This window comes from Peromyscus leucopus, chromosome 15 (genome assembly GCF_004664715.2).
Source record: "Peromyscus leucopus breed LL Stock chromosome 15, UCI_PerLeu_2.1, whole genome shotgun sequence".
Classification (NCBI taxonomy): Eukaryota; Metazoa; Chordata; class Mammalia; order Rodentia; family Cricetidae; genus Peromyscus; species Peromyscus leucopus.
In genome coordinates, this window is record NC_051076.1 from 82,869,107 (window position 1) to 83,157,464 (window position 288,358).

Consider the following 288,358-nt stretch of genomic DNA (forward strand, 5'->3'; position numbering starts at 1 on the left):
TAGAGAGACAACATGTGTGTCAAATAAAATATTATTTACCCCTAAACAAGAAAAAGTGGCAGACACATAATGAAACACGGATAAGTCTCAACACACTAAGTGGAAGAAGCCAATTAAGAAATACCACACATTGTATGCTTCCATTTCTATGTCCAGGGAAAGCAAATCTATGAACACAGAAAGCAGATGAGCGGCTGCTAAGAATTCAAGCAAGAGTGGAAGCTGTGACCAGCAGGAGGGAATCTCCTGAATGCTGGAGCAGTTCAAAAGCTGGGCTGTGAGGATAGCAGCCCAAGCCCCAGGAGGTGGTGGCTCTGCAGGCAATCCAAGCCCTTGGGAGGCTGAGGTTCACTACCAAGGCCAGCCTGGGCTAGAGAGTGAAACCTTAATTCAAAAAATAAACACACCCAGGAGCTGCACAGGGTCAAACCAGACAAAATCCTCACACTGAGAAAGAGAGTGGACACAAAGTCTAATACCCTAACCAAGAAGAGATTTGGGGTGAGGCTATTTGCTGTTGATACCTGGGAAAAGGAAAATCAGTTTTCTCCAATGGAGTGTCACTGGGTATGTGCACCACACTCCAGGGCAAGATCCATGCCCAGGAGGAGTTGGTTAAAACAAAATGGACTCTTTTTTTTTTTTTTTTCCTTTTTTGGTGTTTTTTGTTTTGTTTTGTTTTGGTATTTTTTTTTTTGTCTTATTAGGTTTTTTGTTTTGTTTTTGTTTGAGAGAGAGGGAGAGATCATGAAGTTAATTGAACAAGGAGGTGGAGAGGATCTAGGAGAAGTTGTGGGGGGCAATGAATATGATAAAAAATTTATTGCATGAAAAAAATTAAATCAAAACCAAAAATCTGTTCTTCAAAGTTATTTGATTGTACATTCAAAATAAAAAAAAATTATATGTATGGGTGCTTTGCCTACATTTATGTCTGTGCACCACGTGTGTGCCTGGTGCCCAGAAGAGGGTGTTAGATCCCCTGGAACTGGAATTACAGACAATTGTGAGCTACCATGTTCTAGGAATGGAACCTGAGTTAATCCATGAACCATCCCTCTAGGCCCCCAGATGAGTAAATTTTATGGTTTATAAAGTATTTGGCAATAGTTTTAGAAGCAGTGTTGTTAAGGTAAAAATCAAGCCATTTTGTGTGTCGAGGAGGGTCTACGTCAATCTGTTAAATAGACCGAAGTCCATTGTCTGTTTAAGTGTGGAGCCGTGGCCAAGCATCAGGAGTAAACGAAAGGAAGCCAGCACGACTTGGACCACTATGCATGGAAATCTCTGTGAATAAAACAAAAGAAAACGACAACAGGCTTTCCCTGGAGAGAGAAGACAGGCTTTTCCCTATAACTCCTCTGGCATTTTTTATGAATTCCATGTGTATGCATCACCTCTTCCAAAACATGGTAATTACACGTTTTTAAAGCGTCAGGATACACAAGCCAAAGTAGACATTCAGTACTGGAGATCGGTTTTCAGAAAATGAAGAGTGATTTTTCCCTCCCATGGGTGAGGCCATCCGCTAACAGAAGGAGCTGCCAGATCTCGTATCTGCCCTCAAGTGCTGATGATAGTTCAGTGCCCTCCAGCAATGAGCCAGAGCCCTCAAGGGTGCATTTCTATTACACGGCTATGTTTGAAATCAGAGGCTTCCTGCTCTTCTGCTCTGCCTTACCCCTTTACGTGGGGTTTGGGGGAAGAGTCTTCCATGTAATTGTTCCAGGGAAAAGGGACTGTGTAAACATTAAAGCAATAAATGTTATCGGGAGCTGGGCAACGAGGCCCTATTTATGTATTTGTACTGATTTCGAGCACTTGCTGGGCTGTGGTTAAAAAGGGAAATGTGTGACGCCACTTGCTTTCCCTTTCACAGCACTGGCCATCGCACAGAGGAGCATCGTACTGCGGCCTGATCTTCCTGTCCATTCACTTGTTCATGCAGACTGAGGGTGAGGTGATTCCTTTTCTAATAAAACAGCAATCATGGAAGAGATTCCTATGATGGAGGAGTTGGCATCTAAAAACCACAGGGAGCCAGGCAGGCACAGCGGTGCGTGCATACCTGTAATCCCAGTGCTGGGGAATTGGAGGACAGCCTCATCTACATAAGATAATTCAACACAAGCCTCAGCTACACGAGAACACACACACACACACACACACACACACACACACACACACACACACACGGGGTGGGGGTAACAGAACTAACACTTTCTTTCTCAGATTACTTTAGAGACTTAAAATCTATCAGCCATCAGCTCTTCCTGTCTGTCCTTCCTACTGAGTGGGTGTATCCTGGTTGTTGAGACCCTTCTACAAAGATAAGCTGAGTGTGGGTGGTCTTCTCCTCAGACATGCTTTTGCACTTACGAATGTGGCTGCGTGAGTGTGTGCACGTGAGTATGAGGACAGAGGACCACTTGCAGGATTCTGTTATCTACTCCTACATTGTGGGTCCCCGGGAATTGAACTCAAGTTGTCAGACTTGACAGCAAGTACCCCTACAGCTGAACCATCTTGCTGTGCCATGGAAATTCTGTGCTGTGGCAGGGTGGTCCTCTCGAGCCTAAGACGCTCTCATAGACTCCATATCAGGCCCTCAGCATTCTGGTGGGGCCATGGGGCAGGCAGCAGAAGGTGTGTGTGGCCACTGTCATATCTATGATGTCCTCAAAAATGCATTTCTTGGGCCTGGGGAGGTGGTTCAGCAGTTAGGCCCTTGCCTTACAAGTCTGAGGATGGGGATTTGGACCCCCAGAAATCCACATAGATGCCAAGTATGTGTGATGGTCCACCAGTGATTCCCAGATCCAGGGGGAAGTGACAGGGGTCCCCAGAGCAAGCTGGATAACACTGCTAGTGTTATCAGGGAGTTGTGGGCTTGATAGAGACCTCGCCTCAATGACTAAGGCAGAACAATGGAGATTATTCCTAACATCAGATCTCCACATATACACATGTGTGTGCTCACTCACATGGACACATGTCTAATCACACACATACATGCTACATACACACTCACATATACACATACATGAAAGTGGAAAAAGAAAAAAATTATTTAATTCAATAACTTAAAATGAGGTTGTTACTTGAATTGGTTGTAGCCAAGAGAAGTTGAAAGAAAATACTCATTCATGCCAAGGTTTCTTGCAGCTACCAAACAGATCTGCTTTCGAAGTGTATAGAAGTCTGTTTCTTCTCATGGTATTCCAGCGCATGGATAGGGCATTCCTGATCAGATGCACAGCTGCCCTGCCCAAGCAAAGGTGCTGTTCATTCATAACTGTGTCCTCAGCTTCATTTCAGGGAGGTGGGAAGAGTGGGCACCATCAGATAAGCCTCTGATTCAAGCATGTCTTCATTCCTTTGAATCCTGCTAAAATTAAATGTTCCTTGGGATAAGTTGAGGTATCTAAATAGGTGAGGGTGAGTATGTGTGGATTGGGTCATCTGCTTTTCCATAAAATGAAGCATATTAGCCTCGCTGAGCTGAAATTACTTGGCAGATTGTGTCAAGGTAAAGTGCTTGCATCAGCACATGTAGGTTTGTGCATTTGTACAGCGAGACATCTGAGTGTGAATGTGTTTTGTCCTCTTCTCAGCAATGTACATAAAATAGAGGAACGGGGTGTGGGGGTGGACAGAGTTATTGGAGGCACAACTGTCATTTTTATTTATGTGTGTGCACATGTTATGAGTGCTGAGTGTACACATGTTATGAGTGTGTGAGTGTGCACATGTTATGAGTGTGTGAGTGTGCACATGTTATGAGTGGGTGAGTGTGCACATGTTATGAGTGGGTGAGTGTGCACATGTTATGAGTGGGTGAGTGTGCACGTGCACGTGTTTTGAGTGGGTGAGTGTGCACATGTTATGAGTGGGTGAGTGTGCACGTTATGAGTGGATGAGTGTGCACATGTTGTGAGTGGGTGAGTGTGCACATGTTATGAGTGGGTGAGTATGCACAAGTTATGAGTGGGTGAGTGTGCACATGTTATGAGTGGGTGAGTGTGCACATGTTATGAGTGGGTGAGTGTGCACATGTTATGAGTGGGTGAGTGTGCACGTGCACGTGTTTTGAGTGGGTGAGTGTGCACATGTTATGAGTGGGTGAGTGTGCACGTTATGAGTGGATGAGTGTGCACATGTTGTGAGTGGGTGAGTGTGCACATGTTATGAGTGGGTGAGTGTGCACATGTTATGAGTGGATGAGTGTGCACATGTTATGAGTGGGTGAGTGTGCACATGTTGTGAGTGAGTGTGTGCACATATTATGAGTGGATGAGTGTGCACATGTTGTGAGTGGGTGAGTGTACACAAGTTATGAGTGGGTGAGTGTGCACATGTTATGAGTGGGTGAGTGTGCACATGTTATGAGTGGGTGAGTGTGCACATGTTGTGAGTGAGTGTGTGCACATATTATGAGTGGGTGAGTGTGCACATGTTATGAGTGGGTGAGTGTGCACATGTTATGAGTGGGTGAGTATGCACAAGTTATGAGTGGATGAGTGTGCACATGTTGTGAGTGGGTGAGTGTACACAAGTTATGAGTGGGTGAGTGTGCACATGTTATGAGTGGATGAGTGTGCACATGTTATGAGTGGGTGAGTGTGCACATGTTGTGAGTGAGTGTGTGCACATATTATGAGTGGGTGAGTGTGCACATGTTATGAGTGGGTGAGTGTGCACATGTTGTGAGTGAGTGTGTGCACATATTATGAGTGGGTGAGTGTGCACATGTTATGAGTGGGTAAGTGTGCACATGTGTGGATGTAGAGGTCAGGAGGCAGCCCTGGGTGTCATTCCTCAGGAGTTGTTCATCCCTTTGTTGACACGGGGGCCTCAGTGGCCTTGGGTTTGCCGAGTACACAGGCAGGCAGGCCAGGCAGCCCTGGGTCCTCCCGTGGTCGTGAGCCTGCGTCACTACGACTGGCTGGGTTTGTTTGTTTGTGAGTTCTGGGGATCAAATTCGAATCCTCATGCTTGAAGGCAAGTCCTCACTGACTGAGCCGTCTCCACAGCCTAGAACCGTGGTCTTCTTCCGCTTCTTTCCTCTGGTAATGCTGGGGAGTGAACCCAGGGCCTTCCTTGTGAAGACTGGATAAGACTGCTCCCACAGTTGCCAGTCAGCAATTGTGCCTTTCTTGTTCTCAAATCACAGCCTTCCCATTTTTCACCCTAATGTTACTTTCTTTAGTAGAATTTGGAATTACACTAACATGGAGAAAAATAATCATTAGATCTTATTGATACTTACAAGAGAAAATTTTATTTGACATAATAATAAAAATTATAAATGTTATTGTACATAACAGCAAATTAAGGGTTTAGACTGTATCAGCATAGAAACTGAGAAAGTTCTTTAAGCTCCAAAGTAATGTTACTTGGAACCTTTACAGCTCTGCATGGCTGACAAAGCATGTGCATGTGTTCTCTGCTTTGATTCATTTACCAACCCTTTCAAATGCTCTCCTCTCAGGTTGCCTGAGGAAAACGGGACTTAGAAACATTCCACGAGCTATCCAGAATCAAGGCATGGCCTTGCTTGAATCACTTCCAAAGCCAAACATTTCTTAACTCCTTTCTTGATTCTGCCCAAGACCTCAGTGCCTTTACATTCCTGTTTCATCTCAGAAAGGAATTCACACTCAGGTGGAAGGAATTCTCATCTGAGTTTGCGGCCTTTACTAGGTGTCTTAGTTAGGGTTCCTATTGCTGTGAAGAGACACCATGACCACAGCAAGGCTTATAAAGGAAAACATTTAATTGGGTGGCTTACAATTTCAGAGATTCAGTCCATTATCATCATGGTGGGACATGGTGGTGTGCAGGCAGACATGGTGCACACAGACTCATCAGTTTGTTTTTCCTTGCAGTTAGGGGAGATATAACATAAAGAACACAGGCTTGAAATCAGGAGCCTCAGATAAGAGTCCCAGTGCCCTGCTCATTTGATGTCCCCAAAGAGCTTCTTCTTCCATGTCAACAACTGATGGGACCACAGGGGCCCATCTTTAAAAATCAAAATACTATAGGAAACTAACTTCTCATTCTTTTTATTGATTTCTTTGGCTAGTACACTGAATTTCTTTTATACCCTGTCCCCTCCTTCCTTCAGGAGACCTATGCAAGGGTATTGTTAACCCTTTCTATGTGGAGGGAAAAAGTATCTCATTCCATGATATGGCTTTAAGTTTCATCATTAAAAGTTACTTTATTTTCAAGAACTTCAGAGAACAATGAGTTCTGTTGTTGCAAATTTGTTGGTACTAATCTGGGCATGGTGGCACCTACCTGTAATCCCAGAACAGAGGAGATGGAGGCAGGAGGATCCGAAGTTCAAGACCAGCTTGGGCTACACAGTAAATTTGTGGCTGGCTTGGCTGCATGACACCTTGTCTCAAAACAAAACAAAGCAAAGCAAAACAAAGCAGATGGAAGAAGGAAAGAAAGAAAGAAAGAAAGAAAGAAAGAAAGAAAGAAAGAAAGAGAAAGAGAAGAAAAGAAAAAAAAGGTGGCTCAGCAGGTAAAGGTTCCTGCCACCAAGCCTGACAACCTGAGTTTGATCTGAGGGACCCACATGGTAGGAGGACTGACTCCCAAAATTTGTCCTCTGACATCTACATTCACACTATGATATATGTGCTTGTGCCCAGGTACTCCTAGCCCCCCCCCCCACACACACACAGCCACCTCGCACAAAACAAATAAATATATAATAAATTTTTTGCAAAGGAATTTGCTGGTACTTTGCTCCTAAACCAATGCAGAGATGTTACTGTTAATATTTTTCTTCACTGCCTGTCACAGACACTATGTGCAGCCACAGGTATGGTGGTGAGGGGCATGTGTTGTGTGTAACTGACCTTTTATTTGGCCACTGTTATGGGAAAGGTGGTCAGGGCTGAGAAAGTCCACAACACATTGCATCCTGGGTTCCTTTGACTGCTCCACAGAAGGACAGACACAAATGTATCATCCTGCAGTTTGGGAGGTCCAAGCTCTAACAGCAAGGTGTTGGCAGGCTTGCCTTTTCTGGAGGCTCCCGGGGAAAGCTCCTTCCCTGTCTTTTCCAGCTCTAGAGAACTGCCCAGATGCCTCGGCCCCAGCTTCCTCCCATTTCCAAAACATTGCTTGTAGCCCATAAACTCTAGCAACCGTCCTTAGCAAGGACTCTTGCCAAAGGACCCATAGACCAAATGCAGCTGCCTAGGCCAGACACAAACCACTTCCACAGTCTGTCCTTAACTAATTGACCTTGGAGAAGTGTCTGTCCTGTCTGCTAGCTCCAAAGCAAAGCTCTTATTGACCTATCTATGGACTTTAAATAAACATTTGCAAATTTCTAATGAATTTGTCTGTTTCAGTTGCCCCTTCATCCATCTTCAATGGCACTTCGGCTATCTACTTGTTTTGTGGTTGGTCCTGTGCAGCGCTGTGGCCGGAGGACTGTGGATTGTGCTGCTGTGCTCAGCCTCTCTGTTGTGGGACTCAGGAACTGCCTCTCTGCCCCTTGAAGACTATTCATTTTGTTTACCCGTGCTTCAGAGGGAAGCTGCTAGACGTACTGGCACAAGTATATCCGCCAATTAAATGCTTTGGGGTGCTGTTAACAGACTTGGGTGGACTCTGATTTCCAAATGGATGCCCCACTTCTAAGTGCACTTATCTGTGGTACGTCTGAGGATTGTCTGGAAGGCAGCAGTAAGTTACAGGGGCAGATGGGAAAATCAGCACTAAAATGTGATGGTAAGCTTTAAAAAAAATAAGAACTAGACTGTTCTGTTCATCTTGCATCTGTTTGGAGGGTGTGAGAGAGTGTAGCACGAGCCATGTTAGGAAGCAAAACAGAAAAGAGTGTGTGGGGAAATGAGGCAACATTTGCTACCAATTATGCTTTCAGTCTTGAAGCCAAGTCCTGAATTCGAATCAGCAAAACGACTAAGGAGTCTTCCAGGAAGTTCACTTTCATCTCAAGATGAAATTTAATGTAACATTTGGTGGTTTGAATGTGGCCTTTGACTCATCAGCAGGAAAAAGCAGCTTGCTTGCGTGGTCTGTTTTCCTGTGCTTGTGTCTTGTTTGGGGTGTCAACAGTGCAGAGCCTGTGACAGGCAGCTGATCCTAGGGAAAGGCAGCCAAAGGGAAGGTTCCAGCCAAGCCAGGAACCTCAGCTCAAACCCTCATCTCCGACAGACAATGCCACCCCTTGTGTGGCTAAAGAACAGGGCCAGGGCTTTGTACCAGGGTAGGAATGACAATATGTCCTAAGATTCACTTTCTTATTAATGCGGGGTTTGTGCTGCTGTTCCATGAAAGACAACTGTGTATCTACTGAAAACAGGATCATATTCTTGTGTGGTGTCCTGGAAAAATACACAATCATTCTAAAACACCAAATCTTTGAAAATGTGTGTGTGTGTGTGTGTGTGTGTGTGTGTGTGTGTGTGTGTGAACACAAGACTCATTAAAGGATATGAACTTAATTCTCATCTTCTGACACTCTGCTTAGAAATGTTTGCAGTAAGTGTTCTGGTGATCTGTGCCTCTGCTGACCCCTCCCATCGTTTGACCTTGATTGCCAGCTCAGTCCAATTACTGAACCGTCTATTATTCTTGACTGCTCTCTTAATGCTGGCCTCTCCTGACACTCCAGATGACACTTGGGAAATGTTTGTTTCCAAGCCTACTTTGGTGATTTCTCAATGCCATTTTTTTTCTGTAGAGCTAATAACCTTGCAGCTCCAGTAATTATAATATCTTCTCCACCGACCTTGCTCCCTCCTGCTTGAGAGCTGTTTCACTGGTTTGATCACCTCAATATCCTGCTTCTGCAAATGAAATTTGGCTTCACAGACTGCCTACAGCTCTTTTCTCCTACCAACCAAAAAAAAAAAAAAAATCCTTCCGATTTTAAAATTGTAACTTTGTAGCTGGTGGCACATGCTTGTAATCCCAGAATTTAGGAGGCAGAGGCAGGGGGATGATGCAATCCGAGGCCAGCCTGGGTCACAGTAAATTCCAGGCCAGTCAGTATTACACAGTGAGACTCTGACTCCCAGTGACAGAAATAGACAAGAAACTTTCATTTTTGTGACCCTGCACATCTGCTTTGAACATGTACAGGTTGATGTAATCACCAGTACACTCGTTAAATAGTTTCACCCTTGAGCTATTGGGTGTTTCCTCCGCAGCACAAGGACCCTATCCACCACAGGCAGCCTCTCTCTCCCCACCCAGGCTCTTAGGTGCTCTGTGTCCACTCGTCTTCTGAATTAATGACATGACAAACTTGGTTAGATCATTTTTCCTGCCATCATTTTGGTCGTGTTCTTCCGTACCGCTGGGTCATACAGTATTTTTAACTAACTTTCCTTTCTTGTAAAACTTTGGTTTTCTCTTACAGTTCATGCGGCTTTGTGTTTTCATTTGGTTGTTTCTTTTCCATGTTGCTGAGGAGGCCCCAAACTCTTCACTGGAGTGGCAGTGTGTTCGGAATACAGGGATCCCAGGCATTTTCACCGAGTGTCTGTGTAGACCTTACCTTTGGAGTCTCTCCATCCCTCTGGGCCCTCTTTCCATATGAGGGTTTCTCTTCACTGTTGACTTGGGGATTCTTCTCTGTCCCTGAGCTGGAATTTGCTTCCTGGATCCCTTACCTTCCTCCTTCTTGGCATATCCTTCACATCTCTGAAGTCTTCTGTAGCAGCATCCTGAGATACTGAATTCATTCAACAGCAAGGCTTGGGAGTTTATACATCCAAAAAAGGTATCATTAATCCACCCAAACTCCTTCCAACTTGTTTTCACTTACTCATTTCTTGGTCCTGGTGCCTCTTCACAACATTAGAACAGTGACTAGGTTGACACAGATATCTATATTTAATGTACACAGCATGGTAAGTTTGGAGATGAGCATATATTTGCGAAACCATCACCACTGTCAAGGTTATACATGTCCATCATGTCCCAAAGTTTCCCCTACCCTCGTTATTATACATGTGTGTATTTAAATTTTGTGATAAAAATACAAAAAGTAAGATCTACCATCTTGTAGTAGAGAGGTGGCTCAGGAGTTAAAATAGTGTACTGCTCATGCAGTGTCAAGACCCACAGAGGTTTCCTATGAGAACTTACTTAGGGTTCAAGAATCTGAGCTTGCTTTATTCAGCAGGGCTGCATAAGGGGGTGATTTGACCATGGGCATGGTTACCAGGTGTTTAGAAGGATCTACACTTGGCTCTGTGGTGTGCTTTGATCTAGCAAGGGGGAGATCTTTTGCCCTGCCCCATGGCATTGTTATAAAAAGCCCCTTTGAGTAAACAGAAAAGGCTGCTGGGGATTGACCCAGGTCCTCCTGAAGCTTTCCTGTGTTTCTGTCTTTCTCCTCTTTGCTGTCCTTCTAATATTTTCTTGTCCCTCTCTTTTCCTTATAGCATCCCTTGAAAAGGTGGGAGCTGGCCTCCCACAATGCAGGGGACCTGAGTTCAATTCCCAGCACCCACTTGGGTGCCTCACAGCTGCCTGTAACTCTCTCTCCAGAGGATCTGACACCCCAGGGCTCCAAAGGCACAATATACAGACACATACACATGACTTTAAAAACTAGATCTACCATCTTAGAAAATTTCAAGTGTACAATGCAGTGTCGCTAACTCATTGGTGTTGTGTGGCTGAATTGTGTACCCTCTGACCATTGCCTCCCCTTTAACTTTCCCCTGGCCCTGGGGGTCTCTGAGTCCTCTGCTTCTGTTTGACTATTTTTGATTTCACACACAGATATCTATTTGGCTTATTTCATTTTGCAACTTGTCCTCTAGGTCCATCTATGTTCTTGTAAGTAGCAAGATTTCCTTCTTTTTCTCCTCTTTTCTCATGTATATGTGTGTAGTGTGCATATGTGTGTGTGTCGTGGACATGAACGTACATGCATGTGCTTGTGGGAGCCCACGTTTGACAATGAGTGTCTTCTGTGACTCACTGATGCGGGGTTTCTCTACTGAACCTTTGCACACAGGGACTAGAGGTATGTGTGAATTGAGCTCTGCTGAAGGAAGGAGAAGTGGGGCTGTTACGAGGAAGCAGCCAAGCACCAGGAATGTTAACCGACATCATCCAAGAGGAAAACGAGCTCCCAGATCTTGAGATGGGAGTAACTTTGCGGCTCAGAACAGAACAGCCACTGCAGTCAGGCCCCTGTGCTCCCGTGGACTGGGTTTAGAGATGCTATCTTCAACCACATTTCAGAGGTGTGGTTCCCTGACTGGGTCCAGGCAGAGCCTTACAGACAGTTGTATGTCCACCCCAAGGCGGTGGATGGTGAACTCACAAGGACGTGGTTTTTTTTTAAATAAATGTTTGAAGAACAGATGAGGCTAAGGGCTGCCAGCAGGAGGAAGCTTTCTAAAGTTAGTCACACCAAGGGGAGTGGTAGTCATGTTGATTTCCCTCTTTTCTGACAGGAAGTGAAGATGTCATCCATAACTCATATTTGAGTCACTGACCTCCAGGCCAGTGGCTGGGTGAGCAGGAGTCTGCTCCTGTGGGGAAGGAAAAGAGATCAGTGAGGGAAGCAGAGGAGCCAGTTCTGCTGGCGGGGGTGGGGTGGGGAGGGGGTGGGGTGGGGGGGGGTGGCGGCTCCCGCCTGCCCAGGCTAGGAGAGGATGTGTTATAGAACATGGGTCAGGTGCCCTCCCTCACCTCAGAGGAACCCTTTCTGGGGGACTCACTGCTTAGAGTATTTATTTATTTAAAATAAACATGAGCAACATTCAACCATTCATTTTCCTAGAGGATTTTAGGAACATTTGAAGTAAAATTGTCTCATTGGAAATAATGGTGGGTCTCATGACTTCTGAAGGGTAAGAGGTTGTGTTGTAGCTAAAGCCCTCTCCCCTGGGCCTGCCACCTCCCACCATGTGTGTGTGTGGGGGGGGGGAGGGTGTGGGTGTGTCTCTCTGACTGTCTGTCTGTCTGTTTGGGGCCTGCATTGTGTGTAAGGGGGTATGCATGTGTGCAGATGCCAGAGGATGGCCTTCAATAATTGATGTTTCTCATGAACAGCCACTTAGCTCTCTGTCACAGGGCCTCTCAGCGACTTACCTGTAGCTTACTGATCTGGCCAGGCTGGGTGGCCAGTGAGCCCCAGGATCCACTTGTCTTGGCTCACGGAGTGCTAGAGTTACAAGCATGCTCCTTCACACCCAGCTGTGTGCAGGGGCCTCACGCTCACACAGCACCACAGCAGCTGTGTGCAGGGTCCTCACGCTCACACAGCACCACAACCAGCAAGCACTTTACAAACTGAGCCATCCTTCTGGTGCTCTGGACCTCCTTTTTGGAGTCAGGCTCAGTAGCTAGGTTCTGTCACCCGGACCTAGTGCTCCTCCATTCCTCAGGACTTATTTTTCACATAGCAGTACAAATGAGTGATGGACAGTTTTTTAAAAGAGACAATAACAACAAATGGGAACCCTAAATGTGCAATTCCCCAGGCAGATGGGCCCATATTAGGCAAGTCCGATGGGAGTGTGTTAAAGGACACACTTTGGAGCTCTAATGTTGGTCTCAGAAAGCTTGTGTATGGAGCGGTGACCAGTGGGTAAGAGCACTTGCACTACAATGAGCTGAGTTTGAATCCCCACAACCCAAATAAAGAGCTAGGCATGTCCCCAAGCTCCTTTAACTCCAGAACTGGAGGGCTGAAGCAGGTGGTTCCCAAGAGTTCACTGGGCAGCCAGCCTAAATGTCTCACACTGTCGCAAGGCAATAAGGCAGAGAATGATGGAGAAGACAACTGATATCCTGCTCTGGCCTCTACGTGGGTGTGCATGGGCATACACACCTCTGCATTCATATGCATGCACGAGAGAGAGAGAGAGAGAGAGAGAGAGAGAGAGAGAGAGAGAGAGAGAGAGAGAGAGAGAGAGAGAGAGAGGGCTTCGGTTTCTACCTTGGCTTAGTTCCTTTCTAGCTCTGTGACCTTTAAAAAGACACAACCTTTCTGAGCTCTCTTCCCAATGGGAACACCTTGACATTCAGAGGGGTCAAAAATACTAAATGAGAAAATATGAGTGTTCAGCTGCCCATGGAGAGCAGACCCATCTGCTGGTGCTGGAGTTCTAGGTGGCTGTCAGCCTCCCGGGTAGGTACTAGAAACCAAATTCGGATCCTTGGTGAGAACAGAGTGAACTCTTAACCATGGAGCCAGGCCCATGTCCTCCATGTCTATCAGCCAAATCTAGCCACCCTACCCTGGCATGTCATGGTCCATGATAAGTGTTTCCTCCTTTCACTTCCTCCTGAAGTCATCTAAAGAGCTCCAGACAGGGCCTTGTTTAACTGTGGTTTGAATGGTGGGAGATAGGTAGGTGTATTGTATGCTAATTATTATTTCTATACATAGAAATGCATAAAATGCTAAAAGAAAAGCCCAGCAATGTGGTGCACACCTTTAATCCCAGCACTCAGGAGGCAGAGGCAGATGGATCTGAGTTTGAAGCCAGCCTGGTCTACGAAGTGAGTTCCAGGACAGCCAAGGCTACACAGAGAAACCCTGTCTCAGACAAACAAACAAAAAGGCATTTTTAACTAGAAATTTAAGGTTGAGCCCTTGGCATGTAGTGCTCAGTGGCAGAACATTCCACTGACATGTGCGGCACGGTGCTTGAGTCCCACCACCAATACAAAACACAAAACCAACACCAACGAGCAGCAAGATTGCATTGGGGACAGTTAATAGCAGCATTGAAAAGCCTTTTTAGCAGTTTCATGTGAGAAAAGCAGGCTAGGAAAACGCAGCTACACCATGACTTCTCCTGCCTTAGGGCGCAGGGGGCGCAGGGGGCGCAGGGGGCGCAGGCGGCGCAGGAGGCGCAGGAGGCACTGCGCGAGCACTGTGTACACTGGGATCTTTGTTTATATCTTTCTGTGATGAAATTGTTGGTCTTACAAGTAAAGTGATTTTTAAAGTTCTCTCTTAAAGTGTGTTATATTTATAATCCACCAGCCATTTTAAATATCTGTTAAAATTATCTGAATTTAGAAATTTGGGGTACTGCACAACTTTTCCTGGGAGTCATGAACAAGTGTCTGGTTCCCAGACAACGGACCAAAAATCACAAGCATCCATGTTTCTCTCACTGAGCAAGGGATTTACTGGGGTTTCTCACCGGAGTAGGAGGGACTCAAGGCATCATGGAAGAGTGCACAGAGCAGAGCGACAACCTAAGAAGGCGGCCTTGCCGCAGCTCCCTGAACATTTTGCAGGCAGCTCCACTGAGGAATTGTCTCTCTCTCAGCAACTGTGTCTTGGTTATATCACCTTGAGGAGGGAAGGGCTTCATGAGCCTTGTAAATTCCTTTAGTTTTCTGAATCTTCTGAGCTCTTCCTCCAGGAGAGAACATCTCAATGTGGAAGAATTGTAACATGGGACAACATAACTTTTTTTTTTTTTTTTTGGTTTTTCGAGACAGGGTTTCTCTGTGTAGCTTTGTGCCTTTCCTGGAGCTCACTTGGTAGCCCAGGCTGGCCTCGAACTAACAGAGATCCACCTGCCTCTGCCTCCCGAGTGCTGGAATTAAAGGCGTGCGCCACCAACGCCCGGCCTAACTTTTAAACTCTTAGACAAAATACAGAAATTCAAGTACACACCGCACAGTTGAACTTTAAAATACACATCTGGAAAATACGTAAGACATGAATGCCTGGCTGAACACACTCTGAAACAAAGACTCAAGTACACTGAAGTCAAGAAACGATCACTGGCCCGCACCGGGCCGCACCGGGCCGCACTGGGCCGCACCGGCTCCTTTCCCACCCATGAGCGTGACCCCTGCTCCGTTCCACTTCTCATGCTGTTACTTCAGCTCCGCTCTCCCTACTGACCGTAAGGATGAGTTTGGTTTGTTCTTGAACTTTACATAGAGCTGTGGGATGTCTTGGTTCTACTGCTGTGAAGAGACACCATGACCCCAACAACTCTGATAAAGAAGAGCGCTTGCTTACAGTTTCAAAGGTTTCGTCCATTGTCATCATGGTGGGGAGAATGGTGTGGCATGCAGGCAGGCATGGTGTTGGAGAAGCCAAACATTCTACACTGGGATCCACAGGCAGCCGGAAGAGAGCCACTGAGCCTGGCTTGGCCTTTTGAATCGTCAAATCCCACTCCCTACACATTCTCCAACAAGGCCACACACCTAATCCTTTCAAATAGTGCCACTCACTAAGCATTCAAAATACATGAATCTATAAGGGCCATCCTTATTCAAACCACCACATGGCATAAATACACATGCTCCTTAGCAGATGACGTAATCCCATCCTGATGAACCCACTGTAAGCTGAAAATCTGTTTAATATACTTCACCACCCTTTGGCTTGGGGAGCATAGTACACAGTAGAGCAGCGGTTCTCAACCTTCCTGATGCTACAGCCTTTTAATAGTTTCTCATCTTATGGTGACCCTTAACCATAACATCATTTTCATTGCTGTAATTTTGCTACTGTTATGAATTGTAATGTAAATATTTTTCAAGCTGGAGGTTTGTCAAAGGGTCAAGACCCACAGTTTGAGAACCACTGCTGTAGGAGTGTTGGCTGTGGACCCTGGAGGCCACATGACTGGGAGGTGTGGCTTACTGCCTCTGCTGTCATCTCAGGATATATCACACATAAATCACTAGCCTGGGAGAAGACCCAAGTCCAAGGCTAAAGGCATGGCTTCTCCTGGCTTCTCACTGCCCACCACAGCAAAGTAAAGCAGTCAAGGCAGGGGCTGTCATCCATGTTTCCTTGCCTGGCTTCTTCTGTGGACTCGTTTGTTAGCTCCATCAGCTTGCTGGATGCTGGGGCAGGTTGTTAAACTTTGCTGTTCATCAGTGTCCCCACTGGGACTGTGCCACCATTTCCTTACCGGTATTTCAGGTTATGGTTATGTTGCATTTCTTTATCCAAATGCTGGGCCTTTAGATTATTTCCAGATTTTGGTATTGGGATCAACAGCTGTTCTCACTCTCCTGTCCAGGACCCTGAGGCCCATGTCCTCTCAAGGGCAGAGGATTTTGCTTTTGTGATCTGACTGGACTGTGTGAATGAGATCTCTACCTATCCAGGATCCTAAAGCATTAACTGATGAATACCCTGGAGTATCAAGAGCTGTGGAACTTCTGCCACCTTGGTTCTTGCTCATAACAAATCCATATTTAAAAGGACTGAACACCCAGAAGTTGTCTTAAATGTCAAACAAACCCGCTGTTACTCTCAATGCATTAAAAAATCCTTTAAATGGCAAGTATTAACATTCTTTCTTGTTTCAAATTAATAGCATCTAATGTGAAGATCTCTGCTTTGTGACTCACAAAAACATTTGCCAATGTTTCAAATTAGACAATTTTGCTTTTAAGACAGAATCAGAAATTTATTGTTTGTGGTATAAGTAATTTTAGAGACACTGCTCAGTTGAGTTTGATTCATAACACAAACCAGTGACAAACTCCCCCGGTGTCCATCTTCTTGAGGTCAGACATCTCCCCAAGGTCATAGTTTACTACTATAAAACAGAACTTCTGGCTCGGGCTGGAGAGATGGCTCAGAGGTTAAGAGCACTGCTTGCTCTTCCAAAGGTCCTGAGTTCAATTCCCAGCAACCACATGGTGGCTGACAACCATCTGTAATGAGATCTGGTGCCTGTGGGGATATGTGCAGACAGAACATTGTATACATAATAAATAAATAAATCTTAAAAAAAAAAAAAAAAAAAAAAAAAAAAAAAAAAGAACTTCTGGCTCCCAAATTTAAACCCAAAATATTGCTTGGGTTTCAAATTATAGCTTGTGTAGGCTACGGAGAATGTCAATTCTGTTTTGTTCAGCATTGATCTGTTGCTTTATTCATATGGTCCTTGGGTCACACCCCTATATGGGTCTCTTGGCATCTCATTTTTACAACAGAGACATGGCGAGATCACATGGTATAGCGCTAGTAAGTGCAGTGGCCATGTTTTATTAACAAGGTGATGCCTGTGGCAACAGAAGGCTGGAAATCATTGAGTTTTTGAAGCTACACTCTTATTTTACTATAACTGTCTTCCTGGCTATAGAATGGCTAAAGACAGCCTGGGATCTGAGGGGTTATGATCCCCAGGGGCCAGTTTGAGATCTGGTACTAACCTGTTGTAATGTCAGGGGCAAGAGTTTATTATGAAGTTAGCCAAGTTTGATTTTAAAGGACCACCCCTTTATGCTGAGATTTGTCTTTCTTTTGTGAGTGTTTGGCAAAGTGCTTAAGAAAAAAACAAAACCACGATATGTGTTTATTTGAAAATATTTGGGAGGATAACTGTTGGACCTTGTTTATCATCATATACCCAGTTCCTTATGTCATACCTTGTGTGTGACAGAGAAACTACTTAAATGAACAGTAATCCTAGTTTAGTTATGGAGGGTACCTTCATCCTCAAAGTCAGAGGGCTGGAAAGACAGCTTCACAGGTAAAGGCACTTGCTCTAAGCCTAGTGATTTGAGTTCAGTCCCCAAAACCATATGGTAGGAGAGAACCGACTCCTCCAAGTTGTATCATGTGCACACCCACTGCCCACACCCACTCCTGGGACTTGCTGCACAGCTCAGGGACTAATCTAACTGGGGTGAGGGGAGTCCAGAAACTACAGATTGACACACAGAAAAGCTAGGATTAGGTGGGCCGTCTACTCTGGTGAACGTACAGCACCAGCAGCCTGGAAACTTAGCATATTTTATACATCTGAATGGATATAGTCAAAGGAGGAGAGGGGTAGCTGTTTTTTATTTATTTATTTATTTATTTTTTTAAGATTTTTGTATTTATTATGTATACAGTGTTCTGTCTGCATGTGTCCCTGCAGGCCAGAAGGGGGCACGAGATCTCATTATAGATAGTTGTGAGTTACCACGTGGTTGCTGGGAATTGAACTAAGGTCCTTTGGAAGAGCAGCCAGTGCTCTTAACCTCTGAGCCATCTCTCCAGCCACCGGGGTAGCTGATCTTGGTAGGAGGCCTCTATAGGGGAGCAGTCTCCAACTGCAAACACCTGGAAGGAAGAGGCTGTGGATGATACTTTCAGTACACATTGTCAACATCCCAAAAGGATCAGGAAAGCCTTTGCTATTTTCCGTAGATCTGAGGCACTAGGGTCCTTGATGCCCATGCTCATGTCAACAATATACATCCACTTAGAAATGCTCAATAATAAAAATATTGAAGTTTTTTTCAGACTGATGTTCCTGAGGAGTGGCCCAAAGCCTCTATTACACTAGGCTCAATGTGTCTCCCCAATTTATATGCACACAGAGCCTCAGGAGCAACTCAGTTAGCATGAAGTCAGAAAGGATTAGGGTGCGCCCGGATACAGTGACTACTGTCTTGCAAGACTCTGTGTCCCTGTGGAACAGAATCAGGGAGAAGGCTTCATGATGGGGCTACAAACCAAGCAATGCTGACAACCTCCAGAAGCTAACAGAGCAAGCAAGAGTCTTCTGCCTGCGTCTTGGGACTTCTGATCTCCTCCTGAAGGAATGCACTGTTGTCATCTTGAGCCTCTCATGGTACTTCATTGACAGAAAGGAGGCTGGGTGTGTCAGGAGGCAGAGGGAAAGGGTAAGATTCCAGGGACTAGTGGCATCTCCTAATCTCTGCACCATGGAGCAAAGAGGAGAACACCTAGCACCTTCCTCGAGGTCAAACTGAAGACTCTGAGGAATCATTGTCTAGAGAACACTTTTCTATTGTAGTCATGGACAAGTCAGAAAATGCTTTGGTATGGTGTATGAGGGTACTTCTTAGGAATCTCTTTCTCCCTCTCTCCCTCCCTCGCTTTCACCCATGCGTGCATGCACACACACACTAAAAAAAGATGAAGATAATTATGGTGTTAAAAAGATTCACTAAATCCGGAAGGTTATCAAGCCATATCTATAAAATGGACTATGAAGCAAGACGGTGGTAATCTCAGACCTGACAGAATTCACACTGGAAGTTTATGAAAGGGGGTATGACTTCAGAGAGACCACACGGTCTCATCCTGCCACTGAACAGAGAACATATTAATTCAGTTTGGCCACCTGGGGCCCATTTAGTGCACTAGAGCAGTAATTTGCTAAATGGGTCCCTCATAGTAAAATAGAATAAGTAAACACTGAGCAATTTAGGATGGTAAACCACTAGTAGCTCAAGGGATACACAAATGTGAAGCTATAATTAGATCTCCTGTTCATAATGTACAAACTAAATATATTACATGGTATATTGTATCTTTCTGAGTTTATTTCTGGACACAGCTGAGCCTTAATAGTTCAGATAGGAACTATCCCAGCTATTAATTCATGTTTCCATTAAAATTCCAGCTGCTTATATTACAAAATAATTTCAAAGGTGGTTTCTTTTATCTTAGATGTAAGGATGTACCAGGATTAACCTAGAGCAGCAAGTCAGTTATAAACCACGCAGCAGAAAGTAATAGAATATGTTCTTTCTAAATTTAGCTGTGGAAATATTTTAGCAAGTTGATATCAGGGTTTACAACCTCTACATCTGATGTTTCTTTTCAGGATTATCTTTTAGCATTTTAAGTTATGATTCTTTGGAGCTGGAGACATGGCTCAGCAGGTAAAGCCACTTGCCACTAAGTCTGACAACCAGAGTTCAATTCCTGGGACCCACATGGTAGATGCTTACTACATTACGGTTGGTCCTTTGTCTTCTGTATGTGTACCAGGGCACAGATGTACATACACACACACACACACACACACACACACACACACACACACTGTTAAAAGAAAGATGCCATTCATTGTGCTTGCTCAGCATGCAGCAAGACTTGGGTTCAAGCTCCCAAACAAAGTGATTGCTTGGAAAGTGTGGCTAGGCAGAAACAGCAGAGGATTGCATGCCTGGAATGCTTCGCAGGGTAGGGCATAGTGTGATGTGCTATGGGGTTAGGATGATGCCTTCCCCACCCCCAACTATTCGAAGCTGCCTGGAAGACATTAAAAACAGCAGCAACAACAAAATTCTTCTTTTATTAACAGCCATTGTATAGTGTGGGCTGGTAAGACGGTCTGACTGATATGATAGTCTATGATACTAGAAACCTCCATGCTTAAGTTTCATTGCTCTTTATCAATTTGCTATTTCAACTGCAGAGTTCTGTTTTATTTGGTTTACAACGATGGTCCACTCTTTCAGAAATTCTCATTTTTTTTCTTTCCTATCACTATTTAGTAACTTCATATGGTCAGCCTTTCTTACCCTTCTGCTACCCCTGCCAGTGGGATTCTTGAGTAGTATTGGGGAAGGCCATTTTCCAGATTACAGATTCTATGTCTGAAATGTGGCAAACTTGCTAGATTTTTTTTTACATTTGTTTTAAAAAAATATTTTCCTGAAAATTTTTATTATGCATATGGATGTTTTGCCTGCATGTATGTCTGTATACCACATGCACACGATGCCTATCAAGGCTAGACTAAGCATTGGATTCCCTGGAACTAGAGTTACAGGTGGTTGTGAAACACTATGTGGGTGCTGGAACTCGAACTCAAGTCTTCTGGCAGAGCAGCCAGTGCTCCTAACTGCTGAGTCGGTTCTCCAGCTCCAACACCTGCTGTTCTTCCGTGTGGTGGGGATATAGCCACTTTTTTTTTCATTTTTGAGATACTTTTCTCATTGCTGTTATAAACACCTAACAAAAGGTTGTCAAATACTTCAGTAGGGAAGGATGTACTCTGGCTCACAGCTGGAGGGCAGAGGACATCATGGCAGAGAGGGCATTGTGGCCGGAGCATGAGGCAGCCAGAGACATTTAGTCAGTGCTCACTCAGGCTGCTTTCCTTTTTACTCAGTACACGGTACTGCTCACTTCCAGCTTAGGTGTTTCTTTAGTTAAACCTTTCTGAAATCACCCTCACTGACACACCCAGAGCTGTTTCCATGGTGATTCTAAATCCAATCAAGTTGGATTTAATAAAGTGTCTGTGTTAATCCATTGTGCTAATAGTGTCTGGTAACTATTACTATAACTTCTTCTTTGAGACAGGGTGTCATTGTGTAGACCAGGCCAGCTTCAGACTCACAGCTATCTGCTATTCTCTGCCTTTTGAGTGCTAGGATTAAAGGCACTGCCACTCCTGCTTACTATAACTACACACACACACACACACACACACACACACACACACACCTATATATGTACCCATATACCTATATATACACACATATATTTATATGTGTGTACATACACACATATGTATATATACTATATTATTATAATAAATACTAGTGTTTTGAAACAAAATCGTATGATATAGGACTTTTTATTATTATTATTTTTATTGGTTCTTTTGAGCCAGGGTCTTACTATGTAGTCTTGGCTGGCCTTGAGCTCATAAGATTCTGTCTGTCTCAGCCTCCCTAGTTCCAGGAAGGAGGTAATCTTTTAAAAAGACTTACTTTTTTTGTAAATGAGTGATTTGTCTGTCGTGTGTCCATGTATCACATGGGTACTGTTCAGAGGGAGCTATCATATGGGCGGCTGCAAGAGCAGCCCATGCTCTCAGCTGCTCAGCTCTCTCTAGCCCCAGAAATAGGACTTTAAAAGAATACAGGAAATAACTTTTAGGAATTCCAAGAATTAGTGAAAAATTAGTTGGTGTGTGTGTGTGTGTGTGTGCGCGCGCGCGCGCGCGTTCTGGCTGCTTTTTCCATCCACCGTCAATGAAACTATGTAGATAACTTAAAAACAAGGTGCCTTGGTAGGCGTTTCAGTTCTCTCTCCAGCCCTAGTTTCTTGAAACGAAGGCAGATCGTTGATAGTACAAAATTAAAACTCTCAAATGTGAGAATCTAGATTTATAAAGCGACTACAAGAGTGGCCACTCCATGAACAAAGTTTACTAAATTATTTCAAATAGCAAACTGCCCTAGACCTGCTTGTTTCAACCAATAACAGTGAAGTTTCCAGATCATACATTGTAACAAAGGTGGAGCTTCTGTGGTGAGCCCAGCACTGGGGAGACTGAGGTAGGAAGTATGGAGTTCGAGAGCACGCCATACTGGGAATCCTGGTTTCAGCCCTGCCCCGCCCCTTCCCCCAGAGAGGACCTAGAGAAAAAACCGCCCATCTCCTATCTCATTATGTCTCTATTCTAATATTTCTTTCTTCGTCCATTGCTTTCTGTGTCATTAAGCTCCTTTTAAACTTAAAACCATCTGGGTACAAGACCCCAACCAAGTCCTTAGCTATTTTTGTCCTAATAGGGAAGGGATACGATGGGTTTAATTTGAGCAGTTTCCAGGAAGCATGTTCAACTCCCTTCTAAAGGAGACTTTCCTAACGCGGCTAGTCTTCATGGGCCTTAGAAAAAGTCAGGAAAGCCCGGGTCAGCGATCCTGAGGACTGTGTATTTGTGACTCACACACAGCCTTGCCTAATTTGGAGTCCGTGAAAGCTCTCACTTTCAATGAGCTGGGAAAATAAAACTCATCTGTAAAGCGGGAGAGGAGCAAGTTAATGAAAATCGTTCACCGGGCACTGAGTTCAACAGCAGAGGGCACAACACCCACTGGCTAGGGCCAGAGGCTGGTGGTGAGGGTGGGCAGAACCCGACGATCGCTGGGCTTTGTAGTTCGCTGTTGGTCTCTCTAGCAACCTCTCCCATGAAGTAAACTACAACCCCCACAGTGCACTGCTTGCCCCTCTGCCACCTCGCCTCGGGTCCGCAGAGAAACCTCCTGGGAAACAGCCCCGCCCCGCCCCCGTACGCACGCGTCACGTTTGTTTACACTGAGGCCCCGCCTCCAGACTCCCGCTCTCCCCGCTCCGCCCAGGAATGTCGTCATGCCACAATGCATATTCATGAGCGGCCCCGCCCCGCCCGCCTTCCCGCGCCTCATTAATATTCATGAGCCGAGCTCGGGCCGCAGCTCCGGGGCGCTGAGGCTGTCCGGCAGCGGGCGGGCGGGGCCTGGCGCTGGGGAGCCCGCGGCCGAGCCGCGGGGAGGGCGTGCGGGGGGGGCGGTGGCGGCAGAGCGGGCGGGCGGGCGCGCGGGATGGAACACCGAGGCACCGACGGAATGCTCCGGATCGCCACATAATCCTCTGGAACGGCCGCGCCGAACGCCATCGGCGTCTCCCTCTCCGCGCGCCGCCGCCGCCGCCGCCGCCGCCGTCTCCCACCTTCGCTTCACCTCCTCCTCCTCCGCTGCTGCTGCTGCCTCCGGAGCTGGGGGGCGACGCGAAGCCCCGCTGCGATGGAGCCCGCCGCCGCAGCCCCGGCCCAGAGACTCGCGGACCCCGCGGGTGAGGACCGAGCCCCGGCGGCGGCGGCGGCGGCGGCCGAGGGCGGTCGGAGTCCGGAGCCCGCGCTGAGCGTGGCGGCCGCGAGCGGCGGGAACGGCGGCGCGGCGCGAGAGCAGGCCCCCCGCGAGGCGCCGCCGCCGGGGCCGATGCCCGGCCGCGCGGGAGGCACCGGGCGCAGGCGGCGGCGCGGGGCGCCTCCGCCCGCGGCCGGCGGGGCCGTCCCGGGGCCCGCAGCCGCCGGCGGCGCCAATTCGCTGCTGCTGCGGAGAGGGCGGCTGAAGAGGCATCTGTCGGCCGCCGCCGCCGCCTCGTCGTCCTCGTCGCCTTCCTCGGCCGCCGCCGGCCTCCCGGCCTCCTGCTCGGCCTCGGCGTCGCTGTGCACCCGGAGCCTGGACAGGAAGACGCTGCTCCTGAAGCACCGGCAGCTGCTGCAGCTGCAGCCGTCGGACAGGGACTGGGTGAGGCACCAGCTCCAGCGCGGCTGTGTGCACGTCTTTGACCGCCACATGGCCTCGTCCTACCTGCGCCCAGTGCTCTGCACGCTGGACACGACAGCCGCCGAGGTGGCCGCACGGCTTCTGCAGCTGGGCCACAAAGGCGGCGGGGTGGTGAAGGTGCTGGGCCAGGGGCCGCCTCCCGCCGCCGCCCCTGCCGGCAGCGAGCAGACCCCGGACGCCGAGCTCCGGAGGGACGTGGAGCCACCGCCCTCGAGCTGCACTCCCGGTGCTGTCGGGGGCCCTGCGCGCGCGCCTCCCGCCGACCTGCCGCTTCCCGGGGGCGCCTGGACACGCGGCGCACCCCGCGCCAGCCCCGCGCCCTCGGACTCCAGCCCCGGAGAGCTGTTCGCGGGTGGCCCCGGTTCCCCGCCCCGCGCCCCGCACCCGGCCTCCGACACCGAGAGCTTCAGCCTGAGCCCCAGCGCCGAGAGCGTGTCTGACCGGTTGGACCCCTACAGCAGCGGCGGCGGCTCCTCGTCGTCCGAGGAGCTAGAGGCTGACCCGGCACCGGGCTCGACCGGGGCTCCCGGGCCGCCGCCCCTCCGCCCTGGCTGCCCCGCGCAGCCTCCACCGCCGCCCCCGAAGACCTCGCCTCCACTGCAGCCGAAAACCCCGAGGGGTGTCGATGGCACAGGCGGGATGGCCGGCCAGGGTCCCCGAGAGGGTAAGGTGGCGGCTGCAGCTCCGGGCGGTCTTCCGTCGACTCCGGGGAGGATCCGGGAGACCGCGCAAAAGACGTCTTCACCGCCTTCCCTGTATGTACAGTTCCACGGAGAGACTACCCGGCGCCTAGAGGCGGACGAGAAGCCATTGCAGATCCAAAATGACTACCTCTTCCAACTGGGATTTGGGGAGCTGTGGAGGGTGCAGGAGGAAGGCATGGACTCGGAGATTGGCTGCCTCATCAGATTCTATGCAGGTAAGAAGTTGCCTGCATGTTGATGTGTGGTTTCCAACCCTGGCGGGGACCGATCAATGATTCAAGGGGCTTGGTGAGTCTGTCTGATACCCTTTTCTACCTTGTTCACATGCGGTCTGTGCAAGTACTCAATTGAGCATTCTTTAAATCTGCAAGTTGTAGTCGAGTGTCCAGGGCTGAGGTTGGAACACCAGGTGGATGAGGCGACAAAGTCACCTGGAAGTACAGGAAACAGGTTAACAGCACCTGAGAGGTGCTTCCCTCCAGGCTCGTTGGGTTGCAGGCAGTTTGGGATTTCAGGAAACTACCTGACATGTTAATATGGACAGTGGGCAGTGACCAGAGAAAAGTGCTCCAGGTGCCTTCCCCGTCTTCACCCGCCCACGGTTTACCTTTCGCAGACAGTAAGTGTAGTGTGGGCTGCTGGGAGCGTTGCTCTTGTGAACTGATGCCCTCGTTTGTTCCACTGCCTGCCACGCTTATTTACTCTGTTTACTCTCTGAGTCCTCTTAGACACTGATAAGTTGATGTTCTTTGTTTTGAGCGCTGCTTACCCTAGCGCTTTTTAAATTGCTTTAGTTTAGTTTCCTCTTCAAGTTTGAATCTTGCATAAAAAATGAGTCGGCCTGTTTCTGTCTTAGAGCCTTTATTGTGAGATCTGTGGCAGGACTCGACAGACTAGAGTTCATAGTGTTGGCGGTTATTGCCTCTCTGCTGTGACCTGACTCCTCTCTGGCGTTTTCAGTACCTGTGCAAGAGGTTGTCCCTTCTCTTTTGCCAAGAGGCTTGGCTGGGACTAAGTTATGGAGTTACATGGGTGCTGGGTATTGTATCTGAGCTTTGAAAGCCGTTTGTGTTCCCCCTCGTCTGTAGAGTTCCTAGTGGTCAGAACTTTGATAGTTAGCATAGGAGAATTAAAACTTTAGGTGTTATATTGCAGGTGTGTATGAAAAATAATGCTAGCAACCCCAGGACTCCATAGCTGCACTTCCACGCCTGTGGTAGTTGCAGTTTAGTTTGCGTGAGTTCGTCTTTAATGTCCACATTGAAATATGCAAGACAACATCCCTGGAAGAGGCGATCCTCTAAGTTTTGTTGAAGTTTTTCTGAACTTAAGTGGATATTTTGATTGATATGTGCCTCATAAAGGAAACCAAATTGTAACACAATAGCATTTTATTGGAGATAATATCTTAATGCATGATATGCCTTTAATTTTTTATTTTTTTATTTTTATTTTTTATTTTTATTTTTTTGCCCAGAGAAGTGTAGGAGCAGCAACTGTCTTTTTCTTTCATGGTTCATGTAACTTGTGAAATATTTCTTTGCAAAGGCATCAAATAGTAATCACACTTGGAAGGGAGAATATTTTAGGATGAGAATGATATTCTTTCTTAATCACATAGAGGGAAATGGGTATAAAACAAAGTATATGCAATGGAAACTATTTGAGCATGCTTTTATGTATGGAGGAAGCTTTTCTCTCCACTTTGCTCATGGGTGGATAGGTTGAGGAGGATACGTATTTGTGGGAAAGGTTGAGTGCCACAGTTCTGGAGTTTGGATTCTCTTTGGCTGTCTTTTCAGTAGTGATTAAAATATTCAGCTATAAGCAGTTTGTTTTTAGTCTCTCATACTCACTTTAAAAGTGATCTGATTTCTGGTTAAATCTTAAATTTCTGGTGTGGTTATTTTAATCTTTTTGTTTTGTTTATGAAAAGTAGTAATTGTTACCTCCTTCTGAACTTACTGCTTTATTTCTATGAGCACAACATAAATAGACGCAGGCGTCAGTGTATATGCTCATAAAAGTAAGCAATAAAGTGAGGATGCCCCACACAAATTATTATTCAAGAACACAGCCTGTTCTTGAATGTGAAGCCTGTGTCCATGTGTTCTGGAAGGAAGGTGTCTGGTTGTTGCAAATGTGTGTGACTGCTTAATTTGGCATTTAAGCAAAGTCGGACTTGCTTTAAGCCTAAATCAGTGTACTGAACATGTCTGAGCCGGTATTTGTCATAGAATAAAACTCGGCATCACTAGATGCTACTGCTGCTTTCACAAGGATGTGTGTTGCTAGCAGAAGGGCCCTGTGGAAAGGTGGTCCCACGGATCTGAACATTGTCAGGACATATGGTGAAGGCTTTACCCGAGGCTGACGAGATTCCTAGAAATTGTTTCATGTTCCAGTGGAATATAGGACAGCCAAAAGGAGGGTGTTATGTTTTGATTGTTAGTGCTTTTCTGTAGGAAGAGGATAGTTCATATATGTTTTAAATGGTTTCCTTTAAGCATGTACTGGAAAATTCTGTATTGATTTGCCTCAATGATTTTGCTTATGTCCTATTTTTGAATTTATTGTCGCATGTCTTTTCTAGTGGAGTTAAAGATAACTAGGAGGTTTGAGACAGCTTGACAATATTTTCCTATGTTTACACTGAGCACATTATCACTCTCTGTGTTCTTACTCTCTCAGACACCTTGTTTCTTACTTTCACAAAGCTCTTGTCCAGCAGGGGACTTCCATGCCCTTGAGGGTCACTTCAGTTAAATTTCAGTATTTATAATCTTCCTCGGATTGTTTAAGGCTTGGAAAGCTATTTGCGGTTACTTTGGTTAAATATTTATTTGAGTAAGGTAAAATTAAGTGAAGTCAGCACTGGATGAGAAGTACTATCTAATTGCAGTTACTGAAAACTGAGTTTGAAAATTGTTACTGCTCCTATCACAAAAGCATTCTTTGAGTTTTAAAATATGAGGAAATTCTAGGTGTTATCCAATGTTACATTGCTTGTTAATTATGCTAATGTTTAATTTCCTTAAAAAAACATATATCTTAAGTTGTACCTCAAAGAATAATTTTAAGCTAGAAAAAGAATTCAGGAATTCATTTACCTGACCTTAGTTGTGAATGCCTAGGCATGAATGAGCTGCTTTGTTTGGGGCTCCCTGGCCTCCATGTGTCATAGGGCAGTAGTAAACTCGTATTTAAATCTTTCCCATCACCTTTTATTTTAGCTCCAGTAGTCTACTTAGTTCAAACTGGGTGTAGCAACAGGGAAAGACATGGTCAGAGTGGAGAAGACACCCTGCGCCTAGTGAGTCTGGGATGTGTTCACGTGGGCTTCCTTGGGGTTGCTTGCTGGTCCGACTCCTTCCCCTTCTCCTCTCCTTTCTCTCTTCTAGGAATGCTCAGTCTGTGCATGATTTCCTACACGGAAACCAAGAAGGGTGGTTAGCATCAGCAGGGGATTGACAAGCAGGTTCTTGTTACTATAACTACAGCCGTACTGAGTAGTGTGGTTTAGACATTGGCTCCGTTGTGTGCTTCAGTGGTGCTTCTGAGTACAAAGGCTTTTAACTTGTTTTGTTTTTTGTGCTTAACATGTTGTTATGTTCACATACTTATTTTTCATATGAAGTGTGTGATTTAACTATGGTTTGATAAAAACCATACATTGAGGTTTATTGTCTTCAAAAATATTAAAGGGCTTTCACATGGATGGTCTCAGTTGTCTTTTCAGGAACCATTAGGGAGGAGTTCCTGGTTGGTGTCAGTCTTCTGTTCAGATGGGGATGGCACATTGACATCTGATTCTTACTGAGGATTTTCAGCCCCTGGCAGAGCTGAGACCAGGGAGCAAAGATCCACTGTTTGTAATTCAACTCACTTTCTATGAATTGGTGCTGAATTTCATTTACACTTGAGTTTTCACTAAGAGCTTTCAGAAAATATGCTGTGTTTATTGGTAATGAGTTGCTATTATCGGCTAGTCCTGGGTGCTTCCTTGTAAAGTGCAGATGGCTATTTTTATCACACGGCCTTTAAAAATGTAAAGAACCAAGATTAACAAGTAAGAGCAGTACAGAAAGTATTAAAGTATTCTAAATATTCTGGTTATAAATAGTGATACTTAAAGTTGATAAGGCTTATGTATGGATTACATTTTTATCCAAGTATTTCTTGTTAAATCTTTATTGGGAAGTTATCTGAACAGATAACTTTGAGAGTGGGTTTTATGATCACTTCTTTTAAAGCAATAAAAATACCCATCATTAAAGAGCTTATCTGTCTATTTGAAATTTGAATCACCAGTACTCTTAACAGTAAATACCATGTTATTGATATTTTCTTGTACCATTTGGTAATTCTTAGGTTGTATAAGAGTTAGAGAGCATTTATTCTCTGAATTTCATTACAGTGTTCTGAAAGTGGTGGTGGTTTTGTACTTACAAAAACGATTGTAGAGAGCAGATAGGATAGATCGGTCTGTGGGAAGGCTCACGTTCCGTGCTTACGCTCTTTCCTGTCCTAAGTGAGATTAATCAAGAGTGCAGCCCTAGCGTGTGAGGCTCAGAGGTCAGTCCACACTGCCAGGTTTTGGTCAATCCACACTGTCAGCGCAAAACCAAATAGATTGTCCAATCAACTGCCTTAAATGGTAGTGTAAGATGTGTTTGTTGCTGTCTTCTTATAAAATTGAATTTAGTTTTTCATTTATTAGGAAGGTAACATTCCCTGACATCATATAGGATCCATGCCTTGTATAAATCTTGGTGTTTTTGCTTAACATTTGAATTGAATTTGTGTGGTTTTGTTAAGCAGCTGGTGGAGTGCGTCCTGATTCTTTTGACTTCCATCCTGTTTGGGTCCCCAGGGATGTGTTAAACACACATGCACACAGAGGCATTTCTCCCATGGAGGAGATTTCAGATGTGCCACATGCTATTAATATCTTCTCTTTCACGTGACTGAGCTCTGTGGACTTTTAGAGAACAATTTTCCCTTAAACTTTTCCTAGAGTTAATAGCTTGCCTCTTTCAAAGGCATCTCTTACCTCAACTTTGAGATTAATTTAATAAGACATCTGTCAAATGAGGCATCTTACATTTAATGATTCTGTTATGTGTCATATTTCATGCCGTACAGGCTGCTGGACAGGAGGAGGCTTAATTATAAACTCTGAAAGTCCACTCAGTGGGAAAACTGTTTCTTTAAAAACACCTGGCATTTGTGAAAATTGAGAAAGAGGTGTTATCAAAATGTGTGGGAAGAGAAGTGCTCTTTCGGGCCACCTTCCGAAGCGTCCATCTGCTGGAGCCCTGGCACTGAGGGTTGGGTCCGGTCTGGTGTCCCTGCATTTCTAAGGCAGATTCCTTGTATTCACCTCTGGTTTTCTAAAGACAGTATAACAAAGAAAAACACCAAAACACCTGCCCCGTGGAGTTTAGGTATTTTAGTCCAAGGCTGTTTGCCTGCCTGTTTAGATTTACATGAAGCCCAGGGTAGAAAATTCTAGTAAGCTGAAAACTCAAGGATCGGGAAAGAGTGGATTTTTAATTAGGATATTTGGCTAGCCATGAAATAGCTCTTTCATCGTATGTTGTATAGTAATTTTATCATGAATGATGGTGGTTACCAATTAGCTAAGTAGAGCTTAAATGTTTTGGGTGTAATGGTTTTCTTGTAGACATGAGTTGTCCTGCAGCACTTTTTAGTATATGTTAGATGGAAACAGAGCATAGTTGTCCTACATATTTGTGTTGAAATATTTTCTCCTTGCATTTTTATATTGGATACTGTTTTTATTCATTATAAAACATTTGATGATAAAGTTTGGTTGAATGGGGTGGATATCTAGTGGCCCCTGCAATTGTAGTGCTGTGTTAAAACTGGGCAAAACACTTGATTTGGACATAGTATATATTTTGAGTTTGAAAGCATGAATCTTCCAGCAAAAAAGGAAAAAAATTCCAAAATTTTTGGCATAAAGTTTTCTAAATGAAGCTTGGCTGAAGATAAGTTAGTTTCATTTCCAGTTATATAAGTGCATTCAGTTTAAGATTGAATATAATTTGAAAATTCTATTTAGAAATGTAAAGTATAAGTGACTTTGAATGAGTGGGTTTGTTTGTTCTGTTTTTGAGGTTTGTTTGTTAGCATTTCTTCCGGTTTATGTGGCTGATGAGGAGCACTTGGAGAAATGATCTTTTTATATTCCTGCCTCACTTAATAGGTCACAACATTTGAGCTTTCTTGTCAAGTACCAGGCATATTTTTAAATGTAGCAACAGTAGTCATGATCTTTGATAGTTTTCAATACATATTTAATAATTATTGGGTTTTGTATTCAGTTAACTTCTAAAATATTGGTCCTGATTTTGAGATTTTTTTTTTGTTTTTAAATAAACAGATTCAGTTTTTGAGCTTTACTGTGAGAACTGTATCCCTTAGAGCTTTCTTTTTTCCCATCCAGGTATTTTGAGGGCGTGGCTAGATGCAGCCTTATTGTTGACACTACATTGCGTGGTTTTTGGGTTCAGCTAATGTTCTGTGTATGTTTTTGGGGACAGGGAGTAAGTAAACTGTTTCTTATCAAGATACAAAACTTTGGGGGTAAAAGTCCCCTCTTGTTTCATAGTCTGCTTGGGAGGAAATGGTACTGTGTTTTGGAGAATCTAGTTTGTTCTGAGAGTTGGTAAACTCGCAGTGATTTGGGGCATGTATTTTTTCTCCCTGGTGCTGAGGAGGGAATCCAGAACCTTGGATACATATTAGACACAAGTGCTGCCCAGCTCAGCGATATCCTCCGCCCTTGTTTTTGTGAGACAGGTCTTGCTTTGTAGCCCAGTCTGGCTTTTGAACGTGAGCTCTTCTGTTCTGCCTGCTGGGGTCACAGGTGTGAGCTAGCAGACCTCCTTGAGTATTCATTTAACCTATGCTGGGCTGTGATTTCCTCCTCTGTAAAACAGTGAGCTTGGGAAGCCCAGGGTCTCTTCTGACTCTTACCATTCTGAGACTCTATTTGCAAGCCTAATTTCAGATAGATGTTAAAAGTTGTAGTTGTTTGGAGTTCTGTATTGTTTCAAAACTGTCAGATCACCTAGAAAGGGCTTACATCTAATATATTAAGGTTTGCATTCAAAGATTCAGACTAAAGAAGATAAACAATGTTATGTTTATACTCTCCATCATTAATACTTTCCAAAGTGGAATCTGGCATGCTAGAGATGAATTGAAGTTAAGTTCTTTTCTTAAGTGACTCATAAAATTCCCTTCACAATCTGGTTTATGTAGCTTACTGTAATATTATGTATAGAGAAACCTCATTGTTCAAAACTTGCCAGTTGATATTTTTTTAAGATGATTTGTTTTATGGGTATGTGTGCACCTGAATGTGTGTGTGTGTGTGTGTGTGTGTGTGTGTGTGTGTGTCTGTGTGTGTGTGTGTATGTGTATGTGTGTGTGTGTCTGTCTGTGTGTGTCTGTCTGTGTACGTAGGTACCCATGAAAGCCAAAAGAGGGCACCAGACACGCTAGAACTAGTGTTATAGGCAGTTGTGAGCTGCCCACAATGTGAGTGCTGGGAACTGGGTCCCCTGCAAGAGCAGCAAGTGCTCTTAACTACAGAGCCAGCTCCATGTCTGGTTGGCTAGTTTTAATTCGAGGTGAGTTTTGTGCCTGTGTGTTAGTACCTACTGACGGCAGGAAGAGCGCTAAAAGGAAGTGAAAATTCCCACTACATTTATCAGATTGTGGAATTCAGGAACCTAGGAGATGATTTCACATAGCTGTGTTTTACTAGATGAGGAAAATAAACCCATAGATGGTGTAGTTCAGGGTCAGTGATAAGTCAGTATCAGAATTAAGAGCACACACAGATTTTGTCCTTTTCCCCACAGTGTGAACTTGTATGGTTAACTATTTTTAGATGTTCTTTATGTTTTAATTATTCAGCGTGGAGGTTTAAAAACTGTTCTTTACACATTTCAACATTTCTTTATTATTTGTTTCTTTGTAATCAGTGCCTTTGAGAGGTGGCATATCACTGTGACAGACTGTAAGGGAGAACCTGTAACTGAGAAGCGGCCAGCTGGCTACTCACTGCACAGAGGGAAATTAGATTTCATCCTTGATGCTAACTACCATTTGGGAGATTTAAGATAGCATTTATAACAGTTTGCTGAGAAGAGGCCGAGTTTTGGAATATCAATTCTGGCTTGCTTCAACTTTGAAATTGAAGTAGTTAGAAGAATGGAAATGTTGGAGGAAGAAATCACACCTTTAATTCAAGCACTAGGGAGGTAGAGGCAGGCAGATCTCTGTGAGTTTGAGGCCAGCCTAGTGTACAGAGTGAGTTCCAGGACAGCCAAGATAACACAGAGAAACTCTGTCTTGAAAAAAACAAAACAAAAAGATAAAAAAAATTAATCAGAAAAAGTTAGAATAAATTTCACAGATTTCTCTCCAAGTATACATGCACCTAAAATATTCCATATTAATTGTAATATTTATTAATAATTTCAATTAAAAATATTTTAAAGTTAATTCTACAGTTTATTATTTTAGTACCTACATTAAGTTCTACTGAAGTACCTGTTCTTGGTTCTACCTTTGTGTAGTGTGAACAGTTGAAGAACCTTTGTTCAGTGATCTTTGTACTTCGATTGTATTGATTTTTAAAGTTTGTATCGTGACATATCCTTTGAGAGGTATCTATCTATCATCTGTGGTAGCAAAAACATAATTTGTGAGCTCTGGAAACAGATTTCCAGATATTTCTAGGGGTATGAGAGGTTTTCTGTTAATGTCAGTCTATTTTAATTTCATCATTTCTGTAAACAAAAGTTTTACCTTTCTGTATAGAAGTTAACTTACTGAGTTAGTTGATTCCCTAAAGATCGCTGTTCGTTTTTAGTGTGAGAATAGAAATGTTTTTGAAAGTGCAGGAATACAGAAGGGTAAAGTTACATTGCACCTGGAAGATTTAGTATGTACCCCAGATACTGAAGCAAGGGAGGGATTTTTCTTGTTGGTCTCTTAGAAGGACAGGATGGCTGGGCTGCGGCTGACATTCAGATTTAAATACAAGGAATTCTTATGCATAAATACTGCTCTCTAGTTACCAGACTTCTGCCCTGTACTCATACACACATGCACATACATGGTCCCCACTGTAATTTTAGGTAGGCAACAGCAGGAGTCATGCTTGTATTTGTGGGTAAAGTGTGTGCATGGGATCTTTGGGAAGAAAAAAAAACCTTAACAAATTGCTATTTGTATTAACTTGAATGTTTTTTTCCACATTAGTGGTTTAATATGAGTGCCTGTTTATGTAATGTAACTAATCTGCTGTTTTGGGTGGGCGATTTTCTCTTGATGATTTATAAATCTCTTCGGGAGGTTCATTTAGGGAAAAGTTTTGTATCCCAAGTCACTAATATTTTCATTATCCATTCCCTTATTGATTTTTTCCTCCGAGTTCCTAGATCTTGTCATCCTTAGGAATGCCTTCCTCATCCCAGGATTGAAAACCAGTCTCTCAGATGTTGCTGTAATTTCTGTTATCTGTTGTTTGATTAAACAGGAAGTAGGGAATCTAAATTGTCCCCACATTTTTTATTGAGTAATTAATTGTCTTCTTCACTCATTGAAAATGCTATTATGTTCCCCAGAGATTCTTGTTTTTAACCTAGTAGGAAATTCAGATTTATTTTATGGAGTGTTTTTGGTCTAGTAACTTTTGAATTTGTTGAGGAAAACAAAACAAAACAAAACAAAACAAAAAAAAAAAAAAAACAAAAAGGAAACTAAGGCTATTCAGTTTGCTTTAATTTCCTATATGGCCATTAATTTAAAAAGACATATTTTCTGTGTACCTGTGTATGCCTGACTGAATGTATGTGTGCTCCATGTGCTGTGCCTGCAGAGGTTTTTTTTTTTTGTTTTTTTGACAGTAGCCCTGGCTGTCCTGGAAGTTTCTTTATAGTCCAGCCTGGACAAATTCACAGAGATCAGCCTGCCTCTGTTCCCCAAGTGCTACTTTTCTGGATCTCTTCGTATCTCAGAGTGGGGAGGCTGAGAGCTGGGTTGTAGGTGGAATGCTGTTTGGATGTAGTTCTTTTCATTGATGTATCAAAGTCACCTACATTTTTGTCACAGTGTTTATCATCTCACGTGCATGTGCACATATGGAGGTCAGAGGACAACTTGCTTGAACTTGAGAAGTTCTCCCCCCGTCTCAACTTGCTGGCCCTAAAGGCATTTGAAAAAATTCGTTCATGTATGTAATGTATCTTGGTCATATTATCCTTCCCTCCCTTCACTTAAAGAAAATTTAAAAACATTCTATGTTTCAAATTTGAACTTTTGGAATAATTTCCTTTGATTAGGCATTAATCTCAGTTTCTTATTTAAATTATAGACAATTCCTCTATTTCTCTGTCTGGAGAAATCTGAATTACTTTCACGGCTGTTGTGAAATATAAGTGGTTTTTCTTTGGAATTTAGAAAAAGGAAGGCTAAGAGACCTTTTGAAATCAGTAGGCCTGACTGCATTAGGGCTTTGAGGGTTTCTCTGCTTGACCTGGGAAGGAGGTCCATGAATAGTGGTCAGGAACTGACCATAGTTATTACTACTATGTTTTGGTACTAGGGACTGAATATTGTACTCGAGACGTCATCCCCATCCTCTGATGAGTAGACTGCTTGCTTTTCTAAGCATGCGGACCCAAGTTAGATTACTAGAATCCTCCAGGGCTGGGCATGGCAGCGTGTGAGCAGGACTTGCGCTGCAGGCCAGCCAGGATAGACGCTGTTTGAAAGGAGTCAGGCGGTGTTCTTGAGGTGACACCAGGGTTGTCTGTGGCCTCCATGTGCGTTTGCGCGCGCGCACACGCACACACCTATTTTAAAAAAAGTGTGATTTCCAAGAACTCTGATCTGATATAGCAGAGCGTTGTGATACTGGGACCAGTGTTCTCTTGGAACCTGCTGCACATGAACTGCCGGAGCCGATGAAGTGGTGTTTGGTGGGGACGGAGGGAGGTGGAGCAGTGATGTTGATGTGGGAGTTCAGTTGGAGCATCTGTCATCTTTGGTAAGCAGCCTTTGTAGATATAAGTGGTACTGCTACTGGGCGTTTGGCTTTACAAGGTTTTACTTGGTAGAGAACTGGGTTTCTTTTCTGCAGAATTATTTTAGCCAAGCCAAGTGTAGCCCAGGCTGACCTTGAACCTGCAGCAGTCCTCTAGCCTCAGCCTGCTCTACTTTTACTTCCCACTGCTGAAGGTTGTTGAGGATCACAAGGGACATAAATGAACATGCCTAGGAACACAGCGTTACAAAACAGGTACTAAGTAGCCACACATTGCCAAGCTTTTCTTTTTGGCGGAAGAGCACTGACTGAGAGACTGGAGACCTGTGTTTGACTGTGTGCCTCTCCACTTGATGTGATGCCTGTAACTGCTTTGACCTCCCTCAGCTCATTTGTTAGAGAGGGAGAAAAGGTGATTAAAAAAATCCATCTGAGAGGACTTTGTGAGTTGAGATTTGAGGGTATATGTGGAGGTGCTTTGTAAACTGTGAGATGTTACATAAACATAGTGTGGTTCTATTATTTTTGGCAATAGTAAATTGCTACAGATGTTAATGAGTGTTAATTAGAGCTCATTAAGGAAGATGAGATATACTGTTGTTTGGCCCTGACGCTCAGTGCTGGAGGACCACATTCAGTCGGTAGTTACTATTGAATATTCAAGATGTCAAAGGTGTTTTAAATCTAGGTGACTGATGAAATCTGCCAAAGATGCTTGAAATTCTTGTAGACTTGAGGGCACTTTTTAGAAGCATGGTAACATTTACAATGGAAAGGTAATACTTTTAAAGGAGGCATGGTTCTCCCATGTTACTCTAATATCAGAAAAGGAGGGGGTGCACTCTGGGAAAGTGAGCCCTGGAGGGGCCAGAAGGAATAATGCTGCCTTAATTCTGGGATCCTGACTTGTTTAGAGCAACTATAGGCTTTGGCTCAAGGTCCGGGCAGACTATTAAGGCTAGCCATTCCAGTTTCATCTTTAAACTGACCGACCAAGTGCTCCCCTGGGCACCTAGGCATTTTTGTTTGTTTGAATTATCTGGGGCGTGCTTTTATATCATAGTTGGTTAGTGTCTTGGTTCTGGGGAGCATCTATTAACTTTGCTCTTTTGGTTAAATGTGAGTTGAGGTTGCCCTGAAGCCTTGTTGTGGCCCATGTATACTGAAAGGCATTCTCTTCTTTTTTTTTAAAGGCCTGTCATGTTTTATTTTTATATGGGTTTATGAATTTTTATGGGAAAGCCATGTTTATCTTTTGAAAGAAGGCATTTAATGCCTTGTATTGACCACATTAATGTAAAATTTAAATAATAACAAATGGTCATGACCTGGTGCTTTTAAAAAATTTAGACTTTTACTGTCTGAAACTTCGTGGACCATATCTTTTTCTTTAAACCTTTGTGTTCACTAGGAACATGTACAACTCTTAGGTGTTCACATAAGCAAAACTAACTTACTGGCTTTCCCTCCTGCCTATAACATCCGCACTACACACATGGTAGGGCATGTGTGTGTGTCTGTATGTTTGCATATAGATGTGTTTATGAGTGTATTAATATGTGTGTAAGTGTATATTCGTGTGTATGTGTGTATGTGTATGTATGTATATGTGTGTGTATGTTTGTGTATGTGCATTCCACAGCAGGTGGAGGACATCTTTCTGCTCTCATTGGCAAGGTGAAGTCTTTACTAATGAAGTCTTATGAATTATCTTGCTGGCTCTGTGAAATACTGCAGTATGTAGTAATGTGAATGACAGCCCGGGAAGAGCTTTATTTTGCTTTTTTCACATTAGCAGTAAAATTCTGACATATATCAAAAAATATTTCCGATTCTGTCTGACAAAAGTAAGTCATGCTTCTAAGTCAAATAAAAATACTTATAAATCAGACTGATCAGCATTCAGGCTGATTATCTGCCAATATGCACTTTCCACCGACATTAGCACCTATTTGTCCTCTGGAAATGTTTACAGAGACTTTAGCTGACTCATTACCACAGTATCCATACCTGACAGGCTGATTTCATGGAGTATATTAACAGACAGTTACAGCGGTATGATCATAAGAAGACCAGGTACTGGGCTTGTGATTAGAAAGCAGAAGCTCAACGAACCCTTGTTCTCTAGTACAGAACCCTCGCTCTGTAAGTGTGTATCTTGGAACTGCTTAAGGGGACAAGGTTGTTCTAAAGATCCACACAAAAGGCCATTTCTGAGAGCAGGGATTGTTGTGTATGCTCAGGTGCTTATGATCTACGCTGAGGCCGCTGGTAGCTGATAGAGAATTGGAGCTGCCATTGTTCCTTCTTCCCTCACTATAAACAAAACAAAGTGGTTCCAGGTCCTGGTCTTAAGGAACTGACAGATTAGCCCTTCTGGCAGCTACTTCCAGATAATACTGGTGGATAAAGGCGTAAATAGTGTTCATTTATCTTTAAGGTACTTTGATATGCACATTTATACTTAATCCATGCACAGTTTATTCTTTCTTATAGAACTTTTTTTTTTTTTTTTTTTTAAAGAATAGACCAGCATTGTTTGTAGACAGCTGGGTGAGCCTGATGATTGAAGTGTAATGTTTGCTCAAGTATAGTTTTGCCAGGCTTTAATGTTGTAAATTGAGTGAAGCCTTGGTGACATTCCAGAGGGTTTAGAATCTTAGCACTGGAAGAGATCAGAGGGCATCTAGACCATCCCTTACGCACTACCCCATTCCTTCTGAGAGGGTCTCATTATATAATCCTGGCTAGACTTGGAACTCTCCATCCTCCTGCCTCAGCTTCCCTGGTGCTAGATGAATTACTGTCTGTGCTACCCACTCACCACTAGTCCAGTTTTTTACCTCTTAGAGAAACCTGGACTTAGATAGTTCTTGACTGATGGTCATTTAGTGTCCTCATTGCCTGCAAGCTAGAAATGTAAGCACTTTATTCCAGGACAGCATTTCTGGAGCTTTGTTCCTTGAAATGTGCTGTTTAGACCAACAGCTCCTGGGAGCTTTTTAGAGATGCAGATTCTCAGGGCCTCCCTCCAGACTTAACAAGATCCTCAGGTGTTTTCAGAACTATAGATTCTGAGAAGTACAAGTGCTGGATAAATTGGGGGGGGGTTGATTTTTCAAGGTCGAGGTGTGACTCAGGAGGGACAGCGGGGCCCAGGGTAGAGCAGTGAGATGAGGAAAAGAGACTAATGGATATCCCCCTGGGATTCACTCGCTGCTTGACTGTCTTGTGGTCTGGGTGATGGGAGGATTGTGGGTCAGTGGATGAGAGTGGTAGGTGTGCGGTATCACTCACTTAGTAAGAGGGATAGACGGCACAGCGAGCGAGCGAGCGAGCGAGGGTTTGCCTCCTGCTCTGTTTTAGAAGCCTGCTGGGGGACTGACTTGGCTGAGATGGGACGGAGCTGACTGCAGGTGCCCCCTTCGGCTGGCAGCGCTGGTTTACACCAGCGCCAGGTTTCAGTGTAGCTCTGTGGTTTCTTCAGGTTAGTGTGTATGTAGACTCAGGACGGTGATAGAAACATTATTTGCTGAATCCCTTTTTAAAATACAAAATAAATGTAAGTACTGGCTATGTATGACTGTGGGACACAAATGAAGACGTCTAAGAAGAATGTTTGTATTAAATCATGAAATTCTCAGGATGTATTATTTTTGAATGGCAATGCTTTCCTGTCTGGTGGGGTGGGGACTTCTATAAGCAATTACCATCCAACTTCCTGAAAGTAGAATGCTCTGGAAATGCTTCCTGGAAAGGGCTGGATAGGTAAGGTACAGAAGTATTAAAACACTATCCTTCAAGCACAGTGGCCATAGTCCTCATCAGAACAGCTCTAATGCTTGCAAGAGATCGTGGAGATTGGGCCTGTTGGTCGTTTCCTTCCCTCATAGAAGGAGGTGGTGGGGCAAGTTCTTGGGTCCTCCTCACCTCCCAGGCCACTCCTGCTGGCACCTCCCGATTTAGCTGTATATAATTCTGCCACAATTGTACATGGTTTCCAGAGGTGCTCGAGGATATTGACTGTGGAAGGTTAACTGAGGGGAGATTCCATCTGTGCAGTTCTAAGAAAGTCGACATGCACACCAGGATGAGACCTTTGGGCTGCTTTGGGGTTCCCCTTCTCCTTTCTGTAACTCTCCATCCATGCTCTGTAGGTAACCCAGTAAATTTGTTGGTCCCTCAAGTTGGGCTTTAGTGGATTGGACTGTGGTTTATCAGTGGGGCCCTATAAAGAGGAGGTAGATACTTGTCTTTCCTGGGAAAAAGTTCCTGAAACAAAAAATGTAAGTGACAGCCCAGTGTGGGTAAGGAATGGTGAGTAACTGGTGAAGGGCTAGACAGATTAACAGTGATAAGAACTGGTACTAAAAAGGAAGGTTAGGGTCACCTGGAGAATGACCTCATGTGCTAAGTAAGTAAACTAAATTGAAGAGTGACATGGTTAGATTTGTATTCTAGGATATTAATTGGCAGCCAGCTGGAGGATGAGTTGGAGGAAGTTTCTAGAGACTGGGAGGCAGGTTCAAGTGGAGCATTAGAAAGCATTTATGGAATTCACTTATGCTAATGCTTCCTGTTATCATCGAGAGATGTGATGTGTGGCCTTTGCCTCAAGTTCAGCCTGATAGGAAGAAAAGAATTAACAGTATGGACTCTGCCACTTTTAAGGTTTAGAAACGTGATTGTGCCAAATAGGAAAACAATCACCTCTGCTTTGGTTGAGGAGGTGGCAGGGGTTTTGAAGATCAGAACGAGTAGAGCAGGAAGCAGGAGTGTGTGGGAAGGGCATGGGGTGGGGTGGCAGAGCTACCTAGCTGTTCCCCGAGGAAGGGTGTGTCCAACCTGTTGGCATTTTGACTTGACTTTGTTTTCTACATAGTTCATGCTCAAGGATCATACAATTGAGTTACACTCCCCCGCCACAAAAAAAATCCCTCCATGTTTTAAGTGAATTTACAATATGTTGGGCCACATTCATAGCTATTGTGGCTCTGGGCTGTGGATTGAATGTGTCTAGATGATGTATAGATGAAAAAACCCATGGATATAGAGGAATTGTTTACAATATAGAATTGTTGGGTCTTAGTATTTAATTATATGTGTAATATGTATTTGTGTGTGTGAGGTGGGAAGTTAGAATTTTTTAAAAATTCATTTCTGAACTAATTTGAATATGCTCTCTATTTTGAGAAGTAGAAATACAGTGTCAACAAGCCTGGCAGGGTTTTAGATGTCAGTTTGATTTGGTTTCCGGTGTGAGTGGCTCTAATCCCATTAATCCACTCTTGAGAATTCTTTAAATGAGGGGAGAGATGAGTTAGAATTTGAATATGTTAAAGTCTGATGTACTGAAGGACATCAAGTATGTCCGATAAGATTAGAAATCGTTTATATTAATGTATCAAAGTTTTTGATGGAATTTGGGAGTGGAATGTGCCCCAGTTTACATCTCTGTTGACCAAAAGAGGCTTGGAGAGGGCCAGGTGGTGGTGGCACACACCTGTAATCCCAGGTAAGGCAGAGGCCAGCCTGGTCTACAGATTGAGTTCCACGACAGCCCGGGCTACACAAAGGAACCCTGGCTTGAAAAACAAAACAAACAAAAAAAGAAGCTTCGAGAAGGAAGGGCTTGTTTCATTTACAGTTTATAGTCTCCTGAAGGAAAGTCAGGGAGGAACCGAGGCAGGTACTAAGGCCTGACACTGGAGGAACACTGCTTACTGGCTTGCTCAGCCTGCTTTCTCATACACCTAGGACCTGCCGTGCAGGGATGGAGTTGCTCACAGTGGGCTGGGTCCTCTCACATCAATCATTCATCAAGGAAATGCCCCACAGACATGCCGCAGGCCGACAGTTCCTTAATTAAGGATCCCTCTTCCCAAGTGGTTTTAGTTTGGGTCAAGTTGACACAAAGTATCCATCACAGAGTGTTCGGATGAGCACAGTTCTGAGGAAGTGACTCCAAGGAACACTTCTTTTTAAAAAGTGTTGCTGGGTTATATTGAATGACAGAAATTTCAGACACAAAAGAGATACAGTCGATTGATAGGCAGTTAGTGGCTAATTTTTGGTGGTGTTTCTTTCATAGAGTTAGTGATGGGGAAGGACAGGAGGGGTCGTCAGGTCTTGGCACTGACCCAAAGTTTAGTTTCCTAGAGAGAAGTTAATCAAACTGTATTCTTTTCTTTTTTTTTTAATTTTTATTTTTTTAAATTTTATTTTATTTTACAATACCATTCAGTTCTACATATCAGCCACGGGTTCCCCTATTCTCCCCCCTCCCACTCCCTCCCCTTACCCCCAGCCCACCTCCCATTCCCACCTCCTCCAGGGCAAATCCTCCCCCGAGGACTGCGATCAACCTGGTAGACTCAGTCCAGGCAGGTCCAGTCCCTTCCTCCCAGACTGAGCCAAGTGTCCCTGCATAAGCTCCAGGTTTCAAACAGCCAACTCATGGAATGAGCACAGGACTTGGTCCCACTGCCTAGTTGCCTCCCAAACAGATCAAGCCAATCAACTGTCTCACCTATTCAGAGGGCCTGATCCAGCTGGGGGCCCCTCAGCCTTTGGTTCATAGTTCATGTGTTTCCATTCATTTGGCTATTTTTTTCAATAATTGAGTAAAACCGAAATTTATTATAAGCCACAGTTGTCCTAGGGACCTCCATGCTATATATATAGCCTCCATGGTTCTATGGGTTGTGGTCTGATTGTTCTTTATTTTATATCTAGAATCCACCTATGAGTGAGTACATACCATGACTGTCTTTCTGGGTTTGGGTTACCTCACTCAGGATGATTTTTTCTAGTTCCATCCATTTGCCTGCAAATTTCATGCTTTCATTGTTTTTCTCTGCTGAGTAGTACTCCATTGTGTATATGTACCACATTTTTTTCATCCATTCTTCCGTTGATGGGCATCTAGGTTGTTTCCAGGTTCTGGCTATTACAAATAGTGCTGCTATGAACATAGCTGAGCATGTATCTTTATCAAGCAATAGATAATCCCACACCAACATACACCACAGAAGGACAACACAACACAACCACAAAAAATAACAGGAATTAACAATCACTGGTCATTAATATCCATCAATATCAATGGTCTCAACTCACCTATAAAAAGACACAGGCTAATGGAATGGATAAGAAAACAGGACCCATCCATCTGCTGCATACAAGAAACACACCTTAACTTCAAAGACAGACACTACCTCCGAGTAAAGGGCTGGGAAAAGGCTTTCCAAGCAAATGGACCTAAGAAACAAGCTGGTGTAGCTATCCTAATATCTAATAAAATAGACTTCAAACTAAAATCAATCAAAAGAGATCAGGATGGACATTACATATTTATCACGGGAAAAATCCACCAAGATGAAGTCTCGATTCTAAACATTTATGCTCCAAATACAAAAGCACCCACATTCATAAAAGAAACAATACTAAAGTTTAAAACGCACATCAAGCCCCACACATTAGTAATGGGAGATTTTAACACACCACTCTCACCAAAAGATAGATCTACCAGACTGAAACTTAACAAAGAAATAAAGGACCTAATAGATGTTATGATTCAAATGGACTTAATAGATATCTACAGAATATTCCATCATAACACAAAAGAATATACCTTCTTCTCAGCACCCCACGGAACCTTCTCAAAAATTGACCACATGCTTGGACACAAAACAAATCTCAACAGATACAAAAAAATTGGAATAACCTCCTGTATCTTATCAGACTACCATGCCTTAAAGTTAGACCTCAACAACAACAAAAATTATAGAAAACTCACAAACTCATGGAAACTGAATAATGCCCACCTGAAACATCAATGGGTCAAGGAAGAAATAAGAAAGAAATTAAAGAGTTCCTAGAATTCAATGAAAATGAAAGTACAACATACCCAAACTTATGGGACACTATGAAAGCAGTGCTAAGAGGAAAATTCATAGCTCTAAATGCACACATGAAGAAGATGGAGCAATCCCATACCAATGAATTAACAGCACAACTGAAAGCTCTAGAACAAAAAGAAACAAACTCACCCAGGAGAAATAGATGCCAGGAAATAATCAAATTGAGGGCTGAAATCAACGAAATAGAAAACAAGAGAATAATACAAAAAATCAATGAAACAAAGAGTTGGTTCTTTGAAAAAATCAACAAGTTAGACAAACTCCTAGCCAAATTAACCAAAAGGCAAAGAGAGAGCACCCAAATTCACAAAATCAGAAATGAAAAGGGAGACATAACAACAGACAACGAGGAAATCCAGAGAATCATCAGATCATACCTCAAAAACCTGTACTCCACAAAAATGGAAAACCAGGAAGAAAAAGACATCTTTTTTTAAAAAGGAAAAGATTCTTTTTCTAAGAGGTCAGAGTTGGGCCTCAGCTGGCTTCTGATTTTTTAGTGAATTCAAAGGGAACTGAGCCGCCGTATAGACTGTAGTGTACCTTCTCTAGAGTCAGCAGTAGATTGCTGCATTTTCCAAAGGGTGGGCTTTCTGGGCTGCCGTAGAGTGTCCTGTGCACTGGAAGGAGGGTGAGGACAAGCAGGAGATAAGGAGCAGATCGCTGGGCCTGGGCTTGTAGATTTGGCTGGGCTTGCTTTGGGCAGGTTGTTTTGTTAGCAGTTTGTGTTTCTCTCCTCTTAATGTAAGAGTGTGTGGGTGGGACAGGCGTAGATGGAGAGGAGACAGGCAGCATGGTCAGATGCTTTGTAGCTTCTAGTAAATGAGAAACTGGGATTATGTCTTCTCTAGTTTCTTTTTTGTTTGTAAAGTCAATTTTGGATTACTTTTCAGAAAATTTTGTTTTTTTCCCTCCTCTATGACTTGATTATATTTGCAGATAAAAGCTGTTTGGTGAACGTTTTTTCCACTTTTAGATTAATAAAGTTATTTAGAGTTTGAATCTGTTTATAAAATGTGCATAAGGCTATGGCAAAATTTAAATATGTATTTGTGTGTACCTGTGTGTATATATATGTGTGTGCATGTGTGTGTATATATATGTATATATGCACATATATGTATATATATGTATATATATATACACATATATACATATATATGTAAACCAAATGATGTAGAGGACAGTTAATGTATTCTAAATGTTAAATACTGGTAAGGAGCTGCTGAGTATGTCCTCTTCCTTTTTAATTATAAACATTGAATCCCTGTTCTGTGCTCATTACTGGGTTATATGCAGAGACTTCAAATTGAGGTCCAGTTTTTGCTTTATTTTGATTATTCGTAAGAACACATTTGAAAGTTCCTAGATCATCTGGCTATTTTATAATCTAAATTCCAACTTCTCTGTGTGTACATGTGTGTGGAAGCCAGTGGTCAGCCTTGGGTGTCTTTTTCAGGAGCTGCCACCTCTTTTGAGAGAGTCTATCTCACTGGGGCTCCCAGTTAGTCTTGATTGGCTGGCTGGCAAGTCCTAGGGGCTCTGTCTCTGCAGTGCTGGGTCACAAGCATGCACCACCATGGCCAGCGTTTATTGGGGGCTGGGGATTGAACGCAGGTCCTTGTGCTCATATGAACAGCACTTTACTGATTGTACAATCTCCCTACCCTGGCTCCCATAAATTTCTAGTAATAGACTTCTTAAGTCTGTGAAAGAAACTCCTGCATGTGACATCATGGCCAGCACGAGCCACCTTTATCTCGTGTCTGGGCATCAAACTTGTGTCCTTACCCTGCATACAAACTCTTTACTGACAGAACTATCTCCCTGATCCCAGCCCCCATAAATTTCTAGTTAATTGCTTAACCACTTGGTCACAACTACAACCACAGGTTTCTAAAAAAGCCATTCAGGATCAGGAGAGAAGCTCCCGAGAAAGAGCCTTGGTTGTTAATTCCTCACATCCATGCTGGATTGCCGACAGAGCAGCTGGGTAGATGTGCTCATCACCCAGGACCTGGAGGCCCAGGACTGCTGGGAGAGCGGCACAGTCTTGCTGTTTATTTACGTAGAAACTTTGTATTTACAGGGTTAGCAGCTATTGGCATGAAGTTTTATTTGTGTTCAAAAGTCACTGATCAGTGTAACAGAAACTTGAAATAGGAGATACTGTTGTGTCCCTGCTCCCCCCTCCCCCCACAGCCTCCTCAGTCAGCTCCAACAGTTACAGATAGAAGGCGTTTTGAGGTTGAGGGAAAAGATGAAAAGGGAAAAAAAGCTTCCCCACCTCGATTTTTTTTTTTTTTTAAGGTTAAACCAATTTGCACGAGGACACAGATTATCACAAGAAAAATCACAGATTATCACAAGAAAAGCGCTCTTTCTTATGATTTCTTGAACTTGGTACCTATGAATTGTCAGTCTGTAATCAGACAGATAAGGCCCTCCGCTCTCGGGACTTCAAAGTAAAGAGCAGCTCTACCACATATTAAGCCAGATGTGGTGTCCCGCTCTTGCATCCAGCACTTGGGAAGCAAGGCAGGAGGATCGCTGTGTGTTCAAGGACGGCCTGTTCTATGGAGCAGGACCTTGTCTCAGCTCCCGTAGTCCTCAAAAATTACCCAGTACTCAACAGTCACTCAATTGTAACTGTGGTGTGTACTGACAGGGGTAAGTAGAGTATGTTGTGAATCATTATTGTATGTACTGAATTTTGGATAGTTCTTGGATTAATAATACATGGGGAAGTGTTCCGGATAGAAGAACAGAATGGATGAAGGCTCGAGCTTCGAAGCTCATCATCTTCAAGGATTTAGAGGAAGGATTTACAGTGAAGCAGTTGGGACTGTCAGGCGGACATAGGAAGCATAGTACAGGTCGTTATCTGGGGACAACTTTGCTTGTATAACGTTTTGTTCACAGATCTACCCCTCCGTAGTTAAATACAGAACAGGCCAGTGCATTATTTGTTGTGTCTGATGACACAGGTTTTAGACACAGTTAGTGTTTTGGAATTGGTTTTAAGAATAAGAAATCATTGCATTGGCTTCACAAGTGTTCTTTAAGGTTATCCTTCGTTTTCACGGTCAGTGGTGGTCACCATCAGTCACATTATAATTCCCCTTTATCCTCTCAGTAGGAGGGACAGGAGGAAGGTAAGCCAGGTGCACTCTAGGAAGGGCGTCTCTTCATTCTACAGCCACCTTTTCCTCACCAGTCACTGGATGGTCCCAAACTACTAGGGCCATGATCCAAGGATAAAGACAATTCTAATCTTTTGAATTATTTCTTTACTTTTGAAGACTTAAGTTATCAGGAACAGGAAAGAGAGAAAATGGTCTTAGGATTTCTGTGTTATGGAAAGTTTAAAATTTAAAGTTTAGAAAAGTGAGCACAACTCATGTGGATTTTTGGCGGACTTAGAGCAGTATGAAGAGCTGGTGCACACGAGCTGCACATGGTGCACACTTTCTGCTGTGTTTGGTGGATTCGGTTTGGAATCTTTCAGAGTTGATGGTGTTAGTCAGACACTGTCAGCTTCCCACCTAGGGTGCCCTCGGCCTGGGTAGCAGCACGCTGGCTGCAGCTGGGGGTTGGACACCCGTTCCAGCCTCCTCCAGTGCTTCCTTCCGCTGCGCGACTCTCCCCATTGGTTCTGATGGGCTGCTGGCCTGTGGGAGTCGGTGGCTGCTGCTCTGTGCTTCTCCCTCTGCCGTAAGCCTGGCTAACTCAGTGTACTGTCTGACTTTCTCAGGGCCCTCCCCACTGAGGGAATTGATGTTATAGTTTTAATGCTTAGCAGCATGACTCTCTTGTTAAGCACCCCAGTTCTTGTTGAATGAATGAAGAAGGAACAAGCAAACAAAAACTACAAGGAAAGAAATCACAAGGAAAAACCATGGAACACACAGCTGTGTTTGAAATTTCAGTCATGTTATTACCTCTGCTGCTTCTTCCATTGGCTTGTGGTAAAGGTGATCATTATGATGGTATGTTATTACAATGCTATACAATAGTAGAAGTAATTTTTGTACAGATACACAAATATTTAATTCATACGTTAATAACATGTAAATTTATGCCTAGATTTCAGTGTATTTTTGATCTTGCCCTGAGAGCTTCCAGTTTGAAGTCCTCAGTTTGCTGTATAGCCTAGTCTGTTAACTGGGGTGAGCAGGGAGGGATGTGGAAAACATTTGAAGACAGCTTGAGAAATGTGCTTGATGAATTTTAAATGTATATATGTGCATATGTATGTGTAAATGTATACATGTATGTCTTCCTAAGTAGCTTAGGCTGGCCTAGAACTTGCTGTGTAGTCCAGACTGGCTTCCAGCTTGTGTTTCTCCTGTCTCAGCCTCTCCAGTGCTGGCGTTATTGATAAGCATGTCCTAGCACACCTGGATTGATGTTTTTACACTTAGTATTTGAGTATCCATGAAAACAGAAATTACATAAGATTATTTCTTTTTAGGGCTTAATAGACTTTGTTTAATGTAAATCTATATTTAAGCTTTAAAATTGATCATGCTTTTGAGTAGTAGTTTTTAGACCTGCCTGTGTTCTGACCTCCTTTATAAAAACAGTGGACTAGGTCAGGCTCTTACACATTGAATTCAGGAGAATGTTTACTTACCATGGTTGCGAATGAGAAACAATACATGTTAGCCAGCAGCATACTCTGGTTCTATTACCTAGTAGTAATATGTGAAAATGTAGTTTGAATGAATCCAGACCGTTCATAAATTGACATTTCTTCAAGACACTGGAAGCCATTGATTGCATGCTTGTTACTGTGAACTCAGCAAGTGTGGTCTTCAAAAGGTGTTTCCATTTTAGAGTCGCTGAGTGGCATGGATGGGCGTGAGGAATTGTGAGCCACTGAATATGAGGATCTATGCAGACCTGGGGCTACAACTGGGCGGAGCTGTAGTGCTGAAAGAGATGGGGTGTTCTAAATAGGATTTTAATAAGAGTGCAAGCGCTCAGTAAAATGCTCCATTTTCAGAGCATTTTCAGTATTGAAGTGATAGTCATTGGTCTGTTAAATCTTTGGGGGACGTCTAATTGAAAAGGAAATTCTTAGTGGTATAACTGGCCCTGTTTTGGTGATTCAGTCCTTACTGTTTGCAATACGGTCTCATGTTTCCCAGGCTGGTCTTGAACTTAGTGTATAACCAAGGATGCTCTTGAGATTCTGATCCTTCTGCCTCCACCTCCCCAGTGCTGGGATTATAGGCATGCACCATGTTTATGCAGTGCTGGGAATTAAACTCTACCAACTGAGCTATATGGCTGTAGCTCCTTGTGACTATACTTTTAGAAAAAAAATAGTTACAGATAGTGTTAGTTAATATTTCTCCTTGTGTGTCAATGATGAGCTTTTACAAAATGGGGGGAAATTATCATTTAAATTAAAAATGAAAAGCTGAAATACTGTATGAGCTTCAAATAATAGTTTAGAGACTGACTGGTTTTAAAATTATAGAGCTCACTGCTGGATTTTTTTCTGAGTTCCCAAGAGGAAGACAGAATTGCATAGCTTATAGATTATTATATAATAATTACTAGAAAAAGAGGAAAATAGAAAAAAATGTATGGGGAGGTTTCCTTAAATATAACCATGTTTGTGATGGCTATTCTTGATTGTCAACTTGGCTACATCTGGAATGAACTACAATCCAGAAATGAAGGCACACCTGTGAGAGGTTTTTTGCTTGGTTTGAAGTGGATGAATCTGCTTCTAGTCTAAACACACATCTCTGATCCAAATCTTGAGGTGGGGATTCATGCTTTTAATCGGGGTCATGCCTTCTGCTAGGAGCCTGTATAAGGACGTGGAAGAAGGAAGCTTTTGATCCTTGCCTACTTGCCCTGGCCTTGCTAGCACATCCATTCCTTCACTGGCATTGGAGCCTGCTTCTTTGGGATTCCAGAGTATAATGAAGACCAGCCTTGTGGATTGAGCAACTACTAGATTCTTGGACTTTCTGTTCACGGTAGCCATTGTTGGGTTAGCTGAACTGCAGCCTGTAAGTCATTCCAATAAACCGTGCGTGTGTGCGTTCGTGCGTGCGTGCGTGCGTATGTATATATATGTTCATTCTATAAATTCTGTTATTCTAAAGAACCCCGACTAGTACAGTTCTATTATTCTAAAGAACCCCGACTAATACAGTGTTCCTGCTTTGTTAGATAGTATATTATGGTTTAAAAATGAGTGTCCCCATGGGATCTCTTGAATGTTGGTCCCTAGTTCATAGCAGTGTTTTGGGAGGTTCTGGAAACTTTAGGGGGTAGAGCCTAATTGAGAGGCAGAGTCACTGAGTATATGTCTTTTAAGGTTATGCCTGGTCTCAGCCAACTTTTTGCACTGTTTCCTGCCCACCATGAGATGAACAATCTCCTGTCCATGCTCCCACTTACATGACGTTTTGCTTTGCTGTAGGCCTCAATGCAGTGGAGATAGCCAGTTAACTTCATATTATAATTTTAAAATTGAGCTAAAATAAATCTTTCCAGCTTTAAATTGTTTTGTGTAGTATTTTCTCATCATAGTACAAACAGGCTAACCCTGCCAAATCCTGAGTTGGTATGTCTTCAGTGCAGGAGACAGAATTCACCCTACACTTTCCACCCTTTTCTTCTGGCAAATGGTGTTGATGATGCCTGTGTGTAGATGCGTGTGCTGTGGGTGGACAGCAGTGAATAGGACTAGTTCTTGTCCTCGTGAAGCTTGAAGCTTAGATAAATCCCCGATAGCTTTGGACTTTTTCTTTCTCCCTCCTGCCTCCTGCTCTGCTCCCTTTTTATGTATCACCCCCAATCACAGCACACTTGCTTCTGTGTATGATGTTAATAAAACCACTCTGTTTTATAAACACAGTGGAAAAGGAAAATGTCTTTGTGGTCTTGAAAGTGTGGCACATGGCATGTTTACAGTGTTTTAGAAAAGTTTGCTCCATCCATTTCAGCTTGTCTCTAGATTTCTATTAGAGTTTTGCTTCTTGTCTTTGTTGCTTTTAAAATTTTTCTTGTGTTTCTAGCTACTTGCATAACTTGATTGGAAAGATACTATACTGTGGTTCTGATTTAGGGGATTTTAACAAGCTCCTCCTAGCTTGCTACTTTTTTCTGTAATTCATTTGTACATTTCGCTTTGCTACACCTAAAAAAAAAAGCTGCCTCCCTTTGAGTTTTAGATGTAAAATCAGTCCTTTCTGAGGGGAAGGCCTTAGTGGAAGAATGAAAAGTGAGAAAATAAACATTAAAGTACAATGATACAGGCAGAGGCATTTGTGGAGTTCATTTACGGGTTTGTTCACTCTATTATTTCTATTATTAATTTAGAGGTTACATTTATTACTTATTTTTTGCGGCGTGTGTGTGTGTGTGTGTGTGTGTGTGTGTGTGTGTGTGTGTGTGTGTGTGTGTGTAGAGGTCAGAGGACAGCCTGCAGGGGTTGATGAGTTCCGGCCTTACCTCTGGAGCCATCTTGCTGGTCCTTGCTGTCAGTACCATTTCTTAGATACCCAGAGAGACAGTTGCCGTTAACACAAAACTAAGCCAAGCAAATAAAAAACTGTGTCCTTTACGTTTTGAGTACGGACACTGACATCAGTCTTCCAGAGTGAGTTGTGGGCTGACTCTTAAGGACGGCGCATATCTGAGAGGTTGGTACACTTTACTCATAACCTTGTGGGCAGAATTGCTTGGAGAATATACCACTTTGTAAAGTGACTGTGAGGCATGTGGGATCTTCGTGGGAGTAAGGAGGTAGTTTTGCCCTGTCTGAACACTAATAAAACAAATCGTGTGTGAGAACTTTTAGGAATTAAACTTGAATGTGTAAGAAATGGTCGATTAAATTATTATAGCTGGTAACTTCTTCTCGAAGTGTCTGTCTAGGAGTGGAACAACGTAACTCAACAGGAGAAGGGCTAGCATGGAGAGGAGACTCATCTGGCTGGGCCTTGTTAGTTCAGTCCAGCTCCTTGGAAAAGCCTTTCATTTGTATGCTGCCTGATTATACTGTAAAATAAAGGACTGAATCCATTAACTCACCAGGCCCTTTGTGTCACTCCTGAATCCCTTTAGTTTCATGGCTGCATAGAAGCCTTATTCAGAGAATTCCTAGGCCTGCAGTATCTTTCCTGTCTGCATGCCAGACCCTATTCACAGTGTTCTCACTTCAGGAAGTTCTCACAGTCGTTGGGGTGGTGTGGGGGAAGGGCAGTATGGGGAGGGCTGTGGGGATCTCCTTTCCTTCTGTTAAAACAAAACCAAACTGCAGACAAAAAGCACACTCGGAAAGATAGCTCTAAAGGAGATTCTCAAGTGACCCAATGGAGTGATAACTCCTGGTATATACAGCAAATGTGTCTCCTGGTGTCTATTCATAAACACTTAGAAAAAAAGCACCCGAGGTCAGATGAGGGTAGCAGGCATGGGAAGAATAGGTGGCAGTGTGCTCCAAAGGATTTATTTCCCTCCACTGAATGTGCTTAAAGGACTCTTTTCTTTCTTAAGGTTGTATTAGCGGTGAAGGTAGGAGAAGAGAAGCAAGCGTGATCGGGCGAGCGTCTTAAAATCCAGATGAGAAGGAAGAGAGTCTAAAGAAAGCCATTCCCTCCTCCCACAGTTTAAAGACAGCGACTGTCCTAGGTCTGGTTTAGAGTATGCCATCTACCCGTGAATGTAGAACTGTGCTTTGTGTGCAAGCAAGGAGGGGGACCAGAACGATGTAAGTGTTTCTGGTTTTTGAGAAGCTGCTGTTAGCACGCATCAGATGGGTTCCTGAGGATGGAGAAGTGGTGCACAGGTCCCGAAGCACTCAGATGTGGTCTCCCTAGACGGAATGCTGTAACCCAGGGGAGTTTGACCTAGCTGAGCTTTGCTTGTCTTTTCCTCCATCCCTCCCTGTGGGAGCCCACAAAGGTTTCCTGCTGAAATCTGAGCTTGCTTTACCCAGCAGGGCTGCATTAGTGGTCACCAGGTGTTTGGGATGATCTGCGCTTGGCTGTGCTGGGGGAGGTCTTTTGCCCCACTCCTTGACATTCCTTTAAAGCCCTTTAGTAAAGTCAGCGGGGCTGGTGGGTTCTGACCCAGGCCCTCCCGAGGCTATCCTGTGTTTCTGTCTGTCTCTCTCCTCTATATTTCTATCTACACATTCCTCATTTCTCCCTGCTCAAGAGTACCCTGGGACAAAGCTGAGGGGGCGGGCAGGCCCCCACACCTCCCTCCCTCCCTTCTTCCCCTCCCTCTCTGCCTGCCTGCCTGCCGCAAGATGTTGATTGAACATCTTGCAAAGTAGAGTGATGGACTGGGTAGTCATCTGGGAATCTACTTTGATATATAGTGTTTTCTTCTAAGTCTTGGGGTGTCTGGATCAGTTCAAGTGTGACCTCTTACCCTTAGAGCCTTAGCTGGCTGTGTACTCAAACAAACCAAATTAACTCCGTAAGTCTGTGAAGCATTGGCTGGAAAGCAGTACCGCCGAGTAATTGGTGGAGACGGCAGACATACTGAGTCTATGGCATTTCTACTGTGAGGTAGTTTAAACCGTGAACATATAAAAACAGTGTCGAAGGGGCATAATCGCAAGAGTCCTTATAGGTGGAGTCCTTCACTAGACGAATGAGAAAGCCGTAGGATGGAATACAGATGGAGAATGAACATTCAATAGTTCTTTTTGGAAGAAATAGTGCAGAAATTTTGTCTTTTATTTTTATGGTGACTTGAAGTTGATAATTATTGCAATATTTTGTTATATTTAAGCTTGTAATTAAGTAGTCTTTAAAAATGTGTGTTTATTTATATGCTCACGTGTTATGTGTATGCCATGGCACATGTGGAGGTCAGAGGAGGACACTGTGTTTGGGTTATGTTTTTGTTGTTGTTGTTTCACTGTGTACTCCAAGCTGGAGAGACCACAAGCTTCTCAGGACTTCCTGGTTCTGCCCTTTGCCTGCTGCACAGTGCTGGTAGATTGGTTACTTTTCCTTCTTTTCTTAAAAGTCTATTTGATGTGTATGGGTGTTGTCTGCATGTGTGCGTGTGCTCAGTGTATGTGCCTGGTGTCCACAGAGGTCGGAAAAGAGCACTGGTCCCTGGAACTGGAGTTCCAGTTGTGAGTGGACATAATTGAACTTGGGGAACTGGAAGGACAGCGGATGCTTTTAAACGGTGAGCCACCTCTCTAGCCCTAGCTACTTTCCCGTTTTGTGATAAAATACCTTGGCCGAGGCAACATATAAAATGAAGAATTTATTTGTAGATGTTCTTGATGTAATGGTGTGATACTTTCCTTCTAGATCATGTCTGAGGCAGGGAGGGGCTGGGGACAAGATTTAGCCCCCAAGGACAACACTCTTAGTGACCTACTTCCTTTAGGTAGACCCTACCAACCAAAGTTTCCAGCACACACTAAAACTGCCCTTAGCAGGGGCCAAGTTTTTTAACACTCGAACCTGAGAGGAGGCATTTTACATTCAGCAAGACTCATGTAGCTTCATTTGGGTGCCCTACCACATGGTGGGACTTGAGAAACTCATCTGTCGCCATTTCCTCACATCGTTAGCATTGTGATGGTCACTTACCCTGGTTCCAACTTCAGTCGACCTTTCCTCCGCTAATGCATGCTATGACTGATAATGTGATTGTCGACTTACCGTCTAACAAATTAGACTGTAGCAGTGTGGTTTCTTTAAGGTTTTGGCTTTAAAAAAATTTGCGTTTTTTTTTTTTTGTTTGCAAGTTTAATTGGTAGATTTTAAGGATGTCTTATAGAGAAAGAAATCACAGTTGCTTTTGGTCCCGAGGCTGTTACTTTTTCTTCAGAAGAGCCCTTTTGGAGGTGGCTTGGCTGGTTATTTCCTTGCTGTCCCCTATTACAGATTCTCAATAAAGACTGATGAAAGCATTTGTTGCCCGTGATTAGCCCTCTGCCTGTACTGCCTTGTCTACCGCTGCAGCTGTTGTGAACTGCTGTTCTTCATCTTGCCTTCTGCATAGTGGGGAATGTGCCCATTGTTCTTTGTCTGAGATTCCGGCCTCTTGATTGTGCCTGGGCTCTTGCTCAGCTGTTTCTGTTCTGCTGTGGAATTCCCTGACACCTGCCTTGTCACTCTGGCAGATTGGATGGGTGTACATGCTGGGGTGCACTAGTGTGTGTCCATACTGCAGGCCTGTGTAGGGACCCTGTCTTCATGTCTGACCACTCTGAGAAGTGTGGAGGATGTGAGTTCATGCTTTAATTTTTCTGACCTGCCTTAAAGAAAACAAAACCCAAAACCACAATGTGTCGGTGTTATAAATGTGTTTGGATGTCACCAAAGGCTTTTTGGTAAGAGGATGAATAGATGGCAGTTTGAGGTGTTTTGAGGTGCAGTGCTTGGAGGAGTATGATGAAATGGACTGAAAGGTATTTAAGAAACTTAGCTTGGATCCATAGTTTCAAAGGCAGGGCCTCCCCTCCTGTTAGATGTACCTGAGGGTGGGGCTGCTCAGCTGTTCTGTCAGAGGGTCATGGTAGCCATTGTTTGCCATTCATTTTGATGTAAGGTAGCAGTGACATATGGATATACCCGATTCCACTTATAAATGAGAAGAGAACATGGGGTTGGGACAATTTTAGAATGTGTGATGGGAAGCATTAATTTGATGTGTCTCTTTAGGATACCTTCAGGACCACAGTAGTTTCAACAATTAACAGCTTTTATTTTTGAGTTAGCTGCCTAGATAATATCAATTTGAAATGACTGGTACAGTCAGATGAGCTCATATACATATGCATTTATAATGCAGTGTGATGTATAAGCCTTTGATAATTTTTTCTTATGCTCTGGATAGATGGCCATTCTGTGTCAGTATGTAAAGTCTATAAGCTCTTCTGTCACTAGTCGGAAGACCCAGGCCTGACTGTCACGTGCCAGTCCTTAGCCTCCTCTTCCTCTTTAGGTTCTTGCCAGTGTCAGTGTTTCCACTAAACAATTCGTTTCCCTCTTAGGAATTCCGGGGAATGAGGAGAGAAAGTTTAAATTGTTCTGTGTTCTTCCACCACCAATTCATGACTTTACATCACCTCCAGGCTATGATATTTTTGTTATAGCAGACAGACTGAGGTAGAAGTGACTTTGTCATGCTGGTAGGATGATTTGGTCCTGAACTGCTGGGGCTTCTGAGAAAGTATTCTTTCACTGGGCTATTCTTGAATTTAACCATAGCAAACACTTCCTTTATGTTTAGGTAGGACAAATAGAGTAAGATGCCTGAAAATATTCATTTCCAGTTTTTACTAATCTGAAATTCACATTAATGTTTATTTTAAAAATAAGTCTCTCTGAAAGACAAGGTTATACTAAACCAACTAGTAACTCAAATGATATTAATGTCTTAGTATATATATTAAAGGTGCGTCTCCTGTGAATCTTGTGTATAACAGTTATTGAGGGAGGGAGGGGAGCTCTGTATGTTGTTATTGCTGAAGGAGCTAATAGAATGAATGCTGCCTGGAACATTGCTGGTTGTCAGAGGGGAAGCTTTGTCAAGTTTCAGCTCTCACACAGAGCAGCCACCGGGGAACCAGCCGAGCTGCCCTGTCCTGTGCCCAGGTGAAGTGGGGGGCATTTAGGATGCGTTGGCCATAACTAACGGAGCCTGAATCAAGCAAAGTTCAACAGTAATTTCAAAATGGGGAGATTCTAGAGGCTGAATCCACGAAGTGTGTGTCATCATCAGGAACTCGAGATGTCACTAAGGTTTTGAAATCCTGCCCAGCTCTGCCATCTTGAGTGGAGCTTTGCTTTCAGGTGGGCATCCCTTTGTTCTTAGGCTGCTCTAGCAACTGCAGGTAGCATTTCTAGAAATGACAGTGGTTAGAGAAGGAGGGGTACAGGAAGAACTGCTATGATTTTTTTCTTTTGCTTATGAAATTGTCCCTGGGAACACCCAGTTAGATGTCTTGTTTCATTGAGAAGAACTTTCCTTTAAACATTTATGTGTTTCACTTTATGTGAATGAGTTTTGCTGTAGGCATGTATGTGCACCACATGTGTGCCTGTTGGATGCCATGGAACTGGAGCTATGGATGGTTGTGAGCCATCATTTGCTGGGAATTGAATCCAGGTCTTAAGCACTGATCCATCCTTCCAGCTCCCAGAATAATTTTCATATGGCCCTTCTAAAGCAGCTACTGTGATTGGTTTAACAATCAGAACCTCCTTATTGGAGCTAGGGACAGGGATGACTGACATTCTCCCCAAGCTTTGGTCTCTGCGGAACAGGTGGATGCTCAGCAGAAGGAGGCTCTAACCAAGAAGGGTCACGTGGGACGAGCCACCAGTCACACCTGCCCCACGCTCACTACAGTGTGAGTGTGCGTGGTCTAGGCTTCATCTCCGAAGGGCGTAGATACGCTGATGTCTAATGGGTGTATGAGCATATGTAAGAAGGCCACTGATTAGACAGTTAGCGTTAACCTAACTGTCACATAGTTCGGCAGACACAGTGAAGGAACATATGTCATTTGTGCAAAATCAACATATGCATGATGTTGCAGTAGGTGTCAGATTGAGTACTCAGAAAAGACAAGGCCTGGGTTTCTTGCAAATTTATAATCTGTTACAAACTACTGAAGCAAAGACTAACCTACATGCAGCTAAGTGGAGATTGGCCATTGCCTCTAGTGCCTTTTGAAGTAGTTGATTTCTTAGCTTGGGTGAGATAAAAGTCAGATATGAATTTTATTTTCACTTCATTTCTTACTATTAGAAGTATATTAGTAATGTCACACTGACTTGTCTCGCTGTGTTCTGTTTTTTCCTTTGAGGTTTTGAGAAAGATGTGTTCTGATTTCTCCTTACCTCTCCACCTGGCCACACTGAAATGTGTTCTACCCATCATCTTGAGTGGCCCTGCTTCCCCTGAGTGGAAATACTCAGCATTGGAACTTTATTATTATTATTTTTTTAATCAGGCCTCTGAGGTAGCCAGGAAGAGTGCCAATTTCTGTAGCTTTGCTTTTATTTGAATTTTTTAGCATAACTGCCTCCTTCCCCATGTCGGTCTCAGCTGGCAGGAGTCTGGGTCGCCTGGTGGCTTGCCTCGGGCCTTCCCTAGAACTGTTAGCTTTGCGGCTGCCAGCACTTACCTTAGAAGTGAGCATTCATGCAAAACTTTGCACATTGTCCGTTAGGCTCTGGACCCTTGAGGTGTTCACTGGTGTTTTTTAATTTGTGTATTGTGATTTGAAAGAAGTATATTCTATTACTTCTCACTTGTGCAAAGTTCAGGTTAGGGACACTTTTAAGTAAGAAACTGTAGAGTTCTTACTTATGCTAAACGGCCTGTTCTCCAAGTGTTTGACAAAACACTAGTGGAAAGGTCACCTTTGGGTTCCAGAGAGTAGCAACCCCTTTTTTCATTATTGTAATCCCCGTTCAGTCTGTGTGAGAACATATGTCAAAGCAAACCATACCACACTCTGGGCATCCAGTCATCAACAGATTTAAAAAAGGACATACTGACATTTACAGGACGAGGGGAAGGAGGTGAATGTGGACAGCTCACCCTGTACCGAGTGTGCGCGGTGTGGACAGCTCACTCTGCTAGTTGAGGGCCCTGTACCGAGTGTGCGCGGTGTGGACAGCTCACTCTGCTAGTTGAGGGCTCCTGTACTGAGTGTATGTGATGTGGACAGCTCACTCTGCTAGTTGAGGGCTCCTGTACTGAGTGTATGTGATGTGGACAGCTCACTCTGCTAGTTGAGGGCCCTGTACCGAGTGTGCGCGGTGTCGCCCCCGCCCTGTGCCCTGCCTTTGCTGTGGGGTTTTTCTTTCTCTCCGTGTCCTTGCTCCTTTGCGCTGCTTCTGCTGTTTCTTCCTTACCATATTTTTTCTTTTGGTCTTGGTGTAATTCAGAAATGAAAAGCCCATTTTCTTAAATGTATTTACAGTTCATGCTGCTGAGTGAACTGTTTTCTTAAAAATATTTAGCTTTTTTTTTTTTTTTTTAATAAGACTTCTCATCTCTTTGAAAATGTCTCCTTTTCCCCTTTAAAGACAATGAACTGAATGTAGATTGGCTTTTCTCCTGGTAACTCCAGTGAGGGGAGATGGTAAGGTCAGGTCCTATGGAATAGATTCTTGTTGAGTCTTGCTCTACCTGACTTTAAGAAAAAAAAAAATGTTTGATTCCTTTATAATGTTTGTCTGTGATGTTTGAGTCAAAGTCAATATTTATATAGAAATGTTCATTTGTATATTTTTGAGTACTTGGTGGGAAATAATAGAAGAGAGAACAGAAATTTATTGCTTTTTTATTTAATTTTTTTAATTTAATGTGCATGAGTGTTTTGCCTGCATGTATATATGTGTACCACATGTGTGTTGGTGTCTGCAGAAGTTAGAAAAAGGAGTCAGATCCTCTGGAATTAGAGTTACAGGGGGTTGTCAGCCACTATTTGGGTGCTGGGGACCAAACACGGGTCTCTGCAAGAACAGCAAATGCTCTTAACCATCTCCCTAGCCTTAGATTTTAATTTTTTGAGACTGTTTAATATATTCCAAACTTGCCTTGAACCTTGTATGGAGCTAAAGATGACCTGTAATTTGTGAGGCTCCTTCCTGTCTGTACTTCCTGAGGATTACAGATGCAGGCTTCCATGCCCCATTCATCATAGCTTTAAGGATAACCAGACTGCAACTCACAACTTCAGGGAGGCTGCCTAGTAAAGAGGACCCTAAGAAAGACACAGGGATCACCCAACGACAGAGAAATGGATGAGATCTACATGAGCAACCTGGACATGGTGTGTGTGGGGTAATAGAGGGCAAGGGTCGGGGGAAAGAGAGCTTAGGGGAGCGGGACGTCCTAGCTGGATCAGGAACAGAGAGGGAGAACAAGGAAAGAGAGACCATGATAAATGAAGACCCCATAGGAACAGGAAGAAGCAAAATGCTAGAGAGGTCCCCAGAAATCCACAAAGATACCTCCACTATAGACTACTGACAATGGTCAAGAGAAAGCCCAAGCTGACCTGCTCTGGTGATGGGATGGCCAAACACCCTGTCATGATAGAACTCTAATCCAGTAACTGGTGGAAGCAGATGCAGAGATCCATGGCCAAACCCCAGGTGGAGCTCCGGGAGTCCAATCGACGAGAGAGAGAGAGAGAGGAGGGATTATATGAGCAAGAGATTTTGAGACCATGATGGGAAAAAGCACAGGGACAAATAGCCAAACTAGTGGAAACACATTAACTATGAAACAACAGCTGAGGAGCCCCCATGGAACTGGACCAGGTCCTCTGGATAACTGAGACAGTTGATTAGCTTGAACTGTTTGTGAGGCCCCCAGGCAGTGGGACTGGAACCTATCCTTGGTGCATGAGCTGGCTTTCTGGAACCTGGGGCCTATGCTGGGACACTTTGCTCAGCCTTGGTGTAGGGAGAAGGGTACTGGACCTGCCTCAACTGAATCTACCAAGCTGGGCTGAATCCCCAGGGGAGACCTTGCCTTGGAGGAGGTGGGAATGGGGGGAGGACTGGAGGCGAAGGCTGGTGGGTGGGAGGAGGGAGGACAGGGGAATCCGTAGCTGATATGTGAAATTAAATTAATTATAAAATAAAAAAACAAAACAAAACAAAATCCAAACAGTCCCTTTGAGTATAATCTCAGAAAGTGACCTGGAGGGATTCATGTCCGAGAATATTATGAGTGTCTGTGGTGTGGAGCCATGATGCTTACTGAGGAAAGGACCTAAGTGAAAAGAATTGTCTTGAGGCCTGAGGCAAAACATTTGGAAAAAATATATTTTGAAACATTAAAAATCTTTGCTCATCTGTAAAATCAAAAACTGTTTTCCTTCTTAGGTCACCTTCCAGAGACTGTTGTGTAGCAGCTGCAGAGTGGGGCGTTATTCGTGAACATAATGAACATAAACTAGATGAGGACACACGGAGAGCTGAGTCGGCTGTGCTGGCTGTGCCCTTACGCTCCCCTTTGACTCGATATGTATAATACATGCTGTCTGTTTTTCTGCCAAACTCTTAAACCTGTCAAATGTTAATTTTAATTTCAAGATCTGTTGTCAATGTAACCCACTGACACATTTGCTTTCCATTGGCTCTGCTTTGTTGCCTAAAGTCAAGAGCTGATAAAAAAAATTGGCTTATTTTATATTATAAACATTAATCTTGTTTAGGCTTGGTGATGTAAAGGCTCTGTGGCTGGTATGGCAGGAATTCTGCTAAAGGTAGAGTTCGTCTGATCATAAAACCACTCTCGTCCTTCCCTTCCCTCTTACTCTTTGTGCATCCTTTGAGAAGTTAATAAACAAAAACAGTTAAGAATGAAACACATAGCCAATAACTGATTTCAACCTGGACCAAACAGGTGTATGTAGTGGGCCATTTAATTTTATACTTTCAGTTGTTTTGTCCCTTTGGATTCCACACATGGCTACTTGTGCTTGAATTAGAAATGGTGCTGGTGTTCCCAGCACATTGAGGTTGGGGACTCTAGGACTGGATGCTAGTGGGCAATGCATATATTATACAGTACAGTATTTAATTTTAAAAAGTTTTTAATGGAAAGAGAAGAGTTTGGCAAACTGTTCCACATACAAGCTTCAAATGAAGCAGGAGCTGCCTCTTTAGCTCATGAGTAGTGTCCTGCTACCACCCATGGAATTCCTTGGTTTCTTATGACTTCCTGGTTCTAAGTGTATTATCCTCCTGCTGACAGTGCTTTAGAAGTATTTTGCTATAGGTGCCCCCCATCTTTGTTGAAAATAGATTCTCTTCTCACCTGATAAATACTGATTAGAGTTTCCCCTCCTCTACTCCTTGCAGTCCCCACCACCACCCGCATCTCGCCTCCCATCTGGATCCATGCCCTTTTTGTATCATTAGAAAAGGACAACTTCTAAGAGATAATATTAAATTATAATAAAATAAACTACAATAAGTTAGAACAAAAAGACTATTACATTGAAGTTGGACAGGACAAGCCAACAGAAGGAAAAGAGCCCAAGACAAGGCACAAGAATCAGAGACCTACTCGTTTGCACGCTCAGGAATCACTTAAAAACACTAAACTAGAAGCCATTGTGTATATGCAGAGGACCTAGTACCGATCTGTTCAGGCTCTGCATTATGCTTCAGTCTCTTAAGTTGATGTGAGCCTTGCTCATGATGATATAGAGGGCTTTGTTTTCTTGGTGTCTTCCATCGCCTCTGGCTCTTACATTCTTTCTGCCTCCTTTTCTGAGGGGTTTCCTGAGCTCTTAGGGGAGGGATTTGATGGAGACATCCCATTTAGAGTGTTCCAAGGTTTCCCACTCTCTGCATATGTCTGACTGTGGGTCTCTGTATTTATTCCCATCTGCTGCAGGAAGACTTCTCTGATGGTGGCTGAACAAGATCTATGAGTATAGCAGAAAGTCATTAGATGAGTCATTTTATCACTACTCTTGCCCGCCTCTTTTTCAGACCAGTAGTATTTGGTTTTACCCTAGTCTCTGGTTCTTGGTCACCATAGCTACAGTCTGTAGAATCACAGAGGATAGGTATAGAGTAAGGGACTAGAGGGAACAAATGGATCTCCTTAGGAAAGAGAATAGACTAGATAGTTATGGATGGATGGAAGGGGCTGGAAAGGGAAGATCAAGTCGGGAGGGGAGCAGAGAGAAGATTAAAGGAAGCAATATGAGGGAGAGACAGATAAAATTAAGAGGCATTTGAGAGGTAGTATGGAAACCTAATATAGTAGAAACTTCTTAAAATATATACACATATGAAGGCAATCTAAATGAATCATCAAATAATGGGGAGACAGAGTCCCAACTGGCCATCCATCTCTTATCTCCAAACGAAGCTTCCAGTACCTGGACTGGGTTACATTTAATTGAGTGTTTGGTCAAAGGGTTCAGTGGGAATCCCCAAGCAACTCAGGCTGTGGCCAAGACTATAGGTTGCTCTCCACAAACTGGCATTCAGGTCCCATTGGTGAAGACAACACACACACAACTCACTGAACACAGACAACTTGAGTTGGTGCTGTCTAGTGCCTTTGGTACAGGAAGGGACTCTGTAGGCTATGAAAGAAAAGCATAAACCCAAGCCAACACAACCCCTTTTTATCTGCAGTGGTGTCCTGCTTGCAAGATGTACTGGAGCAGTGGTGACACAAGCTGGTGGGATTCAGTCAGTGACTGATTAGACTCAGTGCTGCTCCGTGGGAAGGAGCCCAGCACTGCCTACGTGCCTCTTGTTCGTATGGTGTTAGTGCTTTTCACCTTTACTGCTGCTGACATTGTGCTCACTGTGGCTCTGGAACTGGTGAAATGGATGGTTTCTGGAGCCAAGTGGAATTGGTTGAATCTTGCTTTCATCCTATTTATTCTTTGTTTTCCTTTTCTAAGCTTCGGCCTCCTCAGGGAACGTGTGATTCCTGTCAGTGTGTTTCAACTTTTTATTTTTTTATCATTTTAATTTATAAAATTGTACACTAGATAACACTTTAATTTTGTAGGAATTCCAGAGTTTGGGGTATGGTAAATATCAAACTATGCATAGCTGGATTTTTGTCCATTATTGGTGGTGGGGTAGGGGTGAATATCAAACTTTATGCACAGCCAGTTTTTATCCGTTATTGGTGGTCTGCTTAGACTTGCAGGAAAAGATGATAAAATTTGCCATGAAGGTCTTTGAATATACATCCCACTGGCACTGTTAGCAAGGCAGGGCCTGCACATGTACATGCCAAATGTGTCTCTTGTGGTGGAGAAATGTAGGCTGGGGAAGAGAGCTTTTCTTATAAACACGAGGCCCTGAGTTGGATCCCCAGAACCCATTTGTAAAAAGCCAGGCCTATAGAAAGGAATCAGGGTGCTGCTTGTGGCTGCAGCGGCCGTAGCCTCAGCCAGAGTGGGTGCTCTGGTGCCTCTCCTCTGGCCCAGTGAGCAGGACCCAAGGAGGACCGAGAGGAGGCCGTGAGGAATGGCTAGAGAGCAGCATCCACACCTGCCAGACACCATGACTGGGATCATCAAGAAACAGATCCTGAGCCTTGTGGTGGTGGCACTAGGGAGGCAGAGGCAGGTGCATCTCTGTGAGTTCAAGGCCAGCCTGGTTTACAGAGTGAGTTTCAGGATAGCCAGAGCTGTTCTACAGGAACCCTGTCTTGAAAAACTAAAAAAGAAAAGAAACAGATCCTGGATGCTGGGAAGTGCCTAGACAACACAGTATGCCCGGCTTGGGTCCACAAAGGGCCTGGGTACACTGGAAAGCACTGAGACAACACTGGCCAGTCTCTAGCTGAGGCCAGGCAGGTAGGGAAGTGTAAAGACAACGCCCACCCAGGTCCGGCCCTAGGGCCCAGGCAAGCCTGGTAGGAAATGAATAAGTAGATGGTGGAGTGATGGCAGAGAAAGAAGTGAGCAAATAGGTGGTGGAGAAATGGAAGATGAATGGTTTGCTGTGAAGTGAAGTGAAGCCGAACAGGAGATGTGAAGGCAGTTGCTGTTCTTGCTCCATGGAAGAAGTGAATTATACTGCACATCAGTAGAGTCAATAGCAAGCACAAGTGCTAGTGGCCTGTACCCTCCTCCTTTGAGGAGACCAGCACTGTATGAGTCGCTCTGACTCCCAGAGCCACATCCGAGCCTGGGAAGAAGAGCAGCAGTGCCTGCAGAATGGAGTCCCACAACAGACTGGACATGTCCTGCTGTGTGGACTTCTCGTCATTGGCCTAGCTGCTAACCTCTCTAGTTGGATGTGGTGGTGGGTCAACCATGAGACTGCACGACTCTATGTTGAGTTACAGGTGTTTTTTTTTTTTTTTTTTTTCTTTTTATTGTGCTGGTCTAACTTTGGCTGGAGATTTATTTCCTTTGGAAGCTTTGGGTAGGACAAGCACTTGAAGATACCCAGAGATCCTGCCCAGTGAGTGGCCTTCTTGCATCATAAACCACTACAATGTACAAGTATGGAGTGGAGAGATGAGGAGAAGTGGAATAGCTTAAGCACTGTGAAGAAAGGTGGGTTTGGAGGTGTGAGGGTGGAGAGGGACAGCCTGGTGGGAGTAGCCTGTGAAGCCACCTGAGGTCATGGTGAAGTCCCGGCACATGCTGCTGCTGAGGGCCATGTCTGGGTCCATGCCCATGCAGCAGCAGGGGTCTGTGTCGATGTCCATGGCCCATCTTGCCACCGAAGGCCATATGGATGTCCCTGGTTTGGACTGCTGTCTGGGATCATCCTGATATCCAAGGGCTACACAGAATTGGTCCTACTTCTCACTGGCTACAGCACTAGGGAGAGCTGGCCCTGGTGGTGTGAGTATAGGTTAGCAGGCCCTGAAGGCATGAGAGCAGGAGAACTTGCCCCCGCCTTCCCCCACTGCCTTTGGCATTGGGTGAGCTAACAAGGGGCAGTGCTGGAGAGCTCTCCCTGGTGGTGAGGATGTGGGAGAGCTTGCGGGCTGACCAACTCAGCTACCACCCAGGGCTATGAGTTGGCCCACCCCAACATCCACTTCATCTATGAACTGCTTGAGCATGTTAAGGGGCTCCCGGTCCTGCAGATCCAAAGCTGCAGGATCTCTATGACACAGGGCAACAGCAGGATATCCAAGAGAAGTCCCAGTGAGGGTCCAGTATTGATGGTGTAGCAGAAGCCAGAGGTCTCAGATCAGAAGAAGGACTCATTACAGTGAACATTTGCAAAGTCAAGATGTGTGGACTAAAGTATGTATTGTGTGGCTCATTGTGACACAACCACAGCTTCCAAGATGAGATTTTTTTGGGTTTGTCCTTTTTTATTAAATTTTATTTTTGGGAGGATGGTTTGCAAGGGCAGAGGACAGATATGAAGGGACAGGGAGATGAGTGGGATTGGGGTGCATGATGTGAAATCCACAGAGTCAATAAAAAGCTAAAATATCACTGGAAAGTGGAGGCAGGAAGATCTGTGGGGCAGGCTGATTAGCCAAACTAGTCTACTTGGCAAGTTCCAGGCTAGTGAGAGACTCTATTACAAAAAAAAAAAAAAAAAGGTTGTTGTCTGAGGGCACAATGCAAATACAGCAGCAACACAGCATTTCTTTCAGCATTTCTGAGTACTAGTGTTTAATATGCTAAAAGTGCTTTATTGAGCATATGAGATGGGCAGTACTTTTAAGGTTAAATAGAAGCATTCCACAGAATTGAAGCAGGGGTATTATCGATCCACCTGCCTCTGCCTCCTAAGTGCTAGGATTGCCACTGATCCCAGCCAACTTTGGCCAGAGTTTTCTTCAAACTCAGTTCTGATATCGCTCCCTACTGCCTAAAGTGGTATTCTCCATGAACGGTGTTGTGTGACATTATTAATGGGGGAGATGTGCACAAACACCTACTACCTGTAGTGGTTTGAGAGAAAATGGCCCCCATAGTCTCTTAGGGAATGGCACTATTAGGAGATACGGCCTTGTTGGAGCAGATGTGGTGTTGTTGGAGGAAGTGTGTCACTGGGGGCAGGCTTGGAGATCTCAGATGTTCAAGACACTTCCAGTGTGGCATCTCTTCCTGCTGGATCCAGATGTAGAACTCTCAGCTGTCTCTCCAGAACCATGTCTGCCTGCATGCTGCCATGCTTCCTGCCATCACAATAATGGACTAAACCTCAGAACTGTAAGCAGCCCCAATTACATGTTTCCTTTTATAAGAATTGCCATCTCTTGACAGCAATAAAACCCTAAGACACTGACTTAAAGCATTTTTCAACCTAGCCTTTATTAATAAAAAGTTCTTTTCTTATTCTTCAATTTGTTTAAATTTTCCATTTTTCTTTTGCGGGTTTGAATTGGGGTAGGAAAAAATAGGGCCTTTTAGTTTTGAATCTCTTTTAATTTAACGCCAAAAGGTCTTTACCTCTAAAATCAAACTGCTAAGCCCTAGTTCTTAAAGAACGTAAAATGAAAAAAAATTTTTTTTGAAGCAGGATCCCAAACTGTCCTTGAACTTGAGTTTCTCCTGTGTCAGTTTTCTAAGACTACAAGATGGGTATACACATTCACATATGTATATATGAATATAGGTACAACAAATGAAAAATATCACATGCCTGGGCATGGACCTGGGGATTAGTATCCAGCACTGTAAATCAAACCAAACCAAACAAAAGCTCATTGTATAAGCTTGGTATCAGGCTCTGAATTATACTATTACAGCATCAGAAAATGTTGAAATGAGGAAATACCAGATCAATAAAACTAACTTTCCAAAAGGATTGGGAAAAGTTTAAGTACTATATTTATAGTGGCTTAAGGAAGCCTGCAATCACAGTTCCTACTGATACTTGAGAAAGCCCCACAATCTGCAAGAATATACTCATTACTGTATAAACTAGAAAGAAGAAAATTATTTGCAATTTTTGTTGTTGTTGTTGAATTTGTACCTTTCCTCTATATGTGAAAAGGTACAGCACATACATGGCAGCAGCCAGTTCCGTTTTTACAAGATTTAGGTGGAGTGGTTTCATGGTTTGGAGCATGATCCTTGTGGTATAGTCATGAAATCTGAGGTAATGACTCACAAGAATGACTGTGGCCATAGAGTTTTAGATATCAGAGATTGAACTGCCCCCAAAATTTTTGTATTTAATTGTAGATAACAGCCATTTGGGAAAAGACAAGAGTGTACTGTTTTTACATTTCAGAAATTATGCCCCCTTCCAGTTTAGTTTAATGGAATACCATAGCAAAATAATAACAGTACCCTCACCACCATCGCTTTAGGGAGTAGCCCTTTCCACTTTGGCCGCCTCTATCTACAAAGTAGTCTGTAACAAAGATGCTGATTTGCAGTATTTGGCTGGTGTTAGTTAACCACCTCAGCCGTAAGGATGAATATGAGGCTTTGGTCATCTTAGGCTCCTAGTGGAAGTAAGAAAATCCACCAAGTGCCACTATGTTTGAGAAGTGGGGTGTGTGTGTGCGTGTGCCAAGAATCCCTATTTGTACATTTGTTTTCATTGGTATTCAGTTTTAACTTTTATCTTATGAACTATCCAAAGAAATGTGACATTAAAAGTCCTGAAAGGTGCAATGTAGTGAAGAAACCACAGCTTGACAAAAAAGTTTCAGCTGCTATGATTAAAGAAAGGCAAAAATAAAAATAACCCTAAAGCCCCAAATTCTCTGTTATTTAAGGTGATTAGGCACCATGAGCATGAAAGGGACTGGATGAAGAAGATCTCCAAGCGACCTGTGGGTGAGGCGACACCACATTAATTTTCAATGCCACTGGCTAGCTGTAGAGCAGCGTGATTCATGACTCTGGGAGACGGTTCAGATACTTACATTACTCTGTAAACTGGAGCAGTACTGCAAAAGGGTCTATAACAACTCTATCTGGAATGAGAAAATATGCCACAAAATTCTCAGAATATCCCAAATTGATGTCACTAAAGCTTATCTAGATCAGGTTTCCTTGTCGACATATAATCCTGCCAAGTTTGGTTGTGGTTATACTAGAAATATGCAGCTGGGAAAGAGGCTGCTGTGGGCATTTACGGTGACAGTATCAGAAAAGCATGTGGGTGGGGATGGCAGCTAGATGATTACCTTACAGGAAATTCAGACCTCTTTAAGTCTTAGGTATTGAAGTTATAATTATTTTAAAGACATCCAAATTGGTTTATACTCTGTGTTCTCTGGAGTGATGGGATGGGATGCAGATGCAGATATCATGAAGATTATGGTATATTGAGCTCATAGAAATTGCTCACATCTATAAACTATTAAGAACTGTTAATTCATGTAGCATTCTATGCACAGACTTCAGAAACCATGTAATTGAAAGAGACAATGTTTAAGTGTAATTAGAAGTTACAGAATAGAAACATACTTAATTTTCATGGCGTATTGCATATAAATCTTGACTAAACATTTCAGTATCATGAAATCAGAAGCCCAGCTTTGAGCACCATTATAAAGAGGCTTTCATATAGTCCTTAATGCCGAGGTGTTTGTGGTTTTTAAGTATATCATTGTAGAGGAAACATTGACGAAGATTGAAAGAAGTTATTTTTGACTTTGAAATGAGTAGAATTAAATGTGATTGCTGTGAGGAAAGAGAATAAATGATACAAATTTAGGACAAATTTAGATATTCTTTTTCCAAAACATATCTTTAAAACATTCATAGGAATGTCTATTTTTTCTAAGACAGAAAAAAATACCCTAATACATCACTTACTTTTTGGGACCAGTAGCTTCTTTTTATTTTTAAATAAAAAGGTTACATTTACTATGTGTGTACTTGTGTGCATGCATGCCATGGCATATGTGTAGAGGTCAGAGGTCAACTTGTGGTAGTTGATTCTTTCCCTTTACTATGTGGGTCCTGGGGATTGGACTCCTGCCCTGAGGCTTGGTGGGCAAATGCAGAGCCATCTCACCAGCACCAATAGGTTCTTTTAAATTTACTCACATTTTAAATGTAATTTACAGAGTATCAAAGGGATAGTTGAAAACAACTTAGAAGTTTTAATGGCCATTTTAACTTAGCAAACCCAAATTCGTATTCACCATTTTCCAGGGTTTGTAGAGACTTAGGCGGAGATCAGTAACATTCTTTCATTCTTTGAATGCAGGTGACTGTTCCTATCTGTTAACTTGGATCTAGTGCTTATCCAGCCTGTTACCATTGGTTGCATATTGTAAACATGTCTCTGCCATTGCTTCTTGTTTTTGTAATTCACCAAATGCTATGCTTAAATTATTTTTTCAAAATCACGGACAACTCTTAGTTTTATCAAGAAAGAGGGGCATTATCTTTGCTTTGTAATTGCAACAGATTCCTATTGCTTGGTTTATAAAAATAAATGAGTATTTTGTCAGTTGGATGAGGTTATTTTTGTTCCCATGTCATGTATTTCTTTAATCTCTTCCCATCAGTATATGTTAATTTATTATCCACCACTGAACCAAATGAAGCAAATCTTGACATATTAACACCATGAGATATATGTTATAATGCCCTAAAATGAAAACATCAAAAAAAAAAATTCTCAAGTCTCTTCAATGAAAGCTAAAAGATTATATTATGTTTTTAGCCTAAAATAGTCTTCTGATACTTTGAGCAATATAGCAGGAATCTACAATAGTAACAGTTCACTGTTACATCCTTCATTTTTAGGTATTGTCACAATTTTGTTTTCTTATTGTAGTCAATTGTTAAATGAGCATGGTGGGTAATAATTTATTGGCTAATAATTAATAAATCTTTTTTTTTTTTTTTTTTTTTTTTTTTTTTTTTTTTTTTTTTTTTTTGCTTTTGTTTTGTTGTTTTTTCAAGGCAGGGTTTCTCTGTGTAGTTTTGGTGCCTGTCCTGGATCTCACTCTGTAGACCAGGCTGGCCTCGAACTCAGAGATCCATCCGCCTAGCTTTGCCTCCTGAGTACTGGGATTAAAGGGTGCACTACTACCGCTTGGCTAATTAATAATTCTTATGGTGATAAAATAGCAAAGTATTTTAAGTTACAGACAAAGTAAGATTACAGATTTCATGATGCTTTGTATATTTATAAAATGCTACAACACATCCATTGGGCAGATGAAAGGAGTGAATGTCATTCTGTATAAAAAATGGGATGCTCTCTTTGTTTTTCAGAAGATCTTTAAGGGAAAAACAAAATGTTAAATATAGCCCTTGAACATGGAATTGTTCAAAAAAGGAAGTCAAATACTAAAATGGAGTTCGTGGACATTGGTAGTATATGATTGACAGTCAAGGTCCCTTGTAGTTTGTGGTGCTTTCCCCTCCTCCCATGTGTTGTCTCCTGTGGCTGAGTCAGATCGTTCTTGTGGCCGTGTGAGATTGTAGTCACGTGGCTTAAGGAAGTGCAGGGGAGGCCAACTTAACTTTGAGGCTTACTCCACTGATGATGGTTTTTCAACCTGGGAAAGTAATTTTACCCAAGAGCTTTTTACTCTCCCTGTACAAATGGATCAAAAGTATTAGAAGTTGTGATATCTAAATGTGATGATGAATGAGGAAGCCTTTGACTGATAGTTGACTCTTCCTTCCTGAAAGTATGTCATAAGGTCAATATTGTATCAGTTGTTCTAAGTTTGAAAGTTGCTTTGAGAATTTGTAGAACTTGATTGTTCAAGATAACAACAATTGCACCTGTGCTCTTGATTTCCCATTTAGACAACCAGCCTTCCTTCATCAAATGATCTACATTGTGGGATAATTTTATCAGGTTATAAAAGTGAATGTTTACCTCTGTACAAATAAAACAAAATGATATATCATATCAAATGAATAGTAAGGTAAGATGCAAACAAACAAAAACACATCTTTATGAAACCTAATTAAAAAACAATCCTATTTTGGGAGATGGGCTCAGTCAGTAAAGTGCCTGGTGTGCTAGCAAGAGGACCTTAGTTTGGGTCTGTGGCACCCATTCTTAAAAACACCAATGACAACCACAAGCCAGGCTTGTGGTCCCTGTCAACTGGGAGGATGAGGCCTGGCAGGAGAATCTCCTTCCAGCCAAGTTAGTCAGTCAGTGAGCTCCAGTTTCAAGGAGAGCCCCTGTCTCAGAAAATACCTCGGAAAGTGATAGAGGAAGACAGCTGGGTTAACCTCTGGCCCCTACATACACATGCGTATGAACACATGTAGCTACATATGCCTACATATAAAGTCAGCCAAAGAAGCAAGTCCATCTTGACTGTCATTCCTATTTTTCAACCTCACTTCTCTTCATTTTATAGGTAGCCTCTTTAAAATACATCCATTTTATATGGATATATAAATGACTCAGAGTTTGGAGCATGCATTACTCTTGTAGAGGACCCAAGTTTGGTTCCCAGCACCCATGTGAGGCAGCTCACAATGGCCTAAATGGGTGCCTGTGTTCACATGCGCATATTCACATACAGACATAATATGTATTCATAATCACAAATAAGAATGAATCAAACATATAATCCTTTAAATTATCTTAAAAAAACTTTACTGTTATCGTATTTTCCTTTCTAAAACTGACCCAGTCCAATTTTCAGCTTTACAAGTTTATTAAAATTGTTCCTGAAGGTCACAAAAGACCCAGTAATCTGAGATGCTGTGGGGCATTTGTTGCTTTACTTTTTAGCTTGTTGTCATTAAATCTATCACTAGCCATGCAGTTAAAACTTTTTTGTAAACAGCTACATTTACTGTAGACTTATCCTTTGGAGGCCTCACATTCATTAGCTCTTCTGGTTTTAACTTAATATTCTGCAATAGAGCTAAAGTTTGACATGAATTCAAGTGATTGCTTCAGGATGCATACTTCCTATTGTTTTAAGTTTACTCAGCACTATGACTCACCTAGTTGCCTCTGTTAGCTATAATTTATTGGGGTATGATATAGTATATAATAAACTTTACCCATTAAATTAATATAATATGTAGTGGTATCTTGACTACCACCATAGTCGAGAGGTAGGTAAAATATATCTATTACTCTAAAGTTTTCTCATAATACTTTGTAATTCATTTCTTCTCTATGTTGAGCATTAGAGAACCAGTGAATTGCTTTGAGTCATAGATTACTCTGCATTTCTATAATTTTATATAAATGTGTTATAAATTACTTAAAATTATCTAGGTTTTAATTTTCTGTAAATTTATGCTGTATGAGTCGGTGTTTTTTAAAGAAACTTCATGATATCCCATCTATGCCTGTCATTCATTGAGTTTATTTGTTCAATCTTCTATTAGTCACTTTTATATTGCTGTGATAAAACATGACCAAGCAACTTAAACCTCAAAGCCCGCCCCCAGTGACACACTTCCTCCAGCAGGTCCACACCTTCTACAGCTACCCAAACAGCACCACCAACTGGGGTGCAAGTATTAAAAAGTCTAAACTTCTGGGGTATGTTGTCTCCCCGCTTCCGATATATATTCTATTTAGAGAGACAACAGGATCATTCTTGAGGACTGGCAAGTCTAAAGCTTTTAGGACAAACTGACAGACTAGAAACTTATTCATGCAAGATTATTTTACAGTCTTGTGAAATGTTTATAATTAGCTGGCAGGATTGGAAGCTCAGATAGGAGCTGATGTATGTAGTCTTGACTCTAAAACCTGTAAGGCAGTATGGAAATTTAGGTAGGGTTTCTATATTAGAGTCATAGATAGTCAGACTCTCAGTTTTTGTCCCAGTGGCCTAAAACTGGCTGGATCAGGCTTACCCACATTATCCAGGAAAGTCTGCTTAAGTCAATTGGGTTGTAGATGTTGATCCCATGTATAAAATGTGCTAACAGAAACATTTAGACTAATGTTTGACCAAAAAGTTGGCTCTCATTGCATAGCCATGCTGACATTCAAAATTTGACCATCTCTTGAGCTGTGTACTCTGTTTTAAAAAGTCCTTTGGTAGGGTTGTGCGAGTGTGTGTGTGTGCATTGCATGCATGCATATGTGTGCATGAGCATGCATGCATGCACAGGTCCATGTGGAGCCAGAGGAGAACCATGAGAGTCCTCCACAGGAACTGTCTAACTCCTTTGAGACAGTCTTAGCTGTCTCTCTGTTTCAATTGCTTGAATTCTGTGTGGCAGTTTTGAGCTTCATCTACAGTGTATTCAGTAGCTCATTCCTTCTTTTTTTTTTTTTTTTTTTTTTTTTAAATTACTGAATGATACTCTTGTATGAGCATGAGGTTAGTCATTCTTTTGATGGAAATGAACAATTTCCAGTTCTCTCTTATGTGAATAATATTATATGAAATTTTCTCTAAATATATTGCATTTTGTGGTTGTACTTAGCAATGTACTGGTAGCTGCTTGTTTTAAAACTGTAAGAGACTGCCAAGGAGGTTCAGTGGTGGTACCATTTTGCATCCTCACTTGCAGTACCTAAGAGTTCTGATTATCACATCCTCTTCAGTGTGTAATCAGTCTTTAAATTTAGCTGTTCTGAAGGGTGTCCACAGGTGCCTTTCTGCTCAAATTTGCATTTTCCTGATGAGCAATTTTTGATTTTCTTTTTTTGTTTGTTTTTATAATTTATATTATGTAGCCCAGGGTGGCCTCTATCTTGGGATGTTCCTGCTTTAAGCCCCTTTGTGCTGGGGTTACTGGTATAAGCCATCATTTTACACCAGTTTAAACCATTCACATCATCTTCATTTGTGATGCATGCATAGATTTTTGCCCGTCTTCTTTCATTGAGTTGTTACTGGGTTTAAGAGTTGATGTGAATGTGTGTATTCTTAAGTATCTTATCTTATTCTTCAGCTTCTTAGGCATTTTCTTAATTTCTTATTCAGTTTCCAAGAATCTCCCTCAGCTCACTAGGGTTGTGCTGCAAGTGCCTCTACTCTGAGGTATCTGAGAGGTTCTAGCTTATGATCCACTTTGTATGTTCTATCTTCTGGCATTCCCCAAGGTTGCTCATCATGCGCTACAGATTGATTATTCATGACAGACTTGTTACCCCATGAAGGGCTCTTAGCCTCTAGCTGTCATCTAAGCCTTGCTTTTGTATTTAACATGAAAACATCTTTCTTGTTGGTGCCCCATGTTTGGTGTCTCCCTTCTCTGATCTGTTTTCATAATGTCACAAGGTATTCTAAAACTCAGTCTGTTCATGTTACTACTCCGTGTATTGAAAAGTCCTCAATAAATAATCATTTCCCAAGAACTATCATAACCCTAGGCGATGTCTTGTCATGGAATTTTCATGTTACAGGAGATGGTGAGAAGAGGAGTCAGCCTTTGTGAAGAAGTAATCCCAAACTTGGAAGACTTGGGCATGACTCACTATTTATGATATCCTATTATTATTATTCATAGTTTTATCCCATTATTATTTGATTTTATCCCAAGCACCTAGCATACTATTGGGACACAGTAAACTTCAGTACCTATTTTTTTCTTGGAGGAGTAGGTGGGAGGGGGAAGCTTTTAGGGTTAAAACAGATATTGGTGAGGGATGATTGACTTCAGGAAAATAGTAGGCAGCTTGTAAATTTGTGATGTATTGTTTTTAAGTAATTAATTTTATAAACCCCTAAATTTAAAGAGAATCTACAAGAGGAAGATTCTTCACTGTAATTAGGAAGTAGCTTTTGAACTAGAAGTTGAAGCTGTCTTGAGAATGGTGAGGGTATTTATTAATTTGAATCTTCTCTGATGTATACTGTTAGGGCTTTGCTATTGTTTTGCTTTGAGAAACATATTCTAAATGTATTTTTATTTATGTGTGTTGGTGTTTTCCTAACACGTATGTCTGTCCCCCCAGAACTGGAATAACAGACAGTTGTGAGCTGCTGTGTAGGTGCTGTGAATTGAACCCGGCTCCTCCGGAAAAGCAGCTAGTGCTCTTAACAATTGAGCCCAAGAAACAGATTTCTAAGTAAGATTGTTTTACTTAGTGTTCTGTTGTTGTGGAGAGACATCATGACTGCAACTTTTATAAAAAGAAAGCATTTAATTGGGGTTCCTTACAGTTTCAGGGGTTCTGAAGAAGTTGAGAGTTCTGCATCTAGATCTTCAGGCAGCAGGAAGACAGAGCTATTGGGCCCACCTCCAGTGACACACTTCCTCCAACAAGGCCACACCTCCTAACCCTTCTAAATAGTGTCACTCCCTGGCAATCAAGCATTCGAATCTGTGAGCCTGTGGGCCATTTTTATTCAAAGCACCACAGCTGCATATTCTTAGAAATACATGTGTATTTGTTCAAATTCGGTTTATTCTTTAGTAGGCTCTTGAAGGTACCTTATGAAACTTTTATTACTGTCATCGTAGCTAATACATAGACCAAGTATCCAGAAGACAGAATAATGCAGACTGTGGGATATCTTTTAGTTTATTCATTTAACGCCTATAGCCTGATGGTGTTCTTAGGTTTAGAGTTGTATCTTAGCATTTCCATAGTGCAGTGGAAATACTTTAAAGAAATATTCTCACTCCCATGTCACCATAAAGTTAGCTGTGGCTTGAACATCTTTTTAGTTCAGGGATGCTTGTTGCTGGTGATGAAATCTCAAAGGGAGTTAATCTTTGCAATTATCTTGTTGTATTCTTATATAATCAGACCCTGTTGTGCTTATTTAAGACTTCCAGGGCTTTCCCATCGTACTGAGGAAGGTAGAAACACTGTAACAGGTCTCTCAGACTTAGGGACTCCTCCTTTGTCCTTGCTTCAGCCACAGTCTCTGGCCAGCAAGCCCCCTCCTGCCCAGGCCTTTATACTTCAGCTCCAGCCCTCTTCTGCCACTTCTGCTTTTACTCTTTTCTTTAGGCCCATCTACCTTTTTCGGGTACCATTGTTAACCGCCGGAGAAAAGGCCTTTTATCAGTCTCTGTCGCCTGTTCACAGGGCTGCTTTTACTGTCTCCTTAATGCACACCACACTCTTTGATCAGTGGTCCTCTCGACAGCCTTTACATTTCTGCTTGCTTGTCCAATCACTGTTGTGTCCCTGTACAAGGTAACACATGATGGCTGCCCCTTAATGTTGGGAGAAATGACTGTCGTCTTCATAATTATTCTCAATGAAATAAAATGACTTGTCAAAACCAACTTGTGACTAAACAGGTACTAATTCATACAGTTGCTATTTAAATTGCTCAGTAATTGACCTGTCTTTTTATTTTGTGGTACAGAATTCAGTTACTGTAGAAACAGATGCCCTTGCGTCTGGAGCTGGTATCCAGATACATGGTCCTGTCTTGCACTTGATCTGTTGTCGTCTCACTTCCTTCCAGTTGTTAAGACAGATGACTGAATAATATTGTCTTTTAAAGAAATTCTTATTAATTCCAAGGGGTCAGCGACTTACTAAACTGTTGCTGGTGTGTGTTTTCTTGTCGAGTTAACTCACAGTGGTTCAGGTTGAGAGCAGCAGACCGAGAGGTCAAGAAGCTCAGGCTCCTCTTGTAACTCTGCTGGTACCAGTTCCATGGGGAAGCTCCCGGCTCTCACTTCCCTAATTCATAAAATAGTAGGGTTGAATGAAATGATCACAAATATCTGTCTCCCTTAACAGTGAAATTATGTAATTCTGGGCATAACCCTGCCATTTTGCAGGAATATGTGGTAGTGTTCAGAGAATATTAAGCTTTTGCGAGAATGAAAAATCAAGTTTGTTTCATTTAGCTGTACATAGAAACAGTGCAGAATTCGGAAATGTTTTCTTTTGTAATTTCACTTATTTTTGGCAGTAGTTGTGGTAAGAATACCATACATAATTTATGGGAGACATTGATTTAAAAATAGACGGTATTGTTTAAGTGAACAGTTAACAGTTTATCACTAGGGTGCTTATTTGACTTTAACATTAGTTCAAGGATCCCCAGTGTTTTCTTGGTTGAAAAATCACTTAGGATATTTGCAGTTTTATCCTAAAGTATCTGTTTTATCACATAGTTTTTTTTTCATGAAAATCAAATTATTTTAAGGAAGTTTGCAAATAAAAACATCACAGACCTGGATTAACACAGCCACTCATGGATGCATGACTAGACCCAAAGTCTACACATCTCAGTGACCTTTTGTACATTAGAACAGCCCTTCTGAAGCAGTGGAGCTTCGCTTGGATTTTACACTTTCACTGTCTATTACACGTTTATTCACTTATTTACCACAAAAACTACACAAAACAAAACTATGTCTATAACAGATAAAAACTAGAAAAACAATTAGATATTTTTCAGGACTCATCTGTCTCGTGCTTTCTTCATTTTACCCCCATTCACCTGATATAATTCTTTCTTGCTTTCCTTGGTACATGTGATATTATATTCACATGTACATCTCTTTGTCTTAGCATATATACATGTATACGTTATAGGCTATGTTCCACGTATGAGGGATACTGTGAAATTTTTTCTTTCTGACATTGGTAGCTTTGCTTAATATTACACATTTTTAAGTCCATCCATTTTCTTGCCAATTTTTGTGGTTTCATTTTTCTTTAGAGCTGACTAGTATTCCGTTTTGTATATTTACCAGGTTTCCAGTATCCATTCATCTGTTGATGGACAACTAGATGGGTTCTGTCTCCTTCTTTATTGAATGGAATAACAACAGTAAATGTGAGGGTACAAATATCTCTGTGGTGGGATGTGGAGTCCTCTGGGAGTATGCCCAGGAGTGAAATAGCTGGGTCATGTAGCACTTCTGTTTTTATTTATTTATTTATTTATTTATTTATTTATTTATTATTCATTCATTCATTCATTCATTCATTCATTCATTTATTTTCAAGACAGGGCTTCTCTGTGTAGTTTTGGTGCCTATCTTGGATCTTGCTCTGTAGACCAGTCTGGCCTTGAACTTACAGAGACCCGCCTGCCTTTGCCTCCCATGTGCTGTGATTAAAGGCGTGTGCCACCGCTGCACGACCTCTGTTTTTAATTTTTAGAGCAACCTCCAAACTGAATTCCATAAAGGCTGTATTAATTTGCACCCCACCAGCAGTGAATACAATTTATGTAATTCTTTGTTGACATTAAATATATATCCTTAAAAAAAATGACATGGTCTCACTTTGTACTTCTGGTTGGCCTGGAATTTGCTGTGTGGACCAACACATGAGTTGAGTAAGAGGGGCCAGTTGCTCTTGTCACAGATGCCTGGGCAGTGTTGGAGGGTCAATGATTTGTCATTGTTATCACATTCTCCTTTTGTTTCTGTTGTGACCATGTATTCTCTGTTGTCCTAAGGCCTGTTGGAATAGTATATTTTCAGCCACACTAATGATTTCATGCTTTTCAGACACTAAAGGGCCTGGTTTGTTTAAACATTTAAACACGCTATTTTCTCTTTCTATTTCACTTCCACCAGGATCCATCTGTTCAGAGGATCTTAGCAAAATGTATGAATTTGCCCATTTAAGCACTGGTCTGTGATTTTTATTTACATTTGTGAAGGAAGACATAAATCCCAGATTATAGATCATCATTTATATTTGCAGTCAGAGAAATTATGATGGACAAAGCAATGAGATGTGGTAGTTTCATTTGATTGAACTTTGATATTTAAATATGGTAGAAGATTAAGATTGGCATGCAATATTATCATCTGAAACTCTGTGATGTGATTGTGGGGCGTTTACCCACCAACCCCACAGCTCCCTAGAGTTTTCTTGAGTGCGAGCAGCAGGAAATATTAGATAGAAGGATTTATAGCGGAGAATCTTGTGGAGATAAACAGATAGAAAATAAAGAATAGCCTCAAGAGGACCTGGAACCTATTCCAACGGGCCCCGACTGTCTCTGCCCCAGGGTTTTTATAGAGATGCCAAGGGGTGGAGCAAAAGACCTCCCCCAGCACAGCCAAGTGCAGACCATCTCAGACACCTGCACTCAGGCCCGTGGTCCTAATCATCCTGTATGTGGACCTGCTGGGTAAAGCCATGAGGAACCTGAGAACCGGCTCCCACATGTGATTACTATGAATGTTTGACCATTGTTGTCCCTTGCTAGCCACAGGCTATTGGAATGAGGACACCCCCTTCCCCAAGCAAAATCTAAGGATGGGTAAGCCCTGTATATAAATAGTACTTCTAGAAAATCTTTGCATATCCCTATATATACTTTAAATTATCCCTAGATACTTACAATATCTAGTACCGTGTAAATAGTGGTCATGCTTTATCATTCATAGACTCATGACATAACAAACTAATGTGGAGCTGTGATTGGTTGAATCTGTGGATGCAGATATATGGCTATAGAGTTTATGAAGGTTCTGCTGTAAATGATGTTGGAGTTGTGTTTGCTGGCTCTAGTGTTGCTTAGTATCTTGATGCAGTGTAGACATCATATACACATTTTATTTATGTAACTTTAGATATATGACCTCTGTTTTCTGTATTAAGTATAAGTTTTGTAAATATAGGGAATTTACAAAAGTAAGAATTTACAGAGGTAATTTTAGCCTAGTCATTTATTCAAGTATTTGCCTCTAAGATGCAGCTTGCAGATACATTTTTCACAGTTGGAGTAGCAAGGAACTATGACTTGATGTTGTTGAAGGTGGCATGTATAAAGAGCAGTATAGTGATTTGACTGATTAACATCAGATGTTTTTGAGCAAAAAAGCTGCTTTTTTCCTCCAATTTTTCTACTCTTGTATGTCTGTGTGCTGGGGAGATGTCTTTCTGTATGCTGTGAATATATGTTGTTCCCATTGGTTAATAAATAAATTGCTTTTGCCTATGGCAAGGCAGCTTAGAGGCAGGCAGGAAAGGAGAGAGACAGGGAAGAGAGGTGGAGTCTGGACAGAGACACCAACCCGCCATCCAGAGAGCAGCATGTAATGGCACACAGTAAAGCCACAGAACGTGTGGCAATACATAGATTAATAGTTATGGGTTAATTTAAGCTATAAGAGCTAGCTAGCAAGAGGCCTGCCATAGACTATACAGTTTGTAAATAATATAAGCTTCTGTGTGTTTATTTGGGTCTGAGAGGCTGCAGGACCAGGCAGGACACAGGAAAACTTCCAATTATATTTGATGCCCAATGTGGGACTCAGCTTTCCACCTAAAACTTGAGAGAACTTAAAAAGAAATTCTAAAATTGAGCTAAGAACAGCTTTCTACTTCATGTCTCATGCAGGCCAAGATATAGAGATGCTAAGGTACAGAGACGCCATGTCATGCGGACTTGAGCTACAGTATGGCAGGTTCATTGTGTGTGGACTTGAATGCAGCATGGCAGATTCTTGCCACAGTACACAGTGGTGTCTCCAAGCTGTGCAGCTTACTGCATGGTGAATTTAGCTTTTGCTAGTACAGAAAAAGAAAGAATTGAGTGAATTTATTATGTATGCATAATATATATATACATATACATATATATAATGCATACTTATGTTACATATAAATGTTTATGGAGGAGGGGGATGCCTTGGCACTTAGGTGGAGGTCAGAGGACAATTTACCAGAGTTGATTCTCTCCTTCCACCCTGTGGGTCCTGGGGATCAAATTCATGTTGTCAGGTATGGCAACAAGTGCCTTTAATCACTGAGCCATCATCTCCACAGCCTGACCATTGTTTAGATAGATTTGAATTCTCAGATGTCAGTAGGTATGTTTTTGTTTTTGTTTTTTTTGTTTTGGTGGTGATGGTGGGTGTTTTTGTTTGTTTGTTTGTTCTTTTTTTGAGAGGGTTTCTCTGTGTAGCCCTGGCTGTCCTGGAACTCACTCTGTAGACCAGGCTGGCCTTGAACTCAGAGATCTCCTGCCTCTTTCTCCAAGTGCTGAGACTAAAGGCATGCGCCACTGATGCCCACTGATGTCAGTTTAAATGAAGTTTGTGAGACACTGAGTAGTTTAGTGGTCAGTACAACATTATTCTCGCAGACAGTGTAAATGATATTTGTTAATGGTATTCTTGCAAAGCTTGCTGAGTTGTGTTTCTCTACAGAATTAAAAGGTGTCTCACCTATAGTTACTAGATGTTGGTTTTGTGTTTTAGGTCTTTAGGTAAATACCATGTGTAGCAGTTATCCCAAGAAGGTTGTGTGACACTCCTCCAAGGAGAGCAACACTAAGAAGGGCACACTTGAAACTGAAGAAAAACTTTTCTGCTTTTTTATTTTGACTGTTTTTTCTGAAGATAGGATCTCTATGCAGGACAGTGGTGGCACACACCTTTAATCTCAGCACTCGGGAGGCAGAGGCAGGCAGATCTCTGCAAGTTCGGGCCAGCCTGGTCTACAGAGATATTTCCAGGCCAGCCAGGGCTATACAAAGAAACCCTGTCTCAAAACAAAACAAAAAAAAAGATGGGGTCTCAGGCTGGCAAGATGGCTCAGAGGTTAAGAGCACTGATTGTTCTTCCAGAGGTCCTGAGTTCAGTTCCCAGCAACCACATGGTGGCTCACAACCATCTGTAATGAGATCTGGTGCCCAGATCATGGTATTCTGCAGTGTGTACATAATAAATAAATCTTAAAAAAAAAAAAAAGATGGGGTCTCTGTAGTCCAGGCTGTCCTGGAACTAAGTATGTAGCCCCAGGCTGGTTTCAAACCCTTACTGATACTTCTGCTTTAGCCCCTAAATGTTGGGATTTCAAGTATTAGCCACCATCACCCACCTGTCCTTTCCCTTCTCTCTCCTTTGGTTTGGCTTTTGAATAGGATCATTTTGCAGACACTTTCCTGGAATCTGCTGTGTAAACCAAGTTGGCCTCATACTTGATTGACAGGGGTCCTCCTGCCTCTGCCTCCAAGTGTTGCAGGGATCATACCCTAGGCCCAGCTTTCCTTTCTTCTTGGTGCATGCTTGTTCTTTTTTTCTTTTCTCTTAGAGCAGCTACCAGTTTATGTTTTGAATATCATAACTTATGATTTAATCTAATTGAACCATTATTCATCTTGGGCAAAATGAATGACTATAGGTAGTCTACATAATGAAAATAAAAAATAATTTCATTAGAAAATGCACATGCTCACACTTTTGTTCTGATAGCTCATTTAAGGACCTGAAGGTTAGGTGGCTGACACAGCAGGGAGCCAGTCTGCTAGTCAGGAGCAAGCAGTCATTAGCTTTGAGCTGCTCCAGCTATGGGCCTGAGGTCACGTTCACATTTGGTACAATGGAAAGAGCTCTGGAGTTGTCATTCTGTGAACCCACTTTCCTGCTTTAGGCCTAGGCAGACGGTGGGAGAGCTCTATAGCTGTGGTTCTCATCTGGACTGGATTTGCTTACAAGGACATGTGGCTACATTTGGAAATATTTTTGCTTGTCAAAACTATGAAGACGAATTCTGTCTTTTGTTATTGTTGGACAGTGATACATCCTACAATCCACTAGAAAGAATTATCTGACTCAAATTTTTAGTAGTGCCTAAGGTGAGAACCCTATATTAAAGCATTATTATCCTCTCAGAGAGGGACAGGGGAATGCAGAATTTTCTAGTATAATATTCTGACCATTCAGAGAAATTATAGGAAAGAAAGAATGGGAGATTCCATTTTAGTTACTGCCTTAGAATGAAGTTGGTGTACTTAGGTATGATTAGTCTCCCACAGGTTTTATGACCTTATTTACAGTCCTTGTTTTTAGATGGAAGAGACATCTGGAGTCTAGGTTAATTTCAGTGCAGGACAGTTTGCTTTACATGAGTGGTACAAATTCAGAAACTACTTGTTCTATTTTGCTATTGGTTGTGATAAACATTATGACCAAATGCGGTTGGGAGCAAAGGTCTTATTTGGCTCACACACTTTCCAGCCAGCAGTCCATTACTGAGAAGTCAGGGTAGGCACTCAAGGCTGGATCCTGAAGCCAAAACCATGGAGGAGGAAGGATTCTTACTGGCTCATGCTCAGCTAGTTTACTTAGACCTAGAGGATGGTGCTGCTTCTCAGTGGGCTGGGCCAGTGAAGACAGTCTCTTACAGACAGTTGATCTGATTGAGGCAGTTCTTCACTTAGTTAAGTGACTGTAAGTTGTGTCAAATTAACAGTGAAAACAAACCTTCACACACCGCTAGAGCCAGTTTGTGTGTGTGCGAAGAGATGAGACTTGTCGTCAGCTCACCCGCTTTGGTTGCAGAGGCCGTGCTCTGCCTCTGCGGGTGCTGACTGGCAGAGCTGTCATCCACTGCTACGGCCCGGCTTGTGAGAGTGAGTTACAAGAGCACCTGCCTGCTTTGAATGTTGAAATCACAAACCTTACTTTTTATTGAAAAGTAGATTTTTTCATATAATATATTCTGATTAAAGTTTTCCTGACACCCCAGCTCCTCCCCACTTCACCATCCACCCAAATCACACCCTTTCTTTCTCGTGAGAAAACAAATAGGCATCTTAAAAAATAAATAAATGGAAACAAATCAGAATAAGACAAAACAAAGAAATAGGGGAAAAGGCAGAGAAAAAGCGTAAGAAACACTGATGCAGAGGCACACAGTAATCCCATGAACCATAAAACCAGAAATCATAACATGTAAACAAAAACCTGTAAGGTATGAAAAACGCCCAGACAAAGCATTCTAAGACAAAAACTTCTCCAGAAATACCATTGAGTTCATTTTGTGCTGGCCGTCTGCTGCTGTTTTGTATACTCAGTGAGACTATGTTGGAGAAAACGAAGTTTTCTTTTGTAAGTGGTTATCAATTGGAGATCGCTTCTAGATTAGGTGTGGGGCTTGTGTCCGCCTCCCCTCTCAGCTTAGTCCTGTGCTGGCCCAGTGTGCCCTGCCACAGTCCCTGTGAGTTCATGTGTGCCAGTCCTGGTGTGTCTGGAAGGCCTTGTGTCCTTGGTGCTTTTCATCCCCACCGGGCCTTAGAATCTTTCCCCTTCCGTTTCTGCAGAGTTAGGACTCTGTTTTACATTCAGTGATTTTGGTTTCTTTTTTGACGTAGTTGATATAATTGAGAAATTGATGGGGTCTTTTTAGGGCAGAATGAGTCATAACTCAGGATGTATAGATATTTATGGAAAAAGATTAATATAGCAAATGTAGAAGAATAATTTGAAAAACTCATTATTTTCAACTCTTAAGGCAAATAAATTATAGCTCTAAAATTGTGTTGTTGTAAAACATAGAAAACCAGATAATTGGTATGCTTTTCTGTTTGACTCTCAATTTTAAAAGACTCTAATTGATGTATTGTTTTTATTGCTCACTAAACACAGTGTTTGGATGGTAGAGAGGGAGCTGAGGATGCATGTGATAGCAGCTCTGAGATGTGCTGTGCTCCTAAAACAATTACAGTGTAGGGCTGCCAATAGTGATGTCACCGTCAGCAGAGAAAGAGCGCTTGAAGACTCTCCCTAATAATCATGAGAGGACAAGGGGGTGTTGTGGAAAATTGGAAGCCGTGTTAAGATTCCTACTGTGTTCCTCTGTTCTGTTGCTTTAAATGCTACTTACAATGTTTAATTATTTATAATTAGCAAATGACATTTGTCATCAGGAAGAGAGAATACTGTGTGCAGGAGTAGTAGCAGTTGCTCTTTGTAACAGCAGCTGCACACTGGGACTGAAACAGAGAAGGTAATGCTGCTTTCTTTCCATACCGTGCCTGCCTGCATTTACCCACATGGTATGGCAGTGTTGAGGAAGACTGACCTAACTCAGCCGTGAGTTTAGGACTGTTTATACCTTACTACTATCTTACTGGGAAAGGAAAATGGCTGCAGTATCTATGTATGTGGAAAACAAATGAACACAAATAAAACCAACAAAAATCACAAAGCTTTCTCACAGGTGGGAAGAGGTTAATTTAAACCTGGTTTTTCTGTTTGAGTGGCGTTACAGGTCTGTGATCCCAGCACTGGGGGGGCTGAGACAGCCTCTGAGCACCCTGTGCTCCATGGTGTGAGCCTGTCAAACAGTGACCCACTCTGCTTTTCTGAATGTCAGAGGCCCTATCAGCTGCCCACAGCCTGTTGGGCTGTTCTGGATGCCAGAGACCCTCTCCATCAGCTGCCCACAGCCTGTTGGGCTGTTTTGATAATTCCGTCCGTCCGTGTCCGTCCCCCATCCCCCGTCGTCGTGGTGTGTCTCCCCCCCCCCCCCCCCCCGTGGATCATTACCTTTCTTACTGGATTTGGACCCCACATAAGAAAAGATGATTTTGCCTGGCAGTTCATTTTTGGCAGAGAGGAAACCATGCCATCCTTTGGGGTAGCCCACAAAGGAGAAGAGTGGTACCAAGTCTGGGCACTAGGTGAGTTAGACCTTGAACTGAATTGTGTTTTTAGACATTTTCTGTCATAGACAAGTGCATCAGTATCTATGATAATTTGTAGGTAGTAATAATAACAGGCAGATACAGGGAGGTACATACTTCCTAAATGTATTTTATCAACTTCTTTGACTGTCTTAGCCCGAATTAGCTCAGGCTCTATATAGTTTCCTGTTTCATAGTAAACTTAAACTGAGTAACAACAGTCATTTGTGTTCTCTTATTCATTCTTGTACACAAACACCTGAATATTTTCCTGCTGGAGAAGCATTCTGTTTCATTAATTCATTTATTTATGCGTGCGTGCGTGCGTGCGTGCGTGCGTGCGTGCGTGCGTGTGATGTGTATGGGCTAGAAAAAGACTTTACATGTCTTCCTCTACCACTTCTCACTTGCTGCTTTGTGGCAGGGCTCTCCCTGAACCTGGGGCTCACATTTGCCCTGCAAGGCTAGAAGCCAGCAAGCCTCAGTGATCTTCCTGACTCTTATCCCCTTGGAATTGCGGCTCCAGGGCCATATGGGATGCCTGGCTTGTTGTGTGGGTGCTGGGATCTGCACTCCTCATGATTGTGCAGCAGGTACTATAGCCCTAAAGTATCCCATTTCTTAATGTAGATATCTGTGAATAAAATGTCTATGGGGAGGAGGGAGCCTGTAAAGTATTCGTCCCCATCTAAAGTGACACAGACTTAAAAACATATATTATTTTTATTGTACTTTTCAAAGAGACTAATTAATCTAATGCTTCTCGTTTCTTGAGCATTGGGACCTGAACTGTGATGCTTGTTGTGTTTATTTATATAGCCGTCATGGTCTTTAAAATTATGATCCTTACCATACTTATTTTTTTCTCAGAGTACCTTGGTTATATTATTTTCTAGTTCTGTGACACTTGGATATGTTTTAATTAACCTAGTTTTGTCACATTTTACTAATGCCTTTTTGGGGAGAGAGGTGCACCAGACTTTCCATTTGAGCATCTAAATCTTTTGAAAAACTGTCACCTGTAATTTAAGAATGCTATTTACAAACAGATGTATGAAAACTGTCTGACTTTTCCTATATCCCTACTTAAAGACTGTCCATAAGTAATTGCCATTAATAATAGCTATACTTGTTATAATTTGCATATACTTGCATATAATTTGGATAAAGGGCCCTGGTGGCCCTACCGTTTAGTTTTTTCTGCTACTGCACTATCTCCTCGAAAGCTGATGCTTGTCAAACAACTGGTGACATTTGTCTCTGTGCCTTGGCATGGTTCCTGATGATCATCTTTTATGTAAAACCTCAACAAACATGAATAGAATTAGAGTTTTGTTGGTTAAGTTAAAAAACTAGTTAATGCAACCTAAAATAATTACTTTTCTATATATCCTCATTGTAGACTCTGTGTAGAGCCAGGAGAGCTGCCTCTAAATTATCATTCTGAGCAGAGCAGTGATCTTTAGTGTAACATTCAGAGGGTCAGCAATGGAATTGTTATTTATTTCTTTAAGAACAAGGTAGTAGATTTTTATCAGCCCTTGCTTCATTATAGTTTCTCCCCCAAACTATTGCATTTTTATTAATTGATTCACTTTATTGGTTTTTCTCCAAAATATTCAATTTAATTCTTATAAAAATAACTTGTCAGCTGGGTGGAGGAGGCGCACACCTTTAATCCCAGCACTTGGGAGACAAAAGCAGGCAGATCTTTGTGAGTTCGAGGCCAGCCTGGTCTACAAAGTGAGTTCTAGAATAGCTAGGGCTACACACAGAGAAACCCTGTCTTGAAAAACTAAACCAAACAAACAAGAAACTTACTTTCCTATTTCACTGATCTATATAAAACTTAATATGAAAGATACAATTGGCATTCTATGTTGGTTTGAGTCACCATTCAGCAGGAGAAATAGGAACATACCACATATACAAGTGGAAGACCCAATAGTCCCATGGACTTCACTGCTATCTTCTGCCCAAAGCATTATAAGTATTTGGTTAGTTTGCTGGTTGCTTAAAAGGAGGTTAGGAAAGTGTTTTTCTCCTGGTTGGAGTAAGTTACCATGCCTCAGAGAACACTTCTGGCTTCATCAGACCTTATTGGCTCACCGCTCCTGTCCTAAGCAGTGCAGATCTTCATATTATGTCAGTTACTGATATAACATCCAGTAATGTTTCTGTTTGTCTGCGTCGGTGCTCTCCTGGGGATTGGCAAGAGGCCCCTTTTGTTTTTAAGTTCCTTCCTTTGCATTGGTTGTTATAGAGTCTTAAACTGTATTTCAGTGTAGTAGTTACTGTCATCACTGTGATGAAAATAACCTGAGAGAACAACCTAGGGCAGAAGGATCTGTTTTCACTGTTGGTTTCTTTAGTCCAACAAGGTAAGGAGGGTATGACGAAACAGAGCAGTCACATCGTGGTGGCCAGCAAGTGGGCAGGAAAGCAAGAGGCTAGGGACGGGACCTCTCCTAGCCTGTTACCAGTGATCCCTTCTCCAGCTGTGTCCTCTCCCAGGACAGCTTTCATATAGTCTGCCATGAACTGGTTACCAAGTGTTCAACACAGGGAGCCTGTAGTAGCATTTCATATTTATGACAGAACATTTTATATGTGTCCCTACAAGGATATGGCATCTCATAATGTAAAATACATATAGTTCATTTCCAAGACCTGCCAGTCTTAACAATTCCAACATAGTTTGACAGTCAGAATCCAAAGTCTCCTGTGAGACTCTAGGTGGATTCTTTGCCCTAAGGCCTTGTAAAAATAAAAAAGCAAGTTGCAAACTTCCAATACATAGCAGCAGAGGATAAACATTTCTATCCCCAAAGGGCAGAATAGGAGAATATGAGGAAGGGTTGGGCTAAAGCAAGATCCAAACCTAGGAAGACAATGTCGTATTGTGTAACATTGTGTAAAAGCTCTGTGTCTGGCAAACAGAGTGCACAGTGGCATAGTATGAGCCACAATTTGTGGTGATGTATTGTGTCCTCCAGTGTACTGTGTCCCCCAATAAAATTCATTTGAGGATCAGAGGAAAAGCCAGCCACTATAAGTAAACATAGAAGTCAGGCAATGGTAGCACACTCCTAGACTCAGCTCCATTTGCTGCTTATAGCTCTCCTTGGCTGATGTTGTACTTCCTGGCATCACCAACATCCCAGGGTCTTTTGTATAGCTTTGATTTCACCCTCTCAGCTTCACACGCTGTTCACTTAGACTTTGCCTCCTGAGATCCTGACTCTGTCATCTACTGCCTGGCCTCCTAGATCTTTCGTGTGTGTGTGTGTGTGTGTGTGTGTGTGTGTGTGTGTGTGTGTGTGTGTGTAAATGCATGTGTGCACACTTATGCAGGTGTTTTGTCTGCATATGTGTTAGTACACCCTGCATGTGCCTGGTACCCAAGGAGGCTAGGAGAGGGCATCTGATCCCCTGGAACTGGAGTTACAGATGGTTGTGATCTGTCATGTAGGTGCTAAGAATCAAACCTGGGTTCTCTGTAAGGGCAACCAGTTTTCTTTACTGCTGAGCTATCTCTTCAATCCCTCTCTTGAAATCTTGGAAGTCGCCATGAACCCATAACTCGTACATTTGTCATGCTTGGGAAACCAGTATGAGGATGACAACATGATTAACTGCCAGTGATATAGCTGGGTGCCCTGGGCCATGGAAGCAGTGGTGTCAGATGCCTAGATGATTGGGCCAAGGAAATGAATCCTGGAACAATGTCCTAGGTATCCTTGTGTGAGCAGCACACTCTGGAGCTCCTCAAGCAAATTATTTACTTTATAACCCAGAACCTAAGTTGGATAATTCCAGAGAGACCCTCATCACACATTTTCTTTTGTCCGACACAGAGTTCTAATTCTTAACTTTAGTTGGAACAGAGTCTAACTATATGACTTCAATAATAATACTTGCAGTGAGTATTTTGGAGGACAGGTGTTTCTTGGTTGTTTTATTTTGTTATTGGCCCACAGCAGGATTGAATACTGAGCCTTGTATGTGCTAGGGCAAGCACTTAACCACCAAGCTTCATCCTCAGTTTTTTGCTTATTTTTAATGGCAGTATTATCTTCAGAAACTATATGTTCTACAGTCCCAACTTTATACAAACTTCTTACCAAACTACAAGTTTTGTGAGTCTTTTAGATTTGCTTTTTGCACCCGATTCTCATTGTAAACTTAGCTGAAAGTAGCTGGCAGTGGCCATGTCACAATCTGAATGCTTCAGGGACTTTACATTTCCTCAGCCAGAGGAATATCGGCATCCCACAAGTTTTCATGGGAATAAAATGAGTAGTTCCTTACCAGAGCATTTACATGCTCAGCTTCTAGGCGAGTCCTCAGAAGCATCTTTGTTCACACACGGAACGTCACCAGCCTGGCCACTGCCCATATCATGTTGGCATTCTAGTTTTCTGAGCTTCCACCAGAAACACCCATTAAAAGCTCTGCACTACAGCATCCTAGGCTTGCTCTCCAAATTCTTCCTGCAAATTAGTTCCCTCCTCCCTCCCTTCTTATTAAAAATAAGATCTCACTATGTATCCTTGGCTGTCCTGGAACTTACTATGTAGACTAGACTGGCCTGGAATTCCTCTGCCTCCCAAGTGGGATTAAAGACACACTCCACCTACTTGTTTTACACGTTAGAAACCCAAACGCTTGCTAAGGCATGGGGTATGTCTTTGAGAGTGGATGGAAAATCTAAGACTGTATTTTGATTCAAGAGGATGCCCCTCCTTTTTTGTTTGTTTTGAGATTAGATTGCTCACGGTGTTTTAATGTAGCTAACCTTTTTTTTTTAAATCTATGTAGAATATAGGAAGTAGAAATATCTGGAAAATCTTACTCACTGCCATTGTTATCTACCTGTCTCATTTGTCTTTAGTTACGTACTGTATGTGCTCATAGACTGCTCTAATCTCCAGAAAAATGATAGTCCATTAAAATTATTGGATATTTGACATTTCATGTATTATTCTTTCCCCTTGCTAATGTGTATAATTGTATGCAGAATTTCTTATATCTTATTTGTATATGTATTTTTAGGCATTTATGTAATCCCCCACCCCCATTGTTTTCTGTGATGGGAACAAGTTCTACCTAGCCTTTCTATCTTGGTGGAAGCAAATAATGGAAGAGGGAAAAAAACGGCTTTAACCTGCTAGTGAGGCAGCTTATTTTATTTCCCGGCGCTGGAGATGTTGATATTGTGGCAGGGAAGCCCATAAAGCTAAATTAAACAAAGCCACATCAAGGCATTGTGTCTAGGCAGAGAAGCAGACACAGAGAGTCACACTGTTAACCCTGTCAGATGAGCACCTCGGGGAGTGGGAGAGCATGATGAGTGACCAAATAAGACTGAGGTCTGCTGTGGAGTGTTTTTCGTCTTAAGTGTGAATGAAAAAATTGTGTGTGTGTGTGTGTGTGTGTGTGTGTGTGTGTGTGACCTTTTGTTTTCATGGAAACAAACAATAGAGGTAAATGTTTCCATATGGTTAGATGATATTGAGAGAATTGTAGAATTATGTCATAAAAAAAAATCTCAGATGGGTTTATGTATCAATCACATGACACCAAGTTGGTTTTGAAAGAAAGTAAAAACAATATTTTTGTTTCTGAAGAACCGAATACATCCTGGGTTTAATAAAATAACTTGTTACAAGAATTTTCTAGGCTGTTTTAAAAAGTTTTTTGGGTTGTAGTGTAGAACACTGGTCTGACTGTGTGCTGATGGTATGGGTGGGTGCAAACCCAGCAGCAGAAGCTGGGCCCAGATTCCCTTTGTCCTTCATCAGGGTCTTATACAGCACCAGACTGTCTACACTCCTGAGTTTCAGTATATAGTTCCAAGCTTTTGTTTTAAGTTCCTGGTTTGTCTGGCTTTGTTTTTTTTAACCTACAAATTCCTGATGTAGTCTTTTAGTTGTGATTAATGATGGTAAATGGGTTAAGATTGCTCTTGAAAGGCCAGGTTTATATCCATTCTGTATGTGTACATGCACATTTAAATGCAAGAAAAACAAGCATGCAAACCTTTGTTACTTTCCATAGCAACAACTTCAGTGGGCTCCATATATTAGTATGCTTAAAGTCCTGTTTGAAAGTAGGTATTTACCAGCAAATTAAAAAAAAAAAATTCTCTATGGGCTGGAGAGATGGCTCAGTGGTTAAGAGCACTGGCTGCTCTTCCAGAGGGCCAGGGTTCAATTCCCAGCACCCACGTGGCAACTCACAACTGTCTGTGACTCCAGCTCCAGGGGATCTGATACCTTCACACCAGTGCAGATAAAATAAAGTTAAATAAATCATTAAAAATAATAATTATAAAAAATTCTCTATGAGGCCGATGAGTTCATGAATTAAAAGATGATGAAATAGAGCAGGGATAGCAGAAAAACGTAGATTGCATTAAAGAGAACCACTGTCTTCCACCAATTTTCAGAGACTTTTTAAAGTAATACTTTATAAATATGAAGGTAAATGCAGAGATGTATTATTTGTTCAGTGTGATAGCTAATATTGTCAACTTTGATAGGATCTAGAATTTGAGACAAACCTGGGCATATCTGTGGGGGTGTTTTTAGATTAAGTTGAGGAGGACGGACCCACCCTCAATGTTGACAGACATGCTTCCGAGGGCTGGGGTGTTGGCTGAATGAAAAGGAGAAAGGGCTGAGCTGCAGCATTCCCCTTTCTCTGCTGCCTGGCTGTGGATGCAGTGTGACTAGCTGCTTATGTTCCCACAGCCCTGCCTTCCCTGCTGTGACATCTGTGAATTGTGAGCCAAGAGAAACCCTCCATCCTAGGCTGTTTTTGTCAGGCATTTTGTTGCAACAATGAGGAAACTAATACATTTAGTTTTGGTTTTAAGATAGCTTTATCACTTCTAAGAATCACTTTAATCCCAGACACTAGCAGAAAAGGCCTCTAAGTAGCCCAAAAAGAACCTGCAGGTTTTAAGTGTAGACACTTTAGGTATGTTAGAAAGAGCAGCCATAAAGTAGAAGCCACCAGCCTGGGACCCCTGTCGTTTCTGTGAGCATTTTTATGAATATAATTTATTACATTCTTAGGTATTCTTACAATGATAATCCAAGGCCATTAAGAAAAGAATATTCAGTGTTTATTTGGTTTGTGATAAGGCAGGACAAATTACATGACATTCTCAAGTATTGAAATAAGACTTACTGCCAGAAGAATTAATTCTTAGGGAGCCACAACTCTGAGAATGCTATCATACTGTTTTTAATAGCTACAAGGGTTGAAAATGAACTAGACAAAGTCATAGACTTCTAAGCAAATATACCTATGGTAACTCCTGGTAGTGGAAGGAGACTAGAGATAGGAAAAGGAGCGAAGTGACTATTGCTAAGTAGTACACGGGGGAGCCAAGATCAAGTACCTGGGCCTGGGTACTAGGAGATCGGATGCAAGACTTATGGGAAAAATTGTGTAAGAAGTGATTAGCTGGATGTAAATGACAAAGAGGGACTAAGTAAAAAAGTGATCTAGACTGCTGCTTTTTGGTCTGGGAGCATGTTCATTACTACTGCAGAAGTGGGACACTGTGTATTGTGCAAGGAGGAAACCGGCTTTGTTCTAGAGTGCTGCGTTGAGTTGCCAGGAGACCTGTCAGGAGCTTTGGATGTTCAGGCCTGGAGCTCTGAGCGGTTCTTTTCAGCAGATCCCCAGGCAAGCAAAGACAGGCATGCTTTCATTGTTGCCCTGGCAAATGCTGAATAATTATTGCTTAGTTTGTAGTTCTCTTGAATTTTGTGGGATGACTGCATTTCCTTGGAAATAAACTTTGTTCAGATAACTAGTTTTTATGGGAGCAGAAATGGAGGCGGGTGGGCTAGCCATGATCATTGTGCCTGCATGGTCTCGAAATGTTAAACCAACTCACCATTCTACTGTACTGTGTAGTGCTTACTTTCATAAGGTGTTCAAAGTCCAGGTATATTAGTAATTACCATCAACCTCGTGAAGAGTTCCCACCACGTTTGTCTTGTGGTTTTGCATTTCTTCTAAGAGATGACGTGCTCATGACTGACACAAAAGGACACGCAGCTTCTTGCTCTTCTGCTGTGTCTTGGAATGTTTTGTTTAGACAACTATTGCAACTTGGTTAGCCGAGCATTGTGGAATGCTGTTTGGACAGTAAGATGCTGCGGCTACATTTCCTTGACTGAGTTTTTGATGGCTGGGTTTCTGATGCAGCAGGGGACTTGGGAGGTGACTGAAGATGTTAGTCTCCATAGTAAATCGCACTGTTTACTAAGATGATAACTTAATGGCAGAGACTGTCACTGAAAGTCTGAGAGTCGATGGGTTAGGAGGTGACCTGATTGGAGCAGCGTAGCTGATTTGGATTAGTACCATTTTTGTTTTCTCTCTCTGATAACTACTCTGTTAATTAATGAGCACCCTATTTATTAATTAGCAAGTGAGGCATTTTTCTCTATCTGAATAAAGAAATCATAAAAATAGATTTTCTTTTTCCAGTCTGGATATAGTTTACTGAATTCCTATAACCAAGGAGATGTTTTTACAAATCTCAGCATATGTTTTTCTAATCAGGAATGTTGACTCATAGACCTTTCAGCCCTCCCTTCCCCGAGTGTGTTACAGAAAAGGCAGCCGAGCTGCAGGGGAGTGTGTTATACGGACTGAGCTTTATTTCTAGAGTTGGAGAGGTGCCTGTCTTTCCAAGGGAAAAGAATACTTTCTCAGACATGACTTACTCAGTTTCTGATGATTATTTTTTGGTTCCAGAGCAAAACTAATTTACTGTCCTGCTCTGTGGACAAAATTATGAAGCAGCTGATTTTGTTGCTGATGTTCTTTTAGGATAAATAATTTCTCAGAAATTTGAGATGGCGTCAACTTTTCCTGGGGGAAAATATTCTGACTTTGCTACTCTTTTCTCACTAAATTATCACTTTTGTTCCTTGCTTTTTTTCTTCCTTTCACCTTCTAATCAATATATTTTGATAATTTTCTCAAAGTATCTGCTTTCCTACACACAGTGAAAAGGAGAAGCCACTGATCAGCTGGTTTAAACTACTGATTCTCTTTCACAGGCAGGCTGAGTTTGCATTGAATTCTTTAAACAGTTCAATCCCAATGGAAGTTTTAAAAATTAACATAAAACTGGTGTGTGTGTGTGTGTGTGTGTGTGTGTGTGTGTGTGTGTGTGTGTGTGTGTGTGTGTGTGTATAGGTCTAGGTACGTCAGAGGGTAACGTAGATGGTTTTCTCCTTTCGTCGTGTGGGTTTTGGGACTGAACTCAAGTTTTCAGGCTTGGCATCAAGCAACCTTTCCTGCTGAGGCAGTTGCTGGAGCAAAGTGTTTTTAAAACTCTTCTTCCTTTTTCTTCTTTTGAAAATAGGGGCTATCGCTATTTTTGGAGCTTTGTAGTCGGTGCACAAGGAAATAACCTGTGATTAAGAATGCATGCATTCATGATAGAGCAGTGATGAGAGCAGTCTATTAGAAAGTATGCATGCGGCTTACAGAGTGAGTGTAACAGAGAAAAGCTCAGAGATGCTTTGGTCCAGTTCTAACTGATGACTGCATTACAAGTTTGGTCTTTACCATTTGCTGCTGACTCTCCTTCATGCTAGCTTGCCTACTTGCCAATTTGAATCACCCCATTTGAAATGCCTGTGACAGAACTTGGTCTAATGAATATTTAGTGTTGGCTATTTCTGACTTGGGCTAGGCCAGTCTCCTACAGTGTGTTCTTTTTCCTGTAGTAACCATAACCTCTATCTGCTTGAATATAAAATGCTCACTATATATCAGAAATTGCCAAATACTATAGATAAGCAGTTCTGTTTTCTCTGCTTTACAGAGGAATGTTCTCACATCGCCCCTGGCATCAGAGACAGGGTTCCAGCACGAGTCTCCAGCTCCCAAGTCTGTGCTCTTCACCCCAGTGTTGGAGCTCTGTGCACAGACTGACTGTTTCACCAGCCTGGAGCTTATTGACCTCACATTTCATTCTGATCCTATAGTACCAAATCTGTGTCATGAGTTTCTCTATGTCAGGGCATCTTCTTTGTCATTGCTGTCCACATCGTAGTGACCTTTGCTATAAACTGGGTTAAATAAATCAGCATTTCTGTGTTGGGATAAGTGGCTCTCTCCAAGATTGTGATATCTTGATAAACTCAAGGTAAAATTTCATGTAATTCTACACACACACATACACTGTGCATGTCCACGAGCACGCAGAGGCACACAATGCACCCCATCCTCCAATGTGTTTGTTGTGCTTTTCTCTCCCCAGGAGAAGTACCAAGCCAAGTTTTCCTGGAATGTTCTGAAAGTTAGTGTACTAGACTATGATTTTGAAGATTGAGAGAATGAACTATCAGACAATTTTTCTTCAGAACTTTTTACTGTTCCTGATTTCAATTAACATTTTAAGTAGTTTGTTAAATTGTTTAAACAACAGACATTAGTTAGATTATGTTTGTAGATTTGCTGTTTAAAAAAGAATAAAGAGGGGGTGGAGAGATATCTGAGCTGTTAAGAGCACTTCTTATTCTTGCAGAAGACATGGTTTCAGTTCCCAGCACACATATGATGGTTCACTCATTCATAAAATGAATAAATCTAAAACAAATTCAAAAGAAAGAAAAAAGATGGTCTTGTGATAATTTCTTTTGTTAATTAAATGCTCAAAGGAAACTAGAATTGATGTTCGCAGTACTAGAGAGTGATTTTTAATGAGTAACAGTACACTTTTACTTACAAGAAAATTAACAATTAGGTAGAGATGGTCAGGAACTACCTTTGCTCTTAAAGGGACAGAGTAAAGAGAAATGAATCGTTCTGGGCCTCACACCATGCAGCATCTAGATTCTTCATTATCTGCTGGGTTCACCTGTTTTGAAATCTTCTTTGAGAGTGCTTTAGAACAGTAGTTATCAAACTTTTTATTCAAAGGGCTAGATAGCACATATATTATTATTTTAACTCACTTTGGCATCCTGCTGTCCGCCTTTGGATATGAACTGTGCTAGCAAGGTTTTGTCAACTTGACATAAGCTAGGGCTGTCTGGAAATAATTGAGGATATCATTTGAGATGCTTCTATTCTATTGGCCTGTGGGCATCACTGTAAGGAATGTCTTGACTAATGGTTGGTGTGGGTAGGCACAGCTTACTGTACGTGGTGCCATGCCTGCGCAGGTGGTTCTGGTATGTGTAAGAAAGCAGGCAGAGCAAGCTAGGTAGAGCACACCAGTAAGCATCATCTCCCATGGCTTCTGCTTCGGTCATTACTTCCAGGTTCCTGTCCTGAGCGTTGGCTTCCTCTGATGATGAACTGTAACCTGTAAGTCAAATAAATCCTCCCCCTCCAAGTTGCTTTTGGTCATGTGGTTACCATAGCAGTAGAAACTAAGCATTTACCTTTTCCTCTCTAAGTTTGTTTTATAATCTAAACTTTTATTCCCCAGTTACGGATTATTGCCTCTTACTGTTTCTGTTGCTAGTCTCATCTATACCGTTCTCCGAATGGACTGTTCTTGAGATACAGCTCTGCTCCATTGCTTTTTATGTCTAAGATGTGTTAGTGGTTTCTTGTTTGATGTTGACTCTTTAGAATACTCTGAGAATCCCATACACTGAACACTTTTCTTACTTTGCTGTCCAAGCCCATACTTTAATGGATTATAGTTTATGATTGGTACCTTGACAAATTAATATTTCTTAGTCATACTGGTCTTGTGGAAGTACAGTGTTGAATGTAGGTTTTAAGTTTGTAAAATTACAGGTAAAATTGAGCACTGTCATAATATTGTGTACCAGTCGTGGCGCTTTAAAGGAATACTGGCTTGTGTGCTATTTACCACACACTCAGGAGGAAGGAACTGTTGTTTACAGTTATGTAGAGGGAGCTAAGAGGGTGACTGTTGGGAGTAGGGCAGATGTAGGCCCATCTGGCTCAGAATACTTTTTTTTTTTTTAAGCACTGCTTTATTGCTTCCCCGATGAGTTGATAGAGTGGAAAAGGAAGGGGCGACCGGAATCGTGCAAGCATAGCTTTAACCTTCATTCCCGTCCCTGCCAAGGTTTCGGGGCCTTTGTATTTTGTTGTTTTGCCAGATAGTTTGTGAACTTGCTGAACTTTGAGACAGAAGTATTTGAATATTTAAAGTGGGGAAGAGTTGAAGGTTATTAGAATAGGAAAAGTTGAGCTTTTCTCATGGATCAGCTAGGTGCCTTTCAATAGACTGTGCCGGGTACTCTGTCCATAGACAGACAAGGAAAAGCCTCTGCACGTGGTTCTTCACTGTGGGAATTTATTAATACACAAACAACGTACTGTTTTGGTCAGCCATATGCTGGAAGCCGGAAAGGAACTTATGATAAATTTTCAGTTGTTTCAGAAAACTATTGTTAGTGTCTCGTTTATGTACTGTTAATTGCTTGAGAAGAAAAAATTATTTTTTGATTCCTTTTTTTGTAATCCAAGCCCAAATAGCCATTTCTTAGAATGCTGTTTTTAGCCAGACTATCTAAAAATGTTGACTAAGTAAAGTACAGATGTCTGATCATAATATATAATAATTGATTTAGTCTTATTTGTTTTAGTTAAGTCTTCAGATTCTTAGGGGAAGAAAATGCACAAATAAAATTCATATTTTGGGAAAGAATTGCTCTTGTCACTAGTGGGATTTTTACATGATAAAGCATATCATATATATTGCAGCGATTTATAACTCCATAATCTCTTATTGAAGTAACTGTGTGTGTCAGATTCTGAGTGACTTCTTTGTCCCAAGCACTGTTGTAGGCGCCCAGGATGCATTCATGAATAGAGCCGAGTTCTCTGTCTCCATAAGTCCTCACTCTATTGATAAGAGCAGAATAATAAACAATCATCATGACATAGAAGTGAGTTAAATACACAAGGTGATATATGTTATAAAAGAGAAAGAAAATGCAAGGTGATGCCGAGAGGGAGGCAGTTAAGGGTCAGGTGGTCAAGACAGGCTTGTTGGTGTTTGCAAAGATGTGAAAGCCATGAGGGAATAAGCCAGGCAGCCACATTACCTCCTATTTTACCATTGTCTTTCAATTTGTGTGTAGATTTCGGTTTGTGTTCCTAGTTATCATAAGACATTTGTGCATCATCTTTTCATATCTCAGCCTTCTCTATACAAAATGTTCTGGTTTAAGGATCTGTGTTACTTAGATGGAACTTGATTATGGCCTAATTAACTATAATTGATAAATTTGAGCTTATTGTTAAAATATCAGTTCACAGTGAGGTGTTAGGCTGACCCTGGGAAAGTCATGTTGTACTACTTATGTCTACCTTCTGTTATGTACTAATTCTCAGTAGATGTATTAGAAAGGAAAGAATTAGCATCTTAAGTAGAAATGAAAAAAAAAATCTGTTGCCCATTTCTGAGCTGGGGATATTGCAAACCTGATTCCTTCGAGACGGTAAAGCTTCTAGACTCTGATGTGCATCAGAATCACACACCCAGGCAACATGCCCCACAGATGTGCCTTTCTAATGAGTTATAGGCAGATCCTGATCTCCTGGATCCCAGATTACCTCCTTGACACTTTCCTCAGAAATAGGAATATTTCCTATATTATTCAGAAAGGAAAGTATGTTGCCCAAGGCTTTGAACCCAGTGTTCAATGACTCCACTTACCGCTTTTCTCCTATTCTGTATATGTCTCACATTATTGTTTGAAAATGATCAAGATAATTATCTTTTAGTATTTAGTATTCCTTGGTCTGACACTGGTATATTTTATGTTGCAAAATTTAAACTCTGAGATACTAGGTAAGTGTTAACTAGTGTAAGTCTCCACAGGACTTTGCCTTTTTTTGTTGAAGTAGAGCACATTAAACTTTGAAGACAGGAAAAACCCTTTGAAAAGACTGTAGGAACATTTTAGAGCTGGGGCTGGGGAGAAGTCTCACTGGGTAAGAACATTTGCTACAGAAGCATGAGGACTGAAGTTCGAATCCCTGGCATGGTGGTTTTTTTTTTTTTTTTAAAGGCTGTAACCCGAGTGTGTGTGTGTGCATTTGTGTGTGGTGGGGATGGAGGCAGGAGGATTGCTAGGGCTTTCTGGCTGTCACCTAATTACATGTTTCAGTGAGAGATGGTGTAATTGGTACCGCTGCCACGTGCCACAGCAAGGGCGCCATTTTACAAGAGACCTTCTCTCGGGGATAAGGCAGAGAGTGACAGCTCAGGACACCAGTGTTGTGCTCTGGCCTCCACATGTGCACAGGCGTGGGCACACACCCACAGCACCTACACCCTGAGTATTTGAGTTGTGTTGTTGAGTTTGCATTGCTGAAGGTTTATCGGCATGCCTGTGTCACTCAAGCAACAATCACAAGAAGAAGCGAGTCTCTTCCTCTTGGTTTTGGATTGTTCATTTGTTCCTGAAAGCTTGCTTCAGTCTCCTCTTTGAGTTCTTCAGTTGAGATCTCTGGGTGGTTACTGTGTGTGTAATGAATTCATTGATCAGAGCCAGGAAGGTCCTTGATGAGGCCAGTGGTAAGAAAGAAAACAGATGTTCCCAGTTCTCCCTGCGTGTCTATTTGACACCTGTTCAAGATGAATTAATATTTAAAAAAAAAAAAGCCAGAGAATTGCAGTATCCTAGCTTAGCAATGTTCTCTCTCAGCCAGATGTTCTAGATGGATTGTTTACCAGCAGAGCCAAGTTATTTGGAGCCCACATTCCCTCCCTCTGGCCTTGAATTTCCTCTGCTGAATGAGATTCCTAGTAGTGAGGGAGTTTTTAAGGAGAGAAAGAAAAGCAGCAGTGGTCTTGGATCATTACCTGTCAAGAGAAAGGAAAAACAATCCAAGAGTGGTAAATGAGCTGCTGTATGAAACTGGCAGTGTGAGGGGTCCCCGAACGTCACGATGACATACATTCACGAGTGCTGTTTGCTCTTGTTAAGTGGTCTTTCATTTACCAACAAGCACCTGTGACGGGCAGACTTGAACAGAAGATTAACAGTTGGTATCCAGAGATATTCCTCAGGCAGCACAGCCACGTTTGAGAACTCATATGAAGTTGTTAGTGCTGCTCTTAACTTTTTTCTGCCTCTGGAGTAATCATGTGTAGCACATGTAAACTCTGACCTATCACCATAATACAGTTTAAGTTGTTCACAGTGTAGAGATAAAAAGAGGGGAGAGGGAGAATGGGGCACTTCTCTCGTGTGAGTATATAAAAAAAATTGTGTCCATCTTGAAAGACTCTAAAAATTATATATATGGTGTATGTGTGCACATTCATGCATGTGTGTGTGTGTGTGTGTTGCATGTGTGTGTTCCATGGCTCACTTGTAGAGGTAAGAGGACAGCTTGTAGGAATTGGTTCTCCTTCCCCGTGTAGTCTCAGGTTGTTAGGCTTGGCAGCAAGCATCTTTACTTGCTAGACCATCTTGCCATCTCTTTCTGTGGCTTTATTTTGATTACCTTCCTTCATTAGTGTATGCTGGCATTCACTGGCAAAGAAGGTGAGATCTTGGCAAATTAACAGGCGTGGGCTCTCCTTTATTCCTCCTGTGGATGTGGAGAGAGCCCCAGGGAAGAAAGGAATTGCTAGCTCATAGTGCTTAGAGACCAGAGTCTGCTCAAAGAGGAGAAGAGCAGCAGGCCAGCTGCCCTGCAGAGCCCAGTGTGAACAGCAAGGGAACAACTGAGGGGAACTGAGAGAGGGCCCCTGAGTCTCCTTGTGCAGTCATTCCATGGATTGGACGGAACAAAGCAGAGACCAAACCTGTGGGAATTTTAACCCTTTTCTAAAAGGATTAAATGGTTGGAAGTATAATAAATGCCACAGTTACAGTATTTGTGGCCCTAGGACATTGTATAACTAACGGAAGGAGGAGACTACAAAATATGCCTGGATCAGTTATTGTATTTCTGGTCTACTAATTAGGGCGAAGTATCTTAGGTAAAATAAACAGTTAAAGGCTGAACTAAAAATTGTTTGGTTTCATCATAGCATTTATTTTAATGGCATATATGTGTTTGTTTGCTTGTTTTTCATCCATCACTCCATTGTGTGCCAGCTACTAGAAGGTACATGCCCTCTATAGGAGCCCAGAACTTAGTTGGGCAGGCAAATGACAACTTGTAGTCTTCTAGGCACTGAACAACCAGTTACTTCTTTTATTTATTGTCCTCCTATGCCCACTCCCCAAAGAGAGCCCCCATTACGTGCTTCCTGGGCCTTTATTATCTTGGATTTGCAGATAGGATGCCCAGAGCCATGATACCTTCGTTTCTAGAGCATTTTACTTTAGTATTTTGAAATCAAAACAATGTATTGTGCCTTGCAATCTACTTAGGGCTCTGTTAGGTGAATTGCTTGGTATTAGGTGATTTTTAGTTTTTTTTTTTTTTTTTAAACACTCTCAACAGCATTGTACTGAAAAAGCATTAAAATAATGGTCAAAGGTAGTAAATGCTTAACTTTTTGAATAAAAAAATCAAGAAAATTAAATTTATTTAGATCAGAGGTCAGTTGTACAGTCACTGGTCATTCCAAAATTATTGTCCTGGTGGAGCCTCAGTATGCTGTAATTAGTTAAGATGGGGCCATTATTGATTAGATTAGGCCCTGAATCCAACAAGACACACCCTTAGAAGAAAATAGTAGAGATATGAACCAAGGGTGTGCTGATGTGAAGTCCCAGGGAAAGTCTAGAGTTTAGGCTACCACAAATTGAAGAATGCCAAGAATTGTTTGAACCCACGGGAATCCAAGAGGAGGCATGGGATATTTTCTCTCTTAGAGCCTCCAGAATTAAATCCACCAACACCTTGACCTTAGACTTGCAGACTCTAGAGTTATGAGAAAATAAATGACTTCAGTCCCTACAGTTTATACGAGTTGTGCAGCCCTTGGAACCCAAGGCTCACTCTTAACAGAAGGTGCCACTGCTTTCTTCAGGGGTGGGTGGCCGTTGAGAGGGAGTGGGCTGCTTGCCGTACTGTTGGTATCTGTGTGTTCTGACAGGCATGCTTCTAGGTTGTCATTGTTTTTCTTGCATGGTGAAAGAACAGGGAACCCAGTGCCCTACTCTTGGCATTTGCAGACCTAGACACTTGGTCCAGTGAGGGGGTAATTTTAACCTGAATGTAACCGTGATAGAGACATTAGTTAATGCAGCAGCCAGCTACACAGATCAACTGGTAGAGCATAACAGATGTTTTTCAAGTTCTCTTGACCATGTCCATGGCTAATCTGTTCAGGCAGGCAGCTCCATGTCAGCTGACACAGGAACCAAGACCTCTGTCTTGTGGTTTACCCATGCCCTAGAGCTCTTCCAGCGTCTGCTGCTGAGTCTTTCTGTCTGGGCAGTGAGTGGGAAGTATGTGGAGTGCAGCATGGACTGTCTCACACCAGCTCTGGAAATGGTGTGTATGTCCCAGTCAGTTCACTGGTCAGGACCAGTTGATGGCTTTAGTTTCATTCCAGGAGAGGCAAAGAAATGTAACTACTATGTATGTTCAGGAATTAAAAATCAAATTGTTCAAAGTTTAGCCAGCCCCTGGCAAAACAGCACATTGTAATTTTTGTGCATTCATATAAAAATAAATCTATTTTGCCTCATAGCGTTCACATTTTGGAAGTGAGGATTACGTTTCCTGTGTGTATTCTGATCGTTTCTCACAATCTTCTATGTTGTTTTGAGTAATGACATTTTATAATTTGTTATCCTATAAAAATGAGAATTTCTCTCTATAATTTAGGATTGAAAAGTGTGAGTTCAGAACAAACTCTTAGAATGTCATATTGCTTTTATAAATCACAGTGAAAATGACGACGGCTTTAGGAGTCTTAATGTGGGTTTTCACAGTGCCTGTAAATTCATGTTTCTGCAGAGATGTTGTGCCTCTCCTTTATTTGTAGCCTGAGTTACAAATGCTCTTTCTGTGGTCAGTATATTTTAGAGACTGAGTTTGCTTGCTAATCTCCAGGGATTCCAAAACTAATAGATGATTATTCCTGTAGTAAACACAAAACTCTAGCCTGATTATTTTTTCTTTTCTTTTTTGGTTTTTCGAGACAGGGTTTCTCTGTGTCATTTTGTTGTCTGTCCTAGATCTTGCTCTGTAGTCCAGGCTGGCCTCGAACTTATAGAGATCTGCCTAGCTCTGCCTCCCAAGTGCTAGGATTAAAAGTGTGTGCCACCACTGCCCGGTCTGATTATTTTTTCTGGTATGATTTCTGTTACTTTTTTTTTTGGATCATTTCCATTTTTGTCCATATTTGTTTATAACATGCTTCTAACATGTACTAATATAACAACAAAATCTTTAATGTTTCTAGTAGAGAAGCTTGAAATAATTGGGCTGTTAATTCTGGACAATGTTTTGTTTATTTGTATAAACTAAAGATTATTGGAGAGTGTGAAGATTTGCTTTGAGACACACCCATTTTCCTATGTTTTTTTTTCTTTTCCTTTCCCAAAATTTCAGCTGAAGTTTTATCATTTGACTAATTTGATGTATAGTTAGGAACTGGCTTTCTTTAGCCTAAACAGATCAGTGTGTTCATTTACATACATACAGAACACTTAGTGTATTTCAAGTAGTAGGTGAGGCTTGGAGCCTGCACGTAGGAAAAAAAAAAGTACCTCTGTTTTTCCTGTGCTGTAATCTACAAGCCAAGGGATGGGATTAGATTTGAAGGACTCCAGAGCACAGGAAGAATGGATTTCTGCGGTTAGAGAAAGGGCCCCCAGAAGCCCAGTGGCTGGCTGACTCGTGAATTACATCACTACCCTGGATGGGAAAGACTGTTCCCCGGTGCTCTGTGACAGCAGCCGTGCAGGCCCCGCGGTTGTCCACTGCAGAGCGCCGTGTGGTTGTCTCTGTCTGCATCTGCTGCGCTGTGGCCTGCAGCGTGCACACTTGCTTTTGGTGATAGTGTTAGTGAACAGTGGAGACAGCTCGCTAGCTCGCTCGCTTGCTCGCTCAGGTTCTCTTTTTTCCTTGTGGAGAAAACACATTTTTAAAGGTAGGTGGAAGCAAAAACAGACAACAATATAGAGTGCTAGATAAAATTATCACGTGTTTTAAGTAGAAATATGAAAATTTTCACCAGAAAAACACATGAACCTCACCCTCTTGCCCTTCCTTTCTAGGGTATTTTCTTTAATAGTTTTCTCCATATCTTATGCAGATGCAAATATTGGCGACAACCAAGTGGCGTCTACTTCCTTCTGATAGTCTGTCTGGGTTCATTGTATAGTATGGCTTGGACCTGGCTTTTCTTTTAAGGTTCGTGGTTTTCTTCCTTTTTGGTGGTCTTAGAATGTCTGGAATGATGCTCACTCCTATTGGAAGGAAGACTGTCTAGAAGTGGAACCTTGTTGTTTGGGTCACTTTGATTTATAGCTGTTTCACAGCAGTGGCTAGAAAGAAAGAAGCAGTAACCCTGAGGAAGAAGTGGTCATAAAAACCTCTGTCACTTCATGGAGCAAAAACTCAGTTATCTACTAGGAGTAGATAATGTATGGCATAATTTTCAAGTGTTAAGTTATAAAGACTGACAGCCTGGAAAATAGTACATGATGTAAGTTGGCAGAGATAAAGCAGAATATATAACAGTATATCTATTATGATTACAAGTATGTAAAAGTATGTACATATAAAAATCGGTAGCTATCACCATAGTATAAAATATAATAGTATATTTTTATAATAGTATAAAATAGTAGGCTATTCTTTTTACTTTCACACTTTTGATACTTGGACACTTACGTATTTATTGACAGGACCTGGTGTTGTCTGGACTGGCCTTGAACTCCATCACTTTGAACACCTGATTTCATGCCTCCACATCCCAAGGGCTGGGATTGCAGGCATCTGTCACTATGCCTGGTGTATTTTTAATAATTGAGAAAATTAAGTGGTAACTTTATAGCCTTTTTATGTGTGGCTCTGAGGAAGTTTAAAGTTCCTTTAATTTCCTATGGGATATCATAGGAATGTGGAAGATTTTTTAAAAATTTTCTTTTTGAGATTTCTAATAAGTTGAAAGAGAATCATGTTTGGAATAGAAGAGGCTTAGACATTTGATGAAGGTGATGTTATTCTTTATTTTGTGTGTGCTCATGTGTGTATGCGTATGAGCACATATGTGGAAGATAGAAGACAGTTGTGGAATCAGTTTTCCTTCCATCATGTGGGTCCAGGGAGTGAACTTGGGTTGACAGCCTCAATAGCAGATGTCTTTATCGACTGAGCCATCTAGCTCGCCCAAGATTAGCTTCTTAAGTCAGTTTTTGAACTTTTAATTCTAGACTATTCATCTCTAAACAGCTTTGTAGGGGAAATGGTAGTTAACAGAAAATTAACTTACATAAGTGGTTTTGCCCTTGAAATGAAAAAACATGCATTTTGACAAATTTATATTTAGTATGTATTATATCATGGGCAAACAAGTCCATAATCCTACCTCCTAGAGAGAATCACTGTGGAAAGTATTTTGAATTCTATTGTGACTGATATGGTTATATAGAAAGAAATTGCTCCTTGTAATCTTCTGAACACATCCTGGTTGAAATCTGTCTTTATCAGGAAAGGGAACTGAAATCCAGTTTTTCACTGTGTCTTAGAGCTGAACAGTGTGGTACAGATTATCCAAAAGTCATTCATGCTTGACATTAGACGTTTATCTTAAGATTTACTTAGAATTGTATAAAGCACTCACACAGTGGAAACTTGACTTAGATGGAACTGTGAAATTGTCTTACCTAGCTCTGTCATCCTGATTACCACCCACACCATTGTTCGTGACCTCTGAGAGACTGGGTTTCCATCAGGAGGAGGGAGCTGAACGTAATGTCTGGTTTAGTGGCCATATAGTTTTGTTTGTTTGGGTTTTTTTTTGTTTTTGCTTTTTTTATGTTAAGCTTTAAGAATTAGTCATTCCTCAGATCTCTAAAGCCTCACAAGAGGTGGTACTTTGTAGTTTTCTGAAGTCCAAATTTCAATTAAGCCTACCCTCAGGCTTTCTCAGCTTTTCCAACTCCAGTAAAGTTCAGCTACTTCTCCTCTTTTATGGCATTTTATGTTTAAAATCCTGATATCTTGTGACATTCTTTATGGAGAAATACTGACGTCAGAAAGGTAGGTGTTGCAGTCTGCTAGAGTGATGTTTTGGTCAGAAAATAGAAATACAGGTAACGTAAGATGTTGAGTGTGGCAGACGTGTGACCTGTGGGCTGGGGCCGGTCTGTGTGACAGACCGAGAGGCAGCAGCAAGAGGGAGTGCAGTGTTGCTGTGATTGTGCCCGCTCCTGAAGACAGGCATCTCAGATAGAAAGGCAGCGGAGGGACATGCTGAAAGACGGCTAGGGTCGTATGTGAAGTTGTGCATAGCGAACGTGAGCCTGCCATTTGGGGAAGCCACAGAATGTAAAGACTTTGTGTTGACAAGTGAAGATCGATGTGAAAGATTTCAAATGTGTTTTTTTTTTTTTTTTTTGCCAGAAGTTAAGAGCAGGAAGTCATATCAACCAGCTACTGTACCGATTGGTTTTTGTTAACATAAGCTTGAGTCACCTGGTTTCAAAGAAGATTGGCCTGTGGGCATGTCTGTGGGTTATTTTCTTCATTAATGATTGATGTAGGAGGACCCAGCCCACTGTGGATGGTGCCACCCCTAGGCAGGGGTCCTGAGCCATATAAGAAGGAAGTCGAACAAGTCATTAAGGAACATTTCTTCAGGTCTCTGCTTTAGTTTCTGCCCCCAGGTTCCTGCTTTGGCTTCTCTCAGTGATAAACTATGATGTCAAAGTATAAGACAAATAAGCCCTTTCCTCCCCAGGTTGATTTTGGTCACTTGTTTTGTTATGACCACATAGAAACAAACTAGGATGGCTGTAGCTACTCATCTATAGCTCCTGGAATTGAGAAGATCATAAAGTGTGTGTGTGTGTGTGTGTGTGTGTGTGTGTGAGAGAGAGAGAGAGAGAGAGAGAGAGAGAGAGAGAGAGAGAGAGAGAGAGAGAGAGAGGAGAGGGAGGGAGGGAGAGAGAGAGAGAGAGAGAGAGAGAGAGAGAGAGAGAGAGAGAGAGAGGAGAGAGTCTCTGAATGCAACCGAAGAACCTTCTTTAAAACACATAGCTCAAAAAGAGATCTGAGCATCAACTATTAAAGCCAGCAAACCAGTTTTCCTTGGTGCTTGGAGGATAGAGTTAGAGGTGCCTGAGAACTTGAGCAGGGTCATCTTTCCTCAGCCTGGTCCATTTGCTTCTGTGGACGCGGTTAATAGAGCCAAGTGCAGTGAACCTGTGTCAGAGGAGCCACCGCCGACCCCCACCGCCGACCCCACCGCCGACCCCCACCGCCGACCCCCACCGCCGACCCCCACCGCCGACCCCCGCCGATGACCCCCGCCGACGACCCCCACCGACGACCCCCGCCGCCGACCCCCACTGACGACACAGTGCTGGAAGCTGGTGTGTCCAGACTGCAGTTTCCGTGCTTTCTCAAGCCCCTGTCCAGAGCAGTTTACAAAACTAGGGGTAAAACCCTGCAATCTGTTTTATTTGTAAGCTTCCGGGTGAGTTTTGGTACATGCTAAAAAGTTTGAGGTCTTCCACTAGAACTTGTTTCCATTCAATGTTTATGGCGAAACCTATAGTTACAGAAAGAATCTTATAATTTGAAAGTTCATAACTAATTTTGCTGTAGCTTATTTGAGAGTTTTCTCTGATAGATTTTTCTCCCCACATTTAAATTACTTTAGCTCTGTGTTTACTGAATCATTAAGGCCACTGGGGGTAGTACACGTTTTTTGGCACTCTTTCATGAGTATTGTAAAGCGAATTTTAACCTGTTAGTTTTTTCTAGGATTAAGGTTCTGCAGCAGTTGGAGAGTTACACATTACCCTAATCACATTGAGTAGCCACCAGGGAGAAGTAAGAGTTTCTGGGCAGATGACTTGATGCATACACTAACCCTCTCTCTCAGTCTGTTAGTGGCTGGCTGTCATTTTCGTTAGCTAAGAGCCACCAGACTTCAGTCTGCTTCAGAGCTCCTGCCAGGCAGGGCTTGTCATTGTGGTGTTAGCGTCTTGGTAAGAGACAGAATTACCAGCTGCGGTTTAGGGCTCTGGTCTCTAGACTCCTGCAGGGTCATTTCAGTCTATTTGCTGGCTCTTGAGATGGTCTTAGACAGTGGTCAGTTCATTCTTTCTATCCTAGAACTAGTCAAAAAGGATTTAAGGATTTGAGTCCAATAATGACACACTTTCTAGCTCATCAGTGCTTAAGCTCAAAAGCTGGAGTAGTGAAAGTGAGAGCACCAGACGCTGCCACTCATCCCAGGCCATGCTGAATTCCTCCGTCAGCTGTATTGTCCTCAGATAGTCCTAGTTTTTTGTTCTGCTTTGACATGAAACCTTATAGTCTCATAACATTTGGAAATTGTTTTGACAGCTTAATGTGCCATTCTTACTCTTTTTAAAAACTATTTCCAGTTATACTAATTTATATAAAGTTTTAGAGACTTTTTTAGATCCTTTTAGAGAAATACAAGGTATTAAATTTTTGCTATGCTCAGTAAACAGAACTAAGTGAAACTAACATGCAAGGTTCTTCTAGTCACTGTTCTTAGACTTGGTGGCTCAGAATTCCAAACCTTTATCTTTTCATACTTTCTCTAAGTCGGGAGCTCAGGTGTTAGCTTGCTGAATGTTGTGGCCTAGGCTCTGTCGTAAAGGTGGCAGTCATATGTCCCAGGCTACAGTTCTTTGAGCTCAACAGTAGCTTCAACGTCTGTTTGTGTTAGGACTTACTTCCATGGCAGTTGGTTAGAGGCATCTCTCAGTTCCTCACTGATGCTAGCAAATTCTTCTACCTCGTCTCTTTGGCCGTTCGTGAGTTTGTGTGAGTGTCCTCATGACAAAGCAGTCGGCCTCCTCCAAAGAATTTTTGTGTCTATAAAATCTTAGAGAAAATAAGTATTATTCCAAGCCCCTGTGCCTTTTATGACCCACTTTTGGAGGTTGCAAGCTGCTACTGTTGCTTCTGCCATTCTCTTTATTAAGAAGCAAGCTACATGGGAAGAATATAAAAGAATCTATAAATATATTTTTATGTGGATATATTTGTGTGTGTAGGTGTCCATAGAGGTCGGCAGAAAAGGGTATCTGATCCCCTGGATCTGTGAGCTGCCCGACCTGGGTTCTGGTAATGGAACTCAAGTCTTTTGCAAGAGCGATTCACACTCTTAACTACTTAGCCATCTCTCCAGCCCCTGCCTCATTAGGCAAGGACACTTGCTGCTAAGTCTGATGACATGCATTTGAACCTCAGGACCCATGCGTAGAAGAAGAGAACTGATTTCTGCAAGTCTCACAAGAGTACACAGAATAAACAAATAAATGCTTAAAGCAAACCAAAACAAGGCTCTAGGAAGTACTTAGAGATATTTTATTGGCAATAAATCCATAGTCTTGTTGTTTGAGCAAGTAACCTGCATTTATAGGGCCTGGGTGCTGGAGCAAAAAGGGAGCTCAGAGAGTTGAAGTTCTAGAAATCTGCAAATGGTCGTCACCAAGACTCAGTGAGTACCAATCAGAGCATGTGTGTGTGGAAAGTATGCAAAGCTGGGGAAACACTAGCCAGAATAGCAGAGGTAAAGCTTGACATTCATGCTGCCCAGGGGTAGTTCAAGCTCCTTCTAGCCAGAGTGGAAAAAGGACTCATCAGGGTACTCTTTACTAATGTTATTGGCTCAAGACTATTGTCCTGCAAATAAACTTAAAAGAAAACAAACTGCTTCCAAATAACTGTCCTTGAACAGTTCTGAATTATTTGTAGAAAGACAAATTAACATTCTCCAAGGTAGAATTCACAGTGAATGGTATTCAAACAAAAATGATCAGTGATGTGAAAAAAGGCCCATTTCCAAAGAGTCACTGAACTCAAGTGGCACAGCAGCAGTATGAGTGACAGGGCTAACTGCAAGGAAATGCAAGCAGCCCCATACTCACTTTTTGTATGTTCTTGAAGGTGGAACATTAGCAGGCCAGGAGATACAGGAGGGATTTTGTGTGTGCATGTACCCAAATTGGGCTTCTAGAGATGCAGATATACTAGAACTGATTTTTAACAGATTGAAACACTGCAGAGCAAAAGATAGTAAGCCTGAAGATACAGTGGTTGTCACAACCAATATAAGAGCAAGCAGAAAGAACTGAAATCATTGAGTTATAATTTCAAGTGGCTTAATTTGTGTCTGTACAGTTGGTGCCCCTAAAGAGGACTTGCGAGATCAGAGAAAGTATTTGAAGCACTAATAGCTGGCAAAATTCTTAATTTTGACCATAAATTTCAAATGATATGTCTTGAGTATAAGAAATGTGAAAGAACATATCAAATATCATGTTGCAGAGAACTGGGGAAATACTCAGCTTGTGAAGTTCTTGCCTTGAGAGCACAAGGTTCTGAGCTGACTCCTGGTACACACATAAAAATGCCTGGTGTGGTGACATGTACCTGCAATCCCAGCCAGGAGCCACCGTGCATTGAAGAGAACAAACAAACTGCTTCAAACTACTAATAAAGAGAAAGTCTCTGAGAGGCAGCTGAGGAATGGCAGCACACTTCTCAGAAACAGAAGGTGCTAGCAGAATTCTGAAGAAAAGACTGTTAACTGAGAAGTCTCCATGCAGCGAAATGTCATTAAAAACAAAGAAAAGAAGGCTTTCACATACAAACAAGCAGACCGACTTTATTAGCAGATCTGTTCACAAGAAGGGGTTCAGACACCGAGGCAGAGTGAGAACAGTCTCACACGGGCTGTCTATGAAGGAGTGAAGAGCACTGGAAGGGATAGAAAAGACTTAAAATCTCTCAAAGTCATTTACTGTTCGGAGCAAGCCTTAAAAAGGCCCTCTGAATAGGTGAGACAGTTGATTGGCTTGATCAGTTTGGGAGGCAACTAGTCAGTGGAACCAAGTCCTGTGCTCATTACATGACTTGGCTGTTTGAAACCTGGAGCTTATGCAGGGACACTTGGCTCAGTCTGGGAGGAAGGGACTGGACCTGCCTGGACTGAGTCTACCAGGTTGATCGCAGTCCTCGGGGGAGACTTTGCCCTGGAGGAGGTGAGAATGGGGGTGAGCTGGGGGGAAGGGGAAGGGGGCAGGAGGGGGGAGAATAGGGGAACCCATGACTGATATGTAGAACTGAATGGTATTGTAAAATAAAATAAATAAAATTAAAAAAAAGAAAGGAAAGGTTATGATTTAATAAAAAAAAGTTTGGAATATAATTTGAGGAAATTTGGTAGACTCTTGCTCTTAATGTCACCATCTTTTATTTTCTTGAGGTTGGTCACATGAATCCAGTTGCACTATCTGTCAGATTTGATGTTTATGTATATCTACTTTAAAAATAGTTATTTGTGTGTGTGTGCGCATCCTACACGCATGGCATGCAAGTGTCCAATGAGGCCTAGAGATGGTGTCAGATCTGGAACTGGAATTACATGCAGTTGTGAACTGTGATGAGAACTGAACCCAGGTCCTCTGGAAAGCAGCAAATACTCTTAAACCACTGTGCCGCCGCCGCCTTTCCAGCCCTCTATGTTTTTGTATTTTACCCCTCCTGGAGTTCATAGCTTTCTTTCATGTTATTTCTCTCTCTCTCTCTCTCTCTCTCTCTCTCTCTCTTTTTTTTTTTTTTTGGTTTTTCGAGACAGGGTTTCTCTGTGTAGCTTGGAGCCTGTCCTCGAACTCACTCTGTAGACCAGGCTGGCTTCGAACTTACAGAGATCCACTCGCCTCTGCCTCCCGAGTGCTGGGATTAAAGGCATGTGCCACCACCGCCCACCTCATGTTATTTTTCAAGTGGCTTTATGTGGTATAGAAACATTAAGTAACTGGTTTAGAGTGAGCAGAAAATTGAAATTCGTGACTATGAAGAAAACATTTGTTGGAGGAAGATCTTACTTTGGGGAAGGTGTTGTAGGTGTATTAAATCTTAGATTTGTTACCATAAAACAAAATTTTTGGTGGTGATGCTAAAAGCAGCATTCAGTCTTTGACTACCAGGATTCCAAAACTATAGGTCTGTTATAGTTGACAGAAAGCCAAGTGATTCTGATATGTGTCCCTGACCACATCCTGAGAAATGTTGGTTTAAGCCCTGTAGTACAGGGAAGACTTTCTTAATACCCCTAGGATTTTGCATAGGTCTGGCTTGTGGTAGACATTTTATACTACTACCAAGCCAGCACTTGTACTGTGAGAAATAAAAGTAAGTAACTAAGTAAAAACTGTCCATTTGATGTGGAAAAGGATTGTTCAGGAAGTCGTTAAGCAGATCCTCTAACATCATGATACACTTTGCTACAACGGGCCTTAACCTCTTCATGGGGCAGTGTCTTGAGGGTTATTATAGAACACCATTAAAAAACATTGCATTTATCGTCTGTCTGTCTGTCTGTGCAGCAGAGGTCAGAAGACAGCTTGTGGGAGTTTTCTGTCTTGTACCATGTGGGTCTCAGGGATTAGATTCAGGACCTCAGGCTTAGTGGCAACCTGCTGACCCATCTTGTAGCTCTAGGTCACCGTTCTGCCATGTACCAAAGAGAAAGTATATGCATGTGTTTTTAAGGTTTCTGTTGTCCTCTCTGTTTCAGCTTGGAATGTTTGCTTTCAGAGCACACCCTCCTGAGTTGTGAGAATGTCTGGAGCTTGCAGCGGGTGAATGTTACATTTCTAAAGCCCAATCTATACCCATTGGCTCAGCTTTAAACGGGCAAGCATCAACTTCTTTTGTGTTAACAGTATTTGTTAGAGCACTGGGCCTTTGGAAGACTGGTGATAGTTAAATGCTTCTGATGTCTGAGAATGAGGGAGTCTGACACAAAGGAGGGTGTGCCAGTGTGACTGCCCACGAGTGTATTGCCTCATTCACCTCCTTGTTCCCCAGAGTGCAGCTGGTGCACAAGCAGTTCCGAGGGTGTGTCTGACCTGGAACACCCAGGCAGACAAGGAGCTAGAGGACAAAATGCACTCAGAGCAACGTGGGGTAGGAGTGGGAATCTGATTCAGAGTGGGATCTTCAGGGTTTTCCAAGAACAAACCTGGCTTGCCCTTGTGCTCCATGACTATGTGGAACTCTTGGGCATTTTCCTAACCAGAGACTAAACAGCCAGTCTCTGTTGCTGTGTCTGTCCTCTTAAAGGTTCCTTCTGGTGATTCGCTGTGGGGCTTTCTGGAGGAGATATTTTGATTTGGCAAATTGAAAGACTCTTATGTTCCTTGGTTTTTAATTTTGTTCCCCCCACTTAATCTCTATTATAGTTATTTGCAAATCTGAATAAATGTGATAGGTTATAAATGTCCTTGAAGCTTCTCTGATGTGGTTAAACAAAATATCCGCTTCTTTGTATTCACACACGTGTGCAGAGGTGTGGGTATGTTTAGATCACATACATGTGTGGAGGTGTGGGTGTGTTTAGATCAGATCTTTTGTTGGAGAATGTTACTTTATTTTACAGTCAAGAAAACTGGGTTTTGGAATTCAGTTGCAGTGTATTGGTTTAATTTTTTTTTTTCATTTTTTTCTTGGAATCTCGTCTGTTCCCTATTGTCTCCTCTATTGAAGAGAATCTGTTAGATGCGGAAAGACTCATGTGGTAGCTGTTATTAGTTGTCAGCTTGACATGCTTGGGAGAGGGAACCAAAATTGAGGAATTGTCTCCATGAGCTTGGTCTAGAGCATGTCTGTGAGGCATTTTCTTGGCTGCTGACTGATGTAGGAGGGGCCTGCTCACTGTGGCCTGGTGGTCCTGGGCTGTACAAGAATGCACACTCAACCCAGTAGCCACAGAGCAAGCTAGTAAGCAGTGTTCCTCTATGGCCTCTGCACCAGCTCCTTCCTCAAGGTTCCTTCCTTGAGCCCCTGCCCTGGCTTCCCTCAGCAATGGATGTTACTTGTAAGCTGAAATAAACTCTTTCCCCTCAAGTTACTTTTGGTGTTTATCACAGCAAGAAGAAGTAGACTAAGACACCTGGCATCTTCCTTTCTTGGTATAAATGAGCATGGGCAGAATGGGTCAGTGACAGTGGTCTGTTGCTGACAGTCCTTGATAGGTTCTCTGTGTTGTGAACAGTCTCCTGGCATCCTCTTTGCTTGTAGGAAGGTCGGTACTGGTGGACAGCAGCAGAGACCCCTTCCTGTGGCAAGCTTGAGCACGATAGTTAGTGGCTGGGCACCTGGCTCACATAGCTGTACCGTCACATTTCATCCTTGCCCGCCAGCATAAAATCGAACTTTTATAAAGTCATTTTATAAAACATTTGGTATGCTCGAAGAGGAAGCAAATGAGAACATGCTAGTCTTATTAGAAAATAACATCTCAGCCAAGTATATTTATTGGGTGGGTTCCACACTCTGAATTCTCTTGAAGTGTGTTTTAAGTGTGGTTGGCTCTTGTTGTTCCATGTTTGATCAACTCTTGGCTTCTTTCTTGCTGTTTTTCTTTAAAGTCTCGTTATTTATTGTATGTGTGTTGCCATGGTGTGTGTATGCATGAAGGTCAGAGGACAGCTTTTGGGGATTTAGTTCTCTCCTTCCACCATGATCCTAGGGATCAAGCTCGGGTCATCAGGCTTGTGTCATTGGGTGGCAAGCACCTTTACTCCATGAGCCACATTGCTGGCCTGCCAACTATTTGTTAATTTTTAATAATATAATATCTCTTGAGCTGTTTTTTCTCCTAGTCCTCGGTGGCTAGACTTCCAGATAAGTCGTTCTCCTGTGGGTCCTGTTGCAGAACACCTGTCTGCTTCTTTTGGATCTAGCCAGCATCTGACTTTGGGTTGATGTTGAACATCTGTCTGCTTCTTTCGGATCTAGCCAGCATCTGACTTTGGGTTGATGCTTCTGTCGTCCCTTCAGTGTCTCATTAAAGCACAGCAGAGCTTCTTCTGTGTTGACAGGCCTTGCCTGAGCGCAGTGTTACTGGTCCATTCCTCCCTTCAGAGCAGTAACTCCTGAAGTCTTTCTCACTGTCTCAGTCACAGTGCTACTCTCTGCCACTGCCCATCCCTGCACATCACACACAGCCTTGGCGGCACTCCGCCTTCACCTTGTTGTATGCTCCCATCAGAACAATAATTTTCATTTCTACTTTTTAGTAAATATACATTGAATAAGTGTGCAGATAAAACAGGTAGTTAATCCCAGTAAGACTGATTACTTTCATTAAATGGGTGATGCTGAATGTTATTTTGTCTTGGTCTGTAATCTTTTCTTCTTAGTTTACTAATGACTAGCTACACATAAAAATCTTGAATTCATCTCTTATTAAATATAAAATAAATAATAAGAAAATCAGTGATAAGAAAGGGCCTAAAACAGCCTTTTCCTTGGGATTTAAGAAAAAGGCTGTGTTTCACCTGCTACTAAAATACACATGAGGAATAATTGTGCTTGTTCTGGTTTCCATAAATCCACATGACTGTTGGCTGTATGTTCTTTTAGTTATTAGTTAGTCCCCTCCCCCATAACCATTGTTTCCTAATTGATCTAGTATATAGCTGATGGAGGAAATAGCTTATTTTTAAAGAGTAACATGTAACATGTTTGCTTGTGTTTATTTCAGGAAAACCTCACAGCACTGGGAGCTCCGAGCGGATTCAGCTCTCAGGAATGTACAATGTCCGAAAAGGCAAAATGCAATTGCCAGTGAACCGATGGACAAGACGCCAGGTTATCCTGTGTGGGACCTGCTTGATAGTGTCATCTGTGAAAGACAGCTTGAGCGGAAAGATGCATGTTTTGCCACTGATTGGTGGGAAAGTAAGTGTTAAGCAAGAATGCTGAAATATAGTAAGGACCTTCCAGCCATTTCTGTAATAAAAGGGGGATGGATTTGACTTGTCTGAACTACTTCCTGATGTGTTCCACTGGTGGGCAGTGTTGGTTCCTGGAGCTGTGAAAATAACAATGCCATTGGATCAGGAGGGAAAGTGGATCAGCAGAATGCCGTTTTATTTTAGAGTGCATGTGATAAGTTCATTGTAAGTAGGCATCCTTTGCTTTGTTAAGCACATAGCTCATAGTACCGGACACCATTACTAAGTCAGATTGTAGGAATACTTGTGTGCTCATGGAGGTTACATGGAGGTTTAGGATCTCCTACTGCTGAAGTCTTACCAGACTTCCGTTACCTTCTGTGTATTTGTGTTCAGGGACTTAGTGGGTTAGCATCTTTAGTTTATTCCTATGGCTGGCCGTACATTCTGAGCTGGAATTGTCACACGCTTGACAGGTGTTTCTCACATTACCTGTTGCTTTCCTTTGGACATGTTAACTACTTTTTGCCCATTGCTTATAAAATAGAACCAGTTTTCTTGGGGAATTATTAAATTTTCTGCTGGTTTACATACGAGCCAGTATTAAATTCTCTGTTGCGGGGGGGGGGGGGTAGCATCACTATAATCACATGTCAGTGTGTGCTGATTTTAAAATGTTATAATTTGTTAAAGGTTCTGATTTAGATGAGAAATGGTTTGTTGGAATTGGGGACATAAGAAACAAGTATTTTTGTCTGTCTGTCTGTCTATCTATCTATCTATCTATCTATCTATCTATCTATCTATCTATCTATTTCTCCTGGATGGGAAAGGAGGTAGATTTAGGTGGAGAATGCAATTAGAAGAAAAAATAAGAAGCCAGTTTTTGTGAAAATACAAACTTAAAAATATTGACAAATGTCTGATATGTTCTAGGAGTCAGAATTGAAGGTAAGGCCAGATCTGCATGGTGATGAGTGGTTTTGATGTTGTGCAGTTCTGTAGTTGAGTCTGCCCTTGTGAATGCCCTGTGCTGGCTGCTCTCCCCTCCCTGGCAAACACCAGCCCTAGGAGGGCTGATACTCAAGCCTTTCCACAATACGTTTCAGTGAGACTGAAAGGTAGACTTAGATCTCGTCACTCTTGCATTTTGAAACCACCGCTTGTTAACCTTTGAGCATTAAGAGTTGTTGAGTGAAACTATGTATGTAGTCAAGGATGACCGTGAACTCCTGATACTCCTGCCTGGGATTACAGGTGTGGGGTTCCAGGTGTGGGATTACAGGTGTGGGGTTCCAGGCGTGTGGGGTTCCAGGTATGTGGGATTCCAGGTATGTGTGATTACAGGTGTGGGGTTCCAGGTGTGTGGGGTTCTAGGTAAGTGATTACAGGTGTGGGGTTCCAGGTGTGTCCCACCACACCTAGTTGCAGTTTCATATGGTATTGGAAATTGAACCCAGGCTTGACATATGCTAGGCAAGTTCTCTACCAAGCAAGCACATCCACGGCCCACTGAGTGCAATTTATTATTGCATGTTTTGCCTTTTCATGGATTAATGAAAATTTTGTCATTTATGTTGTCATCATAGATGATTATTTTAAAATGCAAACATATTTAATGTTTGATTTAGGCCTAAAGTCTGTCTCTCTATGATGCTGAGTGGTTGCATAGGCAAATGTGATATGATTTATTGCTTCTCTTTTGTGGGGGAAGGCACTTTGTTCTCTTTGTTCGGTACTAAGAAGTGGGGAGTCACCATCTGTACTGCTGAACATCTTATGATTCCGTATCAGGAGATGAAGGGTGGACACATCACCATCTGCATTAGAGCTGTGAGTGGGACACAGAAATCGAGAGCACTGGGGGAGGTTAATGAAAGGGCGACGTTTTGTAGGGGGAAGAAAGAATTTCATAGTCAAAGAGGTAACAATAATAGAAGGGTGAGAAATCTTTTGACATGTAAGTGGGAACAAGATTATTCTACTCAGAGAGGCAGAAAAGCACGTGGAATGTTCAGGTAAGGTCAGAAAATCCAGCTATAATTAGATTGCCATTCAGAGGCCCGTCCTGTTTCCCAGGCTTGTTATTGGACAGACTTCTACGATTGAGTGAATTGAAAGTTAATAGCTTCCGCTTTTTACAAGCAGATCTTGTCAAACCTGCTTTGCACTGTCTTTAAAATAATGGAGCTTGTTGAAAACCAAGTCTTTTAAAACCTGTTGACCCAGTTAGGAGAAAATAATTCACTTTTTGTAATTTGAGCTTCATTAGTGTTTGTCTATTTCTTTTTGTCACTCTGTTTTAGTTGGTAAAGGAAAAGCAGATTAAGTGCAAAAGCCTTTCCCTTCCTCTTTAATTTATATGTGGAAGGGCTAGAGGTGCAGTGAGGGCAGATGGGCATAGTCCAGGGGTGGTTGCTCTCAGTTCTGTTTTCCATGTCACCAGGCCATGACCAGTTTACAATTTTCAAATAACAAGAGGCTTCATTGTTCAAGAAAGCCCTCTTGGACCAGTGAGTTGTCTCTGTGGGGAGTGGCGGTTGTTGCCAGGCCGTATGACTTGAGTTCGATCCCCGGGTCCCACATGGTGCAGTGACAGACTGATTTACAAGTTGTCCTCTGACCTTCATATGCACCTTGGCCATTGTGCGTGCGCGCACATATATCAGGTTGGTAGGTAGATGGCAGAAGCAGATGGCAAAACATAAGTCAGCGCAACACCCAGTAGACACTACTGGAGTATCCTGATTAAGAGGGGTGGACATTCTTTAAGATAGAGGCTTTTCATTGAATGGATTTCAGGTTTATATAGTTTTCATTTTTAATGATCTAGTCTGTAAATATTCCACGATTACTGTTGTTTTTAAAGTAATTTTTCTACTTATGAACATTTAGGTTGCTTCCAGGTTTTTGTTGTTAACAGTGTTGTTGACATAATCTTAGAGTGATATTCTTTCTGGCAAATACATTTTTTAAGACAGAAATTCTTATTTACAACAGAATTTCTATGCCCAGGGACATTTGGTATTATGTGGAAATGTTTCTGATGTTCAAAAGAGTGAGCAGGCAGCGCGTCCTTGAGCCTGTATTGACGTTGGTGTATCTCTCTGTCGACCGTTCTTCCTTTAGAAGCCCACGCCTGGGCTCTATGAGTGTATCTGGGTTTCTTCTTAGTACCCATTTGTTCACTCCATGTTTAAACCTGTATTAAAACATTTTTATTAAACTCCAACTCTGCTTCATAAACTATCTACTTCTAAAATTCCTTTCAGCATTGAAGCTGTGAATCCCAGTTTGGCCTGAATCAAGGTCCTAGAAAATCTAAGGGAAGTTCTCAGACTGATGAAGGTGATGATGGGGAGCTGTCTCTCCTGCCTCTGCCCCCTAGAACACTGTCAGGACAATGGGTCATCAATTGACAATATTTTCTGTGACAAAGTGACAGGAACATAGGCGGAGCACAAAAGCACCCAGAAAGAAAACAACAACAAAAAACTTCAAAGTTAGTGTTACCATGGTAACACAACTACCAAACCTTGATGCCTTACAGTAGTAATTTCTCCTTTGTATCACATGTCCACTATGAGTTGGTGGATTTTGGAGTGATTTCTCTTTCTGCACACTCTATAGGGACCCTGCATGATACTCCTTTCTTCTGTTGTTTAATATTGGTGACCTGTGGCAAAGGAAGAAGTACCTGTAGTGTTATTTACTGGTTCTTGTCTATTCAAAGAGTTATTTTTATTTGTGTGTCTGTGAGTGTCTGCATGTCTGAAAGTAGGTGAGAAGAGGTTGTCGAGTGTCCTTTAAATCATTCTCTTGCCTGCTCCTCTTCCTGAACCTCATGGCTAAACTGGAAGCCAGCAGTTCCAGTAGTCTTCCTGTTCCTGCCCACATTGGAGCTGTGGTTGTAGGTATTTGTAAGAAATGCCTGGTGGCTGTTTAATGCTCTTTCTAGCCCCACTCTTGTGTATTTAGATCTGAAATAGTGACCCATGCCACTCTGGTCAGCAGCTCATAGCCAGAATTATTTATATTGACTTGACTTTTGTAAGGGATCTGGGAAGTGCTAAGAAGTAGGTGGAGTATTTGGTGAATACCAGTATCCTTGCTGCCGAAGCATTAAAAGGCTAGCAAGGATTTCCAGAGTAAAACACCCACACAACAGGTCAGACACGTCCTGAACACTGAAGAGCTCAATCCAGTGATCTCCTGGAAATACACTGTTTTTTTTTTTTTGTTGTTGTTGATTTGTTTTTTTGAGACAGGGTTTCTCTGTGCAGCTTTGTGCTTTTCCTGGATCTTGCTCTGTAGCCCAGGCTGGCCTCAAACTCACAGAGATCCGCCTACCTCTGCCTCCCGAGTGCTAGGATTAAAGGCGTGCGCCACCACCGCCCGGCCTTGAAATACACTGTTCTTGAGTGTATCAGCACCAGAAAACATTATTGGCCTCTAGAAGGTAAGCACATTTACATTACAGGATGATACCCAATCTGCTTGCCAAGATGCAATTTTACACTCAATCTAAAGTAAATGATTGCTTTTTTATATTTTTACCATGACTTTATTAATGTACGATGTGTGTGTGTATACACATGTGAGTGCATGTGGGTGCCATGGAGGGCTCAGATCAAATTCAGGTTGTTGGGCTGGGCACCAGGTGCCTTTACCTGTTGAGCCCCCTCACCATCCTTTTATATTTAAGATTTATTTTCTTTTTAATTACGTGTTTGTGTTGTGAGTATGTACACGTAAGTACAGGTGCCTGTGGAGGCCAGGAGAGGAAGTCAGATCCCCTAGAGCTGGATTACAGGCTGTTCAGCTCTCCTCTGAAAGAGCACAGCCTCCTCCTCACCACTGACCCGTCCCTTCAGCTCCAGTTTCTGCTCTTGTTATTATTGTCATTTAACGTAGAGTTCGGTTTCCGGCTTTAAGTTTTCTAGCTAATAAGTTCCATGCTAAGCAAATTTTCTACTTTTCTAAATATTAAAAGATGTTAATTTCCCTTTGTCTTTTCTTGATTTTACCCCACAGATTTTCACATGTATTTGTTTAGTTTTTAGGTTATAATTGTTTAAAACCTGCAATGTTTAGAAGTATGTAGTTGAAAAGTGTGTCATGTATGGGACTGGGTTCGTACCTGTGATAGAACACTCGCCTCGCAGACATAGCCTATGGCAGTTCTCAGCACCGAAAGAGTGTGCTGTTCATCTTCTAAACACACCCAGCTTTTAAACTGATTTTCATTCGTGGTTCTGATTCGGTTACATGTTGAACAGTGTCACTGCACAGTGTCATCATAAAATCCTTTCATACATTCTCTGTGAGTTGATCCTTTTTGTCAAGAAAATGATAGGAGTTTGTATAACATGTTTTGTTTAAACTTTTTCTCTTTGTGAATAATTTACTGTGAATGGGAGTTTATTATTTTAATTCTAAGAGGAAGAAGCCCAGTCTTGTAAAGATACCTGTGTAAGGAATAAGAAAGGAAGGGTCTGTACCGCTTTTCAACAGGAAGAAGGGAATTTCACTTTGGTGGTGAATTCTAATGAAGATAAAAATCCTCCTTTCTTGATTTCTTTGTAACTGAAGTTGTTGTTGGGACACAAGGATGTGGCTGTAAGTAGAAAGAGGCACACAGCGTGGAGAGATGTAGGTCTCGTGGTCCCAGTGTGCGCTGGCTCACAGCGGGGAGAGATACAGGTCTTGTGGTCCCAGTGTGCGCTGGCTCACAGAGGGGAGGGATGCAGGTCTCGTGGTCCCAGTGTGCGCTGGCTCACAGTGGGGAGGGATGCAGGTCTCGTGGTCCCAGTGTGCGCTGGCTCACAGTGGGGAGAGATGTAGGTCTCATGGTCCCAGTGTGCGCTGGCTCACAGCGGGGAGGGATGCAGGTCTCGTGGTCCCAGTGTGCGCTGGCTCACAGTGGGGAGAGATGTAGGTCTCGTGGTCCCAGTGTGCGCTGGCTCACAGTGGGGAGAGATGCAGGTCTCGTGGTCCCAGTATGCGCTGACTCACAGCGGGGAGAGATGCAGGTCTCGTGGTCCCAATGTGCGCTGGCTCACAGTGGGGAGAGATGCTGGTCTCGTGGTCCCAGTGTGCGCTGGCTCACAGTGGGGAGGGATGCAGGTCTCGTGGTCCCAGTGTGCGCTGGCTCACGGTTCTTCCTCTTCCCACAGGTGGAAGAGGTGAAGAAGCACCAGCACTGCTTAGCCCTCAGCTCCTCGGGGCCCCAAAGCCAGACGTACTACATCTGCTTTGACACGTTCACGGAGTACTTACGGTGGCTGCGGCAAGTCTCCAAGGTAAGCAGTGCCTACACTGGCCTGCCCGGGCTGTGTGCCGCACTTAGCCCAAAACAGCTTTCTACACTTTGTTTTTCTCTCTTGGATATACTAATGATTAGCAAGTTTTAGTGTTTAAAAAGCTAAATATGGGTGAAAATGAGCACACACACACACACACACACACACACACACACACACACACACACCCAATAATTTTGTTTAGCATTACTGGCTTTGTCTCTTAGCCCCTAAACATAGCACTAAAAAAAAAAAAAAAAATTAGGGTGTCTTTCTTCCTTCCTTTCTTTTTTTTTTAGAATTTCATTTCAGTATTATCTAATTGTCTAATTGGACTTCAAGTCCACTCGTTGGGAGGGATTTCTTGCCTGGTACTGTAAACCTAGACCTAGCTAGCTATCTGTGGCCAAAGAGGTCATGGATCCTAGAGAGAACATACTACTGCTCTTTTTATAAACCAATATAATCTGTAACTATTTTAAATACTTACCCTCCAACCCACAGATAAGTGCACCTCCCACCCCTCATCAAATAAATTGATTTTGCAGTAGGTGGAGGTTGTTACAGAGATCTCTGACTAGTCACAATACAGAGAATAAGTGACTGTGAAATGTGTCGACAGTGCCGCCCCTGTACCTAAGGCTGAAGTGCAGGCGGGGTGAGCAAGGGCCGCAGGACCAGGACATCTGCTGAGACAGTGCCTTCTACGGGTGACACAGGAACTGCGCCCATCAAAATCTCAAGAGCAGGGTCGCTTAAGTAAGACCTGCATATGAAGTAAGCCTTTGCGGTTTTTGTGTGGGGGCTGGAAAGACAGCTCAGGGGTTGGTCAAGAGTACTTGCTGTTCTCCATAGAACCAGGGATCAGTTCTCATCCCCAACATGATAGCTAACAATCACCTGTAGCTCCGGTTCTAGGAGAGCTTCCGCCCTCTTCTGGCCTCTGAGGGCAATGCATGCATTCTCATGGTGCATAAGACATGCGTGTAGGCAAAACACCCAAAACCATCCTTAAAAAAAATGAGTAAAAAGTTTTTGTTTTGATAGCCTGACCAGAGTTTCTCCTCCCTGCTCTCCCTGTGCCTTCACCCCCTCCCCGTCCCCCCATCCAGTCCTCTTCCAGTGTTTCTCTTAAGAAAAGAGAGGACCTCCCATGGATATCAGCCGGCCGTGGTATATCAAGCTGCAGTGAGATTAGGCACTCCTTTGCTTTTAACCCAGTAGGAGGGAAGGACCACCAAAACAGATAACAGAGCGAGCCACAGACCGCCCCTGCTCCCACTGTTAGGAGTCCCACGCGAAGACCAGGCCACACAACTCTTCACATATGCAGAGGGCCTAGGTCAGTGGCACACAGGCTCCCTGGTTGTCAATTCCATCTCTGTGAGCCCAGGTTAGTTGATTCTGTGGGTTTTCTTGTGGCTGCTGATTTTTCCATTAATTTTTTTTTTATTTGTAAGATCTTAGTAAACCTTAAATTCAGTCAGTTACTGTTACAGATAAATTACATGAGGTTGAGAATATTTTAGTGACTAGCCTAGGATAGGATAAATATGAAACCATAGAACATGCTAGAGAGTTTACAAGCTTCCATCTACTGATTACTTTTTCCTGCAAACCACCTAATCCTGTCTTCTCCCTTTTTCTTTATTCTGCCTTATTGAGTAATTTCATTCTCTTTATCTTATTGTGGGCATTTTATCTCCCCTATTCCTTTGTGTGCTCTGTGTGTGTGTATTTGGCCCATGAAATACTGCACTGGCATATTTTTTCAGGATAATGTGTGTGTTCGTCCCATGAAATCCTGCACCTGTGTATTAAACTAGAGTAACATTATAAATAAGATAAGTAAGTGCTCATTTTTCAGATACTTTGTAAGTAGGCGTTTTTGCATCTTATCGTGAAGTGATGGGCTAGATTGCTGTACTAAGTGCCTTGGTTTTGGGTGTGTGTTTTAAATGATGGTCTCTGGGGTGCAGGAACGTTACCACAGAATTCACTGTCATGTTTTTAAATTATAATCCAATTTGTTACCCAAGTGCACTATGATTCATACTGCTGCGTGATGGAGCTATTTGTAAAGCGAATACAAGAGTGACTGTAGAAACAGTTAATGGAGACATTTCCGAGGCTTTCCACGGTACTCCCTCATTTGGATGACTGACAAGTTGCTGTTCTCTGATGAGGGCTGGTTCTTAGAATCTTTTGCTTCTCTCTCTTTCAGAAAGCTTTGGCGGGTTTTGGTTGATGGTATTTAGAAGATTCTCCTAACCTAAGGCAATGTATGTGCTAAGTGCACAGAGCAGCACTCTGCAGGGGGAGTAGGGGAGATGGCCCTCCCCCTTAGTCTCACGTGTGGAGTGACTGTGATGTAAAGGGAGACACATACATTTGTCTGGTTGTTTTAAAACTCATCTTGTGCTTGCAGCCATTAGGAGACAAGGATTACATAATATTCTTTTGTATTTAAGTAGTTTTGAATATGTGTTCACAATTAAGTGACACTGTGTGGTTTCAAGACAGTAAATAAGTTGATGTCATCCTTTATTCAGAATAAAATGCCAGCATGCTATCAGTGGGAAGTTATTTCTTCTGTATTGAAATAATGATCTTAAATATAAGCCTTTTCTTTAATTACTTTGACATGATTTTATATTTACAGAAATATTGTAAAGAATACAGCTCCCATATGCCCTTTGTTCTGTTTCCTGTGCATGTAGTCATGGTGTATTCGTTAGAACAAGGAGACCGACCTTATTATTAGCATATCATTCTGGACTGTCCTCAAGACTAGATGTTCTGTAGTTGCTTCTCTGTTCCCTTTCTAATCCAAGGTACCACAGTTCGCTTGGTCACTATGCTCTTTTCTCCTCTGCTGCAGAGTAGCCTTTTCAGTCTATTTTCCATGACTGACAGTTTTCAGGGTATGGTTGAGTTGTAGAATGTCTTATATGGAAGTACTTTTGATCTTAGAATCCAAATTTAGAGTAATGCATATTCGGCCAGATGTGAGCTGCTTACATTAAAAACAATTGAGATACAAATTCCTAAGTAGTGATAATGGTGTAGACAAGAGTATATGTAAGCGGCCAAGTAAACTACAGCAGATTATTTTAATTGAAACAGTTATAACAAAAAGATTAATAGTCTTGTGTGTTGAACACCATACAGTTTGTAAGTTACAATTCTAACTCTGTCAAGCATTTACTCAATACCTTCTGCTGGTCAGGTCTGTGATTATGCGGCGAGAATAGAGCAAAGGAAAGTCCAACCCCTATCAGATGGCAGGATTTATTCCACAAATAAATAGGAAAGGAAGAAAGAAAGGAATAACTCAGGATAGCTCCTTGGTTAAACACACCACTGGGTTTGATTCACTGCACCACATAGCAACCCACAGCTCACTGTAACTCCAGTTCTGATGCCCTCCCAAGGTCTCCTTGGGCACCAGGCAAGCACATAATGTACATATATACATGTAGGCAAAACACCCATACACATAAAATACATAATAAATAAAGTTGACAAATTTGAAAATATGTAAAAGAAGTTATCAGGTTCTCATAATGTATTAAACAGGGTGCTAGGACAGAATGTTGGGAAAAAGAGACGTTTAAATAAAACATCATGGAAGAAGAGTGTGATGGTTTGAAGATCTGATGGGACAAGCTTTCCAGAAAGAGGGTGAAGACAGGTGAAGGCCCTAAGCCTATAAAAAATGGAGTCGTAAATAAGGAAGGGAAGTCACAAAATTTCCTAGTGAGATCTGAGCTTGCTTTACCCAACAGAGTTGCATTAGAGGATTGCTTGACCACGTACGTGGTTACCAGGTGTTTGGAAGGGTCTGCACTTGGCTGTGTGGTATCTCTTCTGGTTTATGTGAAATGTGTGTGTGATGGACTTACACTGGCAATGTCAGTATATGTATGTCTGCGGATAGTGGATGACTAAACAAATGTTAATTTTATGACTGTCATTTCTGTCATTATCAAGTGATCAGGCAGTCATTTAAAGATTTATTTATATTATTTCCAGCAAATAAGAGAGCACAGGTTTTGTTTATCCAAGTGAGGTTTTTATGATGCTCTCAATCATAGGAGCTGTTTTGGGAAAGTTGAGAAGAACAGGGGGTCTGGGAAAGGCTTAGTGCAAACATTAGAAACACTGTCTTTCCTTTCTACAATCTTAAACGCCAGATATCTACCTGAGAAACTGTCAGACTGCCCAGGAGGATGCAGATAAGCTGTAGGACACCTGGCCTGTGTGCTCCAGGTCAGGACTCTCCAGCACTGCAAATACCTATTTCATCTTATTTTATCATTTAATTTTAGAAATATAGTAGTAATAAAAAAAATGATCTATAATAAGCTGTTACAGAAGAAATGAGTGAAGGAACCTCTCATTTGGGTAGAATTTCTATATAATGAGACTCTGACCACTCCTGGTTAAATTGCTGTGTTGGGAATAATCATATGATTCTCTCTTTAACTCCAAATGTAGGGAGAGTAGGCCAGGGCTGCAAACAGAGGGTAGAGTGTACGTGGCCTCTACTCTTCATTTTGGTCGTCATCTACATTCCTTACATGTAGTATTAGGAAGCTAGACACTTTAGTCATATTCAAAGTCACTATGAAAACCTCTTTTCCTCTTCTTTATATTGAGAGAACATAGTTTTCATTTTGAAAAGGATTTTTAAGAGAAAGCAACATAAAGAAAAAATCTGATTCAGATTTCAATGTTCTTTTTTCCCCTACCCTAGTTATAATGAAAAGACACAATTAACCAAATTCCAATATTTTTAAATCAACACAAACTAGATAAGTACTTTGCAAAGGAAGTTCTTCATTTTCAGTGCATGTGTTTGGCTTGTAGCTTGTAGAGAAGTGTTTTTGTTGTCAGCTGGTTTGTGTATTGGGCGTGTGTTAGTGAAGAATCCTTTGGGACGATTACAATATTGGTCTTGAAGTCATCTCTAAAATATGAACATGCAGCATACTTTAAAAATTCAGTAAACAAAATGTTGTATGTGATGTAAAAGGGAGGGGTGTTATTTATGCAGCATCCAGACACATGTCTAGCATGTTTTCATTGTGGTAGGAGGGGCAGCCTGCTTTCAGATGTTCACATTTGTAGTCCCATTTTTAGAGCATGCTCTCTTTAGGCATACTGATTGATTCTGTGACTTGTTTTCAAAGTTAGTCTTTCATGTGAATCTGTAGCCTTAATTGTATGTTACTTTATAAGTTATAATCATTTCTATAGTATCATACTATAAATCAGTTTGTGTCATGGAAGGTTAAAAGTAGATTTGGGTCACTGTTTTAGCACTGTGTATGTGCCCTTAACATTTTGTTTTGTTTTTTGAGGTGCAGGTATGTGCATGTGCACAAGTGAGCGTGTGTGTGTGTGTGTGTGTGTGTGTGTGTGTGTGTGTGTGAGAGAGAGAGAGAGAGAGAGAGAGAGAGAGAGAGAGAGAGAGAGAGAGAGAGAGATTGGATGGTAGTGGTGGTAGTGGTGGTGGTGTCTCACTATGTAGCCTAGGCTGACTTGGTACCTGCTATGTAGCTATAGGCGAATCTTTAAATTATGGCAGTTTTCTTGCCTCTGCCTCGAAATGCTGGGATTGCAGGCATGAGGCACTCTAGTTTTTTTGTTTTTAACTTTAATTACAGAAATGTCAAATATTCTGAAGTAGAAACAATATATTTTAACACTAACATATCTGTAACCCACCTGCCTTGACATTCATGGCCACACTGTTTAAACTGTGTGCCTCCTCTCTGTGCATATCTACAGTACAGTGTAGGGCTGTGTGTGTGTGTAACTCTATACAGTGAGAAATATCTTACAGATACAAGCATAAAACCACTACTTCCCTCATATTTAGCAAATATTTCAGATAAGAATTCTTAAAAATGTTTATCTATAGTTATGAGTGTTTTGCTTGCATATGTATACATGTGCATCATCTTGATACTTGGTGGTACCTATAGAATCCTGAAGAGGGCATTTAAGTAGAGCTGGGAACTGAACCCTGGTCCTCTGCAAGAGCTCCGAGTGTTTTTAACCACTGAGCCGTCTCTGCAGCCCTGTTTGAGATCATTGTGATTGCTCTTACAAGTGGGTTTAGAAGATTAATGAGGCAAAGTGAATGTTTCCAAGTATTGATTAGCTAAAGGAAGTTGGAAATGACTTAACTACTTGTCACTAGCTTACTTACTTTGAACAATAAAATGACTGAATTGAAAGCACTGATTTTAGCTTGAATAACTCTGACCTCAAAAGACAAGAAACATCTCAGGCTTTCCATCCCCCACCCCCACCTCACACCAACTTTAGAATATTTGCACATGCATAGAGAGCTATCCTCAGGGAAGAGACCCTAAGTTTGACTTTGGAGTTGATTTGTTTTATATACTGTGCTTACAGAGAATGAAGATAATTTGGTACAGTATAGTTACTGAATCTTTATTTTGTCTGCTGCCTGTCACATGAGGTCATGCAGGATAGTTCTACTTGTCACTCAAAATTTTTGGGTCACTTCACATTTTAGAATTTCAGATTGATAATGTTCAACCTACACTGTTTCTAATAATAGCCCCCTTTGTTTTCTGTAGGGAAAGGAAAAGATACATCATGGTCTCTTCAGGGGACCTTGGTGACCTAAAACTAGCCTGGTTTCCTTGGTTAAAGCATGGTGATTATCAGCCCAGGTTTTCATCAGGGCCGCTTAGCTTGTCTGTGGGTCTCTCTGTGCTCGTGTAGCCAGTGTATTGGCAGTTGCAGGCAGACTATGCATGTCACTACTGCCACTGCTCCTGCTGCGTAACTCTCCGTAGAACTGTAGTATTTTAAATCTTGGGCACTGATTTGAAAAGGAAGTCATTACTGTGAAGGGCAGGGGCAGATTTCATGCTGAATTAAAGATTACGTGAAATGATGACTAAGTGACACCCTTTAAATAAAAATGAGCTGTATGGTGAGCCACAATTGAACTTTCAGTTTCATGTGCTTGAAAATGTTCTGAGGTCCAGATTTGACTCAAAGAGAGTCAAGCCACGGGTGTGTAATAGGATTGAGATGGATCCACGTCATTAGTGGTAGTTGCAGGAGACACTTTAGTGTGATTTAGTCATCTTTAATGCATACTAATGCAGTCTAAAGAGTCTTCTGCTTTTAGCCTCTCCTGTCCCTGATACTTTAGGGATCTTCTTCAGTTTGTTATACTGGATCTCTAGTGCTAAGTAAGAAGAATTCTTAGAATCATTCTTCTGAAGAGCCCAGGAATTTTCTGGAAACTCATTCACACTTTACCCCCATTCTTTAAATAAGGGAGGGTATTTTGACCAAGGGCAGCCCACCAAGTTTGTAGAATCAGAAGTGGAGCTAAGGGTTTGCTGACATAGCTTATCTTAAAAAAAAATTGCTTTTGTACCAATTCTGTAGTGTTAATTGAGATATAAGGGAGATTAGATGTGATCTATTGGGGCATAGGAAGATTAATAAGGGCAGGAGCAAACTACATCTTGAAGGCTGTTTTTGTATCTTTTCTCTGTGATAAAACACTATGAACAAAGCAAATTATAGAAAGGAAGCATTTAATCTGACTTATGGTTTCAGGGGCTTAGAGTCCATGATAGTGGAGCAAAGGGACAGCTGATAGTTCACGTCTAGATTGCCACTCGTGAGGCAGAGAAAGACACAATCTGGGAATGGTATGATTCTTTGGAAACCTCAAAGCCAGCCCCCAGTGACTCACCTCCTCCAAAAAAGCTATACTTCCTAATCCTTCCTAAATGCTATGGTCCTAGAGTTTTCGCACAGAAGACCACCATCCATGTATGCAATCAACAAGAGCGTTTATTATCTGGAGAGTAAGAGTTCTAGCATGCTAGGGCCACACATCTGACACAAAGGCAAGATGGCGACCATGAGGGAAGCTTTGTAGGCTCCTGTTATACACAGCTAAAGGAATTCTAGAAGCAGTTAGGTCATCCTATCTATGATTGACTAAGCAAGTGGAAGTTACATTAGTATATCTCTGATTGGCTAAGGTTTGCCAGGGCTGACTAGGGCTTCAACTCTTCAATCTTTGGGCATATTTGTACAATTTTGGGCAAGTCCAGATGTGACCTAGAAGGAAAGGGCTGTAGGACTTGTCCTTGAGACATTGTGGGGCTGACTATAGGCCTTGTTTGTATTCTGTCCCTTGGCCCTTAATGTAATTTGTTGATAAATGGCCTTTTGTTGGGAGGGACACCTGTTTGCCTCTCTCAGAACTGAAACCTAAATTCAGTTGTAAAAATTGGAGAGTTTAATCCCTTCACTAAACAGTTCCATCTACTGGGGACCAAGTATTCAAATATATGAGTCCATGGGGCTCATTATTCCCATTCAAACTATCATATTCCACTTCCTGGCCCCCATTGACTTGTAGCCATATCCTGATGCAAAAATGCATTTGATTCAATACAATTTAAAAAATCCAAAGTCTCTTTTGAGACTCAGGGCTTTTAAATGTAACTCTGTGTAAAATCAAAATAAAAAAGCAAATTCCATAGTTCCAACCGACAATGGCACAGACTATACATACCATTCCAAAAGCAAGGAAAGGAGGCATAGTGAAGAAATACTATACCAAAGCAAAATTGAAACCTATCAGGACAAACTCCAAACCCTGTAATTCCATGTCTTGATATCAAAGGGATTTGATGGCCCCACACTTCCATCTTTGCTGTCTGCACCATACTTCTCTCTCTTGGACAAGTTCCCTTGTGTGTATGTGGCTCTTTGTGGCAGATTTCCCACAGCTCTGGGGTCTCCAACATTTTGGGGTCTCTAACACAATCCAGACTTCACTTTCATAGCTTCATGCCATGGCTTCCCAGAATCAGCCATTTGCTACCCCTGCCTAAAGGAGAGGTGGGAAAGCTCGGGGGAAGAAAGAGCAAGCACATCTTTCCCTCTCTGTGTTCAGGAGCTGTACTCCAGCTCCCAGTGAGTGCGAGGACCTCTGTAACTGGAGACCCCCTAGCATGATTAGAGGTTGTATATAATAATACTTCAAAACTATGGAGATTCTGCCTATATAGTATTATGTTTTATAAAAATACATTCTAAGTCTCAAGGAGACAATTTAAAGCTACATTTTAAAGTCACAGCATGTTATTTTAGTATTGGTGAGGTTCCTTGTAAGGTAGTTGCCAAGAAGACAATATTAATTGTAATTCTTCAAAGTAATTGTTCTCATATTTGAGAGTTTCTTAGCAAATATTTTTGGACTTTGAATACTAGCCATATCAAATAGTGCTAAATTCACAGACATAGAATATAAGATTTAAAAAAAAATGACCTTGTAGACTTATTGATTCACACCTCCCCCAACTGTAGATGTAATTCTAAACAGTCTTATTAAATAAAAAACAGAGCCAAATGCAGAGTTAAAAGCCCAGATCAGAGCAGTAGCCAAGAACTAAGACCACCTTGTCTTACCACTCACTGCCGTCCTTCCCCTGAGAGAGATCTTCTTCCTGTGTCCTGTCTTTTTATTGCCTTTCTGTTGTGCCTTCTCATTGGCTCTAAACCCAACCACATGACTTCCTCATCACTGCCCGTCTATACAGACCTCCAGGTTATGGTTTGTACCTTCCCAAAGCATTGGTGGGTGGGAGTAGATCAGTTAAAGTTAAGAATCATTACCAAAATCTAGTGAATGTCCCTGAGACAGTCCTTTTAGCTAGGGCCATAGCGTCCTAAACTACTAAGGCCAGAGCAGTTAATGACTCATGCCAGTTTACAGCAATCTTAGTTTATAGGTAGAATTCTTTGTGCTCTTTCAGCTGCTTTGGCCAAAGCTTTCAGTCATTCTGCTTAAATTTGAGCATACTATGCACATAAAAAGGCGAGATGTGACTTCCCTAAACTACAGAGGGTACCAAACATCACATGAATGTTGCCGTGACCTTTCCTTGCCTGAGGAAGATGATTATCCACCGAACAGCTGTCAGCATGATGAGAGTTAACAATCCTATTACAGGAAGGTGATGATAGTTGGAAAGCATAGCAGATACAGGTTAAGGCTAGGACAGGTATTCTGGGTTAGAAATTAACTCAGCTAGACTCAGCAGAAAGATTTCTTGGACTGAGAGTCCTAAGAGTAGGGAACGACACAATTTAAGAGTGTGTCAAGCAGAGCAGCATGTTAGAGAATATTTGGATGTCTATTGAGTAAAGCAAAATTTTATGATTCTTACTTTTTTTTATGGTTTTTCGAGACAGGGTTTCTCTGTGTAGCTTTGTGCCTTTCCTGGGACTCACTTGGTAGCCCAGGCTGGCCTCGAACTCACAGAGATCCACCTGGCTCTGCCTCCCGAGTGCTGGGATTAAAGGCGTGCGCCACCACCGCCCGGCCTGATTCTTACTTTTTTAGCCCCATAATGGTTAGGTGAAACATTTGGAGGACTAAATACACTTTTCCTATCAGATATGTTTACAAGACATTTGGAAAAGATGACAATCCAAATAAGTGGTTAGAATTCATATTTATATTAATATATATTGTAGGGTTTGTTCATTCTGACCCTAATCAGCCTGCCTGCCTGCCTGCCTGCCTGCCTCCCTCCCTCCTCCCCTCCCCCTCCCGCCCTCCCTCCCTTTCGTGTGTGTGTGCGTGTGTGTGTGTGTGTGTGTGTGTGTGTGTGTGTTTATGTCTGTGTCTGTGGTAATGTAGAGACCAGATGTATAGTATTCTCTGGAGACAGAGTTACAGGTAGCTGTGAGTTGTCATATATGGGTGCAGGAATTGAACTTGGGTCCCCTGCAGGAATAGCAAAAAATCTTAACCACTGAGCCATCTCTCAGTCCTGGTCTTAATTTTTTTTTTTTTTTGATCAATGTAGATTAGAAGTAATCTCCTAAACTGTTGTTATCTTGAATTGATTTAAAATTTGGATCTATTCACATATTGAATTTTCTGAGACACATTATTTGTCTAACTACCTGAAGAAATGGGTTATGGACTCGGGCTAGTTGTCAGTCCTACTGAGTCTTTCTATAGCTTTACAAATGAGAAGGGCGTTGGTCAGGTATGCATTGGGTGGTCCACGGCAGTGATGAGGTAGCTGATGGATAGATACAGGAAGTGACTGTGCAAAGCCACATCACTATAAAACAGTTGGGTCACTTGCACACATTGGTCTTGAGCCCTACCTAGTGTTGTGGCTTGTAGCCTGCTGGTGTAATACATGTACCGTAGCTTCTGTCAGTGGGAGGTTTACATTTTAGTTGTGAGATCCTTGAGAAGTCCCCTTCATAAGGAGGATTTTAGGCATTTTCCACATAGGCTAGTTTCTTTCACTTTCCATATTTTTTATAACTTTTTAAATACTTTTTCTGCATTCTTTCTCAGGTTTGATTCCAGGTTACTCGATTATTCACTAGGGAATCACTATCGATCAGTTGAACAAGTGGTTTGGCATTGGAGTGAGCAGAGCTGTGATGTCAGGGAATGAAATGATGGTTTCATTGGACTTCTCCCTTTCTGTGGGGTCTGTTTTCTCCACAGATGGTCTCTTCTGCTTCTCTGGAGGAGCCTGCACAGCCTCCTGATTCTTCTTTACACCTAAGCTTAAGTTCCTTCTAGGGACTGCTTTTCTGTGTTCTAGTCATGCTACCATTTTCTTGGCAGTTAGAGAAATGTTCCTCCTTCCTCCCTGGTTTCCTGGTAATTTCTGAACAGTGGTCCTTGCCCTGACATGGTGGATAAGGTTAATAGTGCAGGCTCCAGTTTACACCCTGGGCCAGTATAGCTGTGGCGTGGAGCTCAGTTTGACCCAGCTTAACCTTGAACTTTAAGATAGGGGTTGAGTCTTCACTATATTTTGTTGAAGATTAAACTCAATATTATATCTTGAGCTCTCACAGGAATAACTGTCATAAGGACAACACTTCCTTTCTGTAACAATAAATTACAACTACTGAGAGAGGATGCTCTGAAGTGTACCCAGGTGGCTTTCTTATTAATAATTTGTGTGTGTGTGTGTGTGTGTGTGTGTGTTTAGACTTGGGGAAGGATCTGAGTTTAGTAGCGGCTTTGTGGGTAGACCACAGCTTCTTTGGATGTCCAGCTTTTCTTGTTTGGGTATCAGGCAGGCCTTCTAGAAAGAGTGCTTTTCTCTTGGATGAGATGTACCTTGATTGGTCTGGGTGGATGTACTGACTTCTTTTGTTTTGGTTCTAGGATGTAGGTCTGGTCAAAGGAGAAGCTTATGGTAGCCTTTGTGGTCTCATTGGCTGCTCACTGCCCCATGGCTGTTACACATTGGATTCACATTCTTACATTCTCACTGTAGATGTTCCTGTTTCCACTGTGGTTCCCATGAGACCACGCTGTCTGATTTTTATCCTGTTAATGTACCTACTTCCTCCTGCTTCCAGCAGGAACAGCTTGTAGTTCAAAATGAGGAACGGAGCAAGGACAACTTGACGTTTAATCTTTTTCTTCTTGTCCAAAGGGAGCAGTGTTAGGCTTCTGTTAAAACAGAACGTGTTTCTTTCAAAGCTTCAAGGGAAGAGTGTACTAGATAGGCTACAGGTAAACTGGTGAAGGTAGTGGAAGGAATTGTGAGGTGGCCATTGACCCTCCTTTCCACATGGCATCCTGAGGTCAGAGAGCATGCTCAGTGCTCACTTCAGTGAAGGAGATAAAGCAGGCCTTGCCTTTATAAGCATACAGTCTAGAGACATAGGAACCCAGGAAGCTACATAGGTTTGTTGGTGATCATGTCACACTTCTCAGAACTGTTTGAAGTTTTCTGTTTTGCTTGCACTAAAAGCCAGAGTTCTTACAGTGGTCTAAAGTACTCCATAAGATCTGCCCGTGGCCTCACCTCTTTGTGGTCTGAACTCAGTCATTAACTCTCCCTGTGTTAGCGTGTGCTGAGAAACACTCTTGGCTTTTGGCTTCTTCCCATTGCCTTCCTACTGTTTGCACGCCCTTTGCAGGAAGGCTTGTTACCCTGGTCAGTGGTGCTGAGGATCCAACATAGGGCTTTCTGCATGCTGGGTGTGGACTCACCACCAAGGCCCCTCCTTTTTTCTTTTTGGTTTTTAAGATAAGACATTGCTAACTTGCTCAAGGTATCCTTGAACTGGATCTGTATCCTAGACAGGTCTATGGCTACTGATCTTCCTGCAACTATGGGCCTTCACTACCAGGCCTGACTATCAATTTTTATCATACTTATTTGTAAGGTAAATTCAGTGAAGGTCAGGAATCTTCATTTTGCTTGCTTAAATTATATCAAGTAGCACAAGTATTCAGTAAAAACAAGTGAATGAAAATTATTTTGGAAAAACTAAAGGATTGTGTTAATTTCTTTTGGCCATTGCAAAATTAACAAAGCTCAGGTGGCAGAGAACAACAGAGAAGTGTTGTCTCACAGTTCTCGGGGTCAGAAGTTCAAACTCAAGGTGTCATAAGCCCTTGCTTACTCCAAAGGCTTCAGGGAGAAAACTATTCCTTGCCTTTTCTAGCATTTACTGACTCTGTGTTCTGTATCTTTTAGCCACCTCACTGTAGTTACTTCCATGGTCATGTGACATTGCTTATGTATCTCAGAGCCCCATCCACAACTCTCAGAGTGTGTGTGTGTGTTTGTATTTAGGGCCCATTTGGGTAAAGCAGGGCAAAGATCCTTATTCACATTTTTGGGGCACATAAGGCTATATCTACTGTTTCTGAATAGAGATATGTATTTTGGAGGCCCAGCATTTGCCCATTGCAAAGGGTTATTTATGGGTTTAAGTCACCACAGGAAGAATGCGTGCCCACATGACATAGTAACACTAAGTAGAAGGAAGCCAGAGGCTGCTCTTTTTCTCACTTCTACCATTCTTTAAAATTATATTTTATTTTTGTTTTTCTTCTTCAAATTAAATGCATGTGTTCTCAGACACACGGGGAAGAGTACACAAGGCGAGGTGTTGTCATCTTGGCTGCTGTCACAGCTCAGGTGTAGAGTCCTTACTTAACATGTGTGAAGCCCTGGGTTTGCTTCTGTCTGTCTGTCTGTCTGTCTGTCTGTCTGTCTGTGTATCCATCTGCTTTCCATGTACTGGCCTTCCCAGTTGTTAACATATTGATAGGTGCCTTGTATCTTCTGTTGTCCCTCTTACAAGGAAGTCAACAGTTGAGGTCAACTTAAAATCCTCTCTTCCACTTCCCTTTCCTGTGAACAGCCACCATTACTGGTTGGGTATGTGATCAGTCATTATTAGATGGGCCATTATGCAAATGTAATGTGTGGAGCTATATGTATGTATATTAAAAATGTTTTCAGGACTAGTATTATATGTAGAATAGTATTGTTTGCTTTTTTAATTTTCCAATCCAATTGAGATTTTGCTGTTGTTCCTTGAGGCAGAACCGCTCTCTGCCTTGGCCTCTGATCCGCCAAGTCAGCAGCTACTAGATCAATCTGTTGTTCAGCAGTTAGAACACAGCTACTGCTCTGACCTGCACTGCTTATCTCCTTCGTACCCGGAGGATCGGGGTACTTGGCAATTCGTTTTTTGTTTTGTTTTGTTTTTGTTTTATTTATTTATTTTTTATCAAAGTTTATGTGTTGATTATTACAGGGAGAAAAAGAAATAAAAGTGGAAAGCACAATATCAAAACCACACATTTCCACTTGAGTTTCAATTTGGATTTAAGTATCACATCCTCTAGGAAGGCTTTCCTGACCCTCAGACTATGTTCTGAGCTTTTGTACATTCTATTATTGTAATGATTATCTTTAATTGCCTTTCTGTTTCATTTCTACATGTTCAGGGCTGAGAATGTCTTGTTTGATTGTTGGACCTCAGGATATACCCTATCTGATTTACACTTGTTTTTGAATGGAAGGTTCTACTGACTCAGAACGTCAGCCCCACTCCCTACTCACAGCTTCTCATTTGATCCTCACGAGTCGGAATCCTTTGTGGCTCCTGTGCTTTTGCACGGCTTTTTACACTTTAGTCTGTTTTCCCCTCCCCCACCTAAGTCTTGGTTTACATCAAGAACTTGACTCTCTTTGGAATTTTCTTTTTTAATGGTGTAAATTCAAGGAAAGCTGAAATTGCTGAGATGTCAACTCAGACTTCCGAAGATCATTTGTGATGGGTCTGTCTATCTGAGCCTTGGTATACCAGCACTATAATCTGTCTTTAATTTCAGATATGATTGTAGCGGAGTAGTTCATGCATATTTACTTCTGAATAGCTTTTTAGTTTCAGGGAAATTTGGGTATCAGTGAATATAAAATATGAGTAATTCTACTTTGTAACAATAGCAATAAAAATAATGGCAGTGTTTATTAATACTTTTTGTGGGGAATGAAGGTAGAAAACATGCCATGCTTAGACCTGCTACACAGACATGAAAACTGAGGCTCAGATATATCAATGATTTGTCTGTTCCTCTTAGCTCAACATCTAGGTGGTATCACTTGGAAAGGAATCTGTACACTTTGGGCCCAGAGCCACATTCCCAAGACTGTGTTCGGCTTCTTCTGAGTTGGGAAAGAAGAAACCTGGATTTGGTAACACAAAAGTACATCAAGTTGATCACACATAAAGAGTAAAGTTTTTTTTGCAACGCTATGATGAAGACAGAGGCTGAGTTAGGCCATGACTTAGAACTATGTCATTACAGTATCTGCCACCAGATAGAGCTAAAGTGGGTTGAATCTGTATGCTTCTATTATAAATTGACATTGTACTTCCTGGAGTATTGAGGAGAAGACTTGAGAAATCCAGCTTACCCAGTCCATGTTCTATTTCTGTCATGAATGTTGGTTTGTAGCCCTGGGATTCTGACCTTGGTAGGAGTCATTTAACCAGGAAGGCATTGAAGATCTAGGTAATCCTTTAGATATAATTATTTTAGATAAAAATATTTGTTTTGTGCAAAGCATATACATGAGGCAAAGCACAACGCATTTATAATTGTGTTACTGAACTTTGTGGAGTAACAACTGCAGGCATTTGTGGCAAGCAAGTAATGGGATCTGATTAAGTGGCACAAAAGGATATTGCAATGAGGACAAAGCCATTGATGCTGCTTTTCTTGATCTGCTCACTTTTAAATCAGTACACACAGCATCTCTCTCCCTGTCTAACCCCTGATGTATATTTCCTCCAAACTCCTGTGTTAGTTTGTTCAGAATCCTATTACTTGGTATCTTCAGGAATAAAACAAACCACTTGTGCCAACAACAGACTGGTGACATTACTACACCTGCTGTGCTCTTGGGGGCCACTCCTGTGTAAGCATGTTCCAGTGTGTGCTTGTTTGCTTGTTTGTTTGCAGGAGCAGTCTCTAGTCTGTGCTACCTGTACATTTACTTCATCTGTTTGTGTTTGGACAAGAAGTGCTGCTTTCATGGTGTTCCTGGGTTCCCAAAAGGGAACTTCTGAATTCTGTCTATAGACAGTAGCCACAGGAAAAATGAATTAAATTTATTATTTTTCTCTCTAGGTTGCATCCCAACGCATAAGCTCAGTAGACCTCTCGTGTTGTAGCCTTGAACATCTGCCTGCCAATCTCTTCTACAGCCAAGACCTTACTCATCTCAATTTAAAACAAAACTTCCTAAGGCAAAACCCCACCCTCTCAGCTGCCAGAGGACTTGGTGAACTGCAAAGGTGAGCGAGCCTGCAGAAGTGCTGGGTACCTTTGGAAGGGCTGGGGGAACCAGCCTAGCTGGGATGTCTCTTCACTATTCTGACAGGTATATTTTTCCCCTCAGAAGGCAAGAGAACATGACTTTGTTTTATAGTTGAGGACAGTATCAGTTATCACTCTGAAATGTTCCCTAAGTTTTCCTGCCTTTAAAATTATGAATTGTAGTTATTCACTGGGTAGATTTACATAAGAGCAGTTCTTTTTAAACAAGCTTCATTCCCTGGAATATCTGTAAATAGACTGTGAAAAGTTAATGGTATTTAGTGTGCTTCTTCTAAATTGAAGAGTCTGTTAAGAATCCATTTAAGAACCAGGGTTTAAATCCAGGACACTGTGACACTTGGATATCAGTATGTTGGATCTGAGTTGTGTCAGCAGGAGAATCTACCCCATTATGACTAGACGGATCTCTAAAGCAGATCTGGGAGTTTGCCATATTCCTTTCTATCCCCTTTTGGAGTAATGACTAATCTTGATTCTGTGGGAAATGAAGTCCTTGGTTAGTGCGCGTGTAGAGACTGTACCGGAAGATGTTGGAGCTGTGTTGAAGGAGCAGTGGGTTCATATCTTTTTTTTTTTTTTTTGTTTTTTCGAGACAGGGTTTCTCTGTGTAGTTTTGCGCCTTTCCTGGAGCTCACTTGGTAGCCCAGGCTGGCCTCGAACTCACAGAGATCCGCCTGGCTCTGCCTCCCGAGTGCTGGGATTAAAGGCGTGCGCCACCAACGCCCGGCATGTGGGTTCATATCTTAAGTGACTGATATGGTTAGAGAGAAAGCTATGCTAATCATTCATTGTGGTTATATAGTTATAGTTTCTAATACCCAGAAAGAAAAATCCAAGCAATTTTATTGTAAAATTAGTACATGTAATTGAAAATAAGGTGGTATTTTTTTTAAGAATTAATGTTTTAAAGTTAGCACATAGACAGGCTTCACTGGGCCCTCCCATGCATTGTGTCACGGTGCTTTGTTCTAATTTCCCTCCTCTGTGTCTCATCATACTTCCCCCAACCCCTAGGAGAGTGTTTTCATTGTTCTTTCAAAAAGCTGTGAATATTCTTTGATACCATACCTAAATTTGTCTTAGGATAGAAAGGGGCATTAGAATTCATCTTAACTAAGCCCGTTTGAGGGATGCGGTCTATGGGATGGATATCAAAGCAAATTCAGGTTAGTAATGATCCGAGGGGGAAGTTAGGTGCTGGGATTAGAGAATGAGTTGAAGGAATTTTTAGACTTATATATAATGATGACTTCTTTAAGAAGAAAAAATAAGCCGGGCGGTGGTGACGCATGCCTTTAATCCCAGCACTTGGGAGGCAGAGCCAGGCAGATCTCTGTGAGTTCGAGGCCAACCTGGGCTACCAAGTGAGTTCCAGGAAAGACACAAAGCTACACAGAGAAACCCTGTCTCGAAAAACCAAAAAAAAAAGAAGAAGAAGAAAATATAGAGGTAAATATGGCCAAAAAAAAAAAAATGTTAACATTTGACAAATGGAATTGTAAGTACCTGGATGACATTATTTTCCCTCTTCTTTTACTTAAGTGTTCCATAGTAATCCAGCATTAAAGCCTACATAATATGGGTTTCTTGTTATTTACAAGAACATTCATTAAAGAGACAACATCTGTGAACTGAGTGGTTATCCAGATGGCTCTCAGTTCAGTGGGATCCAGGTCCCACCTTGCCTCTTCTTTCAGAGACACCTGGTTGCCACCCCTCCCAATCCTGGGACTCCTGAGCTCTGGTTTGTTTTTGTTTTAACTCTCCCCTTCACTCCTCTCTCCAGCTTTCTGAGCACACACTTCCCTCACTGCCCTGTACCCACCCTGTAGGCTGCACGTGGGGCTGGAATTCTGTGCAGAATCAGGAGTTGCTGTTGTTTCCCACTGTAGTTAGCCTGCTTCTTGTATAAACAAAATGAAATGTATAAAACCATTTTTGTGCTCTAAAAAGTGTAGACTTATTCCTCATTAAAATAATGCTATATGTAGAATTTAAAAATTCTACTAAGCAAGGTTTATAACAAATAGTTCCCTAAATTTCTAGTACACTCCTCCACCTAAGTCCTACTTTTGAGCGAGCCATTTTTGGGCCATTTGGATCTATTGTTTTCTCTAATCTCCCTAAATACTGTGCACATACTTCCATGCTGGACATGCTGTGCTGGTTTACTGCCTTGAGAAGGTAAGGCCTGGGTTCTTCTGTTGTTTCACACCCTCCCTACCTCGTGTTGCATGCACTGCTCTTTCCCCATTCTCTTGATATATTGGTCTCGTTTTGATCCAGTGGGCATTCACTGTTGTCACGTTATCATGGAACTGCTGTTCTCCGCTAAGGAACTGGAGTTCTGTGACTGGATGTCTGGTGCTGGCTTACTAGTCGCCTCTCTTTTTCATTTGTATTCTTTTCTTCTTCTCTAGCTCATGTAGGCTTCCTGACAGAACTTAGCATTCTTCCTAACACCCATTACTGGAGGCTACTCCCCTTGTGGAGTCAGTGTGGGGTTTGCCCCTCTTGCCTGTTACATAGCAAAGACAGTGAGCGTGTCTTTTCCCCAGGGCGTGTCAGTGTTACCTGAGAGGAATCCTTGGCTTCTGTCTGAGTAATGCATGCCAAGATCGAGAGAGCTGAGTGGGGAAGAGAACCAGAATCTCAAAGTTAAACATGTGGGGTTTTGTCTTGTCCTCTTGTTTGCAAAACAATGTGTTTTGCTGTGCCTGATATCTTTGAACTGGTAATTCTCTGGTTTACTTTCTTCAGCAATAAACTCCCTAGCTGGAATTGGGGAGAGAATCTGGTATTTAATGTCTTGTTATATAATCTTTTGACCCCCCTTTTTTTTAATAGATGTGTAACAAAATACAGGACAGGCCTAGACAGGCGTGTGCATCCTGGTGGGTTCCTACCAGATACACACATCCATGTAACTAACTACTGCTCATATTGAGAAATAGATTGTTATCAGCACACAGCAACCCTCTCTCTGCCCCCTTGTTAATAATGATGATCTCTGTCCTGGCCTCTAACACTGAATCAGTCTTACTTGTTTATATACTTGATATAAATGGGTCATACAGTGAGTGCATATATTACCCTTTGTAAAAAGCAAAGCATAGTATTTCTCTCAGCAGTCCAGACTGGCCAACTCAAATGACCTGATTTATGGTGTAAGATTATCATATTTTACACTATAAAAATGCTGTTTTGTTCTCTGTTGCTTTAAGACTTAGCAGGTGTGACTAAGAGGCTTGGTCTGTGAGGTCAGAGATGCTGGGCTGCCATTATGTTGCCCTTGAGAAAACAAACAAACGAGGCTTCACACTAAATCCTCCTTAAACATCCTACTGTGCAGTACTCATGGGACAGCCATTATTCAAATTTTTTCAAAGTAATAAATAATAATGCATATATATATATACACTATATATTACACACTCCGTCTTCTACTACTGTTAACACTCACTTCTCTACAGCTCCTTTTCATACATTCATGTCTCCCTACAACTTCCTTTCTTACATCAATGTCTTTTTGTTCTGTTTGTGAGTTATTGAATTTAATCAGGGGTATCTTGTGTCTGTAGATTTGGAACTGTCCATGGGAACCTGGTGGGCTCACTTGTGGGTACACACCTGAAGAGAAGAATTGCTCCTCTTGCAGAATCCACCAGTAGCCAATGGTTTGCAGGGAAGAGTGGACCCCGAGTCCCTCTTTGACAGATCATCTTGTGAAGCCCATAGAGGCCACTTGAGTTGGGGTCATGATTGCAGTGGCTGTGACATGCCCAGACTGTCGTTCACAGTCTACAGTCCTGCTTAGACTGAGTAGTTAACCACCACTCATTCTCTGCACCTAGGGCACCCGTGAGTCTTCTGCACACCCACTCAGTAATGTACATTTTAATGCTGTTTTGAGATGCCATATATTCAGTTTCCCAATTTTTATTTGTGTATATATAAGAAATTTATAATAATAAGTGTCTAGTGTATATTTCACTTGGGAACATGTTTGAGAGGTAACAAAGAATAATTTATTTTTATATTTTAACCAAACTTTAAGGAATTAAATTTTAAGCTAGTATTAAGACAGATTCTGATACCAGTATTTTAGGAGGAAATTTTATGTACAGTAAAACAGATGAGTTCTTTTTAAAGTAGAGTGTATCTTAAATTTTCCTTTAAATATAAAGACTCACTTTAAACAAATGATCAATTTTCAAAGAACATTTAATTGGTATTTGCACCAGCATTTTAAGTTTGGGAAGTGACACAGGTCAGCACTTTCAGAGGGAATACCCTGTTCTGGGGTCTCCCACTGAAAACACTGTCTCGGGTCTCCCACTGAAAACACTGTCTCGGGTCTCCCACTGAAAACACTGCTCTCGGGTCCACCACTGCTTATTTTTCCTTTATTAGCACCTGAACTTTTCAACTTCATATTCAGCATTTAGGGAGGAAAGTGTCAGTAATTTTTGATGGTTTTAATACTTTCTTTCCTGATTCTAAGCCACTAATAACTATCCTGTGTTATTTACATCTTCCTTTTTTATTGGTAGATAGTACTTCACATAGTCAACTACATCTCCATCTCCATTTAGATGAACCAAAGAGTCTTTTTTTTTTTTTTTTGGTTTTTCGAGACAGGGTTTCTCTGTGTAGCTTTGTGCCTTTCCTGGAGCTCACTTGGTAGCCCAGGCTGGCCTCGAACTCACAGAGATCCGCCTGGCTCTGCCTCCCGAGTGCTGGGATTAAAGGCGTGCGCCACCACCGCCCGGCCTGAACCAAAGAGTCTTAATATAAGCTGTTGCTGTTTGCAATAGATAATTATTTTTAATTAATATTTTTGTAGAGTCAATCAAGAGGACACTTTTTGCTGGTTTTTATTCAAGGACTCTTAAGTTTACTCCTTATATTTTCATTCTACTGTGGTAGCTAATTATATGAGCTTACTTGTACTCGGATATATTGATGTTCAGCTATTTTACCAAACTCACAGCTTTTTATGTTTTTAATAATTTTTAAATTTGACATTTGTTGAAATTTCATGGGTAGGGTCATTGAAGGATCTAGAGTTTGAGTAAAAGGAAGTCAGAACTTTTTGTGTGTCTTACAAGGATCTCTACCTAATACCAAGAGAAAAGCATTCATATTGTTACATACACATGAGAGTGAAGACCTGGAGAAGAGCAAACCTCGCCAGCAAAGTTGTGAAAGAGTAAGAGTAAGACCCAGAAAAGACAGCCATTACTTTAACCAGGTCTGTTTGTAGAGATCCCTCAGCCTCGATTCCCATCTCAGAGCTAAGAACGGTTCCTCCTCCCTGGTCTGTGGAGGATATCCTTCATGAGCATCATCTGTCATCGCTCTTGCTTTCAGGAGAATTGAGGGGAACAGAGGGCATCTTTATTGTCTACTGTTTTTCTTTAGTTCAAAACAACCCTTAGGACACAGAGGCAGGTTTAGGGTTGGTATCTTCTGTCATCCTTCTTAATGGGATGGCAGACTGAGTTCTTTATCAAAGTACCTGCAGCCCTTGGAAAGCACAGCGTGGAAAGTGCACTCAGACCGTAACAACTTGTTTGAAGCCATTAGTATTCAGCTATTATCAAAAGATTTAAATTTATTCATGTCATTTTGTTTATTTTGTAGCATTTAATATCACTATAAATTTGTATAAGTGACTTAAATCATATATGAATTATTACTTGTTTTTTCTGTAACACTGGAACATGCACACTCAAAAAAACAAGTGTACCTTTAGATATTTACACAACATTTCTTTCAGTAGTGATTTGTTGTTATTGTTGTTTGTTGCTGTTGTTCGAGTGTGGTAATTTATTCCCTGACAGCTTCACAGAATTCTATGCAATAGTTTATAAAAGTTGGTTTAAAAAAAAAAAGCATAGAAATAGTAGTATAACCTTAACTTTTACACATTTGATTTTTGTCTTAGATACTTATAGTATAATTCTCTCTCATAAGGAAATGATTGTTCTGTTTATCCACTTTGCCCAGGTTTGAATTCCTAAAAGGTAGAAATCAGGTTACCCCAGAAATGATTACCATTGTTAGGTAGACCACTAAGTAAGTAGACCGTGAATGAGCAGGTGAGGGGACGGTGCGGACCGCCGTCGGTCACTCACCTCTGTGCCGATCACTCACTTCTGTGCCGTCGGTCACTCACCTCGGTGCCGATCATACTCTAGTTCTTTGTAACAGGCTTTTGTGGCAATCTGTAGAAGAAAGGCAAACTGGTAATTTGCCATTTCTCTTTGGTTGGAGGTTTGATGGAAAAAAAAAAAAAAAAAAAAAACCAAAAACTAGGTATAATGAGACCACTCAAGAAACATCACACAGACTTGAATCAAAGATTGGTAATAGGAGAAAGAGAAAATAAGTTTTAAATGGACAGTGTGATAATGTTTTTTTTCTAAAGCAAAAAACAAAAACAAACCCCCCAAATCAAAGCAAAACGCACCACCTGTCTTTAAAATACTTGACATTCTCTTTTACTCCTACCAAAGTGTGCACCCTATTGGAATGTGCACCCTATTGCCGTCACCATCTCCCAAGCCCAGGGCTGACTTCTGTCCCATTTGCCTTTCAAAGCATATTTCCAAAGACATCTTGGAGAGTCTAGTTATTTCCAGTTCTGTGTGCTTGTTTCCTCCTTTGATTTGTAGGCATTCTTTACACTTACGCTCCTGTTACATGCACCTCTTACAGGGAGCATTAGAACTTTTCTAAATTTACATCTATGTAAGTTTCTTGACCATAGGGATGAAGTATCTCTGCTCTTTTTATTCCCTGATTCCCCTTCATATTTAGCCTAGGGATGAACGGAGGAGGAGCAAACAGATACAGAGATTCAGTTGTTGGTTTCCCAGCACCAAGGACAGTAGAAGGTTTCCAATATGCCTTGAGCAATGGAATTCATGTATTATAGCACTGTTTAAGGGGACACTGGTCCCTTAAGATTCCTTTTGGTTGATCACAATATAAAGTGGTACCTAAAGATCAATTTTAGTAACCCTTATGTATGTATGTTAGAATTGATGTGGTATAAATAAGTCTGGTATCACCTAAAACAAGGTAAAAATTGCTTCCCATGGAGTGGAGCAAAGACTTGGGGAACTTAGAAGGGAGAAATGGATTTCGTTCCAAGTGGATGTGAAAAGGCGAGAGTGGGGAGTGGTGGGAGGCAGTGAAGTTGTATGTGCAAGCGTGTGTGACATGACAGAGCGAGCCCTGTGGAGGAGCGAGGAGGAGCTGCTGACTCTGCTTCAGTTCAAGTTCCTTTCTTCAACAAGTCTCCAGTTTCTCCATTTTTGGTGCCCATGGGATGGGAAACAAATGACCCTATTTCCTGCCCTATTTCCTGTTTGGGGGAACTTTTTAACATTCTAGTGGTAGGAAGTTATTAAATTATTTATCCTTACCACATAACATTTCAGGCTTTGTTTAAGAAATTGTCTTCTCAGTAGTTTCTGGAAAGTCCTTTCAGTAGTGACAGTGTTCCTAGCACACTGGAACCAGAAGTGGTGTGCTGGTGTCCTGCTGCTTGCCTACCAGACTTAAGTGAGTACTCAGGACAGTCTGGCCTCATGGGCAGGCTGTAAAGGTTGGAGGTGATCACTAAAGAGAGGGGTCATCCTTGTAAAGGAATAAGGCAGCCAGTGCCACGTGCTGCTGGAGAAATGGAGATTCCCAGCACTGGGGTTGAACCTTGCCAGATGATTAAGGAACTCCATAGAATGTTTGGAATGCCCCCTTTCCAGTTCGATATTACCCACACTGCAAGTTCTTGCACAGCTGGGCTTTGCAGATGGAATTTGGATCCTCGTGGGACACTTTCCATTTCATAGGCTGCCCGTTTTCCTGCCCTGAGCTCTGGATCACAGGAAAGCCTTGAGATGGCCTAGGGCTCTGGGTTGTGTGAACTCCGTCTTCCTTTCTGCTTTCTCTGCCTCCTCAGCTCTGGCAGTCATGGTCTGTTTTCTCTTTTTCTCAGACAGCACTTTCTAAAAAGTAACTCAGAAGAAAACAAAAAATTTCTGTCACCCAGGCTCTGTTAACTTCGTCAAACTTTTGACTTTCTGGGGTCTTCTAAGATGGTCTTTAACTTTTATCCCACTTACAGATAAATGTGTGGGCAGTATAGTGACTTTCAAAGCCTCTGGTAGATCGTAATTCAGCTATTTTACTCTGCCCAACTCGATTTTTCTGTTCTTTTAATTAATCACTTTGCTGTATTCTCCAAGCCTTAACCTAATTTTAAGAGTCCATTGCTACACATAGCATTTGTAGGTGTTTGCTGTTCGGAGTAAAAGTAGCTGCTCACTCTGTGTCTCCTGAGGGATAAGGATGAGTGTCACGTCAGGCCCTTGGATACTCTGCTTTATGGCAGTAGGTGATGAATGCCTTTGTGACTTTGGAATTGAGGAAATCCTTAGCATCATTACTGATGCCTTATGAGATGTGTCTTTCGTGGCTAATGTAAGCACACTGCTAGAGCAGAAAGTGTCTTTGTCTGCCCTTCTCATGACAGACACACACATTTAATTCCCAATGTTCATATAATACTTGTATAAGTTTTGTAAGCTAAATTCCCAAGAGAGTTTGTTTTTGTCTTAAGTGAGTAATTTTGATGTTGTTTGCCATATGCCATTCAGATAGGAATGGGAGGTTTGGATGATGGCATTGTGCCAGCAGGTTATTGGCAGTTGCCTTCATAAAAGTCAGAACACACCCATCTCTTTCTGATGGTGGTTTAGACTTTGTAATGAACAATAGGTAAACAAAACAACTTGGAGAAAGCCTAGGTTTGGTTATCCCCTGAATTTGAACCACCCCAACCATGGGAGGGATGACAGGAAGGGGAGGTGTTGTTTTTGTGATAAATACAATCCTGCATCCTGGGATGTTTTGTTTCATTTAGTTTGAAGTTTTTCTGGTGTCTCTCTGCTGAGATGCTCTGTGGTTAGGCATTAACCAGCCTTTACCACCACAGGTATTCCTTTTCTGTTTGAATTTGGTCTGCTTAGTATTTCCCAAGTATAGCCTGTAGTTTATGCTCTCTAAATCAGTGTTTACTGGAGTCATTGGAACGGCTTCTGTTATCTAAGGCTTCAGTCAGACCCTCCAGTCACGGAGCCAGGAGTCTGTATGATGCTGTTCTCTTTAAATGTTGTCTCTTCGGTCATCATCTGCCTGTCGTACCCTTCAGTGAGATCCCCTCTGTGAACATTCACAATACTCCTTCGGTAAGTTCCCACCTTCTCCTACTTCACATGGCTGAAGCTCTTTCCTCAAACATTCTGGAGTTCCTGGGGAGTAGCATCCATGTCTCCTTTCTCTCTGTGTGCTCAAGATTCAGCAGTGAGAATTCAGTGAATGATGCTTTGGTGCCAGAAGCACTTGGTGGCTCTCCTTGGTGACCTTGGGGCATTGTAGTTTTCTTTTTCCCTGTGAGATGTGCTTAGCCTGGCTGTGCTGTGGCGCTTCCACCACTCATCTTTCCCAGCACATGTCCGTGACTTAGATGTGCTCTGGGGCTTTTGCTCATGCTCTCATTCCTTTGGGGATGGGATGCTTTGATGTAGACAGTCTCTGGCTTTCCTTACATATTCTTGCATGAGTCAGCTGGGCTTTTAACCAGGCACACTCACCTCTGTGTTGAGAAAGGAAATGGTGGTCTGTTTTCTGTCTTGTGCAGAAATCTTCTAACCTTGTTACTTGTCTCACTTGTGTAGTAGTTGATGAGAACCTCTTCTGAATAGTGTTGGCAATTAAATCTACTGTTGGGCAGATCTGTTGATTAAAAAAAGAAAGAATGTAGCCATGGACAAATAAAGAAAAGAAGCAAACTCCTAAGAGATTTTAAAGCATAACATGGCAACATACTTCTTGATTCTCTGATGACATATTTAAAAATCTACTGACTGCTTTTTTCACATGACTGTCTTGTGAAAAAAAAAAAAAACACTTTATAGTTGTTTTGATTTAATTTATTATTCTTTTTTTTTTGAGACAGGGTTTCTCTGTGTAGCTTTGTGCCTTTCCTGGAACTCACTTGGTAGCCCAGGCTGGCCTTGAACTCACAGAGATCCGCCTGGCTCTGCCTCCCGAGTGCTGGGATTAAAGGCGTGCGCCACCACCGCCCGGCTTAATTTATTATTCTTAAGGAAAGTGTGTGTTATGGGTCACATGTAGATGTCAGAGGAAACTGTGGAGTGGGTGCCTGCCTTCCTTCCACCTTTACATGGACCCCAGGGATCACACTGAGTCTCCAGGCTTGGAGAGCAAGCCCCTTAACCTCCAAGCATTTTCCCAGCTCTGCAGTGGTTTTCTGTATGACCAACTCACTGGACTCCTAGACACTTGCTCCTGTGAACCCATTGTCGCTGTCTTTTGAGCTCTCTTGTTCACCTTGTGTACATAGGGTTAACCTAGTGTAGGGTCTGGTCAGTAAGGGCTCTCTTATTTGAATAGTATTAGAGAAGGATTAAAATATAAATTTGTCATTTAGGGAATGCTTTAATTTGCCATTACAGCAGTATGTCGATTGTAATTATTGCTAACATCAAGAGTTCTTTTCCTTTCTTTCGTTACTTCAGAAAATTGATGTTTGGAAGCTGCTTGGTCTGGGGATTGGCCTGCCTTGTAGGTGCAGAGCATGCACTCCTACTTGAGCTGTGGTATCTTATTCTGGGTTTTAATGTCTGCTGCAATTCTTTTGCTTAGGTTTTGAGCAAATCTTTTGTAGCAGTAGATTTAATTTTTAAGCCAAGTGAAATATTCATATATTTATTTTTGTTTTCTAGTCATATGAAAAGGTGTCATGTTTATTTTGCTGGCTCCAAGAGTCGTTTATGGTGTTGAGAATTCAGAGAGGGTGGTTTCTGTTTATGTTAACTTAAATGTTGAGAACTTGGTTGTTCGCCATATTTGCATCTGAGCCCAGAAGGCAGGCGGTGCTCCCTGGCCTGAGAGGCTGGTGGACTGCTCAGCTCTCGGGGCAGAAGGCCATATATAAATCCATGTGTATCCATGTCAGAAGCTGTAAAGGGCTGACACGTGCCAAGAAAATGAGAAGAGATGAAAGTTCAGTCACAGGGCAGTAGCTTTGGGGTGTGCATGCCAGAAGATGAGTCATGCCTTCTGAGGAGGAGCTGTTCCTAGTGATGCTGAGGCTGGCCTTGGGAGCCAAGGGTTTTTCATGTCCCCCAATCACAGACAGCCCAAAGAAGACCACAGGGGAGAAGGTATCTCCTTTTAATCCCTGCTGCATCCAGGAGCATGAGCCTCTCCCATACGCACATCGTGACATGTTTCTCTTATTCTCTCCCAGTGTATAAATTAGCTACTAAAAAGAAAATAGACTGTTCCTACCAGTCTACAACAGATGTCATGAGAGCAGAAAGGGGACCATTGGGAGAGGAAGGGAGCCAGCAGGGGACAGGAAAAATTGAAAAGTGCAATATACACTGTGTATGAAAATGCCATAATTCAGTATATAAACTAAACATTAGTAATAAAGAAATAGTAAATGTGGTACAGAATTAAGATAAAAATGGAAATTATTGAAAGTGTGTAAATATTAAAAGAAATTCTAAGTGGCTTATATCACTCTGGGATGAAGTACAAAAACCTTCTTAATGAAAAAAAAAAAAAAAAAACCCAACAAAACCCTAGACTCCATAAAGGGAAGAATAACAAATTTGAGCCAAAATGAATTAAAAATGAATGTGCAGCAAGAGGCACCCTGGTTAACCGCATGAAAACTACAAGGAGGGATGTTTATAACATACTATATTCAGACCATACGCATAGAGCTCCTCAGACTTTTTAAAAGCCCAGTAAAAAAGTGGGCACATGATGGATGTGTCTTGGGGAGACATTCTGTGACTATCAATCCCCTTTGTAAAAAGCTGAGCTTCTCTGAGAAGTACAGATGAAATCGACTCTCATCTCTGCTCTGTCGTATTAGAAACAAGCGAGAGACTTGAACACTGGATAGGAGTGGAGGAGTGGAGGAATTCCTAATGGCTGATAGGAAGAATGAGTTTGTACCATGTATTGAAATGTAAGTGATACACAGTCTTTATTCCATCAGTTATACTTTTAGAAATACAAATTCACAGTCCCCTTTCAAAACATTAGAGCCCATTTGTGTTTTGGAATCTAGAGGTTTTTCAGATTGTATAAAAATACAGCTCACATAGTATAGCTTATACAACACCATCCACAGGGTGGGCTTGGAGTCAGACTGGCCTTTTGCTTTCTGGAGAACAAATGAATATTCATGTCAGTAGGTCATCTTTGGTACCAGTTGAGTCAATGCCAGAGCTTTCAATTTTTTTTTTCCTTCAGGATCTTTTAGATTTCAGAATTATGGCTAAAGCACAGCCCCAGCAATAAAATTGAAATCGTCAGTACACCAGGTGTGGATGTGAACTAAACTCCCAGGCGGTGATGGAATTGGAAAGAGTAGGATAAGCTCCTCACTCGTTCTTTATGTGCTTCTATAGTTTGCTGTGCTAAAGTGAGCATGGGATATTTTAGTTATCAAATCAAAGCAGCCCTCTTGTGGAAGCACTGTCAGTGAGTGTTCTCAGTTTGGCCGCCTGGCAGCTCTCCACTGAGGCCACCGGAGCCCTTAAGGCCTTTCAGAACTGGTGCAGAGTGAGGACTAAGCCCCCAGCTAAGTTCACGGCTAGTTTTCACATAGTTCCTTCATGACTTAACATTGAAGCCAAATTTTCAGTTTATAAGTATGTTCCACACTAGGGAAACCACAACTTAAAACAAGAGCTGCTGCTCTGAAATGGAAATCCTTTCACCTATAGAGTTGTTTTCAACTTCACTCAGTGATGTTGGACAATGATGAAAGAAAATGGACTGGGGATATGGCTCACTAGTCTAGCACTTGTTTAACATGCAGATTTTACCCTAATAGTATAATCGTAATAAGAATGATGGAGACATGGAGAGTAGTACTGGTTTTTCTCTGACTCATTGAGTATCACTGCCATGCTCACTCTGAGTACGTATGGGTAGGATTGAAATAGGACTACCAGGACAAACGGCACCGCTCACTTGAGAGCTTGTACCTGACATGAGTCCTTGGGTTCAATCCCTAGCACTAAGCCCTTACCAAAACAAAATCTAGCCACTTCCATCGTAAATGTACTTGATTCTTGGACGAAAATATATAAACTTACATGTAACAAAGACTAATTAATATCATGTTTGAAATAATCATCATACTATTTGGTTTTATCTCCTAAACATGTACAAATACATATAGCCATTTGTGTAATGTACAAAAAGAACTTTGAATATGTTATTGAGTGTAGATAGATTGAATAAATTCTAAGAAACTAGAAAATCAAGCATGTTTTATAACCATGACAAATAAGCCCAGAAGGAAAAAGCTCATGAAGATTGGCAGGAATTTGTTTTATTTTTGTATTTATTCAGGTCTCTCAACTTGGACGCTCTAGAACACTTGCTTTTTTCCCTTCCAGCCCTTGGATAAAAATGGTTCTACCTCATTTACTGTGGGACATATTTGCTCCTAAGAGTCCTTAGGAAGCCAGAATGAAATAAGCTTGCAGCTCTGGTTGCCCTGTTTTACAAACTCTTACAGCTGATAAATAACAGTAGAAACATTATGTACAAAAATTGGTGTGTTTTACTTTTCTAATCAGTTTAAGAAGCTGACTAACTACTCTTCTCTTTTGTAGATTTAAATACCTTTAGCTTAAGGGAGTAGTCACAAAGATTATACCTCAAAATTTAGTTTAAAAAACTTCTTTAAAACTAAGTATAGTCATTGTCTTAGTGAAGGTTACTGTTGCTGTGATGAAATACTATGACTAAAAGCAAGTTGGAGAGAAAAGAGTTGATTTGGCTCACACTTCCACATCACTGTTCATTACTGAGGGAAGTCAGGACAGGAACTCAAACCCGACAGGAACCTGGAGACAGCAGCTGATGCAAAGGCCATGGAGGAGTGTAGCTTATTTATTGGCTTGCTCTCCATGGAGCAGAACCCAGGACTACTAGCTCTGTTGGCTGGTCCCTTCCCCATCCATGACTAATTAACAAAATGTCCTACAGGCTTGCCTATAGCCAAATCTTAGGGAGGCATTTCTCAGTTGAGGCTCTCTCCTCTCTGATGACTTGTGTCAAGTTGACACAAAGCTAGACAGCACACACACTACACAGTCGCATAAGGGGAAGGACAAAAGTAATGGTTGCTGTTTCCTCAACAGCAGTTTTGAGGGCAGCTTTTTCTCTCTGTGGCTTTTTAGTTGTGTCTGTGAAACTGTGGAAAGGAACAGGTAAGGACTTAGTGACATGGACCAATAGACAACACCCTTACATGGACTTCGGACATTTCCTTTTCAGTTTCAGTGCTATTAGGATGTAAATAGAGTAAGGGATGCAAATGAGGAACTGCCATCCATCTGACTGTCCAGCCCTGACCTGTTGAAGGGTTCTTGAATGGAGGAGTGAGGAATTGAGAAATAATAGGAAGAAATATAGACATATACCAAGAAAAAGACAGAGACAGGATAGCTTTGGGAGCGCCCTGGGTCAATACCCAATCACCTGGAGTTTATTCCTAATGGACTTTTATACATCAGCAAGGAGAGAGGCAAGAGCCCCTTTCAAGATCAAAGTACAAAGTACAAACAAGTGTAGACCCTTTCTTAATTCTCTAAACACCTGGTAGCCACGCCTTCTTGTAATTGACTTTGAAGTGTAAGACACCTGATAACCTTGTCTTTGGCCAAAACATCCTATTATGCAGCCTTTGGAGAGCAACATTAACTTTGACTCTCTGACCTTGAGTCAAAATGGAAACAAACCACAAGTTGGAATCTTTGTGGGCTCCCACACCTGACCAGTAGTGCCTTCCACTAGCGTGTCCCTGACCCCACTTTGCACCTTTCACTTGAGGCCCCATTCCTAACAAGTAATCCTACTTTGGTATACTCGGGGGCTTCCCCTCCCCTCAAGACAGGGTCTCTCTGTATAGCTTTGCGCCTTTCCTGAGACTCACTTGATAGCCCAGGCTGGCCTCGAACTCACAGATATCCGCCTGGTTCTGCCTCCCGAGTGCTGGGATTAAAGGTGTGCGCCACCGCCGCCCGGCTATACACCGGACTGGCTATACACGGGGCTTTTATGGTACCTAGTTTGAAGGGGATATCAAGGGTTGCTTTTAACAAAGGATAACTACTAATCTTGTCTCTGAAAATTTTGGAGTCTGTCTAGTACCTGTACTCTCCTGTGCCAGTACTGAGAAGCAAAAACTGTGCCTTGGAGTTTCGAGCAAGTCACACAGTGTGAGCTCTTACAGTGCTGATGTTGTCTGCTCAGTGTAGTTCTGCAGCACTGCATCATACACTGCCGTTTTCATGGCTAAGATTATTCTCTACTAGGTTCTCTGTCTTCATTAGGTTCTCTGTGGGCCAGTGGACAGGAGCGACTTTTCTTTGTTTGGAGTAGACTGCTTGCTTTGGAAAGCGAAGCTGCTCTTCATATTTTTTGGTAGTTTGGGAACACTATTCTGAAATTGTTTTCTATATAAAATATAGGGTATTTGAAAAAGCATCCCCATTGCTAATGTTGCCACTCTTGATAGGATAAAATGAGTCAAGAGGTAGCAGTTTTTCTTTTTTTTTTTTTTGGTTTTTCGAGACAGGGTTTCTCTGTGTAGCTTTGCACCTTTCCTGGGACTCACTTGGTAGCCCAGGCTGGCCTCGAACTCACAGCCATCCGCCTGGCTCTGCCTCCCGAGTGCTGGGATTAAAGGCGTGCGCCACCAACGCCCGGCCAGGGCTGTTTTCTTTTCTTTTTTTTTTTTTTTATTTTTCGAGACAGGGTTTCTCTGTGTAGCTTTGCGCCTTTCCTGGGACTCACTTGGTAGCCCAGAGTTTTTCTATAATACATTATTTGACCCATAGCTAAGAATTGTGACTGTTAGCTTTTATAATATATACTGATAGAATTCTGTTCAACTTTTTGTTTTGGTTTTGGTTTTGGTTTTTGAGACAGGGTTTCTCTATGTAGCTTTGGAGACTATCCTGGAACTCACTCTGTAGACCATACTCTGGCCTCCTATTCACGGAGATCACCTGCCTCTGCCTCCTGAGTGCTGGGATTAAAGGTGTGCGCCACCACCGCCCGTCTCTATTAAATTCTTAACAGCGATGTGTTGAAAGGTGGTAGAGTTAAGGCTGTATCCAGGAGTCACACAGCTTTCTCATAGCATTTTATCTGTGAGCTTGAGAAATAAGATAACTTCAGAGTCTTCCTTTAGTCTTGATCTTTTAAAAAAACTACCTGAAATTAGGACAATACCCACTTAGTCTGTTCTAACTGTACTAGTACACTTTACAGTGAGTAATTGACAGGCAGCATGAATATATTGTTCATAATTCAATAGATACTGGAATGCCTAAGACCAGTGTACCATACCAGTAGGTTTGGTATTTATTGGAGACTTACTTTTAAATGGGTACTTTCTCCCTGAATTCTCACATGGTGAGACATTAATATATAATGACATTAATCCTACTTATGTGGGTAGAGCTTTTACATTGGTTAAGTTTCAGTATAAGGATTTAGAGCTTCGAGAGGATAGATGTTTACACCACAGCATACACTTAATTAACATTCTTTGTCTTTGAGACTGTATGTGCTGTGAGGTGTGTGTGTGTGTGTGTATAAAATAACTATCTTGGTTACTTTCCTATTTCTGTGGTAAAACACATAACAAAGGCAACTTATGGAAGAAGGTGCTTAATTTGGGGCTCATGGCTGCAGAGGGCCAGAGCCCATGACCATCATGGTGGGGAGCAGGGCAGCAGGAGGTAGGCATGGTGCTAGAGCAGTAGTTGAGAGCTCACTTCTTGAGATACAATCACTAGGTAGAGAGGGACACTGAGGATGTGTGAGTCTTTTGAAACTTCAAACCCCCAGTTTGAATACACTTCCATTAGCACAGTCACACCCTCCAGTCTTTCCAAACAGTTCTGCCAGCTGAGACCAAGGGTCTAAATACACAGGCCATTCTTATTTAGACCACCGCAGATACACATATTCTCACTGTAATAAGTGCAACAAGATCAGTCTTCCTCTATTATTATACAATAGTTGTCACAATCATCATTAAATTATTTATTTATTTTTTTTACTAATCTAAACTCTGTAATGCTTTGATTCTCTTCTTATGTATATTGAACAGTTATAAGGAGAAATCTGTAGCCTGAGTGAATACAATAGAATTGAAATGCTAGTTTAAAATAAGTTGTTTTTTTTTTTTAAAAAAAACAAAAAACAAAAAAAACAACTATTTTGCTGAATGCTCATGTTCAGCTTTTTTCTTACAAATAGCTAGTTTTATTTTAGAACTGGTTTTGTATACACATTATTATCTGGCATTTTGAACTGAAAGTTTTTTTTTAAGATTCATTTGTGTGTGTGTGTGTGTGTGTGTGTGTGTGTTCAAGTGTGTGTATGCCTGTTAGGAAATGAAGAGGGTTGTGGAGTCCTGGAGTGTAGGAGGAGGCCGGAAGCTGCCTAGGGTGGGTGTTGGGAAACAAACTGCAGTCCTCTACAGGAACAGTGTTCTTACCCACTAAGACATCTCCCCAGCCTCTTGCAATTAACATTTTATATTGTGTTTTGTTATAGGATGTGTGATTTCTAGTCTTCTTCTGTGCTGGTACCCTGGCTGTCTCTCCTTTTAAGTGAGCAAAATGATGAGAAGTTAGCTGGTCATGTGATCTCTATCTCTCAGAGCATGCTCATTGTCTCTCCTTTTTTATCACCATTGAAATACTAGAGGGAGGTGCGTTCTGTGTGGACACCCCTGCGGTCTCTTTCTAACAGGAGTTTTGAAACTGCAATGCTCTAAACTGTTTTATGCATATACAGAAAACTGACTCCAGGAAAGCTGAGGGTCAGAGTTGCTGAGACAAAAGAAATGTATTGTTGGTGCGTTATGGACAGGACCTCGGGTTTTTGGAACTAATCTTTACTCTCACTGTGCTGCTTGTTTTTGTTTCTGTTTTTCCCCTTGGGAAAGTTTTGAGCGTTGGCTGTTGAGGGATGAGCCAGGGTGTGTGAGATGTGTCCAGAAGGGACTTGTGAGAGTACTTGTCAATCAGAGTCAGCTCTCACAGTTCACAGCTCTAGATAAGAATGTAAGTGGGGAGCCGGGCAGCAAAAGCCTTTTCTCCCAGCACTCGGGAGGCAGAGCCAGGCGGATCTCTGAGTTCAAGGCCATTCTGGTCTACAGAGCGAGATCCAGGACAGGCACCCAGACTACATGAAGAAATCCTGTCTCGAAAACAAAAAAAACAAAACAAACAAAAAAAAAGGAATGTAAGTTGAGGCCCACATACCATGTATTTGAATGTTCACATTATAGTCGAGCTACAAAACTGTGAACTTGTTCTTTCTGTAATGTCATGTGTACGGTGTCCTGTAAGCATAGATTCAGATTAGATATGCACACACTCTGGGCTCCAGGACTGTGTGTAGCAGCAGCCTGCACCTCGTCTCATTTCTAGTTCCATTTTTTCCCCTATATGGGTGTGATACTGCAGCCCAGGTGTTCAAGCTCTGTGTACTGTGAGCCTGTGGGTGCGCATGTAGGAGAGAGGGTAGGACCAGGGAAGAGATCCTCACAAGCTCTGGAAATATAACATTGGGTGAGAATTTTGGGGTATTGCCTTTTATTCCTATTATGGAAAAGATTTCTCCACATTAAATAACCTTAAACTCATTGATTCCTGCATTATGAGAAGCATAGATGAAACAGGTGAAATAATTTTAGTGATATATTTTGTTTAATCCAGTATACCCGTGGTGGTTTGGATAGGTATGGCCCCATAGACTCGTGTATTTGGGTGCTTGGCCCTTAGGGAGTTGCACTATCCCATAGGGAGTGGCACTGTTAGGAGGTGTGGCCTTGTTGGGAGTTCATTAGAGGATGCTTGGCCCCAGGCTTAAGGACCATTGTTGTTACTTAAATCCTCTGTCATTGAGTTTATTCAGAGAAGAATTGCACTTCCTTTTCTTTATATTTATAGATAGCAGTCTCTAATACAAAATAAATGAGGGGCACTTGTTAAGAGCCTCCTTTCCACTTGAGCATGTCTGCTGGTTTGACTCTTCCACTCCTGTTTATTTCCAAGGATAGAGATCCAGTATATTCCTTTGCATAGGTGAGTTTCCCTTCGCCTTGCTGCATTCTGGTCTTCTCCAAAAGCCGGGCCTGGTGCTCCTCCTGAACATTTGCTGACTCCGACATCCTTGATCTCCACTCTCTGGGAATCTATGTCTAGCAGATCAGTTTCTGTCCCAGAAGGTCTTTTTTAACTCTCAGTTGAAGAGTGTGCAGAACTTCAAGCTGTACCCTGTTCTTACCCAGTGTGGAAAGCATCTAGAAAGAGGGCCATGGTTTTGCTTGAATGGGAACACTGGTTTCGTCTGCAACATTGAGGAGAGACGTCTGAGGGAAAGCTTTGATATTTGAGGGGAGGAAGGGAGGAGCAAGTACCAGGTAAATTTGAGTTACAGATGATTCTTTTTTAAGCATGAGTATCTCCCATGCAATATTTGGGTTGTACTTAATGAGAAAAAATCATTGTCTGTAAGTCATATTAAATGGTGTTCTGTAGTTTATCTGGCAACCCTATTCCAGGGCTCCTTTGCCTTCTCGAAAACTGAAGAACATCAGTAGCCTTCCTTTATATGAACTCTATATGCTGATATTTTACTTAATTAGAAATTTAAACAGATTTATATATAAAAACCAAGAAAGATGTTTAAATAATACTGATATTTTTAATGAAAACCATTTTTCAACTTTCTTTATATTTATTCTTTTTTTTTTTTTTTCGAGACAGGGTTTCTCTGTGTAGCTTTGCACCTTTCCTGGAACTCACTTTGTAGACCAGGCTGGCCTCGAACTCACAGATATCCGCCTGGCTCTGCTTCCCAAGTGCTGGGATTAAAGGTGTGCTCCAGCACCACCCGGCTTATATTTATTCTTTGTGCTTTTATACCATGTGTCCTGATCCCACCCATCTCTCCTCCCCCCAAATAAAATTTAAGAGAAAAATGGGGAAAAAAAGGAAGAAGGGGAAAATCTCGTCATGGAAGCTGCAGTGTGACACAGTGAGTCACGCAGTTGCCCCCTTTATCCACACATTTTTACATGCACGTGTTCACCTCAAGGAATCATTGGCCTGGTTTGAGGCCCCTGGTGTCTGCTATACTATCAGCACTGATCCCTCCCTGTGACTCTTCCTGGACATTCCATTGCTGTGCTGTGTAGTGGAGATCCTGCAGCCCTGGATCTGCAGGACCAATCCCCCCCCCCCAATGCTCCAGCAGATCACAGATGGGGTGGATGTTGGGTTGGGCCAACACATTACCCTGGTTCTGGGCCTGGGTAGTTGCAGGGTTGGTCAGCCTGCCAGCTCTCCCCTGTCCTCACCACCACCTCTGCAGCAATGCTCTGGCTAGTTCACTTCTTGCAGTGATGAGCAAGGGGCAGGCCCGGTTCTTGTGCTTTGAGTCCTAAGGGTGAGTTCTCCCATACCTTCAGGGCCAGTGCTACTGTGTTGCCCAGATGGGGTGTAGGGGCTGATCTCACAAATGCTGCAACTGGTGAGGGGCAGGAGCTCTTACAACCTCAGGGCCAGCTCGTCCACCTGCCTCAGGCATTTATGAGCCTGAGCAGCAGGGGTGGAGGTGTGTGGGGGTGGGTGGGTTAAGGCATCTCTCTCCCCCCATGCTGCCACATGACAGATGAGTAATGGGGACAGCTCTCCCTTGCTCACAACATCAGGGCTGGCTCACCCACACCTCCGCCAACAAGGTCAGCTCGACTGTGCTCAAGTGCAGGGTCCACTTCCCCAGTGCAGCAGCTGGAAGAGGGGAGGGCCAGCTTCCTCTTCCGCCACAGGTGGCAGGGTCAAGGAAATGGAAACCATTTTACATAATACAAATATCAAAATGGATGTCACTGTTTTCTCTTATAAATCTATGGCATTCTGTCTGCATTCTCTGGGCTGAAGTCAGTCAGATGTGCTTTCACAAGGATGTGCAATCTGAAAAGTCTGCTCGATTCCTGAAAGAGAGCAAGAGTAGCACAAAGCAAGTTGGAATCCTTGTATTGTAAAAATAGTTTTGGCCTTGGGATTTAATGAGAACCCCCTTTGGAGGTCCCCCGAGCACCTTTGCCAACCACTGCACTGAGAATAGCAGAGCCTGTCAGCTCTTTTTGTATTTGAGAAACTGTGGGTAAGCAGATAGAGAATCAGCAGTCTCTTTGAAATTCTAACGGACCAAAGTACATTATTAAAAACAACTTTGTAGATGTAACCAACCATCTTATTAAATAAGAAACACGGAACCAATGCAAAGAAGAAAGCCAAGAGATCAGAGCTAAGAACCTTACCCGTCTGCTGCAGCTAGCCTCTTCAGCCAAGAGAGACCTACTTCCTGTGTTAAAATCTTTATATAGACTTTCTGTTCTGCCTTCTCATTGGTTGTAAACTCAACCACATGACTGCCTCGCCACTGCCTATCTGTACAGACCTCCAGGTCTTCTATGGTTGGCATTGAGATTAAAGGCGTGTGTCTCCATGCTGGCTGTATCCTTGAACACACAGAGACCTACCTAGCTCTGCCTACCAAGTGCTGGGATTAAAGGCATTTGGCACAAACGCCCAGCTCTGCTATGGCTTGCTATTAGCTCTGACCCCCAGGCAACTTTATTTATTAACATACAAATAAAATCACATTTCAGTACAAATAAAATGCCACCATACAACTTAAAATGGCAATTCAGTTAAACAATAATTATTTGCCTTTTTTCAATATTCTTAGGACTAGATCTATATTTATGCATCCAGTAAGATAGCTGTTACTTAAAAACCATGGTAACACTTTGGCCTTGTTCAGTAGGTGTGTCATCAGTTTTCTATGTTGAATAAAACTTTACATTTCTTTTGGACTACATCTTTATTGTTATCATAAATTTCAGTAAGTAGGTAATGTAATCATATGTCTGTTCCTGGCAGAATGTAAACTGCCGGAGTCTTAGGCTGTGGGCAGTTCCTGAAAGAATTAACTAATTCTCTTCTCGTATAGAGAAGTGATGTCCAGAGTGTAAATATGAGTACACAGAGAGGTAAAAACTAAAGACAGCTCCTTAAGATACTTGGACAACTGAGAAAATTAAAGGACATTACCAGAAATAGAACAGGCAAAAAGATATATTGGAGTGGGATAAAGATTTGATAAGTTTACTTTTTGATGTAAGAGGTAGGTAGCTCAGAGCAGAGACAGTTTGTGATTGGATTGAGCAAGCTGTTGAGGTAGCAGTAAGATTTCCCAGGCAGGTGCTTTTAGAGAAAGAAGAAGACACAGAACACACTGGCTGTGGATGCCAGTCTGAAGAGGGAAGGGGAACTGAGGGCAAGATGGTCATAGGAAGGAAGACTATTAAGGAGAGTCAGGAAGGAGCTCGGAAGAAAATGTCATCGAGATGAAGGGAGGTCTTGGAGAAGGCTGTGTGGGCAGCAGCAGCAAGTGCTATGTGGAGATGGGGATGGTGGTAACTGGCTCCTGAATCTGACACCACAGAGCCTTAGGCATCTAGTGTTAGCATTTAGACATCGGAATTGGCCTGCCCTTAGGGTCCTCCCTTATAAAAGGTGGGCCTTGACTACTTTGCATCTCTTTGACTTTCTCTTCCTGAGCTCCTAGTCCCCAGGAACCATCTCTGCCCCCTTCTCTGCCCCTTCCCTCCCCTCAATAAACCTCCCATGTGGGCCCTGTCATATGGTGTGACTCCTTCTTGCTGATGTTAAAATACAGCATCTAGGAAACTGGCTTTGATTGTTTGTTGTACAGGGTTGGGGTTGGAGTTAAGAACAAATTTTGGACTTGTCTGAAATGACAGAGAGCTCTCGTTATTTCCTCATTTGCTTGCTCTGGCTCCCTCACAAGTCATTTACTTAACTGTTAATTGTAAGGACAGTAGAGTTTAAAGAGTTGTTCCAGTAGAACCTACTCCTCAGTCAGCCTGATTTTACAGCAACAAATCTTCTTGACTATGTTTACATTTTAGGTAAAACACTGTCCTTGGAGTCAGATCTGCTCTCTGGCTTTGTTTCTTCCTAAGCCTCTAAGGGCTGGAGTTCTACCTGAGTCAGATCAGGGAGTAGAGCAGGATTATCCTCCAGGCTGTAACATGCATGTGTGACATTTGTTTTTTCTTTCTGTTTTATTGTGATAGGTTCACCAAGTTGAAGAGCCTTAACCTTTCCAATAACCACCTAGGAGCCTTTCCGTCAGCAGTCTGCAGCATTCCAACCCTGACAGAGCTGAATGTGTCTTGCAATGCTCTTCGAGAGGTCCCCGCAGCTGTCGGAGCTATGCAGAAGTGGGTACTTTGAATACAGGGGTATCTGGGAAGCCCCACGGAAGTTGCACATCGTATTAATTTGTTATGTTTGCCAAGGAAGCCTCACATCTAGCAGTAAGGCATGTGTAGTGTGTGTAGAGCTCACTTGTTAAGAGTTTAGGTTTTCAGAGTCTTGTAAAAACTAAAATACAGTTGTTTTGAACTGCAGTCCCTATGTATGAGTGCATGTAAACATAGGAGAGGGGGTGCTTTTTCATTTTCTGAGCTATTGAATTTTAAGTATTAGAAATTAATTTTAAGAAAAAATAAGTAACAGTGCATATTGGGGCAAGTCCGTATTGCAGTTAGCACATTTCCCTATGTAAGCCATTGCAAGTTGAGGAGATGGTAACATTTCCCATTTTAATAGAAGGTTAAGGTCCTTGTTTCTAATCTTGTCCCCCTTGTCCATTGTCACCTCTGCCTATCCTTACGCATTTTGAAGCATTGCAGTAATGCGATCTTCATGAACCCATATGTCAATAAACTTGGAAAATGTACATTTTTCTGTGTAATTGTTATGTCTTCTTTGATAGCTTGCAGACGTTTTTGCTGGATGGGAATTTTCTCCAGTCTCTTCCTGCTGAGTTGGAGAACATGCACCAGCTCAGCTATCTGGGTCTTTCCTTTAATGAATTCACGGACATTCCAGAGGTATTGGAGAAGTTGACTGCTGTGGATAAACTCTGTATGGCTGGGAACTGTATGGAGACCCTCAGACTACAGGCTTTAAGAAGAATGCCTCATATTAAACATGTGGACCTAAGGTAACCTCTTTTGAGAAATCTATCTCATTTGAGTGACTGGCTTGTATTGTGCGGTACACTATTACCCAGAGGGAAGAATGACTAATTGTGGGGTTTGTTCTTCCCTGAAACTTACTTTAAAAAAAACCCACTGGTGAATGGCTTCCCATTGTGAGAGTTTTACTTGCATTTGTGAACCTGAACCCAGTTTTAATTTGCATGAATATATAGGAGCACTGGGGTAGAGGACTGTTTATATTAACTGAAACCACAGAGAACATGGTGGAGATTGTTCCCAGTCTTTCTGTTCTGTGTCTTGCCGGAGACATTTGATACTATGGAGCATCTCTTGATTTTTTCCCCCTTAATTTAATGTACACATTAAGTTAAATTGGTTTTATTTCTTCTCTACCCATTCAAGTGGCTCAGAGCTTAGCTTACCATTCTTCACAAAAACATAAATTTTGTAATTAATCCCCTATCAGATCAAAAGTTAGCTGCTCCCTCCACTCCAACCCTGTAAAAGCAGAGCGCCTTCATCTTCGGAAGCTTCCGGCACTGTCTTGCTGCCCGTGGATACTTCGCTGTCATCCTTTGTAGGTCAGGTTCTATTAGTTTCTAATCACAGAGATACTTTATGCAAGAGGATCCAGTTTTGCATTCCCTTAAAGATTTATTTATTTTATTCTATGTGTATGAGTGTTTTGCCAGAATGTATGTGCATGCCTGGTGCCCACTGATGTAAGAAGATGGTGTTAAGTCCCCCTGAACTGGAGTTAAGGACAGTTGTGAGTTGACATGTGGGTACTAGAAACTAAATTCAGGTCCTCAACAAAGGCAAGCAAGTACTTTTAACAGCTGAGCCATCTCCACGTGCCCAAAGAGAATGGTTTTTAAATATTTCTTTTTAAAAGAAAAACAGGAGCCTGTCATGGACTTAACTTCTTACAAAGCAATGTACAGGTGTGAGTCTTTAGTGCTAGCTTGCTCTGTTTAGTACTTTTTCAACTAACTTATTTCCCCCCATTAACCAGAAGTTGATGTCTGCTTACTAGCCATAGTAAATTTTGAGCAAATTAATTTCTATGCATCTGCTCCTGATCTACAAATTACAGTTAATAATAGAACCCATTTTGTGGAGCTGTGGAGAGAACTGAGTTGAGCGCCTAGTACTCCCAGCAAGTTGTTCCAGACTGAGGCCTGTCTCCACTCCTGAGGCCTGCTCGGCTGTCTTTCCTGGCGTCTTCACTGTTTGTGGAAAGCGAGTCTGTCCTTGTTCACTGCCCACTTTCCCTTCTTCCTAGTTCAGGCGCTTTTGAAGCTCATTCAGTAACGTGGCTTCACTTGCTCCCTTTCTTCCCGCGTCTGTGGTTTGGCTTGTGGACCACACACCCTGCCAGCGGAGAACTGCTTGGCTTCGTCTCTCTTACACTAAAGAAAGCAGGCTTTCCTGACTAGAGGGTGTTAATGGTATGCAGGGCTAGAATTCTTAATTTGGCAAATATAAATAGTTGTAATTTATCTGAGTTTGAGAACTTTTTAGAATCGGACAGGGGCTGGGCAGTGGTGGCGCATGCCTTTAATCCCAGCACTCGGGAGGCAGAGACAGGTGGATCTCTGTGAGTTCGAGGTCAGCCTGGGCTATCAAGTGAGTCTCAGGAAAGGCGCAAAGCCACACAGAGAAACCCTGTCTCGAAAAACCAAAAAAAAAAAAAAAAAGAATGGGACAGGGACCAACATGTTGCCTCGTTAAATTTATTTATAAGCATGATGTTATTAACTCGGAGTGGTTTGAATATATAATTTTGTATTTCAGAATTTAGGCCTATATTTTTTTTCAGTGACTCAATGGTATGGCTTTGTTAGAACCAGCGATGATGGGCACTGACCTCGGGTAACAAGCTTGAGATGGCTTCAGAATTATGTGTACATGTGACAAAGCAATCATTTTTCTTGAAGAACTTACAAGTAAGATTGACCTAATGTGTCTTGAGGTAGCAGTTTTTAGAAAGAGCTCTGTGAAGTCCTGGGGTTGTGATTTTAGTTTGAGTCTTTTTGGATGACATCAGATGCTGTTTACCAGAGGAGACACAGGAAAGTTTGTAAACACTGACTGCATAGACAACTGCCTCTTTCTGGGTTCCTGTGCTAACGCAGAGGAAAAGTGTGGGTTTGCATATAGTTCTGCCCCGGTGCTTTCGGTGGAAGCTAGTAGAGTAACGTGGGATGTTACATCAGACTTAAAAATCATCACCTTTCCTTTCTCCTTTCCCCCACATTGACATCCTTCAGTATAACCGTCAGCCCTCCACTTTGCTTTAGTCTTCTTGGGACCGCTTTCCCTTTTTACATACTCACTCATACCTGGGAAGCCAGTCTTGTTGTCCTGGCTGTCATCTGCTCTCAACCACCAGCATAGGTGTCCTGTGCAGAGACCCTGTCTTAGATCTGCTCAGTGTCCTCAACACAGGCTGGGAAGCTGTTCCTTTGCTACTTTTCCACAGTGAGGTAGAAATGTTTCAGAAATGTGTGGTGATTTGACATTGATATTGTATTCAAGCACTTTATGACAGATTGATTGTCAGGAAAATAGCCAATGTAAGCTTTAGATTTGAGTAGCAAGTCATGGGATGGAAGCTGTGTGCTTGTGTGTGCTGTAATGACTTAGAAATGTAGAAAATAGGCCCCTTGTCATGGCCTGGCCTGCTAGGCAGTGCTCTTACCTCTCCATGGTCTCCCAGTGTTAGCATTTAGTAGGTAAAGCCCTTGCTGAATACTCTGAATGGCCCAGTACGACGTGAGCATGGCCAGCTATGACGCTACTCCTCCCACGCGGCCTGTGGCACGCTTGAAAGTCACACATTGCATTGTTCCTGCCTTTGATCTGGAAGCCACAGTGCCCCTTCCTGTGAACTGCTATTGCCTGTCTCCACACCCTTGGGATTCAGATGTGGTGCTTCCTTCTCAATAGCACCTGCTTTGTAGGCTCTCTGTTGTGTACATTGGTGCATCATCATCATCACATACTTAACAGTTCTCCTAGGGAAATGGCAGAGCACTTCATCTTGTTACTCTTCTCGATACACAGCCAGAGGTCATTGCCCTGTCCTTGTCATCATCATGACCACAGCCCTTCACTGGGTATACGAGTACTTCTTTCATTTTCTTAACTATTTTGCTGAATAAGAAAGATGTTTTTCTCATTTCACAGATGAGCCAGGTGACTGTAGCTCAAGGCTCTCCCCCTTCGAGCTGCTCTTCCACACACAGGAATGCCACCTTTCCTTTCCATTCCTCATTAAAACAAAGTGTTTTATCAGTTTGGCACCAATATGGTGACTTGTGGGTGGGTGGGTTGCTGTTTGAAATGAAGATGATAATGCTATTATGGTTATTGAAAGTATAATTTGGGGGAGAACATGAAACATTTTTTAAATTCTTTCAGTCCTGTTGTCTCCAAAATGAGGCTTGTTTTTTGTTCATTGTGCACATTCTGATAGTCTACTGAGCATTTGGAAATAGGCAAATTTCTGAGTTAAGGCCAAATTTGGAATCTTACAACCTAGAACAAGAAAAGAAGGAACTAAAAACATGGTTTTAGGGACCTTTGAAGACATCACGTGCTGCCGTGGTTGTTAACAGATCCTCGCTCTGTGCTGTCACTCATCCTTGTGTTCCAGTCAGTGCCTTCATGATATTTCTCTTAATAGTTTATCTACATGGCTCTATTTGTTCTTGAAGGACAGAAACCCCAGACAATGTCTGGTCTTAAACTCCATGCATAACAGTGCCTCTCATCAGGTGCACAAGCTCACTGCTTTCTCACCTGGGGAGGGATGATGATGTTTCTTTCCAAAGGAGGCATAGCCTACCTTGGTACCATGAACTGACATTTTCATGCAGGGGAAACTAGATTTACATTTGTTACATTGGTTTTGTTACATTTGTTTCTCATATTGATCCACTGTTGCTTGTCTTTCACAGCTTATCTGCAATAGCTTCATTCAGCCAACCAATTGTCATGGCAAAGACTGCCATCTTACCTAACTGTTGGTCCCAGCTGATGTCCTTCACCTTATGGTTTCTCAAAGTGTCTTGTGCACTTTGCGACGAGTGGTAGTCCATGTTTGGAAATAGCTTTGGCCAGCAGTCCTGATCCTGAGAATCAAAAATCCCTGTACCTACGGTTTCCATCTCTGTTGCTCCCATTCAGTATGTGCCTTGAGGTTGTTGTCCTTGATTTTGTCCTTTATGATTGCCCATCCACTTTTCCATGCATCCATCTCTTCCTTTAGGGAGCCAATGCAGTTCAGTGTGTCTCAGGTGGTTCTGGGTTTGTCTCCAATGTTCTTTGCAGTATGGTGTCTATACTTTCCCAGCCTCTTTCTTTGGAAGTAAGTGCCTAAGTGGATATTTTTCTTCTCTTGAAGTGAATTAGGTAAAATCAATATACTTGCTCCTCTTCCAGCCTTCATGGCCTAAATTGTGCTTCAAAATATATCATAAAGGCTCAGACCTCTTAGAGTTGTAGCTAAAAATAGCTAGTGAATCTTGCCAGTTAAACAAGGCCAGATGCTAAGATTAAAGACGGCATGGGGATTTGAGATACAGTGAGACTTGTCCTTTCTCATTACTGTACACTGTTTGGATTCAGCAGTTTATTTGTAGTATTGTGGTTAAGTAGCTGTGTTTGTGTCCTTCCTCCTTAAGACTGAACATACTCAGAAAGCTTGTAGCCGATGAAGTGGACTTTGTGCAGCATGTCACTCAACTTGACCTGAGAGACAATAAACTTGGTGACCTAGATGCTATGGTTTTCAACAACATAGAAGTTCTGCACTGTGAGAGGAATCAGCTGGTGACATTGAACATTTGTGGCTATTTCCTAAAAGCACTCTATGCTTCTTCTAATGGTAAGTGGCAGACTGCATCCAAGCTGCTCTATTTACCCAGCACCATCATCTACACCTCACTGACTTTATTCTTTCCTCATTTACTAAAATAAGTGTGAAATCCTTCCAAGATAAAAAAAAGAAGAATGTTGTCTTGGTATTTACAGGAACCAGAAGGGAAATTTTTATTGTTCCTAGCTTGTTTTTTATGCCATGATAAATTGCTCCCACTGGTCATTTGTTTCTTCTGCTTAAAATAAGGGACAAGGTAAACTGTTTTGTTGGCTTCCTGATTAAATACTGGAGGGTGGAACGAAAACCCATTGTAGGTTCCATTCAAGACCTGCAGTTTCACGTTCCATTGATGTGGAGGCCAGCCCCCTACCTTTTGAAGGGGTCTGATGAGAGAGGGATAAGAAAATATTAGATAGGAAGAGACCTAGTTGATGAGAAGAAAGACAGGAACACAGGATAGCTTCAGGAGGGCCTGGACCACTACCCAGTGGCCGCTTCCATTTATTCAAAAGGACTTTTTATAACAATGCCAAGGGGCGGGGCAAAAGACCTCCCCATTGCAAGATCAAAGCACACTGCCCAGCCAAGTGTAGACCCTTCCAAACACCTGGTAACCACGCCCATGGTCAAATCACCTCCTTATGCAGCCCTGCTGGGTAAAGCAAGCCCAGATTCTCAGACCCCGAGTAACTTCTCACTAGGAAACCTCTGGGTCTCCACACATTGACAATGGGAAGATAAACCTGAACTGTGTGCCCACGGGAATATCATAAAAGCAAGATTCTTGGTTATTTAATAAGACCTCTTATTTGGGGGTTGTTTATTAACTGTGGGATGTGTGGTGTCGTCAGATAGTGAGACCTGTAGGAGAGACCCTTGGGAGAGGAGGTGTGCGACAGAAGTGATGTCTCAGACTGACAGTGAGAGCAGTGGGCAAGGTGCACTTAGGGGAGAGAGCAAGAGGATCCGCAGCATCCCTGCTCAAAGGTGTGTCCCTGAAACACTGCAAAGAAGAGAGCCGGTACCAGAAGTTACTGTATGAGCCTCTCACTGGGACCAGAGCAGGCAACTGTGCAAAGACTGAACCTGTGAATTAAGAGAGCCAGGCTGTCAGAAACTGCTCTGTCCAAGGAACAGAGCCCTAGGCAGACAGTGGTGTCACATTTCCTAAGTTTAGGAAACTTTCTAATCTGACTAGTGGAGCTCATTTATGGCATTCTGCAGTGTGCTGTTTCATTGTGAGGGAGTCAGCAATGTGTGAGGATTAAAAATACGGTGTTCGTTTGAGTGACCTTTTAGGTACAGTTCGGTACATACACAACAGTGAGAAGCACATAATCAAATAGAGCGGACAGTGAATGGCTCATTGGAAGATGGTTTGCTCTCCTGCAGTTAAAGTTACCCAAGAAGATGCATTCATTGTACTTCCTAAACCAAACAGAGGAGGGGAAAGGACAGTGCATTCTGCTTACAGATCACGTGGGTAGTAATGTATTTGTGGGTTTTTTTCCTTCATAGAACTTGTTCAACTTGATGTTTACCCAGTTCCGAATTATCTGTCTTCCATGGATGTCTCAAGGTAAGAAGGCAGCATCACATAGAACTGCCGGCCTATTGGGGAGTTCTGTAGCTGATTCTATCCAAGCCTAGACCTGAGATGTTTTATAGATTTTGAAGGAAAGTAATAAAACCTAAAGTGTTTTAAAATAACAAAAAATTAAACTTAATTTAAAATTTCATTAAAAAAAAAAAACCGGGTGCCTTTGGATGCCATCTTTTTGTGTTTTTCCTATACCTGAGTTCAAACTCAAGGCCACATCCAAGCTAATCAAGCTCCTACCCCTGCGCTAGCACCCCCAGCTCTCGAACTGATTTGGACCCTAGGTTTGTACCTAAAAGTTTGGAAGCTAGAGGGTGACTTGAAGGTGCAGTAGCCCTTACGTATATCAATTAGACCTTGTGTGTTTTTCCTGAAATACAGCACTGCCTCTTAAAGCACTGCGCGTCTCTAAGTCCCTTCCTGTCACTTGGTCCACACGTGGACTTGCCAGAGACTGAGCTGTTGGGCTCTTAGCTTGTGGTAGGTAGGCAGACCCTCTGACTGTAACGCAGCTTTGCTTCTGCAGCGGGTCTCACTTACTCCAGTGCCCAAAATACAAACGGGCCAGATCCCCCCCGCCCCCCATGACATAAAGGCCTGGCTTTGTCTACAGCATGTATTTACACAAGTGAAACATCAGTAATGTTAACCTACTAAAATTGAAACTCATTTTAAGGAAATACCCAAAATTGCAGAGCACATGGGGTCTGGCTCTCTGAAGATCCCAACCATAAGCCATTTGAGGGTGTGAGCTGTGGTGTGTTGTGAGTCTCCACCCATTGTACTCCCAATGGCAGTGTGAGTCCTAAGGTATAGACTCCACCTTCATCATGAAAGCACATACATTCAGCTATTTTAATTTAGCCTTTTCAGATTTTAGCTATTGGGAGAATTATTCCAATTGTAACTTTACTATAAACTTAATAAAGTTTAAAGATATAAAGTTCTTTGAATTGTTTCATGAATTTCCTATTAAATTGCTACTTTTATTTATTTAAACTCAGACATTACTTGATTAAATTCTTGGGTTTTTTTCCCACTCCTCCTTATCAACTCTGGACTTAATTTTTCAGCTTTTAATGAAAACAGGAGTTTGTATACATAGGTATATATACCATGTACAGACTTACTTCAGAGTTAGCTGTAGAAAGAACCTGTTTTCCTCTAATGCATAGAGTGTAATTGGCACATAGTCCTCATTGGAATCCCCAGGTCAGAACCCTGAATTTGTCACTGAAATATTGTTCGTCTTCCTTCTGGCACCTCCTGCCTCATGTGTGCATGCCTGCGTCATGTGCGCTTCCTCCCAGGGTGTTGAGAAAGGTCGTTAGTAGGATCTTAAGAGTTCTTCAGCACAGTTTACACTGTTTTGACATTTCCCTGTGCTGTGATTGCTTTTATGAAGGAGTTCTTCCACTTTCCTATCTTTTCATCTGTTTCAAGAGTTAACTATTATAAAATAAAACAGTTTTTAGAGCACAGCAGTGTGTGCCCATATAAACAGTAGGAAAATAATGCCTCTATTTCCATATTTAGTGAAAACTTGTGTAACTTTTTTTTTCTTCATTGGTCAGTCCACCATTTTGTTAAAATGTCTTTCTGTCCTTTTCCCAAGCATCATATTTTTTCAACCTTGTGTATTTGTTCATAATGAATTCATCTTGACAAACATGTGTGAGGTCTTTGGTTCCGTCCCTCCAGAGTGGGGATGGAGAGGAGAGAAGTACTTACATGCTTTTATTGTTCCTGACTGTGTATTTTTGTTTAAAGCTAAAAGGAAGCAATTCAAATATAGTATATTTTTCTAGTGGTCAGATCATTTAATAAAAGTTATTATTGGTTCAGTTCACTTGTTTATAGTGACTATTGTTAAATGCCCAAGTAAACATTTTCAAATAATTAATTCTGTTTTAACTGTTAGTCCACCATTTCACTTCCCATTCTTCCCAGGGGCTGTATTTTTGTGATGCCAAGTAAAATTGGGAAATATTTAATGCCAATGATAAAAATGTAAACTTGAAAGTAATACTTGGTTACTTTATCATTTGACTTACCTGGATCACTTTTGCCCTCTTTCTGAATTTGTAGTGGTCTTTAAAGGGGTTTTAACATCTGAGAGAGAGCAATCTTTTAGATGTTAGAGATGTTGCAGAAGTGAATCTGTTAGTTTTTATTTCTTCTCTGTTATAATAATTCATCTTGGTTTTAAAATGTGGTGATTTTATATAACCTGTTGATTTTGCTCATTGCATTTTGGCATTTTGAAAAATATTTTATTTCTCTGTAGTTGTGTTGATCTTAAAAGTATATTTGAAGCTGGGCGGTGGTGGCGCACGCCTTTAATCCCAGCACTCGGGAGGCAGAGCCAGGTGGATCTCTGTGAGTTCGAGGCCAGCCTGGGCTACCAAGTGAGTCCCAGGAAAGGCGCAAAGCTACACGAGAAACCCTGTCTCGAAAAACCAAAAAAAAAAAAAAGTATATTTGAGGGGCTGGAGAGATTGCCCAGCAGTACAGTGTGCTGCTCTTGCAGAGGACTGGATTTCACTTCCAGCGCCCATACCAAGAACTCCCACCTGCCTGTAGCTCCAGCTCTAGGGAATCCTTTGCCTTCCTCTGGCCTCAGTGGGCACCTGCATGAATGTGTACATACACACAGACATACATAAATTAAAAAAATTAAACTAGATATTTGAGGCCAGATATAATTTTCCCCTCCCCCTTTTCAGATTTAATTTTTAAAATAATACTTTCTATGTTCTTACCTTTAGAAACTGCCTAGAAAATGTGCCTGAGTGGGTATGTGAAAGCCGAAAGTTAGAAGTTTTAGATATTGGCCATAATCAAATATGTGAACTTCCTGCCCGGTGAGTATTTCAGATAAAAAATGAAAGGATACAAAAAAAAAAAAAACCCAGATGATCAGTAATGATATACTGACTTAGTGTTTATCTTATTAGCTTGTTATGAACCCCAAGACAGTCTGTTTTTAAGTGTATTCATTGTTTTTTATTCCTGTATCATTGTGGGGTGGAGAGCAGAGTAAGTCTTTGATGTTCAGGCTGACATTGCAGATCCATACCAGGTGTGGTGCTTATTGGAAAATTACAAATAAACCAGGAATGCACAGAGACTCGGTAAACAGTATAAATGGCTTACCTCTGGGATCTTAATTCTTTCAGACTCTCTACTCTGTCTGTCTGTCAGTATGTCTTCCTTGCCCTAGATAATGTTTGTTTCCCCAGGGATGGAGTTTTGGTGGTGGTGGGACACGAGGCAGGTGAATATGGTTGGACACTAAACCTTGAAAGAGCGAACTATGTTGTCTTTTTCTCTTTGATTTCAAATTTGAAATGGGAATGCTACAGACTTCATTTTCTTTCTCTTCTTTACCTCTTACCTTTTTTCAAAGTTTGTGTTTTTAATAGTGTTGGGTGTGTGTGTGTGCATGTTGCACATGTGGAGGTCAGAGGACTGCCTTGGGGTCCTCCCTCTCTCCTTGGAGAAGACAAGGTTCTCTTGATGCGCTGATGGCCCTCACATTTCCGGAGATCTTTATTTCGCCCGTAGAAGCACACGGATTTCATACATGAGTGCCTCTGCTTCCGGCTTTTGCAGGTTCTGAGGATCTCATGCAGCTTGTCAGGCCTTACAGCAAGCGCTCTACCCACTGACTCATCCCCCCATCATAATTGGTTCTCTAGCAACAAGATTTTTGAAGTAGCCATGTGATGATTTCTAGTATCCATAGATATAGAAAAATCTTTTCCAATTGAATTATTGTGTGTTGCTGGAGGGCTTCTCTCCAGGTTCCCCAAGCCCTGCAGTCCCACAATTCATTTATAAAATAATCACTCAGACGCTTATATCACTTATAAACTGTATGGCCGTGGCAGGCTTCTTGCTAATTGTTCTTTTATCTTAAATTAACCCATTTCTATAAATCTATACCTTGCCACGTGGCTGGTGGCTTACCGGCATCTTCACATGCTGCTTCTCCTCGCGGTGGCTGCAGTGTCTCTCCCCCTCAGCCTTCCGCTTCCCAGAATTCTCCTCTCTCCTTGTCCCACCTACTTCCTGCCTGGCCACTGGCCAACCAGTGTTTTATTTATTGACCAATCAGAGCAATTTGACATACAGACCGTCCCACAGCAATTGTGACTAGCCAGGTAGTTAATAAACCGTTGGAAACGTCTTTCCTAGGCCATCATGGGAACTTTCTGTGATGAACATGGTGTGCACCTCAGTGTTCCTATGGTCTACATGCGATGCCTGGCATTGGAAGTGTGGCTCTTCTGACCAAGACACTGATTTTTAATTTTAATTTGAGTAGTATTTAAACTTAATTGATGGCAAGTTGCTACCAAAATTTGAGTTCAGTTAATTCAACGTTTTTAGCCAGTCATAGGACAGAGAAAAGTTGTTTCTGTCAATATATAATCAAAAATATCAATACAAATGAGATAAAAGTAACATTTAGCTTAACCTTTAATTGATCTTTATATCAGAATTTTTAATTGACTTCTAAAAGTGTGAGTAGGTGCTGGGGAGACAGCTCAGTCAGTAAAATGCCTACCACACAAGTAGAAGGCCTGAGCGTGGGTCCGCAGTACCCACATACAAAAGCCAAGCCTGGTCACATGTGTCTGTAACCCCAGTCCTGGAAGCAGACACAAGTGGGTCCCTGCAGTGAAGTGACCAGCCTGTGGCCAGTTGATGGGCCATGGGTTCAGTGGGAGACGCTGCCTCAGAAAAATTAAGAATGATTGAAGAAGATAGCCAAGTGTTGACTTCTGCCGCCCCCCCCCTCTCTCTCACACACACACACACACAGTGAGCACCTGAGGTGTAACTAGTTCTAGTGGAGAAGAACTGTAGATATAGATACCAAATGTGAACAAATGTGAAATATTTTTAACACCACTAAAAGAATTTTAGGCAGGGCAGGGATGGCGCACGCCTTTAATCCCAGCACTTGGGAGATCTTTGTGAGTTTGAGGTCAGCCTGGTCTACAGAGCGAGATCTAGAACAGACACCAAAGCTACACAGAGAAACCCTGTCTTGAAAAAAAAAAAAAAAAAAAAAAAAGAATTTTAGACATAGTGAGTCAAGTGATACAAATTATCTTAATCTTAAGAGTTTCGAAATGCCTATGTAGTTCCGTTTGTGTTAGAATATTGCTTTCATAAAATAAATCCAATCAGTTCAGTTCCTGAAATGATTAATTTCTCTTCGTTCTTCAGCCATCATAATATCCATAAATCTGGTCCATTTAAAAATACTTTCTGCCCCCAAAGTATTAGTTAATTGAGCATTTAATTGACCCTCATGCAACAATCATCACTAGAGAGAAAGACGGTCAGACAGATAGTCATACAGACACAGACTTTTTAGACCCAGTGCTTTTAGAAGAGGGACATGAAAAAGAAAATGACCACATTTAGGGAGGAAAATTGTTGGAAAACTTTTTACCGTTGTCTTTCTTGGTATTCTTCCATCTTGTCTTTCCCACCTCAGTCCAACAAGTGGCACATCAGGGCCTAAATGTGCTTACACACACTAAGAAATACAAGATAACTTGAGGTTTACCATTTCCCAAAGCCATATTTGATTGGCTCTGTACCAGTATAGGCTTTTGTGGATCTAAACAAATGCTTATTCAAAGTAAATGCCAAGTGTTATATCGTCATAGAATTCAGTGTTTCTCTCTGTATTTTTTTTTAAATGTGAAACAAAAACAATACCTATTGCTCTTTCTGTCAGTGTTGAGTTGCAGATTTTGTACAATTCTAGTTGGTGGTCTAATATTCAAGCAAAAGTGATTTGTTAGAATTGATTTTATATTTAAACTTTGTTTCTCTAAGGCGAGTATATGATGAGTTCAACCAAACAAGCTATTTATTATTTATAAATGAAAATACATGGAAAGAGAAGTAATATTTTATTGCTTAGACAGTATCCAGAAGGACTGAACTAAATCTAGTTATCACTTGATATTAATACTGCAGTCAGTTGGACCTACCCATTCTATTCTCTTTAGGAGAGAGTGTCTACTTTGATATAGGGTGAAACTATGGATACTAAAATATATAGGCATTAGGGAGAGAAAAAGGGAAAACTAAATTATGAAGTAAAATGTAACATTTTATTAGATGTACTTAGAAAGCTTACTGTCATTGAAGACTTTGCTTACTCTTAATCATCTCTATAAATTGCTGCGTTTATTCAGACTCTGGACAGGACATTAGCCTTGTAGGTCTGAAGAAGCTCACAGCCTTGTAAAGCTCACCTTTGGATCAGGATTAGACCAAGCTCCTCAGTGTTTCCTTCTGTGAAACAGATATAGAAAGCACTGAAATACAAATAGCTCCAAGTTTATATTAAAATAAACCTGCTAAAGCTAGGGAGATAACGCCGCATTCTGGAGCACTGGCAGCTCTTGCATAAGACTGAGTTCAGTTCCCAGCACCCACATGATGGCTTGCAGCCATCTGTAACTCCAAATCAAGGGGATTGGATGCCCTCTCCCCACCTCTGCAGGTACCAGGTACCCATGTGGTGTACATACATACATGCAGGGAAAACACTCATATACATTGACTAAAATAAATTAATAAATTAAAGTGAGCCTGTTAGCCTGTACTGAATTAATGTATAATTTGTGGAATGATGATTATTTAAATTCTACTTTTTTTACCCTCATCCCGAATTAGCCCTATATAAATAGTTGCCTTCTGTTTTTTGTCCCTTTCGTACAGCTTATTTTGTAATAGTAGTCTCCGGAAATTGCTGGCAGGACACAACCAGTTGGCAAGGCTTCCTGAAAGACTAGAGAGAACGTCGGTGGAGGTCTTGGATGTGCAGCATAACCAGCTCATTGAGCTCCCACCTAACCTTCTCATGAAGGCTGACAGGTAAAGCGTTTTGACTGTCTTCAGTGTTTACCTGAGCCTGCGCGTGGTGCCTGTGACTGAGGATTTTATCACAGATGATCTGAGCTCATTTGTGGGAACTTCATTATCTCTCCTAGGTGTATGAGAATTTGGTTTAGCTAGCCACCTTTCTACCATTTTGTGTGGGATGGAGAAAGCAGCATCCTGTAGATCTTTACTGATGTCACTGCTCTTTGTAGAGAATGGTATTTTGTACTGTGCTAAACATGTGTCTTGAGAATGAGATGTGAACTCTGATACCACTCCTTGGACAGGAGTGGTGCAGGCATTTTTAGACTTTGCTTAATTATCTGATTGTCTTCATTTTTTTTTTTTTTTTTTTTTTTTTTTTGCGCTGTGGTAATTCTCCCTGACAAAAACAACTTAGGAGAGAAAGGATTGATTTGGTTCATGATTGCATTTCAGGGAAGTTAAGGCAGCAGGTACTTGAAACAGCTGGTCACATCACATGCACAGTCAAGTGCTGAGAACAGTGAATTAATGTGTTCATGTTAGTGTTCAACTCATTTTATTTGCTCTTATATGGTCCAGGAATCTCTGCCCAGGGAATGGTGCCACCCACAGTGGATTAGTGTTCTGTTCCCAATAATCAAAAATTCTAATTTTAGATTTTTGACGTAGTAGAAATTGAACCCAGAGCCTGATATATGTTGGGCTATAGACAAATGTTCTGAGCTACTTCCCCAGCTTCCCCTCATATTTGAACAGTTTTCCTAAATAATTGTATCTAAGCATTTGAAGAAGTTGGTTTGATGAGGGATTGTGGCAGTTCAAATGTAATTGGCCCTCATAAGCTCATCGGGAGTGGCACTATTAGGAGGTGTGGCTTTGTTGGAGTAGGTGTGACCTTGTTGGAGTAAGTGTGTCACTGTGGGGTGGTCATTGAGGTCTCATATAGGTTGAAGCCACACTCAGTGTCTCAGTTCACTTTCTGTTGCCTGCTGATTAAGATGCAGACCTCTCAGCTCCTTCTCCAGCACCATATCTGCCTAAACGCCACCATGTCACACCATGATGATAATGGAATAAACCTCTGAAACCATAAGCCAACTCATTAAATGTTTTCCTTTTTAAGAGCTGCTGTGGCAATGGTGTCTCTTCACAGCAATAGAAACTATAAGACAGGGATTAATTTAAATGTTAAGAGAAAATGTGTTTCCTTTTTGAAATTCAGTGAACATTTAGTTGGAGATTGAGAGAAAAACCAGAGTAGGCAAGTTGTAAATCCTGGCAACTACCAGGAGGAGGTGAGAAAAGTGAGTGAGCCTTTTGAGTTCGGGTCAGCAGTGGAGATCTGCAAGCCACTGTAAAAAGGGAAGCAGTGGCCGTCAGAGGAAACACCAGAGTTTGGGGCTTTTCAGGAAGCAGCCTTGTTACAAGTGTCTTGCACATTTGTTGTGCTTTGTCTTAGTTGATGGTTCAGCCACTGTGCTTGATGCTTTAGACACTGGAAATGGTTGGCTGTAGCTGTTATTGCCAAGTGGCTTAAACCGTAATACACAGTTAGAAAAAAACTGCACAATGAACACAACAGAAGTTAGATTTAAGAGGATAGAAAAGACAGCCATAGGGACAGCCTGGCTTATTGGTGTGAGGAAGAACACTTGGTTGCTGACTGACAAGATGAATTTACTGTTTGTGTTCAGCAGGTAGCTCGTAGGCATTATTGAAACCACACGAATTCTTCTGTCAGTTTACTCCATAAATCAAATCTTAGCAAGAGTGTTTTTAATATTCCTTGTGATAATGAATCATTGTTTCCAGTTCTGGGTTAGACTGCATCACTGAGAACAGCGCATGTGGGCTGCGCCCCGTTAGCAGGGAGTTATTTGATAAACAAGAGAAGGGCACTACTTTCAGTTAGGTGACTTTTAGTGAAGTCTTCATTCTCTCTGGAAGCTTGTGGCCCATCTTGTTAGCGTTCTTACAACCTGACCACCAGTTTATGAATTTACTTTTTATATTCACCTTTGAGTTTTATTTGATTGTTTTTAAAAATGGCAGTTCATACTCTATATTTGAATTGAAATGTCACACTATAAATATAAATACATGTACACTTATGAAAATTAAAATTAACACATTTTAAAATAAATATAAGCTCATAGCCCAGAGTTGTAGATGGATGTGAAATTTGATGCATCATATATTGTTAAGAAATTGACTGTGATATTGCATCTTGAGAGAGAGCAGTATTTGGTTCTGTGACGTAAACTGGTAAATATTCTACTCATCTTGCTGAACATCTTTTTGCTCTATGATGAGAGTTCTCATGATGGAAACACCAAAGGAGTTTCAGATACTTGGCTGTCACCAACAGATGGTCAGAGGAAGGCTAGGTAATTCCCCGTGGGTCGCCAGAGAGGATGAGTCACAGCCAGAGGTACTGCCATCCTTCTGTTCTTTCTTAGAGTCTTGGCAGTGACTGACTCCCTATCCACCTAGGCTCATCATGCACATTTGATGGCCAGACAGCTTCTCCTGGTGGAATTAGTCCAACTAACAAGGCTGCAATAAATACTTTTAAAGGAAATTTGTATAGACCCCGGTAGTGGCAAGACCCAGGTCTGTTTTTATACCTGGTTGGAGCAGACCCAGGATGCTCAAAGGCAGGCAATGGGGGTGGGGACATCTATATGCCAATGAGGCTCATGGTATTTCTCATTTGTACTCATTAACTATCCCCAGAGTATTAGTCACACCGTAAACCATAAGCTTGAGTGACTCAGACAGAATATGTGTAAATATCAAAGGAACTAAAAGAGAACAGGAAATCAGAAGAAGGTGATCAATTGACCATGACAACTGGTGCTCTTTGGCAAAGGCAGATATTTCTGGCATTTTGAAAAGCTGACTTGCTCACATTTTTATTTAAGTGAGCTATCTTTGAAGTTCTGATGTTTGGAGGGATGTAGTAGATTAAAAGTGTTTCTAAAGATTCCTGGCTTTTATCTCAGTTCCACTGACTGAGATGTTAGAAGGAGAGCCGGAATCAGCATGTTTAATGAGGTGGCTTTGTGATTCTAGTGTGCAAGCTCCACCAAACACTGAAAGCTCAAGGTGACCACAGGAGATCCTGCTGACAAATAGATTCCTACAGAAGACTCAGTGGTCCTTGGGAGAGCACATCCTTCATCTCTTGTGCTTCTCAAATACTTGTATGTGGTGGCTCTTCAGAGATTATTAGCATCAAAATCAACTGGCAGGTTTGTTAAAAGCAGAGAGTCAGCCAGTGAGAATTAGACTACATAGAAAAGTCCTAAGATTTCCCTGGACCCTGGGGAAGGGAAGGTGAGCATCAGAGGATAGCCAGCCATGAGATTTTGACAGGGGTCATACTCTGGTGACTAGTTCCACATAGGGCTAACAGGAATGATCCAGAAAGCTTTAACCAAATGTTCTCAATATTCATAAGAGTAGCCATGAATGCTGTCCAAGAAAGATCATTAAGAGTTGAGGGTCAGTCACTTGGGTTGGTGTACTGGGTGGTTTTGTGTCAACTTGACACAAGCTAGAGTCATCAGAGGAAGGAGCCTCAGCTGAAGAAATGCCTCCATGAGATCCAGCTGTAAGGCATTTTCTCAATTAGTGATCAGTGGGTGTGGGGGAGGGTCAGCCAATGGTAGGTGGTGTCATCCCTGGACTGCTGGTCCTGGGTTCTATAAGGACATGGGCTGAGCAAGCCATGGGAAACAAACCAGTAAGCAGCTCCCCTCCATGGCCTCTGCATCAGCTCCTGCCTCCGGGTTCCTGCCCTGTCTGAGTTCCTGTCCTGACTTTCTTCAGTGGTGAACAGCAATGCTGAAGTGTGAGCCAAATAAACCCTTCCCTCCCCAACTTGCTTTTTGGTGATGGTGTTTCGTCGTAGCTGACAAGACAGCTGGTGAAAGGGAAGGGAAGCAGGATCAGGGGTACAAAGGTCTGTGAACAGAACATTAGAGGATACAACATCCATCTGTTCTCAGTCCAAACAAAATCGCTTAGGATAGCACATGGTCCCAGAGACTTAGAATCTCATCAACAGGATAGAGAGAGAGCTGGCTGAATGGTTAAGATGGCTTACTGCTCATGCAGAGAACCCAAGTTCACTTCCCAGTACACAGATTCTGCTTCCCACAGTTCCCTGTAACTCCAGCTCTGGGGATCTGACACCTTCTGGCCTCCACACATATACACATAATTTAAAAGACCATTATAAATAACCAGATGACTTGACAGTCAACAGGGAAATGGTGAACATATCCATAAACAGTGCTTAAGAAAAAACAAAAAGAACACACATCCTCCCCTAAGTCATTGGGAAGACAAAAATGTAAGGCAACATTCCAAGGAGAATTAAATATACTCATGCACATTTGAAGATATAAAAAAGAAAAAAAATGGGAAGTTAAGAACAAAAGTGGACAAACAGGGACTCATAAAATGGAAAGCAATCATTTTATAAATGAGCAGCGTTTCACCAGGTGGATAAAGGGTAGTGCTTTCAAATAAGAATTCACAAGGACATTAAGGAAAGGCAGAGAAGCAAACGGGAAGAAGAAATAAAAGGGTTAGAGATGAACAGGGGAAGTGGAAAACTGGCCCCAAAGGAGCAGAATTTACATGTTGAGCTCTTGAAGAACAGAGAAAATAGTGGGACAGAATGAATTAACAATTATTTAAAGTTTAATGCATTTTTTATAACACACATACAAAAAGATCTTAAGGTATATTTGAAAAGAACTACTAAGTACCTGGGATAATCTCAATGATCAACTTTGAGAACTAATAGTAAAGTTTAGATACTGAAAACCAAAACTTTTCAGGGCTGTATTAAAAAGATAAAGGGGAGTCCAGGACAGGCTCCAAAACCACACAGAGAGACCCTGTCTCGGGGGGTGGGGGGAGATAAAGGTATTTTAAAGGGCACATATTTAGACAGTCATCAGACTCCTCAAAAATATTAATGCAAAGTAGCAACATTTTAAAAAGTTGATCAAAGTGCATCGTAAGCTTTTTATATAAGACTAAGTTCTTTTTAAGAATAAACAGAAACTTAGATGAGAAAAGTAAAAATGTGGTAAAGAACTTGGGAGTAAATGGTAAATTGGTGAGAATGGAAGAAAGAACAAAAGGAAAGGATCGGCATACATTTAAGTCCTTGAAAAACAACAGCACAAACCATTGAGCAGAGCTGACTTTTAGAACTGTAATCAAAAGAATATTGTCTGGCACCAAACTGAAGATCTTAGAGTATTAAATGCTCAGAAAAACCCGAAAGGGCTCAGGTGGTCAAGTGCTCCCCATGCCAGCATGAAGATCTGCAGACCACCAGCCCCACAGGGGGAAAGCCTGGAGCGGTGACTCATGCCTGTAGCCCAACTCCTGACATGCAGACAGGAAGGTTTCTGTGGCCTGCCAGACAAATAATTTAGCTGGATTAGTTAGCTCTTGGTGCAGGGAGAGATTCTGTGTCAGAAGCTCAGGTGGAGAGTGATTGAGGAAGACACCCATCTCAGCACTGATTTCTTGCTTTTATATGCACGCGCGCGCACACACACACACACACACACACACACACACACACACACACACACACTCCAGGGTGGGAGTGGGGAATAATTTAGTAACAATGGATAAGTACAAGGTAATTGTTGGAACAAAAACACTTTCCTCTAAAATCATATAGAAGAAAAATGTGTATTTGTATGTAATGTTATAATACCTGAGACTAAACATCTCTCTGTCTCTCTCTGTCTCTGTCTCTGTCTCTCTGTCTCTCTCTCTCTCTCTCTCTCTCACACACACACACACACACACACACACACACACACACACACACACACACACGAGCATACCTAAAAACTCTAGAGTTGGTAATCAATAATTCAGTCTCAAATATGTCAGTCAGATAGGGTAGCAGGATATGAAATTCATACCAAGAGGCTTCTTAGGTTCAAGCAATAGCCAGTGGGAGACAGTATGTTGATTGCAAACCCCCATTTAAAATAGCAATAAGAAATGTTCAAAAGTTGTCTGAAGAAAATATCAAAACACTGAATTCACAGAAGTAAACTAGGATTGATTCTAGCACTGGAGCTGACTAAAGAAAAGGCGAACTCAAAGGTATGTCAGAAAACATGCTGTGTCTGAGACAGCTTTCGTAATGAATGCAAAATAAGAGGAATGAGTTATTCCAGTAGAGTAAAATAAATGCCTGTAAATTGTTATTAGCACAAAGGAAAAAATTGAGCAAATAAATGGGAATTCTCCTTACAGTTTAATTCCCAATCACAAACTGTAAGTAAAAGCAGTCATACAGATTTGGCTAACATTATTGAAAAAGTTGTTAAAAGCAAAAGACAATAGGCAAGAGCCAGCAGGATTGCTCAGCTGGCAAAGCACTCGCCACCAAGGGTGCTGGCCTGAGTTGGTACCAGGACCCAGATGGTAGGACAGCAGAACCAGTGCCTGCGGATGGTGTCCTTTCAATGCACACGAGAATGGATAAATCAATAAAATCTAAAGAAAAGTGTGATGATAAGTGGGATGTGGGCAGTATTAACTGATCTCCGCGCAAATTTATTAGCTACAGAGGGGGCGGGAAATGGAAGTTTAAGTGGTTATAATTGGTAATACCAAGTAATCTGAGTTAATGTTGAGAGTAGTGAAGACATTGGCCTGTGTTCCTCCTAATATGGTGCACTGAGAATGGTGTAACTTCCGTTCTCTGCCAAAAATGCACAACCTCATTCTCATGATGATAGACCATGGAGGAGTGCCGTTCGACACAGCTTACCCTAGTGATAAGGTTGGTCCACCCTAGGAGCCATGGACCAACCCCTATGGAGTAGCATTCTACCCAACCTCATTTTAGTGATGATGGATGATGTTAAGTAACATTCTTGTCTTAGTTACTTTTCTATTGCTGTGCTAAGATACCATGAGCAAGGAAAGTCTGTTATGGCACCGAGTGCTGCGCTCCTCTACAGAGGTAGGATGTCTGTAGAATTTTAGGTTCTATGAAAGCTCCTGAAAATCAAACAAAACAAGACAACCCAGAACCAGGCAGACAGTGTGCCAAGGTAGAGGAATAGAGCAGTAGCTCTGGAAGCAGGAAGTGGTTTTCTCTGTGTGGCTGTGGCTTCCCAAGTACTCTTGGGCAGGAACCATATCTGTGCCCTTTGCTTTCTGCTAAGAAGAGGTGTTGAGTTCCCAGCTGTTAATTATTATAAGAATTGAATTTGAAGTACGTGCACACAGGCTCTTCAGCAGGTCCTGCTAGACCCCAGCAGTTTTAGAGAAAGGGGCCCATGAAAATGTTCTTTGGAAAAGGTTTTTATTACTGTTCTTAACATCGGAATTCTGGAGAGCTATTTAGGAATAATGGGCTGGTTGAGATTGATGAAATTTTTGTCATTGCTGCTCATCACTGTTTGACCACTGCCAAGTAATTTGACTTTCTCAGCTTTGGTTTCTGTCTTCTGTGAAATATGAGGGACATCTAGGATGATGAGATTGTCTAGGGAAATGGAAAATGGGAGCACACTCTGCTTCCTCTAAAACATCTGATAAATGAAAACACTGAGAGCATTTTATTGCCTTTCTTTAATTAGATGATAGTGTCATGAGGAGGCTACATGGCTGAAGCATCTCTTCGCACATTAAACTTTCTTTGCTTTTTTAAAAAAATATTTTTATGCTATTACAGAAATTGGTAAGTTGGAAGCTTAAAAATCGTTACCACATCATAGTGGTTTGAGGAACATGGCTCATCCCTCAGGCTGAAGATGGGGGAAGGGCCGTGTAGCTTGTCATTAAGTCAACTGCTCTCCACACTGAAGGATTATGAGTTTGCACACTAAAAGTAGTTGTTCTTGTGGAGGAAGGATGATACCTAGACCAAGAAATCAATTCAGTTAGGCTTCTGCTAACATACTCAAATTGAAGAAAGACTAGTGTAAGAGAATGGCTATTGCATGTGATTTTCCTGAGATCATGATAAAATAAAAATTGAGTCAATCCACATGTTTGGCGATAGCAGGATTGTGCTTTATGTGGTTCAGATTCATCCTTTGGCACTGAACCCCATAATTCCAGCTAACTTAGCTTCATTTCTTGGAGGAGTGTGGTACGAGGTTTTTCTCCCTCTTAATTTTCTCTTGAGAGTGGAGAGTTCCCTAAAAGCTGGCAATTTCAAGCTGACAAGAAGTCCTTGGAAATAATTTTCTTCCTCTTGTTCAGATGCCTAAAGCTTTTAAAATCTCGTTCGCAGCTTTCTAGATGAGCATTGATGTGTCAGTGTTTTAAAAACAACATTTTCTCTTTTTCTGGCCTAAAACTATGCAAATATTCATGAAGTCATTCTCTCTCCAGTCTTTTATGTGTCTTTAGCTGCACATTTCCTAGAGAATTGTATTTGATAGTTGTCAGATGGCTTCCCAGTTGACCCGACTTCATGATATTTTAGGGGCAATAGAACTGCAACTCTTAGATTTTAATTTATTCTGACTCTACACAGAGGAGGTTCTTAGCTGGCATATTTAAGTCAGGTTGCAGAGATCGGACCTAAGATAGTACAAGACCTTTGGTGATGGAACAGTTTTTCCCAGTTAAGCCCGGTTCTGAACTGCCTGAGTGATCTTCTGTTTACATGTCAGCAGAATAGATGTTTCTTTAATGGAACATGTTCTATTTTGAGGAAGTCGCGCATTTCCTCAGATAAGTAGTGGAGGTGTGTGTGTGTGTCTGTGTGTGTGTGTGTGTGTGTGTGTGTGTGTGTGTGTAAGTGTGTGTAAGTGGGGGGTGCGTGCAGAATTGGAGTGTTAAAGTAGTATGTGAGAGCTTAGAGTGACAGTACTAGGGATGGCTCCTAATATAAAGCCTTTTTTAAAAAAATCCAAGATAAAAAACAACTGTGTCCAATATTTCATATTCTCCCTTTTAAAATTACTTTTTCTCAGCATATGCTAGAACAGCCCAGAACTCATATTGAATGTTTAAACCAAGATGAATTTTTAAGTAGTATTTTTATTAATTCTTTGAGAATTTGATGCAGTGTATTTTGATCATATTCATCCCCCCCCCTTCTCCAACTTCTCCCATATCAACTGTTACCTCCCAGCCCATCCAACTTTGTGTTCTCATTCTCATATTCTCCCTCCCTTTAACCCGAGGATTCCAGTTTATGTTTCCCAAATACTCTTGGAGGGGGCTGCCCTGGAGCATGGCTAGTCTACCAGGGATCACACCTTTAAAGAAAACTGACTGTCCCCCTCTGAACAGCTCTCAAATGCCAGTAGCTCCTCAGCGTCCCCTTCATGCTGGGATTTGTTTTTCTGGCTTGAGCTTGCAAAGGCCTTATGAGTGCTGTCACAACTGCTGTGACTTCATGTGTTCACCTGCCCTACTGTGTCTGGAAAACATGATTTTTTTATAGACATCCACCACCCCATCTCTTACAGTCTTTCTGTCCCCTCTTTCATGATGATGTCTGAACCTGGAGGAAGGAGTGTGATTTGGATGTCTTATTCGGGCTGGGCCCTTCTCTGCATGTTGACCAGTTGTTAAACAAGGATGTTTTTGCACCGTGAGACTGGTGTGTTTCCATATGGCAGACCACATGGTGGGCAGGTGGGGTTGTCCACAAACTTTGGGGGTGACTCTCTCCATACCTGGCTGTTGCACCTGCACAGCCTGATGTCTTTGGAGTTGGAAAAGCTACTTATGAGAACAGAGCTATGGCACATTCTGTTCCACCTTGTCCTGCCTTTCTCTTTGTTGATTTAGAACCCGATTACTGCAAGCATTCTCTCCCTATGTCTGCTGAATTGAGTTCCCAGACGCTAGGACCTGTCTTTTTGTTCCTGTTTCTAAATCTAGCTCCCACCTTTTCCTGTTTGTGCAGCTTCTGGATTTTCTGAGGTATCTGGACTAGAGCTCCAGTTTATCAATGGACTTTCCTGCATTTTATTTCTGCAGCCTGAGATTCCTGAATGCATCTGCAAACAAACTGGAAACCTTGCCTCCAGCCACGCTTTCTGAAGAGACAAGCAGTATCTTACAGGAGTTGTACTTGACAAACAACAGCCTCACCGATAAGTGTGTGCCTTTGTTAACAGGGCACCCACGTCTGAAGATCCTGCACATGGCCTATAACCGGCTTCAGAGCTTCCCAGCAAGGTAACAGGGTTGTAAAGCCATGTTTTTACAAATGCGTTCACAGAAGGGGGAGGCTTCACAGAGGAAGCTTAGTTCAAGGTAATGTAAGTAGGTTTGCTCTTCCTCCCTCATTCAGTTATCTTTCGTGCAAGCTGCAGTCACAAGCATTCCCTTAGAACAACTGTATTGGTTTTTCTAATACCAATATTTCCAAAAATCAAATCACTAGAATATTCTTAAGATTTTCAAATAAGATATATTTTTAGTAGCCATTTTTTCTGTTGCTTCTCTTTATCTAGTCAGTTTTAGTTGAGAAACAAAAAGCAAAAAACACTAATGTATTTAAGAGTTGGAATGTGGGAGACTGGAGAGATGACACCTGTTGCTCTTACAGAGGACCTGGGGTTGGGTTTCCAGCAATCACATGATAGCTCACAACTATCCATAACTCCAGTCCCAAAGGATCCAGCACCCTCTTTGACCTCTACAGGCACCATGCAAGTGGTGCACATGTATGTATCCAGGCAAAATGTTCACACATAAAATAAATATAAATTAATAAATTACTTTTAAAAAAAGAGTTGGCAATCAAATCTTATCCAGTAATATTATCCTACTGGACAATGTTATCAGTACTTCTAAGAATAAATTTTTCTAGAGTGACAAAGGAAAGTTTTTCTTTATTGATTTTTACTTTTTAAATAGGCTCATGTAATTAAAAATATTTAAAGAGAGAGAGAGAGAAAGAGAGAGAGAGAAAGAGAGCGAGCAGTAACTCAGTAGTTAGGGTTGCTTGCCTCTTTCAGAAGACCCAAGTTTCATTCCGAGTGCCCCAAACCTGGATCAACCATCTGTACCTCCAATTCTAGGATTTTTAACACTCTCTTCTGTCCTCCCCAAGTACCTACATGTATGTGCACACACAGAGACTCATACATATAAACAAACAGTGAAATTTTAAAAATACGTTATAAGATTTGCCTCATATTTAGTACTTAATGCAAACTCCCCTGTTGTAGCAATTTAGTAATAACTTTTGATATTATCTTAAACTGTACCTATTCATTTTTATATAGTATTTAATATAACAATGCATTTGTAGTCTTTATGACATTTTTGAACACTTAGTAAATACTACCTACAATTAAATTATTTGTTCATTTTTCTGGGAAAAAAGTTGGCATGTAAACCAGGAAGCCATTTTTTATTCCTCCCTGGTCTGAGGGCTGGCCCAGTGGGCAAAGTGCTTGCAGCCCAAGTGTGAGGACTCCAGTGTCAGTCTCCAGTGCTCACAGAAAAACATGCATGCTAACGTGTGCTGTAACCCCAGCTCTGGAAGTCAGGCAGGCAGAGTCTGCTCACTAGCTGGCGAGTAAGAAGTCCTCACACTTTTTGTTTCCTTCATAGTAGACCACTAACTAGTGACTATCTCAGAAGGCTCAGTGGAGAGGGCTAGAGGAAGACATCCAACACAGCCTCTACTCGCTGCCACATGCATGTATACCATACATATACACACACAGACATGTAAAAAAAAAAAAAAAAAAACCCAGAGAGTATAGCATTGCAGAGGCCAGTGTTCGATCTTTAGCACCACAAAAAGGAGGAGGGAGGAAGAAAGGAAAATAAAAAGACAAAAATATAGTGGTGACCTGTACAGACATAGAAATGGCTTGGCATTATGAAGAGTGGCTTCAGAAGGTCCAGTTGTTTTAAATCTCTCTGTCTGGGGGAGCAGTGGCATCCTGTCTGACTGTGCAGAAGCCCATGCACTGAGCTGGCCAAGAAGATTTACTCTGTTTTTATTTCACTGACATTTTTCTTACAAGTTAGGACTGGAACACACACCTGTTCATCAAAGAAGTAAACATTAACCTTCTGGTGTTCTGCTGGTCAGTGCTGATCAGTATAGAATCAAAATAATATTCCTTCTGCTGCCCAGAGCGACTCTCCGTCTGTTGAAGCTTTTGCAGGAGGAAGGAAGATCCATGTGTGTGTTGACTTCAGACATTGCTTTGGTTTTTCTAGTGTGGTTTTCATTCCCATTACCCCTCATTTGATGTTGATGGTTAAGTTGCTACTTCTATGCATTTGTACCTTACAGGGGAATGCAAAGGTAATGCTTTGGCAGTGAGCACAGTCACTACATAGTAAAGTGCCTGAAGGGGCTTCTCTTGTCTGATTTTTGGTGGTATCTTCGTAATTCTGTATGAAAAGTGATCATTGACTCTGAGACTGTGCCCCCATTTACCCATGCCAGGTGTCAATCACCAACCTGAAGTATATGAAAGATTTTTATGTAGTTGATAAAAATTAATCTTGCTGTGATTTGCCTCCTTTAGAGTTGTGATATGTAATGTCTCCTGTAGAAACTGTCTGTCTCCTTAGAGTAGACCACTAACAAGATGGCTGTGAGCATATTCCAGTAATCAAGCCATTGCTGAGCCACCTTCTGTGTTGAGAAATGAAAACCTTTCCTTCCTTGGGCCTAGTTTCCATACTGTTCATCTTTTTTCATGCCTCATTACCCATTGATTTCTTTATATTTCTTTTCAAATGTAAAGGATGCATATTAAAATAATATATGAATTCCAGCTATCACAAATTACTTCATACTCTATATTGTTATTTGTAGTATAACCACATAGCCTGGTGGATGTGCTTTATGTCAAAGGATATGATGTCATAAGAACACTTAGTCATTGTCAAGTGACAAGAAAGAGAGAATCTTTAACATTTGAGAGTTCATACAGCAACAGTATTTCTTGATACACTTTTTTAAATGTATTGCAATAAGTAGAATCATGAGTAGAAAAAGTACCAGCAATGGTAAACTCATAAGAATTCTCACATTACTTGGTCACTTATCACCAGGGTGGGAAATGGATCTAAGGAGTGGATGATGTAATAGTGAAGAACTTGTTCTGTCCTTCAGACTACAGAGAAAGCATGGAACTCTGAAATTGTCCCCTAGTTGCTTAGTTTAATTATTAAAATTACAGAGGTTTGAAAAATAAAAATATTTTAAAATAAAATACTAAATTATGTTAAAACATGTTACTAAGGTAGGTTGAGATGATGCATTACATAGATGATGAATAAGACATGAATCGTTTCTTTTGCAGCGTCTTGAATTTAGGCTTTCCAGAAGAAGAGGTGAATTGTGTAGCTTTCAGCCTACCCTGCTCCAGCACTTTGGCTTAGATGCTGGGTCTGAGGACAGACACATACCTAATAGGAGCTTTGTCATGTTCTCTGCAGTCTGGAGGATTCGTCTCCAACACAAAGAAGTCGTACTTAGCCTAAACTCAAAGCAGTTATGGTGATTGATGTTTGCTCTTTAAGTAGGATTTCCATTGGAATTCCCACTAAGCTACATAGCTAAAAAGTTTTAAGAGGAGAACAACCGCCATTTTCCTTCTTATCAGTTTAAGAGTTGAACTTAAGTTTTTGTTCTGTAAGAGGAAAGGAAGTGATAAAACATTTTCCTACTCAAGAAACAGTGAAAAGTACTTATCAAAATGACTATTGTAAGTGAATCTTTAAAGTCATGAGTTCTTTTTTTCATTGTGTCTGTCCATTTAAATGGTCTTATAGTTAATTGAATTCTCCCATCCATTTCTTTTAGTAAAATGGCAAAACTAGAGGAGCTTGAAGAAATTGATATCAGTGGGAATAAACTGAAAGCCATCCCAACAACGATCATGAATTGCAGGCGCATACACACAGTGATTGCTCACTCCAATTGCATCGAAGTCTTTCCTGAAGTTATGCAGCTCCCAGAAGTCAAGGTTTGTGGGTGATCATGGACTCCATCCAGGCTCCAAGTCAGCAGATTTGGCTTCCTAAACACTGTGGCCTGTGCTGTGGGGGCTTTCTTGTATACCGTCAGGGTGACATGCCAGCACAGAGACTCCACATTAACCTGGTTTCTCTTAGTTTTTTGCCCGGCTTAATATAATGCAACTCTTAGGTGTAGATACTTCCTCTTTTGCTATGGTGTTTTTGTTTGTTTATATGCTTGCTTGCTTTTTAAATATTGTTTAAAATGCAAATAGATAAATAATGTGAAGCCCTAATTTTCATTACTTATACCTTAGTTATTTTTAGCTGCTGTGCTAAAATACCCTGACCAAAGTAACTCAAGGGAGAAAGGACTGATTTTAGCTCACAGTTCAAGATAACAGTCCATCACGGGGAAGAAGTCGGGGCAGCGGGGCGTGGAGCTGCTGGCTGGTACTTGTACCAAAGCTGGTAGAGAGAGGCTATACATGCCTTTGCTTAGCTCACTTTCCCTGTTCATGGATTTCAGGTCGGCCTGCCTACAAGTAAAATGGGTCTTTCCACATCCCTTAATTTAATCAAGAAGCCTGGCTCACTGGTGACTCTAGAGCCTGTCAGGTTGAGAATTGACACTAACCATCATGACTCAGTCCTGTAGGGTGAGAGGAGGAAGGATTAGAAATAGACTAAATTCTCAGATTAGAAATTAGGATTAGAAATTGAATAAATTCTCAGATTTTGACTCTTACAAAATAGGTTTTACAGAGTGAAAGCTAATCCTATTCTGTTTTTTCCTTGGATTTCTGGGTTCTGGAATCAGTGGTTTCTGTTTCTGTGGAGTTCCTTCTTTTTCTGCTATTTTCTATATAAGACACTTTGTACCTCCCTTTAAATTCTATTTATTTTTTTCTTCTGTATGAGTATTGTTTCTTAAAAATAAAGTGCAGGCCAGGCAGTGGTGGCACATGCCTTTAATCCCAGCACTTGGGAGGCAGAGCCAGGCAGATCTCTGTGAGTTCAAGGCCAGCCTAGTCTACAGAGCAAGATCCAGGACAGGGACCAAAACTATACAGAGAAATCCTGTCTCAAACAAACAAACAAACAAACAAACAAGTGCATTTGATGCAAACCTGTGAAGGCCAGAAGAGGGCGCTGGATCTTCTTGAACTGGAGGTTGTGAGCTGCCCTGTGTATGCTGAGCACCAAACCCTGGTTCTCTGCAAAAGCAGCTAATGTTCTTAGCTGCTGAACCATTTCTGTAGCCCTCAACACTTTCAAACATTTGCTTCAGGTGCTGTTATTAAATCAGGTTCTTTTGATTCTTTGTCTTATGCTGTAGCATGCTCCATACCAAGCTCCTCCATTACAAACAGATACAGTAATTATTGGTTTTTCAGGAGGCAGATGATTGGAGTTCAAGTAATAGCAAGTGTTCTTTATGTATCCAAATTGCTGTTAAAAAAAGTTATTTTGTTTTGTAACTATAAATGGGTATTTTAGAGATTATATATATATTTATAGATATATATATCACACACACCCCAAAAAAATCCCACATACACACACATTTCAAATTTCCAAAAGAGAATTCCTGGTTCCAAATGATTAATAAACTTATAAAAGTCTTCACTGCAAATTGAGCCCAATATCCTATTTTAAAACTTAATTTATTGATATTATTGTGTGTGTGTGATGTGTGTTTGGGCATGTGCATGCCATGCCATGCTGGAGGCCAGAGGACAACTTGTGTGGCATTGGTTGTCGTCTCCCTTGCCGTGGACTGTGGGGACAGCCAGGTTATCAGCCTTGCGGGGAAAGTACGTTACCCACTGAGCCGTCCCTCCAGCTCATGGCCTGTAGAGTTTACTTTTGGTATAGAAAGAATAGTTTATTATTGAGCTTAATACACTAAATTTTATTCATATTGTTTCTTAAAAATAAAGCAAAATGATAGTTGCAATGTGTCTCATTAAAGTGTCATAATCATTGTGGTTATAAAACTTAATAGAACAAATTGAAAGGGTAAGATCATGTTTTATTCAGCTAGTTTTCTCCAGTGGCCGTAATTTCCAGACTTCAAATTCACAACTTCCTTGATACCATTAGGATTCTGGGGTTTTTTTGTTTTTGTTTTTTTCTGTTTGTTTTTTAAGACATAGTCTCACGTGTCCCAGGCTGGCCTTTAAATCCCTATGTAGCCAACTAGTTTTCAGTCAGCTGATGAGAAACCCACATTACAATGTAAGTAAGGTTTGGCCTGGCTGGACCTGGGCCTGGGGCCATGCCTTGGCCATTGGTGGCTGGCACATCCCAGAAACCAAGGTGGCTGTGGAGCAAGTACTTGGTTCTTGCCTTTGGGGCCACTGAACTGCATAGGGGCCACAGTTGTAATGTAGTAACTTTCTGTAATCTTTGTGGGAATTTATTTATTTATTTATTTATTTATTTATTTATTTATTTATTTATTTATTTATTTTTTGGTTTTTCGAGACAGGGTTTCTCTGTGTAGCTTTGCGCCTTTCCTGGGACTCGCTTTGTAGCCCAGGCTGGCCTTGAACTCTCAGAGATCCACCTGGCTTTGCCTCCCGAGTGCTGGGACTAAAGGCATGCGCCACCACCACCTGGCCTGTAGGAATTTATTTTAAGCACGTGAAATAGGTTTTTAGCAATGGAACTTGGTCAGTACAACTTGTATGTGGGATTTCAGCACCACATCAGCTGATCCTGTGTCAAGTCTCATGGTTTGTATCTTCTTGACTCTTGAATGTAGCTTCCTGCATTCCCTTCAGAAGTTATTCTTATGTATGTTGTGCATGCTCTGGACATGCTGTAACCTCATCCCCGAATGATAGACTATAAATTATTTTTGATCGGTGGCTATAAGCTGAAAATAGACTTCCCTCTGAATATAGATCAGCTCTTAACCAGCAAGGGAGGAATACAACCTCAGAATCAGCAGTGTGCTTCAGCCTGGCTCAGCTGTACCCAACAAGCCTGCCTGGTGTTCTTGTCACTAGCGTGCAGTGAAAGAGCGTGTACTTAGTTGTAAGGATCTCCAAAATGTGGGGAGAAGGCTGGGTTAAGTGGACCAAACAAAAGGATTTGTTCTTCAGGAAATAAAGTGATGGAAAACAGCTAGGTCAGGATGCAGGTAGGTGGGGTTGGCCAGCTTCTGTAATGCACATATATAGTAGCAAGGACCAGGAACCAGTATCCAAGTCCTAGACTTAGATTCAGCAACAATCATTTAGGAAATGTTGTTCTAAAAGCCAGGTAATCGGATGTCAGTTGTGGTTTGGGGCAGAGCACCATCAAAGGGCTCAGAGGAGAGGAGGCCATTAAAGCCACTTGGTTCTAGCCTCCCCAGAAACAGACCAGCAGGAAGCTTGGGCTGCACATTCTCACACATAAAATTGGGGCGCTCTGGCTAGTTATGTTTTTAAACTCTAGTTTCTCCAGTTATGAATTCTTGTAACTAAATCCAAAATCTACTTGGAAAAAAATCAATGAAGTTAGTACACGTCAATTTAAAAGGAAAGCTATCTACAGGTTGAGTTTAAATATTAATTACATTGGACTAATTATATCCAAGTGCAACTTCCTATTGAAAAGCAGTTCTCTGCTTGGGCCTCTCTGCTTATAGTCAGACCTAGGCTCGGAGGTTCGGTCAGATGAACGCTTACTTCTGGTCACACTAAGGCATTGGTTTTCTCCGGTTTTTTTTTTTTTTTATCTTTTTAGTAAAATCTCTATAAGCTAGATCAGTGGTTCTCAACCTTCCTATGCTGCAACCTTTTCATGTGGTGACCCCACCATAAAATTATTTTCATTGCTACTTCACAACTATAGTTTTTCTATTGTTATGAATTGTAATGTAAATACTGATATTTCTGATGATCTTAGGTGACCCCTGTGAAAGGGCCTTCCAGTGCCCCCAAAAGTTGAGAACCACTGATCTAGATTGCTTCTAACTCAAACCGACAAGCATTTCTGTGGTGGTTTTCAGAATCCAAGGTGTTTGTAGTCACGTGTAAGTCAGGAGCTATAGGAGTCAGGAAAGGGTTGTCTACCCAACTGCTTCCTGCCCTGGCCAGTTCTTCCTCCCATAGACCAGCTGTTACCATCCCGAGAGCACTGTGTGGTCTTCCGGGGTTGGCTTTGTCTTCTCTGTTCTTGTATTAGGAGTTATTTCCTACATGTCTGGTGCAAGTTCAATAGATGAATTTTTTAAATTAATTTTTTCATATATTTTGATTATGCCCTCCTCCAGTTGCTCCCTCCTCCAGCGTCTTGGCTGGCAGGGGGACCTGATGTCTACTTCCCCCTCTCAGTACTGGGGTCCCATCTGGTTTCAACCTGTACAGGTCTTGTGCCTGATGCCACAGTCTCTGTGAGTTCATGTGTGTATCAGTCATGTTGGGTCTGCAAGACAGTTTCCTTGGAATCATCTATCTGCTCTGCACAGTTGTTTCCACCTACTGTTCTACATAGCTCACTCCCTGAGCCCTGAGGTAAAGGATTTGATGAAGACATCCATCCCCTTTAGGGCTGAGTGCTCCAAAGTGTCACTCTCTGCACATTGTCCACTTGTGGGTCTCTATGGTTAATTCCCATCTGCAGCAAGAAGGAGCTTCCCTGATGTGAATTGGGTGAGGCATGCTCTGTGAGTATAGCAGTATATACATATGCTATATAGGATACGTCATCAGTGCGGCACGCTCTGTGAGTATAGCAGTATATACATATGCTATATAGGAGACGTCATCAGTGAGGCACGCTCTGTGAGTATAGCAGTATATACATATGCTATATAGGAGACGTCATCAGTGAGGCACGCTCTGTGAGTATAGCAGTATATACATATGATATATAGGATATGTCATCAGGAATCACCTTATTACTGTGTTCTTTTAGTGAAATAGTAGTCGTGGTTTTTCCCATAGGCTGGTTGCCTATCTAGCTTCAGGTCTTGGCCACTTTGGCAGTGTCAAGTATGGGGTCCATCTCATGGAGTGGCCCTTAAAGCCAATCAGAAAGTAGTTGGCTACTCCCTTTGTCCACTGTTGCACCAGTATATATATGCAGGCAGATTGCTGTTGTAGATCTCGGGGTTTATAGCTGGATGATGATGATGCAGCATGCAGAGTACCTTCTAGAACCATGAACACTGGTCAATAGGATTGAAGCTTTTAGCTCCTCTGTGTTTGATAACAATATTTTCTTAGGGACTTGCTATCATGTTGTGGAAAGTAATCAATAGCCTATGTTATTTTGGGCTTCCATGGGATACTTTCGGCCAATGGACTCAAAATGATGTAACCAATTCCTGTCACTGGAGGTCTCACTTGTTGGCAAAGATGTTTGGTTGCAGAATTGTGTCTCCTATTATTTGGTGACTCAATTTAGATTCATTTCATATTTGTATATATTTCAGAAAGCTTCTACAGTAGTAGGTTTCTGTGTGGTTTTTCAAATGGGCTTAGATGTTCATTGTCCCTCCCCATATTCATACTTTACCCTTCCTTCCATCCCCCTCCCTCATTTAACTCTCCTATTCTATTTTCCCATTTACCTTTATGTAACACGATACTCTTATTTCCCCTTCCTTAGAAGATTCCCTCCTCTCCATTGATCCCTTACTAGTACCTAACCTCTGTAATTATTTGGATTGAAACTCACACATCTAAAGCTTAAAAGCTAACATTCACATATAAGAGAAAACATACAGCATTTGCCTTTTGGGATCTGGGTTAACTTCCCTTAGGATAACTTTTTCTCGCTCCATTCATTTACCTAAAATTTCATCATTCCCTTTTTCTTAACAGCTGAATAATTTTCTATTGTGTAAATACACCACATTTTCATTATTGTTCATCAGTTGATGGATATCTAGGCTATTTCCTATTTCTGGCTATTATATGGCAGAAACAAACATGGATGAGCAAGTGTCTCTGAAGAAGGATGTAGAGTCCTTTGGGTACATATCGAAGAGTGGTATACCTGATCTTGAGGTAGATCTATATTCCCAGCTTCCTGGGGAACTGTCACACTGATTTATAGTGGCTGTACAAGTTTGCATTCCCAGCAATGAGTAAATGTTCTTCTTCCCCCATATCCTTACTTCATGAGCTGTCATTTCTTTTGCCTTGGCCATTTTGACTGATATAAGATCACAAATTAGATTTGGTTTGCATTTCCCTGAGGGCTAAGAATGTCAAACATTGAATTCTCTCTTAGCCATTTCTGTTTCAACTCTGTTTTGTCCTATACCCCATTTTCAAATTGGGTTATTTATTTTCTTTATGTCCAGGTTTGGTTTTGTTTCTGGAGTTCTGTGTCTTCCTCTTCTTCTGTTTTGCACTGAGAAGGCCTTTGGGGTTCGTGTTAATCTTGGAATTGTAACCCTGAAGGCCCAAGCACACGCAGATATAAGCCATGGGGAAAGGGCCAGTGCTTAACTTTCTTTTTCAATTAATGCTTTGTTTTAAATGCAGAACTAGACTTTAATGGAAATGATTAATGCTGGAGTCAAAGAAAGTGAAAAGAATTTATGTAGCCAGGTCCTTAAATGGGTGTGGCAGAGTGGCAGGCAACAGTGTTTTTTTTGTATGGACTAGTGCTCATCTAAAGCCTCTTCAGATCATCTTTCTTGTTTCCATTGTTCCATCAGTGTGTAGATCTGAGCTGTAATGAGCTAAGCGAAATCACATTACCAGAAAACCTACCGCCTAAATTGCAAGAGCTAGACTTGACTGGAAACCCTCGTCTTGCCCTGGACCACAAAAGCCTGGAGCTGCTGAAGTAAGTATTTACAAAACACTGGCCCCTCAAGTGTTCACTAGCAGTGGGACTTACAACTTGATAAACACTTGAAACAGGAGGAGTCTTTTGACTTAGTACCACATAAACAGCTGGATGGAACACAGAAGAAGGGTATTATCCAAGATGGGAACATAAATCCCAGTGGTTCCTGGTAACATTATTGTAATGCCTAATGCAAATGTCATCAAAAGATTTTGAAAGAAGTAGATGATTTGAAGGAAGTTGTTAAAAACTAAAATCTAGATTCTTTAAAGAAAAGAAAAACTGGAAATGTGGAATAGTTGCAGTTAGATCCTGCTAAAGTTTTCTTCCTTTTAGAGAGTTAATGGTTGATGTTGATAAAGTGTAACCAGTTGAAGTTTCAGGTAGCATCAGTAGAAAAGATGCCACTGTGTGACTATTCATTACAGAACTCCAAATATAGTTAATATGATTAAATTGTGTTTCACAAATACTTTACAGCCATTAGTACCCTGATATCAAGCTTTGGTAGTAATCAGATGGGTCTCTATAGTATTACACAAATAGAAAACTTACCGAGAAATTTGTACACACATCATCACATGTTTTGCAAATTAAATGTGTGTGCACTGTGCATGTGAGTACCTGTACACACCTGAAACACCCCCCAAAGGATAGGTAACAAATATTAAGAGTATTCTCCTTTAAGGCATAGGATTATGTGAGTGGTCTCAGCTTTCTCCATTATACTTGTCAGCCCTCACTTGCATAAATAGCATTCTTAAACAGTGGCCCAGCATAGTCATTGTTTCTGCCATATATTCTTATACACTGCTCATGATTTTGTTGGAAGTTATCAGCCATATGTTAGGAAAAAAAACTGAAAAGATAAGAATTTGGGGAATGGAACATGAGTAATCTTTTTGGGTAGCACAAATTGAAGCTTAAAGACCAGCTTTAACTTCCTAGTCAAAACCCATCTGATCTAAGTAATGCTCACTTGCTGGCCTTTTAAATACTTAATAGAAAAATTAATATATGTCTAACTGAAGAATGCTGCTTAAAAAGAGAGTCCCAGAGAAATTATGGGTACCTGGCTCTTCCTCAGTCTTCAGACTTCAGTTTCCTCATATCCTATAAGCTGAAAAGAGCAGCTGACATTATCCCTGAGACATTTGAGAGCTAAGAGTACCATGAAATGTCAGTGTATATTTCCATCTTCACGAGTATTTATGATATGAAAGCTTTATTTTAAATAATTTGATCAATGCTAGGCATGATGGCTCACACTTATAATCCAGCACTTAGGAGACTGAGGCAGAAGGATTGGCTTGAGTTTAAGGTCAGCAGAGGATACACAGTGATTTACAGGACTGCCTAAGCTACAGAGTGAGAGATCCTGTTTCCAAGAGATACAAAATAATTGTATCAAGATTTCTCCTTACATGGACTAGGTATTTAGAGAAAAATTGTACCAAATAAGTTCCAGGTAGATTAATGAGTTAAATATATAGAATATAATGATTTTAATGTATTTATAAGCTATGAATTATTTTTTTATGTCAGAAAGAGTTGAGAAAATCTCAATAAAAGAAATCAGTATACATAGACTAGTTAGTACGTACACACACACACACACACACACACAGAAATGTTACACATGTTTTTATCAATTCCCACAACTACTAAAAGTAAATCTAAAAGACAGATGACAATTGGGAAGAATTACTAGAAAAACTAATTTAAAGCATTGATATTGTTAGCAGAAATTACTTTTATAAGCCAGTAAGAAACACCCCCATTTGGGGCTGAAGAGATAGCTCAGCGGTCACCAGTGTATGTTGTTCTTGCAGAGGACTCCAGTTCCAGGGAATCCAATGACCTCTTATGGCCTAAGCAGATACCTGCACATACTGCATGTGCACATACACAGAATTAAAAATAAAATAAATCCTTCAAAAAGTTCTCATTCAAATAGAAAAGGAGCCAACATTATTAATATTTAAAAAAAAGAAGCACACACATACCCAAAAAGATGTTCAAGCTTATGAGTATATCAAGAAAAAATGAATATTCAAACATTTCAGATTGGCTCTGTGAGAGCACCTGGCCTTCCTTAGTACAGTTTTCTTCTCTCATTCTGTGAGTCTTTAAAACACTCACTTATGCCAGGGCTCTAAATACTAAAACTTGGTTTTATTTTCTTCTTTACTCCCAGCTTCCAACCTCTCCCCCTGGTTCCTCACAGACACACTCCTACCTCCCAGTCCCTGAAAGTTTGTGGGGTTTAAATGACCCATCCACTCATATACTCCTCGGTGTGGGGCCATCCTCTAGTATGTGGTCAGCCTACAACACCCTCAAAGAAAACTGACCATATCTCCCAGAAGTCATCAACTGTTCTAAGAGTCTCAGTTCAGATGAGATAATTATCAGGTATTTCCAGTTATATTTGAAATGCATATAAGATAACTTGAAAATACTCATGACATAATTAGAAAAATTTGCTGAACCACCATAAATGATAGGTACATGATAGATAGATAGATAGATAGATAGATAGATAGATAGATAGATAGATAGTAGGAATATGATAAGTATATGACAAATATATAGACAGGTAGATGGATGATAGATCCCATAGTTACATTTGCATAAATAAAGTCTGTTAACGTCTCTGCAGTAAGCATATGTTACCAAAGTGACTGACCTCCTGTGGTAAAGGCGTTGTGCTCTCAGAGTTAAAAAATAATTAGTAAGGATGAATCATAATACTGAAAATGTTACCTTCTGGTTAGTATCACAGAGACTGTGTCTTAATAACTGGACTGTTTCCACACATTTCTGTGGTTAGAGATTGGCAGACTTACTCTACAGGAGCTAGAGTGAGTGCATATGGGAACTCTTATGTGGCCCGAGCTTTTGGGCTCAGCCCCATTCCAGATGGCAAGATGTTTGAGAGTCCATGCTGCTATCTTTTCAGGAGGCTATTGAGTTACCTAGTTAGGCTAGAGTGGTGAGTGCTTCATTACAAAGGATTATTGGACAAAATGGAGACATTGATTTTTTTTTTTCCTGTAATGATTGGAAAATGGAATTATTTCTGTGAAAATTCTTTGGCCTATAAAGATTATCAGTGTCTTTGGAAATGGACCATCAGGTGTCCTGAGAATCAGGAAGGTGGCACAGGTATATGACAGATGGGGAACAGGACAGTGTATTTTAGAGAGAAAAGTTAGTTAATGCAAGCATCTATGGAGAGCACATAGCAGTGCATTCACTTTGTATTGCCTGTTGGCGGAAGTTTCTGTCCCACAAGCTGCTCCCAAGTAACCACACAGAGGCTTATTATTAATTATAAATGCTCGGCCAATAGCTCAGGCTTGATACTAGCTAACTCGTGCATTTAAATTAACCCATATTTCTTATCTGTGCTTTGCCATGTGGCTTGGTACCTTTTCTCAGTATGGTATGCCCATCTTGCTTCTCTCTGCATGTCTGCTCAGGACTCCTGACGATGTCCTTCTTCCTCCCAGTATTCTCAGTTTGGCTCTCTCTTCTAACCTTATTCTTTTCAGCTGTTGGCCAGTCAGCTTCCTTATTAAACCTATCACAGCAACATATATTCACAGTGTAAAGGAATATTCCACATTTCCCCCTTTGTTTGATTAAAAAGGGGTGTTTTAACTTTAGCATAGTAAAATTACATACAACAAAACAGTTATTAAGTAAGAATGACAGTTACGATATCCAGTCCATTTGTATTTGGCCAATTTAGAGAAAATACTATATTATTTACCTTGTAAGTCTAAAATTTTATACCTAATTTACCTTTTATCATAATTAGTCTTCAACTCCATCAAAAACTCCAGAAGGTGAAATGTTACCTAATGACAGGGACATCTTGCTGCCTGAATAGTCACCCTAGGTTCTTCTGTAATGTTTGGCCTATAGGCCTAGTATATCTGACAGACATTTATGAGAAGCAGGGAATTTTGAAAGACTGTCCTACCTTGTTTTGGTAAAGTTTTGCAGTTCCCTTTTTTGTGTCCTGGTAGTCCAGGACAACTGAGGCAAGGGCAGTTTCTTTGTCCAAATGGCTAGCTTTTGCCATAAAGAAAATAAATTCCATATGAAGTTTCTTCAGTGCCCATCATCTTCTCCGAAATAGATTGGTGCTGCCAGGAGCAGTCGTGTCTCATTGTCATGAAAAGTCCTTAGTTATTAAACATATTAAATGCCATATTCTGTAGGTCTTTGAAGTGTTTGAAGACTATCTATCTATCTATCTATCTATCTATCTATCTATCTATCTATCATCTATCTATCTAAATAGATCTGTTTATGACCTTGAAACATACCTAACATGACTATAAGTTTAACTATTAATCTGTATTTCTTAATTATATTCTTTTTTAAATGAGATACATAAACATAACCCAAACAAGAGTAGAAACATACATACAGTATAACAAGATTAACTTTAAATTTGTATCAATAAACCAAAATCCATACCAATATAAAATATTTTGAAATTAATAGTTGTTTTTTGGATTAAGTAGAGTCAATAATCTGCCTTTTTATCTCATCATTTCTATATCATATCCCCCTTTTTTCCTTTAGAAAGAGATCTTTGAATTTAACTCTTTTGTTTAGCACTTTTTTTTTAACTAAGCAATAACAATTTGTAACCACCCCCCTTCAATGACAATAAACCTCAGGGGCATGGGTTTGGGGCTCATGTTGAACACCAGTTATTAAGATCAATCCACGTGAGTCTATTTAATGGATACTTTGGGATTTATTAAGATATAAATTGAAGAAATACACTCACAAATAGAGAACCGAGCAAACAGTCGTCCTCTTTTCTGTCTGAGAGTGAATGCACCTGTCTATCAGTTCAATCATGCCAAGAAGACGAACATGACCCTTTTCCCTCTCCTTTTAAGAGGTCATACATGAAGGCAAGAAGCGCCGCCTCTTTCCAGCTGTATAGCCCAAGGTTGTGGGGGGAGCAAATAACCACTACAGACATCCATAACCCATCTTTCAGGAATGGACTAGGTCCTGTTGTCTGTTGGCACTGGTACCTTTGGGGGGAACCTTGAGCAAATTCGGATAATAATAAAGTCCCGACTGAAGTAGTCCATGACATTGGACCATCTCAGCCAGCAGCCCTGAAAGTTGTTTTAGATGCAGAATTTTGAGGGGAGTTTTAAAAAGGCATTTTGAAATGCTGAATAACCTGGGCCATCTGTTTTTATTGGTATTTGGTCCCCTTGTTCTGAAAATACATAAATTTTAAAGGTAACAAATGTGTATTATTACCAAGTATAGACTGTGTATTATACACCAGTCAGCCAAAAGATGCTTTTTTTGTTTTATGTTTGAGCAGGTAAAATACACATCATGTGTCTTGTAGTTCTTCTAGGTTTGTTTCTTTATGTCTGTAGTCCACAGGAAATGAAAGCATAACCTCTTCCCCAAAGTAACTTATCTTTTGACTTCCATTTTGAAGTCAAGACATTTTTAAAATATATAGGTTGGTTTAATACTGCTTAACAGCCTACTATGAAATTAAGAATTAATTTTATATTAATACCATCTATGTTTTTCCAGTGAGAAAGTGAATAGCTAGTAATTGAGAGTATACTCTTATGTATGTTTCGGGGGAGGATGTGCACATCTGGACATGTACTCAGATGACCTCTGCCACTCTGATGGGGCGGGGGCATGCACACACCTGAACATGCACTCCTCAGGTGACCTCTGCCACTCTCTTGAGACAGGGTCTCTCATTGAACCTGTAGCTAGGCTGGTGGCCAGCAAGCCCAGCAATCTTCCTGTCTCTACCCACTTTCCAACCCAGCACAGGGGTTACAGGTGCTCAGAGCCATGCCTGGCTTTTTATATGAGTGCTGGGATCCAAACTCAGGTTCTCATCCCTAAACAAGAACCCTCTTTGCCCACGGAGCCACCTCTCCAGCCCTTAGAACTTTTTCTTTAACCAAACTTGTTAATTCCAGAGAAATTTCAGTCATGTATTTCTACAACCAAAGTGAGCACTAGTTAAATTTTAACTGGTTCTTAGGAAGAGTATTCTGATAGTTAAAATTCTTCGGGTCTTAACAAAAAGAGGTAAGCTTTAGGTTGTCAGGAAATGATGCATATATTTACTATCTCTTATTTAAATAATGTGAAAAGAGCCCAGTGGTAATTCATTTGGCCACATAGCATGCATTCATTCTCAGGGCTGGGACTTCCTGCCCAGAGGCACTAGGTGCCGTCTGAGGCTACGTCAGAAACAGGGAGTGTTTACTCCTTTTTATGTCTTGCCTCTGTTTCCGTCCCACTGACCCTTTAGTATCCGAGAGAACTAAATCTCACATCTTGGGACATGTAGTGAACTAGTAACTTATTAATGTAAGTTTACATGTCTTTTGTATGGTATTAGTATTAATGTAGATAGTTCATACATGTAAAGAAGAAACTGGAAGATCTAGGGTGGGGCAAGTCCTCAATAATGTTTGTGGCTATTTGAATGGATGATATGGACAGAAACTGGTCTGGGGATGAATACTGCAGAATTGTCTAACCATTACCTAACTGGTATTTGTTCTTTTCAAATGTGGATGTTCATGGTGTAAGAATTATAACTTAACTTGATACAAGTTTTGTTTCCTTTTAGGTTTAGTTTTAAGTACATAAGTGTTCATGTTCATGTTCATGTGTGTGCAGGTGTACATGGAAGCCAGAGATTAACCTCATTCCTCAAGAGCCATCAACTTTGTTTCTTTAGACAGAGTCTGGGGCTCACCGTTAGGCTAGGCTGACTGACCAGACATCCTGTCTCTGCCGCCTCAGTGCTGGGATTACAACTGTTTACACAGATGCTAGCGGTCACAGTCAGTTCTCGAGCTTGCACAAGTGCTTAGGCGTGCCAAGACTGAGGGAAGAGCAGACATGTAGCATACAGTCTGCCCATCTCTGATTGAAAACGGCTCCCCGTGCCACGGCTGTGCCCCGGTTCTCATTGTCAACATGAAGACCTGAGGAGCAAGCGGGTTCTTGATTCACAGTAGATGCAGGGGAGGTGGGGGGGAGAGTGCTTAGCAGTTTCCGTTCCTCAGGTAAAGTGATCTGGCCGTTCACACTCCTTTGCTCCTAATGACTCCTGCCGCTTGTCTCTCTTAGTAACATCCGCTGCTTCAGGATTGACCAACCTTCAGCGGGAGATGCGTCTGGAGCTCCAGCAGTGTGGAGCCATGGCTACACTGAAGCATCGGGAGTGAAAAACAAGTATGTTGAGTGGAACTTTGAACCACACATGACTTTGTCTGACTCCTTCTTGGATAGAAGGAGACCTGGTGACACACATCTTTTCTCCTGTGGAGTTTCTTAGTGTGTGTTTCTCCAGAGTGAGGCTCACTCCTCAATGCTTAAACACCAGGCTGAGTACCTGCTTGGTATCACATACTCTCCTTTGGTGAGAGATGTTGCTAGAATAAATAAAATGTAATGGACACATTATATCTATGTAAGATGCCAGCATTTGGAAAAGGCCTAAGTATGGAAATGTATCTCTGCTCCTTTGAAAAGCCCTTTGTCTTTCTGGGAATCCTGTTTACCAAGAGAGGAATAGCTAGTTGTCTACATTCGAGATCACTGACACTGCTGGCTGGAACACGCCTGCCGTCTACACTAGCTTGGCAGCCTTGGTTCTCAATTTCCCCATCGTTTCATCCGCTTCTCTTGCTACCGGTAGTGGTTCATTGAAAATTCTCTTTCTAAATTATTTCACCAATCAGCCCTCTCTCCACTCCAAATGTGAATATTCCTGAGAATGCAGTCAGGCTAACCACACATTTTTTGAGGAGGGAAGAATGCTTAGGAAAGCAAAGAATCCTACAAACTAGAGTAGTCACCTTGGCTAAGGTGTAAGAACACTGTTGAGAATAGTGAATGAATGGAAAGTAGAAAACAATCCAGGAATAAGCTCATTAAATCTTGAGTGTACTTAGAACCAGTCAGATAAAACAACATTCCCATCCAGGCCTGTAATCCCCAAACTCAGAAGGTGGAGGCAGGGGAATTGAAAAAACCAACATGCACACCCTCACACCCGCCTCACCACCACCGTAGACACACACACACATTCACACCCACCTCACCACCACCCTATACATATACACACCCACCTCACCATCACCCTACACATACACACACACCCTCACACCCACCTCACTACCACCCTAGACCCACTTAATCAGAAAGTTTTAAAATATCCCAGGTAATTCTAAAGTGTCCACAACTGAGAACCACCGACTTTCTGAATGTTCTTCATGGAGAGCAAAAGTGGGTTGTACTACCATGTCAAGTTCTTTTCTGGGCATAGGAAAGGTACAGATCCTCCCTTGTTACCCATAGGGAGACTTAGCTTTGTGCTGTTGGGGAAGAACACCTAGCAGCCTCCATTCTGCCTGGGCTCTGGCTCTTCCCACTTAGTACTAACACTGTGTTAAGAGACTGGCATATTCTTCAGGACACAAGTACCTCTGTGGAAGTAGTTACATATTAAACTAAAGGAATTTAAATCTTACAGATTTCAGGATAAGGTTGCTTTCTGATTCCAGGACAAATTATCTACTTATGTATATAGGGTAAACAAGGAACAATTAGATCTGGTTTTCCTGAATATTTTTTTTTTTAACTTAAGGTTGAGAAAGTGTGTAAATGGCAAGTGTACCAGCCTGTGAGCTGTCTTAGAGTGAACATCCTTTCAGTCTGCCAGTTGGATCAAGAAGCAAGGCAAACAGCAACCTCCAATGACAGCACACCCCATCCTCACTTTATTTCCAAACTTTTGACTCTTTAATGTTGCCAGGAATAATCACATGTGTTTGGGGCCTTTGTTTTAAGGCTTTTTTAGATGTTTTTGTGTGTATTCCCTTATAAATGAACTGGTCATTTCACCAAGGAGCTGGATGTTTGTTACCTCAGAGGCAGGGAGAAATCTCAGTGGATCTCTATTTTTTCTCTCCTTGTCTCTGGGTAGAGTCGCATTCTTCTCTTGTTGATTCAGATGCTCGGGGAAACCCAAGCAGGGGGCTGCCTTGGGTGATTTGGGCCCTTCTCAGACCAGAAAACATGGAAAGCTTCGCTATGAGTGACCACCACACTTAAAAAAAAAACTACAGGACTCTACCCAATGGAGGAAAATAGAATTTTAAGATGATTATAAAATTGAACTTTGTTTCAGAGTTTCAAGCCTTATATTAAAATCTTTGATCAGTTTTTAGTTCGTTTTATACAGGGAGAGACAGGGTTTGTTTCACTCCTCAGCTTTGGATTTTTCCTGACATCATTTGTTGAAGATGACCATTTTTTTTTCCAATAGATGCTCTCAGCATCTTGGGGCCTGCACAGGTTCAAGCCAGATGGGGCACCGGCACTGAGAGGGGGAAGCGGACACAGACTCTCACCCTTAACCAGGAGCGTCTGCAATTGACACCCACTTGCCAAGGAAAAGTTAGTTTTCTCCAAGTGGGTCTCATTGGGTGTATTAGCCACACTTCACGGTAGACCCCATGACCAGAAGTGATTGGTCAATACAAAATGAACTCAGTGGTATTTTTGTTTAAAAAAACATGTATGTACCTTGTGGCCGTAGCTGCAGGGGTTTATTTCTGGGTCCACTATTCTGTTCCTTTGGTTTGTGTGTCCATTTTTGGTCGAAGACCTTGCTGTTTAGTCTACAATAGTTAGTTGGGTTCCATGACTTGAAACCCAGCATTGTTCATGTGTTCAGGATTACATTAACTATCCAGGGTCTTTTGTGCTAGAATGTGAATTTCAGGAGTGCTTATTCAAGTTCTGTAAAGAATGCCTGGAATGTTGATGGGGAATACATGAAACTAGAAATTCCTTTTTGTACGAGAGCCATTTCAGAAAACTAATTTTGCAGTCCCTGAGTGTGAGTGGTCTTTCCACCTTGTAGTGTTTATCACTCTCTTCAGTGTCTTAAAATTTTGATTGTAGAGCTTTTTTCACTTTCCCGATAAATATATTCCTATGTGTTTTATTGTTGTCTGTTTGCTTCTTTAATATTTTTGTTTTCTAAAGTTATGAGTTAGTTTCATTTCTTTCTCAGCAGCTCAGGAATCTTCTTGATATATAGGATAGCTCCTGAGTTTGTACGCTGATTTTGTGTCTTACCTTACCTTTGTGGTTCTGAGAGTTTTCTTGTGGGGCACATAGGGTTCTATTGTCTACAAGTAAAGGGTATTTTGACACCTTCCTCCCTCCCTCCCTCCCTCCCTCCCTCCCTCCCTCCCTCCCTCCCTCCCTCTCTCCCTCCCTCCCTCCCTCCTCCCTCCCTTCCTTCCTCCCTCCCTGTTTATATTCCTTTTGTTTGTCTTGTCTTACTGTTGTAACTAGACTTGAAGCCCCATATTGTATTTCAGAGGAGAGAATGGACAACCTTATCTCATTCCTGATTTTACAAAACTACTTTGAGTTTTTAAGGTATTTTTATAGACACTGTTTTCAGTTTGCTTTCTGTTGCTGTGATAAAACACCATGGCTGAAAAACAAGTTGGGGCAGAGAGGGTTTGTTACAGTTTATAATCCATCATGATGGTAAGTCAGGGCAGGAACTCAAGGCAGGAACCCGAAGGTGGGAACTAAAGCAGAGGTCATGAACTCTCCTCACTGCCTTGCTCTCTCTGGCTTACTTAGCCCGTTTTCTTACATAACCCAGGACCTGTCCAGGAGCACCACCCACAGTGGACAGGGACCTCCCACATTGAAAATTAACCAAGAAAATGTCCCACAGACTTGCCTGCAGCCAGTCTGATGGAAGAATTTCTCAGTTGGGGTTCCCTTTTTCTAGATGACCCAAGTTTGTGTCATGTTGACAAAAAAATAAATAAATAAAATAACCCTTTATGCAAATTAAGAGAATTCTTTTATTTCTAGTTTGCTCCTTTTCTTTCTGTCTTTCTTTTTTTTCGGTCTCTTTTATGTGCATGAATGTCTTGCCAGCATGTATGTTTGTGAGCCACATTCATGAGTGTGCATGTGGAGGTCAGCAGAGGCTAGCAGAGCCCCCTGGAGCACAGTTACAAATGATAGGAGTCACCATGTGAGTGTGGGGAATTGAACTCAAGTCCTGTGCAAGAACAGACAGCAAGTGCCCCCAGCTGCTGAACTCTCTCTCCAGCACCTTTTCTTTATTTTTGAGAATGTCATACATGTGTAAAATGAAGTATGATCATGACAACTCTCCATTTTCCCTTCTAACTCCCCACATATCTCTCATAATACTTCCCACAACTTCATATCTATTGTTATTTGTTTTTATTCATAAGCTATTAAATCCAGTTAGTGCCATCTGTATGGAGGAGCACGCACTGGAGCATGGGAACCTGCTCATGCCACACCTTCAAAGAGGAATGACCCTCCCTCCCCAGCAATCACCCACTGCCAGGAACTCCTCAGTAGGGATGGGGCTTGAGACTATTGATCCTGTTTGTGCCAGCAAAAGTGCTGGCACAAGATCAACCACCTGGGTGTGGGTGAGTGAGTGGGTGGTATTTTTGTTTTTGAATAGGTGGAAATCATGTTTTCTCAAAAGCTTTTGCTATATATGAGAGAGATTATCATATTTTTTCCATTTTAAGTGTGATATAGTGAACCTCATTGATTGTTTTCATTTCTTATTATTTATTATTATACTGTCTAAAATAATAACAATAATCTCACTATATAGTTCTAGCTGGCCTGGTCCTCTCTGTGTAGATCAGATTGGTCTTAAACTCACAGGGATCTATTTACCCTTATCTCCCAGGTGCTAGGAGTAAAGAGGTGTGCCCCCACACCCTGCTCAAAGGTTTGTGTGTATCTGTCTGTATGTGGTGGCTATGTGCACGTGGGTGTAGGTGCCAAGTCCAGAATGCTCAGATTCCCCTGGACCTGGAGTTATTAGGGGTTCAGAGCCACCAGTTGTAGTTGGTGGCTAGTCAACTCCAGTCATCTCCAAAAGCAGTTTGTATTCTTAACTCTCCAGCTTCAATTATTTTTAAAATGTTAGCTTGGCCATGTATTTTATGAAAAATTCCACATGGTTATGATATATTATACTTTTTATTTGGTGTGGAATTCAGTTTGCTGGTAAGTTGTTGAGGATGTCTGTGTTCCTCAATAAACATTGATCTGCATTTTCTCATGTCATTTGCTTATTTTTGATGCTACAGTGATATTGGCCTCGTAGAAACAGCTGGAGAGTTTTTGAAGTTTGTGTAGAATGGATTTTAGATCCTCCTCAAATGTTTTGAGGAATTCCAGGCATTGGGTTTGGAATTTTCTTTAGTTTTAACCAAACATCTTATTTCTTTACAGTATGTGAGATTTTTTTCTTTAGCATCTCCTCTTAAATGAACTTACTAATTTATGCGTTTCAAAGAATATGTCTATTGTATCTCATTTTCAGTTGTATTGGATCTTGAGGTAGATAGATTCCAGGCTTTTTAAGGAACCAGCACACTGATTTCCATAGGAACTGCACAAGTTTGCATTCCCATCATCCATGAGTGAATGTTCCCCTCTCCCTGCATCCTTCCCAACAGGAGCTGTCATTTGTCTTACTGATACTGATCATTCTGACTGGTATGAGATGAATCTCAAAGTAGTTTTAATTTGCATGACTAAGGATGTTGAACATTTCTTTGTTTCTCAGTCATTTGTGTTTCCTCTTTTGAGAACTCTCTGCTTAGCTCTGTACCCCATTTTTTTTTATTGTTTTTGTTTTCTTGATATCCAATTCTTTTAGTTCTTTATATATTTAAATTTTCTCTTTTGTGAGATCGTGTTTGGTAATTGTTCTTGCAGCCTGTGAGATCAGGGCTCTGTTCAAGACGTCTTTTCCTCTGCCAGTGAGTTCAAGACTATTCTCCACTTTCTCTTCTACCAGATTCAGGGTATCTAGCATTATGTTGAGGTCCTTTATCCATTTGGAGTTGAATTTTGTGTAGGGTAATAAATATGGATCTATTTTCATTCTTCTACATGAAGCCATCCAGTTTGACCAACACCATTGTTGAAGATGCTGTCTATTCTCTAGTGTGTATTTTTGGCTTGTTAAACAAAACCTCTGGTATCCACAGGTTCATGAACTTTTGTCTGGGTCCTCAGTTAATTCTGTTGATCAATGTGTCTGTTTTTATGCCAATATCATGCAGGTTTGTTCCTGTAGTTGTGTAGTCAGCCTGAAATCTGGGGCGGTGGTAATCCCAGTGGTTCCTTTATTATTCAAGATTGTTTTAGCTGTCTTAGGGTTTTTGTGTTTTGATATGTAACTGAAAATTGTTTGTTTGTTTGTTTAATTTCTGGGAAGAACGGCCATTTTCAAAATATTAATCTTACCATCCATGAGCATAGGAAAATTTTCTATCTCCTGAGTTCTTCTTCAGATTCTTTCTTCAAGGTCTTAAAGTTTGTATTATACAAGTCTTTCTCTTGCTTGGTTAGAATTGTATACACACACTTACACACACACACACACACGCACGCACTCACGCACGCACGCACACACACACGTACATTGAGGCTACTGTGAAAGGTATTGTTTCCCTGATTTCTTTTTCATTCTGTTTGTCATTTGTGTATAGAAAGGCTGATTTCTGTGTGTTAATTTTGTATCCTGCTACATTTTTGAATATGTTTCTCATCTGTAGACATTTCCTGGTGGATTTTTAAGCATCTTTTATATATAAAACTCTGTCATCTGCAAATAAAAATGATTTGACTTCTTTCTCTAAATTTTTCATTTCCGGTTTTATTTCAGGTTGGTTTTCTTTAGTGAGTCTATTTTCATGTCTTGAAATGTTTTCCTTATTTCATGCCACTGTGTATTTTCACTGTCTTCATTGGACGGTTTATTCACATCGTGTATTTTCACTGTCTTCATTGGACGGCTTATTCACATCCTCTTTAAGGTACTTGGACAATAATAGCTGTGGTAGTCTTGGTGGTACACTTCGTTTCCCAGGACTGCTGTGGGAGCAGGGCTGCTGGGCTCTGGTGGAAGCATGTCGTGCACCTTCCTGTGTTTTGCACTGCTGTCTCAGCACATCTGCACTCGTGTGCACACACACCCCACCCCCCACAATTCACAGAGAATCCTTTAAAAAATTAATAAATAGGGTCTGGAGAGATGATCCACAGTTAAGAGCACATGCTGCTGTTGCCGAGGACCTAGGTTCAATTCTAGCACATACATGACAGTTCACATCTCCTGTAATTCCAGTTTTTTTGCCCTCCTGGACTCCACAGGTAACAGACACGCATATCATTCATATACATACATGCAGGCAAAACATTCACACCTGTAAAATTAAAAAATAAATGATTTTAAAAATACTAAAATAAAAAAGGATGAGAGAAGGCAAGCAGAAATTAGTTGATACAAACCAACTGGGATCTGTTAACCCAAATCTTTCTGGAGGCAAGAAGAGAAACCAGAGCACTCCCTTTAAAAAAAAATGAGTTGGGCCTAAGGAAGAAAAGAAGAATGGGCTCATCACCAGAGTACTCTTCCTCCACAGGCTCTGTGTCGCAGCACTGTCGGTGAATAACTTCCGGGACAACCGGGAGGCCCTCTATGGTGTGTTTGATGGAGACCGGAATGTGGAGGTGCCGTACCTTCTCCAGTGCACCATGAGTGACATTTTGGCTGAAGAGCTTCAGAAAACGAAAAATGAAGACGAATACATGGTCAATACGTTCATAGTCATGCAAAGGTAAAGCATTTCTTCTAGTTCTTTTTATTTTACTATGGGTTCATTCTGAGACATAGTCTCACCACGTGGCCAGGCTGGCCGTGCACTTCAGGTCCTCCTGCCTCAGCTTCTTGAGCGCTGAGGTTATAGTTTGTGTTGCTGGCTCTGCTCTCTTGGTCTTGTTAGAAAAGTTTGCTCGGTGATCTTGGTGTCCTTTTAGCTGACTGCTGTAGCTGCATTCAGGCAAGGAATTGACTATGGTTCAGTTTGAAATGCATTGATACTCATTCTTAAGTCACTGGTGCTCAGAGAACTGGGCCTGACTGGTCTCTGTTGATTCCATACTGTCATCATTTGTAACCCCCAGCCTCCCCCAAACCACAGGCTCCTCAGACCTCCTTGTATGGTGTATGGACTTTTCTCAGGAATGGACTGTTTCTGTCCCAGTTTGCTGACCAATAGGAAATGCTTTCGCTGGTTTGAAACTGAGCAGGTCAAGTTTAAGGCTCGTTTTAGAACATACCCTCGTCTCCCTTATTCAGTGGGGAAGGAGATGTTACAGACTCGGAGGCTGCTGCCTGTCCCAGCTGACCAGAGCGTTTACACTGCGAGAACTCAAGCATACCCTTGAACTCTTCGGGATACATGTTGTAAGGGCTCCTTCAGTCAAAGAATCTTTTCTTGGTCGCCTTGAGGGCGTTACAGATTGTCAGGGAATTGCCTCACTGTGAACAGGGTCCTGCAGACCCCTGCTCTTACAGGATCTGTGGTGACAAATATTTTAGTGCTTCGAGGTTATAGAAGCATTGATGACCTCTCTTCCTCTGCTTCCTCTTCCCATGGATAATATGACAGAGGTCATGGTTTTGTAGCCAAGGTGGGTAGTGTCTGCTCTGGAATGACGCCCCTGGCGGCCCTCTCAGTGGAGTCTGCCTCACAGAGAGCTGTAGCAGGCAGGTTTCTTGCTGTTGCTTCCAGTGCACTCCCTGCCTGCAAGATTCCTAGTGGGTGCAGACGGCAGTTGAGCACAATGGTAGAAGTTGACAAACAGTCAGTATTCTACTTACCTCACATGCCCTGCACTTTTCCCGGTGGGATGTGCATTGCTACTCTTCATATCTTGCTTATAAAACCAAGGTTCATAGAGATGAAGCAAGGTGCCCTAAGGCCTGGTAGGCTGTGCAGGCAGGATCCTGGCCCTCCACCCTCCAGCCCGGAGGCCCCGTGGACACTCCAGCCACCAGACACAGCAACTTTTCAGCCACACCCTGTCTCAGAAGACAGGGAACATGTCATACACAGGCATACATACTTGCACACATAAAACACGTACCATGTACTCACGTGTACACACACACACACCCTACACATACCCCTCTAGCAGACTCTGGTTACAGAAGCCCCTTCTTAGGAGTCTTTGTGTATTTGAAAGTAATGCACCAGTCAGATCTGGCCGTGGACATCTAGAAGCCGGAATTTAGGAATCTGTATACAAGGCCCACGGGCAGGGTCTTCTTTATGACTTTTGACTATTGGGTAACAGGGTGCAGGACCAAGAGCACTTTTGTCTTTAGAGTATCTGCCTATTCTTTGTTCCTAGTTGTCAAGTGTGTGTGGCTAGGCTGTTCCTGGGTATTTAACTTAGTGCTCCAGGGTCTTTTCTGACTGCATTAGGTAAGAGAGGCAGCTTTTTGTTTGGTTTGGTTTTTTATAACTGTCAAGGCTCATTACTCTGTGATCAGAGTTCTCTGCTCTTAATGGTCAGTATTTGTAGGTGCTTCAAATATTCAATAATGCATGGGTTAATGGACAAATGGAAGGATAAAGCAAAAACACTTGGTAGTTGATACCAGAATGCTATCCCTGTACATTTTATAGAATAAATGATGCTGATCGGGCTGGAGGGATAGCTCAGCCATTAAAGGCTAGACTCACAACCAAAAATATAAATGATGCTGATCAAGAAAGTCTTGGCCACACAGGGCAAGAGCTGAGCAGTGAGCATCCTTCAGAAGGGTGGTGGTTAGGGTCAGCCTGCAGTGCCTGCGTGGACATCCTGTGTTTGTTCCTGGTTTATGGAGGAACAGGGAGGATTTGGAGAAGTGGAGATGTGGTTGGGGAGAGAAGCAGCACTTTCATGATGTTTGGGAATGTACTGCTGGTAGGGCAGCCGCGGACACAGCAGGCCAGGACTAGCAGAGTAGCTTTTAGCAAAGGTGCCATCCCCCACATGTGAGCAGATACGTCTCCATGGGAGTGTGTGGTGTCAGATCCCAGGGACCTCTGTCCTCTGTCTGAGAAGCCTTTGAGTGGCGTTGGTGGAGGATGGAGTCCTGGCTGGCCCTGTGCAGTCCTGCCGTCTGGTTTAATGAACAGAATGTGCTGAGGCATTTGAATGTTCACCTTCTCTTTGGGTCCAGGAAACTGGGAACTGCTGGGCAGAAACTTGGTGGTGCTGCCGTCCTGTGCCACATCAAGCATGACCCTGTGGACCTTGGAGGATCCTTTACCTTGACCTCTGCTAATGTTGGCAAGTGCCAAACGGTTCTCTGCCGAAATGGGAAGCCACTGCCTCTGTCCAGATCGTACGTCATGAGCTGTGAAGAAGAGCTGAAGAGAATTAAGCAGCACAAGGCCATCATCACTGAGGTGAGGTTTTCCTCAGACAGCAGGGAGAGCAGCGCCCCCTGGTGGAGACGCCTCAGGAAACATCTGTCTTCAGAGGAAGCTTTTGATTCTAAAATAGAATTCCAAATCCAGAGTATTACAAAGTCAATTCCTTGGTGCTGTCTGTAGATTGTTGTAGTTTACTGTCTGTAGTTTGTTATAGGATAGCAAGGCATCGTCAGTTGCCATGGGAGCAGGAGTGCTTCCTGAGTGCTGTCCCAGCGGCTCTCCGAAGGCACTCTCTGGTTGGGTGGCCGAGAGCTGGACTCCTGCAGTCACACTGCTGGTTTTGTACCTCAGCCTGACCACTTGCAGGCTGTGACCTTTCAACCCTCCAGGGTGTGACCTTTGAACCCTCGTAAGTCTTGGTTTTCTCTGGGCAAAGTGGGAATCCTGCCTACTTGACGTAACCTGCAGTGTCGGCCCAGCTGTTTCTCTTCTGCCGGTTGAGGAATTCCGTTCTCGTGGGCAGGAGGCAAAGTGCAAGGCCTAGAGATGACTTTGATCGTCAGGAGGTGGGCACTATTGCCACACAGAGAGTAGAAGCTAGGTATGTGGCCAGACAGCTTACGGTGTGGACGCAGTCCCACAGCACACACTTACCTGGTCCCAAGTGACAGCAGTATTGCTGATGAAAAGCCCTAGAATAGCAGTGTGTCATGATTCATTGTCAGTGAAACTTCCAAAGTAGCTTCTGTAGTTCTTTATTTACAAATTCACCAGCATTTTGGTCACCCACCATTAGCCCGGAAATACCCATAGATACACATCTGCACACAAGAACCTAACCTTTCCTTAGCAATCCCTCCTAGAACAGTGCACATTTTGGGGTTGAGGGGTGAAGGCTAGTGTCCAGAAGAGAGAAAAGGGCTGTGTTGGGCACCCAAGAAAGACATCAGTATTCTATGAGACTGGGAGTGAGTCCATGTATAAACTTAGTTCCTGTCTGTTCCACCTGCTGAGCATTAACGTGGATATGAACACAAGTTAGAGAACAGACAGTCTAATGTACAGAATATAGTGAACTAAGTGGCCAGTGTCACATGCAGACACTGAAGAGGAAGCTGCCTGCTGCATGACTCACAGTTTGCAGGTCAGCCATGCTCTCCCCTTTTCTGATCTGCTTCTCTTCCTTACTCTTGCCTTCCTCACACTGCTCTGCTGAGTCTTCAACAGTGAGGAGTTTTCTCTTTGTTGCTTCTGTACCTTGAAGATGCTCTCAAAGCTCTCGCCGATGAGAAACCTGAAGGGTGGCTAGGACAGCAAGGGTGTTCTTGCCAGATCCCACACCAGGCAGATCAGCTTTTATTACTAGAGTCAAGGGAGTTGAAAACTGCTTGAAGCCTGTTTGACTCCTCTTAGTACCTTCTTTTTAGCATGCTGGTGAGGTCATGTTCGTGGGGAAAGGCACCCAGGAACAAGCAAACACTTGCAAAGCTCAGGTGGAGGCAGAAGGTGGGGCTAAAGAACAGGAGCATTCCCTGACAGAAGCTTGCTCATCCCGAGACTCATAAAAGTTGCATTTGTCATTGCGGAACTCTCTGTGGGAAGAAGTGTTGAAACTAGGAACATGGGGGGACGTGGTTATAAGCCTAAGACCCTCCAACCTGGAAAGTAGAGAACCTAGCTGCTGCATGTAGCTAGGATTTAAAAGGACTCATCTTTTACCTAGGCAAATGGCCTGGATTTGGCTGCTGGTCTAAACAGAATGATCTGTCTGAACTCAGAGAGGGCTCTCTGCTTTCTACATTTGTCCTTGGAAGTTGGGTTCAAGGAAATCATAAGAATGGATTCTTCTGCCGGGTGGTGGTGGAATATGCCTTTAATCCCAGCACTTGGAAGGCAGAGAGGCAAGCAGATCTCTGAGTTGGAGGTCAGCCTGGTCTACAGAGAGAGTTCCAGGGCAGCCAGGATTACACGGAGCAACCTTGTCTTGAAACAAATCAAAACAAAACAGAAAGAATGAGTGCTTCTGTTAGCATCATCTTTCTAAACGTATGAGATTTGTGACCCAGGTGCAAACGTCTGGGGGCCACACAAGACTCCCTCGCCTTTCCACATGCTGGTTGTGCCAGGGGACAGAGGCATGAGGTTGAACCATCCCTTCCCCAGGTGTTTCTCTGGATGGCTTACATCTTTACAAGCTAGTGAGCATGCATGTTATATAAGGCTGGACATCAACTTGTCATAAAGAGATAGGTCTTGCCACCTCGTATAAATGTCCCTGTTAAAGGGATGGCTGGCATATTTCCTTTCGCCTTGCTGCTCCTTACAAGCCCAGATCTGCACTTTTAACCACTCCACGCAGGGCCTCTTCCCTGGGATGGCCAACACTTCCCTGCACCAGTTCCCTATAATAGTTCCTTGTGGTCCAGTCAGTGGCCCCAGAGGAGGCTGCTCAGTAGCCACACATGCCCTGTGCTCACTGTCTCTTTGGAAATTCTTTTAGGATGGCAAGGTGAATGGAGTGACAGAGTCCACACGCATCCTGGGCTACACCTTCCTCCATCCCAGCGTGGTGCCTCGCCCCCATGTGCAGTCAGTACTTCTGACTCCACAGGATGAGTTCTTCATTCTGGGCAGTAAGGGGCTGTGGGACAGCCTGTCCATTGAGGAGGCGGTGGAGGCTGTGCGAAATGTGCCAGATGCTCTGGCTGCCGCCAAGAAGCTATGTACCCTGGCCCAGAGCTACGGCTGCCATGAGAGCATCAGCGCTGTGGTAGTGCAGCTCAGTGTCACCGAAGACAGCTTCTGCTGCTGTGAGCTCAGTGCTGCAGGAAGCATGCCACCACCTAGTCCAGGCATCTTCCCACCCTCCGTCAACATGGTGATAAAGGACCGGCCCTCGGATGGACTGGGCGTGCCATCCTCCAGCAGTGGCATGGCGTCGGAGATCAGCAGTGAGCTGTCCACCTCTGAGATGAGCAGTGAGGTGGGCTCCACGGCCTCCGATGAGCCCCCCTCCGGGGTCCTGAGCGAGAGCAGCCCCGCCTACCCCAACGAGCAGCGCTGCATGCTGCACCCCGTCTGCCTGTCCAACTCCTTCCAGCGTCAGCTGTCCAGCGCCACTTTCTCCAGCGCCTTCTCCGACAACGGCCTCGACAGTGACGATGAAGAACCCATTGAGGGTGTCTTCAGCAACGGCAGCCGGGTAGAGGTAGAAGTGGACATCCATTGCAGCCGGGCCAAGGAGAAGGAGAGACAACAACCCCTGCTTCAGGTGCCAGCTGAGGCCAGTGATGAGGGCATTGTCATCAGTGCCAATGAGGAGGAGTCAGGCTTGTCCAAGAAGGCAGACTTTTCTGCTGTGGGGACCATTGGGCGACGCAGGGCTAATGGCTCTGTAGCACCCCAGGAAAGGAGCCACAACATGATAGAGGTTGCTGCAGATGCACCTCTCCGAAAGCCGGGAGGCTATTTTGCAGCCCCAGCTCAGCCAGATCCAGATGATCAGTTTATCATACCCCCGGAGCTGGAAGAGGAAGTCAAAGAAATCATGAAACATCACCAGCAGCAGCAGCAGCAGCCGCCGCCGCCGCAGCAGCCGCCACCCCAACCAGCACAGCCACAGCGGCAGTTCCAGGTGGACCACCTGCCAGACTGTTACGATACACCACTATGACCCAGTCTGAGTACTGTTTTAAACAATAAACTAACCGGAGAGACTGAGAGAGTCTCCCAGGTTCACATTAAACCAGGGGTGTTACTCCGTGCCCTTCTCCCAGACACTGCCCCACCCTGTCTGCAGCTCATCTGTAGGTTCTCTTTGTATTGGTTACTTTTAATAATTACCACTTTGTGACACTTTACCAATATGATTTAAATTTGTTAACTTTTTTCCCTAACATATCAAATGTGTAAAGACAAAGAACAAAAGGTTTAATATATTACAGAGAAAGCAGTTAATGATAATGTAATTTTTAAAAATTGCTTTTTGTTGTTTTGTTTATTTGGAAGGCAGGGCAAGTTGCCATTGCTAAATGACTTAATAATATTGTAATTGTGTATTTTTTTGTGGGGAAAGGCTTTTTTTGTCTTGAAAATGATAGACATTTGTAGAATATGGAGACTAACTCCTAGGAGTTGCTTTACTCTGTCAGGTGACTTAAGTCACTGGGACTCACTAATTTTCTCTGAGAGAACAGTTGATTGAGAAATTTCTATTGTAAATAGCTAAGTGTTGCATAGTGATACTTAAAGTGTTTGTAGCCTTGGCGTAAGGACACAGCCTAAATAACTACTCCTGCCCCTCTGCGGAGCCTTCCCTGCTCCAGCCCCACCCTGCTCATCTTAGGTGTGGGCCATCTGGTCAGTGTGCTTCTGTGTAGGTGATGTGATTCTGAGGTCACTGGACAGGAGCCTGCTCTGGGAACCTAGAACCTTTGCAGACACTTTGTAACTGTGTCCCTTACTGCTGCCACAGTCAGCATGACTGTACAGAGTCCCTAGACCATCTACACATCCAGAGTTATATTGAAGCAGAATGCACAAATGGACATGTCATCATTTTTGTTATAATAAATATGAAATTTACAAGCACTGGATCCATTTGCATTTGTCTCAGCACCCAGGTGTGTCTTACAGACAGTCATACCAGCTTTCGATTGGAAAGGATGGATTGAGATTAACCAACATTATGGATTGTGGTGTATGTGTTTCCTTAATACTCAACAAGTTTGTTGCAAAGAATGAATTGACCTTCTGGGCAGCTGTATACACAGTAGGTGTTATTCTTTTCCTTTTATTATTGTGCAGTGTAGACACTAACAGGGACTAGATGGAGGTTGCTTAGGGGAGAGGCCCGGGAAGGTCTCCTCCGCAGAACCATGTTGACTCTCGGTTCTTCCAGGAGATCGTGTGAGCAGGTAATGTACCTTGTATTGAAACTGTGCAAATTGAGAGCTGTATATAGAAGGCAGGTGGCTTCCATTTCCATCTGTCTCCCTTTAGGTCTGCCCTGAGTACTATTGGACTAGCCCAGACCACTAACCTGGGGCCACAGGAGAAGAGTTAGCTCACTCCAGCACAGGGCTGGGCCCAGTACTGAAGGAGCCAGGTTTCCAAAGTGTGACAGAGACCATCTGCCTTGGACTGGAAGTGGAGTCATCTCAAGGGCCCTGATCCTTCCCTTACTCTGCATCATGCCATGTGAGTCGTGGATCAGAAAAGCCACACAAGTGTCTAGTTTTCCCCAGTGACTTATTTCCTGTCAAGCTGGCCTAGCTTTCCTATTCATCCATGCTTGGATCCCCATTTCCAGCAGAGTTCACTTGTCACCTTTGTGGAAGAGGCCTTGAGCACAGTATGGCTCTTACAGAGGGGTCAGAGCCTATGGAGGGTGGTCAACAGTGAGTCCTTGTGGATTCCTCGACCGCACCAGAGGCAGCCATCCACCAGGACAAGCAAAAGATGTGGGGGAAGCAGCAAACAGAGACGCTGTGTTTGTGTCCCCAGCTCCTCCGGTGCTGGCGTCTCTGTGGTCTCTGTCCGTTCTGTCGTGGAGACGCTGTACACACTGCATATAAGGAACTCTGCAGATGTAGTACATGGAGAGGGGAACATTTCTTCTCTTGCACCCATGTGAAGGACTTACCTACCTGTAATTGTCCGTGCTCTTACTGTAGGAGCCTCCCCAGTTATTTCCTAAGAAGGTTTACTCACTTCTGTCCACTTGTAAAGCTACTTATAAAACTGAGGTGGGTTTTGAGCATTAAAGTACTTGATAATACCTGAAGACCTCTGAAGCAGCCATGGCATCTGCACAGTGAGTATTATGGAGTATTATGGTTTTCCCTGAGGGGTGTATTCTCCGCTTCCTGTGAGGAAACTCAGACCACTGGGAAAAGGTGTGAAGGGAAAGAGGAAGTTCGAGTGAGGCTGGTGACTGGCTGGGGCCTGGACACTGGTACCTGGTGGCTCAGCCACATGCCGCCGCATACGAGATCTCCAGGCTTTCTGCCCTTGTCTACTTAGCCTGGCTCTGGTGAGGGGCTCCAGGCCAGAATCTGGGGCCAGGGACCCAACCAGTGGCCTGGTTTCTTTTGTTGGCTTTTGTTATAGCACCATCTTCTGGTAGGCTTAGCTTTGGGGAGGACATGAGCTCCATTGTGCTAGAAGAAACTTTAACAGTTTTCTTTGACATGTAGTAGAACGTAATCCTCACCACTAATTAAGTGTGGCAGAGATGCTGTATTAGATCCTAGTGTCTATTGTACCTCCTATCAGCTTCTGCTTTGTAAGGTGGTATTGTTGATGACCACCTGATTCCTGTAATGGGCAACTATCCCATGGGAAATTAAAATACAGAAATAACATGTAATCAGAATTATAATCCTGTCCAGCATTTGTCTAGCCCTGCATTCCCTAGGGTTAGGAAACAAAGCAAAACAAAGCTTCTGTGGTATGCTTGACATCTTACAGAGTCACATCTGCAATGTCACTACTGGCCCTAACCAAGGGCTGCTGGACTATGTGGACTCTCCTTGGACACTCATCAAAGGGTCTTTTGAATTCATCCCTGATACAAAGCAGAAGTGTCTCTGTAAAGGTGGGGGTTGTATTGTCTGTAACTGCCTCCCCAGTGACCAGATCTGTAACTCAGTAGGGCCAAGAGTCCTCACTATTCCAACATAGAACTGGGCTGATCAGAAAATCGAGAGCACAACACAAGTGCCTTCGGAAGTGACAAATGGAAGAAAAGACGGACTGTGGTTAGGGAAAGGCTCCTCGTATTTCTTGTCATTGAATGCTAATTTGTTCTTCCAGTTCATCTCTAGAATCCCCATGTTGTGCAAATGACTTGAGGCAAACTGCTTTCATCATCGTCATTGATCTGGCCTGTGCTGATGTTGATCGATATGATCGATATGTGTTTGGAAATGCAAATAGCTCTAAAGTATTTGTGATAGTTTGTGTTTTTCTTTTCTTAACCCTTACCCTCCCTGCTACATCAAGTGGAACAAAGTTCACACTTAGCCTTGCTCAATTTAGAGAAGGTGGCAGCGCTGCCAGGTCAGCCATGATGGAAGGGGGGGCCTCAAAGTCCCCCCATCTCATTTGCATGTTTACTCAGCCTTGATCAAGAACCCATGGCTGGCTCAAAACCAGCATGGGCCCTGAGGCATCTGGCTGAGGTGTGATAAATGCTGCTGGTCTTCAGAGGTCATGAGGGTCTAAGCCGGCACCAGGTTGACTCTAGCCCCACACAAATGTCAGAAACCAGAATGGTGTCCCCTCAGGGTGGCTCCTTGCCCTTCCAGAAGGCATAGAACACATCAGGAAGAAATGGGCAAATGGCCCTCAAGCTGCTCTCCCTGTTCTGGACTGTTGCATGCCCTGAATTTGCCTATAAATCAGGGCAGCATTTATTGGCCTTTGGTTCATTTTGTTCTAAGAATACAATGTTCTACCATGTGTAAAGGGAGAAGCCATAGAATGAGTGAAGAATGTTCTCCCTGCTGCTTACAGCTGGAGTTACTCATCATTCTTATTTTCTAAGGACAGGGAAGTGCTACTGGCTTCACACTGAAGTCTTTCACTTTCTGGTCTTCTGTCCATTGAACTTAGACTTTCCTCTAATGGCTGGCTCTGTCAGTTGGAAGGACATTAAAATGACAATTGAGACTCTTTTTTCAATGTTGTATGTCCAGTCCTTGACCCTCCTTGAACTTCCCCATACCACTTCCAACTCTAAGAAAACTGCCTCCCAATAATGCCTGGAAATGCCAAAACCAGCTCTGGATTAAGAGTTGCCTGTAAGCCAGGATGAAGCCAAACAATGTCCTGTATTTGCCTCTTGATCTACCATACTTTAATGGCCACCTGTAGAGTTCCTCAGCAGGTTAAAAGCATCTCATTCTAAGGTGATTCATGCCTTTTCCTATTATAATGTCACCCGCATATAATTTTCACCTTTGGCCCTCCAGTTAACAATTGAAATCCTGCAGGACTCTGCAACCACCAGGGCCAGCAGAGTGTTGATCTGCTAGAGCAAGAAGGAATTGTGACTCAGCATATTTAAGCATAGTATAATTTAGAAAAAAGTTTCCTGGTGTAGTACAAGGAAACATAATTACATTGAAACTCAAAGTTCATGCCACTTTTTCCAAGAAATGGGTACTAGAGATAGGGTACATGTGTTAAGGACCTTCGGAAGGAGCTGGAGTGGTCTTGGTCATACAGATAGTGTAGAGGTCATTTTGGCTGTTGGTCACCTCTGGTCCTAGCTTAAGGGCCCCTCCTGGCTATATAGACAATGCAAAGATCTCCTAGACTATCAAATATCTCCAGTCCTGGTTGTAGGGGATTAGGGGAGCCCCTGGTCACATAGAGAGTGCAAAAGTTGCCTAGACTATTAACCACTTCTGGTCCTGCTTGTGGGGATAGGTATGGCCTGGCCTTCAGATAGTGCAGACCATCAGGCCATTGACCATTCACCTCCATTCCCAGCCTTCTGGGTGGAAAAACAGGTTAGACATTTTTTCTTGAAAAGATAGCCCTACATGTTTAACATTCCTGGTTTCCCTAGAGTGATCTGTGAATGTAGGGACCTTTGTGCTCAAAATAAAACTATGTCTTCATATTCTTCAGATTAATGTGAAGGGGTTTGTCATGTTCTTTTCAGCTTCCTTCCACATAACTGGAAACAAGATGGAATGTTGGGAAAGGAAAGGAAGCAATGTAAGTGGCAATGTCACCTGCTAGTGTGGACCATAGAGCTGTCTGCCTTTCTCATCTGCGCTTCCTAGGACATGTGCTAGGAGTTCACCTGCTTCCTGTCTGCAGGCAGAACCCAAGCTGTGTAGTCTGTATGGTGGTGGTGTTTAGTGAGCACTTAGTTTCTGTAACCAAACCCGTACAGATAAGGCCTTACATATTTAATAATGTGTTACCGCTTACACATGGGAAACAGTTAAGTTTGATGTTTCTAGACCAATATGCTGTTAATTTCTGTACAGTGCTGACTCAACATAGTTAACTCGGATACTTTTTTTTCAGAACTGACAGTACAGCTAAAGTTTCATATAATTTAAATTGTGTGTGTGTGTGTGTGTGTGTGCGTGTGTGTGTGTGTTTCATTCTGCTGGGTTTGTGTGAGTCTTCTTGTCTCATACTGCTGGTGTGTGTCTGTGTAAATGTGTGTTTCATCCTTCTGGGGTGTGTGTGTGCAAGTGCTTTATCCTACTGTGGAATTATGCGTATCCTTTTGCTGTATCCTCCTGGGGTATGGGGGGAGGTCATTTTGTCCTGGCGGTCTAATAGTAGAGGCTCCTTACCCTCTTCATACACTGAGTACCTCCCTAAGTCCATAGGACACCACTTTGTGAAAGTGGTGGGTAGATGGAGTGCCCGAGGTGGGACTCCAAGGACAAATACTAGAACATATTTAGTGATGGTAATCTGGAGAGACATGCATACCCAAAGGGCACTTGGAGTGAAAACACATGGGCAGGGGAAGAACTTGGACTTGACCCAGACAGACTGCAAACTGCCCAAAGCTAAGCACACAACAGGACCATTGAAAATGCCTCTCTGTGCTAATTGTGCCCTGGTGGCCACACTGTTCTGTGAGGGGTAAGACTGACTCCTGCCTCTGGGGAGGAAAAGGGACTGAAGTCCATCCTCTGCCGCCCAGGTGGCTTCCCTCACCACACTCAGTGCAGCTTCGGTTCTGCCAGCTGCACCGAGAAGAGGAGCAGACGAGAACCCCTGTGCTCAGCTCACGTGGGAACACACAAGCAGCACAAAAGGCTGGAAGTGCCAGTGCCGTTCTGCGCACTAAACACCCGATGAGCATCTCAGCTGTTCCCAAATAAGTGGGTTCCGGTTCTGCTCTCTTCTCCATGCCAGGTCCTTGGAGAAAGTGAATACAACAGTCTCCATTGCCACCCTCTAGCATGCCTGGCCCCCTGCCCCTCTGCTGGCGTAACCTTGATACTCCCTGTTTACCCAGAACGTCTCAGCCTCGATGTCCCTCATGTTGTACACTAAGGCAGGTCATGTTCCTTGGCCTTCCAGAGTGAAATTCTGTGTTCCTGAGAAAATCCCTCAACACCCCAGCCCTGCAAGCCCCTGGGCCCCAGTGAAAGTGGCTGCTTTGTTATTTTACCCACGGTCATATTAAATGCAGCCTCGAGGGCACACATCACTGTGCACTCCAACTTCCATGCCTCTGCTTGAGGTGCCTGGTGCATAGACTCCAGCCATGGGCATCTGAGAGCTGCTTGGCCACCATGATACACGGGCCTGGACACCTCTACCCATCCTCACAGGTTCTAATCTATGGGCCTCAGCCCTTTGCTCAGCCATCGTCAGGACTTCTTGAAGGAAACAAAAGAGACACCTAAGTTGATCTCCCTCCTTCCTTTTTCTTCATGGACTTTCCCTGCCTCCTGCCTCAGCTGTCAGAATTCCTCTCCAGTGCAGACATAAAGAATCTACACCCCCAGAAGGTTCTAATGATAAACCAGGGATGTATAATTCTACCACAGTTCAACCATGGAATCAGTGAGTTTATTGGGCTTGTCTGCAGGGCATGGGAGAGGGGTTGTGTACAGGAGTTCAGACGACCCCAAGGGAGCTGTGCCAGTCTTCACACGGCCTGTGGGGCTTCTCCATAGCATATGGATGCAGCCCCGTTAGTTAACTGCCCCTGTATGTTCTAGACCACATACAATGAGGGCAGAATTGCAAACGAAAGGCTGGGATAGATGGCTGGAATCTCAGGTAAATGTTCAACGACCCTTCTTATTCCCTTCTCGTAGGGACCGTGGTCAGTCCACGGCCCTGCTAGTTGGCACAGGTACAGCTGAGCTGGTGAAGTTGGTAGCTGTTTTGCTTGGAAGACTGAATTCTTCAATGTACCTGCAGCTCCCCAGCATCTTGGGACCTTGTGCTTCTGTTCTGCCTACTTCTTCTGCTTTCGTGTCATGTGTGAGTACAGGTCAGATCCCTCCCAGTTAGGCTAGGCTTGCTGTGGTCCTTCCCACATCCTGCTCCTCTCAGGCAGGTTCCATCCATGTCCTTGACTTCATGTACAGGTCCTCACTGGACTGTGGTCACCCACCAGTCCCTAGCACTCTCAGCTGACTCGGCGAGGGCTCAGCGGTTGGTGGCTTGGTCGCTGTCACTCTTCTTTGTAGACAGTCTGGGTGCTCCCCTCCCACTCTCCTCTGATCTGGCTTCTGACTGAAGTCTCTGTTCATTTGGCTTACTTGCTGCTTTCCTTCTGAAGGACGGTAGCCACAGAGCCCTTCCCCTGGCCTCTGCTCTCCACTCTTCCTTGAAGCTCATGGTCCCTAGGTGTGGGGAGGCTTCAGTCAATCTCGTCCTGTCCTTCCCATCAACCTTTAGCATCACAAGCCCATCAGGTCCCCTTCCTCTCACCAAATCTTGACCACTGGGAATCAGCTGACTCATCCTACCTCCTTTTCATCACCAAGTCTTGTCAAGTCAACTACTGAACACTCTGTGCATCCCTACTGTGGGACTTGGTCCTCTGAGCCTAACATAGCCATTGGCAACTTAGAATCAGAGAGGCTATGACTGCCTACCAAAGACTCACAAGACTAAGGGGAGGGTATTAATGTTCCTGAGTAGAAGGTGGGGTAACCAAACCCTCACCTGAGAATCTAGCCACTGCATCTCTCATGTCCCACCCGTCAGTGTAACCCTCCCAGAGCATAATGCAGCTGGACAGTTGCCTAGGGTTGAGGATTGGTCCTACAGCTTATGCTGTGGTGGTGGATTTTCAGTGATGCAGCTGACCAAGAACTCCATAATCTTGGAGGTAATCCCAGAAACTCATTGGTTCACCAACCTGGACATGAGTGGCATTGTTTCTTTCAGCTGGGGTCAATAGGCCAGGAAAAGTTCCCATTTCCCCAGGAAAAGTAATAATGTAGTCTGTTTTCCCATCACCTGCTTTGCTGCCGGTTTGATGCCGATGGTTCCACTCATTTTCACTCCAAGTGTCTTCTTCACCCAGGTCCAGCCTATCCCCCGCCCCCAACATAAAACATTTGAGCGCCCTTTCTCTCTGCCCCCCCTCCTTTCTCTGCCTTGAACATTAGCAAGTACTCTACCTCTGATGTACATCCTAAGTCCTTTTACTTTGCTTGTTTGTTTTCAGATTTTGAGCCAGGATCTCACCAAGTTACCTGTGTGGTCCTAGAACTTACGATTCTTCTACCTCACCCTCCCAAGCAGCTGGATTACTGGCCTGTGCCACAAGCCCTGAGCTTCTTTCCATGTGCAAGCTGAACTACCCATCTTGTGCATTGCACAAAAGGCTGTTTCTTTGACTCTTGACTGCTTGCCTGTCAAGTTCCTGGCAGTGTGCCAAAGACTTCCTCAAGCTTACTCCCCCCCATTCCTACCCCAGGGGTCCCCAGCTGGAGCACTGCTGCCAGGATCTCCATCTGGGGTTCTGTAGAAGGGCACTATGTAATAGCCACCCACTGATTTTCCACTAGACCCGTCATTTTTAAATATAGAAGACCATGGCAGCTTCCAAGAAGTCTCCAAAGGCCAACCATCATTTTAGAACAAAAGCTAAACTCCTCCTTAGGGATCACCTACCTGGTCGAATATGATCCACCAAACTCTTCAGGCAGGCTCTTCCACTCTCCCTCTCTGACACCCTCTGGTCCAGAGTTGACCCCAACACTACCTGCACGTTAGTCCATGTTACTATCCTAAGGGCAGCTGTCCTTTGCTCTGGGGGATAGTTGGTACCACCTCACGCCCCTCCTCACTAGCCACCAAGTAAAATCCTCCCACTGTGACAAAAAATGTCTCTAGATGTTGCCAAATATATCCCGTGGGGAACATTCACCCTGGTCAGCAGCCACCAGCCTGCTCTTAGTCTTCCTTCCTGTTGATCAAGCTGAGCCACTTTCCATCTGGGCCCTCTTGCTTGCAATCCCCTCACTGGAAGCCCCAAAGCAGCCTGTCTGTCTCCCTCTCAGTCTGGACTTCGATGCCTCCAAAGGATGCGCCATGAGTTCCTTCTCCACAGTGCCCCTCCCGCGCCATCACCTGTGTGCGCCACTCCTCTTCAGTGTCTGCAGTGCCTCCGCCACCATCCTTGGTCTTGTCTAATGTGTCCACTGTCTCTCCCTTTAGGTTGTATGTGTTGTGTGGGTCTTGGCCGTCTGAAGTATCCCCAAGACAAAGCAAGGTGACAAAGAGCAAATGTCAAGGGATACATACACCAGTAACCTCTGCTTGGGGGGTCAGATAACCCCGTTAGTAAACTCCAGCACTAGGGAGATGGAGACTGGTGGATAAAATAAAGTAAGGTGAATGCCCCCCAAGGGATGACATCTGAGTTTGATCACTGGTCTCCACGTGAAGACATGCACATCCATGTACATGCACACATCCATTCTCACACTGCATGCACATCCGTACCTCCTATGTGCACTTGTTCACATATCATGCACAAATACATGCATAAATACCTTCCTCCCCTTTGCCAAAAGTTTATGAAGGTCAGGTAGTGGGATACAGGAGTATCTCAAAGTACTCCAGATAAATCCAGGGCCAGACAGAGGCATTAGTACAGCATCCTGAGGTTTCTGTGATGCAGTGGTGTAAAACATGTCTCCATAAGACAATGTGACCTAGTCCCATTGCGGCCATCTTAATGTGTGTTAGTAAAATCCACAGTAGTCACCTGAGAATGTAATCGCCCAAGGACATATTTCTCAGAGTGAAGCATGCCACTCCACTGTGTTTGAGAAAGTCCTGGGAGAATGGGGATGCTTGGCTTGTTTGAGAAGACTCAGGGGCTTTGGGGTCCTGAACTAAATGCAATAGCTCCAGATGAGTGACCTCACAGGCCTGGTCGAGCAGATGCCACAGGCTAGGGCAGAGGGGGTTCTAAGCCCCCCTGAAAGTGCAGTAAACCAAGAGTAAGTAATCTGGTTTTGGAGAGCTGATTGACTCAAGAGGGTGGGAATGTACCTATCCAATAACTATTACCTTCACGTGTGTATCTATTTTATGAAGCACAATAGGAAACATCCAATGTTCATGCATATGAGAATCTCTCATTTTTATGGCTCTGGTGAGCTAATGCTGAGTCACCAACTCTTCTACCTGGATACATCTTAAGGACAGTGCTGAGGAAATGAATTGGGAAAGTCACTAGAAAATTACTACTTGCAGTCAAGATTCCAGATATTTTACCAAAGGCTTATTAAATTATTTTCCTCCTTTCCTCCTTCCTTTCCTCCTTCCTTTCCTCCCTCCTTCCATCCCTCCCTCCCTTCCTCCTGCCTTGGATAAACCTCATCACTAAGAGCTGTGACATCTGCTAGATCTTAAAAACTGCTGGAATGGTGAGATGGCTCAGTGATGCTCTTGCCTTCCGAGCATGAGAAACTGATTTGATTGCTGGAACCCAGGTTCACTCTTTCAATGTCAGTACTAGGAAGACAGAGGCCAGTGGATGCATCTCTAGAGCTCTCAGCCAGGCCACTGGCCAGCAAGAGACCCTGTTTCCAAACAGGTAGATGGTGACTGAGGAAGAACAATGCCCAGACTGCATCGCCCCCCCCCCACACACACACACAACTTCTGGGAATCCTTGTGTCCTAAAACATGAAACCTTACATGTCCTTTTAGCACAAAATCCACCACAAGAACATCAAGAGCTGTGCACTGTAGGAAACCGTGGAACAAGCTGACTGCACACACAGATGGAGACAGTGGCTTCTGTCTGATCCTCCATTTCTCTCCCTCCCTGGAAAGCACTACAAGCAATTTCACGTGTACAACTGATGTCCATGTACCTATCCAATAATTATTATCCGTATTTTATCAAGCACCCTGCAGTATAGGGTACACCTCATTTTGAGGCAGCCCATCAATAGGTTTGGCTGTACCTGGGGCATCTTCCCAGACTCTGGGGCAGGAAGCTGTGTCCCAGATATGATGTTCCAACATGGGAGTACCCTCATGGAGTTTTCATGGTAACAGAAAGAAGAGAGTTATAAATTGAAAGAGTCTTACAATTCACCTGTAGGAGCATCAGAGGGGGTGGTTACCTCAACTACAGGCCTTAGATATTATCTGGTAGCATTCTTAGCCCTTCCATTGGTGGAGAATGGGGTTTTGTTATGTTAATTCTTCCAAAGGGCTTTATCTGATTATCTGGATGTTAGGCTTGGTGCTGAGGTGGCCAAGGAGCTGCTCTTGGGGGGGTGGAGATAGCCCGAGGAACTCCAGGCAATTAGGCTCCAGACTGCACCATCCCCACAGTCGTTGACATTTTAACCAGCCACTGTAGACACAGCTTTTCAGGAATTCTGCTGACAGAGGTTATCGGGCCTTTGGGTGTCCTGGGGAGCAGATCTGAACATCTCCGAGAGCAGGAACTATAAAGGGAACCCATGGTTGAAAGGGAATGAGACTGAGGAACACCATTAACCCACTCTACTCATCGACAGAGTGAGGGCGGGCTTTGGTAAAGGGGGCTGATAGGGGAAGACAGGTCCAACTCGTCAGTGAGTGAGAGAAGAGGTGTGAACTCAAGGGGACCCATCACAGAGGGTGAGGGAAGAGACCTAGGGCAGCTTTGTGGAGGGAGACTCCTGTAGTGACTCATTGATGATTCTGTTAGTAAGCACAGGGCACAGGCTATGGCTAAGGTGTTACTGAGGCTGACTGGAGCCAGGGGGACCAATCTGGGAGCATGAGGAAGTGGAAGTTACCAGAGTGGCCACTGGCTACCAGCGCATTTCTCCTCAATTGCCAGACAGTTGATTGGTGCACCAGCTGAGCCTCTAGCGAGCTCTGTGGCCACATTTCCCTCAGAGAGATAGCCGGCTGGCAGCCGTAGATGCAGGCTGCTCCCCTTCCCAAAAGCTGTCTTGCATCCTGGGTGGAAAATCATAGCTATTGAAGATCAAGGGGGAGAAAATGGCTATTTCTTTTTCCAACTCTTGTTGAGTAAAAAACTCAAGGACCCTACCGAACACTACATCAAAAGCCAGGGCACTAATTATTCACTCAGAATAGCATGTCCTGACAGAAGCACTAACTCAGGAGCTGGCGAGCTGAGCTAGGTAGCAGCCACTGTGTGGCTGAGTGACACCAGAGTCTTGCTGGCTGGTGAGGCCTCGTCATAAACTATAATTGGGTTCCTCCCTCTCAGAATCTGTCTACAAATGAAGGAGGTGACGGGCCACAGCAGAGGAGAGCACTGTCAGAGGTCATCAGTGATAGGAATTCCAGCCACGCCCCCACGGTCATGCATGCCGGACAGGACATTTAGTCATTTCTGGGTCATATGTCCTACGTAAGCCATGCCCCATGGCTGTGTGGTCACGTGATCTATGTGCATGTGTAGAGTAGCCACATGAGCCTGTGTGTGCAGGTGCGAGCTGGCCCTTAAAAAGGCAGGCCCCATGCTACCCCGCCCCCTTCTCACACATGTCCTTCCGCAGGCCTGATCACTTCTACCCCTTTCTCCTCGTCTTAATAAAATTCCTGTTGGTGGATTCTGTCGAGTTTCGAGACTTTTCCTTGCAGGGTAAGAGCGCTGCTAAAAACAATAAGCTGTTGCCTCCCACAGAGCCCAGAAGGTACCTCCGACAGGACAGAGATGGTTTTGTGGAGCGACCCCCAGGGGTAATTGGAGGATGAGGGCATGCCAGGGTGAGGTCCACAGGAAGAGCCCCTCCACCTAAACCCTATCCTGTTTTGAAATGGAAGCATTAGGTGACCAGCCACATTATGTCTGAGGCCCGCCTCTTCTGCTAGAGAAAACTAATGAGCCTTCTAGCCTCAGCCATGAGAGGGTGCCATGGTTCCCTCAGGCTTTCCAAAGGGTGGTGACTTCACATGTCAGTGCCTCTGGACACAGCAAGCACCCTCCTCAAGGGCACTCAGCCCTGCCAGCTCTTCCCAGCTTCTTCAGGTGTAGTTTTCCTAGTCACACAAATCAAATCCCACAGCAGCAGTGATTCCAAATGGCACAATTGGCTTGAAGCTAGAGCCTGCAAGTGGGGAAGCACCAGAGGTCTTATCCACCAAGTCTAAAACTAAAGGTGTCCAACACAGAGGGACCAGTTATAGGGCAAAGTTTACAGATTGCATGCCTGTGTGTTATCTCAGCAAACTGTTAGATTCTGAAGATGGACTGTCTGAAACTTGAGTCACTTCTGCATTAGACTTCCAAAGCTTCTGGACCACTTGACAATGAGAGACTGTAGGCACTTAACTGTCGAGGGCAAGTGTGATGAGAATTCACTGAGGTTCACAATTTCCCAATGCTTGGATGATATCTGTGAGACCAAAAGGAGCCATCTTAGAAATAAGACCAAAATGCTTTCACCCTAAAACTAAGGCCTAAGATTCCTCCTTTTAGGTACAGGCCATGAGTTACTAGAATAGGCCACAAGTTACTGAAACCAGTCAGTTCAGATTCCAGAAACCAGGAAGTGTAAAAGTACAGTCACAAGGTAGTCACGAGGTAACAACTGCTGGACTATGGAATGTCCTCTCCCTGGTTCCCTAGGTAACTGTTTGACCAAAGAATGTTCCAACTCTGGTTTCCAGGGTAACTGACCATAGAAATGTCCCCAACTGAGGGCAACCAATGAGAAATGGTGGTGGGTAACCACTCCCTTAGAAGTAAGATTAAGCCATGATTTCTAGAAAGTCCCTAGAAGCAAGCCAATCAGAATTGTTCCCGTATTGGCACCCCTAAATGATGTAAACTTGTGGCTTTTACCTTTAAAAACTAAGCTTGTAGTGAGACGGGCACTTCCTCCAGCCTCCACTGTGTTGGATGTATTGGACAAAGTCCCTGCCTAGGCTTGTATTGCTTTTGGATATCCAGAATTAAACCTTGCTTTTGCATTCTGGCACGCTCATCCTCGGTGGTCTCTCTGGGGGTTGCAATCTGGGCACAACAATACCCAGTGGGCCTGAAGAGGTTTGCAGTTGACTCAGGTCCAACCACCCAGTTGGCATCTCTCCTGTTTCCTGTCACCTGGCTTCCTGTGAAGTTGATCTTTGGGATTTCCTCCTCTGCAGGGTTGTATGACACCAGTTCCTGGTGAACAAAAGTATCACTGAACCCTGCAGAGACCTTCCAGTGCTGTGTATTTACCCATGGATGCTGGCATCCTGTTCTTCAGCAGTCAGTCTGGACAGCCATGACTGTGTCAAGAGTTCTGTGCTAGAGAGCTCAGGAAGCTTCTGAGAGAAATTGTCTGAGCAAAGGGCCCCCTCTTCATGCACACACAGCGCATGTGATCTTCTGTTGTGGAATGGGACCATCCAAACTCTCCCTCAAGGTAGCTCACTTTAAGGTACAGTTGATCTTTCCTACTCTTTCCAATGTCCATACTCTCCCATGGGCCTACATGTCAGAGGGACATGTAGACAAAATGTGCAAACCCAGAGAGATTGCCAATACCATCTTAGTCATTGTTCTATTGCTGTGAAGAGACGTGACCAAGGAAACTCTTATAACAACAACAACAACAACGAAAGACTTTTCTTTGGGCCCCCAGCTCACAAATAACAACACAGAGACTTATTATTAATTATGAAAGCTTGGTCTTAGCTTAGGCTTTTTCCCAACTAGCCCTTATAACTTAAATTAACCTGTTTCTTTTTTAAAATCTATGTTCTGTCACATGGCTAGGCTACGTCTCCTCTGTACCATGACTTCTTCAGCATCTCACTAGCAGCTCTCTGCCTCTCTTCTTCCAGAGTTCCACTCCCTCCCCCAAAGTCCCGCCTAGTCTCTCCTGCCTAGCTATTGGCCATCCAGCTCTTAATTACACCTATCACAGTGACACATCTTCACACTGTAAACAAATATTCTGCAATAAAGAAAAGAAAAAGAAAAAGAAACATTTAATTGGGGGCTTGCTTACCACTTTAGCGAGTCAGCGCATCGTCATCACGACACAGTGTGTGGTGTAGAGAATCATGGTGCTAGAGCAGTAGCTAAGAGCTTTTGTCGTGGTCTCCAGGCAGCAGAGAGGAGCAGGGAGGGGGCTGGTGTGGCCTCAAAACCCACCCCCAGTGATAAACCTCCTCCAAGAAGGCCACACCTCATACTCCTTCCCAAACAGTTCCAATAATGCAGACATATGAGTTTACAAGGGCCATTCTCATTTAGAGCTCCACACTGACCCAAGGGTTCTAAGGATGCCAGGCTGCTCAGTCTGAAACCAAACTCCCTGCCTCCCTCTCCCTGTGTGGCCTGAGCATCTGCTGAGACACAGCCTACTTCCAGTTTTCCCTTTAATATTAACCATGTGATTTTCTCATAGGCTGGCTGGGCTTCTTTCATAAAGACAAAGCTTCCCCGGGTGCTGTTTAGCACAGTTTGTTCAGAAAAGGCACAATAAAACCTGGGTCTTCCTCTCTATGTAACTTTTCCTAATAGCAAAGGAGTTAGTACCCTGGTCCTGCTAATGGGGACCAATGATTTCTTTGTGTGTGTATGTGTGTAATTGTTAATTCATGGGTTTTATATATTTCATGTGTTTCAAATTATTGCATTCATTGTTCTTTCAAATGTTCAAATTGGTCTGACTTGGATTGGTGGAGCCAATTAAAGGTGTGGCTCCTGTGGCCAGCTTTGAATTACATTGCCTTTCTTTCTTGTCCAGAGGGCACATTCCCCAGGCATGTGCAGAAATACCGCATTAACAAGACACAGTCGTTCTCACTCTGTGAGTTTCTATCAGCTTCTTAATACATGCTAGGCTCACAATCCTATTTCCATATGCTGGACAACTTCATAATATAAAGTTTAAAGATTCATGAGCTCCCCAAATTCCATTTAAGAATCTGTTCTGTGGAAACGAAAAATATAGTAGGTAAGGGTGCCTGTTGGGGCTTTCCACAATGACCTGGGGCTAGGGAATGGTGCTTGTTAATAATCCTGGTTGTACTTTATTTGTACAAGTGTATACTCCAGTGCTACGACTTTAGGAAGATCTGTCCAGAGGGCTGTTGAGGTTATCTTCACTCAGCCGCCCCTTGCTCTATAGTGTGTGTGTGTGTGTGTGTGTGTGTGTGTGTGTGTGTGTGTGTGTGTGATATGTGTATGTGTGTATGTGTGCATGTGTGTATGCCTTTTGTGTGTGTATGTGCATGTGTGTATATATGTTATATATATATGTATGTGTTATATGTGTGTGCATGTGTGTGTATGTGTGTATGTATATATGTATGTATGTGTGTGTGTATGTATGCGTGTGTATGTATATATGTATGTATGTGTGTATGTATGTATATATGTATGTATGTGTGTGTATGTATGTATGTGTGTGTATGTATGTATATATGTGTGTGTATGTATGTATGTATGTATGTGTATGTGTGTGTATGTATGTATGTGTGTGTATGTATATATGTATGTATGTATGTGTGTGTGTTTATGATGTATGTATGTATGTATGTATGTATGTATGTATGTGGCATAGGGTCTTTCTCTGTAGCTCTGTGGCTCACACTGGCCTCACGTTCACTGTGTAGCTCAGGCTGCCCCCAAACTCACAGCAGTGCTGTCTTTGCCTCACAAGTAGTGGGACTATAGGACTGAGTCGCCACCATATGCCACTATTCATTTTTATTCACTCTTTTTTCTCCTTTGTTCCTTTTTCAAAAGTCATTTCCCAAAGGTGGGATACCATGACATGACTGTGCACCCCATCCCTCCCCCTCCCAGCCCAACAATGGGTCCTAGAGGTCTCTCTACATCAGTGTGGAAGGGGCTTCTCTATACTTTCTACAGTGGCGTGGATAACTTCATGTGGTGTGTGGTCCTGGCTTCATGCTAAGGTGGCCATTCGGGTTCTTTGCTGTGTCCTGTGTCACCCACGTCCCAGTGCCTCTTTAGAGTTCTTGAGTTGGGGTTACTGACTCAAAGGGTAAAAGCAAAGTGATTTAAAGATGTCACCAAATTCCCTTTAACAAAAGGCCATTCTGGATTGCATTGTTTGTGTTTTTAGAATGTATTTATTTGGTGTGAATCTGTGACTTCCATCATCTATACATATTACCATATGTGTGCCTGGTGCCCAAGAAAACTGGGAACTGGAACTGGAATCACAGGCAGTTGTGAGCTGCCCAGTGTGGGTGCTGGGAACTGACCTCAGGTCCTCTGCAAGAGCAGTAAATCCTGGTGAGTACCGAGCATCTCCACAGCTCTTCTCTGCGCCCTCTCGTCAGTGCGCCCTCCCGTCAGTGTCAGTGCGCCCTCCCGTCAGTCAGTGCGCCCTCCCGTCAGTCGGTGCGCCCTCCCGTCAGTCAGTGCGCCCTCCCGTCAGTGCGCCCTCCCGTCAGTGCGCCCTCCCGTCAGTGCTCTGCGTCTCCCACCTCAGCACACATGGCACATAGGAAATCACAACACGTGCTCCTAACGTTGGTGCCAGCTTATCGGCAAGAACAAAAACAAGCCCTTTATGTACAAATTTGTTGTGTTTATTCATTTTATGTGTATGGATGTTTTGCAGGCATGTATGTGTTTGTACCATGTGTATCCCTGCCCATGGAGGCCAGAAGCAGGCATCAGATCCCTTGGGACTGGAATTACAGAAGATTATGAGCCACCATGTGTGTAGTTGTTTGAATGAAAATATGGGGTAGCACTATTAGGAGGTGTCACTCTGGGGGTAGGTTTTGAGGTCTCCTTTGCACAAGCTACATTCAGTGTGACACACACTACTTTTGCTTCCTGTGAATCAAGATGTAGAACTCTCAGCTCCTTCTCCAGCACCATGTCTGCCTGCATGCATCCATGTCCTGCCATGATGATAATGGACTAAACCTCTGAAACTATAAGCCAGCCTCAAATAAATGTTCTCCTTTATAAGAGTTGCCATGGTCATGGTGTCTCTTCACAGCAATAGAAACCCTAACTAAGACAAAAGTTGGTATCAGGGACTGGAGTATTGCTGTGATAGGCCTGACCATGCTTTGGTTTGGAGGAATTTGGGCTTTGGATTAGGAAACCAGTGGAATGCTTCAAGCACTGCTTAATGGGCCGTGCTAGTAGGAACATGGAAGACAGCAGTGCTGACAGTGATTTGAACTGTGGGGCTGGCTCAAGAAACTTCAGAGGAGAAGAATGTTAGTGTGTGGCCTAGAGCTCATTCTTCTGATATTGGTGAAGAATGTGGTTCCCTTTTGCCCTTGTCTGAAGAGTCAGCCTGAGGCTAAAGTGAATAGTTCTTTATTGATTGCATTGGCAGAAAACACCCTTGTATAGACTCTGTCGTGTGATTGTTAGTGGTAACTCTAATAAACATTTATAATGAAAAGGAGCAAGCTGAGCAAGGGAAAAATACAAAATATACAATTTGAGGAGAAAAGGACCACCAGGTGTTGTATTTTTTTAAAAGGCACATGGTGGTCATGGAGGGTGGGAGCTACAGAAAGAGCCCTGGATGGGTTGGAACCAAGGTGCCCCACAGAGACACACCATGCAAACAGTGCTCATGTGGAGAGTTTTATTAGTGGTAAAGGGGGAAGGGAGGGGGGAGAGGAAAAGGGAGCACAGAGCTGCCTCATGAGAAAGAGAGAGGGGGAGGGAGAGTGTACAGGGGCTGAGGAGAGAAGAAGAGAGAAAAGGCAGGTGGGGCTTTTGTGAGGAGAATTCATGCAATGTGCAGAGAGACCATGTAGCAATGAGCACATGATGTCAGGACCCTGGGTCAGCCAAGGCACTGCCTGCATATTGGCCAGGTCCCCAGGGGGCAGGTCTGAATGCTAACATTCTTTCCTTTTGATTATTATAAAAAGGTGAGTTATGAATAGCAAGTGGGATGGGAAATGAGGGCATAAAATTCTCAACACTGCTTCTGCTGACTTTGGATGAAGTAGTGGGAAGCATGGGAAGTTGGGAGTTGGGGTCACACACAGTGGGAGGTGTGAGTAAAGAAGCATTCAGTTAGCTGCCATCCTGGAGACCTCAGGCATCTGTTCCTTGAGGGAGCTGAGAAGGCAGGTTGCTAGGAGAAAAATGTTGTTATCATCAGCCCCATGAGTGGGGCTAGCCATGGTAAGAGTGATAACTGCCAGAAAGAATGGAACAGAGAAGTGCCCTGGTTGTACAGAAAAGGCAAGGGTGAATGAGTGAGACATGGGAACAGATATGCCCTTCATTAGGACATCTTGGAAAACCAGGTTCCTATTGCTGGGTAGATGCCTGCTTAAGCCTCGGGAGGTGGTACCATGAAGTCCCGGGAGCTTGGGGAGATGATATGCCAAACTGAGGGATGATGTGTTCTTCAGGAGTACCTGAGCCATCACATCTGCTGTTTCTCTGGAGGTGAGAAATGCCTCTGTCTATCGTGTAAAAGTGTCAAGAAGATAGGAGAACACAGAGTTTTCATGAGTAGTTATGTGGGTGAAGTTAACCTGCCAGTATTTGCCCAGTTGGTGTCCTTGGAGCTGGCACAGGAGCTGGTATATCTGGAAGGCCTCTGTGGGTTTGGCTTTGGCACGAGTCTGGCAGGAGAGGTGGGCCTGTGCAGGAACCTGCAGGTGTCTGTGAAACAAGTGGAGCAGATTTATATCTTGGTGTCATAGCAAAGGGCTAGAAATTTACCATGAAGTCTGGGAATGAGGCACACCTCTCTGTACTTTAATAGGAAACTTACTAATGAGCTACCAAGATGATTGTAGCCTTTGGAGTGGGGGAAGAGTTGTAAAACTGGCAAATCTATTAGTACTGTAGTCATCAAACACCATCAGCTCTGAGAAGGATAAGTAAATGAGCAGAGGTGAGACAGCTTTCCCATCTTTACATAAACAAACCTTAAAGCACTTTCTTTTTATCTAACTGTGGGGGGCCATCCCACCCCCACTTTTCCCCAGGGTACTCTTGAGCAGGAGTCGCAGGAAATATTAGAAAGATAGCTAGAGAGAGAGACAGACACACAGAAACACAGAACAGCCTTGGAAGGGTCTGGATCCTAATCCATCGGGTCCTGTCTCTGCCAAAGGGTTTTTAAAGAAATGCCAAGAAGTGGAGCAAAAGGCCTCCCCCAGCATAGACAAGTGCAGACCATCCAGACACCTGGTGACTATGCACATGGTCACACCATCCCCTAATACAGCCCTGCTGTGCAAAGCAAGCTCAGATCTTACTAGGAAACCTCTGTGGATCCCAACATCTAATTCACCAGGAGATATGGGTGGCTGACCATTGAGGGCAGTCACTGCAGAGTGAGTTGTGTCTAGACTATTAGCTCTAAGACAGTGAGGTCTGTGAATTTTATCCAGAGAACTGGGAAGGCAGCTGGAGCCTGGGTTGCTCCTGTTGAACTGACAAAGCCTGGCTGTCAGATGGCATCAGAGATCTGAGAAGGATAAATTTTACCTGAGGTAGCCATTGAGAGTGACAGAGATCTGCTGGCCACCTAGACAGCCACCCCAGGGTCCTCCATGGTGGTAGAGGACAGTAGTCTCAGGGCAACAACATCAGTCTTCGGCTACTAGGCCTGCGCCTGCCAGGCCTCAGAAGATCCAACAGTTATGGGGTAGGAACTTGTGGGGAGGACCAGCCTACCTTGTCTAGGCAAAAGTGAGGCAATCGTTCCTCAGAGTCCTGTTGTCCATGGTCTGAAGGTCTTGGCAGTAGTGGAGATGAAAGGCAGTTGTTGCTCAGTGACTGTGTTTCCACTTTTGGAGCAAGTTCTGGGTGGAGGTTCTTCTGTACCCGTCCATCTTCTTTGGAGGAAATAAGGGTGCTGCCAGAAGCTGGCATGTCTCTCTATCATAAAAAACTTTTATATTAAATGCCGTATTCTCAGATCTCTAAAGCATTTGAGGACCATCTACCTATCAGATGTATCTGAATAGACAAACTTTGCTTGTTTGTAAGTAGGAGCTGAGGAAGCACAGAGGCCAGCATTGCCCTGGACAAGCCATGGGGGCCTCTGCTCAGATGCCCAAGTCTGGGCAAGGATACTCTCAGAGGGCTAGACATTCCATTATAGAATATATAGCTTGTTTATCAAATACCTTCTTTATCAAACATATGCCACTATTTATTTAAATTCTCTAGGAGCTTGGTGTTGAACACTTGGCAAAGACATAGATGTAAATTTCTAAGTTAGCTTTTGTTAATCTGAATAGATCTTTATAACTTTAAATTTCTATTATCATATAGAGTATATTATAAACCAGAGTTGAATCAAAATAGAAGGAGATAGCATGAACAGAGAGATCTTTAACCTTAATAAACCTTAGTGAAAGATGGCAGCCAGCTACATGGCAATCTACATCACAATGAGGTCAGGGGAACAAAATTAAATGTTATTTAGGCTTAACTTTGAGAGCATATATAACTTAAATCTGGACATACAATTTTCCCAATTAGTTACAGCTTGCCAATGTTAGTAAAAGTGAGAAGGTTAGGCATATATTCTTATTGGTCTTTGTTAGCCTAAATAGACCTCAGATAAGGAGAGTCCCTTTATCAGACTGTTTAGGTATCATCAAACAGGACTATTTGGTGTTTAGCTGTGGTCCTAAGACATAATAAAGCAAAACCAAATTTTAACATTGTAAATAATTTAGTGTTTATAAAATCAATTATCAAAGCCAGCATTGTTTTAAATCCTATCTCTTATAAGCCTCGTTTTTAGGACAGGACAGGAATTGTCACATAGGAATCTATCCAGTCCATTACCTTTACTAAAGATGGTGGTGAAGTCGTATGACTCCTTTTTTAAAACCGTAGGCAAGATGGCAACTGCCCATGTGGTTGCCCTCATCAAAGATGACAATGAAGTCATATGACCTGTCTGTCTTTGACTTTAGTCAAGATGGAGCCTACCCACATGGTCATGTGGTGTTTTTTGTTTGTTTGTTTGTTTGTTTGTTTTTTTCCCACAAGACACAGGGAACACATAATCTCAAGCATTCAAAAATCAGTCAGAAACACCATCATGTGACCACATCAGTCACACATTTCCATCCGCACACACAAAATAGACTTTTTAAACAGAAAGACAGACAAAACGTTTCCTGGGAAATTGTCAGCTAACCAACTTAAAAATCCTAAAATAAGAGTTGACAGTATAAGGCAGCCCATATAAAACCATTAGAATGAAAGATGTTCCTGGGCTGGAGAGATGGCTCAGAGGTTAAGAGCACTGGCTGTTCTTCCATAGGTCTAGAGTTCAATTCCCAGCTCACAACCATCTAGAATGAGATCTGGTGCCCTCTTCTGGCCTGCAGGGATAAGTGCAGACAGAACACTGTATACATAATAAATAAAAATAAATCTTAAAAAAAAAAAAAAAAGATGTTTCCTGACAAGGTGGTGGCGGCAGTGGCACTGGATGCCACTCATATGGGGCCAGTCCGCTACAGGCGGCTGGGCATCGTCAGTCTGGTGCACGTGGCACTGGAGCATGGAGAAGGTGCTGTGGGGAACTGGGAAACAGGTGAGTGGGAAGAGGGACACCCTGGGCTGTGCCATGGTGGTGAGAGGGAGGGAGCTAAGAGAGACAGGACAAACAGGAGCGTGAGACATTTTGAGCAAAAGCATGAGATGCCAGCAGTCCCCGAAGCAGGGAGTAGAACATAAGAGGGGTATCCAGTGGGCTAGAGCCCAAGCCATGGGTCTCCTAGGCTGCTGGGAGAGGAGAGCAAGCAGGACACAGATCGCTGATCAGTGGCAGAAGCTGCAGGGTGTCGGGTGCTGGTAAGCAGCCATGTGGATTGATATCTGAGGGTTATTGAGGCAAAGGTGGATAAGTTTAGGCTCATTTTCTGTGAGTGAGGTAGAGAAATGAGATCCAAAGACTGAACTCTAGCTTCTCAGAAATTCAGTGAGGACTGATTGGGAAGGCACAAGTTGCTAAGCAATAAGTCAGACACAGAGCAAGAACCCGAAGGACGCTTGGGTCCGAGAGATGAGAAGGTGCAAGCTGCCTAGTGTGTCATCTCACAAAAAGACAGGGGCCTAAGAGCTGGGCCTGAGGGATGTGCAGGTCAGAGAGACAGAAAAGGAGTCCTCACTGATGGGGAATGGCCAGAGGTGGAGAAGGGCGAGGGCTTACCATTTATGCTGGTATAGAAAAGTGACGGGGTTAGAAGGTTCCAGGGTCCCAGCATTGTCTCAGACTGCCAGCAGACAGGAGAAACTGCCAGGGGAGCCTGGCAAGTCTCAAGGCATGGCACCAAATGTTGCATTTTAAAAATGGTGTGCAGTGTACATGGCAGGTGGGAGCCGCAGAGTTGCTGGGTTGGAGCCAAGGTGTCTCTGTAAGAGACAGGGACAGGCCATGTAGACATTGCTCACATGGAGAATTTTATTAGTGATGAAGGGGGGAGGGAGAGGGGAGAGAGTGCATGTGGGGGCTGAAGAGAGAAGAAGAGAGAACATGGGCGGGGCCCTAGCTTTTACTAGAGGACTTGGAGCATGCACAGAGAGACCACATACCAATGAGCACACGATGTCAGGACCCTGAGCCAGCCAAGGCACTGCCTCCATATTGGCCAGGTCCCCAAGGGGCAGCTCTGAATGCTAACACCAGGAAGTGCAATGCAGTTAAGTCTTGTGTTCAAAGAGATAAACAGAGATTAAGAAATGGAATAAAGGGAATGGTGATCTCCAGGCAAGAACCCCCCCCCCCCCCGATAAGTTTCCAACTTGTGAAAATGAATTAAAGAAAAACAGCCAGATGTGAGGGTGCACACCTTTAATCCCAGCACTCCAGAGGTAGAGGCTGGTGGATCTCTGAGTTTGAGGTCAGCCTGGTCTACAGATCCAGTTTCAGGACTGTTAGAATTCTGCCACTCTTCCAGCTGCATGACTGCACATGCACAGGTCAGTCGTTAAGCAAGGGGTCTTATGTCTTCCGTCATCAATGCATTGTGTGGTTGCACAAATGTACTCAGTGCCGTCATGCCATCTGTGCATGCATGGTGAGCTCCATAAGCCCACTTGCGCATGTGCAGGGAAATCCTTAAAAAGCTGGTCACAGACTCCTCCCCTCTCTTTTACTCTCTCCTCCTCCCCCTATCTGCACGTGTCTCTTCCTAGGCCTGGTCACTCTCTTCTGTTCCCCTCTTCTTAATAAAGCTCTGACATTGGGTTTTGTCGTGCCTCGTGCCTCTGACCTTTCTCGAATGGTAACCAGCACCTCTTATTATTTAAAACCAACAAGGACAGCCAAGCTTAGTCGGTAAAGGAAACCTTCAAAACCAGAAAGCTGGTAAAGATGTAATTGAATGAGGGGGCCGCGTTCCAGCCCCAGCAAGCAGCAGAAATTGGCAGCTTCAGCCATGTGCTTCTGGCATTAGAGTTAAGGATAGAAGAAAAGGGTTATGGGATCTCCTTCTATGACTAAGGACAGCTGCTGAGGCCAGGCATGGGTCAGGGGTTTCCCTGCAAGGAGACCTAGAGAGGCCATTGTGTGAGGAAGCTGTGAAGGTGAAGCCTGGATTACCTTGGAGATGTCAGAGATGTTGGAGATGCCAGGCAGATACCTGTCAAGGAAAGCTGCTAACAGGGAGTAGTACCAGCCAAAGAGAAAGAAGTGTATTGTAGTCATCGAAGCTGAATGGAGTGGATATCTGAAGAGCATTTTGACATTAGACATGGAGATGTAGAGTTAGGAGTTTGCCCAGCTGGTTTTTGGTCTTGTTTTGGTCAAGTATTTCCTTATTATGCCCCCTTTCATCCATTTTGGAATGGTAATATATATCCTATGCCATTATATGTTGGAAGTATGTGATCTGCTTTTTGATTTTGATTTTACAGGGGATTACAGTTAAGAGATTGCATAAATCTGGGAAGAGACTTTGAACTTTAGACTTTTTAATTAGTTCAAGACTGTGGTAGACTATGGGCATTTTTGAGGTTGGACTGAATGCATTTTTGCATTATGATACAGCTACCAGCTTATGGGGGTCAAGGAGTAAAATGTGGTGGTTTGAAAGAAAATGGCTCCCATAGGGAGTGGCACTGTTAGAAGGTGTGGTCTTGTTGGAGTAGGTGTGGCCTTGTTGGAGAAAGTGTGTCATTGTAGGGATGGGTTTTGAGGTCTTCTTTTGTAGCTAGAGTTTTTTTTGCCTTGCCCACAGTCAGAACAAATCTCTCTCACCCGCCAGTCCCACAGCCGCTCAGACCCAACCAAGTAAACACAGAGACTTATATTGCATACAAACTGTATGGGCGTGGCAGGCTTCTTGCTAACTGTTCTTATATCTTAAATTAACCCATTTTTATAAATCTATACCTTGCCACGTGGCTGGTGGCTTACCGGCGTCTTTACATGCTCCTTATCCTGGCGGTGGCTGCAGTGTCTCTCCTCCTTCTTCCTGTTTCCCCAATTCTCCTCTCTCTTTGTCTCGCCTATACTTCCTGCCTGGTCACTGGCCATCAGTGTTTTATTTATATAGAGTGATATCCACAGCATGCTTTACTCAAGTTATGCTCAGTGTGACACACCATTGCTTCTGCTTCCTACAGATCAAGATGTAGAACTCTCAGCTCCTTTTCCAGCACCATGTCTGCCTGCATGCCACCATGCTTCTTGCCATTACAATAATGGACTAGACCTCTGAAACTGTAGGCTTACCCTAGTTAAATGTTTTCCTTTATAAGAGTTGCCATGGTTATGGTGTCTCTTCACAGCAATAAAACCCTAACTAAGACAATGTGGATATCGGAAATCTAACACAGGTCCTATGCAAGAGCAACAAGTGCCCTTAACCCCTGCATCATCTCTCTAGCCCCAACTCTTCATTCTCTAAGTTAGAGATCTCTCCACATCAGTATTTAAGGGTCTTTCCATATATGTCTGAACACAGCTTACTCATTGTTAACCTACTAAAGGACATTTGTTTGTTGCTATGCTCCAGCAGTTATGAATAGAGCCTGTGAAAACACTCATGTGCAGGCTTTTGTGTGAGCATGAGTTTTTAACTTATTTGAGTAAAGGCCAAGGCTTATGATTGCTAGATTCTATATGAATATATTAGGTTTTGTAAGAAACTGTAAAATTGTCTTCCATGCTATTTGCACCACATTGCATTCCTGCTAACAGGGAGTGAGAGTTTTTTGCTGCTTCTTCAGGCTGGCATTTGTTGACAGTGTTGTTTTTAGCCATTCTCATGGGTGCTAGAGGTACCTTACTCTTTTCATTTGTAGGTGCTTAATTATGTATGTTATGCATAGTTTGATTTTTTCCATCTTTATCTTCTTTGGTGAGGTATCTGTTCCCGTTTGACCACATTTTTTAGTGTGTTTTGTGGCAGAGTCTGGCTTCATAGCCCAGGCTGGCCTTGAACTCAGGACTTGCTGTAATGTGAGAAATCCATGGAGTCTGCTTAAAAAGGGTAAAGGATTTTAATAGGGGGGAAAACTCACTACAGCACAGGAGATTTATCGTAGGGTCCTGGAAAGCTGAGGTACAGTCCAGAACTGTTCTGCCACTGAGATGGTCTACACCATCTAGCCCATGAGTGAGAGAAGAGAGTGGCTTACATGCATCTCAGATATTAAGGATAGCCCCAAGCCATGCCCCAGGGGCAGGTACTTCAGGATCATAAGTAGGTAGGACAGTTACTTGCTACATCTCTAGCGGCAGTGTTACAAGGTCATAGACAGAACAGCTATCCAATACATCTTCCCCTTTTGTCTAAATAAGAAAGTTCTAACCTAATTCAAAACTATATACAATAGGAATGATTATCAAGTATTGTCCAGGAGAAGGGAAAGGTACTAATATAAACAAAAATAGAAATACAACCAGCAAGAACAACATCAAGCAAGAGACACATACTAAAATCCAGAAATGTCCAGAACATAGGTAAACGGCATGTTATAGAGATTGCTCCAATAGCTGTTCTATCCTAAAGAATCTAACTTTACTATCTGAAATGTTCTTAGCTAAGATATGAGAGGATTATAACTGTAACTATCAAGTCTTCAACCCCATCAGAGACCTGAGAAGGAAAATAATATTACCTGAGAAAACGGGAAGTACAAGCAATTTCTGAAAAATTCCAAGAATAGACAGAGACAGCTGGCAGCCTGGACAGTCACCTAAAGATTTTCAGCATCATTGGGGCATCCATTTTGGCTATATGTCTAGAATATCTGACAGACCATTATCAGAAGCGGGAATTTTGAAAGACCATCTAACCCAGTCTTGGCAAGGTTCAGTAGTCGCTTTTCCTTGTGTCCTGCTCATTCAGAAGGGACAGTGTTCATATTGTCAGCAGTCGAGGCAAGGGCAGCTCCTTGCTCAGTAGGCCATTTTGTGCTAAGAAGAAGACAAACTTCCAAACAGAGTGTCTTAGAAACCCAACATTCTCTCAGGAGTAGATTAGTGCTGCCAGGAGCAATTGTGTCTCATGTCAACAGAATTCTAAGTTATCAAAACATTTAAATGCCATATTCTATAGGTCTATGAAGTGCTTGAAGATTACCTGTTTGTCTGACATAAGTTTCTGTAAATCTGGAAAACTTAACTAACATGACTATAGATATGACACTCAAGAGTGACTATTAATTTGTAAATCTTATCTACCTAAATAACCTAGGAACTAAGGACTCACATAACAGGGTAAGCAATCTGTAAACAGATGTACAGTATAAGGACAATGACCTCAAAATTGTGACAATATACAAAATATCTTAATTAGAAGTAGAAATGCATAGTGCAATATGATAACAATATCCTTAATATGTATCAATATACAAAATATTCTCAACAGAGGTAAAACAAAACATACATACAGTATGGTGAATATAATTTTACATTTGTATCAATATACAAAATATTACAAATAGGAGTAGGATCATGTGTACAATATGACAATTGTAGTTTTGGATTTGTATCCATATACAAATTATCTTAAATAGGAATATAACAAGTTTACATTTGTATTAATATACAAGAATCCATATCAGTACAATTTATCTAAGGCTGATAGTTTGCTAAATTAGTTTACTAGTAGATACAATAGTCTACCTTAGTATCTATCTATTCCCCTTTTTTCTTTTCAAAAAGAGAATCCTGAGTCTAAAATTTATTGTTCCAACCCTATAACAACTTATCCATAACCCTGAGAAAATGAAACCTTTGGGAGAGGGAGCATCATTTTCTTAAAATTGCTTCCTGCTGTTTAGGGGGTGACAGTATCTCTGTGGGATCCTGTAAGAAAGCTAAATGGTTAAGTCCCAATAGGAGTAGCTGTAGAGTCTATAGCCAGTCTCAGAGTAATGGGTAAGGTAATCTGATTTCTGGATAGAAGTGTAATATGATGGACCATCTCATCTTGGAACTGTCCTGAGGAGTTTGCAGTCCAAAGCTGATCATTGAGTGGCGTTTTTTGGTTCAATGGCATCAGTATGGACCAGGTAGAGTCATTGCTTGGGGGCCCCATCTTCCTTCTGGAGACTTCAGAGATTGCTATCGGAAAGACTTATTTTTCAATGTGGAAAACTTGAACATATTAATATCAAAATGGAAACTTTGGATTTTAGAATAATGTGACATAAGAGGAATAATTCCCAGAAATCAAGGGTAAGCATGAAGAGAAATAGATCTTGACAACAGTGGTCCCTAGAGTATTGGCTTTCTTCTGTCCTGCATCAGGCAGTTCTTCTAATATGAGACAGAATCTCTTAATTTTTTTTCTTTTAGCAACATCCTTGGGTTTAGAGAAGTAGAAAGCTACATTCCAACTCCAAAGCCAGCTTGATTTATAATTGAATCAGGACCACAACTTTTCTAGAGTTAAAGAGATATAAATGTTAGGCAGTGAGATATTACCCTGTAGAGTATATGGTACCAATAGGTTCTTCCCTTCTGCTGTAGACATCTGGGTATCCAAGGCCTTTTGATTTCTTAAGGATGGGTATTCCTATTATCCTGTAAAGAAAAAAACAAAAAAAAACAAAAACAAAAAACAACAACAACCCCCCCCCAAAAAAAAAACAAACAAAAAACACAGAATCCTGCCCCAACCCTTGTTTGTTGAGTTTTCCTTACAATTTGTGGAATTGTCACATTGGTGGATGGGCTATTACTTCTCATCATCAAGTGGTTTCTCCTGTTTGAATCGAATTTCTATTAATTTTCTTGGTATCCATAGCTTTTCTTCTCCTGCAGAAACAAAAGCAAAACCCATTCCCCAACATATCCTGGTATCCTGATTTCCATTCTGAGGTCAACACATCTTTTAACTAAACAGGTTGGTTTAGCTCAGTCTTTTCTGTTGTCCAGTGTCTCTCCGCAGCTGTTGTCCCTTTCTTATCAGCTTTGAAAAAATTCAAGGTTAATAAAGCACTATGCAATCTATTTCTAGGGGTCATTGTTACCTCTTTCTGTCTATTTAGCATATCCTTTAAAGTTTGATTAGATCTTTCTATAACTGCTTGGCCTGTAGGATTGTATGATATATCTGTAATATGCTTTATGTTGTAATAAGCAAAAAACTGCTTCATTGTACTTGAGACATATGCTGGAGCATTGTCAGTCTTAATTTGTACATGTATTCCTGTGATGGCCATAACTTCTAATAGGTATGTAATTACAGAATCAGTCTTTTCAGAACTCACAGGAGTTGCCCATTGAAATCCTGAATAGGTATCTATAATATGGTGTACATATTTTAATTTCCCAAATTCTGCAAAATTGAAACACATCCATCTGCAAATTTCATTTCCTTGTATACCTTTAGGGTTACTTCCCACAGGTAATGGACTTTGGTTATAGAAGGGACAAGTAGGACTTTTTTTTTTTTTTTTACAATTTCCTTGGCTTGTTGCCAAGTGATGGAAAAGTCCCTTTCAAACCTTTGCTATTTATGTGGTGTTTCTTATAAAATTCTGAGGATTCCAGTACATTGCCTATTAATAACTGATCAATCTCATTGTTACCTTGTGCTATAGGACCTGGCAGACCCATATGGGATCTGATATATGATTATACATATATATTTCTGATGAGTTCCTGTAATTGTATAAATAGTGAAGTTAATTCTGTATTAACAGGAATAAATTCAGCAGTTTCAATATGTAAAACAACTCTCTCTGCATATTGAGAGTCAGTAACTATATTGAGAGGTACTGTGAAGTCCACTAGTGCCATAAGAATGGCATACAGTTCTGACTTTTGTAAGAGCTTTGAACCACTTTACGTAAATTTCTGCTGGATCTATTCCTGTCAATTGATGAAGTCTTAATTTCCCTTTTATAATCAAATCAGAGTTTTTTTCCACATATGCCTATAATTTCTTACTCAGTTTATGTAGTAGAAATATCCATTCCAATATAATATCTCCCCTCTGCATCAAAATCCCTTTGAGGGAATATCTGAGGGTAATATGACCAGAATGCAGTTAAGTTCTGAATTCACACAATTCACATGTGCCTCTCATATTTTCTTTTCTGCTAGAGCCAATTCCTTCTCAGCTTCAGCTGATAATTCTCTTGGACTATTTAAGTCCTTGTCCCCTTTTAGGATATTGGCTAAGTTTACTAGCCCATTTTTAGGTATTCCAATGATAGTCTGTAAGTTAGAAATGCTTCCTAACAATTTTTGAAAATCATTAAGAGTCCACAATCAATCTCTTCTGAGTTGTACCTTTTGGGGTCTAATTTTTTGTAGATTTATCTTATATCCTAATTAACTAATAGAATCTCCTCTTTGTATTTTTTGGAGCAATTTGTAATCCCCAGAGAGGCAAAACTTTTTTAGCTTCTTCAAACATGCTTTCTAAAGTATCTGACTTTGGATCAGCTAATAAGATATCATCCAAATAATGATAAATTATAGATTGTGGATGATTGTGCACAAATTACTTCCAGTGGGTTTTTACATGAAATATTGGTACAGGGTTGGGCTATTTAACATTTCCTATGGTGGGGGAACCTTCCATTGATATCTCTTGATGAGCTGGGAATTATTATAAGTAGGTACTGTGGAGGCAAATTTTTTCTCTATCCTTTTCTTGTGGAGGTATGGTTAAAAAAGAAAGAAAGAAAGAAAAAACAGTCTTTTAAGTCAATAACTATATAGACCATTCTTTGGGTAATAGAGAGGGCAAGGGCATCCCATTCCCTAGGAAGCCCATAGGCTTTATTAATGGATCTCAGATCTGTCATCATTTTCCATTTGTCAGGTTTCTTTTTAATGACAAATACAGGGGAATTCCAAGGGCTGGTAGATTCTTCAATGTGTTGCACATTTAACTGCTCCTGAACCAGCCATTCTAAGGCTTGTCATTTCTCTTGGGTCATAAGCAATTGTCCAACCCAGACAGGTTGGTGGCTGAATGGTTGGTGGCTGTATTCTGTAGTGTCATATAATAATATTTCCAGATACATGAATTGGTCTATATTCTGCTTCTGAGACTGGAGGAATTTTAATCTGGGTATTACTTTGTTGTAACAGATCTCGGCCCCAAAGATTCATTGCTACATTTGCCACATATGGCTTCAACCTTCTTCTCTGTTCTTCTGGCCTTATGCATTCAACCCATCTCCAACTTTGTTTTACCTGAGATAGGGTTCCAGTCCTTAGAAACTGGACATCTACCTCTTGAAGAGGCCAATTTGATGCTATCATTTTGTGTAATTATAAGCACATCTGTACCTGTGTCCACTAAGCCTTCTAGAAAAATGTTATTAATTCATATTCTAAGCTTTGGTCTTTTCATTTATGGAAGTCTGCTAAAATATTCAGTTTATGGTGGGTTTTTTTTTTTGAGTTTTTGATCCATCTATCAAAGCTGTTCTGTCATCCAGTGCAGTATTGTTCTTTACATTAGGAACTGGATTATTTGATTATTTTTTGGAGGAATTTCCTCCACAGTGATTGGAAATGAGTGGACCATGTTCAATTTTGGGGGCTTGCAATAGGCCCCCGAGGCATTTCCCAATGGTAAAGGGTTGCCTCATATTTCTCTTATCCATCTGCATTCATTGGTCCAATGTCAGTCTTTGCCACATATTCTACATAATTTGGGAGATTGGGGGTCTCCTGTTTGGGTATTTCTAGAAGTATTTCTCCTAGGAGCACCCTGTGTATAATTTTTTTCTTATATGGCCAGGGGTACCACAGTTAAAACATTTGGTACTTTGGTGCATTCTTCCACCTTTGGAAATTGCCAATCCTATCCAAGCCTCATCACAATAGTTAAGAGACTCAGCATTGTTTATGTGTTGGATCCATTATTCTATGTCTGCTGATCTGATTTTTAAAGGTGCAAGTAACCATTTGCATTCTATGTTAGCACTTTCAAAAGCCAAAGATTAAACTAATACTTGTCTTAATTCTTGGTCTGATATTGTATGGTTTATATCCTTTGTCAGTCTTTGCCAAAAAAAAATCATTATATGGTTCTTTTGACCCCTGGAAGTCCTTAGTATATAGCTCAGTTGGTTTCCCTGTTTCTGGAATGTTTTCCCAAGCATTTAAGGTTGCTGTACAGCATATGCATAATGTATGCTCATCAAAGGTAGATTGTGTATCTATGTCAGTGAAGCAGCCCTCACCAAGAATTTGATCTTGGGAGATCTTAAAACCTCTGATCTTACCTTGCTGCTCAAGGGCCTTAGTATCTTCTCTCAACCAGCTTTTCCATTGCAACTGCTGGCTATATTCTAACACAGCTGATATTAACTGATTCCAATCATTGGACTTGATCCTGTTTTTAGAAGATGATGTATTTAACATCTGTTCACATATGTTGAATGTATACCATAGATAATTATAGCTTCCTTGATGTTCTTGAAATCTCTCATATGTATAGGCTGTAATATGTATTCCAAATTCCTTCAGGATATTTATCATTTGCTGGCTTCTCACAAATGGTGACAGGATATGCCATAGCATAAGAACAACCTTTTACCTTTGGTAAGTCATCTCTAACTCATGTTATGACCTCTCTAGTCTTGACCTTCTGCTCATTAGCACCCTCATTCTCAGTTCTAGCAGACTCCTGCAAAGCCTGAAATTGATAAGTCACAGCTTTGTCTAGAGTCTGTACCTCCACTGTAAATAATTCCAGTGACTTCATGGAATTAAACAATTTTTATGTTTACCAGAAATATATGATTACAAAGACTTTATTCTGTCAATAAATGATGATCATTCCTTCTTAGAAATTCTTTGTGGCATTAAGATTGCTCTGAAGATTTACCATTTTATACATTAGGTATTCACATTTATTATCAATGGAATTAAATCTGATTGTCCAGTTATTATTAGTGGACTGAAGTTCTTGTAGTAAATTAGCAGATTCCAGGGAAAGAATCCTTTTGTTTAAGTTCTCATTACCACATTGCAAAGTCTGTATCAGTCCCATTAATGTCTCATTTTTGGTGTTGTTATTAAACTAGTTTTTCAATGATAAATTACTATGCTACTTGCCATTATGGTGAAAATTGTATACATCCCAGGAAGGTCATGTATGTCTTGTAAAATTTCATCCATAGTATAAACAAAGAAGTTTTTAAATTTCTAAATGGTTATATTATCTGCCATGGCATAAGAGAGACTTGAAATTTGTAAAGAAATTTTTTGTTATGTATTTATGTATTAATTAATTAATTAATCAGCTTAAGGTATAAAGTTGTCAAGTAATTTTCCTCAGATAAGATCCTTGGTAACTCGTCCTAGGCAGATGTAGATGGCTGGTTCTTGTGATGATTTTAGGATGTAATGACATGTTTGGTCAGCAGGTGTCATAGGTGTAGCACCAAAGCACTCAGGCTCCCAGAATGGGCTCCTGTGAATTAAAGACTCACCCTGGCAAACCTCCACCTGGTAGCCATGAGTAACAGGCAGAGCACAGCATGGGATCACAACAGATTATATATACCAATGAGGTAATACACCAAACGAGCTGGGAGCACTCAGGTGCAGCTACGCACCTGGAAGGACGACTGCAGACAGCTCCGAGGCTGGAGGTGAAGGGCTGCTAGACTCAAGGGCAACTGTCTGCAGACTGATAGCACTGGAGTCGCAGTGGTTGCAGGGCTGTGCAGAAAATGGCGGCCACTGGTGGCCAATGGTGGGCGATGGAGTTTGGGCATGCACAGATGCCTGGACCCAGAGTGGACCTAACTGGGGTCCACTCAGGAGGGTGGCAGAGTGGCTGCATGTAGGCTGGTGGGTAGCAGCACATGGCGCAAATGTGTGCCACAGTGGGATCTTGGGAAGTGCCTGGGGACAGATGCTGGGCAGAAGGGGCTCAGCAGTCCCGCGGGGCTCACTTGGAGTTTGGAGCATAGGGAGCACCCGCAGCCCTGGAAGCTGTGGGCCCTGGGACTGAGATCCACGTGATTGCCAGGTAATGTGAGACATCCACAAAGTCTACTTAAAGGGGGAAGGTATTTATTAGAGGGGGAAACTCACTACAGCACAGGAGATTTATTGTAGAGTACTGGAAAGCTGAGGTACAGTCCGGTGCTATTCTGCCACTGAGATGGTCCGCACCATCTAGCCCATGAACGAGAGAAGAGATGGGCCTATGTGCATCTCAGGTCTTAAGGGTAGCCCTGAGCCACATCCCAGGGGAAGGTACTTCAGTGTCATAGGTAGAAAGGACAGTTATCTGCTACATCTCTAGGGGCAGTGTTACAAGGTCACAGACAGAGCAGCTATCCACTACATTGCTGCCTTGAATGCTGAGATTGTGGGTATGGGCATGTGTCATCATGTAAAGCTGATTTGTTTTGTTTTGCTTTTCATGATTTCTTGCTGTCATGTTTTAGGAGACGAGGTTGACCCTCCCTTTACTGTTGTTACACTTTGGGTACGGTCCCTTATCAAACATGTGTTTTACAAATGTTTTGTCCTAGTGACATTTCTTTTTACTCTCTTGACAGCGGCTTTCATAAAGCTGAATTTTAAGATGAATGAAATCTACCATGTCAGGTCCCCTTCATGGGTTGTGCTATGGCCACTTAGATTTTTCTCCTATTTTATGCCCTGATTTCATATCTTGTTGCTGTGATAAAATACCTTGAAAAAGAGAAAAAAACAGAGTAAGGGAGAACAAGTTTAGTTTGAGGAGCCCGTCCACGATGGTGGAGAAGGTATAGGGCAGAGATTTGAGGCAGGTGGCCACATTGCATTCACACTCAAAACTCAGAGTGGTGACATGCTCAGCCAACTCTCACATTTGTATTCTAGTCCAGGGAATGATGCCACCCACTTCTAAGGGGACTTCTCACCTCAGTTAATTTAATCAAGATAATCCCTCCCAGGCAGGTCGGGGCCTGACACCCATGTGATTCTGTCACATTGATAATCAGCACTAGCTACGCACATCCATTTGCAATAATTTTTGTACAATATATAGTTAGTTTGTATATTCTTCCATATGTACAAATGTCCATTTTTTTTTTTTTTTTGGTTTTTCGAGACAGGGTTTCTCTGTGTAGTTTTGCGCCTTTCCTGGAACTCACTTGGTAGCCCAGGCTGGCCTCGAACTCACAGAGATCCGCCTGCCTCTGCCTCCCGAGTGCTGGGATTAAAGGCGTGCACCACCACCGCCCGGCCACAAATGTCCATTTTTAGAACCACTTTTTGAAATGATTATTGTTTCTTGACTAAATTGCTTTTCTCTTTTGTCAAGGATTAGTCAACTTTATCCATACAGGTCAAAGTTCTCTGCTATTTTCCATTGAAGAATTGTCTTCCTTTTATAAGCTTCCATTATGCTGATTACTATAGCTTGGTCTTAAAGTGGGCCAGTGTCAGTCTTCTGATGTTCTTCTTCTTCAGCATTATGTTAGCTATTGTTTTCCATTACACATAAGTAGTAGAAATTTTTTGTTTGTCAAAATCCACAAAGTAGCCTGGATTTTAGTTGCGGTTATATTGACTCTATAGCTAAATGTAGGAAGGGTGAACAGTCCATCTATGAACATGGAGTATCTCTCTATTTAAATAAATGTCTGGTTTCTTTAAGCAGATGCCTATTGTATCCTCTTAATTGAGAATTTCCTTTAAGATTTTGACATAAGTATTTGAATGTTGGTGTTAATGCAACCAGTTTTGTGTTCTTAATGTCAAATTCCAGTTACCTGCTGCTGGTACAGAAAGTGATCAGCTTGTATACTAGCCGGTGTCCTGTAATTTTCTGTAGTCACTGATGAGTTGTTGGGGTTTCACTGTTAGTACTTCTCCATCTTCCACATGGAATCACATCATCTGCAAAAAGGAAAGCATGCTTCCTTAGTTTCCAATATGTATTTTTTCCTTTTCCTAGCTTGTTCACATGCCAAGGCTTCCAGTGTGATATAGCAAGCTACCATTCTATTAGAGAGAGACCTTAGCACCAGTAAGATTGATTTTATTTACAGCTATTTTACAGAGTTAAAGGAATTTCCTTTATCATCACTTCTTATGGTAGTTTTATTTTGACATGAATACCCTTTGCTGGTTTTACTGTTTGTTATAGGAATCCTGACATTGGTCCACTAGACAGGTATAAGGAGTGGCTTGGCCCAAAGGGCAGAGTCTTTATTTGGACACATGACCTGAATAAAATGGGGGCTGGGAGATGCATGGGCCTCTTGGAAGGTGGAGGAGCTTGCTGTGGGATGGTCTGTATGTCTGTATGCCAAATTACTCTGATTGGTCAATAAATAAAACACTGGCCAGTGGCTAGGCAGGAAGTATAGGCGGGACTAACAGAGAGGAGAAAAGAAAGAACAGGAAGGCGGAAGGAGTCACTGTCAGCCACCACCATGACAAGCAGCATGTGAAGATGCTGGTAAGCCAAGAGCCAGGTGGCAAGGTATAGATTTATGGAAATGGATTAATTTAAGCTATAAGAACAGTTAGCAAGAAGCCTGCCACAACCATACAGTTTGTAAGCAATATAAGTCTCTGTGTTTACTTGGTTGGGTCTGAGCAGCTGTGGGACTGGCGGGTGATAAAGATTTGTCCTGACTGTGGGCAAAGCAGGAAAACTCTAGCTACAGGAGCTGGCAGCAAGCCACTGGAGAAAGCCGGAATTGATGAGCTTCCCCATTCCCCTTGAGAAGGAGGAAGCAGTGGTGGCTGTAGTGGAGAGCTGGACCCAGATTCTTCATCCAGTCTCGTAATTGTTGTGCATTGATTTTGCCTATTAATAAAAGGTAATGCATTCCCCAGGCTTCCTTATCTGGCACCCAATGGCTGCCTGTGCCCGCCTCTCACAGCCTGCCAGCCCTGTCCCCAGGCACACACACAGTGGCCTCACCTGCTCAGCGGTTCAGGCACATGTACCCAAAAAACTCAGGTGAGCGTCCAGTGGGCATGACTGCTCTGCAATCCAGCAGAGGTTCTCACTTTCCCAGGGTGAACACCCTGCTTTGCATTCCTGCCTCCCCAGGCAAGGACTCTGGGTTCACCGCTGCCATCCCAGATAGGTTCTGCTTGGCGCGCACAGGTGCTGCCTCCCCGGCAGGTTCCATTCAGTTGCTTTGTGCATTTGCACTGTGTACTACTACCCTTGCAATCCCCGCACCCGGCACCCTGGTGATTCCCCTGTGCACCGGTAGCTCCAACACTCCATGGTCTGGGCACATACAGACACCAGGCACCTTCCTGAATTGGCTTGCTGCTCACAAGTACTGGGTGAATCCTGGTTCCTGAACGTCAGCTCAGCCTGTAGAGCCTGATCTGCTATGATGCAGCACCTCCTCTACCTGCTGGTCAAATGTCGTCACTACATCTGAATACCTTCGCTGGACTCAGCCATTTGAGCATCGCCTCCACCTGCTGGTCAAATATCATTACTACAGCTATGACAATTCTGAGGATCTGAACTGCAGTAAAGTCACTTGACAACTTTTAAACGGTAATAACTAATAAAAAAGAGCGGGTAAAAGAATAAGGGAAAGAATAAAGGGAAAGGACAATCTTAAAACTTTTCCAAGGTCAATGACTGGAAATATCACAATGCAGAGAATTAGGACCCTGCTCACTACTACTATAAATGGGTTGCTAGAAAAATTAACTGAGGAGATAAACAACTTAGCTGGAATCAATACAACTTTGGTCATAATTGTTCTGGCAATTCATATCTTATCCTTAAACATGGTTTGATAACAGTGCCAGACATGAGAGATTGACTGAAAAGATGCAGGGCTTAGAATATTGTATGCAAGATTTACAAATAGTTACTTAGGAGACTAAGACAGCTTTGACTGATAAGATAAAGGCTTTAGAAGTATTTGCCACTGAGGAGAACAAGAAGGTGGCTGATAATATGTGAGCCTTAGAACAGCTGACTACTCAAAATACACAAGCCTTGGAAAAGAGCACTGCTGGTAAGTTACAAGCCTTAGGAAAATCTATTAAAACTGATTGTAGTGGGTAGCCATTCCAGCTTGGATCTGGAAGTTCCAACCCCCATTGAGACTCTGGCAACTGTCACGACTACGAGGCGGGGCCAGGGGAGGCACCTGGAGACCTGAGAGCTGGATGGGCGAGCGCTCTCTGTGGAGGGACCCTGAACAGTGGAGGTGGACGAAGCAGAGCTCCAGAGAACACCACTGAACTGCGATACACCTTCTCCAGACCCTGCGACCTACATTTCCCTTTTTGTAATTTACCCACTAAATAAATCTTCCTTTTAACTAAGTAGAGTGGCCTTGATAATTTCACCAATATCTGGCGCTCACATGGGGCAAATTCCAAAGGCCTGGGTGGCTCCCGCCCTCTCCTCCCTAGCTGGCGGGTACCTAAACCTGCCTGCAAAATTCCATATAACCAGGGAACGCCCACATGGTTCCATTCCCGAAAAAGGGAGCAGCTAGTCCAGTCTCAGTTCCCCAGCTTAGCCCCAAGACTAGGAAAGAAGCACTCCCCTGCTCCCTGGCCTGCTCCCTGAGTGCTGGCTCCGGTTTCTGCCATCTCCCACTCCAGCCAAGATCGCCAGCAGGCCCTGTTTTGGAGCTGTACCACCGCCACCTGCTGGCTGAAAAGTGCTACTACATGCCCCAAAACCATGAAAGGTAAGCATATTGTTTCAAGTAAAGGTACTTGATAATTTTACACCTTAAAATTGACTAACAAATTTTGAGTAATTCTTGTAATATGGCCGACAACATTACCTCACAGGAATTTAAAAACCTTTTTGCCTGTATGATGAATGACATCTTCCTGGAAATATACGACATTCCTAAGGCATATCTGGCCTGTACCATTTTGGCATTCATCATAATTCACACAGTGTTCAAACACTGGTTTAAGAACAAAGATGAGTCATTATTGGGACTGATACAGGCTTTAAAAGATAGCAATGAAGGCTTACAGAAAAAGATTCTCTCTCTGGAATCTGCTAACCAGGATTTACAGGCTTTCAAAGATAGCAATGAAGGCTTACAGAAAAAGATTCTCTTTCTGGAATCTGCTTTAAAAGATAGCAATGAAGGCTTACAGAAAAAGATTCTTTCTCTAGAATCTGCTAATCAGGATTTACAAAACAGGCTTGAACCCAAAATTGATTTTATTGATAATAAATATGAATATTTAATGGATAGAACACTAACTCTCCAGAATCAAGTTGTGGCTACTCAGACAGTATATAAGGAAGAAAGATTATCGTTAATTGATAAGATAAGGTCCATGGAATCATGCGTTTCTGAGGAACAAAAAAATTCTATGATTCCATGAGAAATCTGGAGTCCCTTGCAAGAGAGGAGGTTCACTCCCTAGAACAGACCCTAGGTGCTCGTTTGCAAGCCCTAGAAGAAACTCTCAGTAAACATGACAAGGGAACTAATAAGCAGAAGGTCAAGACCATAGAGGTTGTAACATCTCCAAATGGCTCTCATACAATGGCTTATCCTGTTATCGTCCATGAGAAGCCAGCAGATGACACACACCCTGAGCCATATATGACATATACATTACAACCAATTTAAACAAGGGACTTTAAAAATATAAAGGAAGCAGTAGTTATGTATGAGATACATTCCACATATGTAAAACAGATGTTAAATTTGTGGTCTACCTCACATAGAATCATTCCAGATGACTGGCATCAATTAATTTCAGCTGTTCTAGAATATAGCCAGCAGTTACAGTGGAAAAGCTGGTTGAGAGAAAAGGCAAAAAAAATTAGAACAACAAGGTAAAATCAGAGGTTTTGTGATCTCCCAAGATCAAATACTTGGTGAGGGATGTTTTGCTGACAGGAATGTACAAGCCACTTATGATGAGCATACAACATCCCTATGCCATACATCAGCTCTAAATGCTTGGGAAAAAATTCCAGAACCTGGAAAACAAACTGAGGTATACACAAAGATATTTCAGGGACCTCATGAACCCTTCACTGACTTTTTACAAAGACTGAACACAACTATAACAAGAGCTGTGTCAGACAAAGAATTAAGAAAAGTATTAACTGAGTCCTTGGTGTTCGACAATGCTAATGCAGAATGCTGTAGATGTAACCAACTGCCTTATTAAATAAGAAACACAGAACCAATGTAAAAGAGAAAGCCAAGAGATCAGAGCTCAGAGCTAAAATCTCACCCTTCCTCCTGCGGTGGTTCCAGCTTCCCAAAAGAGAGCTATTCCCCTGTGTCTAAGTCATTTCATAGTCATTCTGCCTTCTCATTGGTTGTAAACCCAAACACGTGACTGCCTCATCACTGTCTGTATGTACAGCCCCCCAGGTCTTAAAGGCATATGTCTCCAATGCTGGCTGTATCCCTGAATACACAGAGATCAACAGGATTGAAGGCGTGCGCCACCACTGCCACACTCTGTCTATGGCTCTAATAGCTCTGACCCCCGGGCAACTTTATTTATTAACATACAATTAAAATCACATTTCAGTACAATTAGAATACCACCACAGAATGCAAAAGAATACTTACACCATTAAAGATCAGATAAGCTCCTTTGGAAGAATGGATTCAGTATACTAATGGTGTTCAGTCTCTTAACTACAGTAATGAGGCTTGGATAGGAGAGACAAATCCCAGAGGTGAAAGAAGGCCCCATAGTACCAAATGTTTTAAATGTGGTACATCAGGTCATATAAATAAAAACTGTACATGGGGTACTCCTAGAAGTAATACTCCTTCTAGGAATAGCCTAAACAGGAGACCCCAACCACCTCCTGGATTATATAGAAGATGTGGCAAAGGCCGACATTGGACCAGTGAGTGCAGATCAAAAATAGATATACAAGACAACCCTTTACTGGTGGGAAACGCCTCAGGGGGCCTCTTGCAGGCCCCCAAACCAAACGTAGTACGAACATTCCCTGCCACTGTGGAAGAAATTCCTCTCCAGGACAACTGAATAAAACCAATGCCTAATGTAAAAACCGATACTGCAATGGATGATAAAACAGCTTTGATAGATGGATCACAGTTTACAAAGAACACTATAAAACAAATATTTTGGCAGACTTCCATAAATGAACAAAGACCAAAGCTTAGAATTTGAATTAATGGCCTGGTTCTGGAGGGCCTGGTAGACACAGGTGCAGATGTGACTATAATTACACCAAAATAATGGCATCCGAATTGGTCTCTTCAAGAGGTAGATGTCCAACTTTTAGGGATTGGCACCCTATCTCAGATAAAACAGAGTTTGAGATGGGTTGAATGCATAGGGCCAGAAGGACAGAGAGGAAGGCTGAAGCCATATGTAGCAAATGTAGCAGTAAATCTTTGGGGCCGAGATCTGTTACAGCAGTGGAATACCCAGATTAAAATTCCTACACTTTCAGAAAAGAAATGCAGATCAATGCATGTTTCTAGGAATAATATCATGACATGCTATAAAAATCAGTCACCAACCATTCAGGCTGTTAACAAACAGAGCACGACTGTTGTTGAATTCTCAGAAGGACCAACTGCCTTACCTTTAAAATGGCTAACTAATAAACCTGTCTGGGTTGGACAATGGCCTTTGACAAAAGAGAAGCTACAAGCTTTAGAACAGTTGGTTCAAGAGCAGTTAAATGCTCAACACATTGAAGAATCTACCAGCCCTTGGAATTCTCCTGTATTTGTTATTTTAAAAAAATCTGGTAATTAGAGAATGCTGACAGATCTGAGAGCTATTAATAAAGTAATTCAGCCAATGGGCCCCCTACAGACTGGGATGCCCTTGCCCTCTCTGCTACCCAAAGAATGACCTATAATAGTTATTGACTTAAAAGACTGTTTCTTTATCATACCCTTACAAGAAAATGATAGAGAAAAATTTGCCTTCACAGTACCTAATTATAATAATTCTCAGCCAGTCAAGAGATATCAATGGAAGGTCCTCCCACAGAGAATGTTAAACAGCCCTACTTTGTGCCAATACTTTGTGCAGAAACCATTAGAGATAATTCGTGTAAAGTTTCCACAATCCATAATTTATATAATATAAATTATTATATGTGTGATATTCTATTAGCTGATCCAAAGTTAGATACATTAGAAAGCATGTTTGAAGAAGTAAAAAAGGTTTTTCCTCGCTGGGGACTGCAAATTGCTCCTGAAAAAATACAAAGAGGAGATTCTATTAATTACTTATGATATAAGATAGAGCTACAAAAAAATTAGACCCCAAAAGGTACAACTAAGGAGAGATAGATTGAAGACTCTTAATGATTTTCAAAAGTTATTAGGAAGCATTTCCAACTTACTGGGTATCATGGGAATACCCAAAGATGGACTACAAAATTTGGCTAATACTCTAGAAGGGGACAAGGAATTAAATAGTCCAAGAGAATTATCAACCAAAGCTGAGAAGGAATTGCCTCTAGTAGAAAAGACAATTCGAGAAGCACATGTGGATCATGTAGATACAGAACTTAAATGCATTCTTGTCATATTCCCCTCCAGACATTCCCCAACAGGTATTTTGATGCAGAGGGAAGATATTATATTGGAATGGACATAAACCAAATAAGAAATTAAAGACTTATATAGAAAAGATCTCTGATTTGATTCAAAAGGGTATATTAAGACTTCACCAGTTGACAGGAATGGACCCAGCAGAAATTGTAGTACCTTTAACTAATGAGGAAATTTCATCACTATGGAAAGATAATGAATACTGGCAGAGAGCCTGCAGTAACTTTTTGGGAGAGATTAACAACCACTATCCCAAAAGCAAGAGAATAGAATTCATAAAGAAGACTGAATGGTTCCTTCCTCACATTGTACGACAAAAGCCAATTTCTGGAATCCTCACATTCTATACTCATGCAAATAAATCAGGGAAAGCAGGATATAAATCAGGAGATTTAAGTAAAGTGGTACAAACTCCATACATCTCTGTACAAAAGGCAGAACTGTATGCCATTCTTATGGTACTGATGGACTTCACAGAACCCCTCAATATAGTCACTGGCTCTCAATATGCAGAGAGAGTTGTTTTACATGTTGAAACTGCTGAATTTATTCCTGATAATACAGAATTAACTTCATTATTCATACAATTGCAGGAAATCATCAGAAAAAGGGAACATCCTATATAAATATAACACATATCAGATCCCATACAGGTCTGCCAGGACCTCTAACACAAGGTAATGATGAGATTGATCAGTTACTAATAGGTAATGTGCTAGAAGCCTCAGAATGTCATAAGAAATACCATGTAAATAGCAAAGGTTTGAAGAAGGATTTCTCCATCACTTGGCAACAGGCTAAGGATATTGTGAAAAAATGTCCTACTTGTTCCATCTATAGCAAAACTCCATTACCTGCAGGGAGCAATCCAAAAGGTATGCAAAGAAATAAAATTTGGCAGATGGATGTGTTTCATTTTGCAGAATTTGGAAGATTAAAGTATGTACATCATACCATTGACACCTATTCAGGATTTCAATGGGCAACTCCTATGAGTTCTGAAAAGGCTGATTCTGTGATTACACACCTATTAGAAGTTATGGCCATCATGGGGATACCTGTACAAATAAAGACAGACAATGCCCCAGCATATGTCTCCAATAAAATGAGACAATTCTTTGCTTATTACAATATAAAGCACGTTACACAATCCCACAGGTCAAGCAGTCATAGAAAGATCTAATCGAACTTTTAAGGATATGCTAAATAAACAGCAACAGGTAACAATGACTCCTAGAAAGAGACTGCATAGTGCTTTATTAACCTTGAATTTTCTCAATGCTGATGAGAAAGGAACAACAGCTGCGGAGAGACATTGGACGACAGACAAAACTCCTGAGCTAAACCAACCGGTTTACTTCAAGGATGTGCTGACCTCAGAATGGAAACCTGGATATGTTCTACGTTGGGGAAGGGGTTTTGCTTTTGTTTCTGCAGGAGAAGAAAAGCTATGGATACCAACAAAATTAATAAAAATTCGATTCAAACAGGAAAAACCCCTTGATGAAGAGAAGTAAAAGATCATCCACCAATGTGACATCTCTACAAGTTGTAAGAAAAATTTAACAATCAAAGGGTGGGGTAGTGTAGGGAGCCGCTATTCAAAGATGGCGCTGGCTTCCTGGTAGCCTAGCTGTAAACAACTCCATATTTGGCTATGATGCACGAGTATGGTAATTGGCCTTATGTCCTCAGCCTATCCCGTGGCTCCCCGTGCTAGCATTCTGGCGGGACCCAATCACAGTACGGCACGTTTGCCTGATTCCCTATATAAGCAGCTGCAGTTTAGTCCTCGGGGCCCCTCACCTCCCGCTCTCCCTTAATCAAGAGGCGCTCCAATAAAGTGTGTTTTGAGAAGGATCCTCGCATGGTGGTCGTTCTTCCTCGCTGGCCGAGGAGCGCGCCGCAACTGGTGCCGAAACCCGGGAAAGCAACTTGTGCCGAAACCCGGGACGGAAACTTCGGACCGCAACTGGTGCCGAAACCCGGGACGGAAACTTCGGACACCAACTGGTGCTGAAACCCGGGAAGGGAAGGAAACTTCGGACACCAGGTGAGGGGTCGAAGAGGATTCAGAACTCAGCACACGGAGCGGTGACATCGGTAAGTTCTCCAGGAACGGCGATGACGTCGGTAAGTTCTCCAGGTATGCTGATTGCTGGGATTAATCCGTTTGTGCTTGCTCTTGTGTTCATTCTTATGACAATTGTTCTTCTTTGCTGTTTTGTACATGCATGTCTTAAGGAAGGACGCAATGTGGAAATCATTAGAAAGGGACGCAAGGCATTAATTAAGCACCAGGATAGTCTATCAGAATCAGACTTTAAAGGGGAGAACTTAAGTAGGCCTAAAAAGAAGAAAGAAAAGGATAAAGAAAAGGAAAAGAAAGAAAAGAATGAAGAAAAGGAAGAAAATTCAGAAAAGAAAGGGGATCCTTTGTATCTAGTACTAGAGAGATTTGCAAAACTTGATTTCTCTGATAATGAATTAGATTCAGATGAGGAGGAAAATTTAGAGAAAGCCACCGTTGAATATGAGGAAGAGAAATATGGGTGGCGGTGGTGGCCTCCTCCTAATGTTTCTGCTGGGGTGAATGTGGAACCAACAGCGCCTTCGGGACCACATCCACCCCCGGCAACGCCTTCGTATCTGCAAACAGGTGGAGGTTGTCATTTTATCAGGAGAGACACCTGGGCACAGCTAGCATCCGCGTTTCCATTCTTTGAAGATCCGCAAGCAAACAACAGATATCATGAACCTGTGCCTTATAAACAATTAAGAGACCTGGTAGAGGCTGCTTGAGCCTACGGAGTAACAGCCAGTTATACCTTAACATTATTGACTAGGTTCACTACTCAGGCTATGACTCCAACAGATTGGTTCGAAATAGCTAGAGCCTGTTTAACTACAGGACAGTATCTGGATTTCAAATCTATGGTTGCAGATGGAGCCCAGGTACAGGCTAGAGTTGATCTTCAGAATAATCGACCACAGTGGACGGCTGACATGCTATTGGGTTGGGGACAATGGACTGTGAATCAGACGGCATATCCTATTGAAGTTTATCAACAGATAAATGAGATTTATTCTAAAGCTTGGAAATCACTACCAAATAAAGGAGAAGTTTCAGGGAATTTGACTAAGATCATTCAGGGCCCAAATGAACCTTTTTCAGATTTCGTAGCTAGAATGATGGAGGCGGCAGGAAAGATATTCGGAGATGTAGAAACAGCTATGCCTCTGGTTCAACAATTAGTATATGAGCAAAGTACAAAAGAATGTCGTAGAGCTATTACCCCGTGGAAAGGAAAGGGATTAGAAGCTTGGCTAAAAGCCTGCCGGGAAATTGGGGGACCGCTAAGTAATGCTGGTCTAGCAGCGACAGTCCTCGCGGCCACACGAGCTGCACAAGGGAGAATTCTAATCATTCTCAGAGAGGTTATGGGAAATCCTTGTGCTGGCTGGGGGCCAGGTGCTAGGCATCACCTTTGCAGTGGAGGTTCAAACTGCTGCAGCTGGTCCCTGTCTCCAGAGATGCAGGCTTGACCATTTCAGCCTCTTCAGGTGGAAGGAGTTGATGGCTCCAAACCATCCTTCATACCTCTACTTCCCTAAATGCACAGTTGAAAGGTGGCCTTATGGTGCTTAACCAGTGCATTGACTTGGTACAAGAACAAGTTGACATCCTTTGGCAGCTGGCCCAATTGGGCTGTGAGTGGAGAATGCCTGGTTTGTGTCACTAGCGTGCAGTTTCAGAATGGTTCCCGAGCAGCGAATTTGTCTAAACGATTGTCCAGTTATCTTATAGGAAGTTGGTCCAGAGAATTTGAAGAGACCTTGGAAAAACTGAGAGTGGCGGTGGTGATCATCAACTCCACCCGAGTGGATCTCAGCATGGCAGAGGGACTGTCCTCCTGGATTGCATCTACCTTTTCCCTGTTTAAAGAATGGGTGGGGGTAGGGTATATTTTTGGCATGCTGCCTTGGAGGATGCGTGTTTTGTCTGTGGTTGGTCTGCCGTTTGCGAGCACATACAAAAAAGGACAAGGTCATTATCACTCAAGCATTAGCCGCTTTGGAGTGTGGCTCCTCCCCCCAGATCTGGCTTTATCTAATATCCACACAGCCTTTGCACCCCCAGGACTGGTTAGTCCATTGCACTCGGGAAGGTGTGTGGACAATTGTTGCACGCATAGCCTTTGCACCCCTGGGACTGGTGAGTCCATTGCACTCGGGAAGGTATGTGGACAGCTTTCACATACTTGTATTGAGCACAGGATGCCAGGCTCGTGCACTGCACTTGAAGTGTAGGACATTTTCCTTCCTTCAAGGAGAGCAAGTCTGACTGCATATGGAGTCACATAGCCTTTGCACCCTTAGGACTGGTTAGTCCATTGCACTTGGGAAGGTATGTGGACCATTGTTACACGCATAGCCTTTGCACCCCTGGGACTGGTTAGTCCATTGCACACGGGAAGGTATGCGGACAATTGCTACATGCATAGCCTTTGTACCCCAGGGACTGGTTGGTCCATTGCACTTGGGAAGGTATGCAGGCAATTACGCACAGTTAACTCATCCTCGATCGGTCAACACATCATGAGGTGGGGACCTGATCGGATGAAATACTTGTGTTGCAGAAATCAGACCTATACTCTCTCCTGCTGCTTAATTAATAAAGAGGGGGGAGATGTAGGGAGCCGCTATTCAAAGATGGCGCTGGCTTCCTGGTAGCCTAGCTGTAAACAACTCCATATTTGGCTATGATGCACGAGTATGGTAATTGGCCTTATGTCCTCAGCCTATCCCGTGGCTCCCCGTGCTAGCATTCTGGCGGGACCCAATCACAGTACGGCACGTTTGCCTGATTCCCTATATAAGCAGCTGCAGTTTAGTCCTCGGGGGCCCCTCACCTCCCGCTCTCCCTTAATCAAGAGGCGCTCCAATAAAGTGTGTTTTGAGAAGGATCCTCGCATGGTGGTCGTTCTTCCTCGCTGGCCGAGGAGCGCGCCGCAGGGTAGGGTTGTGTTTTTGTCTTTCTAGGATAATGGAAATACCCATCTTCCAAAACTCATAAGGCCTTGGATATCCGGATGTTTACAGCAGAAAGAAAGAATCTATTGGTACCAATCTACACACAGTAAAATTTCACTGTCTAACATCTATCTCTCTATCAATCTAGAAAACTTGTGGTTCCAATTCAATTATAAGCCAAGCTGGCTTTGGAGATGGAATTGGCTCACTCCTTCTCTAAACCCAAGCATATTGCTAAAAGAAAAGTTTGAGAGATTCTTCAGTCCCGTATCAGAAGAGCCCTCTGGTATGAGACAGAAGGAAACCAATAAAAAGGGACCATTGTCTTCTAGATTCTAATTCTCTCCATGCTTACTCTTGATTTCTCAGAATCCTTTCTTACATGCTATGTCCTCTTTAAATCCAAACCTCCCATTTTTGATAACAAATAAGTTTTTCCAATAGCAATCTCAGAAGTCTCCAGAAGGAAGATGGGGCCCCAACAACAACTCTACCCAATCCAGAATGATGCCATGGTAATCATTATACTACACTTCTTGCCAGAGTTTCAGACAATCTTACCCATTACTCTAAAACTTGCTGCAGAACCTACAGTTAGTCTAACTGAGATTTAACTATCTGAGCTTTCTCACAGTACCCAACAGAGATAACATCATCCCCTAAATGGCAGGAAGCAATTCTAAGAAAATGGCACCCCTTCTCCCTTAGGTTTCATAATTCTCAGGGTTATGGATGATTGTTATAGGGTTGAGGGTGGAAGAAAATATTAGATTCAATATTCTAAAAAAAAAAAAGAAGAAATGGAATGGATAGGTATAAGATATGATGGTAGATCATTGTATATACTAGTAAACAAATTTAGTAAAATAGCAACCTTAGATAATTTGCACTGTAATTTGTACTGTTATGGATTCTTATATGTTGATACAAATGTAAACTATTTTTATATTCCTGTTTAAGATAATTTGTATATTGATACAAATACAGAACTATATTTGTTATAATGTACATATATTTCTACTCTTATTTGAAATATTTTTATATTGATACAAATGTAAATTTATATCTGTCATACTTTATGCATGTTCTACTTCTGTTTAGGATATTCGGTATATTGATATATATTTAAGATTATTGTCATATTGCATATCGCACTATATATTGCTACCTCTGTTATAAATATCTTGTGTATTGTCACACTTTTGAGGTCATCGTTCTTCACCATACATTTGCTTATAGACTGTTTACCTTGTTTACGTGAAGCCTTAGTCCTTAGGTTATTTTGGTAGATAAGACTTAGAGATTTATAGTCACCTATGCCTGTCATCTCTATAGTTACGCTAGTTAGGTTATCCAGATTTACAGATACATAGGTCAGATGGACAGGTAATCTTCAAACACTTCATGGACCTAGAGAATATGGCACTTAAATAACTTGGAATTCTGTTGACGTGAGACACAATTGCTCCTGGCTGCACCAATTTGATCCCGAGAGAATATTGGGCTTCTAAGACATTTCCATTTGGAAGTTTGTCTTTTTGACACAAAATGGCCTACTGGGCAAAGAACTGCCCTTGCCTTGATGGCTGACAGTACAAATGCAATGCTGTCCTTTCTGGACAAGCGGGACACAAGGAAAGCAACCACTGTACTCTGCCAAGACAGGGTAAGATGGTCTTTCAGAATTTCTGCTTCTGAAAATGGTCTGTCAGATACTCTAGGCCTGTAGCCAATTTGAGTGCACCAACAATGCTGAGAAACATTAGGTGACTGTCCAGGCTGCCAGCTGTCTTGGTCTACTCTTGCAAGATTCCTGAAAGTTGCTTGCATCCATCTACCATTTCTCAGGTACCATTATGTTCCTTCTCAGGTCTTTGATGGGATTGAAGACTAGCAGTTATAGTTACAACTTAGTATATATAATATCTTAGATAGAACATATTAAGTATTAGATTCAGGTTCTTTAGGATAGGACACCTTTTGGAATGATCTTTATAACATGCCATTTACCTATGCTCTATACTTCTCTGGATTTTAGTATGTGTTTCTTGCTTGATATCATTTGCATTGGTTGTAGTTCCATCTTATCTAGGTCATTATCCCTCATTATTCCTGGACAATATTTGATAACCATTCCTTTGAATATAGTCTTATATTACTTTAGAACCTTCTTATTTAGACAAAAAGGGGGAGATGTAGTGGGTAGCCATTCCAGCTTGGATCTGGAAGTTCCAACCCCCATTGAGACTCTGGCAACTCTCACGCCTACGAGGTGGGGCCAGGGGAGGCGCCTGGAGACCCAAGATCTGGATGGGCGAGCGCTCGTTCTGTGTTGGGAGCCTAAACGGTGGAGGTTGACTGAGAAGAGCTCCAGAGAACACTGCTGGACTGTGATGCACCTTCCCCAGACCTGGCGACCTACCTTTCCCTTTTTGTAAGTTACCCACTAAATAAATCTTCCTTTTAACTAAGTGGAGTGGCCTTAATAGTTACACCAATAACTGATAATAACAGCATTCAGATACAGACAGCAAAATTCAGAGGAGAACAAACCTTACCATTACCTTATGGAATTAGAGAAGAGCAGCCTAATGTTATTAAAACATCAACCAGGATTTATCCAACTACTATTTATGAAAGACCACCAAATGACAAGTATTCCCAAGGATATTCAGAATTCAAATGGGATCCTATAGAAATTTTAGACTTAAAGATAATTAAAGAAACAATAATTTCCTATGGTATACATTCAGCTTATGTGAAGCAGATGTTGAATACACTAGCCTCTTGGAAAAAATTACTTCAAAGGACTGGAAAGATTTAATTGCAACAGTGTTGGAATATGGTCCTTGGTTAGAATGGAGCAGTTGGTTGGGAGAAGAAGCTGAGGCCCTCAAACAGCAAGGTAGGGTTCGAGGTTATAGATTTCCCAAGATCAAATCCCTGGTGAGGGTCATTATTCTGATATGGATAGTCAGGCTACATTTGATGAACACACCTTGTTCCTGTGCTGTACAGCAGCTTAAATGCTTGGGACAAGATTCAAGAATCAGGAAATAGGACTAAGCCATTATTCAAGGTCCAAAAGAACCTTTCACTGAATTTTTACAAAGATTGACTTCAGTTGTAAATAGAATGATATCAGATCTAGACATTAGATGTATATTAATTCAATATTTGGCTTTTGAAAATGCTAATTCACAATGCAGAGGGATAATTGGGCATTTAAAGATTAGATCAGTGTCCATAGAAGAATGGATACAACACATAGTCAATATTGAGTCTCTTAACCATAATGATGCTTAGATAGGAAAGGTAGTTTCCAAAGGCTTAAGGAAAAATCAAAATGTCAAGTGTCTTAATTATGGTAAACAAGGTCATCTAAGAAGATATTGTAGGGAAGACATTCCTAGAAACAATGTTCTTTCTTGAGATAATCTGAAGAGAAGGCCCCAACCTTCTGGATTATGCAAAAGATACAGCAATGGCTCACATCATACCAATGAATGCAAATCAACAAAGAACAGGCAACACAACCCTTTACCATTGGGAAATGCTTCTCGCAGGGCAGGTCCCCATGTCAAATTTGATTCAGTCATTCCCTGTCACCATGGGGAAACTCCTCCCCAGAGCAATTAAAGGACCTAGTGCCCTAAAAATCATTCTTCTGTGGATGATAGAACAGATGTAGAAGATAAAACAAAGGTTACAGGGGAAACCATAAAGCAACTATTTTGGCAGACATATAAATGAGCAAAGACAACAGCTAAAGGTATGAATACATGACATTGTAATCAAAGGTCATTTAGACACAGGAGCAGATGTAACTATAATTGCACCAGAATCTTGACATCCAAATTGGCCTCTTCAGGAGATAGATGTTCAGTTTTTAGTAATTGGAACCCTAATCAGGTAAAACGAAGCATGAGATGCATCAAATGTATAGAGACAGAAGAACAGAGAGGAAAATTAAAGGCATATGTGGCTACTATAGCAAGGAATTTATGGAGATGTGATTTGTTACAGCAATGGAATAACCAGATCAACATTCCTCCAATCTCAGAAACAGACCATAAATAAACATATGTTTCTGGGAAAATATTAAAAGAAATGATAGACAAAAGGGTGAGTATATGAATATATATCAATTTATTATATATGAAAACAGACTCCTGGGTATAGGACAAGTAGGTCCAGTTGCAGAATCCTTGCATTTTGCCCAGGAAAGATGAGGATTGACACATGCTGCCTCACACTGCCTGACCTGGTCTCCACCACCCAGGAGAGAGCAAACCCTCTCTCTCCTCTTTTAAGCAATCATGTAGGCAGACAAGAAGCTGCACCCTAAGGCTTGTAGCCCAAAGCGATTGGCAAAATGAATTTCCACAACTGAAAGGTATTATAAAGAACAGTCACCAACTATTCAGGTTACACATAAACAAGGCACAACACCTGTTGATCTTCCAGAGGCACCAACAGCCCTACCTTTAAAGTGGTTAACTGACAAACCTGCCTGGGTTGGGCAGTGGCCTTTGACATCAGAGAAACTACAGGCCTTAGAGCAGCTGGTACAGGAGCAGCTAAATACTCATTGAAGAATAACCAATAAAGGCATATTGAAGAATCAACCAATCCTTGGAATTCTCCTGTCTTTATTATTAAAAAGAAATCTGGTAAGTAGAGCATGTTGACAGATTTGAGAGCCAACAACAAATAAAGTAATTCAGCCAATGGGCTCTCTACAGCCTGGAATTCCCTTGACTTTTTTATTACCTAAAGGATGGTCTATTATAGTTATTGATTTAAAATACTGTTTCTTCATTATACCTTTACAAGAAAAAGATAGGAAAAAAAATTTGCCTTCATGGTGCCTACTTATAGTAATTCTCAGCCTATTAAGAGATATCAATGGAAGGGATGTTAAATAGCCCCACTCTGTGCCAATATTTTCTGCTACAGCTGTTGGAAATAATTCATGTACAATTTTCTTAATCTATAATTTACATTATATGGACACTATTTTACTAGCTGACTCAAATGTAGATACTTTAGAAAAATTTTTGAAGAAGTAAAGAAAATTTTGCCTTGTTGGGGATTACAAATTGCTCCTGACAAAATACAAAGAGGAGATTCTATTAATTACCTAGGATATAAAATAGGTTTATAAAAAAATTCAAACCCAAAAGGTACAAATGAGGAGAGATCAATTGTGGACTCTTAATGACTTTCAAAAATTGCTATGAGACATTAACTGGCTATGACCCAACAATTGTATTAACAGCTCAAGAACTGAGTAATTTGTTTCAAACTTTAAAAGGTGACAAGGACTTTAATAGTCCAAGAGAATTATTAGCTGAATCTGAGAGAGAACTGGCTTTGGTAGAAAAGAAATTTCAGGATGCACATGTGGATCATTTGGATTCAGAATTTGATTGCATTCTGGTTATATTAGCCTGTATACATTCCCCTACAGGTATCTTAATGCGGAGGAAAGATACTATCTTAGAATGGATACACAAACAGAGTGAAAAATTAATGGCTTATGTAGAAAAGATTTTTGAGTTGATTCTAAAAGGAAAATTAAAACTTCATCAATTGACAGGAATGGACCCAACAGAAATTGTAGTACCTTTTACTAATGCTGAAATTTCTTCTTTATGGGCAGAAAATGAACATTGGCAAAGGGCTTGAAGTGGTATTTTTGGGAGAGGTTAACAAGTATTCCAAAAGCAAGAAACTTCATTTCATAAAAAGAACCAGTTGGGTCATTCCTCACATTGTATGGGGAACACCAATATCTAGAGCCCCTACATTCTATACTGATGTAAATAAATCAGGAAAGGCAGGGTATAAATCAGGAAATTTAAGTAAAGTGGCTCAAAGCCCCTATAATTCTGTTAAAAAGTCAGAATTATATGCTATTCTCATGGTATTAGATTTTCCAGAAGCTCTTAATATAGTTACTGACTCTCAATATGCATATCTCAATGTTTTACATATTGAAACTACTGAATTTATTCCTGATGATTCAGAATTAACATTGTTATTTATATGATTACAGGAAATAGTCAGGAATAGGAATCATTTACACACACACACACACACACACACACACACACACACACACACACATATCAGATCCCATATGAGTCTACCAGGCCCTCTAGCACAAAGTAATAGTGAAATTGATCAGTTATTAATAGAAAATGTGCTGGAGGACTCAGAATTTCATTTAAAAAAAAACATGTCAATAGCAAGGATTTGAAAAAGGATTTTTCCATCACTTGGGAACATGCCAAAGAAATTATAAGAAAATGTCCTACTTGTTACTTGTATAACCAAACTCCACTACCTGATGAAGTAACCTAAAGGGTACTGAAAGAAATAAAATTTAGCAAATGGATGTGTTTCAATTTTGCAGAATTTGGGAAATTAAAATATGCACACTATACCATAGATATGTATTCAGTATTTCAATGGGCAAGTGCTTTGAGTTCTGAAAAGGCTGATTCTGTGATTATACATTTATTAGAAGTCATGGCCATCATGGGAATTTCTGTACAAATTAAGACTGACAATGCTCCAGCATATGTCTCTAGTGAAATGATACAGGATTTTTTTGCATATTATAACATAAAGCATATTACAGGTATACCATACAATCCAATAGGACAAGCAGTTATAGAAAGATCTAATCGCACTTTAAAAGAAATACCAAATAAACAGAAAAGGGTAATAAAGACCCCCAGAGATGGATTGCATAATGCTTTATTAAAGTTGAATTTTCTAGATACTAACTAAAAAGGAATGATGACAGCTGTGGAGAGTCATTGGATAGTAGAAAATAAACCTGCTGAATTAAGTCAGCCTGTATTGGTGTGTGACCTCAGAATGGAAACAATGATATGTGTTACATTGAGGAAGAGGTTTTGACTTTGTTTCCACAGGAGAAAAAAAAGCTATGGATATCATCAAAATTAATAAAGATTCAATTCGAACAGGAGAGACCTCTTGATTAGGAGAGGTGATAGTTCATCAGTCAATGTCATCAATCAATGTCATCAATCAATTCAACATGTCAAAAGGAAGAACTCACCAAATTATGGGCAGGGTTCTATTTTTGTCTTTACAGGAAAATAAAAATATCTATCTTGAAGAAAGTCAAAGACATTTAGACAGATAGACATCTAAAGAAGAAGGGAGAGCTGTCTGGAAAAATTACCAAGAAAAGAAATAATTTGGCCTTATTGTATAATTACTTTCAACAGGGTAAAATTTCATATGAACTCAATTAAAACTAATATAAACTCAATTAAAAACTAATGCTGGCTTTGGAGTTGGGAGTGTGGCTCTCTCTTTCTCTAAAAGAGTCTGTCTTATATCAAAGGAGCCACCTGATATGGGACAGAAGAAAACCAAAATCTAAGGACTGTTGTCAGAGATCTCTTAACCTCAAATTTATTTTGACTCTTTAAAACTTTTCATTAGGTATAGTAGTATCTCAGAATGTAAACTTTCTGTTTTGATGTTAATGATGTTTAAACATTCTACAATGTACAATAAACCTTCCTACCAGTGATCTTTGAAGTCTCTAACAAGATGATGGGGGCCCACAACAATGATTCTACCTGGATCAATATAATGCCATTAAGCCAATAAACACCACCTAAAGATCGGCTTTGGACTACAGACTGCTCAGGACTCTTCCAAGGTGGCTAGCTGAGATGGTCCAGCCTCATGCACAACTCCAATCAGAACTTCAGAAAAGCTCTACATGTTCCCATTACTCAGTACACTAGTAATAAATGATGCAGCTAGTTCTCTCAAGACTTAACCACTGTTTCAGTTTTCCAGGATCCCCTAGAGATACCATCATCCACCAGACAAGCAGGGAATAATTCTAAGGACACAATGCCCACTTTCCCAATAGGTAGGGTGGATGGTTTTTGGTCATTCTCAGGGTTATGGATATTTGTCATCAGGGAGGGGGGTTGGTTATAAGTTGTTATAGGATAAGAGGCTGGACAAAAGAGATTAGACTCAGGGACCTTATTTGAAATAGAAAAGGGGGGGACCAATATGATAGGATAAAAAGGTAGATTATTAAATCTATTCACAAACTAAATGTAATTATCAGTTTCAAATAATTTATATTGGTATGAATTCTTGTATGTTGATACAAATTCAAGGTTATTTTTGTTATACTGTATATATGTTCCTACTTCTGTTTAAGATATTTTTTGTGTATTGATACAAACTTAGGTTAATTTTGTTATACTGTATATGTTTCCACTCCCATCTAAGATGTTTTTGAATATTGTTACAAAATTGGAGATTATTGTCCTTATGCTGTACATCTGTTTCTAATTTTGCTTAAGGTATTACCTATACAGCTTGTTTATTTATACATTGTGAAGTTTTAGTACTTAAAAGCAATAGAAGATAATAAAGATATACAAGTTATTAGTCACCCATAATTATCAAACTTATAGTCATCTTAGTTAGATTTTCTATATATACAGTGAGTGATATGTTTCAAATGGATATTTAATCTTCAATCACTTGAAAGACCCACAGAATATGGCATTTAAATGTTTCAGTAACTTAGAATTTGTTTTTGACGTGAGATATGTCTGCTCCTGGCAGCGCCAACCTACTTCTAAAGAAGATGATGAGTACCAAAGACTGTCTACACGGAGTTTGATTTCCTGTGGCAAAAGCTGGTCTCAGGGCAAGAAACTGCCCATGCCTTGACTGCTGACAGTAAATACGCTGTCCAATCTGGACAAGCAGGACACAAAGAAAAGCACTGCTGAACTTTGCCAAGACAGGTTATGACAGTCCTTCAAAAGTTCCTGCTTCTGAAAAAGCTCTGCCAGAGATTCTAGGCTTGTAGGCCAAAGATGGATGCCCCAACGTTGCAGAGGAACTTTGGGTGACCATATAGGCAGTCAGCTATTTCTATCATTTCTTACAGTTTTTGGAAGTTGCTTGCTTACACTTCCTGCTTACTTGAGTAATATTATTTTCTTTCTCAGGTCTTTGATAGGGTTGAAGACTAGACAGTTACAGTTCTCCTGAATCTGAGCCAAGGACATGTTAGGTACAAAACTTAGATTCTTCAGAAAAATACAACTATTGGGATAATTTCTATAAATTTGCCACTTAACCTATGGTCTAGACATCTAGAATGTGTTTCTTACTTGATAACTGTTCTTGTTATGTGTAGTTTCATTTTTGTTTAGGTTATTACTTTTTCTTTCTTCTGGACAATACTTGATAATAATTCTTTTTGTATATAGTTTTATTATGTTAGAATTAGAACATTCCTTCCTAATTAGACAAAAACGAGGAAAGGTTATGGGAATTCTGATGGTCTGCTAGCCAATTGTAAGGAGCAGCTTGGCCCAAAGGGTGAAGTCTTTATTTGGGTATGTGACTTGAGTAAAGTGGGGGAGGCAGGAGATGCATGGGCTTCTTGGGAGGTGGAGGAGCTGGCAGCGAGCCACTGGAGAAAGCAGGGCTTAGTGAGGTTCCCATCTGCCTTAGGAATGGGTAAACTTCGGCAGTGGCAGTAGAGGAGATCTGGACTTCCAGCAGGAACAGCAGAGCAGCTGGTTACGCACTGCCCAGATTCTTCATTCAGTCTTGTAATTAATTATTGTGCACTGATTTTGCCTATTAATAAAAGGTAACGCATTCCCCAGACTTCCTTCATTAGGTGTGTATGCTTAGAAATTCCTGTTCAAGTCTTTTGCCCGTTTTTCTAGTGGGTTGGCTGTCCCTAGGACATTTCCAGCAGAGGTGACTGAATTTATTGTACATAGTTTGTCTCCTCTGCTGGCTTGCCCTTTCACCTTCTTAATATGATCTTTTGATGGGCAAATATCATAATTTCTATTAGGTCTCATTTGCCATTCTCTTTGCCTAGGCAGATGCTTTTGTAGATCTCTTGTGTTCTCTTCTGCACAACTCTCTGTCTCTTTTTCTGTCTGTCTCTGTCTCTCTGTCTCTGTCTCTCTCTGTCTCTCTCTCTGTCTCTCTCTCTGTCTCTCTCTCTCTCTCTCTCTCTCTCTCTCTCTCTCTGTGTGTGTGTGTGTGTGTGTGTGTGTCTGTCTGTCTGTCTCTCTTTCTCTTTTTGACACAAGATCTCATGAAGCCCATGGTGGCTTTAACTCCTGATTCTCGTGCTCCCACTTCCTGAGGGCCGGGATTGTAAGCATGCACAACCTGGGCATGCTGAGGCCCGAGCCCGGGGCTTCCTGAGGGGTAGGCCAACACTCTGCCACTGAGCTACATCCCCAGCTCTGTTAAGGTGTCTACTGCTGTGATAAAACACCAGAACCAAAGGCAGCTTGGGGAGAAAGGGGTTTATTTCAGCTTACAATTCTCAGGTCACATCCCACCACTGAGGAAAGGCAGGGCAAGAACTCAAGGCAGGGACTTGGAAGTAGAACTGAAAAGAGGGCGTGGAGGAACACCGTTTACAGCCTTGTTCCTCGTGGCTTCCTGTGCCTATGGTGGCCACACAACCCAGGGCCACCTGCACCCCCACTGTGGGCTGGGTCCTCCAACAGCGGTCATTAATTAAGAAAATGACTACAAACAGTCTGATGGAGGCGTTTTCTCAACTGAGGTTTCCAGATAACTCTAGTTTTTGTCACGTTGGCATAAAAAAAAAAAATCCTCACCAGGATAGTACCCCTAGTACTTGTCTGTTAAAACCTACCCTGAGATCAGTTTCTGTATGTGTGAGAATTAGGTGCCAAGGTGCATTATTCTCTCACTGGGTTACTCTGTTGATCCAACATCATCTTCTAAAATGACCAGTCTTTCCTTATTGTCCCTTAGTGTCACACAGAGTAATCAGGTGACCCTACGTAGAGCTGTCCGGACTTTCTACATGTCATCAGTCTGTTTTTAATGCCCTTACTCCATCATAGTATATGTAACTCTATAACAAGTCTTTTTTCCTCAGAATTGTGGTAAAACCACAGAGTTTATGGCCTTAAACATTTTAAGTGACGGTTCCGCGGCCTTGGTTGCAGCCCACTCCTGTTCCTCCCCAGAACGAGTTCGTGTTTCCCGATAGGGCGCACTCCACCAGGGAAGCTGCCCCCACGGCCTCCGCCAGTGCGGCAACCTAGCTATACTTTCCGTCCTTACAGACTTGCGAGCTAGCCTACCTCACGTGAGTGGATCCCACACTGTAGACTTTCCTTAGTGACAGGTGGTGAGAAGCAAATACACGGGGACCTTGTGGGGGTGAGGAATGGGAGGAAGAGAGTGTGTGGAAGGTGAGGGGCAGGAGACCGACACTGAACGCTGGGGTTTTCTACCACGAGTCAGGTGTACCCGGTGGGCAGGGAAACACAGTCCACCAGGCCAGTCCCTCCGGGCCTTTGAGGTCAGGGCATGGGTCCCTACTTCCGCCTTCAGGAATGACTATGAACCCTTTCCTGCCCACCTATTCCTAGACCCAGTGTGTAGCTCCCAGCAAAGCACTGGAGGCAAGGGCTGCCATGGTGTGCAAGTCAGGCGAAGGCAGGCTCCGATCGCACTGGTGGGATCAGGAAGGGCTGCCATGGTGTGCAAGTCAGGCGAAGGCAGGCTCTGATCTCACTGGTGGGATCAGGGGCAAGGGCTGCCATGGTGTGCGAGCCAGGCGAAGGCGGGCTCCGATCACACTGGTGGGATCAGGCAAGGGCTGCCATGGTGTGCGAGCTAGGCGAAGGCGGGCTCTGATCGCACTGGTGGGATCAGGCAAAGGCTGCCACGGTGTGCGAGCCAGGCGAAGGCGGGCTCCGATCTCACTGATGGGATCAGGCAAAGGCTGCCATGGTGTGCGAGCCAGGCGGGCTCCGATCGCACTGGTGGGATCAGGCAAAGGCTGCCATGGTGTGCGAGCCAGGCGAAGGCAGGCTCCGATCTCACTGGTGGGATCAGGCAAGGGCTCCCAGGGTGTTGATCAGTGTCTCAGAAGTCATTTGCCTTGATGAAAATGGCCCCGGAAATTGGGGCTGAGAAGATCTCATGTTCCAAATCCTAGGTGATCAAATTCTAAACTCAGCTTAACTCTTTAAGAGGTTCTCCTGGCTACTTTCCAAAAAATAATGCTCGGAATTAATTTCATTTTGTCACAGTCTGTGTACGTTTAAGAAAGTCTTTTGTCACGAGCAACAGTAAAACAAAACAAGGAGCAAAATAAGAGAAATGAAGAAAGTTGTCTTTGAATCCAGGAACAGGGTCTTACAATTTGCCACAAAGCCACTAGGGGGCAGCGGGCGATAGCTGTTTGGAACCACGAAAACCTAGAGCAAACCAGTTTATTCTGTGCAAAATAAATAAATAAATAAAAGTTAAAGGTAAAAAAACGAAAACAAAGGTAGCTTTGCCAAAATAAAAAAACAAATCTACTCTTTTAAGGGAGCTTATATTTACACCGGTAATTCTGCTTTTGTGGTTTTTCCAGACAGGGTCCCATGTAACCCAGAACAGGCTGTGTGGCTGAAAATGACCTTGAACTCCTGATGCTCTTGCAGCCACCAGTCACGTGCCGGGATTTCATATGTGCATCATCACACTTGGATGTAACTTTGTTTTGAACTTGAAACTCAGTGTGTTAAAATTTAATTCAAACCTACTATTTTGCACTTCCATTGTGGCCACAGGAGTGTGTAAATGCATGTGTGTTGTGGTCACTTTCCTCAGAGAGTCTGTGACTGAGATAAGGAGAGGCAGGAGCAAGCAGGCAGAAGGCGTTTGAACTTGACGTCTCTACTTGTTTGTTGTCGTATGATTTTGGAGGATCCTAAATCCACGGTGTGCCCAAGGAAGCCGGCCTCAGGCACAGCCGTGCTGTGGTGTGGCTTCAGAAACCTTTGACATTGTTGCTATGTGATAAATCTGTTCCACTGGATCATTCCTGGCTCACAGAACGGAGAGAGATGGTAATGCCATAACTAGGTGCAGTGGAAAAGCATTGTCATTTACGTCCGCCGGCCGCTCCCAGCTGGCACGGCCTCTTAACATCTTATCAGAGAAGCATTTGACGAGCTCAGCCTGTGCACTGGATTAACGGGGGCCACACACTCCCCCAAACCCTATGGAATAAAGATGAAAGATAACAACCAAAAATGATGTTACAGAACAGGTTTCTCCTGGTTTATTTCCCCAACGAATGTTTATGAACTCTGAGCTCCACCTGAGGAATACTTCAAAGATCAGCTGAGGAAAGACGACTGAGAAGCTTTGGAGCAGTGGGGTCTGAGGTGTCTCAGAGAGGCTGTGAGGCAATGTCAGGCGGAGGGATGGTGCCAAGGCTCCGCCCACTGAAAGGGATCAGAAGAGCCTGCTCAGAGGTAGTGACTGTTTCAGTTGCCTTGACTATCTCCTGGCATCTGGCAACAACAAAACTTAAATGACCAGGCACTTCTGTGAGCCACGATGTCTTGGATTCCTACAGAAAACAAGACAGAACAAAACAAGAGCATTCCTGTGGAACACGGCTTAAAATAACAACATCAGCAAACATTAGAGGGTGCATCCCATTGTGAGCGTAAATCAGCACCCACATCCAGTGTTGTGATTTTCAGAGAGAAAAACACCCAGACGAGAAGTCACACATGTTCAAAGTAAAAACCATAAAAGAGTAACAAGAGAGGATAAGCATGACTTGTGCTTGAAGAAAAACAAAATAGAACTACTAGAAATGAAAAGCAGGGATATTTGAACTGCTTTGGGGTGGTGCCTGAGCAAAGGTTGGAAGACAGGACCCAGAGGGAGCCTGTGACACATGGGAGAGAGAGTAAGACCATCATGCCCTAACAGGAACTCAAGAGCGTGGACAGAAACAGTATCAAGCCTCAAAGATAATGTTTAGGATTAATTGAGTATATGGTTCCTCAGATCCAAGCTGCAGGGACTCCTGAAATAAAAACAATGTCATACCTGGACGCAACATGAACCGCGCTCCTGGGGTGCATATCTGGATTAGAGAAGGGAGGTTTGTGCTAGTGGGTCGGCGGATTCTCACTCCAACAAAATTAGTCAGAAGATGAATCACACACCCACAAAATAACACCACTGTAGGCTTCAGAACCTAGCAGGGGGCGGGAAATGGCTCAGCAGGTCCGGTCGCCAAACCTGACAGCCTTGTGATGGTGAGAGCTGATTCTCTCAAGCTGTTCTCTGTTGTCCTTGTGTGTGTGTGTGCACACTGCACCCGCATCCTACCCACAACACACAATTTTTAAATTAAATTAATGCTTTCAATGAAAATAAACTATCATCCAAAAGTAAAATATATTCAAGGCCAGCTTCGTGTACATAGAGAGTTCCAGGATAGCTAGAGCTATACAGAGAAACCCTGTCTCAAAGGGGGAAAAACAAGTAAAATAAAATGAAATCTTCAATCAAATAAAAATTCACTCTTAGCAGGCCTTCCCTAAAACAAAACCAAAAACCATACTCCTAAATACTTTGAAGAAAACAAAACCAGGCAGAATTTCAAAGGTGAGTGAGATACAGGTAACCTCTGCCATCTGCATTATTTTTCACCTCCAATTCCTGCCGTAGAAGATGACGGCCTGGTGAGAGGATGCTGTTGGAGCATGTCTAACCACCTCACTAATCTCTACCCTGAACCTGACTGGCCGGGGTCCCTATCACTCACCCTCCAGAGGGCCCCCAAACTGTGTATAAAGTGCAAGCCTCAGGTGAGTTCATCATTCCCGCCCCCAGGACTTCCCACCTTCCCAACGGTGTGCCACTGTTGGATGCAGACACCTATCCTTGGGGTCCCTCCCTCCAAATTAGAGGTTCCAGATGCAGTGATTCCAGAGATGAACCCAGGAGATGCTGCGAGTGTGGGGAAGTAATTCCAGGAAAAGAAGGCAGCCACTGTGCAAGCAGCTGAAGAGCACGCCATACCTGTCCCCAAAGAACTGGAAGCTGAGGTGTGTAGACACCAACTCCTGTCAATCATGGGTGGAGACCGCTCCCAGGACTTCCGTTTCCTGGCACTTTGGCCAGATGTACAGGTGGCAAAGGAGCCCCAGAGCAACAAAAGGTCCTCAGAACAGGAAACAAAGTCACCAGCTGCTGGCAATGAAGCCAGCCAGCACTAATGGGGGGCCAGGGACTTGTGCAGGCGCCCTTCAGTTCCCTCCTCAGGAGAGTGGCCTTTCACAGGTAAACAAAACACCCCCTGCAAACTGATGGCTGTCTTACTCATAGGTAAACGGTGATTTTCTGTTGCTTATGAGCATTTTCTGTCTAGGGCCCCTGGTCCCAGCTCTGTGACAACTATCAGGAGGTGTTGTGGTGGAGTCTCCCATCTGTCAACGCCAGGGCATGCTCACTGCCCGGCAGGCAGTCCAGCAAGTAGCTATACTCTGCAAAGCCCAGGGATCAGCTGGAGCTGGATGCAGCAGGTGAGAAGTTAGAAAACCAGGAAATACAGGTCCTTGGACTTGTTGCTGATAAAATACAGAAAAGGGGGGCACGCCTTTCTCTTTCTGGTATTTGCCAAGACTTAAGCACTATAAAAAGAACAAGAGAGGGACAGAATTAGAATCACACCTTTGCCACTCCGGAATAAAAAGCTTTCAGAATGACAGGAAAAATGTAGGGTAGATGGCCTCACACACTGCAATTTAGCCTGGGTGGTAGCCGCAGTGGGTGACCTGTCCAGTCCTACAGATAATGAGCCTATTCATTTTCTTCTTTTGTTCATTTTTATGGTCTACAGTTTTACTTGCAGTGTGTGATACTTTGTTAGGTCTCTAACAGCTTGGACGTTCATTATTTGCAGAAGAGACACCATCCTTGCTTCTCCTCACTCTGGTTTCCTCTCATTCAGAGGACGGACCTCTAGGAAAGCCCTGCAGCTGTCTCCGTGGCTGTCAATAAGGCTGCTATAGAAGCAACGACAAGCCGCTCTGTGTTAGGAGGAATTATGTTAGGAACCACTCTATCCCTAAACAGCCTTCCACCTATCAATCTTATCAGTTTAACATCAGTTTCAGCTTTATCCACCTGCTCCACAGAACAGCCTATCCCTTTTTAACTATCCGTTGTTCCATCACATTCCACAGGGGAGCCAGGAGGCACCTCGGCCATGTGTTAGGATTACCATCCATCCACCTAACTAGTCTGACCCACCCCGCTCGCCCCTCTCCCCTCGCCACACTTCTCCCTTTTTTCTCTCCTTCTGCTCTTATATCTCAACCATCCACTCATCATCATCACAATTGCACCAAATTTCTCAGCACCCAAACGGGGTGACAGTTACCCATTTGTTTCTGCTGCCTTTGCGCAGACAATGTTGCAGGCCATGTCCTGTGGAAACGCAGGTGCATTTGACATCAGGAAGAAAAGGATGCTGTATACGAGCACATCTCGGTGGCATAGAACAAGACCACTCAAACTGTCACTACTCATGATCCCCCTTTTTTCTAAGAATTTTTTAAATGAGACCAGGTATTTTAGATATATAAAATAAACAAATCAAACATTTTCTGATAGTCAATCATAAAGAAATTTATTTTAAGACACTCCTTTGGTATACATATAATCTTTCCACTTATTAAAGATGAAATTAAATTTTCATAATGAGATGGATATGCTATTTGGTTTTTAAATAAGGAATAAAATCTTGGCTGAATATCAAATATTGTAGATTATATAATATTTATGTATTTCAGAGTTTATAGATACTTGATTTTATAATCATCAATACTTGGAATGCCATTTTACATAAAAACATATGCTAGAAAATGGCAAAAGTATGTTTAAATCCATTTCAGAAATTTGAAAATTCTGTCCTAACCTAAAGCCAAATTTCATATAATGATTTATTTTTGTTTTTATTTTATTTTTGAGGCAGGGTTTCTCTGTATAGCCTGGCTGTCCTGGAATTAGCTCTGTAGATCAAGCTGGCCTTAAACTCAGAGATCTGCCTGACTCTGCCTCCCAAGTGCTGTGATTAAAAGAGTGTGCCACTACAACTGATGTGATATTTTTTTTTCAAACAAAGCAACTCAAACATCAATTTTTGAAATAAAAAATTCTAACACAATGCGATCTGAAGATATTCTAATTTGATTCTTACATGCCAAGGGCTGACAGAAGGAAATATTAGCAGTTTTGGGGTTGTTTTGTTGTTGTTGCTGCTGTTTATTTGCTGGCTTGTTTAAACCATGATATCACTATCAGAGTAGAAGCTTTGTGTGAAAGCAAAACACTGCAGTTCATAGTGTGTAATCATCTCAAACCGGGGCCAGCTTTGGACAGCATTCCTTGTTGTGTGGAGTTGCAGCCTGTGAAGTGCAAAGTGTGTGTTGTGTTCAGAACTGAGGCCGCAGCGAAATCTCTTGAGGCAACAGCAGTGAGGGCTGCCAGGAACACTCAGGGTTGTGTGAACAGAAACTTCTGCAGTGCTGTCCTGCAGTCCAGACGGATCTCTCCCACCGCCATCCCACAGCCTCTTATAAAATAATCACTCAGAGGCTTACATTCGTTACAAACTGTGTGGCCGATGGCTTCAGTTTCTGGCTAGCTAGCTCTTTCATTTTAAACTATCCTAGTTCTATAAAACCATTTGTTGCCATGTGGCCATGGTGTTACTGATCCACTGACATCTTGTTGCTTCTTTGGGGGCAGGCTCAAGTCTCTCTTGACTCCGCCCTTCTTTTCTCTGTATCTCTCATCCCCCAGCTGTAAGCTTTCTTGCCATAGGCCAAAACAGCTTTATTTATTATCCAATGGAAGTCACACATATTCACAGCATACAGAAAGACATCCCACAGAAGGTTTACTGAACAGTGACTTTGAAATAATGTTTGGACATTGTGCATTCAGAAACCTTTTACTGTTACCAATTTTTTTTTTGTAATTTCACATTGAGTTACATCATATCACATGGGAGTCATAGCCCACAATTTCAGAAGCTGGAGCTTAGAGTATTCTTAGAGTCGCGCTTCTCTTAGAACCATGCAGGAGAATTCTAAGTGCTCAGCAAGGTTGGTAGCCAGCAGCAGAGCCTCCCTCTGAGGCAGCCTTCAGGCTAACAGTGTAGGTGTCAGTATGGCACTGGACATGTCCTTATGTCCTTAAGCACAGCACCATACACTGAGGTAGACTTTCTTCTGTCTTCTCAACCACCTGGTTAGGGGCAAGCTGCAGTTACCTACGCCTCTAGAGGGGGAAACTGAGGACTTCAGACCATCCACCTAGCAAGTGGCAAACTTGGGAGTTGAATCTCAGCTGTCTTTTTCCTGATCTTGGAGTAGTTCATTACTGCTCACAATCGAGAAATGGAATGTAGGATTGGAAGGAAGATGAGGAAAACAGCTAAAAAGAGCCAGAGTGGAGAAACTTGTGTGAGCCACAGAGGTCAACCTAAGGGGCTCTCCCCTCTTCTCTCCTTTCCTTTCTGCAGTAAAAATGTATTTGGAGTGTACCACATTTCTTTTCTTCCGAGTAAAATGTTATTATATTTATGTAGTGTGTGTGTGTGTGTGTGTGTGTGTGTGTGTGTGTGCACATGCCTGTGTGTGTGTGTGTGCTCACCAGGGCTCCAGTTTGGAGGTCAGAGGACAGCTTACAGGAGTCTATTTTCTCTTGCCTTCGTACGGATCCTGAGTATCAAACTCAGGTCATCATGCTTGGTGGCAGGCGCCTTTATCCACTGAGCCATCTCACTGGCCCAAAATATGCTGTCATCTATTCTGTCTCCTTTTTTATTAATGTTTCGCATTTTTTATTAATTTTGTGGGGTGTGGTATGGATGCCATAATGTGTTGGAGGACAGAGGACCGCTTGTTGAGTTGGTTTTCTCCCTCTCCCATGTGAGTCCTGGGATCAAACTTTACCTGATGAAACACCTTGCTGGCCTCTCCCTGAATATCTAAGCTTGTGATGCAGGGGCACTAACTTCTTTAATATAGCCATCCCTATTGTTCATCTCTAGAGCTTTTCCATCGTTCTGAACAGGAAGTTGGTACTTGTCAGACAACTATGCTCTCTTGCCACCACAAGCCCACAGCATCCACTCTCTGTTTTTATGATTCTCCAAGATCCTCCTGCACTTGAGCTTGTGTGGTGTTTTTGCCTGTGTCATTTATCACAATACACTCAAGGCATCCATCCCTCAGGACTCTGTTCCTCTTAAAGGTTCCACAATATTCCATTTTCTGTACACACCACACACCGGTAGAATATTCCGTGTTCGTGGACACTGAAGTCCAGGGCTGTCTCCGTCCTGGGCTGTCTCCGTCTCGGGGCTGTCTCTGTCTTGGGCTGTCTCCATCTCGGGGCTGTCTCCGTCTCGGGGCTGTCTCCGTCTGGGGCTGTCTCCGTCTCGGGGCTGTCTCCGTCTCGGGGCTATCTCCATCTCGGGACTGTCTCCGTCTTGGGCTATCTCCGTCTCGGGGCTGTCTCTGTCTTGGGCTATCTCCGTCTCGGGGCTGTCTCCATCTGGGGCTGTCTCCGTCTGGGGCTGTCTCCGTCTTGGACTGTCTCCGTCTCGGGGCTGTCTCCGTCTGGGGCTGTCTCCGTCTCGGGGCTGTCTCCGTCTTGGGCTGTCTCCGTCTCGGGGCTGTCTCTGTCTTGGGCTATCTCCGTCTCGGGGCTGTCTCCATCTGGGGCTGTCTCCGTCTGGGGCTGTCTCCGTCTTGGACTGTCTCCGTCTCGGGGCTGTCTCCGTCTGGGGCTGTCTCCATCTGGGGCTGTCTCCGTCTGGGGCTGTCTCCGTCTCGGGGCTGTTGTGAACACGCACATGCAAGGCTGCCTGAGTCCTGCTGTCCGTTTTTCCCGAGTGTCATCTTGGAATGGCACAGCTAGGTCATGAGGTCATTCTACTCCCTGAAGAACCGCTAAACTCCTTTCATTTCTAGCAGGAGATGCCCCCCACCCCATTCAGGACACTGGGCATAGCAATCTTCCGAATTCTTTCCCCAGGCCAGAGAGCAGGACTGTCCCAGCAACAATTCCAAGTGTACCAGTCTTTCCAGGGTCTGGTTCATGTGGGGCTCAGCTGGAGATCCCTTTATACAGACCCAAAGCCCAGATGTCCTGAGACCCCAGGCCACCTTCCTCTCTGGAATCACTGTCCATGGTATCAGTTTTGTGAGGGTAGCGTGCTCCCCCTTCCTCCCTTCATCCCTTCCTCCCTCCCCCTCCTAGGATATTTTTTATAATATAGAATGTTACCTGGCACATAAAAGTGATTAAGAAATACTTGCTGAATAAGAGGAGGTGCTAATCCTTCCAAAAGCTGTCTGAGTTCATCCTAATATCAATTCAGTAATGTGACAGTAATCTTTATTTATAATTAACCCTCCTCTCCCCAAAACCAAGCAGAGAGTCTAAGTGACTTCTCCAATGCAACATGGCTGGAGAATTTGTATGCTGTGTAGTCCTAATTATAATGGAAGACTAACTTGGGGTCATTGGACCCTTTATCATTTCTCTTCTCAGTACACTGATTGACTTTGCTCTCCAATCTTTTACTTATCTAGTTAGTCATCATGTTTGGACAGGTGACTTGAGCCTAGTTTGTTGGGCTGCTGGAATGAGGCTGCTGCCCCCCAGTTCTACCATCACCCTGTGTCTTCATGTAGTTTGCCTCTGTGTGTCTGTGTCCCAGTAACAACTTCTCGAAAGGATGCGGTCCTGTTGGATTAGAACCCACGTAATGACCTCATTTCAACTTAATTACCTCTTTACAAACCCCGTCCTCAAAGGAAGTTACCATGCTCTGGGCTCAGGAGCAGGACTTCTCTATATGAGTCTGGGGCTCAGGAGGACACCTTATCTGGGAAGCTCACCCCCTCTCCTGGGAGCACCTGCTCTGCTTAGTCCTTTGACCTTGAAATTTTCCAGAGATGACTCCAGCTAACGGGCTTCTTCATGAGTCTCCTCCTATCAAGTATGGAAAATTCCTAGGTCACTTGGTCATAGAGGAAAGAAAGGGTGATCTGGAAGGGACAGTGTGCTGGAAGGAGCCACTGAACTGTAAAATTATGTTTTAAATCATAAAACTCCAATGAAGAGATAATGTTAGGGGTTGGGATATAACTCAGTTAGAGTACTTGAGTAGCTCATCAAGGCCCTGGGTTGACCTATAGTATCATGTAAACTGTACATGGTGGTACACACCCAAGAGGAGGTGCAGGCAGGAGGACCAGAATCCAAGGTCATCTGAGCTACATAGAGAATGTGAGGCCCACCTGACTACCGGACACCCAGGCTGTCATCCTCCTCGTCATTGTCATCATCTCCTCCTCTTCCTCTTCCTCCTCCTCCTCCTCCTCCTTTTAGATGATGTGAAAGGAAGAAGGGACAAGAACAGCATCCCTAGAGCAGAAGTCCACTCCTCCCAGGCTTGACTGAGGCTGCTGCCTGAGCACAGAACACCCTGGAGCACACACATCACCACAGAACTCAACACAGTCCTTCCTTTCTCTCCTTCTTTCCCGTCTCCTC

At 42.4% G+C, this 288,358-nt stretch overlaps 1 protein-coding gene across 1 annotated transcript; it reads left to right on the plus strand.

Annotated features, from left to right (window-relative positions):
* Nucleotides 1–23,104: 23,104 nt before the first annotated feature.
* On the plus strand, nucleotides 23,105–221,899 carry Phlpp1 (PH domain and leucine rich repeat protein phosphatase 1). The gene is made up of 17 exons (XM_028883381.2): nucleotides 23,105–24,763; nucleotides 115,921–116,117; nucleotides 122,290–122,415; nucleotides 138,935–139,101; nucleotides 162,480–162,626; nucleotides 163,184–163,414; nucleotides 168,104–168,306; nucleotides 169,819–169,879; nucleotides 172,669–172,764; nucleotides 176,657–176,812; nucleotides 186,812–187,012; nucleotides 190,620–190,782; nucleotides 197,445–197,575; nucleotides 204,752–204,856; nucleotides 212,161–212,355; nucleotides 214,755–214,983; nucleotides 217,451–221,899. The coding sequence occupies exons 1-17, from the start codon at nucleotides 23,299–23,301 to the stop codon at nucleotides 218,621–218,623; spliced, it is 5,046 nt and encodes a 1,681-aa protein (XP_028739214.1). The 5' UTR covers nucleotides 23,105–23,298; the 3' UTR covers nucleotides 218,624–221,899.
* The last annotated feature ends 66,459 nt before the right edge of the window (nucleotides 221,900–288,358 follow it).

What these genes read in the sequence shown, in the direction of transcription:
- Phlpp1 (XM_028883381.2), top strand. Translation starts at nt 23,299, where the DNA reads ATGGAGCCCGCCGCCGCAGCCCCGGCCCAGAGACTCGCGGACCCCGCG. An exon ending in AAAAGCCTGGAGCTGCTGAA is followed by an intron (nt 197,576 to 204,751) that starts GTAAGTATTTAC and finishes TGTCTCTCTTAG; the next exon opens with TAACATCCGCTGCTTCAGGA. An exon ending in GCATCGGGAGTGAAAAACAA is followed by an intron (nt 204,857 to 212,160) that starts GTATGTTGAGTG and finishes CTTCCTCCACAG; the next exon opens with GCTCTGTGTCGCAGCACTGT.